This window comes from Pelobates fuscus, chromosome 3, assembly GCF_036172605.1.
Source record: "Pelobates fuscus isolate aPelFus1 chromosome 3, aPelFus1.pri, whole genome shotgun sequence".
NCBI lineage: Eukaryota > Metazoa > Chordata > Amphibia > Anura > Pelobatidae > Pelobates > Pelobates fuscus.
The window spans coordinates 282,977,578-283,265,935 of NC_086319.1; the positions used below are offsets into that span (position 1 = coordinate 282,977,578).

General features: G+C 41.1%; 3 protein-coding genes across 4 annotated transcripts; all 3 read left to right on the top strand.

The window, feature by feature from the left end:
* Positions 1-4,189: 4,189 nt before the first annotated feature.
* On the top strand, positions 4,190-13,711 carry LOC134601142 (gastrokine-1-like). Of its 2 annotated transcripts, none has more exons than XM_063445580.1 (6): positions 4,190-4,267; positions 4,364-4,417; positions 6,139-6,276; positions 8,854-8,964; positions 10,384-10,513; positions 13,558-13,711. In XM_063445580.1, exons 1-6 carry the CDS (start codon positions 4,256-4,258, stop codon positions 13,629-13,631), a joined length of 519 nt encoding a protein of 172 aa, XP_063301650.1. In that variant the 5' UTR covers positions 4,190-4,255; the 3' UTR covers positions 13,632-13,711. The 2 variants fall into 2 exon arrangements, with proteins under 2 accessions (XP_063301650.1, XP_063301649.1); XM_063445579.1 differs by lacking the exon at positions 13,558-13,711 and adding an exon at positions 12,039-12,226.
* Positions 13,712-22,736: 9,025 nt separating this feature from the next.
* Positions 22,737-29,970, top strand: LOC134601141 (gastrokine-1-like). Its single transcript, XM_063445578.1, has 6 exons — positions 22,737-22,818; positions 23,588-23,641; positions 25,426-25,563; positions 27,379-27,489; positions 28,326-28,464; positions 29,714-29,970. Exons 1-6 carry the CDS (start codon positions 22,807-22,809, stop codon positions 29,812-29,814), a joined length of 555 nt encoding a protein of 184 aa, XP_063301648.1. The 5' UTR covers positions 22,737-22,806; the 3' UTR covers positions 29,815-29,970.
* A 12,166-nt stretch (positions 29,971-42,136) lies between these two features.
* ANTXR1 (ANTXR cell adhesion molecule 1) lies at positions 42,137-240,246 on the top strand. Its single transcript, XM_063448641.1, has 18 exons — positions 42,137-43,272; positions 78,703-78,774; positions 78,856-78,927; positions 79,360-79,441; positions 83,497-83,530; positions 85,784-85,863; positions 94,049-94,117; positions 98,843-98,923; positions 102,685-102,745; positions 104,277-104,375; positions 111,036-111,105; positions 112,107-112,185; positions 115,586-115,681; positions 120,146-120,187; positions 166,800-166,895; positions 169,265-169,432; positions 188,494-188,574; positions 237,690-240,246. The coding sequence occupies exons 1-18, from the start codon at positions 43,127-43,129 to the stop codon at positions 237,954-237,956; spliced, it is 1,695 nt and encodes a 564-aa protein (XP_063304711.1). The 5' UTR covers positions 42,137-43,126; the 3' UTR covers positions 237,957-240,246.
* The last annotated feature ends 48,112 nt before the right edge of the window (positions 240,247-288,358 follow it).

The following is a 288,358-nucleotide window of genomic DNA, read 5'->3' on the forward strand; positions in this document are numbered from 1 at the left end:
TCCCCCTCCCCTTGTCCCATAATTACTTACCTGTCTTGCAGCATTGGCCGGCAGCACAGGGCGCACCGCGGTAGTGGAACTTGAATTTCATGTTCCGGTTTCCGGCGGGACTGAAAGGAAGTGCGCACTCAGCTTGTGCACACTTCCTTTCAGTCCCGCCGGAAACCGGAACATGAAATTCAAGTTCCACTACCGCGGTGCGCCCTGTGCTGCCGGCCAACGCTGCAAGACAGGTAAGTAAAGCTTCATATTCGCTCCATAAGACGCACAGACATTTCCCCTCACTTTTGAGGGGAAAAAAAGTGCGTCTTATGGAGCGAAAAATACGGTATATATAGAGTGCGCTGGATCTTGTGTATTGTTTATTATATATATATATATATATATATATATATATATAATATATACATCTTATATATATGTAACGTCATACGTAGTGTATTTTAATATTAATATAAGTACATATATTAGTATTAAAATACACTTAGAATGAAGTTACATTTATATAAGATGTATATATTATATATAATATATATATATTTTATATTTATATATATATATATATATACACACATGTATAATTACAATAATAAATAAGTAAAATAATAAAATAAATAAAAACATTTTTAAATGAAAATAAATTATATATACATATGTAATTTCATTCCAATTGTATTTTGTTATTAATATATATATATATATATATATGGTAACAAAATACACTTAGAATGAAATTCTATATATATCAACCTATATATAAAATACAAATAACTGCAAATATATATATAGATAAATATATATAATTACATAAATGATTACATAAGTATACACGTAGAATTTAAATACATATACTAAAATTCTATGTGTATATTTAAATAATCTTTTAGCATAATTATTTGATTTTATTAATTAAAATTTGATTGATGTGCCTGACAACCCAGGCAGAAAGTGCAGAGAATTTAATTCGCAAGCACTATATTTAACCCTGTAACGTTCCAAGACACCATTAAACCTGTACATGGGGCATACTGTTTTACTCAGGAGACTTTGCTGAACACAAATATTAGTGTTTCAAAATGGTAAATTGTATTACAACGATGATATTTTCAGTGAAGTGAAAAAAGTGAAGTTTTTTTGCATTTTTCACACACGAACAGCACTTTTACTGACGATATTATTGTTGTAATACGTTTTTCTGTTTTGAAACACTAATGTTTGTGTTCAGTGAAGTTAGCCAAGTATAACAGTACCCCCCCATGTACTGGTTTTATGGTGTTTTGGAAAGTTAGAGAGTCATATATAAGGCCTTTGAGACAGTTTGGTAGCCCAGGAATGAGAATTACCCCCATGATGGCATACCATTTGCAAACATAGACAACCCAAGGTATTGCAAGTGGGGATGTCCAGTCTTTTTTAGTAGTCACTTAGTCACAAACACTGGCCAAAGTTAGACTTCATAGCATTTAGTTCCCCATAAGCGGTGGGTGGGGGCCTTAAATTACAATAAGGGGGGACCTATTACTATTCCCCCTGGCCCCCACCCATGAGCGGCGGGTGGGGTCCCTAAATTACAATAAGGGGGTGACCTATTGTCCTCCCCTGGCCCCCACCCCTGAGTGGAGGTTGGGGGCAGGGCCGGATTAACATAGGGGCTGATGGAGCTGCAGCTCCAGGCCCAGGCCCATGGAATAGGCCCATTGATTTAAAAAAAAAAATAATTTGTTTTTTTTTTTACATTTTTTTTTTTTTTTACACACTACGCTTAGGGTTGCCAGGTATTTCTCATGTATTTCTTAGGGTTGCCAGGTATTTCTCAGAAGTATTTCTCAGGTATTTGAGGCTTCCTAGCCGGTGCCGGTATTGCAGTAATACCGGCAATACAAATGTCTGTCTCAGTATAAACAGAGATTATTCTGCAGTTCCAGCGCCGGCCAGTAGGGGCCGCTGTTTGTGTGGATAGAGGCAGTGATAAGAAGTTACGGCATCTCCCTCCCTGCCTCTCTCTACTCACTGATCCGCGGGGGAGCAGCTCTGCACAGAGAGTCCAGACAGCAGCTCCAAGACATGGGGATGCTGAGACATTGGGACACTGGGGAACATGGAGACCCTGAGACACTAGGGACACAGTGGCCCCATGTCTCGCAGTGGCCACTAGTCTGTGTCCCCATGTCTCCCAGCCACTGTCCCTAGTGTCTCAGTGGCCCCATGTCTCCCAGTGTTACCATGTGTCCCCATGTCTCTAAGTGTCCCCTAGTGTCCTAGTGGCATTGGGACATTGGGAGACACGGGGACACAGACTCTAAGGGACACAGGAAGACATGGGGATACAAACATTAGGGAACACTGGGTGACATGGGGACACTGAGACACTAGGGGACAATGAGAGACATGGAAACACTGGGGGACACAGGGAGACATGGGGACACTGGGCGACTTTGAGACCTAGGAGACATGGGGCACTCCCAGTGTCCCCACATCTCCCAGCCAGTGTCCCTAGTATCTCAGTATCCCCATGTGTCCCTGGTGTCTGTAGTGTACCAGTGTCCCTAGTGTTTCCTAGTCTCCCAATGTCCCCTAGTCCCCCAATGTCCCCATGTCTCCTAGTGTCTCAGTGTCCCCTAGTATAAAAGAAAAAATCTCAGGCACTCACTGTAATAGATTTAGGCAGGTTTATTGGACACCGCAACGTTTCGACCTTTACCCAGGTCTTTATCAAGTCTCTAATGTCCCCTAGGTATCAGTGTCCCCTATGTATCAGAGTGTCTCAGTGCCCTATGTCTCTCAGTGCCCGATGTCTCTCAGTGCCCGTAGTGTCTGTGTCCCCTAGTATAAAATAAAAAAATCTCAGGCACTCACTGTGATAGCTTTAGGCAGGTTTATTGGACACTGCAACATTTTGACCCGTACCCAGGTCTTTATCAAGTCTCCAGTGCCCCCTACATATATCACAGTGTCTCAGTGCCCCATGTCTCCCAGTGTCCCCTCGTGTCCTAGTGACATGGGGACACTGGGAGACATGGGGACATAGACACTAAGGGACTGGGAGACATGGGGACACAGACATGCACCCTTTTTGTGTATGTTCGCCCTTTCGGACGTTCTGGTTATGTGATTTGTGGCAGTGGCCCACCCTTTTACCGCATCCATAGACTTCCTGCTTTACTGGACACTGCTGTTAGGGGGTATGGGTTTACTTGAAAGATGAAAGCGTGAGATTAGCAAAGGGTTTGTGTTTTCTCATAGTTGCATCCTATGAGTTTCCCTCCAGCACCATCTCCATCAGATACATGACGCTTAGGAGGTAGGACTGTTTTAGTGTTTTTGGTCAATAAGATTTAGTAATTAGGCCCATCATAATTATCAGCACCAGGCCCACTGGGCTCTTAATCCGGCCCTGGTTGGGGGCCCTCAATGAAAATGGGAGGGGATCTAGTGTCCTCCCCCCGGCACCCACCCCTGAGTGGCGGGTGGGGGCTTAGGGGTTTTTGGAGGGTGACTAGGGGGGCAATTAGATGTAGTGGGGTCGGGAGGGGTTTAAAAAAAAAAAATTAGGATTGGGCCATGACAGTGCTGCTTTAAATATCAAGTCTCAATATATTTTAAATTATAGTGACATTTTATTTTTGCGCAATGAACATTTTCAATAGAAGATGTATTTTTTTTGCCACTTGACTTGGCAGCAACATTTCCATTTATTGAACAGAATCATACATCTGTTCCAAGCACCTTTTATGAATTTTTTGTTAGAAGTGCTTTGAAAGGTATTCTGTTCTGTGTCCATTTTTTGTTTTTATTGAAGAGCCCTCTTCTCCATTGTAGCTGGTATCCACCTTCTTTTCAACAAACATCATTACTCCTGGTGCTGTCAACTGACAAATTACAGTGATTCTGCCATATCTTTAATTGAACCATGATGACTTAACTCAATGCACCCTTCCTTTAGCAAATACCACCAGATGTCATTACAGTATACGTAGCTTCATGGCTCTATTGATTGGTATCACCAAACTCTGATACAACTCATTCAGTTTAATTTAAAACACAGAGTTGGGAAGGGCTTCTCTGCCCTATCTAGAATTCTGGATTCTTCATATCAGCAAAGATAATGTTTGAGAAGTAATTCCAATGGAACTTAGCAAACATATATATTTTTTTTTGCACTGTTCCTTGAACAAACACAGATCACGTATAAAAATATATAAAGTGCATTTGCACCTTACTCTTTCAATCTCCTTGACATAGACAAGGCTTCACCATGAAAAGCCTGGTGAGTATAACGTGACATGTTCAAGAAAATTATGAAGAATCTATGATATTACCCAGATTGTATTTTGAAAGGCTTTGTCATTGTTCTCTGTTCTAGATTTTGATTGCTGCCCTCCTGGGAGTCTTCCTAACTCAAACTCTAGCAAACGATGTAAGTAAATAAATGCAGATTGTTTGAATCGATTCCATACTAATTATATTTGCCATACACAAACTTTGGGTAAGTGGGCGTGGCTTTGAGTCTTGAGAAAAAAGGTCACTTATTGTCTCTTATCGACATATGTTTTAATAGATTTTAACCAATAGAGCATATTTACTCATTGTATGACCATATAGCCCCAACAATGTAGACTATAAAAATACTATTTAGGAGTCCACCCTTCCATCTGTGTGCTGATTCTTCTGAATCTTCTATAATTCATACCTTTATATCTGCTCTTTATTTATTGGTCTAAAAATCTATTTGTGTTGCTTACTTATATGTGTTGCTTACTTATATGTGTTGGTATTTCTTAAGTTCAGGTTCTTTATTGCATATTTACATTGATTTATATTTAGTTTTTTATAGTGCATTTTTAGTTTTTTTATATGGCATATTAATAAATACAAAATGGAAACTAATTGAATATAGGAAAAGTAGGTTTAATAGAAATCACACAGACTTAGAAAACAAGGTAAACTGGAAACCTTCTCAAAGTCAGGTATTTTGTCCTAAATAAAGCTTAAATAATTTTAATATATATAGTATTAAATAATTAAATGATCAAAAATAAGAGCACATTATTAAATACGTGATCTCTGTATTAAACTAGCTCAAACTATCTCTGCCCATATAGGAGAAAATTGGTAGCACTCTATGCATGGTTGCCATTTAGTCCAGTACATGTTTTTTAGGGATCATGTGTATCAACAACACAAAACCCATTATCTATCATCTCTATAGCAGTTATGCTATTCAAGTAATAAATGAAAAAAAAGTTTATAATTTGGCATTTAAACAATTGATACAAAATTTAAAAAAAATTAAATAAAATAAAATCATATACTTTTGCAGCATCAATTAAGTGTACTATATGCTAAATATACACACACACAAAACCCACAATGCAACTGTTGTACAATAGTTAAACCCATACAGACGTGAAATACTTTTTTGTGCATGAAAAATCTTGTAATATGTACAGTATACGCATGAATAAAAATAGACCAAAGGTGAAATATCACTCACAAAAAAATGGGCAGAATTGCTGCTCTCATTTTGATGGTTACATTGAAGCTCAGGTAATGATAAAAAGTCTTTCATTAAAACGCAAATAATTTTTTTTTAATAAATGTTATTTTTATATGCATATATTTTTCCTCCATTTTTCATTCCGTAACCTCAACCTATGTTCCTAAGAGTGTAACCTGACTTTTCATCATTAACAGAGTTTCAATGGAACCCTTAAAGTGAAAGTAACAGTAATTCTGTTCCTTTATTGTGAATGCTACTTCATCTTTAAACTAACACCCTTTATTAGTGTTTATACATACTGCATAATCATTGTGCCCTCTTTTTGTCTCTTGATATACTGATCAATATCGGGAGACATCCTTCATGCTGATATAAGTATTTTTTTACATGTATGTATGTGTGTTACACATAGTACACCAAATGCTACCTAGCCAACAATGCATCCAATACTACACTGACCAAAAAAAAAAAAAAAAAAACAGGTCTTACCTAGCAAAGAGTGTGACAAATGAATACAAGCCACTTGATATAGACTTGATATTTAAGTAAATGCATTCATATTGGTGTGAGATTGCATAAATCATGAGAAAATTAGATTTGACAATTTCTCTTTAAATATTTCAATATCCCTGTTCCAGAATATCAAAATCAACAATGCAGGAAATGATGGAGGCAATGTTTACCAGAACGTCAACATTAACAACCAGGACAATATTGCCAGTGTCAACAGCCTGAATGGCTGGAACTCCTGGGATTCCGTCTGTGACTTCGGCAGAGTAAGTAATGTACAGAGTCATGGTATAAAACAGGAGGATTAAATGGGAATCTGTAGGTTCTACAAAGAGTTTGGGTTATAGTAAGCCTTTAAAAATGCAGCCAACAAGTGTTTATTAACCATATAAATATAGTAACATTGATAATATTAAAAATAATGTTCATACCTTTAATACATGCAAGGGGTAAAGATAGAATACTGTTGTTTTCTGTACATGTTGATGTGGAGTTATTTATAAATTGCATGTAGCAATCTGGTTATTTTTTTCAATTAGTAAATTTCTCAGTTGTAAAATATATTCGTATAACAAATATTCATACCTTGTACGTATCCCTATTTAGGAGGGACAGTCCCTATTTGTGGCCAAAGCCATCGGAAACTCTTTTCTGTTCTAATGTTCCTCTTTTCTAGGAGCTTAGAAGAGGCATAACTAGAAACCACCGGGCCCTGGTGCAAAAATTGCCCCGGGCCCACCCATGATCCCCCCAATGTGTCTCATTCTCCCCAGCTCCACCATGTGTCTCATTCCCTCTCTCCCCCCAGACCCTCGATATGTCTCATTCCCTCTCTCCACTATCCCCTCTATTTCTCATTACCTCTCATCCACCAGCCCCTCCATTAGTCTCATTCCCTTTACCCTCCATTTTCCCCCCAGCCCCTCTATCATTGTGCCCTCTTTTTTGTCTCTTGATATGCTGATCGATATCAGGAGACATCCTTCATGCTCATATGAGTATTTTTTTACATGTATGCATGTGTGTTGCACATAATATACCAAAAGCATTGTAGGGTATGCCACCTAGCTAACAATGCATCCTGTACAATGCTGGCCAAAAAAAAACAGGTCTTCCCTAGCAAAGAGTGTCACAAATTAATACAAGCCTTATTCCCGCTCCAACAGCCCCTCCATGTGTGTAATTCCCTCTCTCACCCCTCCATGTGTGTCATTCCTTCTCTCACCTTCCCTCAGCCCATCCATTTGTCTCATTCCCTCTCTCATCCTCCCCAAGACCCTCCATTTGTCTCATTATCTCTCTCTCCCCCCTTCTCTCCCGCACCTCCTGTCTCTGTGTGGTGTGGCCAAGTGGTACCCAGTCTGAATGCAAGTGCTCTCTCACTGAGCACTTCCTATCAGACCATCATGTTAGGCCAAGCTACACACAGAGTGGCAGTAAGGAAGCAGCACAGCACAGTGCTCCTAACCTGACGGTCACTCAGCAACCAAGGGCCCCTGGCCAGTGCAGCCATGCACTGCCTTGAAATTGTGGTGGCCCATGGTCTCAGGGGTCGCAGCTGTGGCCAGACCCCATTGAGTGACAGGCCCAGTCGCCACTGCAAACTCTGCGACCATGGTAGGTACGCCACTGGAGCTCAGTAATATTGATGTGCATACATACAAGAGCTTCAAAGCTGTAATACTCACAGTAATTAGTCTTTAAACTACAATACATGTTTAAACTATACTACATATTGGCACTACAAAGTTTTTTTGGTACCAGAGTGGTTAACTCCTTTTTACTCAGGCTGCAATGGCCTTGTGATACCTCCCTTCCTTCTCACTCTTTTCTGACCCATTACCCCTTTTACACCCCTCACATTATTGGTATTCCATTTGGGCTTAGTCGATGCTTCCTTGACATGGTATTTTGAATGGATCCTGTGTGATCCCTTTCTAGTGACATGAGTCTTTTCCTGTTTGCGTTGTTCCTTTCTGGGAGTTATCCCCTCTCCCTTTTCTTCTTGCTATGTTTCCTTTTTATTGATATATTTATTGATAAAAATTCAATAGAAATAATAAAACCATTTTTAATAAATCTCTTTGTGTCAATAAAACACATTGTTTTTGTTCTAAATTAAATTTTTAGTAATATTAGTAAGTTGCCAAAAAAATCTCACAAAACAGCCCTGCCCCTGGACACACACTAAATATTACATAATCTGCCAACTATTTCAATAGTTTCTTTTTTTTTTCAATCCTGTACTGCATGGATAGTAATGTAATCTGTGCAATTATTCCTCATAAGAATTGGGGCATAATGCACGTCATACCAATGCAGCTCTGGGAACCAAATCAGAACCAAGACTTAGCGAGGACTGCCTGGGTTAATGGCAGATACATATCTGACTAGCAACATTTTAATAACAGCAGTCAAGTGCCTCCAAGGACTAACTCTGACTTATCTCAAGCTGCACTGAGACATGTATGTCCCAGTGCTACCCTTATAGTAAAGACTTCTTCTTAACCATTACATTAAGCTAACACAATCTGGGCTGATGGAAGGATTTTTGTCTCTGTTAGAGCAATGAAATATTCCATACTCTGGCAATCGACTCATTAACAGTGTCTGCTGATTTTCTAGATCAGAGCTGCCCAACAGGTAGATCCCCAGATGTTGTAGAACTACAACTCCCATGATGCTTTGCATGCCTCTAGAATGCTTTTAGAATGACAAAGCATCATGGGGATCTACCTGTTGGGCAGCCCTGATCTAGATTATCCAGCAGCACTAGGTGAGAAATGAAATCATTGTCCATTGTCCTTGTACTCATTCTATTTGCAACTGTGTTCTTTTTGTAGGGATTTGCTGCTACCAGACTCTTTAACAAGAAGATATGCATTATCAACAAGATGAACAAGTCCTTCCCTACATTGGCCCAACTGAGTGCTATCGCCAAGGACAAGCAGAAGGTCAGAAATGCTTTCACTGCTGCTTTTATATATGACAGGTGTTTACAGAAAATGTGTAGTATGTATGTATATGTAGCTATGTCATGTCCCAGTCAGCGCAACAGAAAAGGATGAACGCAAGTCAGACCTTTTTAAACAACAAAAACAAATCCCTTGTGCATAGGTCCACAGTTAGGTCAGGAGAGATGTTAGTAAGTGATGGGAGGTCCAGCATATTAAGAATTAGATGAATAATAGAGTGTGAGATATGGGTCTATACCAAGCTGATGAGGGTATGAAATCCAGATGATAGTGAATCCCTCTAGAATTATTGCCGTACAGAATCTACACCAGATATTAAATGTTACTCGCTATTGTAAGCCTGAAGAGATGGATTTCTACTTTTGAGCATTGTGGTGAGCCAGTAGACTTAGCAAATAATAAATTGTGTGACAATACTGAATGTTAATTATCACCCATACTCTGATGTATAAAGGGAATTATCTTTTCTAAAACCAGAGTATCATAGTAACAGTCATGTTAAGAGGTCCTGCTTTCTACAATAACTGAACCCTGAATGTAAAAATTGTCAAATAAAACTGAATTAAACATATTCATTGAATTTCAAGAGTCACCTGCACTACAAATGTATTGTTTTTATCTTATCTTACAATAACATAGTAAATCACCAGTCTACTTAGTAATGGACAATTTGGCCAAAACTGAAGTGAGGTTTGTGCTGGATGCTGTACTATGAATTCTAGAATAAAAATTAGGAAATAGATGAAAAGGCTAGAAGCTTGGAAAAGGGTTAGTAAACATGGAATATAAAAGCAATACGTTTGGGTTTGGGTTAAGAATCAGGAAAGGATTATAATGATACGTTTTGGGTTTGTTACTAATCATTAAGAGCTTTATGCACTAAAGTGAGAATTTAAAGTGAATTCAAAGGGATTTTCAAATTTAAGATTAGAGTAGCCGAATTAAAAGCATAGCTGACTTAGAGGATTTTTCCATTTTGGCTATATTGACCTTAAATTTTAAATTCATTTTGAATTCTCACTTTAGCAAATAATAGCACCCCTGTCATAGATGGACACAATGAAATGGCTTTTACAGTATACATTGTCCATGGCACATTTGGATTTGGCTAACTTGCTCTTAGCTCAACGTTTATGTTACATACCCATTAGGTGAATCATTAATAATTCTTTAAAAACGTAACATTTCTCATTCCATATAGATGTTCTCACCAGTCATCTCCTGCAACTAATTCTCACACACAGAAATGGAGATAAACTGCTATTTTTCCATAGATAAATGTAATAACATCCCATTAATATTGTTTAATAAATGCATTTTCATGAAGAAATCAAAGATTCATAATGCTATTTACAATACATGGGAGTCTAACGAATAATTCACACTGTTTTTTTTTAGCCTGCACCTAATGCACAAATGACAAGCTACACTATCAACCAGAAACCCGTAGTTCACATTGAGGAGTATGGGCAGCACATTGAATCTCTGTGCAAAGGACTTCCTGCCTACACCGCCATGGAGATTCCTAGTAAGTGAACTTTTCACAAATGTGGTAAACAGGGAGCATTGCTAATGTAACTTATTTGGCTCATACTACTTGCATATTTCCCAAGACACTTATAGATGTTATTGTTGACTAAAGTGGGTTCCCATTTCTGTTCCACAACTTCAAGGACCCGTTTTTTACTTCTAGAAAAGTGTGTTATTTTAAAACAACTGTGTTTTATGGTGATGTTTGTGCATAGAACCCCTGGGTGCCTTATTAGCGAACTCCAACAGGTAGCTATGGGGCAGTGGAGAAATGGCCTGGTTTTGCCATTGATATTTACTGGAGGGCATGAAAATATTAGAAAGATGCATTATATAACACAAATTACAGGTGTTAAAAAAACAACAAATCAGCAAGTGATGAAACCAATCACTAAACAAGAAAATTGTATTTAGGGAGGTATTCATATCATATACAGCTGCACAAAACTGAACATTTATATTTGTTACAAGTCACATTTAGATTGGTTGGGATAAACCATTTTTAAGTTAAAGAAAGACGTCTTGCAAACGCTAGGCTTTCAGTCATGTTTATTACAATATTAAAGTCGGTTAAGCAAAGGTATACATTTATAAGTTACAATGCATTATGATTTAAATGTACAAATCTACAAGGTAATGGTATAAGAAACTAAATCGGTTGGGAATTGTAGAAGTAATACGATGAATGCAGGTTTTCACTCTTTGGACCAAAATTTTAATTTTGATGTCACATGTCTCTGTAAAACCAGTTCAATAATTTCGTCAGAAGTTTTGCATACAGATGTGCTATGCAAATCCACGAGTGCCTAGTCCTTCCTTTGCTGGAATTTGCTGTGGGTTTTTATTTTGTGCTGTTAATTAATCTTCGAAAGAAGGACTATGCTAGTGACAGAACTACCAGGATTGATAGCTCTGCCTGTTACCTGCCTCCAGGTTATTATGACACCACTCTGAACGGCTGGCCAGAAAACCATTAGATATGATCTGCACCAGCTGCCGTTGGCAACCTTAAATAACAAGGAATGGCAGCAACTGTGGATATCATGTTGACCTAGTCATATTTGCTGTTTGCAAATATTTTGGCACAATATAAAAAATAATAAATAGTGACAAATTTGACAGAAGATATCTCAAGGCACAGTTGTAAACACAGCTATTTTTAGCTTATAACTAGATCTTTTTTCCTTATTCAAAAGTAGACCAAAACCTAAAAAAAGAAAGTAAAATTAAAACAAAATGTTTATCTATCAATGTCTTCAATCAATTACCTGTAAAAGTGTTTAAAATGACTGATATTTTCAATATTATCAGGCTTATTATAAAATGTGTTATGTAAAGTATGTCAATACATAGAAAAATAACTAATTTCGTCTAGATTGTATATGATCAAAAAATTTGGAAATACATTCTCAACGCATTCACAGATGGTAGTTTTAGCTTTCCTCTGAACTAACCAGATATGTGTCACAAAGAAAGTAAGGCTTAAATGTCTCCTTCTACTATAACAAAGCATATCTTTTCAGATGTCGGAGGAGAGTTTTCCTTGTGCAGAAGCAACAGTATCATCACTATTTTGGGAATCAGCTTCTGTTTTTAAGATGTTCATTTGGAGGATTACAGCTCTCTGACATGACGCGTTGAGACGTCTTTTTCCAAATATTCCACCCTATGGAATCTTAATATTCTTTCAATGACATACAATAAAATATTTCTCCCCAGCTATTGGCTGCTCGTGTCTTTTTAAATAAAACCATCATGTGGGAAAAATGATAATTATTTAAATAAATAGAACAGAAAATCACTAATAATGTTTTAACGGTTTTGAAAAATTATTGAGAAAGAAGAAACTCCAGGGCAAATAATTTCAACAAAATAACATACTAAATTGGAGGCTTGGTGCAATAATATAAATATAGGGCTTTTCATTAAAAAGTCAAGATGGTATATTCAGAAGAAATTACAACCATGAAACCAATGAAAACCATAACTTTAAAATCTGTGCATAGTCTTTCAAGAGAATAGAATACACACAATAATTCCACAGCTTAACACAATCGATGCATATATATCTCTCATTAAATATTCAGAAAACTCTAAATAACGTTTTGTGTAATCAACCTACTGTTACAGATTGTCTCATAACATTATGTTTTATGTTTTAATGCAGTGGGGCAAATTATTCTTAAAGGGACACTATAGTCACCAAAACAACTTTACCTTAATGAAGCAGTTTTGGTGTATAGATCATGTCCCTGCAGTCTCACTGCTCAATTCTCTGCCATTTAGGAGTTTAATCACTTTGTTTATGAACCCTAGTCACACCCTGCATGTGACTTGCACAGCCTTCATAAACACTTCCTGTAAAGAGTCGTCTAAAGTTTATCCTTCCTTTATTGCAAGTTCTGTTTATTTTGGTTTTCTTACCCCCCTGGTATGTTAATAGCTTGCTAGACCATGCAAGAGCCTCCTGTATGTGATTAAAGTTCAATTTACAGAAAAAGAGAAACAATTGTTTAAGGTAAATTACATCTGATTGAAAGTGAAACCAATTTTTTTTTCATGCAGGCTGTGTCAATCAGAGTCAGGGGAGTGACAAGGCCTGCATAAACAGAAACAAAATGATATAACTCCTAAATGGCAGTAAATTGAACAGTGAAACATGAGAAGCATGATCTATACACTAAAACTGCTTCATTAAGCTAAAGTTGTTTAGGTGACTATAGTGTTCCTTTAAAATCTGTAAGATCAATGGCTTGTTTCCTCTATAACCTATTTTTTTTTAATAATGTTTGTTAAATAGTTTGTTAAGTGATATTATTTAGACTCAATATAAACAAGTTAAATTGTGTGCCGCCATAATGTCCAGTGTGTCTATATTTTTTGAGCTGCGTTGACTGTCATTGCGAATGTTACTCTTGTATCCAAATGCTTTTTGTCCTCCAAATCTATTTAGATATGACCTTCATAAATATAATCAAATCAGAACTGTAATATACCGTTCTTTAAATATCTTTTTTTATTCTAACAAACCTGCCTTTTCAGGTATTGGAGGAGAATTTGTACGCTGCTGCAGCTCCAGCATCATCACGATTTTGGGCATCAGCCTGTGTTTTTAAGCCCTCTGGCAAGATTCCTGCTGATGCACACCCTCAAACTATTGTTATGGATTATGTTGAACTCTCATCCTGTAATAAAAACATTTATTTGGGGTTAATAGCTGCATGTCTTTTTTAATGTAAACCTCTCAGAAGAAAAATGAATCATAAATAAATGCTATATCTCAAGACTACGGAGAAGAAATTACTGAGCGTCCAAAACCCACTCTCAGATTGTTTAAACAATTATATTTATTTCCCCTTTATGTTACTTCTCCTCTTTTGACTAATATGTGTATATATTTGGATGGAGATGTGAGCGGAAGGCAAAGCTTAAGCTTGATGGTCAAAAGGGCTCCGTTAGTAAGAAGTCAACCATGTAGGTAAATTGGATTAGGATTAAATAAATTAGGATTAATGTATTACTTGTTTTCAAGTTTTCAACATTCAGTCTACAAAAACTAAGGGTACTTGAGGGTATTAAATTGTCATAGAACATGTTTCAAGAACCTAGGTTATGACCTCAAGAGTGTGGGGACAATATCATTACAAAAACTCAATAAGGTTCAAAAGTAAGAGGCATAACTCGAAGATATTTGGACAGGTCAACTAGAAGACACATAGACTGAAAATCCAGTAACTTTGTCTACATCTATTAAGAAATATTAAAATGGTTGCTCCAAACATCATAACCACATCAGTAATTTGAAGTGGTCATGGTGCTTGGAGTCTGTGTATGCAGCTTTTCAGCTTTAAACGTTGCACATATAGAGTTTAACATATTTGCATATTTCCACCTCCATCATTATGGCATCACAAGCTTTCCCGGAATAAGAGTCAAGGTTAATTCTGTGCATAGTTGGCAGCTGTCACAAGCACGCACAGAATGGCGGCGAGGGGCAGTATATGGAGACTTACGCTGAAGAAATTATTACTGCATGTTGTCCATCACAACCCAGCCATCCTCTCAAACAACATTCTTCATTTATTCACTAATATCTCTGGCACCTGGACTGTTTCTCCATCAGCAATGACCAAGAGCTGTAAAATCACAACATATTTTATTTATAAAAAATATTTGGACATACCACTTCTTGGACTGTGGAAAAATAAACAGATTTGACCCTTAAACATTACTGAATTATACAAACAGCTTCTACCTTTCTGTCTGCACACACAATTTACTCCATGGCAACAACCACATCAGCCTGAAACATTGAGCACAGTTTAATTTTGTCAACAGTCATAGACCCCAAGAGCATGTATGCTAAAGACTTTTGGTGTCTTTGGCGTCACACTATCGTACACACATTTTTAGCTAGTAATTAAATTGTGCTAGTATACAGTTTAGTATTCAACAACTCACTGCAACATACCTAGGAATTATCAATGTAAAAATAAAACAATATGTCTATATTACTAGACAGTGCTTGAAGAAATGTTAACATCCAAGCTGTAGCTCAAATGAAGATAAAAGTTGCATTATTTTTTTCGACAACGTACTTAACCAAATCAGTTAGTAGAAGACAGTCAGAATTTTAGTTGTACAACATATTCATAGAGGAAATGAATATGTATTTAAAAAACAATTAAAAGTTACAAAGTGCTGATGTTTTAGATTTTTATTTGTGAAGTAGTAGAATGCAATAAGCCTGTATTATTTCTTGATTCATAAGTGTGCTAAGAAGAAAGACAAACCAAATTGATTTAACGTATATATTTTTTATTCTAAATACTGGACCCTTTTCTAGAATTTACAAAGAACAAGAGAGAACAATAAACATTTAAATCTGGAAAATATGCTGCGGTTATTAGGATTGACTGGGAAAAGGATCAAGTACATATCCAGGCAATGGATATTAGGGAATAAAAAATAAGTAACCTGTTGAAACTGATTGAGAGAACAAGAGAACATTAATGATCAAAATAAAAATGTATGAACAGATATATTTTTAGGAATTTGTCAAAATTAAGAAAGGGGGGTGGGGGAGGGTGGCCGAGCTGAAAAATAGATGCATCTCCTTTGAGCTCCGTACTAGAAACTGCAAAAAATTATTTTTTACAATGCTTTTGGAGCTCTGGGAAGACAAATACCCGACAACCCCCCACTAGATAACAATATGGGACGCAAGAATTGAAAGTTCCGAGGCTTGGAAGGCCAAAGAATGCCAAATATAAGGCTCTCATTCGAGCGGCCTACCCGCAGCCACCTCCTAAGATGGCGCCGGAAGCTCAAGAGGAGGAAGAAGCCTCAGAATAGTTGTATTAAGAGAAGGAAATACTCACCTCCCCGGGACCAGGAGAAGGCTCCCAAGCGGCAGATTTGGATGCTGACTCTTCGCCTTCTACGAAAGGTGATATTAAGAGGCTTCTAACAGACCTGCGTAGGGTGTGGAAGGCCGACCTGAAAGAGACACAGGAGGAGATGGGCATCCTCCGCCAGAAGGTACAAGCGGTGAAGTCCAGGGAGAGCACCTGGGATACCATGATGCAAGCCACAAAAAAACAGGTAGAGGGCCTAACCCAGCAGATGCAGAGACTTAACCGGACAATCTCAGGGATGGAATCCCGCCACAGACGTCGGAATATCTGTCTCCGTGGTTTTGCAGAGAAGGTTGGGGAAGAGGCATTGCTGCCCTTTATCCAGAGTCTAATCACCACAATGGAACTCAAGGGAGGAACTGACCCCACGCTACTAACCTCAGCATTCAGAGTCCGCAAGGACGTAGCAACACCAGCTGGAGGGCCCAGAGGCACAATTGTGGTCACCAGGGATGCCCACTCTACCGTCCTGACTCTCTCCAAAGTTTTGGGGAAAATTCAGTTTGAGGGGTGCACAGTAGCTATATACAGCAACTTACCATTATCTGTTCTGCTGGAAAGAAGGCTATTGGCTCCCATAGCTGGCCACCTACGGGGGAATTCTGTAAAATACCGCTGGGGAAGAGACATTGATCGTCCAGCATGAAGATACCACTCTGACCCTGACCTTCTCTGGAGACATAGGCATTCCTGAGACAACTTAAACTACCAGCGATGCAAAATACAAGGGCAGCAAAGCAAGTTAAAGGAACTGTAACCTGAATGATCCAGTGTGTCACATTTACATAGATTGAGATGGAGCTCAACTGCAGATTTCTTAGGAATTAATTGATGATTTAGAATTATAGGATATAATATAGGAACTGGTAATTCAATGTAGGGAAACACTGGTACTGTATCTTTAATTGTTTGGTTGTAGGATAATACAGGTACTGTGTCTTTAAATACTTCAATGTTGGTAAGCGGCTTCCTAATTGCAATCTAGTATATTTGCTGTTGCAAGAATTAAGTTAATGAAGGAAGCTATAATGAAGGTTAAAACAATAGTGACTTGTATTAAGGTTAAAGTTAGCAGTATACGTTATCAGCTGGAGCCTAAATGTTTAACGAGCAGGCTGCAGCAGAGTTGTTTGGAAAACTTGAGAGCAGACCAAATAATGAATTCTCAGGAGTCCTTGAGAGGAAAGTTCGTGTAACAGATGAAACGATTAACTTAGCTTCCAGAGGGTGAAGTTCAGGTTCCAGAGTTCCCCTCCGGGGAGGTTCTTTAGGAGACAGGAAGAGAGAAGTCCAGATAATAGCCGTGGTCGAGGAGAGGAGAAGGCGGGTAGATGAGTTCAAGTCCGGGTCGGTACACAGGTAGGTTGTAGAGAGCTTTCAGCCGGTTAGAGTTCGCGGTAACGCTGTTCATTAATCCAGCGTCTTGTATCTGGCGCGGTCGCATTATGTAGCGTGATGAGACCGCGTCAGAGAGGGGGTGTGGCTAGACTCCGTAACCCGGAAGAGACAGGAATTACTGGTAACGGGCATGACACAGTGACATATGTCTAGAACCAAGAGGCCAGTTCCTGTTGAACACCTGAGATCTTAGGCTGCACCTGTTTTGCTTCATTTGATCAAGTGTGTTATAGTAAACACTTCGGTTACCATACAACTTGGTTGTACAGTTACGATATCTACGAATACCACTCTAGTCACCACTCACTAATTTGTCACAATAGTCTACCTAATAGCGCCTGTCGCGCCATACCATTGTCAATGTCTATCTTTGTCTTATTTTCCTTTACCTTTATTTACATATATTGAATAAGAGGTGTACCTGTGTACAAATCCAAATCAAACTAATTTAAAAAAAAATAAGAAAGGGGTTGCCAATTAAATGTTGAGAATGGACTTGGTCAAGAAGTATTGGCAAAGGCTAAGGGTTATGGAGTCAGAAGAAAAAAATCTGAAGAAGGAGGAAAAGGTGGTATAGGTTAGTGGTAGTGAGGGACAGGGTGTACATATTGAGGTAAGAGTTTTGGTGATAATGGCAGCAGACAGCATGATTAGGAGGTGCAACTTTGTAGAGGATTTTGTATACAAATGCTAGGAACGGAAAAAGGGAATTATTGTAGATATGAACCTGAGGCATTTGCAGGTTTAAATGAGCAGCAGCATTCTGAGTTTAAAGAATAGGTTACTTAATTTATTGCACCAAAATGTGCAATTATTTAAATTATGTATTAATCTATTAAATAATGCTTAGTGAAGTGTTACTTCATCAATGTTCTTAACCACACTCCACCTTAGACATTTATTAATGGGCTCTGCCACAGTTTATAAGCAAGGGGACAGTTTATTGGAGAAATAGGGAGTAGTTCTATCATTTCACTCAGCTGATTATGCATTAAAGGGACACTATAGTCACCAGAAAAACTACAGCTTATTGAATTTGTTCTAGTTAGTAGAATTAATACCTTCAGGCTTTTTGCTGTAAACACTGTCTTTTCAGAGAAAATGCAGTGTTTACATTACAGCCTAGTGATACCTTCACTGGCTTCTCATCAGATGGCTGTTAGAGATCCTTCCTGGGTCATGGCTGCCTAAAATTCATCCAAACATTCAGTATCTCCTCCCTCTGCATGCAGACACTGAACTTTCCTCACAGAGATTCATTGATTAAATTCATCTCTGTGAGGGGATGCGTATTGGCCAGGGCAGTGTTTGAATTATGCTGGCTCTGCCCCTGAGCTGCCTCCTTGTCAGTCTCAGCCAATCCTATGGGGAAGCACTGTGATTGGATCAGGCTACTTCTTTTTTTGACATTTATTTTAACGTTTTATCTTTTGTACAAGATGGCAAACAATTGGGATACAACAGTATACAAGTAACAATGCATAGTCCAGTCGTGGTAAAAGAGCCCACTGCATCCCATTATTCCAGCAGGGGTGCCCCTGGTTGTTCGGGCCCCCCCCCTAGGTTGAGCCTCGGGATCAACCCAAACCAGGGTGTCTACTTTTTGTGTGCGTTTGTCCTTGATAGGGGAGTGATAACTAAGCGTTATCGCTAGTGACTGGAACGAGAGGCTTATCACCCTTGTGTGAGTCAAAGGAGGGCACCAATCCTCTTCCCCTTAAGCAGCTGGGGACTACTATGCCTTTCGGTCTCCCACCCTGGGTCAGCCCTTTGCAGGGCAGGGGACTTTGTCCACAGGTAGCTGATGTGTGTGTATTATTATCGTGTGGGGGTTTGACTGGTCCCCCACTCCTGGCGTCTCTATCAGTGGACGAGGGGCGGTGGTGGTTGTATGCCCCTTGGTTTATGTACGCCCCCCCTCCCCGACCCGCGGGTCCCTCCGGGCCTCCCGTCCACGCCCATTATCTCCCTTCCTCTAAGTCACCTAAAGCCCCCGCCCGGCCACATGCACGATCCAGGGCGCCCATCTCCGAGCATTGCGTTCCTGAGTTCCACGTATCTCAGCCGTCAGAGACTCCATCGCGAAGATCTCCTCCACCATTGCCATCCATTGTGGCAAGGTCGGGATGTCTTTCGATTTCCACCTGGGAGGTGGAATTAAGCTTTTGGCGGCGTTGAGTAGGTGTCTCGTTATAGTTTTCTTGTAATTGGCCAGCGGAGCCCGCGTGTGGTTGAGGAGCATAGTGAGTGGTTCAAAGGGCATGTCGGAGTCTAGTATTTCAGTGAGCTTATTGTGGATCTGCCGCCAGAAGGCCGCGATCAGGGGGCACGTCCACCAGATGTGAAGGTTGGTTCCCTCATCCGCCTCGCAGCGCCAGCACGTATTGATCGGCAAGATCCCCATAGCATGGAGTCTGGTTGGGGTTCTGTACCACCCGGTCAGAAGCTTGTAGTTAAGCTCTTGTATTTTGTAGCTGAGTATTCCTTGGTAGGAGAGGACATGGATCTTTTCCCATTGTTGGTCTGTGAGATACCACTTCTGATTATGCCAGCAGACAGCTTGTTTTTCTGAGTCTAACAGCATGCAGAGTTACAGCTTCAGGCTTAAATACAGTAAGGTACAGTTAACACTTCAGGGTCAGGAATACATGTTTGTGTTCCTGACCCTATAGTGATCCTTTAATGTCTCGAATTTAGCACCCCTTTTTTTTTATTCTTTAATTTTGTAGTACATGAATTATGAATGATGCAATAAAAAGCTAAGAACAAATAGTAACAATTCAAGAAAGACAGATTTTTTTGCATTTATCCAAGATAACACCTCTATTAAATAGCCCTGAGGAGAAAATTCACATTACATTCCCAACAAATCACACTTTAATAAATAGGGAGAGAATATGTTTAAAAATCCCAATTTATTTCTCTTAAAGTGAAAGGTATACTTGTATGTGCACAGAGAATACATAAAAAATGTGTGCATATATTGTGGGAATATGTGTACACTCAGAATGATCAGTGAATTACATTTGGGCTCACCCATTCATTGTTTGTGTGCATTTACAATTACTTTCACATGTGTTAATAAAATCACAATGTTTTTCTACATTTTGTCATTTTCGTATCAGAAAGCAGGCACACACCTTGATAAGAGAAAATAGATTAAACGTCTTCACACCCCCTGCCCTTTAGCCCAAACCAGCTCATAACTGCAGAACATTTTTTTTTTTTTTTTTTTAAAGACAAGTTTTAAGTGGAAATCTTTTTTATAACTCCAGCAAAAAATGAACTACCCAAGATCAATAAGAAGGACTCTCCCAAATCATTTAAGTCTATCTATTATTAGATTTATACTGCTATGAAATGTGTTGTCCGTTTGTAAAAATATTTGTGAATGTAGCTGGGAGATAGAGGACCAAATGAGTGCACATGTTCACCCTGTTGTGCACCCATTTACCTTACATTGCAATGGATAACTTCAGCAATGGGAGCAGGCAATTGAGAGACAGTCCTGATGGTCTGGCCTAAGACCAAGAGATCATGATGGTATCATTAAATAGTTTTAATTACAATATTTTCTACAGGCACTTCACTATGTGTGAGCTTTCTTGGGTGTGGGAATGTATTCAGTTGTAAAACTCTAAAATGGAGAAACAAAATAGGAACTATGTTCTCCAAGGACCAATTAATTTGTGAATTAAGCAAAGCATTATGGGGAATATGCAATGAGAAAATTGCTGCTCCCAGGGTAACATTTCTACCTAATAAAAATCTAGGTAAAGGCAGTTTTACATACGTATTCTTTGTTTTCAGCGATCTTAAGTTCCTGAGTGACGCATTGTCAGTCTGCTAAGATTCGTCACACATTTTAATAAAATATGCATTTAAACGTACATTCTTGGACCTATTGATATAGCAATAATACATGAAGAAAAAACTAATCATGTAATAAAATATCAGCATAAGGTCAGTAGTTATCCATTTTTTTCACAAATGCTTGAATATCTTTACATGTCTATCTGTTAAGAAGCACACCTATCACAGTGCTGTAAACTTGCCTTTTTAGAGTAAATGCAAGTTAACCCCCCAGGAGAAATCGAAGAATCTTAGTAATTCATTTTTGCCAATATATTATTTTCCCCATTTTTTTTTTTGCTACAAAAACTGGAGGTGCTCTGCCTCAAAAGCCTGTATGGTCAAGTCTCCACTGGCCAAATTAGTGTGATTGGATCCAGGGATAATGATGAGACTTCGGAGCTGGGATCATGTGATTGGGTCTAGACTCTACCCTTGGAATGTGAATCTTCCCCTGGCATGTTGGGCTTTAACCCTAGTAACCCGTTACCCAATGCGATGTCATTTCCTGACATCTATAAATCTAAAGATGCACTTATTTTGGAAACACCTGCTATTTAACATACACTTATTAGTAGTCTTTACCACTACAGAACTGTCCAACTTGCCCCTATGGAGTATGGACCAGCCTAACCAAGCATGGAGCGATGATGGGACAATGTTACTCAGAAAATGTTTTTTGTGGTAGGGAGATATGGAGATTTTTGGGCTGTGGGAATGTGTTTAAATTTAAGGTCTGGGAATGATGAGATTGGACTGAAGATAATGTACGTGGGAGTATGGAACAAGGGGAGATGAGGGAATTAAAGATCTGGAGGGGAGAGAAGAGGACAAATGATACCATGTTTCTATTTCTCCTGCTCATTTTCAATGTTTGCCATCGCATCCTCTGGAATGTACTGAATTGCAATGTAATTTGTTAAATCTTTAATATGAGTTTAAAAGAAAATGGAGCATTAAATGAAAAAAAGGTTAACATAAGTTGTAGGTGATTTTCAATGTACTATTCAATGGTGTGATTTCCAGAAGTGACAGTTACTCTTAAAATTAAATGTATGGATCTTACAAAATGTGAAACTGGGAGCAAACTATTAAATGAGAACAAAATACTGCAATGTGTAAATATAAGGCGACCTTTGATGACTTCAGAGAAAGAGTAGTGGGTTCATTAAGTGCACCCTCTACTTTGTTGACGTCAAGTCAATAATGTTTAGAATAAAGATTCTTGTCTTGTTCAGTGCCTTAAATTCTGTTTGGTGCCCTAGTGCCAAACATGATATGTTTATGGAAATGAATTACAATGATACCGTGATTCATATGCAGCCTTTTAATTAAACTCTATTTTTCTATTTACTTCCCACCCTTGATCGTTTTACAGAATGGTTTTGAATGAGTATTAATTGGGCAGTAGGGGAAGGGTTGGTTAGGGTTGGTTAAGAACATTGTGACCATTAAACCTATCCTTTTTAACAAACATGTTTCACCCACTCATAGGTGTATCACTGTTTGTAACATGAAGCCCTTATCTCTGGATAATTGTTCGGAATTTGTGGCAGGAACATATAAATGGGCAGAGCAAAAACTCAATCAGTATTCTCTGGTTTTACATCAGATAAACATCAAAATGAAAACCATGGTAAGTACTATACAGTGTGTATGTGATATAGTACATCTCATGTATATTATACACGCAGTTATCTATTGAATTTATAATTTAACTTGTGAAAACAGTTTAATAAAAATTTGAGATCTCCAAGCTATTTCCATATAATTTATATTGCTAAAAACAAGTTTTTATTATATTCTGACATTTTAAAAATGTAAAAACCTTCATGTTAACATGTTAGAATAGCTTTGATAAGAAGTTATTTTGAACATTGAATAGCAATCAAAATTATTTCAGCAACTGTTTGGAGAATATTTATTTATTTTATGTCTTCTAAAGGTTTTAGTTTGAACATTTCACTATCCTTTATTCATTGTGTAAATATTAAAACAAAGGGTTTAATATATGTGATTTGTGTGTGTGCACGCACATGCATTTACTGTATTTATGCATTCATGTGCAGAAAAATAGTTTATATGACTTACATAGCACCAATAGCTATATGTAAGGAAATAAACTGCACTAGATACAGGCACACATAGAAACACACATGTGAATGTATTCCCTAAGCTATGGATAATAGTAAAATCAAATTCTGAATGGAAAAAATGTAACCCAAAATAGCTAATTTGGTGAAATTATCCAGTTCAGCTGTAATCACATTTTTAGCAATGTTTTCCTAAATTGTGCTAGTCTGGTGTAAATCTGCAACTATTCAGAGTTTAGTAAATTAATTTGACATGCTTTTTTGAAATAAATTTTAATGTAAAATTCTTTCTTCAACATTATTATTCTGCAGTTTCTGCTGGCGGCTCTTTTGGCTGTTTTTATAAACCCATTACAGGCGCAGGAGGTAAGTGGTCACTGATATGGATGACTAAACATAATACTGGAGATGTTAGTGTAACACAACTCCCATTCCCAACACCCTGAACCAGGATAAATTCCTACAAAGATGTGTATGTGACTTCACACGTACTTCATACGTAATTCATGCAGATGTTTTTTTTAGTCATAAATATACTATCGTAAAAATACCATCGTCATATCACATTTCATTACCATCAATTCTTCCTCTTTTCATTTATCAGCCTTCAGATTACATACCATGACTGCATCATCAAATTCAGAATTCTCTAAAGCCAGTTTACTAAAACCCTTTGCAAAGAGTAGATGAGACATGGTTAGATATGGTTGATATAGCGAGCAGGACGGTTGCCATAATGCCCCCATTCCTTGTATATTTTTTTATGTATCAAACAGGTTTTATTGAACAAATAAAAATGAATAGCAGTATATTCACAGTGCAATCCTCATTGTTTAGAATTACATATCTGCATTAGAAGAATAGGTAAAAAGAACAATGCAGTTAACCTAATATACAAAATATTAAACAATACAAATAAGTAGTGAGTCAAAAACAGAGAAAAAAAAATATGTAATCAATATTAGTTATGGCAGGTGTAGGAAATATTCAAGAGAAGCGAGAAAGGGTAAGAGAAAGAAACAATGAGGGAATAGGTATCAAAAGGAGGGGTTAGGCTTTCAGGAATGCCATATCTATTAACAGGTATCTAAACTATCCAAGATTTAGTACAGTGTAAGGCAGGTATTCAGGCACAGATTAAGATGTGGTGACTTCACTTCTTTAACACCACCCCCCCCCCCCCCCCATTATGTAGTAGATTAATGGTGTATCATTCTGCCAATAGAAAGCTGCATGGTTTGCTAACTAAGGGGGGAATTTGGTTTATTATGATATAAAAGTCCTTATTTTATTTTCTATTAAGTCAAGGAGCCGAACCCACAAAAATATCACCTTTAGTCACCTTGGCATTCAGGCTAGTCTTGATCTCAGCTTTTATTCACCAGCATAAAACATTGAATATTTCAATAAAGAGGTACTGAATTGTGCTTTTTCTTTCCAGTGTGAAAATGTTCAGTGTTGTTTCACAGAGGGAAACTGCTGGAAGCGCCTCTAGTGGCTGTCTGGTAGACAACCACTAGGGGCAGTCAACACTACAATTTAGACATTTAGTTTCTCTAAACCTGCAATGTATTACAGCGAAGGGTTAAGGTAATAGGAACACTGTACCCAGACCACTTAAATGAGATGAAGGGTTCTGGGCGCCTTTTGTGTCCATTTACATTGTAAACATGTATTTTCCCTGGTAATAGTAATAATTTGTCTTATTTTGTGAATACAATCAATAATAACATTATCAATAGGGGCAGAAAAAATGTACTAATGACTAAACAGTGGATTTACAGTTCTATACATAATAAAATGGTGCATAACTAGAGGAAATGTAGAAGTGAATATAACACATTGTACATATAAAAACAGAAAACAAAGAAGGGAGAGGGAAACAAAAGGAAATGAATAATTGGGGGGAAAATAGTAGAATTAGTGAATTGGGAGAGTAAATAACCACTTTAACTAAAAATAGTCACAATTTGGACCCACCAGCCATATATATTCTTATAGTCAGGTCATTAAAAATCATGTGAGGACAACACAGCCATTTTGTTCTATAAGGTTATAGGGAGCACATGATCATTCTTTCCTGCCAGTAATTTGTGCCATAGGCAGATCAGCACTTAGTAATTAACATTAAAATTGCTTGTGTGTTACAGACATACCAGTACATCAACCGGGGATACAATGGAGAAACCGTTTACAACACAGTGGATGTTCACGAGGAAGTCAAAATTGCAGTGGTTAATGCATACTCTGGGCGAGGAACATCCCATGCAGTCTTTGATTACAATCAGGTAAGAAATTACAAAAATAGTCAGTAATATCATGGTCAGTAATATTGTTCCTGAAAGAGAAGACCCAGGCCTGTGCAATAAGTGTATAGAAATAATGACTGATACAGACATACTGGGGTAGAAGGATAGGCATCAAAGCAACTTTAGCTTAATGTAGCAGTTTTTGTGTATAGATCATGTACCTGCAGTCTCACTGCTCAGTTCTCTGCCATTTGGGAGTTAAATCACTTTTGTTTCTGTGTAGGCATACCTCCCCTGGCTGTGGCTGACAGCCTGCATGCCGAAAATGGTTTTATTATCAATCAGATGTTAACTTGTTTTCAAAGTTTTTATTTTGTGATATGCAAATTGAACATACACAGGAAGCTCCTGTGTGAAATGCTATTAACAGCGCAGGCGATAAGAAATTCTAAATTATACAGAATGTGCAATAAAGGAAGTTTAAACATCAGATCTTTCTTTACAGGAAATGTTTAGAAAAGCTGCATAAGTCACGTGCAGTGAGGTATGACTAGGGCTGTATAAATAAACTTATTTAACTTGTAAATGGCAGAGAATTGAGCAGTGAGACTGCAGGGGCATGATCTATACACCAAAACCACTCAATCTAAAGTTGTTTTGGTAGCTAAAGTGTTCATTTAGCAATTCACTCCCTCCCACCCCCCTCCCGAACACAAAAAATACAAATAAGGCTGTAACATTTGTTCAATATACAAGGGGAAAAAATAAATAAAAGGCAGGTTGTGTGTGTATGTAAATGATTGTGTGTGTTTATATGTATTACGCAGTGTGTGTGTGTGTGTGTGTGTGTGTGTGTGTGTGTGTGTGTGTGTTTATATGCATTAGGCAGTTTGTGTGTATGTATAAGGCAGCTTGTGTGTATGTGAATGTTTTAGGCAGTTTGTGTGTATGTATAAGGCAATATTTGTGTATGTGTCTGCATTAGGCAGTTTGTTTGTGTGTATGTATAAGGCAGCTTGTGTGCATGTATGTATAAGGCAGTTTGTGTGTATGTATATGTATTAGGCAGTTTGTGTGTATTTATAAGGCAGTTTGTGTGTATGTGTATGTATTGGGCAGTTTGTGTGTATGTATAAGGCAATATTTGTGTATGTGTGTGCATTAGCCAATTTGTTTGTGTGTATATATAAGGCAGCTTGTGTGTGTGTGTGTATGTGTATGTATTAGGCAGTTTGTTTGTGTGTATGTATAAGGCAGTTTGTTTGTATGTGTATAACTTAGGCAGTTTGTGTGTGTGTATGTATAAGGCAGTTTGGGTGTGTATGTATGTATTAGCAGCAGCGGAACTACCGCCAGCACTTAGGGTCACCTGATGAGTATTGTGGAACAGGGGCCCTGTCAGGAGATGTGGCCCTTTAACAGCGCGACTGGGTCCCTGTGATATCGGCAGCACTGGGAGGATGTGACACCAAATAGCAAAAAGTTTGAAAACATTTTAATCTCAGTGAGATGGACCATTTTTACCAATGTTTCTACTTTGGCCTCATTTTTTAACTAACAATTGAATAAATAGAATCATTTGAATAAAACAAAACACACAGGGAACACTGTGAAAAATGTAAGAGACATTAACAAAAAGAGTAAGCACAGATGGAAATTACAAACGAAAGAAATAACAGAGGAAAAGTTGATAAGTCTATAGACACTAGTTTGCTAAGAGAGAGGAATAATCCACTCATGTACACATTTCAGCTTGCTGAAGTGCTTTATATGGCCTGTCATTTTATTGACAGTTTGTGCCAATTTCAATAGAAATAAAAATAAACAAATAAAGATCTTTGTCTTTTTTTACAGAATATAATTGCCTACCATTTGCCATACAGAGGAATCTGCGTACTTGCCCATATGGATATTAATACCTTCCCTCTCCTGGGACGCTTTCAGGAATTCATCCACTCCAGAAGGGTAAATACCTGTCTCTACTGACTTCTCTATGTTCAGTTACTAATCTGTATGGGTCAAACAACAAAATACAGGTAACCCAAGAAAAATATTCCAAACACAAACGTATATAATACGTTTTATTGCTACGTACTACCATATTGCACTATTGGTTTGTCTTTGTTTCTGCTTCCTTTTCATATACTGCTATTAAGCGAAGCTACCAAAAAGTCCCATACCAGTACTAGAAGATCTATTGCCACCTTTGAGACTGTGCCGTACCATTTGGTATTTTTTTATTTCTTTCAAGTTTTATTGTGCACTCTTTTTATAGCCTGTGTGTTTTTATTGCTCTTATTGATTTTAGTGTTCTTATTATTATACACTATTGTGCTTGGAGTATTTTTCTTGGCGCTACCTGTATATTGTTGTTTGACTTGTTCTAGTTTTTTGGGGGTTGGAGGGATTCCCCTATTATCAGGTGTGCTGCCTCCCATCCTAGTAATCGTAAAGTTCGTTTAGCGCTGCTCTATTCCTTGTTTAGTTTTGTCGCTAATCTGTATGGACTTGCTTATATATTTTTGTATGCAAAACATTTTAAGTATTAGTAGATTTAAGTGTTTCAGGTAAAAAAATAAATCAGTAAATTTTTCCATTTTACTTTATTTTATTAATGTCAAATGCAAGCTTAATTCAAACATTAAAAAGGGAGCATACATAACACTTTAAAGTTATTCTGATTGGATAAATATTACACTGTTTTAAATAATTATATTATATATTATTATATATATTAGAGAGAAATATATATGCATATGTATTTGACTAAGTTTTGCTTCTTTTTCCACCTCCGTAACCAGGAGAAGAAGAAGGAGCTAGAAGAAATTCGCAAACATTATGAAGTCACCAACCAGCTTGTGATGAACCTCTCCCAGTTTGGCGGTGCTGTGGAAGGCCTGTGCTGGGGAGTTCCCACTTACTGGGCACGTGAATATCCTAGTAAGTAGAGACAGAATTAGTTTCAAATATGAGCTTCCATATAATATATCTATACATACTTATTCCTTGTACATATACTATTGGCAGATCTGGTGCAACAATATATTCTGTTGATGTAGTGCATGGTTATTATTACTGGTATTTATATAGCTCCAACTTATTCCGCAGTACTTTACTATATTATAAAAGGAGGGAAATCTAACAAAATATGAGACGGTTACAAAATTATACGTAAATAGGTAGATGGGGACCCTGCTCAAACAAGCTGTCTAGAGGAGGTGAGGGCAGCAAGGGGACAGCAACCAAACAAGGTGGGAAAGTAGCAGAAATGGAAGTTAGAGTGGAGTGTGGCTCTTTAGGAAGAGAAGATATGCGACATAGAAGTTACTTTGGGAGGCCATAAGCATTTCTGAAGAGATGGGTTTTGAAGGACTTCTTAAATAATTGAAGACAAGGAGAGAGTCTGATGGAGGTAGACCGGCTGTTCCAAATGGTTAATGATTAATAATAAAGTCCAATGTATCATGGGATTGGGAAAGAATACAATAGGAGGTAATAATATTTACATCACACGCACTCCATCCTCCATATTGGGGTATTATACAACAAGTTAAGGAAACTAAGAACATGCAGGATTATTCATTAAAGTGAGACTTGTTGGGAATTCCAGATGAATTTAAAGAGGATTTTCAAATTTATAAAAAAGTGGTGAGGTCAAATGACCTGCTATTATTTGTAGTGTTATTGCTTGGCTACTTTTTCTGTTTTGTGTGCCAGAATTATTCTAGTTGTGCCTACTGTGTCATGTTTAGTTAGTTAGCATCTTCTTTACATGTCTTTTTAGACCACATTTTTCATTTGGTATTTGCATAAAAATAGTGTGAAAACTTTGCCTATTTATTCCAACAAAGTTTTCCGCCATAATTTGGTGGCTTTTCTTTGAAAAAGGCCGAAAAACTGTTAGTTTTCTACATAAGAAATTAGTACAGTCTGAAAGTTTTGAGGCAAACCAATAATGCAACAGTTTTCATTTGCAACCCTATCATTTGTTTGTCAAACTCTGAATACATTCAACACGTTGGCATTCATTAGACTGATGTGCCACAGCGTACAAATGTATGTATTTCTATATTTCACTATCCACAACACCTGTATTAATAACTAATATAATTTTTAAATAGCAAATGTGCAGATTTGATTTAATGATTGTGCGTCCAGAACGATTAAAATGTCATATTCATCCTTACAGGTCTGCCAAGAGTGAATACAGGAATTGGAGCTAGCGGCTGTCTTGGCGTGCACTTATGCTTCATACATGTTGGACTCTGTGGAGGTTTCCATCTGTTCTAACCAGCCTGTCAGTGCTAACATGTGGGTGCTGTACACATATACTCTGTAACCTCATTGAAATATATGCATTTTGTGAAGGTGAATGAGATGGATTGTGTTCCTAGTTAACTAGTTTTTAACATGAGTGCTTTGTTCTGCTATACAACTGGCTTTATATAACAATGTCTTATTTTTTCTGAAATGTAACAAAATGTATTCCAATGTATGGAATGATATAAAGACATACCTCTTATAGCATTATCGTATACCACTTAAGACAGCAATGAATTCTGGGTAATTACAAGGAAATAGTAAGTAAGGGCTTGTGATTTAACTTTTACCATCTGTCCTCATTTATTTGAATGAAAGCCATACTGAGTATAGAATATCAGACAACTAAGCATATCTGTTAATGTAAGTAAAAATTCATAGCTATGACACCCCAAGTTTTATTGTCTATATTGGAACCAATAATTGACAAAAAAATATCTGTTTCAAGAAATAAAGTATGTTGATGTAAATGACCTTTCCTGTGTTAATTGTTCCATGGAATTAATTCATTTCTATTTCAAAAACTCTACCATGATTTGCAGTATTATTAGCCATTTTGTAGGGGCAACATACAGATAATTGGTGAAATTTCAAGTTTGGCCTTTATAGAGAAGAATATTGGATATTCTTTATCAATGCTTTATCACCCATTCTTTTACGATTCCAAAGTACCAATTTAACAGAGTAATAATTCTGTTATCTTTGGTAATCCACGTGATACAGTTGTTCTCAAAACAATAGGCTAGGCAAGCTGTTGTAGTGGGCACACAAATAAAATGGAATAAAATAAAAAAAAAACTCAGGCTGGATCACTCAGATGGCAATTCCAATGCCTTGGGTATGAGTCACATAAACTCTCATATATTACCCTTAAGCCCCTGCCCCCTCCCCTTTCCCACTTAAACTTACCAGATAATGTTGTAAGCTGTTTTACTTTCCTTTCTGGCACTGCATTATGAACCCCATGTCTAGGGTCAGATTTCCTATTAGGCAGAGTAGGCACCTGCCTATAGGCTCCTGACCGCTACGGAGCACCTATTTTTATAACTTACATTTATGGCCAGACTGGAGGACTGGAATACCAGGAAATTTTCCGGTGGGCCGGCATACTTTTGGGGAGCACGGCACTATCACAGAACCGGCAGGAGGAGAACCTGGTCTGACAGGAAGTGCTCACACAGAGCACAGAACTGCTTCCTTGCACAACGGGGAGAGGAATAGAAGCTCGTTTACTGCCGTCTGACTGCTCAGCCATGCTACAAGGTACAGAGGGGGTAATCAGACACATGGAGAGCTGGGGGTCTAATGAGACACATTAAGTGCTGGTTGGGGATAATGAGACACATGGGGTCTAAAACGCTTAATGAGGCATATGAAGGGCTGTTGGGGCTAATGGGACACATGGAGGGGCTGGGAGGTCTAATACGACACATAAATGAGCTGGGGTGACTAGTGAGACACATGGAGGGCTTGGGGGGCTAATAGGACACATGGAGGGACTACGGGGGCAAGTTAGACACATGGAGGACTGGAGGGGGCTAACGAGACATGTGGAGAGCTGGAAAAGCTAATGAGACAAATGAGGGCTGAGGGGGGGCTAATGAGACACATCATTTTCTGCCCATAAATCTGGCCTTGACCATGCCACTAATTTTCTAATCTGTAAGCACTATTTCAAAATAATTATTTCCCCACAATCTATTTTAAATTTACTCCAACCAGAAGAATTGTAGCCTGTACTCACCCAAAAACCAGAGGTAAACAAACACTTTCTTTTAAACAATTATGTTGTTTCTATGTGATTAAATTATTGGAAGAGGTTTTTTTTGTGTTACATCGTTTCATGCTAGGCCACTCTGTTAATGTTTAAAAAGGTGGAACAAGCCATTTTACCCAAGGATTCATTTTAGAGGATATATAAATACTTACTCAATGGAAAAATAATTAGAAAATTGTTGAGCTAGAATGTTGCATGTTCCAATACTTCTAGATTTCACTAAAGACAGAAACAATTATTCCCAAAAGGTTCTCCATGCAACAAGACATTTGTGCACTATTCCAGTAGGCAACTTTTAACTTTTTCATAAAGACAGAAAAACTCATAAAATTTGACTAAAAGTCCTTATTATGCTGATGGTTTGAAATTAAGGTAAGCTCAACAATGCATTTTCATTTTGAATTAGGTGTACGCATTCTTAGCATATTTTGATACAGTTTAAAATGTTTTAACTTGATTATTGTTCTATTCAGTCTAATACGGCTTTTAACCCCTTATGGACACATGACATGTGTGATATGTCATGATTCCATTTTATTCCAGAAGTTTGATCCTTAAGGGGTTAAAGTAGCATAGAAACATGTCTCCGCTAAATTGTAAGCTCTTCTGAGCTGGAATCTCAGTAACATTTTGTTTCTTATCAGTTTTATAATTTGTTTCTTGTTTGATATCATACCCACACATTAATATTGCAAAGCACTATATGATATTTTGGTGTTATATGCATCCCAATATTAATAATAAAATAATAATAGTGTCTGCAACATGATGAGTTTTCCTTTTTCCCGCACTGTTCACTAGCTATACTCATAATGGGATATAAGTACCCTGTATTCCCGAAAATAAGAAAACCCCTGAAAATAAGCCCTAGCTTATATTTGGGGGATGCTCATAATATAAGCCCTACCTCGAAAATAAGCTCTAGTTGCTAGTTAACTAATCTATGTTCCGAACATAGATTCGCAGGATTCCATTCGCTGGTAAGCTAATTTATGTTTGGGAAAGTTTCCCTATTATTATTAACGCCATTTATATAGCGCCAACAGATTCTGTAGCACTTTAAAATATTATTAGAGGGGGGATTTAACTATAATTAGGACAATTACAAGAAAACTTACAGAAACATAGATTCGTGGGATTCCATGCCCTAGTGAACTGCTCTATGTTCGGGGGAATTTCTCCAAACATAGACCTGCTTTCTAGCACATGCTTGCTACTATTTTCCCCCGAAATAACACAGCCTCCGAAAATAAGTCCTAGTGCATTTTTCGGGGAAAATATTAATATAAAACCCGGCCTTATTTTCAGGGAAAGACGGTAAGTGCTAGAGCTTGCACTGTATCTAGACTTTGCATGACTATTTGTTATCTTACACTAATCATGGGGCAACTAAAACTACTATAATGTGTGAAAAATAGACTTCACATATGTATTTGTTTATTGAAGGGGACTATTTTTTATTTTTATGTGTGTGTTTTTATCTTCGCTTATTAGTGCTTATGTTGCCATTAAATCAGAACAGTTACATCTACTAAAGCCCTTTATGAAATTTCGATGAATAGTGGGCATGTTGTCATGAGTAACTCTCAGCCTGCTCTGTCTTAGGTCCTTCCTTTTGTACTTTGAAGGTCACTTTCACAATCTATTTTGTCCAAAGTTAGACCTATGCATATGGTGAAATAGTTTGGTTCCTCCAAATTGAATTGGTTTGGATTTCTGATCATTTTTGGTACTAAAGAACTTACGTAAAAAATGTTTTAGTTTAATAAAAATTTTCAGTTTGGTTCGAAAAATGTAAAAAAAAAAAAATTAAGTGCCTATAGTGTCCCTTTAAAAAAACAACTCTGAAATGGTAAATTAATAATTCTTGGTGCTAAGTGTCGTAGCCACCACAAAACTAATTTGAATGAAAATAAATGGCCGGGCTATCATGCTATTGTATTTTATTTTTCGGAAAATGTAAAAAATGCCCCGAATCGGTCATTTTGGACAGAACTGTTGGCAAACGTATTACCTCATTTGGATTCCACTTTCACCTGTCCGCTGATGACACCCAGATATATCTCTCCTTCCCGGACCTCTCCCCTGCTGTCCTGCAATGTGTCACTGCTTGCCTTTCTTCCATCTCTGATTGGATGCCCTCCCACTTCCTGAAACTCAATCTCTCTAAAACTGAGCTCCTTGTCTTTCCTCCTCCTAATACTGATCCTCCTCTATCGCACTCCCTTCAAGTTAGCGGTATTCACATAAGTCCATCCTTGCAAGCACGCTGTCTTGGCGTCATACTTGACTCTGGCCTCACCTTTGAGCCTCACATCCAGTATGTTGCCAAATCCTGTAGATTTCATCTTAAAAACATAGCCCTCATCTCCCTCTTTCTTACGCAAGATGCTACCAAGGAGCTTGTCCATGCTCTAGTAATTTCCCGCATAGATTATTGTAACCCTCTCCTAATTGGTCGTCCCAAAAGCTGTATTGCCCCTCTACAGTCTAATGAATGCTGCCGCCAGACTGATTTTCCTCTCTAGTCAGTCCTCTCTCACCTCACCCCTCTGTCATTCATTATATTGGCTCCCTGTATCCTATAGGAGTCGATTCAAAGTGCTAACCCATACCTATAAAGCACTGAACAATTCTAGCCCCTCTTATATATCTTTACAGATCCATAGCTATGCCACTTTTCGGTCTCTCCCCTCTGCCCGTGACCTTCTCCTGTCCAGTGCTCGCACCCGTACGGCCAACTCACGTTTGCAGGACTTCTCGCGGGTGGCTCCTTTTCCTATGGAATAGCCTGCCTATCACCATCAGACTCTCACCTAGTCTTCAATAATTTAGGAAGTGCCTCAAAACCCATCTCTTTAGGAAAACTTATGGCCTCTCAGAGTAACCTCTACCTTACATACCCGTCTCTTGCTCTCTCCAAAAGGGCAGCATTCTACTCTATCCTCCAGCTCTGCTTCACGCCCACATTATTTGATTGCTATTTCCTGTCCTAATGTGTTTTATACCCCACCTCCTGTAGACTGCAAGCTCTTTTGAGCAGGGCCCTCTTCAACCTATCGTTCTTGTAAGTTTTCTTGTAATAGTCCTATTTTTAGTTAAATCCCCCCTCTCATAATATTGTAAAGCGCTACGGAATCTGTTGGCGCTATATAAATGGCGATAATAATAATAATAGTAATAATAACACCTTGATAAATTACTAGTTCATTTTGATTCTTATTCTATTCTTTACTTATGTAAAGTTAAAAACACTCATACAGATAGTAATAGGGCCAGATTTATCTGCTGCCCTAAGGCTAGTTTTTGCAATGCACACCCTGCCCCCCTTTGTGTGTTCCTGTGTTTGTGTGTGTGTGTGTGTGTATGTGTGTGTGTGTGTATGTATGTATGTATATATGTATATATACACACACACAATCAAAGGTCCTGCACATGCCTGTCATAAGTAATTGTCAAGGAGCAATCTCCAGCCTCAGGTAAACAATGATAACAAAGGAGAGCTCTCACTGGACTTTTAACTAAGTTCAAATATTTATTGTGAATACAGTCAAATGACATCAACGTTTCAGTCTATCAAAGACTTCCATCAGGATAACTGTTATTAACTACAAACACCCTCAAATACCCTCACGTTTATCAAAGACTTTCATCAGGATACCTGTTACTAACTACAAACACCCTTAAATACCTAAGAAGCAAAAATGACGTTACCAGTTCCAACCAATTATCCCAAATTGTTCATGCACCGTTAGATTTCCTCCGGGATCACTGCTCTTGGATGATTGCTTTGGGCTGTTCCAGGGTGATTACTTTGGGTAAATTGGTTGGAACTGGTAACGTCATTTTTGCTTCCTAGGTATTTAAGGGCGTTTGTAGTTAGTAGCAGTTATCCTGGTGAAAGTCTTTGATAGACTGAAACGTTGATGTAATTTGACTGTATTCATAATAAATATTTGAACTAGGTTCAAAAGTCCAGTGAGAACTCTCCTTCGTGATATATATTTATACACTGCTAAGGGAAAAAGAAAATACACCCTCTTGTAATTCAATGGTTCAATGGTTTTACATATCAGGACATAATAACAACTATCTGTTCCTCGGCAGGTCCTAAACGTAGGTAAATACAAGCTCAGATGAACAACACTTTACATATTACATCATGTCATAAGTTAAATAAAACCAAAATGTTCAATAGTTTGTAGAACCACTTTGACTAGGCCATTGCAACACCTTGATTCTTTTCTTTTTTAGCCATTCTATTATAGATTTGCTGGTGTGCTTGGGATCATTGACCTATTGCATGACCCAATTTCAGACAGCTAGAGCTGTCAAGCAGATGGTCGATTCAATGCTATTTGAAGTTTGGTTAGACAAACTTCACACTGTAGGGTTAAGGGACATGACACATTGCACCCAGACCACTTCAATGAGCTGAAGTGGTCTGGGTGCCAACGATGTCCCTTTAAACCAAATTTGTTCATAAAATGGGCTTCCTATGTTTCAAATATTAAGGAGCAATAGAAAAATAACTAGCTAAGAGCATTATTTTCAGATAAATACTAATATAATTCTATAAATCTTATACATAATCTATATGTATGCCAAATTATTTTTGAAAGCCAGTGTTATATCATATCTACATCAATTTTTAATAACACCTGGGTAGATTGTTTTTGAAATATGATAGTTTTTGGAAGAGCAGTGGGCAGAAATGTATTTTTTTTTTGTTACACCAGAGTTGAATAAGTTGTGGATGACAAGAAACACATTCTAAACTATTCACAGAGGTTCTCTGCATCATTCCTTGATACAGTCTGTTAACAAGTTATAACTAGTGATGTCGCGAACATAAAATTTTCGGTTCGCGATTGGCGAACGCGAACTTCCGCAAATGTTCGCGAACGGGCGAACCGGGCGAACCGCCATAGACTTCAATGGGCAGGCGAATTTTAAAACCCACAGGGACTCTTTCTGGCCACAATAGTGATGGAAAAGTTGTTTCAAGGGGACTAAAAACTGGACTGTGGCATGCCGGAGGGGGATCCATGGCAAAACTCCCATGGAAAATTACATAGTTGATGCAGAGTCTGGTTTTAATCCATAAAGGGCATAAATCACCTAACATTCCTAAATTGTTTGGAATAACGTACTTTAAAACATCAGGTATGATGTTGCATCGATCAGGTAGTGTAAGGGTTACGCCCGCTTCACAGTGACAGACCAAACTCCCCGTTTAACGCACCGCAAACAACCGCAAACAGTCCATTTGCACAAGGTTGGATACCAAGCTAGCCATGTCCCATTCCTTGTCCTCACTGATGTCATTGAAGGTCTCTCTTTCTCCACCCAGGAAGCGGGAGATGGAAAAAGATGCTTGGTCGGTCCTCCTACTTCAAATTTGGGGCACTGCGCGTGCAATCTAATGTGCCACCCGATAGGAGTGGTGTGTTAAGTAGTACTATTCTTATCAGTTTAATCCCTGTTAGGTCCCCTATCAGGTGACGTGTATATAAGGCATTGATTTTAGGAAGCGGGAGATGGAAAAAGATGCTTGGTCGGTCCTCCTACTTCAAATTTTGGGCACTGCGCGTGCAATCTAATCTGCCACCAGATAGGAGTGGTATGTTAAGTAGTCCCCCTCATCAGGCCTTTTTTTAGTCTAATGTATCGCCCACTGTCAGTCCCTTCGGGATCCATCCCTCATTCATCTTAATAAAGGTGAGGTAATCTTTTTTGACCTAGGCGACTTCTCTTCTCAGTGACAATACCTCCTGCTGCACTGAAGGTCCTTTCTGACAGGACACTTGAAGCGGGGCAGGCCAGAAGTTCTATCGCAAATTGGGATAGCTCGGGCCACAGGTCAAGCCTGCACACCCAGTAGTGAAGGGTTTCATCGCTTCTCAGAGTGTCAATATCTGCAGTTAAGGCGAGGTAGTCTGCTAGCTGTCGGTCAAGTCGTTCTCTGAGGGTGGACCCCAAAGGGCTGTGGTGATGCGTAGGACTTATAAAGCTCCGCATGTCCTCCATCAACAAGAAGTCTGTAAAGCGTCCTGTCCTTGCCGGCGTGGTCATGGGAGGAGGAGGATTACTTTCACCGCTTCCCCTGTTAGATTCCCATTGTGCTGTGACATCACCCTTATACGCTGTGTAAAGCATACATTTTAATTGATTTTGGAACTGCTGCATCCTTTCCGACTTGCCGTAATTCGGTAACATTTCAGGCACTTTCTGCTTATATCGGGGGTCTAGTAGCGTGGACACCCAGTACAGGTCGTTCTCCTTCAGCCTTTTTATACGAGGGTCCCTCAACAGGCACGACAGCATGAAAGACCCCATTTGCACAAGGTTGGATGCCGAGCTACTCATGTCCTGTTCCTCGTCCCTAGTGATCTCTCTGAAGGTATGTTCTTCCCCCCAGCCACATACAACAACACCACGGATGCCAGATAGGTGACGAGCACCCTGGGATGCCTGTTGTGGTTGGTCTTCCTCCTCCTCCTCAAAGCCACATTCCTCCTGTGACTCCTCTTCCTCACAATCCTCTCCCAGCGTTGCCGCAGGTCCAGCAAGCGATGTTGATAAGGCTGTTTCTGGTGGTGATGGTGACCACAACTCTTCCTCTTCACGCTCATCTACGGCCTGATCCAGCACTCTTCGCAGGGCACGCTCCAGGAAGAAAAAAAATGGTATGATGTCGCTGATGGCGCCTTCGGTGCAACTGACTAGGTTTGTCACCTCCTCAAAAGGACGCATGAGCCTATAGGCATTGCGCATGAGCGTCCAGTAACATGGCAAAAAAATTCCCAGCTCCGCAGAGGCTGTCCTAGCACCCCGGTCATATAAATACTCGTTAACTGCTTTTTCTTGTTGGAGCAGGCGGTCGAACATTAGGAGTGTTGAATTCCAACGTGTCGGGCTGTCGCAAATCAAGCGCCTTACTGGCATGTTGTTTCGCCGCTGGATATCGGAAAAGTGCGCCATGGCCGTGTAGGAACGCCTGAAATGGCCACACACCTTCCTGGCCTGCTTAAAGGCGTCCTGTAAGCCTGGGTACTTATGCACAAAGCGTTGTACGATCAGATTACACACATGTGCCATGCACGGCACATGTGTCAACTTGCCCAACTTCAATGCCACCAACAAATTTGTTCCGTTGTCACAAACCACTTTGCCGATCTCCAGTTGGTGCGGAGTCAGCCACTGATCCACCTCTGCGTTCAGGGCAGACAGGAGTGCTGGTCCGGTGTGACTCTCTGCTTTCAGGCAAGTCAACCCCAAGACGACGTGACACTGCGGTATCCGGGATGTGGAACAGTACCTGGGGAGCTGGGGGGGTGGCATTGATGTGGAGCAAGACGCAGCAGCAGAAGAGGACTCAGCCGAGGAAGTTATGGAAGAGGATGGAGTAGGAGGAGTAGAGGAGGCGGCAGCAGGCCTGCCTGCAAGTCATGGCAGTGTCACCAACTCCTCTGCAGAGCCAAGCATTCCATGCTTGGCAGCCGTCAGCAGGTTTACCCAATGCCCAGTGTAGGTGATATACCTGCCCTGACCATGCTTTGCAGACCAGGTATCAGTGGTCAGATGGACCCTTGCCCCAACACTGTGTGCCAGACATGCCATTACTTCCTTTTGCACAAACGAGTACAGGTTGGGGATTGCCTTTTGTGAAAATAAATTTCGTCCGGCTACCTTCCACTGCAGTGTCCCAATAGCTACACATTTTTTGAACGCCTCAGACTCCACCAGCTTGTATGGTAAAAGCTGGCGGGCTAAGAGTTCAGTCAAGCCAGCTGTCAGACGCCGGGCTAGGGGGTGACTTTGTGACATTGGCTTCTTTCGCTCAAACATGTCCTTGACAGACACATGACTGTGGGCAGATGAGCAGGAACTGCTCAAGGCGAGAGACGGAGGGGCGGATGGTTGAGAGGGGGCAAGGAGGACAGCAGTGGTTAACGTGGCTCAAGATGCTGGACCAGGAGGAGGATGGCGGCTTTGAGTTTGTGTGCTGCTTGTACTCATGTGTTGATCCCATTCGCGTTTGTGATGTGTGATCATGTGCCTTCGCAAAGCAGTTGTACCTAGGTGGGTGTTGGACTTCCCACGTCTCAGTTTCTTTTGGCAAAGGTTGCAAATGGCATCGATGTTGTCAGAGGCAGACACACAAAAATAAATGCCACACTGCTGAGCTCTGCAATGATGGCATGCTGGTGGTGGCAACAGCATGCGTTGATTGGCGTGCTGTCTGGCTGACCCTGGGTGTCGATGCATGCTGTCTGACTGTGCCACTAGCTCCTTGAGACGACCTCCCCCTGCTTCCAACTCGTCTCCTCCTCCTCCTCTCTGTCTCCCCATCTGAACTTTCCCCCTGTTCTTCTTCTCTTCTAGCGGGCACCCACGTGACATCCACGGACGCATCGTCATCATCAACCGCTTCACTTGTATCTGACAACTCAGCAAAGGAAGCAGCAGTGGGTACAACATCATCATCACACCGTACGTGTGTAATGCTGCCTGACTGAGACATATCCCTGTTATCTACATCCTCTGGCAATAATGGTTGCGCATCACTCATTTCTTCCAACTGATGTGTAAATAACTCCTCTGACATACCAAGTGAAGCGGCTGTGGTGCTAGTGTTGGTGGTGGCGGCAGGCGGGCGAGTGGTAACTTGAGAGGTGCCCGAAGCTAAGCTGGAGGAGGATGGTGCGTCGAGGTTCCGAGCGGAAGCTGTAGAAGATTGGGTGTCCTGTGTTAGCCAGTCAACTATGTCCTCAGAACTTTTCAAGTTCAGGGTACGTGGCCTCTGAACACTGGGAATTATTCTAGGGCCAAAGGGAATCAGAGCACCACGACAGCCCCTGCGGGGTGGCCTGCCTCTGCCTGTCATTTTTTTTTCTATTAGTGGTACTATGCGTGCAAGCTACTATGACAACAGATATGAGTGGAACTGGTGTGACACTGTGCCCTGGCAGGCCCTGAAACGCACACTCGTGAAGAAAACTGACTGCTATTATATTACAGTCCAAAAAGTTTAGTTTTTTTTAAATGCAAGCTATTGGGACACCAGATATGAGTGAGTGGTGGCACTGGGCAGGCCCTGAAACGCACACTCGTGAAGGAAACTGACTGCTATTATATTACAGTCCAAAAAGTTTAGTTTGTTTTAAATGCAAGCTATTGGGACACCAGATATGAGTGAGTGGTGGCACTGGGCAGGCCCTGAAACGCACACTCGTGAAGGAAACTGACTGCTATTATATTACAGTCCAAAAAGTTTAGTTTGTTTTAAATGCAAGCTATTGGGACACCAGATATGAGTGAGTGGTGGCACTGGGCAGGCCCTGAAACGCACACTCGTGAAGGAAACTGACTGCTATTATATTACAGTCCAAAAGGTTTTTTTTTTTTAAATGCAAGCTATTGTGACACCAGTGAGTGAGTGGTGGCACTGGGAAAGCGGGCACAGTATATGCTGTGAGCCTGACACACAGGCTGGCAGGCACGCAACTGCAATTACATTACACAGAAAAAAAAGAAAAAAAAGCAGACTGACGTTCTAGCCCTCAAAAGTGCTTTTTGGGGTGCTGTCCTTACAGCAGAGATCAGATGAGTCCTTCAGGACTGTAGTGGACACTGAATACACTAGTCTAGCTATCAATTTCCCTATCAAATCAGCAGCAGCTACACTGTCCCTACTCTCACTAAGAATGCAGCTTCACAATGAATGTAAAATGGATGCTATCCAGGAGGTGGGAGGGTCTGGGAGGGAGGGTCTGCTGCTGATTGGCTGGAATGTGTCTGCTGTCAAAGTTTATTCAATGATGACGAATAGGGGGCGGACCGAACAGCGCATGTGTTCGCCATCCGTGGCGAATGCGAACAAGCGATGTTCGCTAGGAACTATTCGCCAGCGACCAGTTCAGGACATGACTAGTTATAACATGATCCTACCCGTAGCTTCACCAGTCACGAGACACTTCAGGCAATGTAATTATTCCAAATATTAAAAAGTGAAAAAAAGTGATAGAATTGAGCCCTGGCAAATTTATATTTGAATACCATCGCAACTGGAAAACTCTCAAATTAACCTCATATTTTAAATTCAATGTGATTATGAATTTGGGCTCTTTTAGACCAAAGTGTCCATGGGTAATGTTTTTTATTTCAATACATGTCTGCATAAATCATTATTCTATGCAATTTTACCTGACCATGAATCCTGCATGTTGCCCCCTTGTTAAATAGTGTCATACAAATGCCAAATACTGTCAATCTGAATTATATTTTCATATTTGAAATGTTGTCATATTTATTTTATAAAAATTGAATATTATAATATATGTCACATTTGCGAGGAAATTTGCAAGGAAAGTGAGTAAAAAGAAATCATAATAACTTTGAGAATTCAAACCAATCGCTCACTCATTTACTCTTCAATTTGGTCCAAGTCTACTGTTGTAATTGGCCCAATCTCAAGGTTATTTATCAACAGCCAAGTATTAAAAAAACAAAATACTCAGATTGGTTTAAAAAAATCATCTGACTTAAATCAAGTAGCATGCGTGTTTGGGTCAAGGAACAGACTCAGAGGTCACCTTACATCAAATTAAGGGTTGCTAAATACTTGACTTGCAATGTTGCAATAATTTCATTCAATGCCAATCATGATCATTGATTATAACAGGTGTATGTAGTTAGTATGTTACCGAGTAGCAGAATTTTGTGAAAATGTATTTTAAACTCAGGGCAATTCAACCTTTGGAGAACAGTCCCTAGAGGTGTAAAATAGATTTTATTTTGAGGGGGAAAAAATCATGCATTATATAAGATCTGATTTTGTTTAGTGCATTCAAAATTTGAGAACAGATTGATATAAGAAATTATTTATGTTAGGTTATCTGATAAATGTTAGTAAGTCAGTCTAACAGTAATAGCATACATAGTTGATTTGCCAAGCTAAGAGAAACTTTGCTATTCAATGTATATCAATGTCATGTGACTATAATGAAAAGCATAAGGTGAGTCCTTATTTGACTTATAATTAAATTGTTTGATATTTTACATGCTGTCACGGGTTAGTTAGAAAAAGCAAACATGTGCCATTTTATGTCTTTAATGCCTGCATTATTCTCCGTCATCACAAGATGTCAGGATTTCAACTGTTATTGGTTTCACAAAGGGAAAAAAAAACATGTACAAAAAAAAAATATATATGCAGGTTTAGACAAAGCAATTTTGTGAGAAAGAAGTTTTCATCCCAACACAGAGGAGTAGATCTCCTTGTGTGCAACAATCTAATGTGATGCAAACAACAAGAGGAACAACGTAGACAAAGAAGCAGGACATTTTGGGTCAAGTTATGAAAAGGAAGCCAACAAAATAATACATTACAAAATAAGAGAAGAAGTGGAAGACAATCTTTAGATATTGTTAGTGGATCTTAGTGACTCGTCTGCAGTGGATTGAAACTTTTGTTTTTCTCTTCATTAGCTTGAAAAAGCTATGGCTGGTTTCTGTGCATTTCAGCATGGTTTAAAACCATTGCTCTTGGCTACATTTCTTCTCCTCTGTGATGGACAAGGTGGGACAGAAGAGACCAAAGGTCATTCCTGCTATGGTGGTTTTGATCTATATTTTGTTCTTGACAAGTAAGTGACCTTTTTGATGCATGCAAACTTTTCAGGTTATTTAACATATCATGACATAAACTTAGTCTGCACATTGATGTATGATATATTTTCCATCGTTTTTCCTTATCAACGGGCATACCTTACTCTTCGTAACACATTTGCTATATTGTTTCTACATTGGCTTTTTAGAAGGATATGTTTGGCATGCAAAGGGTTAGGTCTGTGTATTATTAATCTAAATTCTGCTGCAGACCAAGTTGGTGCCTAGGCAAGAGAGACAAGTTTGGCTTCAGAGTCACACATTGACACTATTAACAATCAGAAATTATAAAGGAGTCCTTATGGAGAATTTGCTTATAAGGACATGATGTTAAGAATATTCATAAAAGGCTTTTCTTTGAGAAATCTTTGGAATGAATATGAGGTCATAAAATCCCAGCATACATTAATTATCAGAGGATTCTATAGTTTGGCAGCTTTGCAAACTTTGTATTGCATTATTAAGGAATTTACATGTGCGGAACAATGGATTCCATGCCTTATTTAAAAAAGATTGCTCCAAATCAAAGACTCTAGCCAATGCCCCTTGGGAAATTTCCATCTCCAATCCTATCCGTGCACCAGACACAGAATTTCTATCACTTGGTTCCAGACTCGTTATTTTTACCATAGATATAAAACAGTAGCTGATAGTTTGTACCACATCCATTACCCTTCACCACTTTACAGGGTCGTTGGTGAACAAATAACCCAATTTCTAACCATCATCATACTGAAGCTCTCAAAATGCAGAGCTTTATTCCAGGTCAATGCGAAGTGAATGCAAGTTGCACATAGCCCGAGGCTTGGAAAGAAGTAGCTGAGCCAGCTGTTTTTCTCCTTCAGATGAGAGTTAGCGCTGGTTACCGCTTCAGCTGATGACTGCAAGGATTTGCCAGCTGTGCTGCAGGGTGATTTTGCAGGGTTTTTTTTCCAACAGCCGCTTTAGTGGTGATGTGAAAGTGTGGGAGACAGCTGGCCTCAGTAGCATAAACTTAACTTTATATTTTGAAAGTAAATGTTCAATGATACAAATACACCAGAATTTTAACAAAAAAAAGTAGTGTGCTTTCACACAATGCAAAGAATATTATAAAGAGGAACCTGCCGCTATTGTATCCTGGCAGGAAACCAAATCAAAGACAATTGTGCTCGAGCAATCAATGAGCATTTTCCTTTAAATAAGCATGGTTCACCATTTATATGTGGCAATATTAGGCACATCTGATGTGCATTCATGGTAAACGGTCTGTATCATGTCAGCATCAACACAGCTGGACATCAGGTGTCAGTAGCAAACAATAAAGTTAAAGCTTTGCACAAGAAGCTGGATAAATAGACTAGGAATAGGGAAGATTACATTTTAGAGGGTACAAGAGAGCCAGCATCTGTGGTAGAAAGCTGCAATATTAAAAACATGTGGAATATTGCGTTCTAGGATTGCATTTGGGGTACCTCACACGCGAATGTTATAAACTTTCACATAATAAAATTTAAAAAAAATGTAAAAGGGGCACTCTAACCATTATAACCACTTCAGTAGTGGTGCATTTTCTGAGTATCTTTGTATTGTGCCAAGTTATGTGTTACTTAAGAGCAGGAGCTAGCAACCACTGGGCCCAGGGGAATAGAAGCAAATAATCAAAGACTGTAGTGACCCTGGTAGGTCCACCAGTGTGTATGAGTATCTTTTTAGTATACTCAGCTCCTTGTTTTGCATCGGCTCTCTGCCTCCACTAGGTTGGACTTTGAGGCACTATCCTTTAGTGGTTACTGTGCTTGGAGAGTTCCTTAATGATCACTGTGGGATGCAAGAGAGTTAACCGTGTCCAGTCAAACATTTATACAAATACATCAGCACTCACACCCTTAGAGGCCATCTCCTGTCAGAACCCAATAGATATCTGCTTTACGAAAATATATGTATTTGTGGCACAGCTGGTGGTAAATCCACTTTACAGTCACATGGTTACTTTCTACATCGTTGCTATTCTTATTGAAAAGAATAAAAATCAGACAAAATATGTGACAGATATGAATGACTGAGTGGGTTTATTGTCTCTGTTTATTATTCTGTACTGCATAGATATAACTGAATACTGCATTTCAGCGCATATTTTGTCTTTGCATTGCTCGATGAGGGCAGCCATTTTAAAAGCATTGTTGGTCAGAGACATCAGTTATCTGATTAAAGACCATAATTTGCTGTTTCGCATTCTTTCATGTGTATCACAAATGAGCGCTGAGTCAGTGTCAGCTGATCAAAATGCACATGACTTTTAATCAGGCAAGTGGTGCCTCCAACCAAAGAAGGCTTAAAAATGGCCTCCCCCGTGGAGCAACAGCTAAAACTGCTTTATACCATTGTTTCATCTATTGCTAGTTGACATATTTGAAGATCCTCTTCTTCCAGTCATTCCAATCAACTTCTGTTTCTAACACCGTCCTCTACTATTGGCTTGCAAAGGCTGTCACTAACTTATTATTATAAATATGTATGCCTGTGTAATTTATTTAAAATATCTAAAGGTTGGAGATTGTCTCTCTTATTGCAAAATTATTACTTAAATATTGAGTGTAATATCTAATTGAACCACGATGTGCACTTTCTGCATAAAGCTGTCTTTCAAAAAAAACTATTAGTTAGACTATAGGTTAATTTTTCTTCGCCCCGTATACATTTAAAAAGCTAAGTTTGATAAATATTACTTGCCTTGTTTACAATGTCAGATTTCCCCTGCCGCAGCTGCCCACTCCACCTGAAAAGACGTCAGCATAACTGCTGACGTCTTCACTATCTCTACTGTCTATTGCTTCTCATAGAGAAACAATATATTGGAGGTATGCGTGCATGGCCAAAATGCAATGCTCCTCCAATCAAATGCTGTTGTCAACAGCATTTGATTCCCGAGTTTTACTCGGTCTGGAAGAAGAGTCTCTGCTGGTACTCAGAAAGATAACCACGAGAGGTGTACCAACCATCCACCCTTCTAAAAAAACTTAAATGTTTTAAATTGCTGGGTTAAATTGACAGGACCCCTGCACCCAGACCACTTAATTAGGAAGACATGGTCTCTGTGACATAAGTGACCTTTAACTAGTATAGGCGGTTTTTCTATTGCCTTCTTGTAGGTAATTCTTTCTAGATAGTGATTCTTACAAGGACATAAAAATGCAACAATTTGTCTAAGATACAATTGAGAAGCCATTGGCTACAGAAATGAATCAGCTGCAGAAAGATATATACATTCTATATGTATAAACTACCCCAGTTATTTTACAAGAATGAGTCCAAGATGTGCCATGTAATCTTCTTTCAATCCTATCATGGTGCATTATTTTACGAACAGATTAAGGTTCATGTACCCCTCATAATTCAACCTACGACTGCTGTTAGCAGGCTACACATATATAAAAATAAGTGAGACAGTTCCTGTGGCAGCCAGTCTTGCCCAAGGCGTCACACAACATCCACCATGTTTCATAGATGAGGTGGTATTCTTTGGACCACGTACAACCTCATTTTTATTTCCGCGTTTTCCTCCTTCGATCTCCCTGGTATAGTTTAATCTTTTGCTCACCAGTAAATAAGCCTTTGTTCCAGAACTCTGCAGGTTTTCTATGTGCTATTTTGGAGATTATAACTTGGCAGTTCTACTCTTCAAACTTTATCATGGTGTGCATGTTGTGGTAAATTCTATGATTGTTCTTGATCTGTTCAACAGTTAAAACACGGATTTTCTTTACAATGGTACACATTCATTGGCTATCTGTCACAGTGGTTTTCGATTTGCTATTGTTGACCTCAAGTGTGTGTTATTACATCTTCGCAATGCAGAGCATAGCTGAGATTGATGCACTTAATGTTGTGGCTATTTCTCTCACCGGTTCTGGTTAATTGGTCTTGACATATATTTGTTTTTTAAGCTGATAGACAAATGTAGCAGACTCTTAGTGTATAATTAAAATCTAAAAATCACTTTTAGACCTTCTAGGCTCAAATTTGTATGAAAACCAAACAGTGCAACAACATATACTTGGCAGAAAACAGATACCACCCATTTCTTACATTTGATCCCCTACAATGAAGGATATGTGAATGAAATCAACATTTAGTGGCTGTCCCCTAACCATTAATCGTCTTTTTTTTTTTTTGGTGGAACTGACATAACTCAGAATCACTAATCAAACAAAATAGTTTTGTGCATTGTCTGTTTTGTTTGTTTCATGATCGACCATATAGTGTTGGCATTTTCGATTTACCAATGATCTGATCCCCCACATATCAGACAAATTAAAATTTGTTTGAAACTGAATGCACAAATCTAATTCCTAAACAGTTTATAACCTGTGACCATAAATAAAATGAAAACATACATGCTGCATGTTAGCCACATTATTTCATTAAAATGTTAAAAGCTAAAATGGTTATGGTACCTAGCGTGTCCCATTCATTTTCAGGAGGCTTTCTATATTAATATGTGCCTTTCGTTTTTAAAATCAGAACTCTATATCCATTACTAATTCCAGTCAAAATACAAATTATCACACTTCTGCAACTATTGTGTATACATAGGTGCAAGCACACACAATGCAAGAAACCTCAGTGCAGTCAGAAACACGAACAAAGGAATGCATCTTGTTTCACAGTTAAAGCTCTACAGCTGTGAGGTCATTTTTTGAGAGTACGCCAAGTAAAATATATAATTATACCCAAGCTAATCACTGACATAAACCATTCAGTTCTTTCTCGATCCCACTGACGTTCAACACATCTCATTGACTGCCCACTGGGGTTTACAGTATTAAGCATGGCCAAAACTGCAAAATTTAACCCCTGATTATCTTGTCATAGCAAAATAGAATGATGTAATGGGTCAGAAGTCTTCATAACATTACTCAGCGCATATCATTGTTTCATTGGGCTATATATTTCCATGAATTGGAAACACACATTATAAGAAACAGATGCAGGCGGTTACAGGGCTTGACAAACACCTAGAGTAAGGATTTACTAATGTAATTTGACCATTTTCAATAGACCTTTATAAATCTAAAAATCTTTCTTGGCTCCTTAATAAATCAGTTTGACTCTTTAATTGTACAATCATTTCTAAACTCCTGATAGTATAAAGAGATAGACTAACAGACAGTGGAAACCAAAATTAGTTAAAAACATGATGGACCAGATTTATCAAGTCAAGCCATCGATTTAATATTTTTGGATAAACTAGAATAAACAAATGTATTTATCTTTAATAAAAGACTAGCGTAGCATCACTCTCTATCTTAACATACTCTGTAAATTAAAAATGCATCTTTATGGATTCAGCTAGTACTGTCTATATTGCAACCAGAACACTAAAAAATTATACTATCTAGCTTGAATAGATCAGTGAAACTCGTTAATAACATGTGTTCTCCTTTTTTTGTAATACTCCATTTTCTTTTTAAAATGAAATTAAAAGACTTAGCATGGCATGACAGTTCCGTGTGGTCCAGGCAAAGCTGGGCAGGTGACCAAAAAAAAAACGTTATCTGTGCCATTCAAATAATGGAGAGTAAACAAATGCCTTTTGTTAGACCCCACTATAATGACTGAAGTTGACACAGACATATTTTCAGCAAAACAACATAGACTCAATGTCTCCTTAGGTGCTCTGGGACACCAATAAAATTGAAATGCATGGTCAGAAAATATCTCCAGCTTGCACTAGGAAGAAGAAACATATTGCACTTTGTTTACAACTCATCAACTCGCTTAAAGATGCCCATCATAAATACCCGTATGTTATTGTCCAAAGAGGTAACTAAGGTGGCTCTTTGGACAAGCTAGAAATTGTTCTTCAAAGCAAACAAATCCAATACTATGATGGCCAAAAAAGTTAATAGAGCAGATTAAGCAGCGTATAGTGCGGGCAATAAAGAGTGGAGAGGAGTAGAGCTTACTCATCATTCACAACTGACGGCTGATTCTTTTACTGGCTTAAATCTCTCTTAAACAATGGCAAGAACTTCAGCCCTTCTCCTGACAGGAAGTCCACTATAGCCTGTTTTCTATCTGATAGACAATTGACCTGGTTTACAGAGGAAGCAACTGATACAGCCATCACCGCACTTGGAATACTTACCCCTAAACTCAGGAAGAGCTCCAAAACGCCAGACCCTGAAAGTTTCACCATCAATTATTACAAGACTTTTAAAGGATTTTTTTCTCTTTACCCTCACTGCACTTTTTAACTGCTATTTGGAAAGCCAGCACTCACCCTCCACAAACACTGCCAAGATAGTTTTGATATCAAAAACATTTTTATATCTAAATTTTATGCAAAAATCTGGGTCCTGTCTTTACGTTTCTGGTCAATTCAGATGAGGCTCGTGTGATACCAGGAAAAGATCCCAGATAAAATTCAACGCATTTTCAACATCACGTCAGCTGTCATGAGGTCCTCACAAAGGGCAATGTTTCTGTCACTTGATGCAGAGAAGACCTTCAAATTTGGATCAGAGCTACTTCTGAAACACACTGATAGCTTTTAGATTGTGTGGTCCTTTCCTACACAGTGTCCAAGTCTATGGTAATCGAACCTCTAGCTGCAGCTCCATGACAGTCACTTGACATAAAAGTGTTGCTCATGTTCTTTCACTTTTTGTCAAAGCTATTCTACTCTCCCTTACAACACCACACATTTATTGGTTGAAACTATTTTCACCTCTTACTAAATTTGGACCCTTTAATATAAACTTGGAGAAATGTTAAGCCTGAACCTGGCTCTGATTCTTGAAGCTGAAAGAATAGGTACAATTTCCTGTGGAAATAGAGACACTGTTTGATTTCACTGGATTACTCCTTATATCTTGAGTATCTTCAAAGTGAATTACCCTCCCTTATTATGTGATCTTCACAAGATGATCAACTTTTAAACTGTTGTCCATCATTTGGTACAATATTTTCAGTAAATATTACCTTGCTCCCCAATATTCTATATCTCTTCCAGTCCATTTCTTTATGTTCACCTTGCTGATGCCTTGCAGCGGGATCAGCATATAAAACATAACAGTTGCCATGAACATAGCAAACTTGCAAGTACAGTGGCTCAATATAAGTAATGTATTTCTAGCACGACAGTGACATTGGATATTAGGTGAGTACGTGCATATGGTAGTTATTGTCAAAGGAAAGGGTATTAATAAAACCAGGACATGAGAAACGAGTTAGATGGTTGTCATTGCATTCGTACAATTGAGTACGGTCAGTCTCCCACTTATCAACATAAGTCGCTGCCTCAGATGCTCCTTGTCTATCTCATTAGTTACAGTGCCTGAAGTAAAACATATAACAGTATTGGTTGGGTCAGGTGATAGAGCACTTCGTGTTCCAATTATAGGTCCACTCCACTATTTTAAAATAACAAAATTTTACATTGATTTCCTACAGAAAAAAAAATAGTTTCTATAGAAGGCTCTCTCGCGCCCTTCTACACAAATGTAATCTCTTATAAAAGGTTTGGTTCCCCTCCACATTCACTTTTATTGCAAAGCTGTCCAACTGGCTATACTTACTTTCCTGTACTACATTTCACAATAGGGTTTGTTTGTTTGTTTCTAATAGACCTAATACAAATTATTTACCCCCTCCTATGTTCTTTGGTACCTTAACAACATCCTACCAACTTCGATCACCTGTCCTACACTTGCATAATTTCTGACTTAATGGAAATTTTGCAGATAGAGGTGACAAGAATGCTACCAATAGTGGGCTGTAGGCCTCTTCTAATTACTTCAGCTATTCCACTGGTGGGCAACAAAGTGCTTCATCAGAGTGAGGGACTTTCTTCTCAAGGACATGCCCATCACTAATCCTGTTTTGAGGTAAAGTCATGAACTGCAAATATCTCAATATTTCTGTACTAATTACTTATCTCACATGGACAACCCAACTGTCCCAACAGTCAGGGTTTGATATTGACAATCTATGCACAACTTATTGATACATTTTGCCCCAGTCACCTCTCATATGTTCTAAAATGAAGACTCCGCTCGGCCAGTCCCTTGACTCTGAGGAATGGACTGCAATCTTTGAAAATTCATCCAAGGTGGCATTGTGAACCTTATTGAGAGAAATCTTGTAACAAACTGTTACTAGATACTACACAGCCCAGACTAGACTCTAATATATATTTTCATCCCACTCTTCTGTGTGTTTTCAAAATATTATTGATGCAGGTTCCTTCATGTGAACCTGTTTCTCTCCTCTGAAAGTGGATTTTCAGCAAAATTGGTTCAACATTTTCAGATGATCTTAATCCTAACCCTTGGCCTGACTCCTGAACTCAAATTGCCTTTAGAATATGCACAGTGACTAGGCCATGCATTGCTAAATGCTGGAATGAAGCACTCTACTCTTTCCTGGACATCATGAATAAAGTGGCCTATGTCATATAAGGGATAAAATAATGTCTTCCCTCCAGTGTAGCTCGACCCAGTTTTACAAAATTTGGAACCCCTGTATAGAGGCACTCCCAAGGGAGCTGGACCTTGTCCTCTCCTGTTCCCGTAGGTTACTCTCCTACTCTCTTTCTCTTCTCACTCTCTTTCACGTTTCCTAAGGTACTCATGTTACTAATAAGTAACTTTTCACTTTATGTAGGACTTTTTTGCGTTGTCTGTATCTCACTTGTTTACTCCAGAATTTGATTGCTAAAAAGCTCTCAATACGCTATGTAAATTTAAATAACAGATATTTTTTGTATCACTAATTGCTATTAAAGTGTAAGCCCAACTACGAATGTCAGGGGAAAAAATCTATGCTAACAATTCACCTAAAATAAATCTATAATGGGACAGAAAATAATATTCTTATGAACCCATACAGACTAAGTAACCTGTATGTAGGTATATGTAGGGAACACACAGGGTGGGTGGTAGGACTTAAAACTGGCTGCGTAATACAGAAGCGAATAAAATCCAGAAATAAGGTTTGTCCTCAAACTTCCACTACTCCCCAGCAGCAGCTATAGCTATAGTGTTTATTAGCTCACATATATAAACAAAACTAAAACCTGTGTACTTTCAGGGTTGGATTCCCCATTAGGTAGAGTAAGCACCTGTCTACAGGCTCATGTCCAGTAGGGGTGCCTATGTACAGCACTTATAATATGCCTTTTTGGTGCATTGGGTGGCTAGTCTTCTCCTGGGTTCTCTATAGTCCCATCAGCCTCCTATGGTTGATAGCAGAGCTGCGGGAACAGTTATAGCAGGTGTAAAACTCAGTGATGTCCCAGCTCCATTAGTGTATGTGTGAGAGGCTAGACAGGAAGTGGACGGGACCACTTCCCATCTGCCCACTAACAGCCTCTCACACAAGAAATGCCTTGCAAGGGTTGCAGGGACGGCTTTGAGTGCACAACAGCTCCTGTAGCTCTACAATCAATTATTGGTGGGTGAAAACTTTGCATATAACCCTTCAAACTCCACACAGCTGTACCCTAGACACTCCTTACCCTATATTTAACCACAAAACATAAACATACGATTTCCCAAATTTAAGCACTGAAAGTCTAAACCTGTAAAAATACCATAATCTTAGGTTTAACTCCTGTTAAAGATTAAAAACACTCAATTTAACTCAACTCTAACCATAAACCTTCACTAACGTCCTAAATCCAGTAGTTCTAAAAACACTTTATACCACTACACCTCTCAAGCTTAACACTAAGGCCTTGATCTAATAAGTCATCATTAAAGTCTATAGGAATTTTTGTAGATAAATCATTTTGAAGGTTTTTTGACAGTATTGAATTATTTAGAAAGTGTTTCTTTTTTTGGGGGGGTGGAGGTGGGGAAGAGGGATAGGGAATCAGAATGAAAATCCAGTTGTGTGTACTTTCGCTACAACTAAAAACATCTGATATTTAAATGTCCATAGTTGTGAATCATTGAATGTGTGTAGGGAGCTTGTGTGACCTCTAACACCTCATCAAGGAAAAGTGATGTTTTAACACTATAAAGTTTAACTGACATCTTACCCTCTACCAGTCACCCTCATTTCAACATTGCCATCATTATTGCTATTCTCTAGGCCTGCTACTGTGCGAAGAGTCATTTTGGAATCATAGGAAAGGTTACAACATTTAACAAACCTCACCAGCAACTAGGTCAACAAATTGCCAAGTTTTGCTAAATCTTGCCAGTATTAATGTGTTGACATTTTCTTTTGTAAAAAAACGGTTTAGAAAAATAAATATCATTTGTTGCATCCAGTTAGTATTTTTCAAGCCTCTACTAAAATTACTGAGTCAGACCAGAAAAGAAACAGGTAGTGCAATTCATTTGACTACAGATTGGTTGACAAATATACTGCATGTAGACTATATAATAGGTATTGCCACTGAGTATCTTTCTCTCAAATGAGAGCATGGGACAAAAGTGCAACATCACCTTCTCTCTAAGTACTTTGTAGTTTCTTGTGGAATAGGTACACCAGACTCCAAGTGAAAATATGCATTTAAAAAAAGGAGCTTTTTGGAAATATAGAAACAGTAATATGCTGAGGAAAAGTTGCAAGGAGGTACAATATAAACTAAGAGATATTTACACATGGAAGGTTATCATATGTTACAGAATGCATTTTTATTATTATAATTATCTTTATAATTATATAATTAAATGTTTTGTTATTTACATAACAGTAATACAATCCAACCGGGATCCACACTTAAGCAACTGTAATTAATTAAGGCGGTTAGAGTTTGATGACTAAGAAATCTGTGTGGAATATCATGGTTTTTAAATCTGGTCTGCATGTTTTTTCTGGATTTAGATTAATCAAACTATTTAAGCCTTACTCTGCAATCTGAGCTAAACAGCTGAGAATGATGGGTCAGGACCAATTCATTATTAGTGGATTAGATAATACAGTTTCACTTCCTACTTGCTCATATAAAGTATGTACCAGTTGAATATGTGAAGCATTAAAAAGAATACTATTTTATAGTATATTCGACAGTGGCGTATCCAGGATTCATACTTAGGTAGGGCACATAAGAGACCAAAAGTAGGGGGGCAGTTATAAAACGTGTATATATGTGTGTATATATATATATATATATACAAAGCATGACATTTCGCCTTGGCGCCTGACATTTGTCAGCCCTTTGCTTAGCCACACAGGAAGCATTAAAACCATCCGCCGCGTGGAGCATGGAGGCGGAGCGTGAGGGAACAGTAACCTTCCTGCAGTTCCTCTCTGCTCCCTTGCATGCTGTTTAGTGACATGACATCACTCCGGCCTCGGCATCACTACAGAGAGCGGGCAAGGGAGCAGAGAGAAACTGCAGGAAGATTGAGAGGAGACACACTGGACGCCAGGGAAAGATCAATTCAGCTCCCTGAAGCCCCTAAAGAGTGAGTGGAGTAGAGTGGTCCCTAATTACACGGGCCACTCGATAGGCCCTGTGTAACCGCATTCTGACAAATGAATGAATAGATGAAATTCCTGTTCGAATACCCCAGTGTTTAACTGGGCATGCGCAGGAATTTCACAGTGCTATCTAGTGTGGGCAGATGAAGTGTCCCACAGGGACTTCATCTACCCACACAAAGATGGCGGTGCCCAGAACCTAGGTCCAGGCACAAAATAAAGATGAAAAAATAGGTAATATGTAGGGCTTAGGGGTATTTGGTGGTGACTAGTGGGACAATTAGATGCAGTGGAGTCGGAAGGGGGAGTTAAAAAAAAAAAACTGGATTCGTCCATGACAGTGCCGCTTTAATGTAACATGTGAGGCAAGTGAAGTTAACATAATTTTTATCAATATTTATATTGTATTCACCAAAAGGCAGTACTAGCCTTGTGATTAATTAGAGTTGCGCTTAAAATGAAATTTAAGGTGCAAGGCAGATCAGATTATCATATGCAATGAAGAGCAATCAGCACTGGCTCAGCACTGGCTGAGATTGACTTCTATAGATCAGGCCTGATTAGCACGGTCTGAAAATTGCAGATATCATGCTGGACTAGTCAGTGGTCTCAGAGACTTTAATTTTAATACAGAACTGACCAGCAATTCCAAAGACTGCTATCATGCAGTACTGGTCACCACTGTCATATAAATATATTTAAAGGGACACTTTCATTTTATAAATACACATATATATTTACCTGTGTAACATTAGAGGCCTCCTTCGGCTTTTATATTATTGCCACCAATTATAAAGTAACAAAAATAAACTTAAACTCACATTCCATCCAGAAGGATGATCTTGTGTGATTAAAATACTTCTCCATAGAGAAGCATTTAGAGCTGTACTATGTATGCATGGCAGTCGCCATAATGTGCCAATAGGATTCCCCTCATAGAAAAGCATTATAACCATACAGTGATTATGGTGCCTGTAGTGTTCATTGAATGGTCTCTAAAATTATTCTTCATATTCATTAAGTGGCTTGTAGCCTACTCACATTTGTTTGAGGTTATGCCAAGTATGCCTAGAATGCAAATTCACACCATTAGATAAAGACTCCTCGTACCATAAACGCTACAGTGCGCTGTTGTGGTTATTGTGCAGGACTGCCATGGCACCTCCCCAGTGTAAGTAGACAAAACATTTCTGAACTTTGTTACTTCTTATCTGGGGGTCTACATTTTCCCTATGTTTGCCATATAGAATCCCATATGACTGGAGCTGATGAGATTTGGCCTCTTATGAAATAGTTACTTTTTAAAGATCTTAACCAGTGAAAATGCGATGCAACGCACACAATATGTTGCATCACCCATATTTTCCTTTGAATGGGGAATCCTACTATTTAATGTGGTGCACACGCTGATACACATGACTATAGAAAGCTCAGACTATTGAACCTAGTATCAGTTAGTTGGTTCTTTCCTGGTCTTGCAGTGGTTAAATACATAGTCTCTGTGTCGTACATTCAAGAAGTAGCCTATTACAGTCCACTATCCCCCACCATCAAAGCATGACCCTTTCGAAAATTCCTTTGAATTTAGAAAACTAGCAGAGGTTGAAGAGATCAGTTGAAAACATTTTTCACATGTATGTTAAGAACATCCATATGGCTTTGTCTATTCACATATTGTATCTCTAAATTTTTAGGCTGCAATGCATTAACCCCAGGGGTTAGGCAAATCTTTTTAGATTATGATATGTCTTGTATGTTTAATGGTTTATGGTTTGCAAAACAACATTAGCTTTCCTATTAGTAAATAAATAAATATGAATATATTTAGCATTCTCTCTCTCTCTCTTCCCGAAGAGAACATATTTCCAAATGGAAGAAATCTTGATATATATATATATATTGGTTGTTTTCTGTTTCTGAAATGCTAGAACCAGCATGTCTGGTACAGATATATATATAAAACCCCTTCAGCTACTCACCCTTCCCCCTCCCCCGGGCTTCATTACCTCTGACTGCAGAAGCCACTATTACCTGCTGTTGAGCACTACTGGCAGAGCGCAGCTGTGACTGACTAGAAGCAGCAGGCTTGGCACAGCACCAGGTATGTGGAACCAGGGGAAATGGCAGGGTAGCTGTGAGTTGATGACAGGGGCTGGCCACTGCATCCCCAGTACACACAGAGACACACTATATTCCCAGTACACACACACTGCATCCATAGCACACACATAGACACTCCATCTCCAGCACACACAGACACACTACATTCCCTGCACACACATGCACACACTCCATCCCCAGCACACACACAGGCACAAACTTTATCCCCAGCACACACAGATGCACTGTACTCAAGCACAAACGCACACACACACTACATCTCCAGCACACACACATACTAACTACATTCCCAGCACACACAATGCATCCAAAATCATTCACACTGACACTACATCCCCTTGACACACACATCCCCTTGACACACTGCAGCGCACACACACTCACACAAAAACTCTATATCCACTGCACAAATACACACAATGCATCCACTACATACTCTCTGCATCACATACTTTGCACATATTCTGCATCACTATGTTTTGGTGGCACTATGTTTTGGTGGCATAGTTTTGATGTGAGGGGCTAGGGGAGGCAGCATTTCATCCTAGAACCCAGGCAGCACAATGTCTTGGGCCAGCCCTGTGTACATGTGGAACATATTGCCCATTCCACAAGACACACTATCTCTGCAGTGATGAATAGACGGATCCGCATCAATGAAGAATAAAAACACAGGAAGATATTGCAAAACATTATTTCCATACACTGAAAATCCTGATGCTTTGTAAGCCATTTACATTTCAGCAGTGCAATTATCCCACTCACATATCCAAAGTAACAATGTGATGCTTTAAGAAAAAACATTTAACTTCTTAACGACCACAATGAGTTTTGGGCCAGAGTAATCCGTTTTTTGTTGGTTTTTTTTTTGTTTGTTTTGTTTTTACTGAAATATCCAAATTTTCTCAAGTCTTTGCACCCATAAATAATACACATTTCTTTTTAATGGACAATAATGTCTGTCCTATAAAAAACAATGAACAAATAAATATAAACTTTAATATCTGTGGCCTCTGTTTTGTGTGCAATATTCACTGCTAAATAATATTTGCTTATTCCTCAGAATGCAGCTCTTATTAAAACAATACTTCAAATAAAAGCAAATGAAAGCACAAATATACAATGTTGCAATTCCTTTTGAGTATTTCAGTGTTTTATTAATATTCAAAAAAGTTATAAGGAAATAAAAAAAGATAAAATAAGTATGCAGTAACTCACATATATAATATCTCACAAAAGTGAGTACACCCCTCACATTTTTTGTAAATATTTTATTATATTTTTCATTGTGACAACACTGAAGAAATGACACTCTGCTACAATGTGAAGTAGTACAGCCTGTATAACAGTGTAAGTTTGCTGTCTCCTCAAAATAACTCAACATCACATCCATTAAAGGAACACTATAGTCACCTAAATTACTTTAGCTAAATAAAGCAGTTTTAGTGTATAGATCATTCCCCTGCAATTTCACTGCTCAATTCACTGTCATTTAGGAGTTAAATCACTTTGTTTCTGTTTATGCAGCCCTAGCCACACCTCCCCTGGCTATGATTGACAGAGCCTGCATGAAAAAAAAAAACTGGTTTCACTTTCAAACAGATGTAATTTACCTTAAATAATTGTATCTCAATCTCTAAATTGAACTTTAATCAGATACAGGAGGCTCTTGCAGGGTCTAGCAAGCTATTAACATAGCAGGGGATAAGAAAATCCTAATTAAACAGAACTTGCAATAAAGAAAGCCTAAATAGGGCTCTCTTTACAGGAAGTGTTTATGGAAGGCTGTGCAAGTCACATGCAGGGAGGTGTGACTAGGGTTCATAAACAAAGGGATTTAACTCCTAAATGGCAGAGGACTGAGCAGTGAGGCTGCAGGGGCATGTTCTATACACCAAAACTGCTTCATTAAGCTAAAGTTGTTCAGTTGACTATAGTGTCCCTTTAATGTCTAAACCGTTGGCAACAAAAGTGAGTGCACCCCTAAATGGAAATGTCCAAATTGGGCCCAATTAGCCATTTTACCTCCCCAGTGTCATGTGACTTGTTAGTGTTACAAGGTCTCAGGTGTGAATGGGGAGCAGGTGTGTTAAATTTAGTGTTATCGCTCTCACACTCTCTCATACTGGTCACGGGAAGTTCAACATGGCACCTCATGACAAAGAACTATCTGAGGACCTGAAAAAAAAAATGTTGCTCTACATAAAGATGGCCTATGCTATAAGAAGATTGACAAGATCCTGAAACTGAGCTGCAGCAGCACGGTGGGCAAGACCATACAGCGGTTTCACAGGACAGGTTCCACTCAGAACAGGCCTTGCCATAGTCGACCAAAGAAGTTGAGTGCACATGCTCAGCTGGGAGCACCATGATGAAATAATTATACTGCTATAGTAACAAGCCAGAGATTTGCGTAACTCTCTGAGAAAATTCATTTTATTTAACTACATTTTGTAAATGCCTCTAGGAAAGTGAGTGAAATGACAAAGGTGTGTTTTGCCTTGTCCAAATGCCCCAAAACAGCTGCTTTGGCAAGGTGCCAATACAATATTGCAGATTGGCCCTTAGGGTTTTAAAGGTTGTTGCAACCTTAGATATTCTCTATAAAACCAGATGCTGTAATTTTTTTTATAGAGGATATAGGTCTAGTGGGTTTCCTGTTGTCCGAATCATGGGAACGTTAAGATAGAAGAACAAAAAATACCATTACATACTGTATTCTTTAAAAAGTAAGTATTGTTATATAACTAAAAGGACACTCCAGACTATAAATGTCTGCCTTGTTGACGTATTATATAAAATATGCATTAAAAATGTAAAAGAAAAAGCATATTAAACATAATTATAAATTACAAAGATACATGTTCCTGTATTTCAAAAATGCATAGGTTGACAGATTGTGCAGGAAGCTGTACAAAGCTGAAAAACTATATGGGGGCTTTCAGCATAATGAACACTGTTAAGCACAGAGTTATAAAAAAGAAACGGCTATGTTATAAAAACCGGCTGCAGATATTTTCATTCATGTGTTTCATAATTAAAACTAACTGACCCCATGTCTGATGAGCACAATTCTGTTATTTACTCTACAGATTTCTTGTGAGAGCTGTGCATAACAAGGTTAGTCCAGATATACAACACCTGATATGTAAGCATAGTTAAATTATCCATAAGGCGTTATAGGTGTCATAGGGTGCTCCCAGTGACCCCTGTCTAAGCCTAGAGTGAGGACTCCGGACGACCAGAGAAACCTCTCCAATGGTCTCAGGGAAAGTTTGCAGCCAACTTCACACAGGGGTACACTCAGTCTCCCCCCACATACAGCCCCAGCCTCCTCTACATACAATATTCAGCCACTACCCACACTCTCACACACATTCCACACTCAACCACAAAACACACAGAAAGAGAGCCATAGCTCACCGAGGTGGGCACAATCTGGCACCTTGTCTAGGTCCCTGGGCAACCTTAATCCATCTCTGCATATCAGACAAGAACACCACTGCTGGGCATCTCAAATGAAAGTTAGATAATTATCCTGAATCCGTCCAGTGGATTATAGAGAGAATTACATTGAATAAAAAAAAAAAAAATACAAATTTCCAAATGAGGATTGTCGTACATCAATTGCCAATGAGCATAGGTGGATGACTATGTTTTAGGGGTGAATTCATGCTGTATCTTATAGCTCTGCATGTCTTCAGTAAGTTGCATGTTGCATGTATAATTTTCTATAACATCCCTGGAATTTCTAATTATGAATTGTTAGGTGCTATTAGCCAGCAATCCAATTGCATGATGTCACATAAAATGGATAAATGGTAAATGAGCAACAGATGAGCCCCTTAGATTGACTTGGGACTTGCACATTAATAAATGTTTAATTTAGCACAAATGCTTTGTTAACTCTTTTGTTTCCAGAATGTTTTATGATAAAATTCTGGGCAAAGGATATCTGAGTATACTTTATGGCTGAATACACTTACATTTGGCTAAGAATCCTATTCTACATTTGGTTACACCCAAACAGCTCTGATTTAGTATGGTCAGATCCAAATTGACGTTCATTAACTACAAAAATTGAATATTCTGTAAGAACCAAATAGGATCATTGCCATGCCACCATAATTTCCTGCACATTAATGTTCTCATACTCTAGAATTATGAATCAATCCTCCTGGGAAACAGCATACGTCACATTCTAAATAACTTGTAGTGTGTAGAACGTTTTAAACCTAGTTAAATGTTTTCTATTCTATTTCAGAGACCCCATAAGTTAATTGGTTGGCCCTGAAATATCATTTTGTCTGTCTCTTAAACACCACATGTCAACCACAGACCAAACTACTCACCTGTATATTCCAACAATGTGTGAGCATGCATGTTGGATTTTTATACTCAGATTTAAATTTCAACTTTATTTTTATCTGTATGGTGAGGGGTTATTGCTTCTTATAACCTGTTTTTACATGTTGTTTTCTTATTTCATACCACGAGAACCTGATTTTTGAGTTATGGTGAGGGGTTATTGCTCCTTATATATTTAACTCAAAAATCGGGTTCTCGTGGTATGAAATTAGAAAATAACCTGTAAAAAAAAAGGTTATAAGAAGCAATAACCCTTCACCAAACAGATAAAAATAAAGTATATTTACCATTGTTTGAAGGAGATATTACACTAAATATTTTTATCTCACTTTTAAGAAGAAGATATCATATTATTGTTAGTGCAAGCATATTATATTGTTTGTGTTTTTTTGGAATCCATTTGGGAGGATTATACGTGATTTAGCTGCTGATTTAGATTTTTGTTTTTATATTATTATATTTAGTTGATTACTGGTTGAGATTTTTTATTCCATTTTTACTTTTTGGTTATCCATACCACAGTTTAAATGTAGTTGTCAGTCATATCTATTTAATCCTTGAACTTTTGAGTGATATCATTTTCGATCGGATGGTTTGAAGTTAGAGTTTTGATGCACTGTCTAGGTACGATACAAGACTAAAAAAGTTTTTTTTAGATTAGGCTGCAAATTTGTAGCTCTAATGTTTGTTCAAAACCAACAAAAGGTGGTTGCAGTGATCACAATGGATCTGTGAGTGCTATTTAACATGTAACGGCCTTGACAGTATAATTAATTTCAAGAACTCGGTTAAAGAGTTGAGATTCTAGAATTTCTTGTCAATGACGTGGCATGAAACCTGAGCTATATTTCAATCTCTTGGAGAGTATGTGTTGAAGCTGTCTGGCAGATTGTTAAAAAGATATGTTTTATGTTCCAATGGTCCATGTTTAATATCATAACTTTAATGGGTTTTTGAACAGGAAGACAGTACTACTAACAATTTGGCTTGCACAATGCACATAAACCCCATCACATGAGATCTTTTAGTTATTTGACACACGATATGCATAGCTGGTATATATTAGCATAAAACAAGTTGTTTTCAGCACTGACACATTTTTATGAACTGTTAATTAGTATAAAACAGCCTGGAAATGTGAACCATTTTGTTTAATATGTATACTAGTTTACCCTCTGATAAATATTTGAGGTATAAATCCACAGAGATTAAAATACATGTACTTCAAGTGACGCCATGTAATATTTGCATGTCTTCTCCACTTAAGCAAGAGGGAATTTATGTAGGGTGTGAATATAAATACATGGGACCAAGCGATGTGGCTGGATTAAAGAGAGACATAAAAGAAAATGGTGTGCAGCAATAAAACCAAAATAACAATGTCTGCACGAATTGCGGTGCCGTTTAAAAAAACAAAACACAACTATTAGGTAAAGCATTATCCAGTCCGGCAGTCCCGTTTTGTTTTCATTATATTTGGCTTCTGTGAGCTCACTTGAGCAATAGGAAGCTGCCAACCAAATGTGGGTTTGGCCAGCCGTCAAAAAAAATAGAATGGGGAGGGAAGTATGGAGTAAAAATGGTTCTATAACTAGACAAGGCTTCCTGCTTGGAGATACACTAAATGAAGTGTTGCATAGGATATAAAAGGAAACAATAGCTATTCAAGGGTTTGTGCTTAATTAAAAATAGGTTTTACCAAACCCAAAGAGAAATAATATAATATAACCAAGAAATACAGAGCAAAAAAAAAAAAATGTAAAGTAAATATCTGATATACAATGCAGAGAATACACTTCCCTCTATATAGGTTTGAAATATATTTGTAGACCAGGCATGTCATACAATAAATTCCTGAAATGTGCTTCTTCAATTAAATATTGCTTTTTGATCTCCTAGAATAGAACCGCCTGTAATAGCATTCTTAGTTGCAGGTGAAATCACAATTTTGCATCCATATGCCTGCAGTACTTTTTGTTGCAGCCTACTTGCAGGGTGTAGCAGAGCTCCAATATCCTCACTTGGTATCTCAGCTGAAATTCCCTCTTAGCTGGAAGAAGAGCCATCTAGCTATAGCCCCATTCCCCAGATGTCAAACGACACATAATGCTGGGGAGAACAACAACCTTTATTGGAAACAATGCCAGTCTATATACACAGACCCCAGCATGGGGTCTCCAGAAAAAGGATAGGTGATCCCACCCTGGTGCCTCTGTGTCTGGAAGAGAATTGCTACATTAAACATTTAATTTCCCTATCCCCAGGCACAGATATACTGTAACATAGAAAATATCCCCAAAACAACAGTTTAACACACAAGAATCCCTGCATATTATAAATCCCAAGAAACTCCATATTGGAGCACCCAATCTGGAAATGTAGCACTCTGATTTATGGATAATGTAAGAAATTCACCCAGTCAAAGTTTGGACTGGTCACTATGAAAGTTTTGGCCGAAAACAGACCCAGGCCAGTTGTGCCAGAATGCAGTCATTTAACAGGGTTCCTGCAGGCTGGAAAAAAGGGGATCCCTCTGGCTCTTAGGTACCGATTGTTAGTAGGGACCTCTGTACCTCCCAAATAGCGCTCTCCGAGCCGGAGTTACAAAGCATCAGGGCTTGGGCCCTGATTCTGCAAGTATTGTGATTTCTCTGGCTCTCAAGGGCTGCTCCCTGGAAAGGTGGAATGGGGCTCTCTGCTGAATTACACGGATGAAAGGCAGAGTGGAGCCAAGGTAGGGTGATGAAGTCTCTTTCTGAGATAGTATAGCAGAGTCCTGCACTAAGCATCCAGGAATTTGGTAGGATCCGCCACACAGGGGTCCCGAGTGTTGCCACCATGGAATCCCTCTCCCCATGGTGATTATAGCCAGTACCACTGTTCCACCCAAACACTAGCTGAGACTTAGGAAGGGTGAAGAAGAACTGTTTTATTGGAGTCAATGGCACACTTTTATAGCTGGGTCCCTAAAAGGAGGTCACCAGGAGAACAATGGTTATTGCACAACATCTAGGTGTCCGTACCTGATCAAATACTTTTATTAGTGATTTCAGCACTTTATAACAATACATAAAAAAACTGGGTTCTAATGCCTGGATCGCCAAACCTGTGCCATCCCAGATAGCTCTCCCTCGAGCTCCCATCCTGTCTAAAATGCACATTTAGATCACAGGTGTCTAGTCCAAATAGTCTGCATATTATGTTTTGACTGGGCCACAAGCATCCTCTGATCTGATGCAAAGTTCCATGGTGCTAGGTGGAAAATCCTGGTCATTTTTACAGATAGCGCTTTCTGTTCCTACATCAAGCTCCCTCAATTCCTTGGTACTGTTCAAAGCTTCACAAACTCCACTGTCACCACTCCAAATGGTGCTATGTTTGGTGATCCTGGGACCAAGAACAACATCAAAGAGAATACCGGATTGTACAACTTGTGTGATCTGATTTGGAGTTCCAGGCGTTTTTTCCCGGTCAAGCGCACATTACCTCTGTTAATCCCCTCCTCTGACATCTCCAGGACTGCTGAATAAGGTGCTGAGCTGGGAGGCATGGTCTGGAGGGGAAAATATGTTAGTGACCTGACCATAGTTCTTTTAGGGAGAGGTGGTGGTTGGGAGCTCTGCACAAGTCCTAAGGTACCAAGTGATCTGTCACACTTTTTTCACTCTTAAACTCCATTTTATTTCTATACAGATTTAGAGTAAATGTTTATCAAACACTTAAAAAAAACAAAAACTTAAATATGTATATATTTAGGAATCTGGGGAAAGCTGTTTGTTTATGAACATTTCTCTGGTACTCTATCTAGAAGTGGAATGGCAAGTTTAGTGGACCAGGGTATTAGGGAAACATCTCTACATCAAGGGTAATAGGGATGTTCTATCTTTATAAAATGATGTGTCCTGCACATCTGGTGTGGGAATAAAAGCAACCATTGGCCAGGGTTCCAGAGCAATAGGCAGAACTATCATGTTGGATTAGATCTTTCATACCACAAGCCAAGGACAGGTTTGAAGATGATCAGCATGACCCCATTCTCATATTATAAATCCACAGTTTTCTACACATGGAGTGTGGGAATCAATGAACCAGGTCCTTTCTGGTTTAAATTAACGTTGCAAAATGTTACTGACTGCATAAGTGTTAGAGAGAGGAGAAAGCAGACATGTCCATATACAGCTTGTACAGTTGCAAGAAAAAGTATGTGAACAATTTGGAATGATATGGATTTCTGCACAAATTGGTCATAAAATGTGATCTGATCATCATCCTTGTCACAACAATAGACAATCACAGTCTGCTTAAACTAATAACACACAAAGAATGAAATGTTGCCATGTTTTTATTGAACACAGCATGTAAACATTCACAGTGCAGGTGGAAAAAGTATGTGAACCCTTGGATTTAATAACTGGTTGAACCTCCTTTGGCAGCAATAACTTCAACCAAACGTTTCCTGTAGTTGCAGATCAGACGTGCACAACGGTCAGGAGTAATTCTTGACCATTCCTCTTTACAGAACTGTTTCAGTTCAGCAATATTCTTGGGATGTCTGGTGTGAATCGCTTTCTTGAGGTCATGCCACAGCAACTCAATCGGGTTGAGGTCAGGACTCTGATTGGGCCACTTCAGAAGGCGTATTTTCTTCTGTTTAAGCCATTCTGTTGTTGATTTACTTCTATGCTTTGGGTCATTGTCCTGTTGCAACACCCATCTTCTGTTGAGCTTCAGCTGGTAGACAGATGGCCTTTAGTTCTCCTGCAAAATGTCTTGATAAACTTGGGAATTCATTTTTCCTTCGATGATAGCAATCCGTCCAGGCCCTGACGCAGCATAGCAGCCCCAAACCATGATGCCCCCCCCCACCATACTTCACAGTTGGGATGAGGTTTTGATGTTGGTGTGCCTCTTTTTCGCCACACATAGTGTTGTGTGTTTCTTCCAAACAACTCAACTTTGGTTTTTATCTGTCCACAGAATATTTTGCCAGTACTGCTGTGGAACATCCAGGTGCTCTTGTGCAAACTTTAAACGTGCAGCAATGTTTTGTTTGGACAGCAGTGGCTTCCTCTGTGGTATCCTCCCATGAAATCCATTCTTGTTTAGTGTTTTACGTATTGTAGATTCGCTAACTGGGATGTTAGCATTTGCCAGTGACTTTTGTAAGTCTTTAGCTGGCACCAGGGCCGGACTGGCACACCGGGATACCGGGAAATTTCCCGGTGGGCCGCGGCACCTGGGGGCTGCAGAGGTATGTGCCACCGGATGGCTGGTCCGGTGGCACACTGAGGGGGCCGGCCGCTTTCCACGCTGGAGCTGCCGCAGCCTCGCCGGTCCGGCGGCACTTCTAATGCTGGGGACGGAAGGAGGAGGAGGAGGAGGAGGGAGGAGCATGTCTCTGTACCATGCTCCCTCGCGGTTCCCACAATTCACAGCACAGGAACCGCGAGGGAGCATGGTACAGAGACATGCTCCTCCCTCCTCCTCCTCCTCCTTCCGTCCCCAGCATTAGAAGTGCCGCCGGACCGGCGAGGCTGCGGCAGCTCCAGCGTGGAAAGCGGCCGGCCCCCTGACTCCTCTCAGGTAAATGGGGGGAGGGAGGGGAGAGAGAGACAGAAGAGAGAGACAAAAGAGAGAAAGAGAGAGACACAAGAGAGAAAGAGAGAGACACAAGAGAGAAAGAGAGAGACACAAGAGAGAAAGAGAGAGACACAAGAGAGAGACACAAGAGAGAGACACAAGAGACACAAGAGAGAGACACAAGAGAGAAAGAGAGAGACACAAGAGAGAAAGAGAGAGACACAAGAGAGAGACACAAGAGAGAAAGACACAAGATAAAGAGAGAGACACAAGAGACACAAGAGAGAAAGACACAAGATAAAGAGAGAGACACAAGAGACACAAGAGAGAAAGACACAAGATAAAGAGAGAGACAGAAGAGAGAGAGAAAGAAAGAGAGAGAAAGAGAGAGACACAAGAGAGAGAGAGAGAGACAAGAGAAAGAGAGAGAGAAAGAGACACAAGAGAGAGAGAAAGAGAGAGACACAAGAGAAAGAGACACAAGAGATATATATATATATATATATAAATAATTATGCCTTTAATATTTACACAAATATTCATGTACATTTATATATGCATAATACACAGAGAAATGTCATTGATATGTACTATATGTAATGAGCAGATATTGGCCCAGACTTGTTGCTAGGTGCATACTCCAGCACAATAACATATTTAAAGTGAAGAGCGCACCCACAGGACTTCAAAATAAACAAGATAACGTAATTTTTTACAGTTGTGCCCTACATACATTCACCATTTCAGTCCCATTACCAAGCTTTCCATAATATGTCATGGTAGTTGGACTGAAACATTGATTACATGCAAAGGCACGTCTGCTTAAAATAAATCTGCACTTTTTTAAAGCTTATATGTGCTTTTTTTCCACGTTGGAGTAATAATTTTTAATTTTGTTATATTTTCTAACTCTGTATCTGCACACTATGCTGACGCAACGCATTATGGGGCTGGTAAATATTTTTTTTCCAGGGCTGCTTTTAATTCCCAGTCCGGCCCTGGCTGACACTCTAGGATTCTTCTTCATCTCATTGAGCAGTCTGCGCTGTGCTCTTGCAGTCATCTTTACAGGACGGCCACTCCTAGGGAGAGTAGCAGCAGTGCTGAACTTTCTCCATTTATAGACAATTTGTCTTACCGTGGACTGATGAACAGCAAGGCTTTTGGAGATACTTTTATAACCCTTTCCAGCTTTATGCAAGTCAACAATTCTTAATCGTAGGTCTTCTGAGAGCTCTTTTGTGCGAGGCATCAAGCAATGCTTCTTGTGAAAAGCAAACCCAGAACTGGTGTGTGTTTTTTATAGGGCAGGGCAGCTGTAACCAACACCTCCAATCTCATCTCATTGATTGTACTCCAGTTGGCTGACATCTCACTCCCATTATCGCACTCAAGATCCAGCGCACTCACCTATTCACTAAACAGCAACTTCAATGTTGACAGATTCGATTCGTTTTTTTTTAAAACACCTAATCTAGGCAAAAATAATGGGGCTTTAGTTAGATTATATGATCATACATTGGATAAGCCTGCCACAATGTCAATGTGCCCCATCTTTGGCAGGTCCTACTCAGGGCCAGATAAAGAGCCCAGTGGGCCTGGTGCTGGCAATTATGATGGGCCTAATTACAAAATCTTATTGACCAAAAACACTAAAACAGTCCTACCTCCTAAGCGTCATGTATCTGATGGAGATGGTGCTGGAGGGACACTCCTAGGATGCAGCTATGAGAAAACACATACCCTATGCTAATCTCATGCTTTCATCTTTCAAGTAGACCCATACCCCCTAACAGCAGTGTCCAGTAAAGCAGGAAGTTTATGGATGGGGTTAAAGGGTGGGCCACTGACACAAATCACATAACCAGAACTGCCGAAAGGGGTGAACATACACAAAAAGGGGGCATGTCTGTGTCCCCATGTCTCCCAGTCCCATAGTGTCTGTGTCCCCATGTCTCCCAGTGTTCCCATGTCACTAGGGGACACTGAGAGACATTGGGACACTGGGAGACATGGGACACTGAGATACTTGGGAACACTGGGAGACTTTGAGACATGAGGGGGCACTGGGAGATATGGGGCACTGAGACACTGTGATACATAGGGCACACTGTGATATATAGGGGACACTGGAGACTTGATAAAGACCTGGGTACAGGTCAAAACATTGCAGTGTACAATAAACCTGCTTAAATCTATCACAGCGAGTGCCTGAGATTTTTTTATTTTATACTAGGGGACACTGAGACACTTGGGGCACTGTGAGACATGGGGACACTGGGAGACTAGAGGATTCTGAGAGACTAGGGGCCACTGAGACACTAAGGACACTGAGAGACACCAGGCACACTTAGAGGCATGGGGCTCTGAGACACTGATACAAAAGGACACTGTGATACATAGGGGACACTGGAGACCAATAAACCTGCTTAAATCTATCACAGTGAGTGCCTGAGACTTTTTTCTTTTATACTAGGGGACACTGAGACACTAGGAGACATGGGGACACTGGGAGACATTGGGGACTTTGGGAGACTAGGAAACACTGTGACACTAGGGACACTGAGAGACACTGAGAGACACCAGGGACACTGGGAGACATGGGATACTGAGATATGAGGGATACTGGCTGGGAGACATGGGGACACTGGGAGTGCCCCATGTCTCCCGGGTCTCAAAGTCGCCCAGTGTCCCCATGTCTTCCTGTGTCCCCCAGTGTCTCCATGTCTCTCAGTGTCTCCTAGTGTCTCAGAGTCCCCATGTCGCCCAGTGTCCCAATGTCTCTCAGCGTCCCCATGTCTCGCAGGCTTGGAGCTGCTGTCTGGGATCTGTGCAGAGCTGCTCCCCTGCGGATCAGTGAGTAGTGAGAGGCAGGAGGGAGATGCTGTAACTTCTTATCCCTGCCTCTCTTCACACAAACGGCGCTGGTATTGCAGAATAATCTCTGTTTATACTGAGACAGACATTTGTATTGCCGGTATTAATGCAATACCGGCACTGGCTAGGTAGCCTTAAATACCTGAGAAATACTTCTGAGAAATATCTGGCAACCCTAAGAAATACCTGGCAACCCTAAGAGTAGTGTGTATAAAAAAAAAAAATTAAATCGATGGGCCTATTCCATGGGCCTGGGCCTGGGCCTGGAGCTGCAGCTCCATCAGCCCCTATGTTAATCCAACCCTGGTCCTACTCCAACAGCCTAATGTCTGCTCTTATGAGATTAACCCATAGATAAAATCCATCTGGGGCTCTCTGCAGTACAAGGCTAAATAGGGCCCTGGGATGAGGCACCTGTGACAGGGAGGGGTGCAAAACCAAGGAGTTGGCTAGACTCCCAAATTATATAATTTGGGAGTCTAGCCAACTCCTTGGTTTTGCACCCCTCCCTGTCACAGGTGCCTCATCCCAGGGCCCTATTTAGCCTTGTACTGCAGAGAGCCCCAGATGGATTTTGTTCCCCAAGTAAGTGGGTTGATCTCATAAGAGCAGACATTAGGCTGTTAGAGTAGGACCTGCCAAAGATTGGGTACATTGACGTTATACAGCTTGTAGGCATGATCCATTGTTCCTCGAAAAAAATACTTCTGAGAAATATCTGGCAACCCTAAGAAATACCTGGCAACCCTAAGAGTAGTGTGTATAAAAAAAAAAAATTAAATCGATGGGCCTATTCCATGGGCCTGGGCCTGGGCCTGGAGCTGCAACTCCATCAGCCCCTATGTTAATCCAACCCTGGTCCTACTCCAACAGCCTAATGTCTGCTCTTATGAGATTAACCCATAGATAAAATCCATCTGGGGCTCTCTGCAGTACAAGGCTAAATAGGGCCCTGGGATGAGGCACCTGTGACAGGGAGGGGTGCAAAACCAAGGAGTTGGCTAGACTCCCAAATTATATAATTTGGGAGTCTAGCCAACTCCTTGGTTTTGCACCCCTCCCTGTCACAGGTGCCTCATCCCAGGGCCCTATTTAGCCTTGTACTGCAGAGAGCCCCAGATGGATTTTGTTCCCCAAGTAAGTGGGTTGATCTCATAAGAGCAGACATTAGGCTGTTAGAGTAGGACCTGCCAAAGATTGGGTACATTGACGTTATACAGCTTGTAGGCATGATCCATTGTTCCTCGAAAAAAATATTGTAAATTACTATGGTGTGTATTTGTTTCATTGTCAAAATATGGTTAACTAAGGGGATGTATGTAGTGGATGCATGGAAAGGTTACCTAATATAAGTGGTTTGATTAATGACAATATGAGAAGGATTAATTTGGTTGTCTTTAACAAATACCTATTTAGTGAACTGTGTCTGGAAAGCAATAGCTTACATCTTGTTGTTGTTTGGAAAATAACTGAAGTTATATAGCAATTAAGGCATGTTTTATTTTTCTGTTTGTAAACAAAATAATGTAAATTCATTTTACCATTGGATATGTCAGAGTAAAGAGACAACACAACACTTGCAATATATATATATATATATATGTATATATATATATATATATATATATATATAAATATATATATATATATATATATATATATATATAGTAAGTTCAATGAAGGGTTATACACTTAGTTTTGGATGGTTTTAGATGTTATTTTGGTTTTGGGGCATTATGTATAAAATGTAGGTCATGTTAGGTCTCAAACTAATAGTCTGTTTAAGAAATGGGTTGACCTAGTCACAAAGTGATCAGTCGCATCTGATGTACATAAGTATAGCATTTACATATTCATCCAGGTTTATGGTATACATTAATTGCCCTCATAAAACTGGAATTCCTACATGACACCATACCACAGGAGGGTCATGTCAAGCAGAAAAGTAATTATATAACCCCAGTTGGAACCTATGTTTTGTAATCCATTTTGAGAGCCAAATTAAATTTGTACTGGATTTCCATTTTCCTCACCAAAAGCGCTCTTAGTAAAGAAAGACCAGTATTCTGCTAGTACAGTTAGTTATAAGATATTCTGTTAACTTTCTACTATTTTATTTTATCTGTTTGGTGTATGTAAAATGTATTTGTAATCTATATTTCTATGTATGCACTCTGACTATTTGTTGTTTTGTAATACACTCTTATTTATTAAAGGACAACTGTCAGCTGAAAACTGTTTAATATAAAAATCAATTCATCAAGTTTTGAAAGGAATAAAAAAATAAAATAAAAAAACTTTAAAAAATAAAGTATATGTAAACAAATAGACTCATCTAGGGCAGGCTCGTCCATAAGGCGGCACAAGCAATCGCCTTAGGGCGCACTGTCCCAGGGGCGCTAGAACAGAGTGACTGGCAGGAGGTGGGCGCAGAGCGCTCCCTCCTGCCAGGCACTCTGTGTAGCGTGGCTGAGCGGAACAGCGCTCACCGCGGTACAGGAAAACTGAAAGAACACTATGGGACAGGGGAGGGGGAAAGAACACTATGGGACAGGGAAAGAACACAAAAAAAGGGAGGGGAGAGGAACACTAGGGGGGAGAGAGAAGAACATTAAGGGGGGGCACTAAAGTACAGGGTAGGAGAGGGAAGGGAAAAGGAACACTGGGGTAGTGGGTGACCACTAAAAGAGAAGGGAGAGGAACATTAAGGGGAATGGAGGGGAGAAAGACACATAGATGGGTCTGGTGGTGAGAAAGTTCACAGAGGGGCTGGGGATGAAAGCACCTCACAGAAGGGCCTGAGTGTGGAAATACAAAGGGGTTGGGGTGAAAGAGTCACAGAGGGGCTGGAGAAGAGGAAACAGAGACACAGAGGGGCTGGTGGTGAAAGAGAAACACACAAAGGAGCTGGTACGAGTATAAGACACAAAGGGGCTAGAAGAGAAGGAGACACACAAAGGGGATGGGAGTAGTAAGACACACAAAGGGGAACAATAGGGCATAAGATACACTAAATGCGGTAAGACATTTAAAAAAGAGGAAACAAAAGGTGGGTTAAGGGGCACACAGGTGAAGATGATTTTGTAAGTAATCTTCGCCTGTGTACCAAAAAATCCTTGCACTCGTCCATAAGGCGGCACAAGCGATTGCCTTAGGGCGCACTGTCCCAGGGTCGCTAGAACAGAGTGACTGGCAGGAGGTGGGCGCACAGCGCTCCCTCCTGCCAGGCACTTTGTGTGGCGTGGCTGAGCGGAACAGCGCTCACCGCGGTACAGGAACTTATGTTTCCTGTACCCAGCCGGACTGAAAGGAAGTGCTCACTGAGAGAGCACGTCCTGTCAGTCTGACCGGGTACAGGAAACGGAAGCTCCTATACCGCGGTCTGCTCCGCTCAGCCACGATACAATAAAGGTAGGAGACTTACCAGGAACCAGGGGGTAGGGAGAGGGGTGGTAAGGAACACTATGGGATGGATGGAAGAACACTATGGGACAGAGGAGGGGAGGGGAGTGGGTGATAAGGAACACTATGGGACAGGGGAGAGGGGAAAAGAACACTATGGGACGGGGGGAAAGAACACTATAGGACAGTGGAGAGGGGGAAGAACACTATGGGACAGGGGAGGGAGGAAAGAACACTATGGGACAGGGGAGGGAGGAAAGAACACTATAGGACAGTGGAGGGGGGAGAAGAACACTATGGGACAGGGGAGGGAGGAATGAACACTATAGGACAGTGGAGGGAGGAAAGAACACTATAGGACAGTGGAGGGGGGGAAGAACACTATGGGACAGGGGAGGGGGGGGAAGAACACTATAGGACAGTGGAGGGGGGGAAGAACACGATGGGACTTAGGAGGGGGGTTTGTATGGGACAGGGAAGGGAGGGGGAAAGAACACTATGGGAAAGGGGAGGGGGGGAATAACACTATGAGACAGGGGATGGGGAGAACACTATAGGACAGGGGAGGGGAAAGAAACACTATGGAATGGGGGAATAACACAATGGGACAGGGAAAAGAACACTTATGGATAGTGGAGGGGGGGAAAGAACACTATTGGATAGGGGAAGAACACTAAAAAAAAGGGAGGGGAGAGGAACACTAGGGGGAGAGAGAAGAACATTAAGGGGGGGCACTAAAGTACAGGGAAGGGAAAAGGAACACTGGGGTAGCGGGCGACCACTAAAAGAGAAGGGAGAGGAACATCAAGGGGAAAGGAGGGGAGAAAAACACACAGATGGATCTGGTGGTGAGAAAGTTCACAGAAGGGCTGGGGATGAATGCGCCTCACAGAAGGGCATGGGTGTGGAAATACAAAGGGGTTGGGGTGAAAGAGACACAGAGGGGCTGGAGAAGAGGAAAAAGAGACACAGAGGGGCTGGTGGTGAAAGAGAAACACACAAAGGAGCTGGTACGAGTAAAAGACACAAAGGGGCTAGGAGAGAAGGAGACTTGCAAAGTGGATGGGAGTAGTAAGACATACAAAGGGGAACAATAGGGGATAAGATACACTAAAGGGGGCAAGACATTTAAAAAAGAGAATAAGAAACAAAAGGTGGGTTAAGGGGCACACAGGTGAAGATGATTTTGGAAGTAATCTTCGCCTGTGTACCCAAAAATCCTTGCACCGGCCCTAGACTCATCCCTACCCTTAGTGTATTACTGTATCCATCAGCCATATACATGTACCTTCATTCTGACAGTGTTTGAAAATATATAATAAGTATGTAAATATATATATATTTTTTTACTATTTTTCTCTTTATTCATTATTTTTTTCTAACTTGGTCTATGAATTGTGGAGAAATACTTCTTTCAGTGTACTACAAATTGTATAAATGTTCACGGCATTTTGTTTCATCTGATTTGTTTCCTTATTTCATTTTTCATTACCCAATTCTGCCAAGCCAAAATCGACATTAAATTCACCCATCCAAAATTTTTTTACATTTTTGAGAAAAATGGTTCTGTTGAAACAAATTTTTGTTGTTGTGCACAAGTCTATAGATAAGTACAGATGTGGTACTTTAGGAGACTGTGTAAAAACAGTTTTTCTAATCACATCTCAGAAGATGAGCCTTCTATAAATAGTCTGAATATGAAGTAATTTGGCTGAAGGCATTAGGAGGCCAAGTTTGTGAACTCAACACAAAGTCATCCAGAACCTGAAATTGTAGTATAAGCAGAAACGTTTAGCTGATCCCATACAGTGTTTTAATTCTCTTACTGGAAAGAGGAGTAATAACACGCTTCTTGGAGGAAAAACTCACAGGGCTTTCTGGGAATTATGAGCTGTCCCAGTACCTTGTTAACTATATGACCACACAGAAGAAAGGGCAGCAAGATGTGTTTAATTGCAATGTCAAAGGATGGTGCTAATATAGGCTTGAGTAAGCCTGAGAAATGTCAACTGATAGCCCTAAAGCTATTTTTTTGTAGAAATATACATTTACAAGGATAGTGTAGTGAAGCATATAGCTATTGAAATAATATTTTATCAAAACAAAGTCACAATACTGCCATAAAGTGGTTAATAAAAAGTCACCCAGTGATATCAGGAAATATAGTGCAAAAGGAAATGTTCAGATTGTAAGACTTTTGATAGAAAAAAAAATTACTTTATTGCTCAATTCAGTGCTACTAATTTTATCAGCAATGGAAGCATGAAGGATAGAATTGACACAGCAACCAGAAGATACCACAATTTTTGTGGCTTGTGCTATATTATTTCACATGAGTGTTCATTTATCTTCACCAGAGCCAGATTAATATAGGGGCTAATAAAGCTGAAGCTCCAGGCCTATGCCATGAAATAGGCCCATTGATTTAAAAAAAAAAAAAAATCTACTCATCACATGCTCTTGCTTTAAGTATGAAAACTTAGGAGGGATGTAAGGGGACAAAACTTGTGAGGATTGGCTACCTATAATTAGTTAACATACAGCTAACTTTGTGTAAATGCTCTTGTTGCTTCAGTCTCTCTAACAGTATGGCACGTCCCCTTAAATCTACACTTACTTCATCTACATTTTCTCTGTCCCATGCTGTATACCAGGAACTTCTGCCTGCTAGTAAGAAGGGAAGGAGAGGAGTAGAAAAGTGAGTGCTGGGGGACATCATGGAACTGTCCCCACAACGTGTAGAGCAAGCGCATCATTAGACGTGTTAATGTCAAGCTCAGGGTGCTGAAAGAACACTGTCTGCATAGTCCTCCCTTAGTTGGATGCATTCACGCCAGGCTGACCTAATTCTTTGGGCAGACCTCCCCACTTTCTGGATGGGTCAGTGACATGATTCGCGTCACTGTCCATCTCCTTTTACCCCATTAACTGACATTCTACTTCACAGTATGCCGATGTTGGGGGGTATGGGTTTGATTGAGAGATGAAAGCGAGAGATTAGCATAGGGTATGTGTATTCTTATAGCTGCATCCTGTGAGTTTCACTCGGGCACTACCTAAACCAGATACATGATACTTGGGAGGTATCACTGTTTTCAGTCACTAATATTCTGTAATTAGGCCCATCATAATTGTCAGCATCAGGCTTAATAGGATCTCAGTCTAGCTGTGAGTTACATGTCTGTTAGCATGGGAAAGCTAAGATAAGTGTATGATCGAGAGGGGACAAAATGTTTCATAGTAACAGTGATGTTACTTTTCCTGGTAACTCCATAAATCAATTAAAAAAGTATTCTGTAGTATTCTGTAGAATCTTTTAGAAAAGAAATACGCAAAAATAGGATGTCCACATTCCTTTTGAGGTGCAGGATCTTACCTCAGAGTCCCACAGAGACACTTAGTTTTGCTGTGATGCAATCACTTAATTGCACCAGCATTACAATCGTGTATTAGCTAGAGGTAGATCCAAGATTTGCTTTCTGCTTACATAAAATAAAGAAAGCAATATCTATGTAACTGCATCTCATATCAGCCTGAATATCGTCTACAATAAATGATTGTGAACAATGTCTCCAGTCAGAGACATACAGGTTGTGGACCCAAAGCTTAAACTCGATATCACTGGGTATACTGGCAATGTAGAAGTTGAGCAATATGAAATCTTACTATCCAAATTTCATGACGGCAGAAGAACTGAATCCCTTATAAAGTTATGGTTAAGGATATGTCCCCTGATGGCATCAGCATATTAAATCATTTTAAGGAAAGTAATGTTATGTACCCTAAGTGGAACACGTTGCATCTTTCTCAAAGGATCAGTTTACCTGCTATCATTTTCCTGGATGAACAGATTTGTTGCAGGAATTTATTGTCTCCTACTTTGTTTCTATGCTTGGCAACAGCAAACGAAGGGTCTGCACAGTCAGCAGTTTTCAGTGCTTGCTATGTATAACTCATTAAACCCACACGATAGTTTTGAGCTATAAACTTGGCCAGTATGCCTTGAATAAACAGTGAGTGTAGCAAACACAGAGGCCTGGGATTCATTGTCCTAATAACAGCTCTGTGTCCTCAAACTTTTCAGATCTTTGAGTCCAGAAGAGGATTCTTTAGGTGAACTAAAACAAATATTTGAGATCTAATTCAGACAGCAGATTTATATACATGGAATATAATGTCTAATCTTATTGTTGTTGCTAAAAGAATAAACACACAGACACAAAAGGTTTGGTTTTTTTTGTTACTTTTGCTTGATTTTATTTACAGTCCTCTCTTTCTGTCCTGGATATAAATGGATATAAATATATTTGTAATAATGTGGACCTTGGATCATCAAGAGCTATCTGTATGTGATATCTACTCTTCAGGAACTCTCACCTTCATTGTTAATAGTGAAACCTTGGATACATTGTGTCATTGTGGAACGTAGAATATATTTCCTTAATGGCAGACAGATCTGCTAAGAATATCATAATTAATCAACAGCAGAACCTTTGGAATAGCCTAGCCAGTCGGACAAATCTAGCGGCTGGGGAGGAGACATCTCATGTTCAGGGCTACTGCTCTGATTTATATCACAGAAACACCCCAGACTGAAGAAAAGATAGATTGTATAAACTGCGGCTCCTGTCTTTATCACATGATGTTATGACAAAGCTAAGGCAGCAGGCAGGCTAGTAGGGAGTCTGGTAGTGTTGTAGGTTGCAATTTCTTTTAATATCATGTGGCCAAATGGAAGCAGCCAAATTGGGGAAGATCAAACCACAATAAAATATACAATACAAATATCAAATATAGTGTAGTAAAGTTAAAACACCATATATTAAGAGGTGGACTTTTACACTTACAAACAAGGTAGTTTAGCAGGCACAATTAATAATTGCTGTAATGGGGATCCCTTGTAGTTTCAGCTCCCAAATGTTCTCAGTATATGGAAGTGGAAATATAAAGTGACAAATATAGTGCAACACAGTATAATATTAAATCATAAACTTTAATAATATTGTACTCACAAACTTCCAAGTTACTATAGGCACATCAACAAAGTACTTGATCCACAGTCAAGGGAACTTCTCTTAAACAATGTTCTGAAGATAAGTGTCATATTCAGTGCTGCCATTAGAAATGTTGGACTCCTTTCAAATCCACTCCTTCTCCCCAGGCATACATTCTGAGACGAGACTTGTGTGCATACACGTACATTGAACAAAATTATAAACTTTTGTGTTTGTCCCCATTTTTCATGAGCTGAACTCAAAGACCTAAGACTCTTTCTATGTACACAAAAGGCCTATTTCTCTCAAATATTGTTCACAAATCTGTCTAAATCTGTGTTAGTGAGCACTTCTCCCAATATCATGCTAGAGCTGTGAGTTCAAACCAGCCAGGTCTCTTAAAGGGTTGGCCACGCCTTGCTGTCTGCAGGGTTCAAGGTGCACCGTCACAACAGATGTGCCTTAGGCTGGCCACAATAAAAGGCCACCACTCTGTGCAGATACAGAGCCGATAAAAGAGAGCTTTGGTATTGAATCACATATCAGCAGTAGCTGAGACTCACTGCCACTGGATATCTGTGTTTATGGTGCTGTAATCAAAGCCTTGCTATTGTAACAAAAACATCTCAATGTGTTGCTCCACAGATCAGGAAGTGTTCTACACCACTGGAATGAAATATATTTCTTTGTTGAACATCTGGCACAGAGGTTCATCAGGTAAGTGTTTAACTAGATATAACGTGTAATAGAATGGTACATGGTATAGAAAGAATTATTAAAAGGATTTTCTTATTTCAGTCCACAGCTTAGGATGTCTTTCATTGTCTTCTCAACCCGAGGGACCACCTTAATGAGACTAACAGATGACAGGTGAGATACATTATATGGCCTTTTAAATTTAATCTCAGAACAAATATAGTACTTGTATTTGGACTTGTTCTTGTATCCGTATAAAGTACATGATTAAAACACTTCTGAATTGTTGGGGGAGAAATAAACAGCTTTTACCCTCAAGCTTTTAGCAATATATAATTTTAAAATATCTTAACAAATCTATTACAATCATAAAGCTTCTGTACTTCTGAACCAATCGTAGAGAACCAAAGGTGGACCTGACTTCCACAGATAAAATTATTATATTTCAGATCGACATAAATCAAAAATATTTTAATACTATACATTATGCTACTTTATGTTTTTTCCCAACTTTCCCAACTCTACTACTGCACTAAATATAATCTTAACATAATGAAAATAAGTTTGACCGATATACTGTACTCACGACCATTATTTCTATGAAAGAGAACAGATCAGACTTGGCCTGGAGGAGCTGAGGAAAGTTCTTCCAGGTGGAGATACCTACATGCATGAAGGAATTGAGAGGGTGAGTAAAATACAATATATAATGTAATGACTGCTGTAAAAATAATTATGAAAGAGTTCATTCACAGAAGATGCAGAGAGGCACCTATGAAATGTCATTCTATAACCCATTTAGGTGAGTTGTCAACATAGCTTAAAGCGGCTCTGTCATAATTTTACCTTGCAATATCACAGACTATGGATCCCTCCCTCTAGCACCATATCCCCTCTCGTCCCCAACCCTCCTTTCCACCTCACAACCTTTATTTGCTCAGGGACCATTGTGCCAGACCAGCTGGGTCTTTTCTTGCTTCAGGTTGCCATCTTAGCCAACAGCCAACGTAACAGACAATAGTGAATTACAGGGTACATGCAGGTCTTTGGAGGGTCTCTGGTGGTTTCTTAGGACCTGTGTTAATCCTAGGGATCACTCGAGAGTCAATACAGAAGATCCATGATGCCACACTTAAAAGATGTGAGTAATGAGTTAAACAACCAATAATAAAGCTGACAAAGAATGTGGAGCTTGAGTAAACTCCACCCTTTGCCAGTTTTTGTCGATCTATAGTTTATGCATAAATAAAAGTAATCCATATTTTTTCCTTTATATACCTTTAAAAATAAGCGTTACAAAAATAAAAGGGATGCAATGGAGAAAAGTTTTGGACAAAAAAGTAAATATAATGAAACTCCTTATACCTTATCACCAAACCATGTCAATCTGGTGGTGCAAAATGGGTAATTTTAAAGAGACAGAGCTGTGTTCATACAGTATGAGAAACAAAGTAGGGACAATAAAGTGATTTTTAGACAAAGCACAATGATAGTCAAGTCTAAATATGCCATCTACATGTTACAAGCAATCTTGTATGTGTCAAGTGGAAGCAGCAACAGTTGGTTTTTGGTGTATGGCTTTGCTTTGTTTCCAGATAAAACCAATCTGTCATTGTACATTTCATAATATGTATAATTTCTGTACAGAGATGATTCAGCTTGGATTCATGCACCCAGGTAAGTTCCTGTGAATGTTAAGTAGGTAAAGCAAGGTCACTGGGGTCCTTGGAATTCCATCCCACATGTCAGCAACCCATAAACAGCTCAGCCCCATCCTAACGTTGCAATGGGTTAGAGGAGCATACCCACATGTTATATGTATATAGCCTATCTAATTAGAAGCATTACATAAGTGCATTTGTTCAAAATATTGTTAAACTAAACAGTAAATTGTCATGAATTGAGAAAACAAAGACAATATTAGGCTATAACAAGAAATATATCTGAGATGTAGAACTGTAAGCTCTATGGTTGCAATGTCTTTGTTAATATACCACGATCCATTATTTAATGAATAAAAACCCTTACAGGACTATTTGTAAACTGAGAATTGGTTTGTATTGACCTGGGATTTTAATAAAAACCCAGGTCAAAAAATAGCTCAGCTGGAGACTTTTCCCAGTTTGTAGCTTAAAATTAGCAATTCCAAGGTTAATTGAAGACAATTCCAATTTAGTAAATACAACCGGCAGTGTTCTTGCACATTGGTTTTAAAGTGCTAAAATTACATTTATTAAGAACTTGATGTTTTTAACATAATGATGAAAAATAGCATCACATAAGTGATTAGGAAAATCAAAACAAAATTAAATCACTGTCTGGTATTAGCAAGATTTGATTGATTGTTTTTGTGTGTGCTTTCAATGAAAGATTGCAGTCTAACGTAGAGATAGCATATCTATGAATATGGAGTAAATAAGTTAAATCCTTAACTATCCAGATACTGAACACTGCAAAATATAGCCTGCCCTTGTATTGGAAGACTGACATACCTCCCCCCCTCCCCCCCCCCCCCCCCCCCCCCCCGTTAACGACCTGGTTTGAGAAAAAAAAGGAGCTACGCAGACTGGAAGACTTGAAGTTTACAGCTCAGGGCTGTTCCCAGGCATATTTAGACATATGGACACACTGGCTAGTGGAGGTCTACTGCCCAGACTTTCAAAACATGCTGACATATAGACAATAGGGGGATGACGCAGGGGATGAGGGGATTGATACACAGGTTCAGACTCATAATTAGACAGAGGTCTTGGGTCGCTGGTTCACTAAGGCTGGTGACCACCAATCCACCACCCTAGCATACATTTCTTCCTTGTACCACTACACATGGAGGGTGGGAGAGGTGGGCTGGAACATGGGCCCACATGGGAATAAGCCGAGTGACAACTCACAGAAGCCACCTGGTGGGTCATTGTGCCAGAGGGCACACCTTTGGTAGGTAGACCGGAGTCGGGAGCCACACGGCAATTGAAAGTTAAAATGACCCCTGCTATCAGTACACTACTAGATGATTCTACAAGACATACCTCAATACATCCCACATTAACTGAACAGATGTTCCTTTGTTTTTTACGTTATTCGTTGTTCTGTAACATTCATGATAATTGTGAAATACGGTAATGATCATCTTACTCAATTGCTTGCCTTGTTTATCGCAGCCCTGCGCGGCTAGCATATTGAATGTACAGTTATGTGCCATGGACCTGCGAGTCCTAACTCTTTGCCGCAAGCTACAAAGACACAAAATGTTCCATGAAAAATTACAATAAAAATCTAATTAACAAAAAAAAAAAAGTAACATCCACATTCATGCCAGGACCCAAAGTTACCCAGCAGAACACTGCCTAGAGCAAAGCACCCTATTGTGCTCTGGGCACCATTGATGGTGCTTTCAGAGTTGGACAGAGGTCATCATGGACACTCTGACCGGTCTGCAGCCATGCAGCCCCCATACACCGCAAACTGTGATGCACTGTGTGTTCTGATACCTTTCTATCATGGTCAGCATTATGTTTTTCAGCAATATAAGCTACAGTAGCTCTTCTGTGTGATTGGATCAGATGGGCTAGCCTACTCTTCCCGTGTGCATCAGTGAGACTTGGGCACCCCTGACCCTGATGCCAACACATAAAATTCAAGAACTGACTGTTCACTTGCTGCCTAATATATCCTTTGACAGGTGCCTTTGTAGTGATATAATCAACGTAATTCACTTCACCTGTCAGAGGTTTTAATGTTGTGGCTATATTCAGTGTAAATATTCACAACAAATTGTAAATAGTTTAATATATTTTATGGTTTTTAACAGTCTGAATATATACTTTGTATTCATATTTTCTCCTATGGGCACTTTAGTACATTTATTCCCACAGTATGCGGGGATAGCTGCTACTACATGTACCTATCAGATAGGGAATCCTATGGGCATTTCATTAAGGCCCACTTTTCCAGTAGGCAGGTTTGGGTATGATACTGTCTATAGGCACCTACCAAAAAGAGAAACCTAAACTACATGCGTGAATTTTGTTCTTTTTTTAACATCTGCTTGCCACCTAAACCAGCTGTATTGCTGGAAAGTACAGCCTGGACATCTATTAATCTCTGGCTAAAGCATCCTATTACAGTGGGTAGAAATTGGAAAATTGTCTGGCACCTAGAGTACATTGTTTAAAACAATTAAGTGGCCTATGACATTTATTGATTAAGTGATGCATTGAAAACAGTGAAATATTTTAGACCAACAAATCTGAACTGACCACATTCTTTAGCTATTTTACCAACTGATCTATTTTGAACTTAACTTTGGAATCTCTTGTTAATTCGTCACAAAGTCAATTTTGAGATTAAACGCCAGTGTATTTTTGGAGTGGAGAATATGGGTTCCTGAAAAACGTACATTAGCCTGAGCTATAAATATGCTCCGATTTTGAGAATTGCATTAAACTTCAAATAACAGATACACTTCTTCCCCAAACTGCAGGAAAAGCACCATATAAATACAGCATAAATATTTATACAAGTTCTGTGCAGAATTGTCCCTAAACATTTGTTGTTGTTGCAAGGTGTCCTTCTGCATTAAATAAACAATTATTTATGTGTAGGCTGGATTTTGTGAGTCTGTGACTTTTATAGATTTTTACACAAATATTTGAAAAATGTGTTTTGCAGGATAAATGTGGAGTACATGTAAAATCTCTGTTAATAATATTAATAACACCAGCTGTTTGTCTTTCTTTCATCCAGGCAAGTGAACAAATCTATTATGAAAACAATGAAGGTAAAGATATAAGAAATATATAATTTTATATTTATCTATAACCCTTTGTACTGTATATGGATACCAACAGGATAGAATCATCAACTCTTTTACTTTGTTGCGTCTCACGGAACATTGGGACATTGTCCTCTTTCGTCCTTAAAACAAAATGGCACCTTCTAGCACTAAACTGAGATAAAAAGGTCATTAACACCCAATAATGTGCTCATGTACACCAAATAGTCACAGTTGCAGATTTAGTTAAGTCTGAAAGCCTCCATAAAAAAACATAATAATTAGCATTAGTAAAAATGAATTGTCCAAAATAAATATATTACAGATGAGGCTCAATTCTTGGCAATTTGGTACTTTATTTTTTTTTTTTTTACATCTATTGCTATTTTTTTTACATGCAATTTGGGTTTTGTTTTGAATACCTTAGAAATGATTTTGCCAGCATTTTAAGAAAGCTGATTTTTTTAAAAGTCAATCTTTCGACCTCTGAGGAACCACTCTGTAACACAGTTCAAACAAAAAGAAAGGGATAGGGATAAAGAGACATTATTATTATTATTATCGCCATTTATATCGCGCCAAGAGATTCTGCAGCGCTTTACAATATTATGAGAGGGGGATTTAACTCTAAAAAGGACAATTACAAGAAAACTTACAGGAACGATAGGTTGAAGAGGACCCTGCTCAAACAAGCTTACAGTCTATAGGAGGTGGGGTAAAACACATTAGGACAGGAAATAACAATCAAATAAGGTGGGAGTGAAGCAGGGCTGGAGGAGAGAGTAAAGTGCTGCCCTTTGGGAAAGAGCAAGAGACAGGTATGTGAGGTAGAGGTTACTCTGGGAGGCCATAAGCTTTCCTAAAGAGATGGGTTTTAACCCTTTAAGGACCAAACTTCTGGAATAAAAGGGAATCATGACATGTCACACATGTCATGTGTCCTTAAGGGGTTAAGGCACTTCTTAAACGATTGAAGACTAGGGGAGAGTCTGATGGGGGTAGGCAGGCTATTCCATAGGAAGGGAGCCGCGTGTGAGAAGTCCTGCAAGCGTGAGTTGGCCGTACGGGTGCGAGCAGCAGACAGGAGTGCAAACAAAAAAGAAAGGGATAGGGATAAAAGCACTTGAAAAAACCCTATGAAGGATAGAGCAACCTAGCAAGTAATAGTTAAAACATAACATTTAATTAAATCCTTAAAAAATCAAATTGTGATAAGTTAAATTGACTTGCATAGATGATGTTGACACTTCCATGTGTACAGTTGATTATTTGCATACAGTGGGAAGGTCACTAATATTGAGAATAGAAAGGGTGTGTGATTTAAACCCTTCCTGACTTCCTATGAAACTCTGAGTGAGTTTGACATACTACCAGTATTGGACACTAGCAATGAATGTGAGATACTATGAGTGGTTTGAGCTATCATCTCTGCTACTGGTAAAAAACTAATTTGTTAAAAACATAACTTAGTTTAATCTTCATCGTACACAACAATCTACAACATTAGTTCATGCACAAGTCTTCTGTAAGGGGGCCAGGAAGAAACAAAATTCACAGAAAGCAAAAAATATGACTTAATGCTTGCATCATAGATCAATTAATTCCAGAACCATGTTACTCCATTTGGGAAAAGAACCAAGAAAAAGCCCAACATGTTTTGTTGCCTCTAGTGGCATTTAATTATATGAGTGTCTATTATTAAACATCACTAAATAGCATTGTTAATGTTGAGTTTTTCTTAAGTTCTTGATCCAATCAAATGGGTTGAATATTAAGTGTGTATATCATGTAAAATAAAATATATGTATGTTTGAAGTGTATGACGCACAGCTGTATTTGATATATTGTGTATTGTATTGTGTTTTTCATTTTGGATATTTTGCATCCTATATATCTACTGTTCATTTTTAAGAAAATATTTCATGAGTTTAGGCATTTATGCATGACTGATTGGACCATAGATTTTTACTTTTGCTGTGATGAAATTTGATCATCTTGAAATCTGGACAGTGATTTAATCACTATATTTGCCACTTGAAATAGTTTCCATGCTCCAAAGCATATATGTCTTCTCCGAACAGAATGCATAGGAGTCTATTCAAGGGTTAGTTGATCCTAATACTTGGACTATACACATACATACCACTAGAGAATTTTGAAAAAAAATTTAAGTAAAGCTGAGAGGGTAATTTTCTGTGGGTACACATCCTAATATACTTTGTTGCATACGCCTATGAATATACATGAATCTTTCCGCAGGATACCGGACTGCGAGTGTTATCATAGCGCTGACTGATGGGGAGCTCCATGAAGATCTGTTCTACTATGCGGAACGTGAGGTATCATATCAAATACAGCAAATAGCTCTGCACCAATAATCAGGCTGCTCCGAGTAAATGATATTAAAGGAACACTCCCTACATATAGAACAATCAGACAGCTGGGGTGGGTTTTGTTTGTGGCATGTCTGCTCTGCTAGAGCCTGCCTTCTCTTCCACGTCATAATGTGCCTGTGAGCACACTTGCACACATGCGTCCACAGAGATCACTGTGTCTTGTGTGCTTCATGTCCACATACTTAACTTGTTGTACTAGTACTAGCTCAATGAGAAGTCTATGAATTGGAAAGCTGTACATTTCCCCAGTACAGACAGGGTAAAGGGAAGGGCTTACAAAGACTATAGGCAAGAGATGTGCAGCTCTTGCAAGCTGTGTTTAAATATAACCCCAATGAAAAATGCAGAAATACATGAATGCATGTTTTTATTTGTATCGGAGCTCCAATACCTAGCATTGTTATCTAGTTGTTCAGTCCTCTTAGCTAAAAGAAACAGTATACCAATCAAAAACCTTTTCCCCTCAGCAAATATACAACACATAGGTCTGGGAGTCAACTGATTTATTTTGGCCACACACGGCTTTTATGCACAGACCCCGACATGGGGTCTCTCACACAAAAAATACAGGGCTTTTCCTCCCAAGATCAGGGCCGGACTGGCCCACCGGGATACCGGGAAAATTCCCGTTGGGCCGCGGCACCTGGGGCCAGTCTGACAGCCCTGTCGGTCTCTGCACAATTTACCTTAATTTCGGCTGCATGCCCCACCTCCGCACACAAGCCCCGCCTCCTGAACCTAGCTCCGCCTCCCTCGCATAAGCCTCGCCTCCCACACATTGCTCGCCGGAAGAAAGAGGCTACAAAATGTAAACTTCACCTACCAGGTAGGCTTCAGCCATGGCAGTGATTGTGTGTGTGTCTGCTAGTGAGTGAGCTTGTCTGTGTGTGTGTGTCTGCTAGTGAGTGAGCTTGTCTGTGTGTGTGTGTGTGTGTGTCTGCTAGTGAGTGAGCTTGTCTGTGTGTGTGCCTGCTAGTGAGTGAGCTTGTCTGTGTGTGTGTGTGTGTGCCTGCTAGTGAGTGAGCTTGTCTGTGTGTGTGTGTGTCTGCTAGTGAGTGAGCTTGTCTCTGTGTGTGTGCCAGCTTGTGTGTGTGTGTAAATGAGCTTGTGTGTGTGTGTGTTTGTGTGTGTGTGTGTCTGTTAGTGAGTGAGCTTGTCTGTGTGTGTGTGTGTCTGCTAGTGAGTGAGCTTGTCTGTGTGTGTGTGTGTGTGTGTGTGCTAGTGAGTGAGCTTGTCTGTGTGTGTGCCTGCTAGTGAGTGAGCTTGTCTGTGCGTGTGTGTGCCTGCTAGTGAGTGAGCTTGTCTCTGTGTGTGTGCCTGCTTGTGTGTGTGTGTAAATGAGCTTGTAAGTGTGTGTGTGTGTGTCTGCTAGTGAGTGAGCTTGTCTGTGTGTGTGTGTGTGTGCCTGCTTGTGTGTGTGTGTGTGTGTGTGTGTGTGTGTGTAAATGAGCTTGTTTGTGTGTGTATGCCTGCTAGTAAGTGAGCTTGTCTGTGTGCAGGGCCGGTTCAAGGATTTCTGCCGTCCTAGGCAAAGATCCATTTTCCGCCCCTATATGTCACTCACTGACAGACACACACACACGCTGACACACATACACTCACTTACTGACATACACACACAAACAGAAACTCAACGACAGACATACACACAGACACTCACTGACAGACATACACACAGACATTCACTGACAGACATACACACTCACTCACTGACAGACATACACTCACTCGATGACAGACATACACAGACACTTACTGAGAGACATACACACACACTGACAGACATTCACTCACTGACATACATACACTCACTCACTGACACACACACTCACTGACAGATATACACTCACTCAGTCACTGACAGACACACACATTCACTGACAGACATATACTCACTGACACACACACACACTCACTGACAGACATATACGCACTCACTGAGAGACAGACACACACAGACAGACACTCAGACATAAACACTCACACAGACACTCACTGACAGACATACACTCACTCACTGACACACACTCACTGACAGATATACACTCACTCAGTGACAGACAGACACACACAGTCACTGACAGACACACACATTCACTGACAGACATATACTCACTCACTGAGAGACACACACACACTCACTGACAGACATATACTCACTCACTGAGAGACAGACACACACACACACACACAGACAGACACTCAGTGACAGACATACACTCACTCACTGACAGACACACAGACACTCAATGACACACACACACACACACAGGCAGACACTCAGTGACACACACTCACTGACAAACACTTAAACACTTACCTCCCTAGGATCCAGTGTGGGGCTGCTCCTCACTCCTCCCGCCCGCCGTTTAGTAGGCCGGGCCAGAATGACGTCATATTCCGGCTCACAGCATCACAGAGGGCGCATGAGGGAGGAGTGAGAGGCTGCAAGAACAGCCTCCCTCGCCGCCTTCTCCTTCCCCCCTCTCCTCCCGTCACCGGGATTTGATGGCAGAGCAGGCACCTGTGATCAAGGTAAGAAGGTGCCTGCTCTGCCATACTGTGACAGGGCTCTTCTGGGCGCCCCCACCTTCGGGTGCCTGGAGGAAGGGCCCGAAGCTGAGGGTGGGGTGGCTCTAGAGCTGCACGCCCTGCGCTGTGGCCCAAGACAGGGAGAGCGCACCAGGAAATTCCCGGTGGGCGCCCCCAGCAGGCCGGCGCCCTAGGCGAATGCCTAGTTCACCTAATGGTGGCGCCAGCCCTGTCTGTGTATGTGTGTGCTGGCTAGTGAGTGAGCTTGTCTGTGTGTGTGTGTCTGCTAGTGAGAGAGCTTGTATGTGTGTGTGTGTGCCTGCTAGTGAGAGAGCTTGTGTGTGTGTGTGTGTGCCTGCTAGTGAGTGAGCTTGTCTGTGTGTATATGTCTGCTAGTGAGAGAGCTTGTGTGTGTGCCTGCTAGTGAGTGAGCTTGTGTGTGTGTGTGTTCATTTTAGTGAGTGAGCTTGTGTGTGTGTGTGTGTGTGTGTGTGAGCTTGTCTGTAGTAAGCGTGTGCGTGTGAGAGCTTGTCTGTAGTAAGCTTCTGTGTGTCAGAGTTTGTCTGTACTACATTTGTGTGTGTATGCCAATAAGCTTGTCTGTGCATGTCAGTGAGATTGTCTGTCAGTGAGCCTATTTGTGTACATCTGTAAACTTGTGTATTTATGTCAATGAGCTTATATATATCAGTGAGATTTTTTGTCTATGACGCTGTGTATCAATGAGCTTGCATATATCAGTGAGATTGTCTGTGTCTGCATGTGAGTATGCTTACTGTATAATTAAATGATTGACTCTGAAAGGAATATTTTATATTAGAAAAAACAAATATATATATATTGACCGATAAGATGTAAGGGGCTATGTCTTGCCACCCCAGACGATTGAGTCATATATAAATACATATTATAATATGTATTTATATATGACTCAATCGTCTGGGGTGGCAAGACATAGCCGTACGTATTACATGTGACAATACGTGGCGCAATGACTTATGGGGCTGGAATAGATTTTTTTCCAGGGCTGCTTTGTATCCCCAGTCCTGCCCTGCCCAAGATCCTCTGTGCCTGAGAGATAATTGTGTGAGAAAAATATTTAACTCAATTATCTCTCAGGTACAGAAAAATCTACAATAATTCAAAACACACCAAAAATGCCTTTTAAAGGGACTCTATAGTCAACATATAAAAGCAAGAAAGACAGGTCCCCCAGCTTTCCTTCTTGCTTTTATATGAACTTACATTTAATAAAAATAATTTTCGAGGTGTTTTTATATTAAAAACTTACCTCCAGCGCCGAGCTCCCAGCCATGCTGCACCCCCTTTTTCGTCAAAATGACAAAATCGCGGGGCCCAATAGGACGCTTCTCACAGAGAAGCGTCATCGTGATGGCTTCGCGCTGCACCAATCGCGTTCTTCATAGAGCGGCATTGACAGCCGCCCTATGAAGAAATTCTGCGCTTTACCGCGCATGTGCGCGGAATGCGCGTTCGCGAGCTGAGCTGTCTGACTAACAGCTCAGCTCGCTTTCTAAAACTATCAATAAGGGGGGGGACCTACTGTCCCCCCCGGCCCCCACCCCTGTGCGGCGGGAGGGGGCCCTAAAATTCACAGTAAGGGGGGGGACCTACTGTCCCCCCCCGGCACCCACCCCTGAGCGGTGGGTGGGGGCCCTAAAATTCACAAAAGGGGGGGACCTACTGTCCCCCCCTGGCCCCCCCCCTGTGCGGCGTGTGGGGGCCGTAAAATTATCTATAAGGGGGGGACCTATTGTCCCCCCCGGCCCCCACCCCTGAGCAAAAAGGTGGGGGCCCTAAATACAAAGGGGGGGGGACCCTAGTTAACCCTTCCCCCCAAAAAAAAATTCTCCCTACCTACCCCCCTCACCCTAAAAATAATGAGGGGGGGACCTTTAACTAAAAACCTGTAAAAAAAAAAAAATGAGATAAAAACAACTTACCATTCGATGTTTTCTTTCTTCTAAAATCTTCTTTCTTCAGCCCCAAAAAAGGCCAAATAAAAAGCCATAATAACCGACGCAATAAAAAAAAAAAACCCGAGCGCAAAAAAAATAATCCATCTTCACCCATGGAGGGCTCCGCGCAGACTGAGCTCCGCAGGGTGGGGGAAGGCTTATAAAGCCTTGCCCCGCCCTGCAATTAGGCTAAGAACACTCTGATTGATGGGCTTAAGCCAATCAGAGTGCTCTTTGTCATTTTACAAGCGTGGGAAAGTTCTTTGGAATTTTCCCACGCTTGTAAAATGACACAGAGCACTGTGATTGGATGGATTTCAAGCCATCCAATCACAGTGCTCTTTGTCATTTTACAAGCGTGGGAAAGTTCTTTGGAATTTTCCCACGCTTGTAAAATGACACAGAGCACTGTGATTGGATGGATTTCAAGCCATCCAATCACAGTGCTCTGTGTCATTTTACAAGCGTGGGAAAGTTCTTTGAAATCCATCCAATCACAGTGCTCTGTGTCATTTTACAAGCGTGGGAAAATTCCAAAGAACTTTCCCACGCTTGTAAAATGACAAAGAGCACTGTGATTGGATGGCTTGAAATCCATCCAATCACAGTGCTCTGTGTCATTTTACAAGCGTGGGAAAATTCCAAAGAACTTTCCCACGCTTGTAAAATGACAAAGAGCACTCTGATTGGCTTAAACCCACTAATCAGAGTGTTCTTAGCCTAATTGCAGGGCGGGGCAAGGCTTTATAAGCCTTCCCCCGCCCTGCGGAGCTCAGTCTGCACGGAGCCCTCCATGGGTGAAGATGGATTATTTTTTTGCGCTCGGGTTTTTTTTTTTTTATTGCGTCGGTTATTATGGCTTTTTATTTGCCCTTTTTTGGGGCTGAAGAAAGAAGACCGCTAAGGGGTGGGGGCCGAGGGGGGACAGTAGGTCCCCCCACTTATTGATCATTTTAGGGCCCCCACCCGCTGCACAGGGGTGGGGGCCGGGGGGACAGTAGGTCCCCCCCCTTATTGTGAATTTTAGGGCCCCCACCCGCCGCTCAGGGGTGGGGGCCGGAGGGGACAGTAGGTCCCCCCTTATTGATAATTTTAGGGCCCCCACCCGCCGCACAGGGGTGGGGGCCGGGGAGGACAGTAGGTCCCCCCCTATTGTGAATTTTAGGGCCCCCACCCGCCGCACAGGGGTGGGGGCCGGGGGGGCAGTATGTCCCCCCCTTATTGATAATTTTAGGGCCCCCACCCGCCGCACAGGGGTGGGGGCCGGGGGGGCAGTAGGTCCCCCCCTTATTTTTAATTTTAGGGCCCCCACCCGCCGCACAGGGGTGGGGGCCGGGGGGGACAATAGGTCCCCCTTATTGATGATTTTAGGGCCCCCACCCGCCGCACAGGGGTGGGGGCCAGTATGTCCCCCCCTTATTTTTAATTTTAGGGCCCCCACCCACCGCCCATGGGTGGGGGCAGGGGGGGGGAGGAGAGTAGGTCTCCCCCTCCCTTCAACCACTATTGTGGACAGAAAGCGTCCCTGTGGGTTCGGGCTTCAGCTGTCAGCTGAAGCCACGCCCACAGCAGTGCTGACAGCCTCAGCACACAAAGCGCGTTCACAGTGCTTTGTGTGCTGATAGCCCGTCTGAAGTATTCACCCAGAATGCATCAGACGAGAGGCCTTTTTAGGGCCTCTGAACTCGGAAGTCCCTCTGGTGGCCGTCTGATTGACTGCAACAAGAGGTGTTCCAAGCTTCCAATGTAAACACTGCATTTTCTCAGAAAATACAGTGCTTACAAGAAAAAGGCTCCGGGTAGCTGTAGCACTCACCTGAACAACCTCATTAAGCTGAAGTTGTTCAGGTGACTATAGTGTCCCTTTAAGAACCCCATGAAAGTCACATCACCGAATAGCTTGGATCTGAGCACACATTTTGACAAAATATCACTCAGATCCCTTCGGTGGTTCGGAAACACCATTTGAATTATGTTTTGACTGGTCGGCTATGAGGTGATACCCCAAAACAGTTCCACAGAAAACAAGTCAACGACTGGTCATCTTTCGGGGGTTCTCACATGAACACAGATTAATGCTCCCCCTGGCTGTTAGTGTAAGAATGTTCCCCCTGTTCGGTAGTTTATGCCTCCCGAACGCCGTTCTCATAACTGTTTGGGAGGTTGGGTGGGCTGCGGTACCAGTTTACCGCTTGTTCATGTACAGCTGCCCGTGTTCGGGAGACAAACTGGCCGCCATTTGTTTGCACACGTGCGTTCGGTTATACGAACGGCGGCCACACAGGGGAAACACTTTCCTTGATTGGCAATTTGCGGTTAATAGCCAGGAGTGGCCGGTTGTTAAACGATGCGAACAAGGGGACCACACAGATGGGGTTCGGTAAAAAGTGTATTAAGAACGTCCATTCCGCTACATCATTGGAGGTATATCTCCTAAATAGTTCATTTTTAAGGTATTTATTTTTTCAGTGGCGTATTCCTTTTAATGCAAAGTCACATTAAGTTACACTGTGAAAGAAAATGAATTCATCTACACAAAATGTCCTTAGACCTTTCTTTACAGTAGTTCACCTATCCAAAGGATTACATTTTGTATGAGACCTCATGGCAGTAATGTAACTACTGTTATAAGTCACCTAGTATGTTGAATAAAAAAAAATAACCTTTTCATTCCCAGTAATGGGCACAGCTGGATGGAATTTTGTAAGTCTTGGTTATCACATCTTTAGTTATGATGCCAGAAATGTTGCTCTGTGTATTCAGAGTTGAAAGCTGCCAGTAATGTGACACATTTGGCTGCATTTATTTGTAGAAACCTAAACTAAAATGTGCGGCACACAAATTATTTTTCAAAGCACATCTTTCTACATAAGAGGTAGATTATATTCTGGTTCATGGGTAGGCAACCTTTGACACTCCAGATGTCCAGATGATCTCCCGTAATGCTCCTGAAGTCATAATGCTGGCAAAGACTCAGGGGGGGATGCAGTCCTCAACACCTGGAGTGCCGAAGGCTGCCTACCTCATTTAGTCCAATATTTGTATAGAGATTTAGTTATTTTGCATTCAAATTATATATATATATAATTAAATACATATGTGCATTGTAGAAATTTTATACATTTTATCATTATGTTTCTGTTTAATATTTGTGCCATTACTCACAATAACATCAGATGTACATTTCTCAGATACTAGTAGAAGTATGTTTTCTTGTGTTGCCTGACAGCTTGTGGAATTGATGTGTGTTAAGGCTTGAAGGATATTATTCCTACAAGCAGTGACAAGTTAATGGGTCATGGATGTCTTCATAGACTGTAAAAAGCCATGTAGCAAAACATATTAGAATGCAACTAATAAAATGATAATGCCTCATATTCATATACCAAATTGGGCATTACAGGAAAATAAGAGGGGATATTATATAATGTTTTTCTGTTCAATGGGAGCGAGAGGAGGAGCTACACCCGAGAGTATGTCCGCCATGAAATAGTCTTTTTGTATGTGTTGTTACTATGTTTCCATTTGTGCTATTCGTTCGGTTTGTTTCCTACCATGCTTTAAATAATATTTCTCTTGAAACATATCAATTTAAACACTTTTTTTTTTTATTGTAGGCTAATCGATCTCGGGACTTAGGAGCCCAAGTGTATTGTGTTGGTGTTAAAGATTTCAATGAGACTCAGGTATTGTGCATCATTTAAATTATTTAATGAATTGCTTGTTGGAATGCTATATTATATTCTTTTACTTATTTAAAGGGGCACTACAAACTGAAACTGACTAATTTGAATGCTTTGCATAGCTTATATATTTGCAAAATATTCAAAACATCCGATCCAAATAATAAAACATAACAAGACACATATGAATTTAATACTTTTGCAATAAAATTTAAGAACATTTGACGGTGTTAGCATTGTCCAGACGAGCACATGATCAATCAGGGCACAGCAATAATTTTCTACGGTACTTTTCAGGGCACTGACTTTGTGCCATAGAAGAACTTTATAGGCAGGGCCGAAGCTTCTTGGAGTTTCAGTTCATTTGTCATCTTTTACTTACGATAGCTGTTATGTAACTCCAAACTATCCCAGATTAAGAAAGACTTGATTTTGAGATCCTGCCCACTATCCCAATTTTGCTCTCTAATGTCCCCATAAGGTGTGGTGTGGGCATATAATAACAGGAGTGCATTACCTAAAGGGCACCCAGGGTATTCAACCTATGAGCAGAACACTGAGTAAGTCTTGCCAGCGGTACTGGTAAACACTCTTTTAGGCAAGACTTGATGCACATAAAATTGATTTGGGTACCTTATGTTATTTTTAAGGATGTTCTTAACCCTTGTCATGAAGCATGTTTAAATGTTTTTAAAATATTCCCTTCTGAACATGTGTGAGTTTTTTCAAATGGTCAGTGAAGTCCCCAAATTAAGTCCCCAAACTATTTTGGTTACTTTAGAACAGTGTTTGTTTGTCACCAGGGTATTTAATCTGTGTTCTCTTAGTGATCTCATTTAATAAGTATGAGAAGTAGTGGATGCAGCCAATGTGTTTAAAATTCATTACAGCTGCAAAGTGTAGGCCAAGTAAGAAAGACTAGAATAAACAGCAGAGTTGGACAATTACCCAACTCGGCTATTTTGACCTAAATTATTTAATTTAGTTATCAAGTCGTCACTATTTACTATTTAATGACTAACTCCCCAAACTTTACTCACTACTATTTTCAATTTATTTTCTGTGCCTTGTGTTAAGTTGTGTCAGCCATATTTTCCTGGGCTGTTTTGTATTTCATATGCTGTCAGCAGATACATAAACAGTGATGCTTGGAAGCCTCATAGAATTCTCAAAACTGCAAGAAGAAATTGAATAAATACTATGGAATATTTCTATGAAAATCCCTTCCATGTGATTGGTGGATTCTTTACGTGATATCATCAAGCATATTAAGCAGGCCATTCAGTTCATGTATCTACCGGCAATATTTGGGAATTTTAGCTCGCTGTTCTTCCCTATAATTTGACAGCACAACAAAAAGCTGTGTATCATCAACTGAGTAGTAAAACACACAAACACATCTTCTGCTGTAATATATGACACATAATTAATTTAAAAATGTGAGTGAGATTTAAAGATAGAAACCTAGGACCTTGCAGAAGGACAAGACCTAGTATTTTTTTTTTTTTTTTTTTTTTTAAATTCTTTATTTTGGTTGTGCGTGGTATAACAAAAAGCTTGTTCAGCCACAACAGCGGTCACAAGCAGTAATACATCAAACAGAGGAAACATAACGTGGCATGTAATTATACCGCACATTTTAGTTTTATGAGAGAGTCTAATAGGGTCCGCCGTTTCAACAGTGTGCTAAAGATTTATAAAACATTCGACAGTGTCACGTCGCCATATAAAAACTCAGGTACATCACATTTTGACACAAATATGGCATGAAGTTAACAGCACGTTATTAAATGCGTGATGATCAGGCTAGGCAGACGTGTCTAGGCATTGTTCTCAGCAGTTTAAATTGTTAACGAATCAATGCAAAACATAACGACAGGTAAGAGTTAAACATTTTCACCACCCTACATAACACCGCTTTGCTATCTATACATAAAAGTCTAATGCTGCGTCAAGGGTTAGTGTGTGAATACAGGTTACATTTAAGTGTAAGGAGGAGTTTACTACGTTTATGGGTACACATATGAGTTGTGTTGAACAATTGCGTAAAAGAATTTGTATAGTCAGTTGCATAGTGCTGTTGCTCAATTAAGTTGCAGAAAATGAAGATAATAAAAATACAATCAAAAGAAAAATTGCATTGGCTCCGTTTACATTTCTGTGATATAGAGCGAGTAGGTGGAAAGCTTGCATGAGCCAGTGATCTAAAGCAGTTGCCTAGTGTGTCGCATAGAGCGGTAACATTGGCCCACAACTGAGTACTATGGTTTAGGACCAGTCAAGTAGACTTAGGGCAATTAAATACTAGCATTTGTTTTTGTTTTTGTTTTTTGTAAATTGAGAGGTAAACAGTCAATACATAAACGTTGAATGGTTATAAACTGAAGTTAAAGAAAAGCATATATACAACTCGTAATGGGTGAGAAAATTAGTAAAATAATAGTAGAATAATAGTAGTAAGGGCAGCTATCACAATGCTCAAATACAGTGTGGGTGGATGGGAACGTCTGAACCCGGGTAGTGAGTTGAGCTGTTAACGCTAGTGTTGCTGTGCCCTGTCTGGGAGAGTGAGGAAGAGGGTAGATGGCATGTCCAGCACGTTAGTAAGGCAGGTGTGAGTGTTGCCGGATGGTCTTTGGCAGTGGAGCAACTGCATGAGAAGCTTTGTGTGTTTATATGACATAAGCAAGCTGACGTTAACTAGGCTGTGACGTCCGGGGATCGGTCAGCTACGCTAGTAATGCAGTGAGAGATATTTACAGTAAGCCCGTGAGAGGCGTTAGCATAGGGCGGGCTAAGCAATAGCCAGGTTGTGGCGTGTAAGGATTGGGCCTGCAGTGCTAAGTGCATGCGGTGCCTCTGGCTTTCCAAGCAAGGGGGTAGTGTGAGAAGGGAGCATGTCCATCGCAAGTTATATAGCGTATAAAAAAAAAAACAACAACATATGCACTTAATAAGTCCCGCTCTCTCACCCGGACGGGCGCTGGTATAATAATAAAAATAAGAGTAAAAATAAAAATAAAAATAAAAGGAGTTGCAAGCCGATTCCTGATGTCATCCGCTCGCTTAGTTAGATAGGTCCATCCGTGGCTCAGCGTGATGGGTGTCGTGTTTGGGAGCACCGGGTGCCAATAGCCGACTGTCCTGAGGAGCTAAGTATATGATAGGGCGGTAATTGCCCTGGTTGTGGTCGTCCATAGGCAGTCACTTGAACCTTCGGGACCGGGAACATAAGAGTCTCGGAAATGCAGGTAGTTGTTCGGGTTAGAGTTCCCGTGTGTACGGGCCAGAGCCCTGGGTTATGGCACCTTCCGACTTCTTTGAAGTGCAGGTTGTGGCCGCGTCTGCCGGTAAGTCCGATGGCCGCCTGGGGACAAATTCCGGAGCGGTAGCAGTTGCCCAGCGTGAAGGGTGTTGGAGACTCGTCGGAGGCTTAGACAAGTTAGGTATGTCCAGGGGTAAGCCTAGATGCCTCAGGGCCGACTTTGCTTCCTGCAGGGACCTAATGGTGTGCGTGGATTCGCCTTTGTTAACCTGCAGGGTGTGCGCAGGGCCCCAGCGGTACTTCACATGGTGTGTGCGCAAGTGAGCAGTAAATGGCCGTAGGGCTCTCCTCCAAGCCAGGGTGGCCCCAGAGAGATCCGCATAGAACTCAAGGTTCATGTCCTCAAAAAGGTAAGTTGGGTGTTCTCTGGCAGCTGTCTGGACTGCGGTCCTGTCCCTCTGGGTTTGGAATTGAAGGATCACATCTTTAGTAGCTGTGGCCGGGGCTGTTGCAGGCTTTGGGATGCGGAATAGGCCTTCCAGCGTCACTGCCTTAGCAGACTTCGGGGTCAGCAGTGCTGAGAGGAGCCTGCGTGCGAAGTGGGGCAGTTCAGCATCAGGTATATCATCTTTGACGCCTCTGATCTTCAAATGTTTCAGGCGGCGGTTATTTTCCATCGTGGCGAGTTTCAACTCAGTTTTTTCGTTTTGCTGTTTAAGCTCTGCAACAGCCTGCTGCAGATCCTTGATTAGGCCTCCGTGAGATTCTAAGGTTGTGTCCACCACCCTTAGCCTGCCGTCTAGGCCCTGCAAGGCCTCCTTGAGCGATGCCACATCGGCCGAGATTTTTTGATGGTGTTCCGCCATCAGGTCTCTGATTGCCTCCATGCTTACCGGTGTAGGTTTTACCGCGGTTGGCTGGGGCTGTCTCCGATCCGGTGTCTGATGTGGCCGGGCCGGAGGGGTCATCTCCTCCGCTTCATCGGAAGTTTCCTCGTAGAAATCCGAGCATCCTCCATGCATGGACGCCATTCTGGAGCTAGTTGCGCCCTGGGCCTTCCGCCAGATTTCGTCGATCTGTAAGTCCAGTCTGGGTTTGTCCGGTTTAAGTTTTTTTGTTTTTCGCCCCATTTAGGTGCCGGTATGCTATGGGGTCCCCACGGGGGTAGGTTAACCCGATAATAAGGGTTAAAAACGCCGTTTTTAGTTGTAGTGGCCTGGAGCTCTTCAGCCATGCGACCAGTCCAAGACCTAGTATTTAACACCTCTGAGAGTCACGCAATATCGGTTTTAACGGTTGAGCAGTGTGGGATGATGGTCCACAGCAAACAGATTATAACAGGTTGCTAGTCTCTGGCAAAGGATTGTGGTCTTTATTTAATGTACTTGCTGTAATTTAGATAATCAGTTTTGTATTCATTTGTTAAACTAGTCTAGTCATTACCTCTTTCTTTTTCCCACAAGCTTGCACGAATAGCAGACAGTAAAGACCATGTATTCCCTGTAAACGGAGGTTTCGAGGCCCTTCAAGATATTATTGGCTCAGTGAGTACACCTCCTTTTTATCATTGTTTCTAGCTCCTGACTGAATGTTTAAACATGCTATGACGTTTCCTCAGGCAAAAAAAGAGATCTGGTTACATTCTAAGGAGTCTTCCTAAAATACTTAAATTAAAGCTCACCTGCCCTAAATCTATGTTTTTTTCCTTCCAATGGTAGAAATTGAAATGTAATATTTGAACAGGTCTGCATTTTTTTTAAATCAACCTTCTGAACTATTTTACTGAGTCACGTTATGTCAAGTGTGATGTAACAACGGGAAAAATCACAACCACAGTTAAACTCTGCCAGGATTATATTCATTTGAATAGGGTGTTAACTTATTGAATAAATAATATGTGATAGAAATTGATAAATAAAATATTTAATATGCTAGCTTTTAAAGGGAAACTTTATATTCAAAAACACAGAACTACAGAATTGGCTTCTGCAGATAATGAAGCCTTTTTTTAATGTCAGGGATTATTCAATTAGATGCTTCTCAGGGAATCATTGAGAACAAATCTCCAGTTGAAAAGTTTTTACTTAGTTGGGTGGTTTTATTGAGTTAGGGATTCCTATGAAACAAATTCACACTTTATAGCTGTATGAGATCAAGTGTCATTTTTAGGAACACTATATCAATATAAATAAATACATTTTTTATATTGCTGAAGTGTTCTATAGTGGATTTAGATTCAGGGCCCCTACATAATTGTAAAAAGAGAGCAGTTACATACCTCTAATCCAGCGGCAAGAGGGTCTTCTCTTTGCATCTCTGCTCCTGCTCTCGTAAATCATCATTAATGGTCATTTCCCAGCTCATCCAATGCTTCTCATAATCTCCACACTGTACTGGCAGTGTATCTCATAGACTGCTTCTCTACGAGAAGCCTCACCGCAACCTTTAGCGAGCAATAGAAACTGAAGTCCTTTAGGAGTTGAGTGTATCTTTAATATTTACATGTCTATTTAAATGATGACTGTATAAAGTTAATATAGACTAACATTCTTACCTAGATGAGTTGGATGGGAGTTATTTTATACATTAGTTTACAAAGCTGTTGACTCATTATCACATTACATAAGATGTGTATTTTAACTCCCACCAACCACAACCAAAATCTCACTAAGCATGATAGGTGTTATTATTATTATTTATTTATTTGTATATTTGTATATTTATTTATGTATTTAAGTGTTAAAAATGTTATGAGATATAAATTCCCAAGAGATTGACTTGTGTTTTTTTCACCTCTGGTGGAAACAACTAGAACTGAATACGTTTAGGTAGCTCTAGGCCCAGTCATACTGATGCGCTCCCCACCACACACTCTTTCATGCTCGCACATCAAGATCAGTCCTTCACACACCTAAAAAGCTACATTAACTCTTGCATACATAAAACTAGCCACTTGCACAAATTGTTTACAATGCCCAAACACACACATACATACATGCTAGATTGTGAACGTCAGAAAACCAATTTCAGCCCAACCATTCTGTCCAAAAATAAAAAATCTTTGGAGACAGCAGAATTTTGGCCACATGTCAGTTCGATTTGTCTGACTTTCATTAACAAAAAAAGATTTGGAAGAATAAATCAGACAAACCAAAAGGGAGTGAAAACGCATCAATCGGTGTACTGCAAAATATATACATAATAGAAATAAGGAAATAAGAAAATAATTGCCATAAATCCATTCTGGTGAGACGGGTGTTATCTAAGTATTTTACACATGTGAGCCAAGTCGAAATTTTCTAAGTTTTTTGGACATTTATACTGTCCTACTGAGGTAGACAAACTTGATGAACGTTTATCATGAAACCTCTTGCGTGTCTATATGAATACGAGAGTTTATCACTTCTCCAAAAATTGCTCCCATTGTAACTGCATTCTCAGCAACATTTGGAGCAATTTAAGGGAAAGCTATACAGTTATCCGGAATTTGTGTGTCCTCATCCCAATCAGATGGATACAAGCATCGTTGGAGAAATAGCGAAATAGCTGACTCATGTTCCTGGAGAGCACACTAAAACTGACTAGGCTGCCAACAATGAAATGGTTCAGACGAAGAGAAATTGTTCCTGTGGTGCACAAGGCAGCTGCTGAAGACTAGTGGACATTGTTTCTGCTAATCTAATCCTTCAAAAGAGAAAACAATAATTTTAATGATTAATAAAGTCTCCATGTTGTATGAATTGCATAGAACCTAGAACACACTGAGGAAAATAGAAAGGATACAGTGTAAGTGGTCCCCGTGGTATCTCTTCATAAGATACATGGCTCTCCTAATGTTCCTTATGGTCTTGGACTCTGAACTGTATTAATAGAAGAATGAAAGCCTTTCGGCTACATGATCTCATGAAGCATTGAAACGTCACTAGACAGATGTGGTAACTGTTTGCTTTGAGAGAAGTTGAATCTTGTGTTTCCAGCTGTCTATATGAATGAGACTATTCCATTGGACCAAGAAGATCCAAAGCATTAATTATGGTCAACATGGTTGGAGGATTTGTAGTTCAAAAATAGTGATGTCCTGAAGACAGAAACACCTGTCATAGAAACAGCAGATGAAGCTGAAATCTAAAATTAGAAGAAAAGGTTTCTGCTTACATCAGAATTCTATGGCAGGAGTACTGTTAAAGACCGATTTAAAAGCATTACACAGGGTACAAAAACATGGCAAGTTACAGAGCAGACTGCAATGTAAACAGAACACAAATAGTTTGCAAATCAAAAGCACTAAATGCAAAAGAAAAAAATATTTATATTAAACATAATTAGTTGTAAAACAAAATATAATAAACATGCTGCAGCAAAACAAACAGATCCCAGCATTGCCTCCCTAACAGGTTTTTCTGACTTATGTGGAAATATTCTGCCCCGTGGCTATGTTTTATTGTTAGTAGATGACATTTCATGTTGAACTAAGCGTGTATATCAATGATCTGTGCAACACAAGTCCCAGCTCATCTTATACTGTATAAGAATTTTTTCTATTTGAGGTTTTCCTGAGGAATGGCAATCACCATAATTTGTAAAGCAGTGTGTGTGTTCCCTGCTTATATTTTGATTCAGCATCGTTAATTTTATAGTATGCACTATACACTAACACTGTGTACTTTTATTTTGCACATTTCAGATTACACATATGTTTGTGGGGGATGAGAAACATGTTGTGTGTGAATTGTAGGGGTTCTCTAATCTTTTTATAGATAATCTGAGACAGCTGGTGACTGAGATCTCCTGAGTTTTATAGCATTCCAGATATCAATATCAGTCATGAGTCTGACAAGCACATAATAGCAACATTGCGTGCGTTATTAAAGGCCCAAACATATTTGCCACTTTACTTTCTACACCAGGGATAGGCAACCTTTGGCACTCCAGATGTTGTGGACTACATCTACCAGAATGTTCTTGTAGAAACAATGCTGAGAAAGCATCAGGGGTATTGTAGTCCACAACATCTGGAGTGCCAAAGGTTGCCTATCCCCAATCTACACCATTAATAAAGGTGCAGGGAGTGCAACATTGGATGTAATTCCATATCAGTAATAGCCCTTTCAAAAGCCCTTGTAGCTATTCAATAAGATTCGAATAACATGAGTTAGGCTGCATTTGAAGCATATTAGAAATTTGTTTTCCTTTTTTTTTTTATATGTTTAATATGTTTTATAATGTAATATAATTGTAAGATTATAAACCATCCTCATCTGATTTTGTTAATACCAAAATATGATTAATTCCATGTCACCTCTAGATCCTGAAGATGTCCTGTATTGAAATTTTAGCAGCAGAACCCTCCAGTATATGTGCAGGAGGTAAGTAAATCTCTACATACCTTGCTGCACCACATATGTAATTGATGAAACCAGGCTCTCTTCTCTACTATTTAGCTATACTGTCTTCATGAAACATCTACGAAGATTACATCTAGGCGTAAAAAAAAATAAAAAAAATTTACACAATTCCATATTGCTACATTCCTTCCTTTAGAATACTAGAAATGGATAACAAATCTGTGTCCCCCTTCCTGTAACCACAATGTAATGTATTGAACATATGAAATGTGGTAGTAAACATATATGGAAATATAAAAAAACAAAAGAATATAATTTAGTTCTTATAAAATGATTACAGTCAATGGCAGCTCAATCACCAAGTATGGAGTATCTCTCTTCCAATTAAAAGCTGGATAAAACAGGTATTAGGTGCTGTGTCTAACTAATTCTTATTTGGATATATGCAGCAACAAGGAAAAAGAACAGTAAAAACTGATAGTGTAGCATACTAAAACTGTTGTTTGTATAAATAAAATAAAAATGCTCACTCACACTTTTATGGAGCTTCAATGCAGCTCCAACTTTTGCACTGGGCGGAATGATCCCAGTCTAAGGATATGGTGCAGTGCAGATTCTTCACGTAGTCGTAGTTGAAGAAGGTGAAGGTATCCTCATAAAAATAAAACAGATAAAAATCGTAGTATAGTGTAGTATTTGTGCTTTGTAGCAGGTGTAGGTTGAAATATAAAATGTGCACTCCCATGAAGTGGAGCCCTAAGACTGGCTCCAAAAATAGCGTGTGAAGTGGTATGATCCCCACTCAAGGCTATAGGTGTAGTCAGTATCTCTCTGTAGTTATGTATATAGGAAAAAGAGATCTATCTCGTCCACCACAATTAACAACATGTGAGAAAAATAGCTTCACCACTTCATCAAGGGGTTTGAGCCCTATAATTGTACAACCAAAATAAAACTAGTGTGATGAGAGCACTCTAAAATATAACTTTATTGATAAACGTTAAAACGTCCCATAAAGGAGTATAAAGCTATAGTCTAAATATTAAATCATATATATATGTATATATATATATATATATATATATATATATATATATATATATATATATATATATATATATATGTAAAATAAAAAGATATGTATGTATATATATATATATATATATATTTATTTTTTATTTATTTTTTTATTTAGACTATAGCTTTAAAACACCTTTATGGGACATTTTAATGTTTATCAATAAAAGTTATATTTTAGAGTGCTCTCATCACACTAGAATTATTTTGGTAGTTATATATATAGAAAGAAACTAAATTAAAGCCACACTAGTGTACACTGTTTTTATGGCGTGCAAGACAAAGTGCGGTTTGCTCAACGTAACGTGTATTATTTAAAAATAGGCTTTCTCAAAGGTGTTTAAAGGATGTAATGACCATTGCTGCTTAAGTAGGGGGTAAAAAATAAAAAATAAAAAAAGGTTCTGTGACATCTGAATGATAAAAGTAATTGTGTATCCACCTTAATGTGTTTTTAATATTTCATTTCTTCTAGTCTCTTTCCAAGTTGTGGTGAAGGGCAATGGATTCCGATTTGCCCGAAATGTGGATAGAGTCCTCTGCAGTTTCAGAATTAATGAGACCTCCGTTACGAGTAAGCAGCACACCATAACCCCTACAACTATGGTGCCAGGAGTGCCCCAGTGTGTACCCTATTGTAAACAGTCAAACCATTTTTGAATGCAGGAATTTCCACTAGCTCACAGCCAATGAGCTAAGCCGTGCATTCTTGGCCTTTGTCAAATCCTTTATCATCTCCTTGTGTTACATAGACCCTCATGTGATGGCAATTAGTCCTTTCGACTAAGTTTATTTTCATGGTTGCTTTCATTAAGTAGGAAATATACACATTTGTGAGAACATAATACAATATATGTGAATATGGAGAAGATAAGACCTGTACATTTTCTTCACCAGCAAGGTAAAGCAGATGTTGGGTTGGATCCACAGGACAGATTGACTAATCGTAGATGAATGAACTATGAATTGTCAATTTACACACTAGCAGCAGGGTATAAACAAAAGAAAAACCTCAGATCTCCACTTGACAACACCAGTGAAGTTCATTGTCTAGATACATTCATCTTGTTTATTAAGGTGTACTGCTTTCTAGATGAAACACAATGTGTGGCATGCAAGGCAAAGTCCTCCAAAATATCATACCCCAATTTCTAAATTAGAATTTTTACTTTTGGAATTATGTTTGTAGTGTGCCTCTCACAATGTCCATCAATAGCCCAATTCCCATTAAACAAGTTGGCAGAAACTGATCTGAAAATACTGCCAAATAGAATTTAAAAATGAATTCTAGAATACAGGTTTGGGCCTCCATTTGTAAGATCACACAGTTATTTTTCAGAGATGTGTTGCTATTGCTATTTTCTTCTACTTGCAATCAAGTGGAACTTCTACTCAGGTTCGCCAGACTAAACAATCAGAAACAAAATATGGAAGAAGTGACTGTGTTTTTCAAAATATTTAAAAAAAACTATTTAGTTAGTCACCTAGAGAATACTTTGGATTAGTTTCCCACATCTGTTACTTTCCCTTTAACATTCACTCCCACTCTGGAGTTTATACTGGAATTAGAAGTATACATGTCCTTATCCTTAAGTTAAAACATAATGTTTATTATATATGCAGATAAAAAATACTAAGCAAACCTAAAACAGGAAGGGATGGGAAGGGAGAATAAAATAAAACATAAAGCAGAATTCAATATTAAAATGGTGAAGCAATAGAAGTGGTGGTAAGTACCTAACAACCAGAATAAACCACTGTCAAAATGTGTGTATATATATATCCCCCCATGTTTCCTATATATATATATATATATATATATATTGATGTCTATTAAGCTGAATGCATGATATAAAGTAGCAAAAAGAGGTTAACAAAGTATCCTAATGTCCCTTATGGAAGACGTGCAACTAACTTATAGGTAGTGAAACCCAGTTGCAACAATCAAATACATGTATATCACGTAAAGACCAAATAATGGATTTTTTTTTTTAAAATGGGCAGTATTACCTATACGGTCATAAGATACTGCTTACTTATGATGCAAACTCTGTATGGTGGTAATACCCAAAGAGAATCTAGATAAGTATGATTCTTAACATGAGAATAGATACACTCAGGACACCAACATAGTTACAGAGAGCGGATCCTTTTTGGGTGCATAGGTAAAGCTGGACTAAGGTATGTGAGGTTCAAACGTAATCTGTGTCTTCATGGGCACCTAATAAGAAAACCTTTAAAGTATGTAAAGAATAACTCTCTAAACAATGTCTGAATAGAATAAGAAAAATATCCCTAGGTTAGCACTAAATCTGTGCCTTCAAGAGCACCTAATTCTCTAACATTCTATTAGATACAGAGAGCAGCACTGCAGTTCAGCTGCCTATACTTCCTGCATTAATCTATCTACACCTCTTCCTACTAACCTCTGTAAAAACTATATCTAGTCAGCTGAATAGGTAAGTAAATAAACCAGAAATCCAGTCATGATTCAAAGGAGAGGTTTGAATCGCAAAGTAGGATCGGGTGTCTGGCGGAGCCCCGACGCATGTTTTGCTGGTAAGCAGCTCTTCAATGGGGAACTGAAGCCCCAGGTTTAGAGGTTTAAATAACGCGTCCTGCACTCTGATAAGCTTGCTGAGGGTGACATCATGTTTAATTGGTAAATTCATTGAAGAAGACGATTGTAAACATTCCCAATCTACAAGGGTATACGATTGTGGTTCTTGACACGTATGCCATATATGATCTAATGAATAAAAGTATAACAAATATCAGGGCATGAATTGTAAAAGATTTTCACGGACATCAATGGATTAAAGTATCATATAAGCATATATTGTCAACAGGAATGCCCCAGCATGTAGCTCTGTACCCTTAAAATTAAGTTCCATAATATATACCGTCTTAGGCTGTGGGGCATACTTAAATATTCATGCAAGTGTACTTTATGTACAATCTAAAGATTCTAAAAGATCAGAAATGCTGTCATAAAGGTAGGCAAGTTCTCACTGCGATGAAAATCTGATAGACTAATGAAAATGGAAGGGATGATACCAACATATAAAAGCCCTCTGTGGTGCAAGCTGAATTAAACCGATTTGTGTTATGCAATATAATATGTCATAGTGAGGTAGACATCTGGGGTTATGATACTAGCTGAATTGGCAGTTAATGATTTTAAACTTATATACACAATGTAATTGTAAGTGTCTTAATTGAGGTATACCTAGAGCAGAATAATAATAAAATACTTTCAAGATTTGTTTAGTAGAGATAATGTGAAAAAATAGTACTACAAGTCAAACTAAAAATAAAACAGTGTTGTTGATATATTACAATTATAAATTAATATATTCGCCATACCTAGTCAATTGTGAATAAAGGGAGCGTAATTGAATTCTTTGTTTAATCCAAAGTGGGTTAGTGTCCTAAATGCATAAATCCATTTGGATTCTTTTTGTAGTAAATGTCTATTAAAATTTACTTTCATTGGATTAGGGGTGAGTTTTTCTATTGCTTGAAAGTGAAGATTGTCCACTTTACCATCATGGAAGTTCACGATGTGCCTAGCTACTGGTGTAGAAGTTATGACATCGGTGATTGATCCAACGTGTTGTAGTATCCTACGTCGAAACTGCTGGATAGTCTTACCAATATATTGTGCACCACAACTGCATGTAATGAGGTATATAATTTGGATGGTGCTACAATTTATTAGGGCTTTAGTGTGTACCGTAATTTTAGATTGCGTTGATGTAACCAATGTTGATGGAGTTATGTACTGGCATAGCTTGCAATGCCCACATCTAAAAGTACCTCTGGTCTTAGTGAGCCAGTTAGACTTTGAGGGAACACTTGCCAAATGACTATGTACACGTTAGCTTAATAGATTAGGGGATCTACAGGCAGTAAGAGCCAGTCGGTCAAATAGAGTTTTGTAGTATAAGGTTATGTAACAGAATGGGCAAATTTATTGTCAAGATATTAAGCATGGTGGACAAACCACTGTCAAAAGTTTGAATACATCTGAATGTAGATGAATTATTGTCTCTCTTGGTAAATCTTAGACTGGAAGCCCTGGCGATCTGGATGGCACATTGATATGCTCTTTTTAATACTCAGTTGGGGTAGCCCAATGTTTTAAAGTGTAATCTCAAGAGCTGGCATTCCTGATAGAAAGCTGAATCCTCTGAAAATTCCTCCTAGCTTGGAGGTATTGGCTGAAAGGAATAGAAGACTTCAAATTGTAAGGGTGGTGGCTGTCCCAATGGAGTAGGCTATTGTTGATGTTGATTTTCTGTACAACCATGTTTGGATTATTCCATCCTCTATCAAATGGATTTTAAGATCCAAAAAGATTAGTTCCTTATTATCAATTACATGAGTCAATTTCAAATTGATATAATTGATGTTAAGTTCTATAACAAACTGTTTAAAGCATTGAATGAGCCTGCCCGTACTGACATATCAAACATTTGCACAGTGCTTTTCAGAAAAATAATTCTAGAGGTCATTTTTTAGACAAAACTTGGCAGAGAAGAGGTTAAGCAGACTTCTGTTGCATAAAGAGCTTAGAGAACATGGTAAGAATTATTTGGTTTTCTTTGCATGCTGTTATCCCTTTAGGGGGACAGGAAGTGACATTCCCTTTTCTTTTTTGAAGTGAACAGGAATACGGAGGATCTTCTAAAAAATGAGGCTTATGAGATGTATTAAAAGGTGAACTATCACAAATGGGGGAAGAAGAGCAAGAGAGAGGTTTTGTTCATAAAAGATATTGCTGGCAAATTTATCACTAAAAGAATATTTCTTTCTAACTTGTGGTAAATGTTCTGTAGAAACCCCAGCTTGTTAGAAAAACAAGTTGAATACAATCAGATTTCATCATCAATAATATGAGGACAATGCTCACCAACAATTTGTTTTAATTTGAATAGGACTTAAATTTTTACTTTTCCACTCCACTGCCTATTCTGATTTTTGAGCTTGTAGTTCCATCAAGTCTGGTTAAGTGCCTGTTCCATTCTTAAAAGTGGGGCTGTGGCTCCTCAATTCATGGTACATTTGACTCTGAAAAGATATACTGTATAATTATATTACAATTTACGTATATGCCATCATATATGCACATTATTTTGGGGATCCACTTACCTGAAAAATATAGACCTAAATGTATCTTGATATAAAAAACAGAAAGTATAGGCGCTCACTATATTGTAGAACAGGCTGCGGTATACAATGCAAGGATTCCCAAAACCTTGTGTGGTGAAATAGACAAAATAAAATATAGCGTATACTGCGCCTTAAAATTTATACATACATAAACCTTCGAGGAAATGTAGTAAACCTCAGGGAAAAAAAAGAAGAGAAAGACAAATAATAGTGCAATACAGTATGGTACAATTAAAGTGAAATGAGTATAAACTATAGAAAAACCACTCACATACGCTAGAGCTTATTAGAGCTCTGCTGTATAATGCGTGGACAGTACAATCCCCGTCTAAGGATATATGGTGGTTGAAGTGTCGCTAATCCTCCAGATGTCAGTAGTATATATAGGAGGTAAAAAAACAAGAAAGGAACTCCAATGGTGCAGTAAGTACTGGTATATAAAATAAATAAAAAGAAGAAATGTACTTACATTCTTTAGAGCAAGACTTGCTCAAGTTGGAACAGCATGGGTGGTATAATCCCCACCTGAGGATGTGGATGGTGTCAGGAATCAAGCCAAAAAAGAGGAAATCAATAAATAGTACTATAAAAAAGTAACTATTTACTGAAAAGGAATAATAACAATAAAATGTAGTACAAGATATAAAATCTATGTAAAAGTCCCACTTGACGCGTTTCACCCGTACAAAGGGCTTTTTTTTTTGGAAGGGCGAAACGCATCAAGTCTATTAAAATTTATTTTCCTTGTATTAGGGGTGAGTTTTTCTATTGCTTGAAAGGGAAGATTGTCCACTTTATCATCATGGAAGTTCACAATGTGCCTAGCTACTGGTGTAGATGTTATGACATCGGTGATTGATCCAACGTGTTGTAGTATCCTACGTCGAAACTGCTGGATAGTCTTACCACTATATTGTGCACCACAACTGCATGTGGTTTCGCCCGTCCAAAGGGCTTTTTTTGTTTTTGGACGGGCGAAACGCGCCAAGTGGATCTTTTACATAGATTTTATATCTTGTACTACATTGTATTGTTATTATTTCCTTTTCAATAAATAGTTACTTTTTTATAGTACTATTTATTGATTTCCTCTTTTATGGCTTGATTCCTGACACCATCCACATCCTCAGGTGGGGATTATACCACCCATGCTGTTCCAACTTGAGCAAGTCTTGCTCTAAAGAATGTAAGTACATTTCTTCTTTTTATTTATTTTATATACCAGTACTTACTGCACCATTGGAGTTCCTTTCTTGTTTTTTTACCTCCTATATATACTACTGACATCTGGAGGATTAGCGACACTTCAACCACCATATATCCTTAGACGGGGATTATACTGTCCACACGTTATACAGCAGAGCTCTAATAAGCTCTAGCGTATGTGAGTGTTTTTTCTTTAGTTTATACTCATTTCACTTTAATTGTACCATACTGTATTGCACTATTATTTGTCTTTCTCTTCTTTTTTTTCCTGAGGTTTACTACATTTCCTCGAAGGTTTATGTATGTATAAATTTTAAGGCGCAGTATACGCTATATTTTATTTTGTCTAAATGTATCTTGGTAATTATAGTCAGAATCTGCCTCCTGTAACCCAATAATTGCTACCGATTCCAAGACTCTGACTCCACAGTGCTTTTTAAAAGTGCATCCTGCATGGGATTTCTTCATGATTGTGTCAATTTTCTTTTGCCAATTCCATGCAATGCATTCTAGAGCTACACCCTCATCTCAAAGGTCTACTCCACATATTTATTCTTTTTTGTATACAACAAAAAAAGCATCTAACCGTTTTAAACAGCTTTCCAAAGAGAAATTGCTGGTCTCAGGTTTTCCATGATCACTTTGTGGCTTTAAGATTATAACAGGCTGAGACTAGATTCATAACGAATGTTAATTGTTGATTCTCTTGAACATTAATCCTGTTTCACCCTTTGCTGTATATTGCAAGTATTTTGAGTTGCTAGCAGTATAATTTACCATGCAAGTATATTGTGGATACTAATTCTATTAAAGGGCAACTTTCTGACTCACAAACTCTCTCTTTTTATCTCAGATAAGAAGCCTCTGGTTGTGGAAGACACATACCTGCTGTGCCCTGCACCAGTCTTGGAAGAGGTTGGCCTGTAAGCTTGGTTTGATGTTGATTAATTCTGGGAAGGTTGACCACTAATTACTAAATAGTTTTGTTCCAAGACCGAAAAAACATTTTAGTGACTATTTGGTTACTATTATTTGATTACAGTGACTTAAATGCATGTAAACTCTACTTTTGTGTTTTGTTTAAGCAATTGTTTATTGGATGTGTTTTTGCTCCTGGATGCTATTCCATCTGGTTCTGTGGACATAATTAACCATCTGTGCTTGTAAAACTGCTAATTAATATATAGATTACAAATTATATTATTTTTATCTTTGCGCTTACTTCTCAGTGTATGGGTCTGATGTACAAATATGTCTGACCCATAATCCAAAAAGTATTATAGGAACTTCTAAGACAAACATATTTTTGTACAAATCCAAAATGCTTAGATTGAAAAATATCATATATCAAAATATCATATATCTTGGAAAGATCTACATAAGAGAGGAGGAGGCTAATTTACTGGGCACATTTCACACATTGACTCACTTGCTCAACAGAAAGAGATTCACACTCAAAAACTTGCGTTTTCCGCAGTCTTTGAATATTGGAAGGAGAAAGCCTTGGTCCAAGAAGAATTTTGACATATGACAAATGGCCTACAAAGATTGGTTGGTTTTATTAGAAAAAAAAATAGCATGAAATAATAAAGGTCAGTCTCATAAACGAGATCTTAAAAAAAAGAAACATTTAAAACATGAGAAAGGAAAATATAGCACATTTCTTTAGAAACATAAATTAAGATTATGAACAAGAACCGATTTGATTTATTCATTTCTTTTTTAACCTTGTAAATACATAACATGTGCAAAACATGAGCACTAAACATTTTAAAACACTTTGAGATGTAATTATGGTAAAAAAAAAAAGAAATACAACTACTAAACACTGTAACATTATCATTCTAGACAATTTGTATAGATCGGTAAATAATCAATACATGTCGCTTGTAGTGACCTCATTTTCTCATTGCTTTGTCTCCAGGGAAGCTGCTCTACAAGTCAGTATGAATGATGGTCTAAGTTTTATTTCCAGCTATGTGATCATCACCAGCACACACTGTGTGAGTACTGCCATTTTATGTTACATTCTGTAATTATTTACCCGTGGGATTCAAGAACGTAACATGGCTAACGTAGACGAAGTAAAGGAACACTATTCATAAGTGTTGGTAGATATATTAAACAGAATCCCAGTACCAGTGGTACTTATATACTTACCGCGGTTGATAAACAGGTATAATTGCTGTTTATAAACAGTCTCTGATGAGGCACAAATTCATTACACAGTAAATAGTGAGTTGTTATGACTTCTTCAGCAATTATCTATTTTTTTAGGACAAAACAGCTTGATTGCAGGACATCTGCAGTTCAACAGGCCTGTGTATCTGGCTCTGTTTTTTTTCTAAACTCTGTTTTGATGTCGTCTAAACTCAATATTTAGTAAATAAACCCCATAATGTCCCCGTAGCGTCTTACTGAGAGAGTGTGAATTTTGCTATATTCATTTATTTAAAACATCTGGCCAAGAAAAACTGTATTCAGAGCATCAGCTGCTGCAACTTAGCCGTGACCGAAAAACTACATTTAGCAAGCATCTGCCAGTAAATATTTGTAAGATTTTGCAGGTCAGAATTTTTCTCATCAAACTTTCTGGACCCTTCTGGCGCTATAGCTGTTAATGTGGTACATCCCTTAATGGCAGGAAATAAAAAAAGCCACATTCATGCATTTTATTTCTTCACTGTATCACGTCATCAACTACATTTTCTTAAAGTCTTTTAAATGAGTTCTCCTCTTTATCAGTAAAATAGTTGTCTCCTTGCACATTATGTGGATTGGGCAGTCCACCAGCTGTAGAATCCAATATCCCAGAGTTAGTGACAAATGTCAATTTTAATGTCTTTTACTCAGTGCTTTAGTTTTGAATTATTTCCAAATTTTCTTTGAACTGTGCGTAGTGTCACCTGGCATGTTTATTATGTTACTCATTTTAGGCATATCTTTAGTTATGTATTTATTGTATTTATGGAAATATTTGTTCACTCTTTAATGACTTGGCTCGAAAGGGCTGTGGGGGGGGGGGGGGCAAGGATTGTCATTAAAGTGTTGTTTAAGCACCATAACCACTACAGCTTGTTAGTATTTATGGCAAAGGACTTTTTTTTGTGCTATCACCTGGTTTACTAAATACTGATTAAAGAACAACGCACACAAAAATACAGTTTTACAAGGCTATTTAAAATCACCTATCTCAGAAAAAAAACGTATGGCCATATTGTGTTAAGCCCATCACTACGTCACAGTGTGTCAATGAGTCCTACACTAATTCCAACATGGGAGACAAATTAAATAGTTCTAGTGCTCAATGAACTTAACTGTATTTATTTTATCAGTTGTAAGGGCCTTGTGAAAATAGATATAATGTAATTTAATGTAACAAAAAACACAATTCAAAAGACTACAGTGTCAGAACTAAGCAATTTAAATGATAGTTCTGATTTACTGTCATGGAATTTTGAAACAGTTTAACAAAAAACAGGACTCCTCCAGCATCCATAGCCCATACTTTCTGCAGTCAGTCAGATAGCGGGAAAATAAAAATGATAAATTTTGTCTGCTCCAAAACAGTTTGATAGAAAACCAGGGAACTGCACCCTGAACTCATTGCACCACAACTACTGCAAATATAGTTTTTCAATACATTTCACACTGTACATGGCTGGAAATGGTTAAATGGATGCGTGGACATGTCAAGCATAATTTCAAATCCTCCTGTTTTGAGTTTAGGTTTACTACAGGACAAACTCTCACTGTGGCTTTTAATTGTTGTCCCTCTCTTTTTCCATGGAAATCAAAGAAATGGGCTGAAATAAATGGAGGGTGTGATTTAGGAAATTACTTGATTAGTTAAACCTCTCTGTAAAATGATTTGTAATTAGACAGAGTCAGCGATGCAAAACAAGAGCTGGTTTCCATCCAGCACAGCTTGGAGTTATAAAAGTTGAGCATGACAACTTGTTCTGGAGCTCTGTGTGCTGGGATATAAGACACATACTCAGTGTGTGCTGACCACAGCGCAGCCAATTCTACAGACTGGACCTGCATCTGCAAAAGCTTAAAGATATACCACCAAATGGTGTACGTGTACTCCCTGTCAAAGGAAAACCGACACGAACATTTTTTAAAATCCTTTGAAAGTAAAAATGAGCTTGGCATGTTGCAAAACAACTTCACAGATGACAAAAGTACAAATCCACAACTGTCATTTTAGGAATTTTAGGAAGAGTGACAAGTAAGATTGGCGATGTTGTACTACAGATCCTCTAGGGCAGGCGTGCCCAAAAGGTTGATCCCCAGATTTTTTAAAACTACAGCTTGTCATCATAAAAGCGTTCTAAAGACATGCAAAGCATCATGGGAGTTTTAGTTCTACAACATCTGAGGATATAGCTTTTGGACACCCCTGCTCTAGGTTAGCAGCATAATACAGTTCTGAAGTCAATAATTCCCCCCTAGTGTCTTATATTATCAGATCAGATCCCTCATTAAAAGAGGGAAGAACAGGAACTAAAACAAACAAAAAAGGAAGGTAGGGGGCTGACTTGAAACCATTTTAATATCTTTATATAATCTTTATGTTATAGTCTATATCTCATAATGCTTTTTAAATTCATGTATATTGAAATATCTGTAGAAATCACTTGAGTACCTTACAATTGCTCCCTTTCTGAACATCTTCATGCACCCTCAGTCTGATTCCACTTTACCCGGACCCAAAGCTCCGTGTTCTCTCGCCTTTCCTCTGGTTTACCCACTATTATCCATTATTTCTTGCTGATATTACATTTCAGGCAGCATTACTATGATGCACAGTCTGTTCTCAACATCACTGTTAGGTAAACTTAAGTGCTTTTTCCTGCCTGATAAAAAAAAAAAAATCCTGCAGGCAGAAAGAGTGCACAAGAGCAGAAAATTAGTGAGCAATGGGTTGGATAACTTGGAACTCTTCTGAGGATGCAAGAATGGAAGGGGATTGAGGTAAGTAATTAATTTCTTGACAAAATTAAATATTGGTGATTTAAAACATATATATTACGTACATTATAACGTAAATATTGAATTAAAGTATTCAAAAGTTTACTGTCAGTTTTCCTGACAATCTCCAAGTTATTTTTAAAAATGGTATGGAAGGAATTAAATCTAAATTTGCCTCAGGGAAGGTAACACAATTGAAAACCATTTGGCCAAATCAGTGTGATGTTTTCCTACCACTAGGATGCCCTCAAGCAGTCAGTGAAACATACTTGTATCATGCAGTAAATTTTGATTTACTCCTAGTTTTGTGGCATTTCATTTTTTAATTTCTCCTGTGGGGTTCCAAGGGCCCGCTGTTATTTTTGCAACATGTTAATAATAGAGGAAATTCCAATGTCTTTTGATATGTTACATTCTCTCTAACAGGCAGATGGAACCATCCTGGCCATAGCTCTGCTCATCCTCTTCCTCCTGCTGCTTCTTGCCTTGTTGTGGTGGTTTTGGCCTCTTTGTTGTACTGTGGTAAGTTTTTGTATTTGACATTCTTTTAAAAAGATATATAATATCAAACCGACCTCTAAAGGGAGCAAGCGAAAATTAATTTGCTTCTCCAATAAATTGCTAGGACTTATTTTGTTATTTCTGCTATACAGATAAAACATTCTCTCTTCTGCTATTTTCTGGAAATTGTAGCCCATGCTGCTCTTAAATAGATAACTGTAGATGGGTATATGATGATGCATTATATCTTACAAACAATACTAGATTAAGAGCTTTATTGTGTGAAGCTGGGAGGAAGTGATCGACTGTTACTTCCTCCGAGCCAGCCGATATTACAGGGACTCAGTTGCACTCTTAAAGGGAGGCGACCGACTGGGCCCCTGTTTAGCTAGTAGGTGGCCGCAAATTATATATAATAACCTGGAAATCACACACACACACACACACACACACAATCTGACATACAAAGTACAAAGTATGTCAGATTGTGTGTTTGATTTATGGAATATTGTATATGATTTGCAGGTGTCAGGGAGCCACATTAAAAATTCAGGAGACTCCCGAACATTCCAGGAGAGTTGAGATGTCTGTAATGGTTGAACATAGAAAACATAGCTTCCAACATTCTAAATGAACAAAGAGGGGATTTGAGTCAGCACAGAAACAGGATTGAAAGTGTTTAACTGTAACAATGCAAGGACAGAGAAGATTAATTGCACTGTTGCACTGTGTGTAGTCAGAAAGCATCAGAGATACTTGCGTATGAGTAACGAATACAAAATGGTTGACCTCCCATAATGCAGATAACACAGAAACGGTATTAGATAGTATGTTATAACAATTATTATAAGTTGAAGATGAAATGGAATTACCGGACACTCCAAGCACGATACGTACTACTGCTTATTGTAGTGTTTATGGTACTTGGAAGTTGCCCCTTCGCCTACTAGCTCAATTCAGTGCACAGTGCTGTGAGTTGGGTATGGAGCCCACTTGCACTGTGTGCTCGCTGCTCCAATACTTAGAGAGATTCCCCATATGGCAATAGTTGGAGTGGGTGGTGCTGCAGATAAACAAGGAAACCAAGAGAATGCATGGAATTTAAATGGTACGTTTAATAATGCACAGCTTCCTACCAAAATAGCCACATCAATATAATTTAGTGATTATGGGGCTTATGTCTTAAATTATAGTTTTTTTTTACTAGTTGTGTTTCCATTATGCTTTCCATTGCTGTCACCAAAGATCACATACTTTTTTGTTTAAATGACAGCATTAAAAAAAGAAAGGTACAAACATCTACTTCCCCAATATGCAGATAGTATCTTCATGACACTATACAGAGTCACCCACAGGGGTTATGCAATCAAAACTGGCCAAATATGGTTATATAATTACCTATTACAACTGAATCATTTTGATCTGTCCAGTTTGCTAAATCTGTATTTATTTATTTTTCCATTGCTCTCTTATCCATGCATTTTCAATTCAGTCTACTGGGTGGTAAATTAAAAATGCAGAGATATCAAGAGAAAAATATTTAATCAAATTCCACTGGCAGCCTGCACCTGGAAAGGAATGACCTGCTGTAATAGCTATGTACATAGTGAGTTCATTCCCACATAATATAATCTGCTAAGAGAAAACAGAGGTAGCACAACTTGCCAATATTCCCAATAAAATAACACCAGTATGTTGTTATAAGAGATGTTGCTCAAGAAGCTAATATTGTCTAAACGTATGGTGCCGTAATCCTTCTTCAAGATGGGATTAAAGTAAACTTTGTGTATTACTATTTTAAATGCTATTCTTAATGCAAACAGCTTTGTGTACCAGTGAAAGATGTTATTTATTTAGCTTCTGCTCGTTTTGTTACTTGCATGATACTTATGATGTTACAGTTGTAGCTTTAAACCAGCGTTTCCCAATTGGTGTTCTGTGGAACCGTGGGGTTCCGCGAGAACACAAATGGTGTTCCGCCGTAATTTCACCAAACAAAATGGGCGCCGGGATTTGATCGGTTAACAGGGGCCCTGCAGCCCAGAGAGGGAGCAGCATGCATAGCATTGCAAAGGCTGGAGTGAGCATGCAGTAGCTCACTCCCATCAGCCTCAGCCAGCATATCCAGGACCACAAGGTAAGTTAACAGGAGAGTGGCTCTGATGTATGTCAGATTGTGTGTGTGTGTGTGTGTGTGTGTGTGTGAGTGTGTGTATGTGCCAGTGTTTGTATGTGTCACTGTGAGTTTGTGTATGCCAGTGTGGGTGTGTGTACGTGCCAGTGTGTATCAGTGTGTTTTTATGTGCCAATGTGTATTTGTGTGTCAGTGTGTATATGACAGCGTGTGTATCTGTGTGTCAAGGTCTGTGTATGTGTCAATGTGTGTGTCTGAGTGTGAGTGTGTGTATGTGCCAGTGTGTGTATGTTTGTACGTGGCAGTATATGTGCATACATCCCAGCAATCAAACACCAACACAATATGCAAACACACTCGTGCAAATGCCCAGCAGCCCCACTGGACCCCAGGGAAAGCGAGAATCCACCCCAGCACTTCCAAAGGTAGGAAGGCTGGGGGGATTGAATTTTAAAAAAAATGTGAGTGTGTTTGTGTGTGTCTGTTAGTGAGTGTTTGTGTGTGTGTGTGTGTGTCCGTTAGTATGTGTGTGTCTTAGTATGTGTGTGTCTGTTAGTGTGTGTGTATGCATGTCTGTTAGTGAGTGTGTATGCTTGTCTGTTAGCGACTGAGTATGCGTGTCTGTTAGTGACTGTATGCATGTATTTTAGCAACTGTGTGTGTCTGTTAATGAGTGTGTATGTGGGTCTGTCAGTGAATATGTGTGTCTGACACTGAGTGTATATGTGTCTGTCAGGGAGTGTGTATGTGTATTTAGAAGGCAGGGCAGGGGAGGAGGGGTCCTGAGTTTTGTCATGCCTAGGACAGTACAAAATCAGGATACACGACTATACACCAACTGTACACAGAAAAGCACACCTGCTCCTAGGTACTACTATCTGTTTACTATCTGCGCTACGGCGCCAAAAAATGTGGGTGGTTCCACGTTGTTAGCACATTATGTCATAGGGTTCCATGGGAAACATTAATTGGGAACCCCTGCTTTAAGCTGTAGAGCAATATCTAACGCATATATATTGAAATAACAAAGGTTTGGAAAACAGTGCAACTGGGGATCAGATGCCGCCTCAGGGTATTTATGTCATAATCATTCTCCTGTAATACAATAGCACATTTTGTATTACATCACTGATATAACTGATCATGTACTCAACATAACCTTTTCAATGACGTGATGCTCAATGACGTGATGGATTACAGCGGCATGATGTAATCAGATTAATGGAATTTGTTAAACGTTTGTTTCTACAATAAAACAAGCTTAAATTTTGAGTTATTTCTGTGAATTGATTGCATAAAAACTGACTGTTAATCACAAATATGCATCGTTTATGTAGATGCGTATTCTAAGTAAACAAATGTATTATGTGTTTTGGATGTTGCCCTTGAAGGAAAACGGTCAATTCCCTGGAATTTACATTGTTGGATAAGACATTGAATTTTACCCTTAATTTGTATTGAACTTTTTTTATGACGAGCTTCAGTTTCTTTTCAATTTGTATTCATGATTTATCAAGCATCATCATAAACCAGTCCAGACAAATCAAAGCTTGGGCAAACATTTTTATTTTTACATGTCACAAATATTTGATATATAGAGGGTTAGGTGAAGATAGTATTAAATATTCTGGGAATTGAAAAGTTCCTCTTTAGGTAGAGAACCCCAATACAGAATTCAACACTCATTCAGAGTTTGCCCCCTGTCTAAAACGAATGCATGAAAAACTTTGGTGTGATCACTCATCAAATTAACATGGTCATTATTTTTTTTTATTTCTATGAAACGTTTATCCATCTGTAACATAGAGATGAAAATTGAAAAAATAAAAATTTTAAAAGTTATATGGAAATGACTGGTAAATTCTGCCGCAGATATGCCTATTAAAATTACATTTCATAGTTATATAACCAAGCATTCGTTTATCTACTTTATATAATATCGTAATGCTGCTGGGCCACTTGTACAGTGTAAGATTTAATGGTGGTTGCTCGGTGGATGTGATTATTGGTTTTTGAAAAGCTGGCGTGTACACAGAATATGCATGCAAAAGGAAACGGCTTTCAAAATGCTGGTCAAATACAAAATTCCAGCACACAACTGAATTATGAGAGAGCAACTAATCTCAGGGGATCGTACTGATCCTTTGCACTCAGTAACTTTTCCAAAATCATATGGGATCATTGTCTAGGCTGGATATTTGGATCCCAAATTAATTCTATTGTAATACTAGACGTGAACTGTATTTTATACACTATACTGTTATACTAGACCTGAAACGTATTCGATACATTGTATTCTATGTTCACACTATTTGTCTAATTAACAATCCGTTTTTGTGAATTTTTTTCAGATTATTAAAGCACCACCTCCACCACCAGAAGAAGACAGTGAGGTATGGAAAATACAATGTTCAATATATAGATAGAAGTCTGCTTGTAAATAATTTCCACGTTTCCAGATGCTTTTGATATCGTGCTACATTATGACTGCTAGAAAGGGCCAATTTTTTTCATACACATTTCCAAGAACTTGGATGGGTTTCACGCATTTACTGTCTAGATAATACTTGACTTTCAGGGGTAGTAGTAATGAAAGTGGAATTGTACTTGTGTTTACAACGTGCATGTGATGCATGCCAAGGTCCTAATGATGAATTCTTAGACATAAAGGATATACTTGGACAGTCTTGTGATTCTAATATTCCTTTTCTGATGACAACACATATATGAGTGCTCTAGAGACTTCATCTGTGCTTCTGGCAGTGAGTGGGTAGGAAATGCAAACTTGGTTCCTCAAGCTGTTTGCGTCCTCTTCCTGTTATTAACCCATAGTAGGCTTTCAAATCAACAAGACTGATTTAGAGAGGGTTAACAAATGATCATGACCAGCTCTAATCCCGTTGCTAGTGGTAATGGAGATGTGGCATCACAAAGTGCCAGGATGCTTCAGAGTTTTCCTAGTTGCGTTAACAGAGGGGGAGTGGAATTTTATATTAAGTGGTACCCAACTGAATATTGACAGACTACATTACTCAGAATGGCTTCTCCATGTCACATGTCTAAAAAGTGCATGAGGTGTGAGATTGGCTAGTTATTACATATTTCTAAATGTCATCTGATCACAAACAGTGAAGCTTCCCCTTCATAGCTCACAGATCCCACCCTAAATTTACCCATACCTCAACAAACAACTTAGTACCGTTATTTAAAATGTACTTTGGAAGAAGGCCCACAGACATGATGTGTGTAACAGACATGATGCAGAAATCTCCAGATACTAATAATTAAAGCTTGAAATTATAATTTCATTGATTTACTTTTTTTTTTTTAAAGATTTATGAGAAAATGTCAAAAAAACATTTCTTTCAGTAAATGTCACTTTCAGTGTAAACCTTAATTGTTTTTTGTTTTTTTAAATGGCATGGTGCCTGAAAATAATTTAATTGGTATGTTTTTAGGATGTATAAAGACATCCAGATGCTAGTTCCTTCACTTGAGGGGGGTGAATATTAAAGTGGCATAGAGGGTTCAGTGGGTGAGGACATGTCCTGAAATGACTGCGTTTTCTGCATCTGGAATGTTTCCTCATATGCCACTTGCAAGAGAGGTGCTCAGATGTTTTTGCTAGTTTAGGCAGTACAGTCACCTCACGAAGAGCTGGTACTTCATGTGTCTCAATTTTCTACTCAAGCCATACAATATGTACACATATATATTTACAGACCTTCATAATACTAACATCATCTACATGCATTAATCAATGTTTTTCTCAAGGGATGCTAATTTGCATTTGCAGCATAATTAAAGCACCATCATTCATTCATAGCACTCTACAATTTGTATGTGATTGTGTATATGTTTCATAGCAATCTACAATTTCTATACATTTGTATGTGTCATTATGAGTACGTCATTTTCAATGCATAAGACAGTAATATAAAAGAATACATGATAAATACTTTTGCTCACTCACAATCTAGTTATCTCAGACCATGCAGAGCCAAACAGTGTGTTTATGTGTTAAAACATACAGGACATGACAATCTAATTGAAAAATGAAATGTATTCACTTAAATATGAGTTATGTTATGTTGGCAATCTACTTGCAAAATGCAGGCCAAAATATCAGATTTAAAAACAAAAAATCTCAAATTTGGATGCGTTGCAGATTTTTTTTTTTTCTGACTGAACTTTTTTGACCTGTGTACCTTTCTGTACATTATAAATTTCTAAAAACGTGCAGCGATGTGTTCACTAAAATGCACCAGGTGTGAGAGTAGGGTTGCCAGATTCAATATGATTTACTGGCCACATATAGAGTTATTCACTAAACTCTAAATTCTATCTTATTATATCCACGTAGCAAAATTGAGACTAAAATAGCTGCTATGGAGAAATTCTTCAGCTCACCTATACTTCAATGATGCCATTCAATTTGTGTTATCTACGATTTGGAGTATAGTGATTAATCCAGTGGCAGAACATAACTTGGCATGAACATTTTTATTTTCAATACATGCCTTCCAACATTAGGAGATATGAAAGAGGACATAACGTGGCATGACAGTGGCACGCCACACTGGTAAATGAGTGACAGGTAGAGATGTCGCGAACATAAAATTTTCCGTTTGCAAACGGCGAACGCAAACTTCCGCAAATGTTCGCAACCGGGCGAACCGCCATAGACTTCAATAGGCAGGCGAATTTTAAAACCCACAGGGACTCATTCTGGCCACAATAGTGATGGAAAAGTTGTTTCAAGGGGACTAACACCTGGACTGTGGCATGCCGGAGGGGGATCCATGGCAAAACTTCCATGGAAAATTACAGAGTCTGGTTTTAATCCATAAAGGGCATAAATCACCTAACATTCTTAAATTGTTTGGAATAACGTGCTTTAAAACATCAGGTATGATGTTGTATCGATCAGGTAGTGTAAGGGTTACGCCCGCTTCACAGTGACAGACCAAACTCCCCGTTTAACACACCGCAAACAACCGCAAACAGTCCATTTGCACAACCGCAAACTACCCATTTGCACAAGGTTGGATACCAAGCTAGCCATGTCCCGTTCCTTGTCCTCACTAATGTTATTGAAGGTCTCTTCCTACACCCAGCCAAGTACAACACCAAGGGTCCCCGAAAGGTGACAACAAGCCCCCTGTATTTTTTTTTTTTTTAAATGTACACTACTTTTACACCAGATATGAGTTGCACTGGTGTGACACTGTGCCCTTGCAGGCCCTGAAACGCACACGTGTGAAGGAAACTGACTGCTATTATTTCACAGTCAAATTTCTAGTTTTTTTTTTTATGTACACTACTGTTACACCAGATATGAGTTCCACTGGTGTGACACTGTGCCCTGGCAGGCCCTGAAACGCACACGTGTGAAGGAAACTGACTGCTATTAGATTACAGTCAAAAAAGTTTTTTGTTTTTTTTAAATGCAAGCTATTGTGACACCAGATATGAGTGGTGGCACTGGGCAAGTGGGCACAGTATATGCTGTGAGCCTGACACACACGCTGGCAGGCAGGCAACTGCAATTAGATTACACAGAAGAAAAAAAAAAGCAGACTGATGTTCTAGCCCTAAAAAGGGCTTTTTGGGGTGCTGTCCTTACAGCAGAGATCAGATGAGTCTTTCAGGACTGTAGTGGACACTGAATACACTAGCCTAGTTTTCGATAACCCTATTAAATCAGCAGCAGCTACACTGTCCCTCCTCTCACTAAGAATGCAGCTTACGGGGGGCGGGGTCTAGCTGTCATGGAGGAAAGACGCACTTCGTGTGAGCTCCCTCAATATCTCACTTTAAGCAGCTATCAACAAGCGAATTTCACCCCAGAAGGGGATGACCCAGCAATGTTGCCCCTACCTGACCGACCCGACATGCTTAATAGCAGTCAGCAACTCGGCAGAGTCTTACTTACCTCCGCGTGGCAAGTGTGGCCTGGTGCTCACCGGGCGGGAGAGGCGGCCGATCTCCCGATCCTGGGATGCCCAGGAGCAGCTACTTCCCGGCAGGAGCTCCGTTACCCCCCTCCTCAGACCGGTGGGGGTTATCCCGGTCCACCCCTGAGAGGCTGTCTGGAGCTAATGGACGCACAGAGCACAGCTGCCCAGGCTGACATACTCATCTGCGACTCTCCCAATATGGCGGCAGCCGCGTGTCCTCATGGTACCAGCAAAGCATGGCAGGATATTGAGTTTAAGCTGGACAGACTCTTTAATCAATTTTGGAAGCAAATAACAAGCAGGAAGCCCCAACAAGTTCCACCACAGCCCCAACAAGCTCCACCACAGCTAAGCGAACAGTCCCCATTAAAATCCACCAACGCAAAAGGCGTCGAAGACGGGACCGGAGGCGCAAACAGAAATGCAGAGCCTGCCGCCCCGTCAAGCACTCACCTCCACCTTAAGCCACCACAATCCCGCACCGGACGTGAAGCACCACCGGGACAGATCCGACCACCCGACAAAACAAGCTTCCACCACCTCAAGCCGCGAACCCGGCACTCAGCCAGAGACTTGCCTTTGTTGTTCCAGGTATCAGGGACTCCCAGGGTCTGCACCTGGCGCCCAAAAAGGTTCGGATGAGCACAAGCAGTAAACAGCAGCCTGCCAAGCATGTCCCACTATAGCCGATCCTCCACACCATGCCTTTGATCACATGAACTGCTCTCTGCACATTAACTAATCGTAAAGTAGCAAGCGTTTAAACATGTCATTATTTCACCTCCTAAAGAGTTTATTTTCGTAGTTCCTTACATGCCTTTACCTTTCATGTATTATGTTATTCACTAGTCTCATCTCATGGGGCGACTCACACTTGATTTATAACTAGTGGTGGAGCTGCTGATATAAATACACAGTTGATAACGTGCAAGCTACACCCTAAACATGACAGCCATCTTTCACAACAATGTACTGCTATATACTCATACCCTCAGTGCAACTAGCCATGATATACGCACGTTTAGCCTAGCATACTCAAATATAACACACTTCTGTCAAAAAAAAAAAAAAAAAAAGAATGCAGATTCAGAATTAATCTAAATTGTATGCTGTCTAGGAGGTGGAAGGGTCTTGGAGGGAGGGTCTGCTGCTGATTGGCTGGAATGTGTCTGCTGACTGTGAGATACAGGGTCAAAGTTTACTCAATGATGACGACTAGGGGGCGGACGGAACATCGCAAATGTTCACCGTCCGTGGCGAACGCGAACAAGCTATGTTCGCCAGGAACTATTCGCCAGCGAACCATTCGGGACATCTCTAGTGACAGGCTGGCTGACAGCCTGTATTGTCACTCACAGTCCACCCTATCTCATTGCTTGCTGTGTAGATGTTGGATGATCTGGTTCTGTAAAAGAAGATTTACAGTGAGCAGTTGTTTTTGTTTTTTCATGTTTTATATTTCCTATCCTCGTGAACCGATATTAGTCAGGCAAGTGAGTTTACATTCCTCTAGACATGTGTGGCTTCAGTAATACTATTTGGAACTTGTTTTCTTGTTAGGTCTTCAAAGTCTCTGAAGCTATTTAAATCTTCCTGCTGAGCATGTAGAACTAGATGTTTTTAAGCATGCCCCAAAGTGCCCCAAAAGCCTCTTCTTCCCCTGAGACTAAGTTTGCTTTTAATTTGTGAGACTTTTTTCAATGATTGAAATGTCCTTTTAGTACTTGAGACTACTTCTTAGTCATTGAGGCCTCCTTTTTGTTTACTTGTTTTCAATGATTAAGATTTGCTATTCAAGTGTTCTAACTGTTTTTAAATATTCTGGTATGCAAGGCTGTCTTACAACGACTGAGACTTCTCCCTATAAACAAGACTGCTTTCTATAAACTGAACCTTCCTTCTGAGCCTGATTTCCAAAGACAAAAACAAGCTTCTGTGTTAGACTGCTTTCCCAACTTTATGACTTCTCTGACATGAGCAAGCCTGCTTCTGGAGCAGACATCCATGAATAAGAAGAGACATTTGTAATGAATTGGATTTTTAATTTCCTAATGCTTCCCCTGAAATCAGTTTTGTCATGTATTCCAAATTGTGAGAATGCTTTGAAAGTTAAAGGCGTTCTCACTACATATATGTGACTGCTTTCCAAATGGTTAAGCCTTTAATCCAATATGTGAGACAGCTTTCCAGTGTTTGAGGGTTTCTTCTACTGTTCAAGACTATTTTAGTATGTTTGAGAGTTCTATCTGGTATCCAAGGCTGCTTTCCAAGGACTACAACTTCCTCCAATAAATAAGACTGCTTTCCAATAACCGATAGCGTTATGCAATATTACAAGTGTGAATTGTCAGATAGTCAAAGTGAATTTCACATTTTAGGCTAAGATAGCGGAAACATTATCTATATTAGCCATGTTTTCAGTTTTCAATTTTGGGCTATAATAAAGTGTTCTTGCATAGCAAGACAACTTAATATTATCTCACATATATGTTATTATTCTTATTATAGCCAAATTTACCACCCTAACTCCTCCCACAGTTTTTACACTACATAGACAAAAATATACCAAAACGTGCGGATTGTTTCCGATTGGTGTGCTATTACTTTGTGGAACGTTTCGCTGAATGGTTCACGGAATATCGTCGTTTTCGAGGCAAAATTGGTCCCATAGGAATGAATGGCAAAATGTTCAAAGCTAGAGTGGGAGCTGGCAAAAGCTGAAATAAAGCCTTCATTTGTAATACTTCAGAGACATACTATGCATCAAAATGTAGGTCTGGGTGATTCTCACAATATAAAGATCTTCGCTGTAGGATGTATAGTTTTTAAAATACGACCGTTTGAAGATGGCAACCGCCAAAATACTCTGACCTGTGCCCGGCTGCAGCAGCAAGTGATGTCATAGACAGGGCCTTTTGTACACCTGCTAATGTTTTTATAAATGTATGTTTTAATGTAACTTTGAAGCACTTTGGGCAACAACATTGCAATTAAATGTGCTATATAAACTGGTGGAGGCAAGAACACTTCACACAATTTCCCCAGAAATTGTAGCTTTTCTAGTTATTATTATTATTATTAGAATTATTCACTAAATTACTGATTTAGGTCAAGATGTAGCTGTAGCTGAGCTAGAACATTGCTCAAAATCCCCTGCCATAGCTTAAATTAGAGTTTGGTGGACAACCCTTCGTATTCACTTTCCTAACAATTAGCACTTTAACAAATGACTGAGTGACTTTCTTCTGGTACAGGAGTCTACTTTCCCCATTATTGAGACTCACTTCCTGACTGTTTCCATTTGTGGAACAGGAATCCATAATAATGTTATTGTGCTTTATTTAGATTGGTTTAAACAGGGTCAAACAACAGTAGACATACATATCATGACAATAGGAAGAGCAATGCAACAAAGATCCATCTTTAAAAAAAAAAAGCTAAGTGCAAGTTCATCAAATATCAGTGCAGAAAAAAACTGTATAACAGCAAACTGATAAAAACAAAATCAAAACAAAAACATTTTATTTTTATCTCTTGTAATTAAAGTTTTTTGCACTGTAATTTTTTCTTTCTTTTTTCATGTGAGTTCTGCCAACTTAACATCCAGTTGGTAATTATTAATACCACTTTGTCTGTGAGAGTGGCGCCCTACACTGTATTTTCACTTTGCTGTTATACAGTTTTTTCTGCACTGATGTTTTAAGGGATATAGGGAGTGCGTCCTTACTGTAGAGGCCTGCCTGCACTTGTTCTGTTTGGTCATCTCACTATTTCAGATCTTGCAAGTTCATCAAACAATTAAAATTGAAAAGGGTCAAACAGTACTGTGATGACTCCTTTGGGTTAGCAACTGATATAATCCATAGATGGATTCCCTATATTAAAGGAAGAGAATCTGAGAGAAAGTGGATCTGGGACATGAAATAAAGCAGGAAAGCACAGGAAATGCAATATTTGTTCTGGGTTGGCAGTGTCCAATGTAATGAGCTCATTCTGTCAGTGCTAGGGCAGAAACATACAATGGTCTTGGAAAACTGTAACCTAAGCCTGATGGAGTGAGGGTAAAATACAGAATAAACGAGTAGGAGATATTTATGGAAGTGAGGGAAGGAGGGAGGAAGGATGGAATTAATTAAATGTCCTACATGAGCCCTAGCTTAGCATGGTGAGGTTTTCTTTAAGAAGGTAGAGTATGTCAGTTAATCCCAGGTCCCATTTTTTTGGTGAAAAGTGCCCTAATGGTAAGGGTCTCTGTAAAATACTTGGGGGGGGGGATATAATGGACAGCCATTAGTTCAGTAGTTTAATTACGGGAAATCTACTGAAATCTGTAACAATAAGACACTATTGCTCAATTGGCCTAAATGATTGACACCACACCATAATTAGAATTCAGGGATTATAACTCAATCACCTAATTTAAGGCAGTATTTAACGGGGTTATTTACTAAAATGAGAATTAAAAGTGAAGTTATATTTTAAATCTAAAGTAGCTGGAGTGAAAGCATAGCTGATTAAGAGAATTCTTTCAGTTTGGCTATTTTGACCTGAAATTTGAAATTCACTTTGAATTCTCACTTTAGTAATAAACTCTGTCAAACTACAATAACTACCATCACTTTTTCAAAAAGTACACTTTCTCAATAAACAAAAAATATCTATGTGCACACTCCACTGCGTTCTGCCAAGTGATGTTAAAAATATATTTTATTTGTCTTTGTATAAAACATGTGTCTGCTTGATGTCATTATAGTCCTTTCTTTTATAGCTAGCGGCATGGCTTGACTTCGGCATTAGTACAGCTGTTTTAATTAGCAGGGAGTGCTGAATAAGCAGTGGTTCATCCAAACATTGCTTCCAGCGCAAACTGATTTTGTTATGATCTGTATCCCAGCATGTGCAGGCAGGCACAATAAGCTCAGATCTCACGCAGTATTGAACCTTTGGTATTTCTCCTTAGACCTGTGCTGTGCTGTGTAGAAATAATTTCAAGCTCTTCTAGAGATATCGAAATGCATTTGTTATTAAATAATTATCTTTATTTTTTTCAACTTAATTTATAGAAATGTTGGAACTCAGTATTACCTATATTTACAGCTTTTCTGGTTTGCGTAGGACTACAGAATGGTTGATATATTTCCTACCTCTGTTATAGCTCAGTAAGTGGAAAAATTATATTTATAAATTAATTTGGATTTCTCTAGCAAATGAATCTGGAAGTCAAGATCAAGAAAATATAAAAACTCATGGATCCAGTGAGACTCTTTTATATCTTTCCATTTCAAGGAAAACTATCACAAACATGTATTCCTGACCGTATAGTGCAAAACCCACCATTTAGGTGACTTGCACCCCCTTAGCCCCCTTAAAAGTTAATAAAACTCACCTTATTTCCAGCGCCACGTAGGTCTGCTGGCGCTGACCCCGCCCCCTTGGTGACATCATCAGAATTGCCCATTTTAGCCAATCCAATGCTTTCCCATGGGGAAAGCATTGGAATGGCTAAAATCGGCAAGATTGGTTTGGGCCAATTAGCACCTCCTCATAGAGATGCATTGAGTCAATGCATCTCTATGAGGAAAATTCAACGTCCCCATGCAGAGAGTGAAGATGCTGAATGGCAGTGCTGCCTACTGTGCAGCACTCAGCCAGGAAGCACCTCCAGTAGCCATCTGAGGAGTGGCCATTTGGATGTGTCCCTAGGGGCAATGTAAACACTTAATTTTCTCTGAAAAGCCAGTGTTTGCATAAAAATGCCTGTAATTCTTCTGGTAATTAAGCTGTATTTGTTCTGGTGACTATAGTGTCCCTTTAATGTAAGTAGTCATTTCACTCCAAGCATCATAACAACCTATCACTACAATAATAAGCCTATGCCGCTGCTCTATCACTGTTAGGCACTCTAAAGCATGAATGGAGTTAGTAAAGAAGTCATAGAAGCTTACCTATTTAATAAATTAAACTCTTGTCAACATCTGGATATACACATCACATAAACTAATGCCACATATGGGTTTCTGGCATATGCTCTCTACTTACATAGAATCTTATAGGACGACAAAGATGGGCTGAGACTTTCAGCCACTTCATGGTCTGCGTGGAGCTTTTCAGAGTATGAATTTCAGAGGTGAGTATATTTTTAATCTATTTATTTATATTCTAATTTGTTTTGCATTTTTTATAGTGGTTAAGCACCAGTCTGAGGAATCTCTTTAACTAATTTCTGCACTATTATGGCCATGGTGCGTCTCTGTTATAATGTGTTTATGCTCTTTTTTGATATATTTGCACTATATGGGGTAGGTTATGTTGTTGTTTTATTATTTTCAACTATTATTATATATTAGTGTTATTAGACAATGTCAGTACAGTATAACTGCTGCACTAGTCCTAACAGTACAAATTAGTGTGCTACTGTTGTCCTAACAGTGCAACTGTACTTGCTGTAGCTGTCCACAGTGTGCTGATGACTGGCCTTTGGCATTCTGTAGTGCAAGGCTCTGCAATAATTACAACCTGATTGACAGGAAGAATAGCCTCAGGTTATCTTTTGCTGTAAGAGTTAAGAGGCTGAATGTACATACTATGAATTGAAACACCAACAGCGAGATTGCTAATATGTCTTGCCTTCCTTCTTCCTGACTGCTGCTTTTTGTACCTACAGAGCCATCCTGCATAACTGTTTAATCTTGCCAGATCTAGCATTTATCGCCTGGATGTGTGCATTAGTAAAGGGTATATTGATAGAGCTGCAACAAAAGAGTTAAATTCTCAGCAAATAGCTGCTGTGAAACCAGATGCAGATATCAAGCTGTATAATTTTCATGTTATTGGTTGGCTTGTTGGGAGAGCCGCATAAACACCCAAATCCCACATGTGGACAACTTAATTCACTTTATGAGTTCCTGCCCAAAACCAAAATCTACCCATATATTTGTGGATAGAAAAGTACACAAAGGGCAAAAACACCATTGATAATGAACATCTCTTGTCAGACGATTTACAATTAAAATGCATTATTTGTTTTCTCTGATTTTTTTTCTTTTTCATATATTATTCAAAGTGAAGCAGTTTTCACGTATTTACACTTTATTTTATGTAATTTATTTTAAGTGGATCTGTCACTTCTCCGGAATTTATGTCTTTGAATAAAACATTGAAAACCACCTATAACTTATGTTTTTTTTTTCATTAGATCCTTAGTTTTCCTCTACGTTTATACTAAATATTACATCATAATCCAGTTCAGACAAGGCAAAGCCAGGGCAAACATGCACATGAGGAGAAGAACTAGAAACATGGTTTAATTTACCCTCTCCTTTGTATGCTTTTTCTATCCTGACTGCCAGATTCAAAGATGTAGCATATAAGAATGACAAAGAGCTTAGATTATCATTATTATTATTATAATTATTTATAAAGCGCCAGCAAGTTCCGTAGCGCTGTACAATGGGTGGACTAACAGACAAGTATTTGTAACCAGACAAGTTGGATTAAGCAGAACAGAAAGGATTGAGGGCCCTGCTCAATGAGCTTACATGCTAGAGGGAGAGGGGTGATGTGACACAAAAGGTAAGGGTAGGGTAGAAAAGTAGGTTGCTAGGAAAGTGTTCTTTGAGGGCTTAGTGTTTTGATTTGCTTTTTGTTTAGTTTTGATGATAGTTATAGGAGAGGAATCAGGGTGTGGGGAGGGAAAACTGTTCACAGTTTAATTGATATGCTTTCCTAAAGAAGTAAGTTTTCAAAGATTTTTTGAAGGAGTGGAGATTGTGTGAGAGTCTAACAGAGAGGGGAAGGGTGTTCCATAGGAACGGTGCAGCCCTAGAGTCTTTAAGGTGAGCATCAGAGGCAGGAGTACAAACAGAGGTTAGACATAGGTCTCCGGCAGAGTGTAGGAGCCTAGACGGGGCATATTTGTGTATTAGTGAGGATAAGCAGGTGGGAGCATCATTGTGTAGAGATTTGTAAGCAAGTGTCAGGATCTTAAATTGAGCCCTATATCTTACTGGAAGCCAATGGAGGGACTGACAAGTGGGGAGGCATGGGAGTTGCGGACGGACAGGAAGATGAGACTTGCCGCCGCATTCATTATAGCCTGTAACGGGGCAAGTTGGGAACACGCACTGTGCATGCGTCAATTATGCTAAATTGACGCAAAGGGTTCAGGCCTATCTAAACCCGAGAAACCTAAAACTGTGCTTTTTTATGGTTTCCTGACCCTTGAATGCACTCTGTACCAGATTCTTGCTTGTTCCTGACCTTAATTTCACCTAGTACTTTGCAACGTTCTTGTTCCTGTGTTCTAGACTCAACCAGAGCCTTGTTATGTCATCCTATGAAGTGGTGGCCATTTGGTACCATTGGATAATATATATATATTTTTTTTTTGTATAATAAGCCCTATTAGCGATAGTGCTTGGAGTGTCATCTTATTAGGCTTTTTTAGTACCACCTCCAATAGCACAAATGGTAGGTACTATTCACTTGAAGAGTCAAAAATTGAATTTAGGTCAAATAGATATACAGTAATATAAGTTTAAAGTAGGTCATGTGACACGCAAACTGAGTGTCAAGGGATCATGGGAAATTTAGGGAATCGGCTGGTAAGGGCTGACCTAGATAAGGGGCGTGTATAAAGAGTAAGCAGGCATGGCCGCGGGCTGTGTAGGAGCCATGGTCGGCTTTGTGGGAGGGACAGGTGCGCATGCATCTCGCTACTTCCACGTATGACACGGGTATCAGCCGGACGACAAAAATAAATAAATTGTGTGTTCGCGTGTCACGTGACCTATTTTAAACTTATATTACTGTATATCTAATGCTCGTTTTTAACATATTCTTGTATACAAAACATCCTTTATTTCCATATATTTGTACCATCTATTTTTATTCATGTTTAATATGTTCATTCCAATCTATTTCTTATTGGCCAACTCAATTTTGGCGCCAATTTTAATTACCCTGTATCCCAATTTAAACACAGTTTGCCAGGTTGTCACTTTTATTCCATTTGAAGAAGCCACATATGGTGAAATGCGTTATGGTTACTTTAAATTGTGTATTTTATCAATAAACGTTTTTTGGTCACTCAGCTGTACCAATCTTCTTTTTATTGTATTTTAAATGCACTTTTTTATTTTATTTATTTTATCCTTTCCTGGCATTTTACTGTTCCTGTACTCAAAGCAATCCGAGGTGGGGATCATACCCCCAACACCTTATATACAGAGCAGTGTTTCCTGCTTTAGACTTATGAGTATAATTTTATTTATTTTTTACAGTATTTTATCAAATTGAGAGCACTATTGGTGCCTTTTTATTCTATTTCTTGGAGCATTGAAGAACTAGACTGCACAGATATGCAGTCTTTTCCTGCATATCCCATAAGCGGGGATTATACAGCTGTATGCCATCTACACTAAAGCTGGTCATAGCTCTTTTAAATGTAAGTGAATTACCATCTTTTTTTGAGATATCACCCTTTGGATTTGACTTATTACACTATTGGTAGTCTTCGTATCTCTTTCTTTTTTCTATATATATATACGAACACTCTGACGTATCCTCTCCTGAAGAAGAGTCCACCCAAGGGCCTCTGATCTTCTCTTGCTGCTCCAGTGACATTTTTGGGACTTATAGTCAGTATAATAGGCGCAGCCCTTTCTCTTTTCTGTATTGTTCTTCTCTGATTCTTTGAAGGGCTTAGAGGGATCCCCTTCGCTAGGGTTGCTGCTTGTTCATATATTCTTTGTAGATTAGCGCTGATCTACTGTTGTACCCTGTTGAGCAATACCTTTTGGGTGGCCCTAATGCGTGGGTCACCCGATGGGTCTTCTCGGTGTGATGGCCCTGGTGCAGCTGCATTGGTGGTAGCTCTGCTGCTCTCTGTATCCCTTTATCCCCTTGTGTGTGGGATAGACTACTTGTGCTCTGGCTGTCATGTGAAGGGAGGCTTCAATTCTTTTTTTTTTTCAATCACACACTGCTATTTCTTAGGCAGAGAGGGTGCATTATTCCAGGCTGTCCAGTGGAGTCAGCATGTGGTCTGCACCTTCAGGGCTTTACTTCAGGAAACCTTGGACTGGGCATCAGCTGACTTTTTCAACCACTAAGAAGCTTTCATGCCATTCACAAAATGGCATGAAAAATGTATGTATCTTTTTCACTGCGATTTATGAATGGGTCCTGATTGATGCATTGGACTGTAATGGAAGTGAAAGGGCAGAGCTGATGGGCGCTGGATTGAAGACTCCTGGGTTAAACAGTCTGTTAACAGTTTAACCCCAGAAGGTAAGCCGGTGCCTGGGACCTCCTTGCACCAAAGCAGCCTCTTTCTAATGGACTCGTTATGGTGCCCAGCGTAGTCTTTTTTTAAAGAAACCCCTAATACTGACTTAAACCTTTGGCTGGCACAGAAAATGTCACTGTAGTCCAACGCTGCAGGAAGAGTGATCAAGTTTACTATTTCAAGAATTCTGTTAAACTTTAAGCAAAGAAAAAACATAGAAGTTTCCACAACTCATTTACAGTGAGAAAAAAAAGTGGAATTAATAATGAGAAACAGATGAGAGTGATGTTTAATGGAACGGAGAGGGAATTCAATGTATTAACCCATTAACCCTGTGTTACTGCTAGTATTTAGTTTTTTTGACAATTTTTATTTTTAAGATAATGATAACACAGTCATGGGCCTCTGCATGGATTTTTTATAATTGTTATAATTGTAATGTAATCCATGATCGGCCCCTTTTTGAAGGGCTGGACTGGGGATACAAAAATGTATGCCAGCCCCATAAGTCTCGTTGTGCCATGTAGTGTGTGTGTTTGTATGTATATGTATGTATACAATATACTGTAATATTTCTGTAATGGTTAGATAACATATAATTAATAATAACATATGAATAGTAATAATAACATAGTTTAAAACACTAGTTGGTTGTGTTGTGCCAGAACCGACAATGCAGTAGGCCTGTAAAAAAGGACCCAACTATTGAGGGTGATGTGAAAGAGGGAGTGGTGAGAGGGTCAACTCGCCAGACCAATAACGGTATGTGAGAGAGGATTGGAGGCCCTTATAAAGGGGACCCCAAGCCCCTCCCACAACTACAGGCCCTGCCTTAAATATGTGTATGTGTATGTCTGTATATGTATTATTGGTATGTGGTATGTTTCTTTTTCTAATTCAAAATATTGGTTCTGTCAGTGTATAAAATGTAATTATAACACAGACACAGACACAGACAACTCACTGACACAAGCACACAAGCTCATTGACACAGGCTCACAGGCAAACAATCTCATTGATACACATAAGCTCATTGACATAAAAATACAAGCTCGGGGGCGGAGCCGGGCTGCTGAGCTGAACGGTCGCACACAGTTGGAGCTCCGTACAGCAACGCAATTTAAAACGATTTGGAACTACTTTACAGCGACTACATTATCTTTAATAAGCCTGAACTACCTCACGGAGAGTGGGAGCACCTATGCCAACAAAAGCACCGGCAATCTAGCGGTTGCGGAACCGGCAGCACGACCGAGGCCTACCTGGTGGTCGGGGCTTTGAGGGGCGGCCGACCTCGCGGTTTCTGACCATCCAGATACAGGTCCCACGGCAGTCTGACACACCGATCCCCCCCCCGGCCGGTGAGGGATATCCCGGCGCCCACAACATCGGACACTCCTGCGTTACCTGCCAGCCCTGGTTCCCGCTCATTGAAGCAATAACTGCATCTCCAAGATGGCGGACGCACAGGACATGTGGGCAGGTGCTGCAGAACAACTACCGCAAGCTACTGCTAACCCAGCGGACCGACTCATGCAGCGGCTGGATGAAGCCTTCTCCAGATTCTGGACAGCACTCGAATACTGCATGATGTCTGCATCAAACAAAGGGGAAGCTGAGCGCAGAGATGAGAGCGAACATTCCTCGGGTACAGCATCAGTGACTCCCGCTGCCAAAGTCATACACCCACCTGGGCTGAAAGCCACGAGGGGCTCTACCACTACGCACCAACCACGCAGACGGAAGGCAAACCGCCGATTGCAGCACAGGTCCACCACTGCCTCCTGTTCCCCCCAGAGGGGAGAAGTCTGGGACTTACTGACCCCCCGAAACAGCGGCCTGAAGATGTCAGCTTTAGTGAAGACCTGGGGCTGGAGGGGTGCCTCGTCTGGCTCCCTTCGCTCAAAAAACATCGCAGATCACCCAGGACGTACCGTGCAGCGCATCAGCAAAGGAATCGGCTAGCCGCTAACAAACACTGATGCCCAGCAGCGAGACGGGCACAGTGGGCCACACCGACTCTGCAGCCACTGGCCCATCGTTGTGGGACTCTCATATTCATATAAGACGAAGACACTAACCATCTAAAATAGTATTTATGCAAACAATGTGTTACACTGATAGTACTGGCAGCTAGCATAATCCTCTGATCCAAGGTACTATAACCTGTCAGAAATGTCCATGATACACATAACGCTTGTCATACTGTAGATTACCCTGGTTGGAATGTAAACCTCCTGTAACACACTATAACCATACAATGTGCAACCCGGTATACAACCATAGGCTACCACTATGGGGACACCAAGCCCACTAGCCAGGTATCACACCCTAGGAGTTCAACCCTCCCGCTATAACATTACAAGTTACATGTGAGCAAAAACTCATAGCACCTAGGTAAGGATGACAATATTGTGTGCTTATCACAGTTACTAACACACTTCAGGTTACCTATATAAATTAAGCAGTTCACTACCATTGAGCTATATCACGCTAACTACTTAACCAAGCTGAATGTTGTTATATGTTTGTTCAACACCTCAATATATATCTAAAATGCCAGTTATATCTTATAAAATTTCAGAATAATCTTATATGTGCATTCGCTGCACAAGCCATGCTTTCCTCTTTTGTTTTCTCACTTACCTATTTCTCCAGGACATGTGCATTAAGCTAGCATACTTAAAACCAAATGTGAAACTAAACCACTGTTCTAGAGATCATATTAATATTATAAAAATGTGCCTGTATATCGAATGCCATGACATGTAATACCAATGTTCACCTACTCTACCGGATATCGCTGTTGTGGCGCACACCGGCAACTTGTTCATTTCGTGCACACCCAAAATAAAGAATAATAAAAAATAAAAAAAAACACAAGCTCACTGATACACACAAATAGGCTCACTGACAGAGAATCTCACTGACACACAGACAAGCTTACTGGTACACACACACAAACTTAGTTCAAACTCACACAAGGTTACTACAGACAAACTCATTGGTATATAAGCACAAACTTACTACAGACAAGCTTACTGTCACACCCACACCCACACTCACTACAGACAAGCTCACTGTCACACACATGCTCCCTACAGACAAGCTCACTGACACACACACAAGCTCACTGACACACACACACATTCTCACTACAGAAAAGCTTATTAACACACACATGATCACTACAGACAATCTCACTGACACACATACACTTGATTACTACAGACAAACTCACTGACACACATGTTCACTACAGACAAAGTTCATTACAGAAAAGTTTACTGATACACACATGGTCACTACAAACTCACTGACACACACACATGCTCATTATAGAAAAGCTGGCTGACACATATGTTCACAACAGACAAACTCACTGACACACACACATGCTCACTGATACACATGCACACTACAGACACGCTCACTGACACAAACACATGCTTACTGCAGAAAACCTAGCTGACACACACAAGCTTGCTTACACATAAGCTCATTGACACACACATGCTCCCTACAGAAAAGCTCACTAACACACACACACATGCACACTGCAGAAAAGCTCACTGACACACATGCTCGTTACATCAAACTCACTGACACACACAAGCTCACTACAGACAAGCTCCCTGACATCCACACAAGCTCACAACAGACAAGCTGGCACACACATACAAATGTTCACTACAGACAACCTCACTGACATACACAAACGCTCATTAAAGGAAAGCTCACCGACACACACAAGCTCACTGACAGACCAAGAAATAGTACAGCCACAATAAGTGGTCAGAACGGTCACTCATCAAGGGTGTAATGGTTGATGGGTATAGAGGGCATAACCCTGAATAGTAATAGCAGATAAAGTAGAGGCTGAAAATGGTTTAACTAAACAGTGCTCCCACTGACAGTCCCTATACCCTGAATAGTAATGCTACGTTTAATGTAAAGCCGTAAGTTGCTAAGTCATGGAGCGTAATAAGAACTGAAAATAATAAATAGACTTTATTGGTCCCTCTTGGGGAATAGGGAGAATATAACATAAGCTCCCAAAAATAAAAGTAAAATTGTAATGAAAAAGAAAGTAAATAAAATAGGATCATTTAATATTATATGAAGATGTTGATAAAGTCAGGTATGGTGACCACATAAATTTATGTAGTGATAATTGATAGAATAATCGTGACCTGATATTAAGTAACAGTTACTGACAGTTAGGTGCAAAAATATGTCAGCAGGATAGAAAAGTAACAAATAGTCACTAAAATATGCTCCAAATAGACCCTTTTGGTGCGGCAAAACAACTGACTGTACATGCAGTGGCTGCCTAATCAATATAAGAGTGAAATTGGATTGTTGAACTGACGATCAACATCTAGTTTAGAGTAGTGAAAGGACATACTATTAGTGGGGGGTATATAAACCATAGGTGTCTGGGAACCGCGGTCGGTAGTAAAAATTGAGCTTTACACAAGTCTAAGTGTTAGCCAACACAATATCTCTGGTCCCAATTGGGACACCTCTGTAGGGTCCCTCACAGGGTTAAATAGATAGTAGAATACAAAGCAAGTGTAGAGGTATATGATAGAAAGTCCTACATATCAGGAGCTACAACGATTGATTTTTTTTTTTAGCTTAGACAGATTAGACAGTCTGCTCCCCTTATAGATAGTACTTTGATGGGATTTCTCTCGCTTGGAATTCATAATAGCACAACGATAAGGTGATTTTGCCTATATTTAATACTGGGGTGGGGGCCAGGGGGAGGACATTAGGTCCCCCCCCCTAATTGGTATTAAGGGCCCCAACCCACCGCTCAGGGGTAGGGGTCAGGGGGGAGGACAATAGGCCCCCCTTATTGGTATTTTGGGCCCCCACCCACGGCTCAGGGGTGGGGGCCGGGGGGGCAATAGGTCCCCCCTTTAGATTAAAAGCCCCCACTCGCATGTCACAAGTGGGGGCTCGGGAGGGGGGCCCCATTTAAAAAAAAAACAGGCTGTTCACTGTTTAATAGACATGCCCCTACTAGCTTATATAGAGGCTAGGTCAAATGCTGCACTGGCCAATCACAGCCATGCCATTAGTAGGCATGGCTGTGATGGCTTCTAAGAGCACACGAGTCAAACACTTGTTGATTGGCCTGCAGCTTTTCAAAACGCGCCTTTAAATCGCCAAACACCGAACTCGAACCCGAACTGTTACTGAAATTTCCGGGCTCGGGTTCGGGGTCATAAAATCTTAATGTTCGGTACGAACCCTAACTTTTCGCTCAACTCTACTTACTATACAACAGATTAAATTGATATCTCTTATTACACTGCCCGTCAGGGATAACCATTCTAATTCACCCTCCTAATTAGACACAGCTCAGCACCCTTGATTATTGCAACTCTTTGCAACACTGTATTGGGTCTATTAGCTAGTGTATCTTGATTTCAAGTGAGTGTGTAATCATGGAATTACCATTGAAGTTCTGACAGTAGTGATGTACCGAACTGTTCGCTGGCGAATAGTTCCCGGCGAACATAGCGTGTTAGCGTTCGTCACGGCGGGTGAACACATGCACGGTTCGATCCGCCCCCTATTCGTCATCATTGAGTAAACTTTGACCCTGTGCCTCACGGTCAGCAGACACATTCCAGCAAATTAGCAGCAGACCCTCCCTTCCAGACCCTCCAACCTCCTGTACAGCATCCATTTTAGATTCATTCTGAAGCTGCATTCTTAGATAGAGGAGGGAAAGTGTAGCTGCTGCTCATTTGATAGGGAAATTGATAGCTAGGCTAGGGTATTCAGTGTCCACTACAGTATTGAAGGACTCATCTGATCTCTGCTGTAAGGACAGCACCCCAAAAAGCCCTTTTTAGGGCTAGAACATCAGTCTGTTTTTTTTTTGTTTGTTTTTTTGTGTAATGTAATTGCAGTTGCCTGCCTGCCAGCTTCTGTGTCAGGCTCACAGTGGATACTGTGCCCACTTGCCAGGTGCCACCACTCATATCTGGTGTCACAAACGCTTAAGCTTGCATTTAAAAACCCCCCAAAAAATTTTTCACTGTAATAGATTGAATAGCAGTTTGTTGTCTGCAAGCGTCTGGGTGTCTGGCCTTCAGCGTGTACTCTGCCAACCTCTGCCAGTGTACTTTGCCACGCATATCTGGTGTCACAATAGCGTGCCTTTAAAAAGAAAAAAAGTTTTTCACTGTAAGCTAATAGCAGTCAGTGTCATTAAAGCGGGTGTCAGGCCTTCAGCGTGTACTCTGCCAACCTCTGCAAGTGCACTTTGCCACTCATATCTGGTGTCACTATAGCATGCCTTTAAAAAGAAGAACGTTTTTGACTGTAAGCTAATAGCAGTCAGTGTCCTTAAAGCGGGTGTCAGGCCTTCAGCGTGTACTCTGCCAACCTCTGCAAGTGCACTTTGCAACTCATATCTGGTGTTACTATAGCATGCATTTAAAAAGATACCGCAGTGGAAGGTACCCAGCCAAAATTTGGGACACCGCAGTTGATGGTATCCGGCCGAAATTTCTTTGCACAAAAGGCAATCCCCAATGGCATGTCTGGCACACAGTGTTGGCGCAAGGGTCCATCTGACCACTGATACCTGATCTGCAAAGCATGGACAGGGCAGGTATATCACCCATTTACCCATTGGGTAAACCTGCTGACGGCTGCCAAGCATGGAATGCGTGGCTCTGCAGAGGAGTTGGTGACACCGCCACGACTTGCAGGCAGGCCTGCTGCCACCTCCTCTACTCCTCCTACTCCATCCTCTTCCATAACCTCCTCGGCTGAGTCCTCTTCTGCTGCTGCATCTTGCTCCACATCAATGGCACCCCCCCAGCTCCCAGGTACTGTTCCACATCCCGGATACGGCAGTGTCACGCCGTCTTGGGGTTGACTTGCCTGAAAGCAGAGAGTCACACCGGACCAGCACTCCTGTCCGCCCTGAACGCATAGTTGGATCAGTGGCTGACTCCGCACCAACTGGATATCGGCAAAGTGGTTTGTGACAACGGAAGAAATTTGTTGGCGGCATTGCATTTGGGCAAGTTGAGACATGTGCCGTGCATGGCACATGTGTGTAATCTGATGGTACAACGCTTTGTGCATAAGTACCCAGGCTTACAGGAAGTCCTTAAGCAGGCCAGGAAGGTGTGTGGCCATTTCAGGCGTTCCTACACGGCCATGGCGCACTTTTCTGATATCCAGCGGCGAAACAACATGCCAGTGAGGCGCTTGATTTGCGACAGCCCGACACGTTGGAATTCAACACTCCTAATGTTCGACTGCCTGCTCCAACAAGAAAAAGCCGTTAACGAGTATTTGTATGACCGGGGTGCTAGGACAGCCTCTGCGGAGCTGGGAATTCTTTTCTCACGTTACTGGATGCTCATGCGCAATGCCTGTAGGTTCATGCGTCCTTTTGAGGAGGTGACAAACCTAGTCAGTCGCACCGAAGGCACCATCAGCAACATCATACCATTTGTATTCTTCCTGGAGCATGCCCTGCGAAGAGTGCTGGATCAGGCCGTAGATGAGCGTGAAGAGGAAGAGTTGTGGTCACCATCACCAAAAGAAACAGCCTTATCAGCATCGCTTGCTGGACCTGCGGCAATGCTGGAAGAGGATTGTGAGGAAGAGGAGTCAGATGAGGAATGTGGCTTTGAGGAGGAGGAGGAAGACCAACCACAACAGGCATCCCAGGGTGCTCATTGTCACCTACCTGGTACCCGTGGTGTTGTACGTGGCTGGGGGGAAGAACATATCTTCATTGAGATCACTGAGGAGGAGGAACGGGAAATGAGTAGCTCGGCATCCAACCTTGTGCAAATGGGGTATTTCATGCTGTTATGCCTGTTGAGGGACCCTCTTATAAAAAGGCTGAAGGAGAACAACCTGTACTGGGTGTCCACGCTACTAGACCCCCGGTATAAGCAGAAAGTGGCGGCAATGTTACTGAATTACAACAAGTCGGAAAGGATGCAGCATTTGCAAAATAAATTAAAAAGTATGCTTTACACAGCGTATAAGGGTGATATCACAGCACAAGGGGAATCTAACAGGGGAAGAGGTGAAAGTCATCCTCCTCCTTCCACGACCACGCCGGCAAGGACAGGATGCTTTAAAGACGTGTTGTTGATGGAGGACATGCGGAGCTTTTTAAGTCCTATGCATCGCCACAGCCCTTCGGGATCCACCCTCAGAGAACGACTCGACCGACAGGTAGAAGACTACCTCGCCTTAACTGCAGATATCGACACTCTGAGGAGCGATGAACCCCTTGACTACTGGGTGTGCAGGCTTGACCTGTGGCCTGAGCTATCCCAATTTGAGATAGAACTTCTGGCCTGCCCCGCTTCAAGTGTCCTGTCAGAAAGGACCTTCAGTGCAGCAGGAGGTATTGTCACTGAGAAGAGAAGTCGCCTAGGTCAAAAAAGTCTAGATTACCTCACCTTTATTAAGATAAATGAGGGATGGATCCCGAAGGGACTGACAGTGGGCGATACATTCGACTAAAAAAGGCCTGATGAGATGACCTGCCTTGGGCTAAAAATGGTCCACACGCTGCTGTATTTTAGCTCTGAATGCCGGTTGACTTGCGTGACTTATCCACCACCAACTAGGGTTCAAGCCGCAATGTTTTAGGGCACTTTCTGCCTGGGAAACAAACATCAATTTTTCTGGCCGCTGCTATAGCAGCGGCTGCAACAATACCTAATTTTTCAGGCATGTGTACATGCCTAATTTTTCGGGCCTCTGGTGCTGCACTGTGGCTTCAAAAACCAAACCAAAAAAAAAAGGCACATAACAGGGATTAAACTGATAGGAATAGTACTACTTAACACACCACTCCTATCTGGTGGCACATTAGAGTGCACACGCAGTGCCCCAAATTTGAAGTAGGAGGACCGACCAAGATCTTTTTCCATCTCCCGCTTCCTAAAATCGATGCCATATACACATCCCCTGATAGGGCGCCAGCTCGTTATTCTCTTGGGCGCCAGCTCATTATTCTCTTTTTCACTTCACTAGGGACACTTTACTGCACTATGGGCACTTAGACCCACTCTTTGTCTTGCACAGTGTTATTCCTAGCCAGCATCTGTGATGGGAAATCAGGCAGTCATCTAAACGTTTAGATTGAGTTTTAGCTTAGAACACCCTTGAAGGTGTTTAACCCCTTAAGGACACATGACATGTGTGACATGTCATGATTCCCTTTTATTCCAGAAGTTTGGTCCTTAAGGGGTTAAGGAGATTAGGGTTAGTTTAGAGGATTCTTCTTAGACCTCTCTGAGTCTTTATAGCCCTTATACCTATCCAGCATTTCTGGAAACTAGCTAAGAGAAAGGGTGGCTGTGTGTCTGTGATACATTTAACTTTATATCACCTTATTGACACTTTATCACTCCGGTCTCCAAACTCTCTGCCTATACCCATCTATTTAGAGGGAATTTCCTTGCCCCTGCCAATATTAAATAATAGGTAATAGTATTACCATTATTACACAATTAGCCACTATAGGGGAAAGAGTATAGTAACCTTCGTTATTTATAAATGATACAATAAAGACTTTTGTCCATTACTCAAATTACTTTAACAAAGGGTACTAACCACGGTATTAGGAAGCATTACTCTGCTTTCCCTTTCTCCCTCTATTATACACCTATGCTTACTAGGACATGTAGGTATCACTTTATTATAGTTGTCTAACCTTTTCCTATGCCAGTTTTAGATCTCCTTCTTGGGAGATTTTTTCTTTTTTCAGTTTATTAGCATACTTTCAGGGACCCTTGGTGTTGTACGTGGCAGGGTGGAGGAAGAGACCTTCAATGACATCAGTGAGGACAAAGAACTGACATGGCTAGCTTGGTATCCAACCTTGTGCAAATGGGGAGTTTGCGGTTGTGCAAATGGACTGTTTGCGGTTGTTTGCGGTGCGTTAAACGGGGAGTTTGGTCTGTCACTATGAAGCGGGCGTAACCCTTACACTACCTGATCGATACAACATCATACAGTACGTCCCCCCCTCATTATTTTTATGGCCCCCACCCACCGCTCACGGGTGGGGGAGGGTGATTTATGGCCCCCACCCACCGCGCAGGGGTAGGGGCCGGGGAGGAGGACAGTAGGCCCCCCCTTATCCTTATTTACTGAATATTCCCCTGTATAACAATGTTTGGCATTTAGTGAATATTCCCTATTCTGCTCTGTGTCAGTGTGTATCAGGGTCTCTGAGGACAGGTGTCAATCCATGTCTGCCAAGTGACCCTATGTAGGGGGAACAGTCCATATTCTGCTCTGTGTCAGTGTGTATCATGGTCTCTGAGGACAGGTGTCAATCCATATCTGCCAAGTGACCCTATGTAGGGGGAACAGTCTATTCTGCTCTGTGTCAGTGTGTATCATGGTCTCTGAGGACAGGTGTCAATCCATACCTGCCAAGTGACCCTATGTAGGGGGAACAGTCCCTATTCTGCTCTGTGTCAGTGTGTATCAGGGTCCCTGAGGACAGGTGTCAATCCATATCTGCCAAGTGACCCTATGTAGGGGGAACAGTCCCTATTCTGCTCTGTGTCAGTGTGTATCAGGGATCCTTAGGATAGGTGTCAATCCATATCTGCCAAGTGACCCTATGTAGGGGGAACAGTCCCTATTCTGCTCTGTGTCAGTGTGTATCAGGGTCTCTGAGGACAGGTGTCAATCCATATCTGCCAAGTGACCCTATGTAGGGGGAACAGTCCCTATTCTGCTCTGTGTCAGTGTGTATCAGGGATCCTTAGGATAGGTGTCAATCCATATCTGCCAAGTGACCCTATGTAGGGGGAACAGTCCCTATTCTGCTCTGTGTCAGTGTGTATCAGGGTCTCTGAGGACAGGTGTCAATCCATATCTGCCAAGTGACCCTATGTAGACGGAACAGTCCCTATTCTGCTCTGTGTCAGTGTGTATCAGGGATCCTTAGGATATGTGTCAATCCATATGTCAAGGTGTCAATATGTCATATGTATGGGTGTGTTGTCTTCATTGCCCACACTAGATGTTCTCTGTATAGATTTTGATCACAGTGACATATTTATACTGTTAGATGTAGAATAATTTGCTTACTGCAACATTTCATAAATAATAAAAATAATTAAAAAAAATAAGGTATGTCATCAGAGAACATTTTCACGTGTGGGGAGATCATATGCATCTAGCTAGTTGGTCCATTAACATTGAAGAGTTGAGCAAGAATGTGTTTTGGTTTGAGTTTGCAATTTTGGCTCTACTACAGCTTAAGTCATTCAAGTTCAACCTTTCACACATCCCTTCTGCTCTTCCTGATCCAGAAGGTGGATCCACATATTATTGGGTAGAAAGCAATTTTCATAGATGTTTGTGGTTTTTAAGATGTGAGAGAAAGATCTCCTCAGCCCTGGCATTTCCTGTTGTGCAAAGCTAAGTCAAAAAAGCCAACAAATTAAGAAGATAGAAAAAAAAAAGATGATAGAGATATAGAAAAGTGGGAGAGAGAAATGAAGGCAAAAACAGAATGTTTGTATTAACATTTATGTCAGCAGAGTATGTCTGGTTAAAACATAAATGAAAAGATGTGCAATGTGGATGTATACATGTGTATGTATGTATCTTTATAAGGATTTATGTTGAGTGTTACCATTGTTAGCTAAGCCACACAAATTCCAAAATGCTGTCTGGTACAAATACTTGTGGAAAACATCTCAGGAATATAGTAGTTCCAGTCTCTCTGAAGTACAGAAGATGAAAGAGTGATTTATCATTTTCTCATCATGTGCAGCTTACCCCAGTAAATACACTGGTAGATTTTTTATGAAGTAAACAAAACAGGATTTGTCCCCCTAAATAAACTTCTCTAAACTGGTGAATTAAATCAGCAGCACGTAGGTGTTTGTAGTGTGTTTTTCTTTAGAGGAAGTTAAAGCTATAAATAAATGAGTTTGCATTAATGACCAACTCATAGTCACACACACTGACAGGTTATTCAGTAACATGAGAATTTAAAGTGAATTTTGAGTGAATATCTAATTTTAGACCAAGGTAGCTGAAGCACAGCTGGCTTAGAACATTTTTTTCTAGTTTGGCTATTTTGACCTTAGATATGAAATTCAGTTTGATTTCTCAACTTAGTGAATAATCCTGTCACTGTGCCTAAACTGCATTGAAATTGTGTTAAAAATATATAAAGAAAAAAATTAAAAAATATATATATTTTTTTAACCCCTTAAGGACCAAACTTCTGGAATAAAAGGGAATCATGACGTGTCAGACACGTCATGTGTCCTTAAGGGGTTAAATTGTAAGTGTCTCTCCCTGACAGACTGGACTGCTGTCTGTACTGTGGTTCATGAACCTTGGAGAAAGTTTGAAACCCTGGAGTGTTTAGGGACTGACAGGATATATCCCAGCAGTACCACCAAAGTGCCAGGCTACAGGGCCTGTAAATAGGAGCCATGGCTGTCACAAATATTTAAAGGAATACATGCACATTGTATGACTACATTGAAATCATGACATCACTTTAGAGTGTCTAAGACAGGAATACCTAGTTTATGGTCGTCTAGATGCCATGGAGCATAACAGAATTTCCTGTGGTTAGACTAGCAAGGCAACCAATGCCCACAATAGCTGTACCAAATGAAAGCTTTCACTGGGGCAAAGATCTGACACCACATTAAAGAAGAACTCACTCGTTATAAAAAAAAAAATAGATTTATTTATAACGCTAGAGCGTTTTAAACTCTCTTTAGTTATAGTCCCAACTCACCTGATAAAGAGGTTACTTACTTGTCTGTGCTCCAGAGGTGAGGGGATGTTTAATGCAGTTTCTCATAGAGAACCATTGGAAGGCAGGGCAAATGTGTGGCGATTACTATGCTTCAATAGCAATGTTTCTCGTACAGAAGACAATGCTTCTCTACAAGTTCTCACTTCTATCTTGAGTGAGCGCTCACAACTAGTAAAAATGAGGGTGCAACCCAAAAGCTTTATAAAAGTGAAGATTACTCTAGAAATTGGCAGTTTTCTCAAGAATATTGTGTAAAAACAAAAAAACTATACAGCACTGGAATATGATCTCTGAGAGATAATGGACATGTCAAAATGTAATCTTGTATTGATTAATTATATTATAATCATTTTTTAACTTGGCTGTTTATATAAGTTGTTCATATTTGCCACGAGTTGAGCTTTATCGCAGTGAATTATAGTCAATATAATAGGGAATTTATATTAAAGGAACAGTCTGCGCAACATAGACTTTAATTTAATATTACAATTTTCAAATGAATTAATATTTTTGCATAAAATCATATTATCATATTATTTTAAGTAAGTTGAAAAGCAAATCCAAATTTGTTAAATCAAAATCAATATTGGCACAAGTATATGAAATGTATTCCTCCTTTTCTGGGTAGTGGTTTTATTTAAACAAAAAAAAAACATGTCTCTAGTGAATTTGTTAATGTAATGTAGAATTGTTAATATAGAATTCACACTTCTGTGTTACCAATACTAATTCCATCCAAACAAAAGGACCATGGTAAGCTGATAGACCAGCTCATAGAACTCTAGTGGCATATTTGCAGACTGCATCTTGAAGAACTTATGTGGGTCAAGCTCTAAATGTGAAACAATCAATATGGAAACCAATAGAACGTCCTTTTTAAAATGCTTTATTTAATTGACAGGAGACAACATACATAGAAAACCAATACAATATAATTGGCAAACATGCAGTACAAATCTGTTTTGGATAGGGATTTAGAATGCACAGATATCCTTTTGATTATTCTACATTCAGGTCTGTGCATTCTATGCCATGCCATTGGGTTAGCTGATATAAATATAAATGATAAATTCCCAGGTTATTAAGTTTATCTTCAATTTCTTGGGTTTTTATTTACCGAAGACAAAATAAAACAACAAATCCAACAGACCCTATTAGACATATGTAAAAAAATATATATATTAAATGTGTGTGAAAGCTGAGACTGGTGTAGGTCAATCCACAGGAATGGCACTGGTCTTGGAAAGTTCTTTAAAGGGACACTATAGGCACCAGAACAACTGCAGCTTAATGTATTTGTTCTGGTGAGTATAATCATTAACTGCAGGCATTTTCATGCAAACACTGCCTGTTTACATTGCCCCATAGGGACACCTCCAAGTGGCCACTCCTCAGATGGACACTGAAGGTGCTTCCTAGGGAAGTGCTGCACAATATGCAGCACTGACGTTCAGTGTCTCTACGTTCTGCAAGGAGACGCTAATTTTTTCTCATAGAGATGCATTGATTCAATGCATCTCTATGAGGAGGTGCTAATTGGTTAAAATGGCATTGGCCCCGCCCTCATCCCACCTCATTGCTGATTTTAGCCATAGGAAAAGCATTGGATTCACTAAGAATCATAAGATCTGATTATATCAACAAGGAGGCGGGTCAGGGGCGGGGACAGCGGACCCGAGTAGCACTGGAAATAAATTAAGTTTTATAACCTTTTATGGTGATTTTAACACTATAGGGTCAGGAAAACATTTTCATGTTCCTGACCCTATAGTGTTCCCTTAACCTCCCTGGCGGTATGATTATGTCAGGAATTTTGTACCAAAAGCGGTACCATTTTTTTGCATGGAAATTTGGTGTTATGTTTTGTAGGCCAGTAATTACTTTCTTAAACCTGACCAAAAGTACTCTCAGATGTGATAAAGTTCGAAACATAAAATCATGAATTATAATCTAATAAATAATATACCGGTTCCCATTTTCTGTTCCTGGAAAACTTGCTATGCAGAGTAGCTGATTGCTGCTCGTTGTAGCGATTTGTCTCCGTGACAATCTTTTCAATGACGTCATCTGTGAGAAATAATTTTAGGTATGCCAAAGGATCATTGTGCTCAACGTCTACCTTCATCCCAGGTGATTCAGTAAACGGAAATCTTGGCGGCGGTACCTCATCCATACCGCAATCAATAAGGCACCAAGTGCGCACATCACTGAGCTCGGGTGCAGAATCGTCACTGTCGCCACTTCTCTGGTCACTGTCAGAGTCGGATGACGAATCTTGCCACGAATCGCTATCGCAGTCGCTCAATTCTGCGAGGGGCTCTGTGTCGCTGCCGCTGTCACTCATCTGATCCAAACCCACTTTGGAGATGCTAAAGTGACGCTTTGATGCCATGGTAAAAAATTTATTTTATGGGCAGAAATTACAGCAAAAAGGGCAGGCAGGGCAGTGTAGGATGATCAAATTTCAAATCTGAGGTGATACTGTGTCAAATCTGAGGTGATACAATGTAATCTGACAGGATTTCACTGTATCGCCTTACTTTATGTGTGTGTGTCACTTTTATGCTTGAAACATTTGAATTACCCGCCCAGTTCCGCCCCCATGAGCCTCTGCGGCTCACAGAGACGGAGCCAGGAAGTCAGATGGAGGCATCCGCCGGGGCTCTCACCGGCAATCACAGCGCGGGGACATCGCTGGATCGCAAGGAGAAGGTAAGGAGACTCCGCTGCCAGCTCTGTTATCTACCCCGAGCGTGACTCGGGGTTACCGCTTCTGGCAGCGAAAATTAACCCCGAGTCACGCTCGGGAATACCGCTAGCCTGGTTAAGTAAGAATTGAAGAGGACTAGTAAAGGTCACTGAAAATTATATACTAGTAATTTGAGGTGGAGTGGTTGAGAGCTTTGTAAGTTATTACAATGATTTACCAGTTAATGCTATCAACAGGGTCAAATTTACAGGCAGGCAGGCCTATCTAGTAATATGCCTACCATAGCCAAATGTGCATTTTCTCATTTATGCATATATTTTGTAAACTTTTTCATAAAATTATGGAGCAAATCTTTTATTTACTAAAGTGAGGAATTAAAGAAAATGCAAAGTTAATTTCAAATTTAAGGCCAAAATATCTGAACTGAAAAAAAAGTCAGCTATGTCCTTATTTGGCTGCTCTTGGCTTAAATTTGAAATTCACATTAAAGTCACTTTCAGTTCTTAATTTAGTAAATAACCCTGTAAGCACGGCCGGCGCTATCCATAAGGCGGCACATGTCACGGGGAGAGCGCACAGCATGTCTGTATGACTAGATCTGTGACTGTATGGCTGTGTCCAGGGCCGGACTGGGAATTAAAAGCAACCCTGGAAAAAAATATTTACCAGCCCCATAATGCGTCGCGCCAGCATAGTGTGCAGATACAGAGTTAGAAAAGAGAACTTAAAATTAAAAACTATTACTCCAACGTAAAGAAAAGCACTCATAGGCTTCAAAATAAACAAAAGTGCTGATTTATTTTAAGCAGACGTGCATGTAATCAATGTTTCAGTCCAACTACCTTGACATATTAAGGAAAGCTTGGTAATGGGACTGAAATGGTGAATGTATGTACGGCACAACTGTAAAAAATTGACGTTATCTTATTTATATTGAAGTCCTGTGGGTGCGCGCTTCACTTTAAATATGTTATTGTGCTGGAGTATGCACCTAACAACAAGACTGGGCCAATATCTGCTCATTACATATGGTACATATCAATGACATTTCTCAGTGTATTATGCATATATAAATGTACATTAATATATGTGTAAATATAAAAGGCATAATTTTATATATACATATATGTATATATGTGTATATATATATATATATATGTATGTGTATATATGTATGTATGTATGTATGTATATATATATATGTATGGATATATGTGTATGTATATATATATATGTATATAACTAATACACACATTAATATACATGCCGGGACCCCCTCACAGAGTAAGAAGTCAAACCGTTTAAAACCCCTTAAGGACACATGACATGTGTGACATGTCATGATTCCATTTTATTCCAGAAGTTTGGTCCTTAAGGGGTTAAGAACAGTTTGACAACTTACCTGGGGTCTGCTGGGATATGGGGCTGTAGTAGGGTATAGGAGCAGTGGTGCAATGTGTGAGGGGTGCAGTGTGTGTGTGTGTGAAAGGTTCAGTGTATGTGTGTGTGGGGGGGGGTGTAATGTGTGAATGCGTAGGGTGTGTGGGGAAATGTGCGTATGGGGGGGCTGTGAATGTGTGTGTGGGGGGCTGTGAATGTGTGTGGGGGGCAATGTGTGCATGTGTATGGTGTGTGTGTGGGGGTAGTGTGTCTATGGGGCTAGAGTTCACTCTTAACACTGCGACCACCAGGAATTCATGGTGGTCGCAGTGGTGAGAGTGAACTCTAGCCCATAGCTCCAGGGCTAGAGTTCACTCTCGTGAGAGCCGGAGCATTGCCGTGGTAACCGTGGCAACGTTCTGTGCTCATGCAAGAAGGAAGCAGAGGAGCCGGCTGCCCGCATGGTGCCTGTGGAACGGGGAGGGAGATCGGCTGGCAGGGGAGAGCCTCGTGGGGGGGGGGGGGGAGTCTCCCCTCTCCTTCCCAGTCTCTCTCTTCTCCCTCTGCCTTTCTCCCCCTCCCCTTGTGTGTGTCTCTCCTTTCTCCCTCTTGTTCTCTCTTCCCCCTCCCCTTGTGTGTCTCTCTCCTTTCTCCCTGTCTCTCTCTTCCCCTCTGTCTCTGTCTCCCCCCCTTTCCCTGTGTCTCTCTCTCCCCCACATCTCTTTTCCCCTCTGTCTCTTTCTCCCCCCTTTCCCTGTGTCTCTCTCCCCCACATCTCTCTTCCCCTCTGTCTCTTTCCCCCCCTTTCCCTCTCTCTCCCCCACATATCTCTTCCCCTCTGTCTCTCTCCCCCTTTCCATGTGTCTCTCTCTCTCTCCCCCACACATCTCTTCCCATCTGTCTCTCTCCCCCACATATCTCTCCCCCTCTGTCTCTCTCCCCCCTTTCCATGTGTCTCTCTCCCCCTGTCTCTCTATTCTCCCCCCTCTGCCTCTTTCTCCCTCCTTTCCCTTTGGCACTCTCCCTCCCCCTCTGTCTCTCTATTCTCCCCCCTCTGTCTCTCTATTCTCCCTCCTTTCCCTGTGGCACTCTCCCTCCCCCTCTGTCTCTCTATTCTCCCCCCTCTGTCTCTCTATTCTCCCTTCTTTCCCTGTGGCACTCTCCCTCCCCCTCTGTCTCTTTCTTGCACCCCCCTCTCTGTCTCTTTCTTGCACCCCCCCACCCATTCTCTCTCCCCCTCTATCTCTTTCTTGCACCCTCCCCCTCTGTCTGTTTCTTGCACCCTCCCCCTCTGTCTCTTTCTTGCACCCCCCCACCACCCATTCTCCCTCACCTCTGTCTCTTTCTTGCCCCCCCACCCCCCTACATGATAGGAGTCAGGGGGGCCGGCGCGTTCCACGCTGCAGCCTCGCCGGTCCGGCGGCACTCCTAATGCTGGGGGCTGAAGGAGGAGGGAGGAGCATGTCTCTGTACCATGCTCCCTCGCGGTTCCTGTGCTGTGAATTGTGGGAACCGCGATGGAGCATGGTATAGAGACATGCCCCTCCCTCCTCCTTCAGCCCCCAGCATTAGGAGTGCCGCCGGACCGGCGAGGCTGCCACCCGGTCCAGGGGCTCCAGCGTGCAATGCGGCCGCCGGCCGGCCCCCTCAGAGTATGTGCCACCGGACCGGCCACCCGGTGGCACATACATTGCCAGAGCAGCCCCCAGGTTCCGTGGCCCACCGGGAAATTTCACGGTATCCCGGTGGGCCAGTCCGGCCCTGGCTGTGTCTTTATGTCTCTGTAAGACAGTGTATGTATGTCTCTGTGTGTCTCTGCATCTTTATCACTGTGTTTGATTGATTGTGTGCCTTTTATGACTGTGTGTATGTATATCTTTGTGACTGTGTGCCTGAATAACTATGTGTGCGCGCCTAAATAGTAAAAGGGTTGGGGTGAGTAAGAGACACACAAAAGTCCTGAGCATAAATAAGAGATACACAAGGAGGCTGCAAGAGACACACAAGAGAATATCAGACACAGAAAGGAAGGATAAAATACACTAAAGGGGATGTAAGACACAAGAATCGTCAAAAAGGATAAGAAATGCAAAAGGGGCTAAAGGGTTAAGATGTTCAAAAGGGTGAAGACGCACCTATAAGTACCTGAGATGAGATGTAAATCCAGAATACAGGATACAAAGCAGAACAATTGTTAAGGCAGAGAGACAGACAGCAGTATACATTAGATTGCAACATTCAATAAAATACACTCATGAGAAGTGATTCAGATTGCAAGTACGACTGACTTAGTTTCAATGTTTATAAGAAATAATTCTATTTTTTAGAAAAATTAAATAATGTTATCCCATATTTAATTGATTAAGACAGCAATAAGCCATTTATGTTTTTGTCTGAAATATTTCTCATCACTATTTCCTGATTGTATCTAGACCTATAGAAAAATAAAAGAAAGCGCTCATAGGGGATTAACGTTAGACCATAAGTGTCCCCTTGGATTTATGTCACACTTACAGAATATCTGTATTTTTCAAGCTCATCAAATTGGTGGATCTCCCCAGATTCCTCGAAATTAGGATAGTAGATTAAGCATGCAAAAGATAAAAAATATCATAGTGCAGCACTGTTTGAAAAGTAAAATCACAGCTTTTAATGGTTACACTTACAACATAGTAGTAGTAAAAAGGCTCATCAAAATGATTCTGTTTTCTTCCATCAATGTGGGGCCAAAACGTCCTTATAAAGAGGTCAGGCAGGCAAAACAGATATACAGTTATAAAATAATAAAATGCCAATCAAATAAAAAGTCTCAAGTCTCTACGCGTTTCGTCTGGGTCACCAGACTTCCTCAGGAGTAGTGCTTCAATCCCTCTGGGGGCTTCAACTTCCTTATATAGGTCTCCCCGCCGGTATTTCAATCCAATTTTCGAAAAACCGATCAGCTGTGTGTCGGTTTGTTCATTCGCTCCATATATGGAGTTCCGGATCCTGCTTGTGGAACGCACGTGCGTTCCATAGACCCGGAAGCATCCACTTCCTCCTCATCTGAGCGGACGTGCGTCACTGGAACGCACGTGCGTTCCACTTCATCCGGTTTACATATCGGCATCAGAAGGTCCCCATAATGCAAACAGAAAAGAATAAAATGGAATTGAGTAAAATAGAATTACATCATATTAATGTTAGTGTACAATCATTGTAGATAAGTTTGTTTCGTTCTTTGTATATACAGTGTTATTTCTAGCCCATATCTGATTTGGTCTAAGACATAATAGAATCAGGGTTTTGTATTCCCACAGCTAATATTGGTCTATCAGGACCTGAATGCTATCCATTAGTATGTTAAAATCTCCTGCTCTATAACATTACTGAGCAATTCATACTATATATAGGGTTGTGTGTTTTAATCACACTTCTCTTATTTACATACTAAAAGTATATAATGTTGTTTAAATGTATAAGAAAAACAAGCTTATTACGGGGGCAACAGAAAAAAGGGGGGGAGGTTTGTGCAAGAGGTGATGGTGGCAAAGGGAGAGATTCTGGAGTCACTGGTCAAAAATATGCATATTAAATATATATATTTAGAATAAAATATACAAAATAAATAAATAAATAAATAAAAAATATAAATACAAATCAAAATAAAAATAAAATAAAAATAAAAATAAAAAAATAAAAATAAAAATAAAAAATAAAAATAAAAATAAAAATAAAAATAAATAAAAATAAAAATAAAAATAAAAATAAAAATAAAAATAAAAATAAAAATAAAAATAAAAATAAAAATAAAAATAAAAATAAAAATAAAAATAAAAAATAAATAAAGATAAAAATAAAAATAAAAATAAAAATAAAAATAAAAATAAAAATAAAAATAAAAATAAAAATAAAAATAAAAATAAAAAAGTTAAAGTATATGGATAGAATTAATAAAAATTGATGTTATAGAAAAAATTATTATAGAAAAAATTATAAATTATATATTATAAAAAACAAATCAAATCAAAATCCACATTTAATCCTAGTGGTTGTAAAGTTTTGAGCCTATGTATCCAGAATCCCTCCCTCTGTCTAAGTTTGGTGATAATGTCCCCTCCCCTTGCATCCAAAACAACTTGTTCAATGACAATCCAGGACAGACTATGTGTTCTGAAGCTGGGACACTGATTACAGTGTGTGGGGACTGAATGGTTCTGAACCCCCTTCCTTATATTGTTCAAATGTTCCAAAAAACGTATTTTGGCTTTCCGTCCGGTTCTCCCCACATACTGTGCCCCACAACCACACATGAGTAAATATACCACATTAGTGGATACACATGTTGTATTTCCTTTGATTTTGAATTCTTCTCCGGTGGTTGTGCTTTTAAAGGTTTCAATATGGCTTGGTCTCAATTTGCAGGCTTTACATTGCCCACATGTATAAAAACCCTTTCTACTATTATGTCTTCCAGTTTTATTAGGTAATTTAAAAAAGCTAGGTGTGAGATGTGTCGAGAGATTTCTCCCTTTCCTAGAAATAACACTGTATATACAAAGAACGAAACAAACTTATCTACAATGATTGTACACTAACATTAATATGATGTAATTCTATTTTACTCAATTCCATTTTATTCTTTTCTGTTTGCATTATGGGGACCTTCTGATGCCGATATGTAAACCGGATGAAGTGGAACGCACGTGCGTTCCAGTGACGCACGTCCGCTCAGATGAGGAGGAAGTGGATGCTTCCGGGTCTATGGAACGCACGTGCGTTCCACAAGCAGGATCCGGAACTCCATATATGGAGCGAATGAACAAACCGACACACAGCTGATCGGTTTTTCGAAAATTGGATTGAAATACCGGCGGGGAGACCTATATAAGGAAGTTGAAGCCCCCAGAGGGATTGAAGCACTACTCCTGAGGAAGTCTGGTGACCCAGACGAAACGCGTAGAGACTTGAGACTTTTTATTTGATTGGCATTTTATTATTTTATAACTGTATATCTGTTTTGCCTGCCTGACCTCTTTATAAGGACGTTTTGGCCCCACATTGATGGAAGAAAACAGAATCATTTTGATGAGCCTTTTTACTACTACTATGTTGTAAGTGTAACCATTAAAAGCTGTGATTTTACTTTTCAAACAGTGCTGCACTATGATATTTTTTATCTTTTGCATGCTTAATCTACTATCCTAATTTCGAGGAATCTGGGGAGATCCACCAATTTGATGAGCTTGAAAAATACAGATATTCTGTAAGTGTGACATAAATCCAAGGGGACACTTATGGTCTAACGTTAATCCCCTATGAGCGCTTTCTTTTATTTTTCTATAGGTCTAGATATATTCTGTTTTACCTTATATGTACTGTGAGGATTGAGAGGAATCCTTTTGTTATATCTGACCATAAAGGGAAGTAACTATTCTTTTTATTCTTATTTTACACTGCACCTGGGTGGTCTTATTTTGTATTTGTGTATTTCCTGATTGTGCAAGATCCGTCAGAATAGGTTTTACAAGTAACCTTTCCACTTGTTATTTATTAGAGGAATGGTATGTACCCAGGAGACATATAAACACCTAGCTTTTTCGGGGGTAATTTATGTATGTATCGACAATGTTTTTGAAGCCAAGCAGTAACACTGAGAGAGTATTGTGAAATGCTGTTTTGTGTTACTCATTCCCATTTACATACTCAATATAGAAAGAAGACCCAAATTACCAGATTTTACTAATTACATGACGTAAAGTCATGATTTTATAAAGGACACGGAGGCGAATATTATGCTTATCTCTTTCTTTATTATACCTCAGCAGCAAAGAGAAGGTATAAACATTCATAGAAAAAAGTTTTAACAGGTTCTCCAAGGGTTAACACAACATTATACCCTTAACCAATAGGAACAGTCCTTCTATCTATAACTACTCATGTGACCTTTCCTTTCCCTCTTTCTTTGGTCATGCCGAAGCTGTATCTTTATAACTTGAGAAGACACTGGAACACTTTATCCGTTGTGTCGAACATTCCCATATCGAACTTGTAGGAACTTGTCTGTGTGAACTGTGGTGACAACTGGTCATCCATGGTGTCGCTTATTGTGGATTAAGCTGTAATGGGATAGAGAAAAAAAGTGGTAAAATGTGATCTTAGGAACTGTTTGTCACAATGGTAGTGACTAAATCTTACTATATGTATTAGATATTACAGACTCACAAGTATATAAGCAACTGTTGTTCTATATAAATGAATTAAGTCTAGACAAAAGAAGACACTACAATGACCCTTATTCTATTGTTTATTGGGTGGGAATTTCACTCTTCTTTCGCCGATATAGGCTTGATATACTTACCGGGTGGGCCAATATTCGCCTCCGTGTCCTTTATAAAATCATGACTTTACGTCATGTAATTAGTAAAATCTGGTAATTTTATTAAAGGACACGGAGGCTCATATTATGCTAGTTCAAAGCTGTGCAATGACTGTTGATGATACGTGGTCTGTAGGGTGAAAATAATATTCCTTAAAGGTGGATTCTCGAGACCAATCTGCTGTCCGTAACAGGTCTTCCAGCCTGCATCCCAAGTTGAATACTTTAGATGCCATAGCTCCTCTAGTGGAGTGCGCTCCGTATACTGAGGTATCTATGCTTGCAGAGGTCATTATCCACTTCACCCATCGGGCTATCGTTATTGAAGATACTGGTTGATGTGGTGAGTTGATGGCCAGAAATAATTCATGATGTCCAGGGTTTCGAAATGCCTGTGTCCGTGTCTCATATTCTTTGAGACAGGCTATTGGGCACAGTTTTTTGTTGTGGGGGAATGCTGGATATGATACTGATGATGTCGCTGATTTAGTACGTCTGGAAATGTTAAACGTTACTCCCGTTGGAGTGAACGTGCGTGCATCGACGTCCAATGCCCTGACATCCGAGACTCTTTTGCAGGATATTAGGCATAAGAGCATGGCCAGTTTTGCTGATAGTTGTTTCATCGTGAGGTCAGAGTTCTGTGGCCATTGTTCCAAAAGGTTTAAGACCAAATTCACGTCCCATACTGTACTATATCGGGGTCGTGGTGGTCTTGCCAATCGAATTCCGCGTAAGAGTCTGCATACCAACAGATGTTTACCCGCTGGGAATCCTTCTATGCCCCTGTGTCCAGCGGATATTGCTGACCTGTATACATTGATGGTTCGGTATGCTAATCCTTGGTCGTATAGGTGTGTAATAAAACGTAACAGGTGGTTTACAGAGGCACATACGGGATCCACGTGTTGTTCCATGCACCAACCACTCCAGATGTTCCAAGCTTTAGAGTAGGATCTCCGTGTTCCAGGAGCCCAGGCTCCCGCCAGAAGTTCGAGAGTTGTTTGCGGAACGTTTGGCACGACCCAGGGTCCCCGGAAAGAAGCCATGCTAACAATTTGAGTTGTCCCTGCGTCATCAGAGGGTGTGGGTTCCCATCTGGGTCTGAAAGGAGACGTGGGTTCTCGGGTAGCATTCTGGGAAGATCTATGGACATCTCCATAAGTGAAGGGAACCAAGGCTGTGCAGTCCAGAATGGGGTTATGAGGACTAGGGACGTCCGTGCACGGTCGAGGTGTACTAGTGTTCGTGCCAGCAGAGCGAACGGAGGGAACGCGTATAATCGTTTGTTCGGCCATGGTTGTAGGAACGCGTCCGTAGCTAATGCGTCTGGGTCCGGTCTCCAGCTGAAGAACTCTGGGAGTTGTGCATTCAACCGCGACGCAAACAGGTCTATATACATCGGACCCCATAGTGTTTGCAATCGTAGGAACGTCTCTCGGTTCAGGCGCCAATCGCTGGTATCCCGTAGGTGTCTGGAGTTCCAATCCGCTACGGTATTTGAAAGTCCCGGGATGTATTCGGCCCGTACTGTTATGTTGCGTTCTAAGCAAAACTGCCAAAATTCTGTGGCTAAGTCTGCCAGGATTTTGGACTTGGTGCCGCCGAGGCGGTTGATGTACTGTACGGCTGATACGTTGTCCATCCTCAAGATGATGGAGCAATGTGTCGCGGGGCCCAGCAGGCTCTTTAGCGCGAACGATCCCGCCATTAATTCCAGGCTGTTGATATGTAGTGTCCTCTCCGATTGGGACCATTTTCCGCCTGTGGAGGTATGTCCACAGCGCGCTCCCCAGCCCCGTGTGCTGGCATCTGATTCTATTACGCAATCCGGGTTGTTGCCGAAGATTGCTCTGCCGTTCCACGCTTCCATGTGCTGTAGCCACCACTTGAGCTCCTCCTTGGCTGTGTGATCGAGTGGCACAGAGTCTGAGTAGGAGTGTCCTGAGCGTAGTTGTGCGGCTTTTAGTCTCTGTAGGGCCCTGTAGTGCAGGGGTCCCGGGAAGATCGCTTGTATGGAAGCGGAAAGGAGTCCAATTATTCTGGCTAGTTGTCTGACCGTGAGTATTGGACGAGCCAATGTTCTGCGGATCTCCTTCTTGATGATTTTTATCTTTGAGGGTGGTAGGCTTAGGGTCCCCAAGACCGCCCCTATCTCGAATCCTAGGAATTCTAAGGACTGGGAGGGGACTAGTACCGACTTCTCCCAGTTGATTAGAAATCCCAGGTTTTGTAGAAGTGTTATTGCCCAATATAAGTGTTGTTGTAGTAGTAGGGTGTCTTGTGCCATGATCAGCATATCGTCCAGATATATGAACATGCGAACCCCTCTGCTGCGTAGCAGCGCAACCACTGGTTTTAACAGTTTTGTAAAGCACCATGGTGTTGATGATAGGCCAAACGGTAGGCACTGGAACCTCCACGTCTGAGTGTCCCAACGGAATTGAAGGAGATGTTGACATTCCTTCGCAATGGGGATGGTGAGATATGCATCTTGGAGGTCTAGCTTGACCATCCAATCCCCCAGCCTGAGAAGATCTCGTAGGCAATGAATCCCTTCCATTTTGAAATGGTGATATCTTACAAACGCATTGAGCGGGCGTAGGTTGATCACTGGCCTTACCCCACCGCCTTTCTTGGGGACCAGGAACAGGTTGCTCAGGAAGCCTGGGGAGTGAGGTGCGACCTGATAGATCGCTCCCTTCTCCTCCAGTGCTCTGATTTCCTTCGACACGAGTTCTCTGTCCCGTGGGGTGAACACCATCCGCCTTGGCATTGCGGATTGGGTTGGGCCCTTTACGAATTCTATGTGGTACCCTGCTACTGTGTTGAGAATCCAGGCATCGGACGTGAGTCTGTGCCATGCCCCGATAAATTTGGAAAGTCTGCCCCCCACGTGTGAGGTACGAGAGAGGGGAGGGGGGAAAGCACTTACCATAAGGTCGTCGGCCGTATGTGGAACCCCTGTGTCCTCTGGGCTGCCACGATCTGCCCCTGACCGGGAAGAAAGGTGCGGGGGTTCTGGTCTCCGTCTGTGGGAACCTTGGAGTAGTGGGGCCTCGGTAGCCCCGATGGGAGCTCCGTGATGGGCGGCTGGACAGGCGGCCCTTGTACCTGCCAGCCCCTCCAAAAACCTTTGGGGAGAACACCCGTTTCAGGTTTGTTTGTGCCTTATCTATGGCTGTAAATGTGCTCACGTAGTTGCCCAGCTCTTTTACAAAATTGTCTCCGAAAAGGAGGCCTTTTGCCTGGGGTCCAGGCTCGGTTATGGCCATGTTGACCAGTTTAGGGTCTATCTTCATTAGAATTGTTTTCCGCCTCTCAGTACTAAGTGCGGCATTGGAGTTGCCGATGAGGCAGATAGAGCGTTGCGCCCACTCTCGGATCTCTAAGGGATCTAGTGGTGCGCCACCTGAGAGTGTCGCTTCGACTAAGTCGAAGATTTTTGCGCTGGGGCCCAAGGAGTCAAGCACCTTGTCCTGGCAGTGGCGTAAGGAGTAGTCCAGCCCTTTTTTGGCTTTCCAGCCTGCTTTACCCAGGAACTGGGCAATCTTAGGGTCCACCTCCGGTGTGGCGCAAGCCATATCGGGGACCGTTGGGCGTGGGCACTCTGCTCTTAACTTATTCCTGATTGTTTTATCCAGGGGCTTCCTGATCCTGGCCGCTATATATTGGGCCACATGGTCAGCTGGGAACCAGTCTGTAGACCTAGGATGTTGGAGGTCATCTGGGTTAAATAGGGGCTCGCCCTGAGGGTCTAGGATGATGGAGTCATCCGTGGACCCTTTACCCTTAGCTGGTGTGATTGCCAGGTTGCGCTCAGGGGAAGAGTTCCCTGATTCCAAAGAGCCGATTTCCTCGGACTCACTCATTACCTCCTCTATGTCCGAACCAGAGTCGGATGTCTCTGTCTGGGCTTTTGCCCATTTCCACGTCCTCACCGTTTTTGCCCGGCGGGTGGCTCTCTTACGTGGGGGCCCCACGTCCTCAGTAGTGACAGGGCGTGACCTGTCCGTCATGCTGATTTTGGAGGTGTGTTTGCCCGTATGGTGGGTCTTCTCCGAAGCCTTACGGCCGCTGAGGGACGCAGGCTTGTCAGTTTGGGCCTTGGGGCGGAGGCCGCTGGGGTTGTTGTTAGACGCCAGTATGGCGTTACTAATAGATTGTGTCAGGTTCTCTGACATCGCCCCCATTGCCGTGAAAATGGCTTGGGTGACCGATTTGGTCATGGTGGCATCCAGAAGCGAGTGAAACTCCTCAGAGTTCAACTGCTCCATGGATGCCATGTCCTCTCTCTGTGGGGAGCATGGACGTGTTAACTGGGACACGTGTTGTATGATGTCCTTGCTGATATCAGTGGGTGTGGAAACCCCTTGGTCCCTGAGGTGCTGCATTACAGGCAGGTTATACAAATTTCTTGGGACGCTATTTAGTAAAACAGGTATGTTAGGGTATACTGGATGACCCAGTGAATTTGCCCCAAATAGTAAAAAGGTGTGTGGAAAAAAGCTATCCCTTTAAACCCTATGTAGGGAAAAGGCAGAAGTAACTACTTGGGCAGTGAGCTCTGCTATTTTGCAAAGGGGATTCAGGCACAAACAAAGGCTGTCAGCTTACCGAGTGTTCCCTCCGGAATGGCCGCCAGGGAGCACTGGTAAGCTGCCAGCCAATGCCGAAAGCCAATCCCTGAGCGCCCGCCCTCAGATACAGGGGGCGGGCGGAGAAAAAGCGCGGCAAGGACCAGCCAGACTGCTGGAAAATGGCCGCCGCGCCGTGCGGCCGTTATTGCGCATGCGCGAGCGGTCTCTGGGTTCAGAGCGCTCGCGCCGGTAACGGCCGCCGCGATTCGCAGGAGGATGAAGTAGAACGGGTAATAAACTACCCGGGGAGGTGTGGGAGGGGGGTTAACCGCCGGAGGGGGGAGGGAAACCCCAGTGAAGTCCTCTATCTGCACCAGGCGCCGATAGGCACCGGTCGGTAGCAGAGCAGAAGGATTAACATATCCCACACATAGGATTAAGACATGTAAATAACATTGAAAATAACATTAAATTAAAGACATCAGTAAAAAGAAGCTTTAACAATCTAAATAAGTTGCTCTGAGGAGAGCTAAAGTTAGATGGTACTTAGCTGAGGCAGCAGCAAAGAAAGAGGGAAAGGAAAGGTCACATGAGTAGTTATAGATAGAAGGACTGTTCCTATTGGTTAAGGGTATAATGTTGTGTTAACCCTTGGAGAACCTGTTAAAACTTTTTTCTATGAATGTTTATACCTTCTCTTTGCTGCTGAGGTATAATAAAGAAAGAGATAAGCATAATATGAGCCTCCGTGTCCTTTAATAAAATCCAATCTGTCTCCTGCTTCCTGCAGACTTTCACATTCTTACATGTTTACCCAGCTACATTACTGTCTAAATCCATCTGGCAATCACTTTATTTTATGTACTCCTCTGTGGGGAGACTATTCTATAAATTAACCACAAATTCTGTTTTGGAAAGTCTGACCCCTCTAATCGTGCATTGGTGATGATAATAGGTAACGTGTGTCTATCTGTACATTATCTGTATTTCAAATCTGCAGCAATATGCATGCTTATGACTTTAAACATGTTCCATGTGATGTTTTTTTTTTTGAGTATAGTGTAAATATTATTTGAGTGTAAATATTACTTATTTAACTTGCTTTCCAGTGCTTTCAGTGGTTAACAAGAAATTGTTAGTATACGTCAGTGGAGGTATTTCTGATGTTAGTTCTGATCTTACACACACTTCAATATTTTCAAGGTATTGGTTAAAGGAACACTTTAGTCTAAGGAATACAAAGAGCTGTATTCCTAACTGTCACGGGTTGCAAGGTCTCTTAGTGTCCCTTGGTCGCCGCTTCTCTAATCCTCCGCTGGTCCGGGATTCAGCTACAGCATACAGTGATTCTAGCCCTCTGGAACATTGTAAAATTCCCCAATATAGTGGCCAAGACCAGTCGTATTGGGTAAAGGAATCATTCTGACTTTATTAGGCCACTGGGCTTGTTATGCAATGCCCCTAGCAGGGGTTTCTAATTCAAAATCACAGGGGTTTCCTTCCCACAAGCCATTGTATTTGAGAGATAATTGAACTCAATTAAGCTAATCCAATTATCTCTCAAATAGGAAAACATACATAAAATTTTTACATATCACAAAATACATGACAACAGCATCAGAAAAATATATATTCCTGAATAGCCCCGATCTGAGCGCACAACATATTTAAAAAGCACTCAGATCGGTTCAGTAAAACAATGGTTATGTTCGTGCCTGGCAGAGGTGGTATTGTCAATTTCAAAAGGGGTTAATTTGATTGTATGAGATGTCAGGGCTTCCAACCTAAATTCCTCTTTGAAGCTGGGACCCCCAACAGAACTACTTTGTAAGGCATGAGAAGTCAGACATAAGTAGCCTGGAAGTCTGGTTTCAACACAAACTAACTGCACAACAGCTTTTACATGATACAATTAAAGGGGTACTATAGTCACCAGAACAAGTACAGCGTTTTGCTGTAATCACTGCCTTTTCAGAGAGAATGCAGTGTTTACATTACAGCCCAGTAATAACTTCACTGGCCACTCCTCAGATGGCTGTTAGAGATCCTTTCTGGGTCATGGCTGCCTAAAATGCATCCAAACATTCAGTGTCTCCTCCCTCTGCATGCAGACACTGAACTTTCCTCATAGAGATTAATGGATTCAAGTAATCTCTATGAGGAGATGCTGATTGGCCAGGGCTGTGTTTGAATCATGGTGGCTCTGCCCCTGATCTGCCTCCTTGTCAGTCTCAGCCAATCCTATGAGGAAGAATTGTGATTGGATCAGGCTACCACTTCTGCTAATGTCAGCAGGCAGAGGGCAGGTCCAAAGGAAACAGAGCCAGAGCTAGCAGCTCCACACTTGAATACAAGTAAGATTTTGCTATTTTTAGGGAGGCATAAGGGGACCAGGGGGACTAGATGGTGGTTTTAACCCTATACGGTCAGGAAAACATGTTTGTGTTCCTGACCCTATACTGCTCATTTAAGGTGTGTTTGTTAGGTAGTTTGCAGTATTGTGTGTGATACCTGACCAGGGTGGTCAAGTACAGGTCAAGGGAAGGAACTGCGATAACAGCTACTGGCTAAAAAACTAAAACAGGCAATAGTTTGCCAATTGCACCTAAATTATTGCACCAGATGTTGTCACTAATGATGTATAAAAAATAAGAGCAAAACACAAATGGTTTTATATAAAATAATTGCCCTGTAAATTTCCTTCAACAATCTGGCATTTTCAGTAGCAAGCAAAAAGTCTCCTTGTGATAAAAACTTGCTTTTTTGTTACATGTAATCCATATACCTAAACAAAATAAAAGGTGAAAATATAACCAAATGTATCACGTGTAGCATAATGAACTCATTTCACAGTGCAAAGAAGATCCATTTGATGCTGGGAACAGTCTATTGAAAATGTTTAGCAAAATGTATTTTATTATAATATAACTTGTGAATTTTTAACAGATTAATGCAATAGAGAATATCTTGTCAAGCTACGACCGTGTACATAATCTGAGTGATTGTTAAAACAGTTTAAAGGGACTTTCCACTGCCCAAACACACTCCACTGTCCCATATATATATATATATATATATATATATATGTATATATATATATATATATATATATATATATATATATATATATATTTTAAAAAGCATGCATTTAATTATGCATTTTTCAAAAAACACTTGCAAATTTTGCAAATGTCTTGTCTGCAGATTTTGCAAGCCCTCCCCTTCTAACCCATCCAAAATCTCTGTGGCTGTCCAATCACAGACTTCCAATGCAGCTAAATGAGACGTATTTGCAAAGCAGGTGCTCTGGACAACTGGTGCCTCTTGAGTTTAGCTCCACTGAGCTAAACAAACCAGGAAGCAACAAGGCCGGTTGTCTGCTTGAAAGCCAGGGTGGTGTAACAAGGTTCATTTATAAAAGTGCCAATTTCTATAGAAATCTGCACTTTTTGTAAAATGAAAAAATGAGGACACTCTTCGCAACATAAAGCATTTCAGCAAGCTAAAGTGCTATAGGTGTTTGCACTTTATAAGAGCCATTAGTTTTAGGAACACCACTGCTAACTTTGCCAAGCAAAATAAACTGCAACATTCTATCTTAGGTTGGAATGTATTCAGGACCATCATTCTCAACAGATATTTGTAGTTCTTTCCTGAATATCAATACTGTAGTTATGGCAATATCTTCCATAAATTGTGAGGTCTTATTTGACTGTCCCACCTATCATTTGAAAACATCAAATAACTTGGATTTTGTGCAGGTTCAATTTTTAGAACTCATTGATAGTTACATTATTATTATTATTATTATGTTATTATTTATATAGCACCATCAGATTCCGTAGCGCAGTACAATGGGAATGTGTGTGATATCCTACTGTCAGCTGCAGATATTCTGTATTTAATAAATATTTTCATAGTAGAGGAGGTATGCTCTTTCTAAAATAACTGCCCACACACATCAGTGTGCTATGCGCCAAGTGCTTCACTGTAATGTATTAAATACAATAATAACACAACCAATTCCAATATTACATCAACTCGTATTAATGATTTTCTTTTAAACATATGTCAGATTTCCCCTTTCTGCACCAGTAGATGAACACATTATTTCTTTGAAGGCATGAATGTTTAATAAATAATAATGTGAGCATATAACTGAAATACTGTATTTGTGGATAGCTTCTTCTTGGCAATAGGATTCCATTTCTTAAATAGCTATAAAGCAAATGCAATGCTTATAAAAAGAAATAATTACATGCAATATATTTTATTATTGTTAACATTAATAAAACACATTCCAAAGTGCTGTCCAATGGGTGGACTAAGAGGCGAGTTGGACACACAGGACACACAGGAACAGAGGGGGTTGAGGGCCCTGCTCAGTGAGCTTACATGCTAGAGAGAGTGGGGTAAGTGACACAAATGTAAAGGTAGGGTAGAAAAGTAGGTAGCTAGAATAGTTTTCAATGAGGGCTTAGTTGTTGGGTTGTTTTTTTTGTTTTGTTTTGTTTTGTTTTGTTGGATCACAAAATTGCAGTAGAGGAAGCAAGGTGCAGGGAGGAAAAACAGTTTCATTGATATGATTTCCTGTAGAAGTGAGTTTTCAATGATTTTTCGAATGAATGGAGACAGTGCAGCTCTAGAAGAATCTCAAAGGTGAGCATCAGAGGATAGACATAAGTCTTTAGCAGAACGTGGGGCATACTTTTGTACTAGGATAGGTATGTAGGAGCAGCACTATGTAGAGATTTTATAACACTGTTCTGGTAATAAAAATGGCAAGATGTATGCCATTAAATCTTGCATTGCGTCCTGCACAAAACATTTTTCAGTGGTTTCAATATTCAATACGGTATTCTTGTTGTCGATCGCTGTAGAGAGCTTACTGCATATCTTGTGTTATGTGCAGGAAGAAGAAGACGATGGACTTCCTAAAAAGAAATGGCCCACAGTGGACGCTTCCTACTATGGAGGCAGAGGAGTTGGTGGGATTAAGAGGATGGAGGTAAATGGCCTACTATGACATGAAAACATTTGCATCTAATAATAATGTTAAGCTTAACTTCTAAAAAACACATATGAAATTGTATCTGTGTGCTCCAGCTCTCATAGAATGTATCATGCTTTTCTTCCTACTGTTTCTGCCCATAGTATTTATTCTCTGTATTATTTATTATATGATGCATAATGCACATAAATAGTATGATACACATTGATATACAAAATAATCTAATTCAACACTCTTTATGGAGGATAAAATGTTAAAAATCGAAAGAAAAGGGAAATGGGAAACTATGAGCCAAATGGGCAAATAATTATACTCCTCTGTGGAGGGGGGGAGGGGGAGGGGGAATAACCCCTGCTTAGTTAACTACCAAAATAAAAAATAAAAAAAGCAGGAGGATAGTAATGATAGTTGGTACACTGTGAAGAGTGGAAATAATATAGAGTACAATAAACCGTAAATAAATAAAATAAATGTAACTTTTATTTAAATAAAATAAAATAATATTCACCAACACACACACAAGCTTACATATGTGAAATGCAATAAATAATAATAACCATCCATTTCAAATGTGACAAATAATAAAATTATTAAAAAGTATTGGACTATCTACTAAATAATGAAAGTGTCAATTCAAGAAGATGCCCCAAATAATCTCAGCATCATCCTAAGGGTTTGATGACCTCTAGTAGTGGAACTATAAAATATCAATTGGCAGAAAGACAGGATACAATGGTATATATTGAGTTACATAGTCCAATGACCCTCATTGCTTTTTGGTTATCCAGTGATATGCCAAATCAGCTTGCAGTATATTCAGATCACACTGTCTAACTGAAACCTATTTGGATATAATTTTGGAGACCATTTTTGAACAGCTGACCTCTTACCTGATCCATCGGTCCCGCTCCCTGCCAACTAAGGGCCAGAAGCTAGTGAAAGACTTTCATCCCATTAGCTTCTTTGAGGATTCCTCATTGAAGCCTTGATTTATTGCCACAAATAGAGAGGCAGAGCAGAGAGGTGTTGTGTGCTGTCTTCATTAGAAATTGTTTAACCCCTTAATGTAAAATGAGATTAGGTTGTTATGGTACCCAGAGTATTCCTTTAACACTTCAAGCAACTGAAAACACTATTGCACTAAACACTAATTAAAATTTTACATTATACAGCCCACTATAAGCCCCAACTATCCTATCTTTCAGGCACAAAACCCACAACAAATATAGGGATTATTCACTAAACAATAAGCGATGGTGCAAAATGGGGCCAAAGTAGCAACTTTTTCAGACTGTCTATTTTTTCAGATTAGCTAGTTTGATCTTAATGCTGCGGCTTTATTGTCTTTTCATACACTGTTCAGTAAACACACTCCTGGTTTTTGAAATCTACTTTTAGATATTTGTGACACTTCTGGGCTCCACTATAGTTAGCCTTGTCCTTTGGGAGACACTATCTGTAATTAAAACAGTTCTCAACTATACCATGGTTTAATACAAACTTCACAATGTATTCAAGCAGTACAAATGCATTATTTAGATTTGTGGTTTAATCACTAAACAGGCACTATGTAAAATTGGAAATTGGGCATGGAACATCACACATCTCTCAACTGAGACACTGACAAGTTTAATATGGTGGCCTTTTTGTGTTGTTGGTTTTTGTAGTGCAAAACCTGTACTTAAATTGGGAAAATAAATAAATTCATTGACTAAGTAGAAGTCAGCTAGCCAGCCATGATAATAAATATCACAGATCTTTTTTCCTGGAGTAACTCATTTTCGCAGCTACAGCGTTTTCTCCTATGAATAGCAAAGTGAGCAGTATGATTCATTATATACATGGTCGACCCTAAATCAGTATAGTAAGGGAGCTATAGGACATTTCAGAACTATTGAATCGACATTTTATATCCTGCTGTATAGATGCAGAAATCTGGAGTCATAAAACCCTAACAAAAATGTAAATTCCCCGCCTTCAAATCTCTTATCCTAACCTTAAAATCAATAAAGGTATAATCCTTAATCCCAATCCCTTAATTTAACATCCACAAAAATTCTAAAATCCCTAAATCCCTAACCCTTAACTTCCTAGTTCTATTCAAACTTTGCTAATCCCATATCCATTTCCTAGGTGTTAAAATAGACACTAAAACAATAAACTCCAGGTTACCAACACACAAATGAAGCTAAAAACAGCTAGTGACAAAATTGCAGGACCAACATGGCTGGCAATGAAGCATTCCTTTCCATAATAGATGCCTAATCTTAAAAAGATGACTAGATGTAAACTAACTAGTTCACAGATTTTCCACAAGTGGGATTTTATTTCTGTCAACAAAAAAAACAAGCACTTGTTTCTTCCAGGTGCGTTGGGGTGAAAGAGGTTCGACAGAAGAAGGAGCTAAACTGGAGAAAGCCAAAAATGCCCGGGTGAAAATGCCTGAACAGGAGTATGAATTCCCATCACCAAAGATCCTCAACAATAACTTAGGAAAGCCAATCTCTTCCAGGAAGTGGTACTCCCCTATTAAGGTAAGTTTTATTACACATTTATCTTTTTAAAGATATTATCTGTGACAAGTGTGTAGTGCAGTGCAAAATTTAGATAGATAACCACCCGTGCTTTATATCTGTTATAATAATCTCGTAATTGCACTTTTAAAGGAGATGCGCAGAACATTCACATTGCAAAATGGAGTTTTGCAAACACTTTACTGAATTTGAATGAGAATATACTATAGCTTAGATCATATTGTCAGCACAATGTTCATGGTCCATCCATCTGCCTGTGTGACCAGAGTGTAGAAAATATATGATATCAGAAAGCAGGTTCTTAGTTACAATCAGACTCGTGTGATCAATCAGTGTCTCTATCTTCCAGTCACAGCCATCTGATAATGGAGAAGACATATTTAAAGAGATCTTTCCAAACTACACAAAAATATGTAGCTTTTAATGTTGATCAATGTACATTGAATAACAAGTGTCTGTCAGGCTATATGTTCACGTGCGGTAAGAAACAAAAAAACAAAATGAGAAAATGCAAACTTGTTATGGAACAATTCTAGTTTACAATCAGCTCTGCCCAATAACTGCTGGAATCACAACGCAGGATCCAAGGTGGGTGAATCCCCTTCCCCCTAGAGACCACATACAGAGAGGGTTTATTATAATAATCAGCAAGGTAAAAAATGCAAATCAAATAAACAAACATAAAAAAATACTTCTAAAGCCCCGAGTTGGCATAAACCATAAGTTGCCTGCAAGGAATGTCCGTACTGAACTCCTTACATGATAGTTTTTAGGCTTTGTCATGCTTGGTGTGAGGCCTGATTTTGGATGGAAGGGCTTTACATTAGCAATATTCCGCACTGGAGTGGTAGACTATTAACTGGATGAAGATCATAGTTCTTGAAATTGTAAATGGAAGTGTCCCGGCTGGGTAGCTGTCAACACAAGCTGCTAAGAAAGCACAACTTGCAGAAATCAATGTAAAATATACCGTAGGGTTCCAGCAGGGGCTCATGGTGATTTATTAAAGGACAACTGTCATCTCAAAACTATGTTTTCATTAAAATAATCATTTCATCATGTTTTGAAAGCAAATGGATTCCTTTTTTTTATAATATTATAGTAGAAAAAAAAATTGTAAAAACGCATTCCTACCTTTAGTATATACCAGGATCATTCAGCTATTTGCATCACCTTGGATTAGACAATGTTTGAAAACCAACAGTTAGTCTCTATGATCTTCCCTGTTTCTGTGCAGGGAGTTAAGCAGGTTAGACCATAGAAACTACCTGTTGGTTTTCAAACACTGTCTGCATGTACATGGCTGAACAATCCTGTCATATGCTAAATATAGGGATGAGTTTTTTCTCATTCCTTTTTTAGATATACTTACCGGTAAGTTTAAAAAAATATATATTCTAGATTGTTTCAAAACTTTGAGGTGCCTGTTGTCCTTTATGTGATTATTACTGTGTTTGAAAGTTACAGTAACCCAGACATGAAGATACAAACGCATGAATCAAAGTTTAGAGGCCTTTTTAGTGCATTATGAGTCGTAATTTCTTCTTCATCTCCCCGTTAAAACAAATACTCCAATGGGCTTTGTGTTTTATTTGCTTTTATATTACATCATCATTTTCAATATTTTTGCTCTCACATTTTCAAGTTGTCCTTCATTATATCATAGAGAAAACAAGATGTATTTATTTAGGAAAACAAAACAAAATTGTTGAGTAGTCTCGTCTGTCATTTTCTTCCTCTGTGGATATTCAACATTTTGATGAAAGAGAGGAATTTGTGTTTCATAATATGTGTTCAAAAGTGTTGCACAATTACTTGAAATGTTTGAAGTAAAAGAGACATATTGTTTTAAGTATTATTTTGTGAGAATAACATTTCCAAGTAGAACCGGGTGCACTTATTTAATAGAAAATTAAGCCAACAATAATACCCTTCTAAGCTTGCTGTCTATTATTCTTTTTTTTTTTTTTTGTCAATCTTTCTTTTATTGAAGACATTGAAGATGGGGTACAAAAGAGAAATCGAGGGAAACGTACACATAGGTTATACTTCCAAGATTACAGTGCCTCCTGCCTTTTTTTTTTTTTTTTTAAATTATACAAGGTAAAATACATTTTGCCATTAGGCTTCTGTTGTAAATACAAGCTATGGATCTGGGAGTCAGATTAGAAACATATGGAATCGTTCAGGCATAAAGTTAAATGAGGAACAGGATGAGAAAGGGGGGCAACAAAGTTCCCTAAATAACAGATAAGATACAAAGCACCATATGACATCTCTGAGTAATTATGAGTCTCTTTTTATCTCGAGATGAGTAAATCCAATGAGTATGTCGCAGTAGTAATGTAAGGGGTAATATTTAAGGGAGGTAGCCAGCAGTGTTGCTCTACCAGTACCATAAGGTAAGTTAATCAAATAGTTACAATTTAACCTTAGCTATTGGAGATAGTTAAGTAGCAGGAGATAACATGGGGTCGGGGTGAAAGAAAATGGAAAGAAAAGGGGCACTCACTCCTGCGCCTTGCAAGCGAGTAATGAAGGTTGGACCTTACCTGTTGTCTAGACACTCTAAAAGAAAGTGCGCTAAAACTATACCTTGTGTTAAGTTATAGGTTAGTTCGGGGTGTCCCTGTAGGCCTCAACAGTTTTAGGAAGTGCTAGAGAGAAGGGTCGAGCACCTATGGCGGAACAGCTGTAGGTCTGGGTTGCGAGTGTGGGTGTGCACCGCATTCGTCCGAGTGCACGGGCGATTTGCGTGTATTCAGCCTATACCATGTGGAGGCTTATTTGGAACTCGTCTGGGTGTCTCCCCTATGGGATCGTTATTTATCGAGAGCTATCGATCAGGGGGGGCCAGTGGCGTACATACCAGTGTCGCAGGGGTCGCGGCTGCGACCGGGCCCGGCCCACCAGGGGGCCCGGCCGCCCCTGCGACCCGGTATGTAGCCACTGGGCCAGCCTCTTCTCCTGGGGGGCCCTAGAGCCGGCCACCTCCGGGCCCCCCCGAGGCTGGCCCTGCTGCCACCCGGCTGGCCGGTCCTGCGGGCGCGCGAGGGAGCACTCTCCCCTGAGTGCTTCCTCTTCAGCTCCCTCGCGCACCGCGTAGGGATGCCGGCGCCGGAAGATGACGTCATCTTCCGGCGCCGGTATCAGTACGCGGCGCACGAGGGAGCTGAAGAGGAAGCACTCAGGGGAGAGTGCTCCCTCGCGCGCCCGCCAGCCTGACTGCCCTCCGGGTGACCAGACCCCCAGGAGTCCAGCAGCACCACTGGACCCCAGGGAATCCCCTCAGCACTCCAAAAGGTAAGGAGGCTGGGGGGATTAAATACAAAAAAACGTTAGTGTGTGTTAGTGTGTGAGTGTTAGTGTGTGAGTGTTAGTGTGTGTGTGTGTGTGTAAGTGTTAGTGTGAGTGTTAGTGTGTGTTAGTGTGAGTGTGAGTGTTAGTGTTAGTGTGTGTGAGTGTTAGTGTGTGTTAGTGTTAGTGTTTGTGTCTGCTAGTGAGTGTCAGTGAGTGTGTTACAGTGTGTGTATGTTACTGTGTGTGTTTGTGTGTGTGTTTGTGTGTGTGTTAGAGTGTGTGTGTCTGCTAGTGTCAGTGAGTGAGTGTGTGTCTGCTAGTGAGTGTCAGTGATTGTGTTACTGTGTGTGTCTGTTACTGAGTGTGTTTGTGTGTGTGTTAGTGAGTCTGTTTGATGTCTGTTAGTGAGTGTGTGTTTGTCAGTGAGAGTGTATGTTTTGTAAGTGAGTGTGTATGTATGTCTGTCGCTGAGTGTGTCCCTGTCAGTAAATGTGTGTGTCTGTTAGCTAGTGTGTATGCGTCTGTTCGTGAGAGTGTGTGTGTGTCTTCAGCACTTACCTTTCTCCAGCGCCGGACTCCCTTGGCGCAGGGGAACCCTCCGCCTCTCAGCTCCGAATGCGCATGCGCGGCAAGAGCCGCGCACGCATTCAAACCGCCCATAGGAAAGCATTACTCAATGCTTTTCTATGGACGTTCAGTGTCTTAGAATCGCGGAAGCGCCTCTAGCGGCTGTCAGTGAGACAGCCACTAGAGGCTGGATTAACCCTCAGTGAAACATAGCAGTTTCTCTGAAACTGCTATGTTTTCAGCTGCAGGGTTAAAACCAGAGGGACCTGACACCCAGACCACTTCATTGAGCTGATGTGATCTGGGTGTCTGTAGTGGTCCTTTAAGTGTGTGCATCTGTATGCACTGGCGTACATACCGCGGTCGCAGGGTTCGCAGCCCTGCAACCCCTGCGACCAGGTGCCCGCCGCAATGTGTTGCGGCCCCGGTCCGCCAGAGTAAGCGCGGGGGGCTGGGGGGGGGCCCACGGATCAATTTTCGCACCGGGACCCCATGGGTCATGTGTACGCCACTGGGGGGGGCCATAGGTCTAAGTGTCACGAGTCTTGTAGTAGTCACGGGTATTCCAGGGTCCTCTCGTTACAGTCATCTTCGGTCTTTCATAGGTGTGCTGCTTCCTTGTTATGTGTTGAACGTGGGCCTCTATCATGTTTGTGTCGCTGTCTTTGGGATGCGTCGTTAGGGTTAGGGGGCTTCTGTATCTTCATGTTCCCCGTGCGCTGCCCATCTACTCTCAAACCCATGTTTGGACTATACTGGTTTCCCTGGTAATATGTGAGGTGAAGTACAGGGTGTCACTGGTGCTGGGTACTCGGGTGGCCTGGCAGCAACCCACGTCGCCCAAGCCGCTCACAGCGAGCGCTAGGCGTCGTCAGTGCGGTAGGTCTGGAGGAGTGAAAGCAAGTAGAGTGGGACGAGCGGGGGTTCAGGGAGAAAAAGAGAAAAGGGGCGGGGGGTGGAGTAGGAGTGTCGAGGGGCATGAGTGAGGGGTGGTCGAGAACAACATGGACATCTCGGGGCATCCCCATCCAGGGTGCAATTCCTCTCTGCGCCCCTCCACACTGCCTTTCCAAGGGGCGCCCAAGGTCTTCCGAAGCCCTCAAATAACCTAGTCAGCCCCCTCTCCCATAGTGAGTGCGGTATCGGGCGTTGGTTGTGTGTTGGCAGTGCGGCTTTCAGTGATGAACATGAGCCATGGGGTCCAGGTCTGCAGGTACTGTTCTGTGGTGTTCCGAAGGGAGGCCGTGAGTTGTTCCATGCCATGGATCTCCTCCACTTTGTCCATCCATTGGACAAGGCTGGGTACCCGGGTGGACCGCCATCGTACCGGGATAAGGAGTTTGGCCGCATTTAGGAGGTGTCTTGTCAGTGATTTTTTATAGCGTGAAAGGGATAGGGGTGTGTGGTGAAGGAGCATCTGTAGCGGTTGGAAGGGGAGCTCTACATCCAGGATGTCCTTAATCTTCGCATGGACTTGCCGCCAGTACGCGGTTATCTTCTCGCACGACCACCAAATATGCAAGTCAGTGCCTGCCGCCTTGCCGCATCTCCAGCAGACCTCGGAGACTTCGGGCATCATACTGTGTAGCCGTACCAGAGTCCTATACCAGCCGGTCAGTAGTTTATAATTAAGCTCTTGATGTTTTGAGCTCAAGGCGCTTTGGTGGGACAGAATGTGGATTTTCGTCCACTGGGGTTCCGAAAGTGTGACGCCCGTTATTAATCTAATCCTTTGATTGCCACAGGCATTCTATGATGTCATCATAACATTTGTCTGTAAAGGTTCTAGATCAAAATCAAATGTTCTGATTATTTTGAAAGCCAGAGATCTTTGCAGAACTGTTGTCATTAATACAACATTCCATCTTGGAAAAAGGTATTTAAGACCCAGATTGGTACATAGCTGTACCTAGGAATTTGATCACTTACTAATCACTTACGAATTTGATCATTTAGACTCACATACTCCTGTTTTTTGCTGCTGTGACCCTTATACTGATGGATGAGATGAATAAGAGACTGGCATCTCTCCCATATGGTATGTGCTGTGCAAACCCCAGGAGGAGAAGAATGGCACACTTCTCTCTCCACTTATTTTATCATAGTGATCAGAGATGAATACAGTACCAGTACCAGATTGCTACAGGACTAAACTTGGATTAATATTGACCAGGACTAATGGCTGCCCATAAATAAAGAATTTAAAAAATCTATATTGACCAAGACATTTACAATTTGTGAACAGGTGATCTAGGCCTTTACTATATGCATCTTAAGTGTCACATTTTAACCCACAAAAGAAACAGAGCAGTTCTACTTTTGGCCTAGTTAGTCATAATTCCACAACAAGTGTCAAGTCAGTCAAATTCTTAGTTTGCCATTTCCTTGATTTCATTCTCACTTGTCCTTAGATAGTCCTAGATTGTTTCATTGTGCTGAATATTGTTTCGCTGGCATAATATGCTCAATGCCTGGCATATCCTCTCAAATATGTTCCCCTGTTCTTTGTGTACCTTATGACCGATACATTTAGTGTACTATATGATGGTACATATGATCCATGTAGCATATGATGTGTGTTCCTAATTGTTTCGAATAGTCTGTGATCTCTATTCATCATTGCTTGGTACACTCTGAGATCTATTCTCTTCACTACTTGATACACCCTGTGATCTGTGTTCATCATTTTTTGTTATAGCCTGTGATTTGTGTTCTTCAAATGCTTGCTATACCCTTTGATCTCATTTTCTGGTATGACCTCCTCTTCTGTCTGCTTCCATGATTTCATCTACAATGCTGTATTCTTGTGGAGTTTCTGATATTTGTCTTTGACAGATAGAGGCTTAGGTGTTGCAATGTGTGACATCATATATCTGCTACATCCAACAACCCGCACAGCATTACATAACATTCACTGAAATCTGTGCATGCTTAAGTGACACAGACTTTGTCTTTCAAAAAGTAATTGCCACCCATACCAACCGATATGTCTTCTATGATGAACAGTGTCTAATCGTTTGGTCTCTTTAATCTATAGAAGAATGGCTTGAGGCTGCAACCAATAACCCCCATATCCTATTAGTATGTGGGGTCAGAAGGGGGGCAATGCCCCCTTGCACCGCTTGCCAACCCTCCCATGCTTGCCTAGAATTTGATTTAGTATTTTACCATGCATGGATTCTTCGTGCATTGGACTTTGTCTGACAGCTTTCTTTTATATTATTATAACGTACTGCTTTAATAGTTTCCCTTTCTGTGCTTAAAACAAAATCTGATCGTGAGTTTGATTAATATTTAAAAAGGGGTGATCTAAAAAGCATTCCCAAGTATTTCCATATACTTCATCTAATATCCAGAGTAAGAATCAGCATTCATATGTGTAAGTTATACATTTTAACTACATGATGCTCTGTGAATAATTATTTAATTTTATTGGTACGGTATGGAGGACATCTTTTCTCTTGCTGGCCACATATATCATATGTACAAAGGCAAGCAAAGCCAGCATGGTTTGAAATATGTAAGGTCTTTGTTCTGTAATTAGATTTATGTTAATGAATTCAGCCTGTGTTTGCTTAATAATAAGTTGCAGAATGTGTTTTGATTTTCTGTACATTGTGTGGAAAAAATTTGGCCGACATTACTATGAAGCTTTGTAATGCTGAGAAGGTTCATATAGCATATAATTAATTTGAAATAGGGATTATATCCACACTGAACTCTGGTGGCAATTTCCTTTGTGTCTGAATAACCCATATAGAATGTTGAGATTCTGCTGTGAAAAAATATTCACAGATTGCAGAAAAACCAGCCTTAGTTCTTGGACAGTAAGAATGTGGGGATATTGAAATCAAGAATACATATATACATTATCTGAGATGTCCATATGCATTTACTATAAAACCTTGGCAAATAGCAATCTAATAGTCAATGTATTTATTTAATAAAATCACATCTACATGATCCATCTACTAGCAGAGTGAAGAACAGAACAAAATAAAGAATTGACAAATGCACTCCCTCAGTCTATAAAAATGTTCTTACAATGCCAAAATATTGGCAACAGTGGTAATAAAAATGGGGGAGACACAGATTAATGTGGTTACAGCCTGAAGGTTTGTTCTGGGCATTCAACTTGCACCAATAACTACTAAGTGGGCTGGGGTTAATGGCTATATGGTGGGCAAGGAGTCCCCATGTTTACTATTCCACATATAAAAAGGCTAAGAATGCCCCAGAACCTGGACCAAAGTTTCTAAACCTCCAATATTAGTAACATGTCCAAAGTTCTCCACTCTTAGCCATATTCAGTAGCAGTAAATCTCCTAAACAACACCTGCTAGATTCAAATGTCTCCCTATAATTATTCTTTCAACTGATGGAAGCATCCCCGTTTTTTTTATTTGATGGGGTATTTACATTATTAGTAACCCCATAATCCATCTTATATTACAGTAAATACTAATCTTACCCCGTAGGGCATTTAATGAGGGAGGGAAGTGCATTGTCTACTCCCACCCCACCATACATTGACATATGCAAGTTCTAACCACTCTCAACACATTTTAATGTGTTGTATATAGGTTTAATCACTAATATCCAAGACACAAAGCGGATTATTATTGGGGTAGTATCAATCAGGGGATCAGGAGCAGGTAGTAGCACTGTCCAATGTCCAACATTAAAGACAAAAAAATAACTCCCTCCCCTTGTTGGTGATGTATATCTTTTTAGTCTGGTGTAAGAATGGTAATAAAAAAAATATTCCCAAACAGCTACTAGTGTGTATGTAGGGGAGGGTGGTTATTTATAAAACCAAATTTTGTTATAAAGGAAGATTTTAAAAGTCTTTGAAAGTTCTAACTGTGAATGAGGCTGACATGGTGTACAATGGGAATGTTGAAATGTGCCTCAATGAAATGCCCATGATGAGCAAAGATCAGACCTCCAACACACTGTTCTTTGATAAAAAACACATGTGTATCTTTGTTGACATGAGCACTGCTACTCCAGACTGCAAGTTGGCAGCTTATGTTGAATCATGTGAATTTCAAGTGTGTTTTCTCATCCTTGGAATCGTGAGCACAACATGTTATGGACACAACTGGATATTGAGCCAAAAGGAAATAATGGAACGTACCAACATTTTCCAGGAACAGGAAATTCAAATGTTGATAACAAGGAACTTCAGCTATTTAACCACTTAAAATTTGGCAAAACAAGCTTAGAAAGTATCTGTATTAGTGATGTCCCGAACTGTTCGCTGGCGAATAGTTCCGGGCGAACATAGCTTGTTTGCATTCACCACGGATGGCGAACACATGCGCTTTTCGGTCTGCCCCCTATTCGTCATCATTGAGTAAACTTTGACCCTGGCCTGTACCTCACAGTCAGCAGACACATTCCAGCCATTCAGCAGCAGACCCTCCCTCCCAGACCCTCCCACCTCCTGGACAGCATCCATTATACATTCATTGTGAAGCTGCATTCTTAGTGAGAGTAGGGACAGTGTAGCTGCTGCTGATTTAAAAGGGAAATTGATAGCTAGGCTAGTGTATTCAGTGTCCACTACAGTCCTGAAGGACTCATCTGATCTCTGCTGTAAGGACAGCACCCCCAAAAAGCCCTTTTTACGGCTAGAACATCAGTCTGCTTTTTTTTTTTTTTTTTTGTGTAATTCTGTGTGTCAGGCTCACAGCATATACTGTGCCCACATGCCCAGTGCCACCACTCACTCACTGGTGTCACAATAGCTTGCATTTAACAAAAAAATAACTTTTTGGACTGTAATATAATAGCAGTCAGTTTCCTTCACTAGTGTGCGTTTCAGTGTCTGCCAGGGCACAGTGTCACGCCAGTGCAACTCATATCTGGTGTAACAGTAGTGTACATTTTTTTAAAAAAATACAATTTTGACTGTAATAGATTGAATAGCAGTTAGTTGTCTGCCAGCGTGTGTGTCAGGCTTGCAGCGTATACTGTGCCCACTTGCCCAGTGCCACCACTCACTCACTGGTGTCCCAATAGCTTGCATTTAACAAAAACAAAACTTTTTTGACTGTAATATAATAGCAGTCAGTTTCCTTCACGAGTGTGCGTTTCAGGGCCTGCCAGGGCACAGTGTCACACCAGTGCCACTCATATCTGTTGTCACAGTAGCTTGCACGCATAGTACCACTAATCGGGAAAAAAATGACAGGCAGAGGCAGGCCACCCCGCAGGTGCCGTCGTGGTCGTGGTTCTGTGATTCCCTTTGGCCCTAGAATAATGCCCAGTGTTCAGAGGCCACATACCCTGAACTTGAAAAGTTCTGAGGACATAGTTGACTGGCTAACACAGGACACCCAATATTCTACAGCTTCCGCTCGGAACCTCGACGCACCATCCTCCTCCAGCTTAGCTTCGGGCACCTCTCATGTTACCACTCGCCTGCCGCCACCACCAACACTAGCACCACAGCCGCTTAACTTGGTATGTCAGAGGAGTTATTTACACATCAGTTGGAAGAAATGAGTGATGCGCAACCATTATTGCCAGAGGAGGTAGATAACAGGGATATGTCTCAGTCAGGCAGCATTACACACGTACGGTGTGATGATGATGATGATGTACCCACTGCTGCTTCCTTTGCTGAGTTGTCAGATACAAGTGAAGCGGTTAATGATGACGATGCGTCCGTGGATGTCACGTGGGTGCCCGCTAGAAGAGAAGAAGAACAGGGGGAAAGTTAAGATTGGGAGACAGAGAGGAGGAGGAGGAGGAGACGAGATGGAAGCAGGGGGAGGTCGGCGCAAGGAGCTAGTGGCACAGACAGACAGCATGCATCGGCACCCGGGGTCAGCCAGACAGCACGCCAATCAACGCATGCTGTTGCCACCACCAGAATGCAGTCATTGCAAGCTGTGCCAAAAGAAACTGAGTCGTGGGAAGTCCAACACCCACCTAGGTACAACTGCTTTTCGAAGGCACATGATCGCACATCACAAACGCCTATGGGATCAACACACGAGTACAAGCAGCACACAAACTCAAAGCCGCCATCCTCCTCCTGGTCCAGCATCTTCAGCCACGTTAACCACTGCTGTCCTCCTTGCCCCCTCTCAACCATCCGCCCCTCAGTCTCTCGCCTTGAGCAGTTCCTGCTCATCTGCCCACAGTCAGGTGTCTTTCAAGGACATGTTTAAGCATAAGAAGCCAATGTCACAAAGTCACCCCCTTGCCCGGCGTCTGACAGCTGGCTTGACTGAACTCTTAGCCCGCCAGCTTTTACCATGGTGGAGTCTGAGGCGTTCAAAAAATCTGTAGCTATTGGGACACCACAGTGGAAGGTACCCGGCCGAAATTTATTTGCACAAAAGGCAATCCCCAACCTGTACTCGATTGTGCAAAAGGAAGTAATGGCATGTCTGGCACACAGTGTTGGGGCAAGGGTCCATCTGACCACTGATACCTAGTCTGCAAAGTGTGTCAGGGCAGGTATATCACCTACACTGCGCATTGGGTAAACCTGCTGACGGCTGCCAAGCATGGAATGCGTGGCTCTGCAGAGGAGTTGGTGACACCGCCACGACTTGCAGGCAGGCCTGCTGCCACCTCCTCTACTCCTCCTACTCCATCCTCTTCCATAACCTCCTCGGCTGAGTCCTCTTCTGCTGCTGCGTCTTGCTCCACATCAACGGCACCCCCAGCTCCCAGGTACTGTTCAACATCCCGGATACGGCAGTGTCACGCCATCTTGGGGTTGACTTGCCTGAAAGCAGAGAGTCACACTGGACCAGCACTCCTGTCCGCCCTGAACGCACAGGTGGATCAGTGGCTGACTCCGCATCAACTGGAGATCGGAAAAGTGGTTTGTGACAACGGAAGAAATTTGTTGGCGGCATTGCATGGCACATGTGTGTAATCTGATCGTACAACACTTTGTGCATAAGTACCCAGGCTTACAGGACGTCCTTAAGCAGGCCAGGAAGGTGTGTGGCCATTTCAGGCGTTCCTACACGGCCATGGCGCACTTTTCCCATATCCAGCGGCGAAACAACATGCCAGTGAGGCGCTTGATTTGCGACAGCCCGACACGTTGGAATTCAACACTCCTAATGTTCAACCGCCTGCTCCAACAAGAAAAAGCCGTTAACGAGTATTTGTATGACCGGGGTGCTAGGACAGCCTCTGCGGAGCTGGGAATTTTTTTGCCACGTTACTGGACGCTCATGTGCAATGCCTGTAGGCTCATGCGTCCTTTTGAGGAGGTACCGAAGGCACCATCAGCGACACCATACCATTTGTTTTCTTCCTGGAGCGTGCCCTGCGAAGAGTGCTGGATCAGGCCGTAGATGAGCGTGAAGAGGAAGAGTTGTGGTCACCATCACCACCAGAAACAGCCTTATCAGCATCGCTTGCTGGACCTGCGGCAACGCTGGAAGAGGATTGGGAGGAAGAGGAGTCAGAGGAGGAATGTGGCTTTGAGGAGGAGGAGGAAGACCAACCACAACAGGCATCCCAGGGTGCTCGTTGTCACCTATCTGGTACCCGTGGTGTTGTATGTGGCTGGGGGGAAGAACATACCTTCAGAGAGATCACTGAGGACGAGGAACAGGACATAAGTAGCTCGGCATCCAACCTTGTGCAAATGGGGTCTTTCATACTGTCGTGCCTGTTGAGGGACCCTCGTATAAAAAGGCTGAAGGAGAACGACCTGTACTGGGTGTCCACGCTACTAGACCCCCGGTATAAGCAGAGAGTGCCTGAAATGTTACCGAATTACGGCAAGTCGGAAAGGATGCAGCAGTTCCAAAATCAATTAAAAAGTATGCTTTACACAGCGTATAAGGGTGATGTCACAGCACAACAGGAATCTTACATGGGAAGAGGTGAAAGTAAACCTCCTCCTCCCACGACCATGCCGGCAAGGACAGGACACTTTACAGACGTGTTGTTGATGGAGGACATGCGGAGCTTTTTAAGTCCTACGCATCGCCACAGCCCATCGGGTCCACCACGACTCGACCGACAGGTAGCAGACTACCTCGCCTTAACTGCAGATATCGACTCTCTGAGGAGCGATGAACCCCTTGACTACTGGGTGTGCAGGCTTGACCTGTGGCCTGAGCTATCCCAATTTGCGATAGAAGTTCTGGCCTGCCCCGCTTCAAGTGTCCTGTCAGAAAGGACCTTCCGTGCAGCAGGAGGTATTATCACTGAGAAGAGAAGTCGCATAGGTCAAAAAAGTCTAGATTACCTCACCTTTATTAACATGAATGAGGGATGGATCCCGAAGGGACTGACAGTGGGCGATGCATTCAACTAAAAAAGGCCTGATGAGGGGGACTACTTAACACACCACTCCTATCTGGTGGCACATTAGATTGCACGCGCAGTGCCCCAAATTTTCAGTAGGAGGACCGACCAAGCATCTTTTTCCATCTCCCGCTTCCTAAAATCGATGCCTTATATACACGTCCCCTGATAAGGGACGTAACAGGGATTAAACTGATAAGAATAGTACTACTTAACACACCACTCCTATCTGGTGGCACATTAGATTGCACGCGCAGTGCCCCAAATTGGAAGTAGGAGGACCGACCAAGCATCTTTTTCCATCTCCCGCTTCCTAAAATCGATGCGTAATATACACGTCCCCTGATAGGGGACGTAACAGGGATTAAACTGATAGGAATAGTACTACTTAACACACCACTCCTATCTGGTGGCACATTAGATTGCACGTGCAGTGCCCCAAATTTGAAGTAGGAGGACCGACCAAGCATCTTTTTCCATCTCCCGCTTCCTAAAATCGATGCCTTATATACACGTCCCCTGATAGGGGACGTAACAGGGATTAAACTGATAGGAATAGTACTACTTAACACACCACTCCTATCTAGTGGCACATTGATAGGGGCCGTAACAGGGATTAACCCCTTAAGGACCAAACTTCTGAAATAAAAGGGAATCATGACATGTCACACATGTCATGTGTCCTTAAGGGGTTAAACTGATAGGAATAGTACTACTTAACACACCACTCCTATGTGGTGGCACATTAGATTGCACGCGCAGTGCCCCAAATTTTCAGTAGGAGGACCGACCAAGCATGTTTTTCCATCTCCCGCTTCCTAAAATCGATGCCTTATATACACGTCCCCTGATAGGGGACGTAACAGGGATTAAACTGATAGGAATAGTACTACTTAACACACCACTCCTATCTAGTGGCACATTAGATTGCACGTGCAGTGCCCCAAATTTGAAGTAGGAGGACCGACCAAGCATCTTTTTCAATCTCCCGCTTCCTAAAATCGATGCCTTATATACACGTCCCCTGATAGGGGACGTAACAGGGATTAAACTGATAGGAATAGTACTACTTAACACACCACTCCTATCTGGTGGCACATTAGATTGCACGCGCAGTGCCCCGAATTTGAAGTAGGAGGACCGACCAAGCATCTTTTTCCATCTCCCGCTTCCTAAAATCGATGCCTTATATACACGTCCCCTGATAGGGGACGTAACAGGGCTTAAACTGATAGGAATAGTACTACTTAACACACCTTATAATAACGCAGAGAGAGGCAATGCAGAGAGAGGAGTCTGAAGAAGAGGAGTCAGAGGAGGAAGGTGGCTTTGAGGAGGTGGAAGACCAAACACAGCAGGCGTCCCAGGGGGCTTGTTGTCACCTTTCGGGGACCCTTGGTGTTGTACGTGGCTGGGTGAAGGAAGAGACCTTCAATGACATCAGTGAGGACAAGGAACGGGACATGGCTAGCTTGGTATCCAACCTTGTGCAAATGGGGAGTTTGCGGTTGTGCAAATGGACTGTTTGCGGTGCGTTAAACGGGAAGTTTGGTCTGTCACTGTGAAGCGGGCGTAACCCTTACACTACCTGACTCTGCATCAACTATGTAATTTTCCATGGGAGTTTTGCCATGGATCCCCCTCCGGCATGCCACAGTCCAGGTGTTAGTCCCCTTGAAACAACCTTTCCATCACTATTGTGGCCAGAAAGAGTCCCTGTGGGTTTTAAAATTCACTTGCCCATTGAAGTCTATGGCGGTTCGCCCGGTTCGCCCGTTCGCGAAAATTTTATGTTCACAACATCACTAATCTGTATACATCTTGGTTAGATTTGATTCATTATGGAGCAACTGAAATAGTTAAGATGTAGGTCAATGCACAGAGTTGTGCTGAAAACGTTGATTGGGCATTTGGCTTCATGTTTAGCTTCATTCTCTTAAATGCATCAGCTAACAGCCTGGTTCAGTGGAGCTGTCCTTCATATAGCACTATTTTAATTAATTAAATAAATAGATTGGGTAAGGAGACTTAATTTATTAATAATAAACATGTCTCGGAATAAATTCGAATTATGTGAGAGATTCATGTACAGTACAGTGTTTTTGCAAGTGAGTAGATTTCTTTCTTTCCAATATTCATATGTCGTGCTGCTCATCGGTGGATTTTCTACTTTCAAGATCAGACATTGACACTCTCAGGGTTATTTACTGAGCTCCAAAAACTCCAAAACTTTCAAGAATTAAAAGTGAATGGAAAAACCGAGAAAAAAAAAATAGTTACAGTTGTGCTCAAAAGTTGTGCTCAAAAACCCTGGCAGAAATTGTGAATTTTGGCATTGATTTTCAAACTATGACTCATCATTCAAAAAAAATGTATTTTACTGAAGAATAGTGATCATATAAAGCCATTTATTATCACATAGTTATCTGGCTCCTCTTAAAATCTTAATGATAGCAGAAATCACCCAAATGGCCGTGATCAAATGTTTACATAACCTTGAATGGTTGGCCTTGTTACAAACACACAACGTGACACACACAGGTTAAAATGGCAATTAAACATTACTTTCCCACACCTGTGGCTTTTTATATTGCAACTAGTTTCTGTGTATAAATAGTAAATGAGTTTGTTAGCTCTCACATGGATGCACTGAGCAGGCTAGAGACTGAGCCATGGGGAGCAGAAAATAACTGCACAAGACCTGAGTAACAATGTAATGGAACTTTATAAAGACGGAAAATGATATAAAAAGATATCCAAAACCTTGAAAATGCCAGTCAGCACTGTTCAATTACTTATTAAGAAGTGGAAAATTCGGGGATCTCTTCATGCCAAGGTCAGGTGGACCAATAACGTTTTCAGCTACAACTGCCAGAAGAATTGTTCAGGATAAAAAGAAAAACCAATAGGTAACCTTAGGAGAAATACAGGCTGCTCTGGAGAAATACGGTGTGGTTGTTTCAAGGAGCACAATACGACGATACATGAACAAAAATAAGCTGCATGGTTGAGTTGCCAAAAAGAATAAAGTTATGGTGTGGATAAACAACCCCACCGTTTTTTTCCAGAGCAGCCTGTATTTCTCCTAAGGTTACCTATGGGTTTTTCTTTGTATCCTGAACAATTCTTCTGGCAGTTGTGGCTGAAATCTTTCTTGGTCCATCTGACCTTGGCTTGGTATCAAGAGATCCCCGAATTTTCTACTTCTTAATAAGTGATTGAACAGTACTAACTGGCATTTTCAAGGCTTTGGATATCTTTTTATATAATTTTCCATCTTTATAAAGTCCTGTTACCTTGTTACTCAGGTCTTTTGACAGTTCTTTTCTGCTCCCCATGACTCAGCATCTAGCCTGCTCAGTGCATCCATGTGAGAGCTAACAAACTCATGGACTATTTATACACAGACACTAATTTCAGAGGATTTCAGAAGATTTCAGCCACAACTGCCAGAAGAATTGTTCAGGATACAAAAAAAAACCATAGGTAACCTTAGGAGAAATACAGGCTGCTCTGGAAAAATACGGTGTGGTTGTTTCAAGGAGCACAATACGATGATACATGAACAAAAATAAGCTGCATGGGCGAGTTGCCAGAAAGAATAAAGTTATGGTGTGCACTCAGGGATAAACAACCACAGGCAAACAGCATGCAATGAATTGAAATGTTAATCATACTCCAAGTATCCAGGCAAAAATGAAACAGATTTGCAAAAAATAGGAAAATTGGATAAGATGAAAAAAGTGTAAAAATGATAGCAATATTCGCTGCTTCCAGATGAGAGAGAGACCACCCACATCGCTACCTATAGAGCTGCCGACCCACCTCATTAAGAGATTCCAATCGGTCATAAATGCCCATGTATGGAAAAGAAACCCCCCCCAACTATCAAATAAAATTATGAGCCTCCACCAAAGACTGAGTGGCCTAGGTCTGCCAGATTTCCAGTTCTACTACCGGGCATCCTTTCTGGCACAGGGAATGAAACTGCTAAGAGCATACACTGGAGAACCGACCCCTATCTGGCTCACCTTTGAGAATGCTTGTCTAAACCCAATACACATAATCCATGCTCTGTGGGTGGGCGCCCTGACTCCCCCCAGACAGACCGACCTTAATGAGTACATGGACACTTCTGAAGACCTGGAGGTCCTGGACAGTGGAGGTATTAGACCCCAGGGATTTACTTAAGCTGGACCCATTGTAGCTTTACAACCCCACTCCCCCAATCTAGCGGTTCACGTATGGTCAGAGAGGGGCATCTCGAGTGTAGACGACCTCTATAGTATGAACACTTTGAAAACACTCCCGGCCCTGCACTAAATGCACTTATTTTAGGCTGATGAGCTTATTTACTAATCATGTAACTGTGTTGAAAGTTCTCTCCAAGGACATGCTAATATTGATATTGATCAAGAAACAGGACACTATTTCCTATTGTTTTGCTTAATCAATTCTTGTAAGTTCTATCCAGCATATATCATTAATTAAGCACTTGTCAGCAGCACTTTCATTATATACGTTGTGAGTTAAGCTGATCACAGTAAGTAGTTATAGAACCTGACAAACAGCAATAGAGAGTACTTACTTCACAAATTCAATATATATATATATATATATATATATTTAATTTCATTTTTATTTATTTATTTAAATCTCTTAAAAAACTACACAAGGGTCAATCTGAATAGTATGGTACTTTTGAAGTAATGGTGATTATCCATGCAATTCTAAAACTATCTAAATACAGAGCCAGGTTCCGATATGTACATAATGTACAGGATGTAATGAGAGCAAAATACCTATATTTTAGCCACCCTCTTTCAAGTAAATAATTGTTTCGATTGTCCATAAAAAAGGTTAACTACACAGCAGTCACTTCACTATAAGCTCAGGTAGATTGGAAAAGAAATGACTCCAAACTCACACTTAGTATTTGGGCTTCCTACTACAATGTACCTCAGCAGGTGAAAGTGCAGTCTTCACCTGCCTATAAGTGTACAACCTTGTTGGTATAGATCTACAACTGCTAGTGCTATCTAGTGCTCAAAACTACATAAATAATATATATTTTAAAAAAACAAAGTCCACGTTGCTTCATTATGTAAGACTAAAAGCAGCCAAATTTCATCTGCTGCATTTATTTTTATTTTTTTTGTTGCTTTTTTGCCATTGTTGAAAATACGTAATTTAATAGGTCCCTCTAGGATCCGGATGTAGCCTATGTTTCCTACCCTCATAGCTTATCATAGCTTCATGGTAGATACAAGAAATAGAAGTTTAGTGACTAGTGGCATTGCCCCTCAGGCCAATGTCATAACTGGTGCTTAATCGTTTTATACCTATGTTACTGACCCTACTACATGTTTATAGATCACAGGTTTCCATTACGCTTCCATAGTTTCTTCGTATACAACCTTGGTTTATTGGTTTCCACTTTAATCTGGTGTTATGCCTAAAATGTTCGTTATAACGTCTTGCAATTTAATCTGGTGTTATGCCTCAGATGTTCGTTATAGCTTCTTGCAATTTAATCTGGTGTTATGCCTCAGATGTTCGTTATAGCTTCTTGCAATTTAATCAAAAATTTAAACAAAAATGTTCATTTTATATCTCATGCAATTCTGCAATTACTTTTCATGTTTAGTGTGATGTATTAACTCACCTGCAAATATAAAGAATAACAAAAAAAAAAATAGTTAAATGCCTGACACACGTTTCAGTGGGAGTACCGCCTTTTGTAGTAGCAGGGCCTGATCCTTGAAGGTAGGTAGGTCCTTGGTCACACATCAAACTGCAATCTTTATGACAATCAGTGTTCCTCTGCGACTGTTTAATATATTAGTCTGCCTTTACTTCTGTAGATGCTAATACGAGGAACCTGTCTCTCATTACAGGGTAAACTGGATGCCCTATGGGTGCTACTACAGAAAGGATACAGTCGAGTATCCATTATGCGACCACAGCCTGGTGACAAGGTATGCTCAGTGGGTTTTCAGTGGGTTTCATCTGTTACAAAATGTGTGTCTGGTCAGTGACGTCACTGAAAACTAGCCAGAGAATGCTAATGTATTCAGAGAAATGATCTGACTTTCAAATAACCACTCCATTGTGTAAGAAAGTTAGTATTCCATGCAATACTTTGATTAGGGGGAGCATTATACTGGCTCAGTAAACATGTTTCATGTCCAAATAAAAGCACAAAATACCCTTTTCCTAAGCAACATCATTGCTGACAAATATTGGATGAGAGCTCAGTACGTGTTGGTTGTTTTGCCCAAAGCTTGCTTTTATTCTGAACCCAATTGTTATTTCAGGTACCATCGTAGATATATGGCATTGCACATGTTTTCTTTTCTAAGCTGTGGGCATTGTAAATCACTCCTCATTTAGAATACAGTCTGGCAGACATTTTGGCAACATGTCATGCATAGGAAAGCCTTTAATACCAGGTCTACCAGAACAACCTGCCAATTATTTAGGTGGAGGAAGTGTGGTAATTGCCTGTGTTCTGCTATGCTGTATATTTTCATCAATCATTACGGAGACCAGTTAAATTGCATTCATCAATGTCTTGTGTGTGTAACGGATCACCTGGCACCCCGACTGGACTACAAGCTCTGCAGCAGACACCACAACCACCGAACTGGAGAAACATATACATTCTCTCAAGCATATGAATGCTGTATACAGCCGAATAGGACAAACCATGCGAATAGGTTTACACTTCTAGCAGTCAAACTGGAACAGCATACAATAAATCCTCCCCCAATAATGAGACGACACTTCACTTTGAGGGTTAAGCAGGAACTCCAGATTTATTCACAACAATTAGTACCACAGCTAATAATGTACCAGTTACCTCCCACACATCTCCTCCTCTTAGTGTGACACATAATCCCATTATTCCAGACACAAATTCCCTGGGTTTATGGATGTACCCCTAAACATAGGGTTACCCCTTTAAATGTTACATCCCCTGGTAGCCCTGATCTGGGTGAGACACATATCCAAAAATCACCCAGATCGGATCAGGGGTTCGGGAATTATGCAGGGTTAAAGTTTTTACCGACCGCATGGCAAAAGTATCCGAAAACAGTTCCATGTATTTTGGCCCTGCAGTCGGTCACAGAAAAGGGAATGAAAACACACAAATTGCCTGGGTTATGGAGCCTGAGGAGGATTCGAATGAATCCCCTTGTTCGTGTGGTTCTTTCTACCTAACGGCGGACCGTTCGGTAGTTTCTACACAAATTGCTGGAAGTCTGGAGGTCTCAGAGGTGTTTGCCTAGTCGAGTGTCCGATTTTAGTTCCAGACACTCGACGGCAAAACACCGCTGTTCAGGAGTTTAAGATGGCCACCGCCACAGGTTTGTTTCCCGAATGGCGGCCACCCAGAGGACGAAGAACACATTACATAAATGGCCAATTACCCGTTTGCAACATTGTTGCAAACAGTAATTAGAGGCACACTTATTCCTGGGTGGTCTGGTTGTTCGGTAGTTTCACTCAATATAATGAATGATGATTCTACCGAACAATCAGACGAATGCTGCATACACATATACAATTTACCGAACACATAATAACATAAATAATATTTAAGACAGCCTGAATGCAATCTGCTACAGTCTTAAAGGGGCATTTTTCCTTAAAGTCATAATATGTCCACGGATGGCCCTTAAAGGGCCAGTAGCAGCAATATAAAATACCACATGCCCAAATATTGCATTCAAAAGTACAACTTTACCAGGGGCCATAGTCAGCAGGTAGGAGGCGGGCAGCCAGGGCTCTCCAATGCCCAGTGGCGAGGCGGGTTCCGCCACAATGTGTTTCTCTGTTGCCTTAGCTGGAAAGCACTTTGAGTGGCTAGGGACTGCTTGTAGTGTTTGGCATGTATACGTTTAGTTCATTTTAGTGCATCTGTACTGCCGTATCTTCAATTCTATTTGGGTTTTATTTCAGCATTTGTTGTGTTACAACCATCCTAATGGTTTGCTCCTGTTCTGGGGATGTTTTTAAATGTGTTTTCTTAGGTTGCTAGTTTTGCAGTGTTATGCAGTGCTAAATAACATACTGGGTCCTTGGTGTCATTTAACTCTGGTTGGCTTAATAAATTGCCACATTTATCTCAAAGAACTAACGTTGTAATATCTCTCAAGCCAAATGTTGACAACAACATTTGCTATTCAAAATGTGAATTTTGCCTGTAGAATGCAGTTGGATATGTAAGCATCTGAGAACTTGAATTAACCACTAGGGGGGCTTTAGGAAAGCATACTTATATATAGTGGTCATAACATACCTGGAGCTTGAGCCCAAAACCAACATGTGTAAACCCTCTCCAAAGCCACACACCTGGTCCACCACAAATTCTAACCCTTAACAACTACAATATATAACTTTCAATACACTCACATAAATATACACACTCACAGCTGGATACTTACAGACACACACATTTACAGAGCCATACATAAAGACATACAAAATACAGAAGTTCCTTGCATTCATGTAAAAAAAAAAATCATAAATTGCTGAGTGCTAGTCCAGAAGGCCAAAAATTACATAAATGAAACATACTTGGCTGCCCTCACGGTCTTTGTAGTTAGTAACTCACTTTATTGAAGATACATGGTATTCAAAATTGATTAACGTTTCAGTCCCTATCTGGGACTTTCTTCAGGATAAGGATTGACATAGATACACTGGCACATACATGTACATAGGCACGCACACAGACACAACCCCCCTCCCTCTGAAAACAGACACACTCTAGCAGGCAAAATAGGCATACAGAGAAAGGGATATATATATTGAAGGCAAGCAGCAGCCTGTTTACTCACGCAGCGCTGGCTCTGCATTTCCAGGTACTGAATAAATGTAGTTTTCCTTCCATGTTGCTCTCGCTCCCAATCTTCTTGTTGAGTCTCAGACGGGATTGGAAGCAGCACAGTGATAGAGATTCAGGAACATGGATAGAATGTCATTATCCCCATATCTCCATCTAAACTGCACTATTGTGCTGCTTCCTCTCAGCCCCAACATTCAGAAAGGAGACCATGAGAGAGAGAGCAACATGAGGAGAAAAAAACATGTATTGGGATTTTGCTTTTTTCCCACCACCACCACACAAGCGAGGTTGGGTTTTGGAGCCGCTCCTTCAGGGCTCTCATCACAATTTCATACCTGCCAACATTTTATACAGACAAAGAGGGACATTTTCGTTTTAGGGATGCAAGTGGGTTTGTGACATACTAATAATTTAAACAACTAAAACATAATTTAGAAGAAAAATCTTATTTACACAATCTGATTTCTGAACGCATTTATTATAGTTTGAAGACTCACTAATGGGAGTATTTGTTCTGTGGAGCTCTGTTTTATACTCCAACAATATGGAGCTCCTAGAAAAGAGATAAAATAAATTAAGTCCAGGCACTCAGGATTGCTGCAGGAAGACGGGTTTTGGAACAAAAAGTGTAACGTTTCGGCCTACACAGAGGCAGACATTAGGACAGAAAAAAGGAACAGAGAAAGTTTGGTAAAATATAGGGACTGCCCCTACTAAACAGGTACACATAGTAGGAATGCATACTTGCACACACAAACACGTATATGCACACACACAGACACATATTTATATGTTGATACATGCAGTCAGAGTTGTATTACCCACAGGGATTCAGCTCCTATTTTTGGTGAGTAGAATGTGTTTTCTTGCCTCTGAAGAATTTATCCTGCGCAGGTCCAAGAAAAACAAGAGGTCACGTGACCCGGAATTGCTATCTGCAATGAAGTAATGAGGGAGGGTTACGAAATAGCTGGCAAAATTCACATATATTTCTCTTTTGTTTGTGATCAAGGTTTTGATGCTATTGCTCAGAATCTAAACATGAGGTCATCATTTAATTTATGTGGTTAAAAAGAGGCATTTAATCCAGTGTGTTTAGTTCCTGACGTTAGGGAATTATGAATCTGACTAGAACTATTTCAATAATGGCTTTTGTGGTGAAGTTTGACTGCTGTTTTTTGCATATTTACTAAGAAGTGGATTACAGATGTCTGGGCCACATTCTGGGTCATTCCTTACTGCACTTTATAGTTTTTTTTTTGTATGGCAACTGAAAAAGTCTAAACTCTACTTACAGGGTTATTCACTAAAAGTGAATTTCAAACTTATTTTTTTTTACAATTCTTTATTTTCAAGATGCGTAGAGTTAACACAGCATGAGTGATAAGCATATGTAAAGAGTTACTGATACACAAACAGAAAAACGTCAATTGTAAGCATATTTTGCACAGGTGAGTAAATGCATCAATTTTTTTATTTTTTTGTTCCAAGCAGTTTACATTTGTTTTGAGGACAACGAGGAGGAGTTAGCTCATGTATGAACCTTAATAGGGTTGTCTAGCTTGTCGGGGTCCCTAAGTGTTATATCAATGACTTATTCCCTAAGATAACTCAGGCATAAATGTAGAGGTGCAGCCTAAGTGTACAGTGTGATAGATTAAATATCATTGTGGCGAAACCAACCTCGCCACTATGAGCTGGAGAAGCCTGGTTGATCGTCTGCTCCCTTTGGACTATGGACCAGACTTGAGAAAGGTTTATTCGTGCTTTCTGCCAGGGTGTTCGGTAGATAAAATCTAGCAAACAAACTACCGTACGAGGGACCACCTAGGAGATGGAGTGTGCCGTCAATTGACCGCCCAGAAGCTGCGGTTAACCGCAGCTTAATTGACGAAGGCAGGGTGGTCTTTGTTCGTCGACCGAACACGTGGCGGCGGCCATTTTACAAGTACCGTACGGCCAGCGGTGTCCGGCACCTAACTTATGGAACTATAAACGGACACTTATTTGCACGAACACCGCTGAGCCGTCCGTCTCCTGGTTCCTATTCGTGGGGATGTAGCCGAACAGCCGTTCATACGGTAGTTTGTTTCATGTGAATTGTAGTAACCCAGATAGCTATGCCATGGAGCCTATTCGTGTGATTAAAGACTTTGGCTCCATGGCGATTAAACTGTATTCGTGTGGTCTGGGTGCCATTCACCTAATAATGTGCACCCAGACCTGAGCTATCTGGGGATATGTAACATGTCTGTGTTTGGTGGAATAAAAGTGACTTTATATATTTTAAAACATAATACTGCATTTAGGTCCCCACATGTGTAATGGAGTTTTGTCTCTGGCCTGGGAGATAATTGGATTACTTCTCCAATTATCTCCAGGGCAGAAGGGAGGAAGCCAGGATGCATTGTGGGAATGTTTTACTGCTGTGGGTCTGTAATTGGTTTATTTCTGTCCTTTGTTATAGTCTTCTATTTGGTCCCCTAGGGGAGTGTCCACCAGGTGGGAGACCTGCATAAATACTGGGCAGGTAGCCCTGAGTAAAGGAGTTCCTGCTTAACCCTAAGCTGAAGTGTTGTCTCATTCTTGGGGGGAATCTGACTGTATGCCGACTGCCAGGAGTGTAAGCTGTTCGTATTGCTTTTCCTGTTCGGCTGCTTCCAGGGTTCGTGTGTCTGCTGTTCGAGAGTTGGTGAATCCGTGCAGTTTGGAGTTCGGGAAATTGGTGCTTACAGTAGCTGCTGGTCTATCCTAGGGGATTATCGCCTAAACTGGGTTTTATCCCCTTTTGAGCAAAACGGTCCATTACAATCATCAGGCAAAGGAGGTGAATGTATATAGTGCGAGATGTGAGCTTGTATGCTCAAGGTAGGTATTTGCTAGATTAGGGGATATGCACCCATGTTTAGATCCCCTGATCACAGGGGATAGTGGGGGTAATATTCCATATAGTGTGATCTAGATATGTGCTGCTCTACCCAACCCATGCATGCGTACCTTTGAGGATAATGCAAGGCAGAGGCGTAACTAGAAACCACGGGGTCCCTGTGCGAAAATTGCCCGGGCCCCTCCATACGTCTACCCCCCATCCACCCATTCGTCCCCCACCCACACATGCAGACAAACAGATACACATGCAGACACACACATAGACACACACACATATTCAGAGTCATATACAGGCACACATAAATACAGAGACACACATACATACACACACACATACATACACAATCCTAAAGCAGAAAATAGCAGATATGGCTATACAAGCAATATAAGCTAAAAAGGGGGGATAGCACATAAATGAAGAATACAACCTTAAAACCGGACGGGATCTTTAAACAGATCTAAAACATAAATATAATAATATGGTGAAGTATGAATGGACAAGAAGTGTAATATCCAGGAGGTAGAGAACTTACAAGAGGTATAGTCGTTCTGCGCTTATCTCCCTTTAAGGGTGTCTGTAGCCAGTCAATATGTGGCATATACGATAAAATTCCTCCAAAGGTCAAATCCTCAAAATGGGCAGAAAAGAGAGATATACATAGAGTAGTATTGTATAAAATTATCAAAAATTTATTTCACTGATTGCACTTACATTCAGGTGACAATCAGCAAGCATATCTCCACTGACAAGTGGACCAAGGTGGTAAAATGGATCAATGATGCAGATGGTATATCAGCTGATCGTGTTATATGAAGTGCTTAAACAAATAACAAATAAATACAAATATAATAATAAAATAAAGTAGTTTAAATACTCAATCCAACGCGTTTCGTCTAAGGAGACTTCTCCAGGGATGTGAGTACTGTCCCAAAACGTTCCTTTTTTATATCTATCGATCCAGGTGATTTCCATTGAAGAAAACCGCGAAAACATACAGACACACAGACATACACACACACATACATACATACAGACACATGCACACACATATGGAGAAACACACATACAGAAACACATACACTAAAACACACACTTGCAAAATGTTTTAGTCATCCTCCTGTTTCCTACCTTTTAGGTGCAGGAGGGTGACTTTCCCTGGCTCGGGCTGATGGGAGTCAGAGTTCCCACCTTCTCCTCCCTTGCTGCACAGTGATTGCTGGGAGGAAGTGACCGGGGCTGTCACTTCCTCCCATCCTCTGACCTCATCAAAGGTGGCCTGGTCACGCTGTTAAAGCACCGCAGTGCTGACTGGGCCCCCTGGAAATCCACTGCCAGCAGGTGGCCCTAAGAGCATGGACCACCTGATGGGCCCCTGAATGCGCAGCCCCGGCAGTTCTGGTTGCAGGGGTCTGCAGGGCAGCCGGGCCCCCTGGAGTAATGGGCCTGGTCACAGCTACGACCCCTGCGACCGCGGTAGTTCCACCACTGATGCGAGGCACTGCAAATGGTAAACAAAATAGAACAAAAGAGTAATGCAAACTAAATCAGAGCTTGTTGTGGGGGGTGTCTCATATGAGTCATGGTATCGCTGGCTGTCAGCTCGTAGCTCTTGGGACAAAGGGTGTTATTGAAGCGGGGTCCCAGGATTCTGCCAATGTTCTTGAGGTTGAGGGTGCATTCGGATTTAGCAGGCCCAAAGCTCCAATGAAAGTCAAGGCTTCTCCTATGGAGGGTAGAACATGCAAAGTCCTGTCTTGAGACACAGCTAGTGAGCCATTCACACCCCATCGGTAGGCAATTCCTGCTTCCCTCAGCTGGGTTGTGACTAGTCCAAAGGATTTGCGTAGAAGGAGGGTGGCCCTTGTAACATCCTGCTATAAGGTAAGTGTCCAGTACTCGAAGATGAAAGGTGCTTTTCCTTTTAATGCTGACATAAATTTGGATCTTGTCTGGTAGGGTAATGCATCTAAGGATTACGTCTTGCACCATAGGGGTCTTGAGGTGAGTAGGGCTTGGGAGACAGTAGACACTGTTGATCATATTTTGTTGGCCACGGTATGAGGCAGAATAGTAGCTAGCATCCTCCTGATGTTGTGTGGCAGTTCTTGCACAGTAACCACTGAGGAGATGCCCCTAATCTTAATATGTGTGCATCTCTGACGGTCTTCGAATGTGTGACAGGGATTGGTGCTGAGCTTGAAGCACTTGCATGGACTTGTCCATGTTGGTCAAGCGATTTTGTACTGCCATCATGTCTTCTTCAGTGACTCTAACTCTTTCTGTAACTGCCTGCACCTGTGCGGATTCGGCTGCCAGTAATTTGTGGATATCAGCCAAAAGGAGTTTTAAGTCCCGTTTGGTGTTTGGTGCTGAGTCGTCCGACGGCTTATGTGGCTCAGCCTGAGGGAATGGAGCATGCTATGAGCCCTCTGGCCTGCCTTGTCTTGCTGCAGCATCTCGGTCCCCGACATGCAAATCTTCCACGGGAGTGATTCTGGGTTGAGCGGGCTTTTGCAGCATGGCCCCATATACCCCTTCCATTCGCAAGGGTTTGTGGTTTTTGAGAGCACCAATCCATGCCTGGCATATGTGCTGGTGAGGCAGTCGGTGTTAGAGTGTGAGGGATATTGGCACTATTTGTGGCTATGCCACCCAGGAGCTCTTCCAGGCCTTGAAACGTGCGGCTGGCCCTAGGTCTGTGCTTCCGTCAAGCTGGCTTTGGAGCCAAAAAGAAAGGCATCTAGCGATGCTGTGTGCCCCTCTGAACCTAATTGTGGTGGCTGGATTAGGCTCAGGCTGGCAGATGTCATCAAGATTAGAGGTAGAGTTGAGGAGCTGTTGGAAATGGCGCCTGGTCAGGACAGTTGACAAGTTCCTACCCCCCCAAAGTGAATTTCAAATTTAAGGTCAAAATAGCCAAACTAGAAACATTCTCTGACTCAGATATGCTTCCATTTTGTCTACTTTGGCCTTAGGTTTAATGCATAACCCTGTTAGTATCAGAAACCATGCCAAAATATGGACTTTGAGACATTTTTGTCTTATGCAAATGAGCCACATTTCTGGAAAACAGTCATATCCTTTTATCTAGATATGTAATTTTAAATGAAAAAAGTATTGAGAGAAATGTTATCTCTAATATGTTTACATAAACTAATATAATACTAACGTGTATATTTGAAACAGTGCATCATGGTGAATTGAAAACCAAATTGCAGGAACCTGTAAAAAAAATATAGGTTCATACTTATTTTCATGTGTCATAGTCAAGGCCGCCATCAGGGTGGTACAGGCAGTAGTTTGGGGGCCCGGTCCAGCTCATAGAGAATCATTTTATTGAACCAATAGACAGGTTCAGAGTGCACTCTGAGCCATGGAGGAGAGAGATAGAGGGGTATGGACAAGAAAGGGAGGGAAATAAAAAAAAAATGAAAAATGTAATAACTCATAAGAGAGGCGGCGAACAAGCAAATCAATTTAACCCCTTAAGGACTAAACTTCTGGAATAAAAGGGAATCATGACATGTCACGTGTCCTTAAGGGGTTAAGGAGAGTGGGGAGATCTAGGCTTTAATTTCCAGGCGAGCTCCCAGCGCTGTCAGCAAGGGTAGCCTATAAAGAAACTGGCTATGTCTGTCAGCAGCATGCTACGCGCAGATGTCATTTTTGCACAGATATAACATTAGGCGGCATAGAACAAAGGTCATATGTACCAGCACAAAAATGCTGATGTATATTCTATGTATATTCAGCATTTCAAGCAGAAACGCTGCACATACAGATTAATTTCTTGATGACCACTTCTAAAAGCAGAAGTGGTCATGAAGGCAGGAGTAAACCTTTAAAGATTTTGCAAATCAGATTGTAATCTTGTTCAGATGTGGCAAATCCATGTCAAACATGGCAAATGAAGAAGAGAAATATGACAACTGTTTCATTTCGGCTTTCTCTGTATGTTTTCTCTACACTCACTGCTAGGTGCAAAGGCCAGAGTGTAGTTCTAGTACAGCATTCTCTGGACAGATGAAACTAAGATCAACCTGTACCAGAATGATCAGAAGAAAAAAGTATGCTGAAGGCTTGGAATGGCTCAAGATGCAAAGCACGCCACATCCTCTGTAAAACACGGTGGAGGCAGTGTGATGGCATTGGCACGCATTGCTTCCAATGGCACTGGGTCCCTAGTGTTTATTGATGATGTGGCATAAGGTCGAATGAGTTGGATGAATTCTGAAGTGTATAGGGATATATTGTCTGATCAGATTCAGGCAAAATCAGCGAAGTTGATTGGACGGCGCGTCACTTTACATATGGACAATGACCCAAAACATTCTGTGAAAGCAACCCAGGAGGTTTTTAAGGCAAAGAAGTAGAATATTCTGCAATGGCAGAGCCAATCGCCTGATCTCAACCCGATCGAGCATGCATTTTACTTGCTGAAGACAAAGCTTAAGGAAGAAATTGTGGTGGTGTACAGAGCTGAAATAACAAAACTTGTGTCAGTGTCCAAATATTTTAAAATAAGTTACAGTTCTCTTTAATGGAAAGAGTAAACATAAATTCTCCTTTGATATATTCAAATATATCTTCACTTGCCACTTTTTCCATAAACAGTGTAAGCCAGCATGGAATCTTCTGATTATCTAGCATTTGGGGCTCCATACAGCTCTGCCTCTCTTAAATGAGTGGAATGTTCCATTTTGATGTATGGCCTATAAATGTTAGTGCTGTTGTGATGGAAATATTGTGCTATTGGCACTTAAGGGATTAAATCTCTTCCAATCACTGCCCCCTCATGACGTACACATTTCCTTAAATCTCCTCCAATCACTGCCCCCTCATGATGTACACATTTCCAATGCTACAAAGTGATATTGGAATGTAAAACTTTAGCATTGGGAATTGAAGGATTAAAGTACAGTGAGATAATTGTATACTATATGGCTTAAAGGAAAATGCACTGAATAGATGGGCCCATCTGCCAGCATCCATCATACAAATAGTAAATGCTGCTGTTTTCCCTTATCCAGCTTGAAGCTGAGTTCTGAGGTTATTATCAGTCACAGCTGCTTCCAATAACAATCTGAGCACAGGTCACATGGGGATTCCTGTGGTAAGCTCACATGTTCGGAAGCCCAGTCTCCGCTCTCCTCATCATCAGTACTTATTTTTACAATGATTTAACTACAGAAGACGCAAGATCTTACAGCAGAAACTTCAAAGGGTTACGTACATCTTTGTATTTCTGAAAAGATGTGCAAGATAAAATAAAAGTAAAGAAAATCATATTTTCTGTATCTGCTGGTCATGTTTTGACTTAATATGTCATGTCAACTCACATTTGTATATAAAAATGTAATTTCCAAGTTTTATTAAAGTAAATGCCCCCAGCCCCCCATAAAATAAAGAAATACAAATTATTGCAGGTAGCTAACAGTATTAAAAATATAAAGAATCAGTAGAACTCATTTATCTTTGCATTTTTTATGTATATAGCAGCCCGAGATGTTACTTAATTAAAGAACTAATGAACCAGCTTATCAGAAAACAAAAAGGCCTCAATGAAGAGGAAAATTGCCATGAGGTTACCTTTAGGAATGATGTCTGCTGTTACTCTTGAAAGAGACACATCCTCTGTAAATGTGTTGCCAAATGTAGCTGTTATTGTATTTCACAGAGTACAATAATATTAAAAGATAACCAACTCCAAAATCCAAAACATGAATCAAAAGGAGTAAAAGCTATATAGTTATCAACGCTATCATCTCCATTTAGATTTTATTAATAAATGATTCCTATTTTTATGTGAAATAATTTAGAGGGATTTTACTATTTTTGACATGTATTTATTTATTAATAATAACATTTCTGGATGCTCATTCACCAAAGGGAAAATCTGGAAATTGTATTTTTGTTTTCATGTAACAGGTTTTACCCCTCTCAGGCTCCTTGGGTATGAGTCACTCAAAGCTATGAAATACTTTACTAACATCTCTTGAACTGAAAAGGGACGCTTGCTTAATGGGACACCACAATGAAAATCTAATCTTTTTAAATATTTAATATTATCTATTGTATTTAATTTTTTTTTTTTTACAAATTCAATTTCAATCTATACATCCATCTTACCGTTTCAGTATAATTCTGTCTTCCCACATAACAATACATCACCCTAACTGTATGTGTAAATGGCACTTGGGTCAGCTAAACTGTGTTGCTAATGGCTTGGGGTTGGCTCAAAGCTAACAGAAGGTCAATGGACAGCCATGTTCCATGTACTCCTCAGGATTTCTGGATTGGGGTGAGATGATGGGAAAGGCATAGGATGATGTTGATTATTATAAGCGGCATATGCACTTTTCGACTGTACCTGAAACTTGAGCACTACAGCATAAATATCCAGAAATCAGCTTTAAAGGACCACTATAGGCACCCAGACCACTTTTGCTTAATGAAGTGGTCTGGGTGCCAGGTCCACCTAGGATTAACCCTTTCTGCTGTAAACATAGTAGTTTCAGAGAAACTGCTATGTTTACTTTAGGGTTAATCCAGCCTCTAGTGGCTGTCTCATATGCAGCCGCTAGAGGCGCTTCCGTGCTTCTCACTGTGATTTTCACAGTGAGAAGACACCAGCGTCCATAGGAAAGCATTGAGAATGCTTTCCTATGAGACTGGCTGAATGGGCGCGCGGCCGATGACGGGGAAAGGAGGCGGAGAGTCCCCACTGCCGAGGGAGCCCAGCAGTGGAGAAAAGGTATGTGTTTAACCCCTTCCTCACCCTAGATCCCTAAGGGCAGGGGGGGGACCTAGAGACCCTATAGTGCCAGGAAAACGAGTGAGTATGTTTTCCTGGCAATATAGTGGTCCTTTAAGAGAAATATGACTGGAGGTGAGGTTGAGGTAACATTTATTTGATATTTTTTTGTGGCTCTATAAAATTAATGTAAAATAAAACTCATTCTGATGTTTGGTGATTGTGTTTTATTATTAATGGACTGTAAGTTAAATTTAAACAGATGGTAATACCTGTTTTATTTTGCACTTGCAATAGGTGGAGAGTAATCATGGAAGGAGAGCAGGCAGGAGTCGCAGTATTTCAGTTTAATTTGACAGGGAACAGAGAAATGACTACTCTATGATTCCTTTTCATTTATTGTTAAAGGAACACTATAGGGTCAGGAACACAAACAAAGACACTATCTACCCTCCTTGCCCCACTAAATCTAGTACAATTTTATCTTGATTCCAGTCTGCTGGTGCTGGCTCTGCACCTGATCTGTCTTCTTGGCTGACATAATCAAAAGTGAAGATCTCAACCAATCCTAATGCTTTCCCATTTTGGATTGGATTGGATAATATTGTTAAGGAGAAGGGCCAGAGGCGGAGTCTTTTCTCTGAAAAGTCAGTGTATACATTGAAAAAAAAAAAAAAACATTAAGCTGTAGTTGTTCTGGTGACTACAGTGTCCCTTTAAAATACATTTATGGACCTGGACCTTGCCATCCCCTTGGTCTCTTGCTACGTATGTTTTGGACAGAGGACTAATAACGCCTCAACCCATTTATTGTTACACAATACACTTCTCCCAAAGACAGTGGGTCAAGCGAAGAAACTGGGGACAAACTTATATGTTATTAATTAACCCGTCAGAATATTTTTTAAAACCCCTTTTTAATCCCTTCAGCACACATGAAGCAGGGTGCGAAGGAGGGGAGCACTATAGGAACCTATAGGGCGAGGGAAATTGCTTTGTTTTACTGGCACTATAAAATCCCTTTAATAAAATATCTGTATCACATGTTTTAAAATAATTTGTTGTTGGCATTTGGGTTGTGTTTTTTTTTTTTGGTTTTTTTTTGAGAAATTGCATATTTATATAAAAAGTGAGGCCAGATTGCTGATATAAACCTGTACCCCTTTCTACAAATAGTAATAGTGTATCATTTTGTCTAGGGAAAACTGCATGGCTTCATATATGAATCTTATGGGGCTCTAGGTTTGTTATGACATGCTGTCCCTGACTTTATTTGGTTCTTATACATTACTACTGTTCATTCTACTCTATACCAAAGGAATGCATGGCAGTTATGCAAGGACGTTAACATAATACACACGGTGCATTTTACTCTATTCACACAGACCTGTAAGTAGCTCCATTGATTTCCTGGTAGATTTCAGCAATTTCATTGTCACAGTAACACATTAGAAAAAAAAATCTGAATCAAGCCTCTAGCTCAGCGGTTCCCTACTGGCACACAGGGGCACCGTGAAATGTTTCCTCCATGCTATGATTACAGCATTGGGAAACATTTCTGCTGGACAGGGGCCCAGTCAGGCGCCACTGCTCTTTAAGACCGCAACCGGGCATCTGTAGTGTCGGCAGGCTTGGGGAGGAAGTGACAGCCTCTCACTTCCTCCAAGCTTCGTGCAGATATACAGCATGGGAGGGAGAGGAGGCTGCCGCAGCATGAGGGGAGAGGAGCACACAGAGCTGCTCCAGACTCCTTACTCCCAACAACCAGCAGCAGGACCAGTACTTCAATCAAGCCACCCTCCTGGACATACAAGGTAAGCTAAGAGGAGGGTGGCTGCAGGTATAAAAAAATATCACTTGTATGTGTTTATGTCAGATTGTGTGTGTGCACGTCAGGGTGTGTGATTTTATATCAGTGCGTATCTGTGTCATGGTGTGTGCATGTGTCAGTGTTTGTGTGCATCAGGCTGCATGTATCTGTGTGTCAGAGTGTGCGTTTGTGTTGGTGTATGTGTGTGTTAGTGTGTGTGTATGTGTTAGTGTGTGTATGTGTCAATGTGTGTGTATGTGTCGATATTTATATCAATTTGTGTGTGTTGGTGTATTTATATGTATCTGAGTGTTAATGTGCATGTATATCTGTGTAAGTATGTATGTGGTAGTGTGTGCATACATCCAAGCAGTCAAATACCAGCAAAACATACATACAAACTCACCCTTGCAGTCAAACTCCAAAATGATATACAAACACACCCCTTCACTCTAACACAAATACTTCACACAAATGTACATGCGCATAACATTCAAACATTCCTGTAATCAAACACAAACATTACATACATTACATTACAAACATGCCACTGTATTAAAACACTAAAACTATATACAAGCACCCCCCTTCAAACACCAATGCCACCTTGGAAAAATATTGAATAATTAAGGGCTCCTTGAACCTAGAAAGTTTGGGAACCACTGCCCTAGTTTAAGATTTCACTTGGTCATTGAATTTGTTTATGTAATCCTCAATACCACTTTATGAATCTTAATAACTAAACCAGAAATTGTGGAGAATCGGCAACACAATTGCAGGTTTTCAAAATAAAATAAAAAAAAATTGTTGAGCTCAACAATTTTCCCTCTTAACTATTTTGAGTTTCATACTTCTCCACAAATCTCAGTTTAGAGAACACACCCTAATAACTTTTTACTGTAATTTTCATATGGCATTTTCTGCAAATTATCCTGTCTATGCTCACAGTTATATCAAATTAATCTTTTACACTGAATCAAGTTCTTTATTAAATACACATGTTTATGGTTGGTAGAGAGAAGTCACTCAGGTACCAAATTATTGTTATAAGGAATGTGTTTTAAGGACAGGGCCTCTGTCACTCCACACGTCAATGTTGGCCTTCACAACATATGTGAACTTAGTGGGGGCTCAATAGCTTTGGGGATATTGGGGCACAGTGACCAAGTTTGAGACTAGCTTACCAATATAAAGTTGTTAAAATTATTTATTTAGTCAACTGTTTAGAGGTAAGAAAATACTTTGTTTGGGTACTGTGGTGGTCAGGAAAACCTTTTTTTGCCTAGCATAGGTCATTGGTTCCAATATGAGAGTAGCTTTGACTTTATGCTGTATCTAGCAGCCAGTAGCAGGGCCGTTGCAAGGATTTTTTTGCCGCCCCCCCATGTGACATCACAATGCCCCACCCATATGATCTGCCATATGAACTAACGCCAGTGCTGCACACAGTGTGTGTTTACATTAAAAAGCCTGCAGGGACAGGCTATAAACACCGGAACCACTTCATTAAGCTGCAGTGGTTCTGGGGACTATAGTGTCCCTTTAATGTGAGGTAAATTAGGGATTAGTGTCACTAATAATATACTAGATTGCCTACTTACAACCAGATGAGGATGATGATGGGCTGCAGTTTGGCTCCACTGGTCTGGTGTAGAACAGGATCTCTGGAGGCTGTTTGTAACTGTGGTCACAAAATTAAAAGTTCTGGGAGAACAGAAAGCAGCTTTTTGGGGGGACCCTTACACAGCTAAAGGTCAGGGCCCCAGGGCCTGACTGTGAGTATGCCCATAAGGCCCACCCATAAGTCCACCTACATTTTCCACCCATGAGTTCGCTCACAGGGAGTGGAGTGTGTAGGGCAGGGGTAGGCAACCTACGGCACTAGTGCCATGCACGGCACTCGAGGTGCCTTTGCACGGCACTCAAGGCTACAAGAGCCAAACAGGCTCTGGCTTGTCAGGAGTCCCAATGAAACTTCAGATATCTATAATACAAAAAGGTGGTGATGGACAATCCTCAATTTATGCATTGGAGCACATAGAGGAAGTGATCTCAGATCACTTCCTCCCAGCACTTATGAATTGGAATCCACACTGCAGTAAAGCAGCCCACAGCTTCCTGTTGCAGCTTCTGTCCTTGAGCTGTACCTGGCCAGCCTGGTCCTCACTGGAACCCAGGGAAGCGTCAGAGCTGCAGAATAACCCTCCCCTCATACAAATAATACAAACACACACACAGTCCGCACAAACACAAAACCACCAACAATCCACATACATGCACACAACCCCACATGCAGCCTCTCACATGCAATACCCCAAACAGCTCCACACATACACACACTACCAAATACACAATGTGACATATCCATCCACACACAATTCCACAAGCAGCCCCCATACACAGCTCAAATTCATAGGTATTATACATGATACCAAAAACTATTAATGAACATATGCAATATAATAGCTCATATACTCACAAATACAATGATACAAAGCAACTGCAGTATAAATAACACAAGCAGTATATGGCAACATGCACACCTCAATTTAAAGAAATAGGACCGACACGCTATGGGACATCACAATCATATTTCGGCACAGTGCTGCTAAAAGGTTGCCTACCCCTGGTGTAGGGAATGTGTTATGTGTTATTGTAGAGGATCTAATGTGTGTTCTTATGGAATGTAATGTATAGGGATACCAGTTTGTGTAGGTGATGCAGTGTGTGTAGTGGATGCAGTGTGTTTTTGTGTAAGGGATAGAAAGCAGTGTGTGTTTGTGTATAAGGGATGTATTGTGTGTTTCTGGTTGTGTGTTAGGGATGCATTGTGTGAATCTGTGTTAGTATGCAAAAGGGATGCAAGGTGTCTTTCTGTGTATGTAAGGGATGAAGTGTGTGTGTCTAAGGGGTGCATTGAGTGTGTGTAAGAGATGCATTGTGTTTCTGTGTGTATGTCAGAGAAGCAGTGTGTGTTTGCATGTGTGTGTAGAGATGCATTGTGTGTGTGTGTGTGTGTGTGTGGTGTGAAAGAGCTCCCTGTCTCGCCCCCTGTCCTATAGAGCTCTCCCTTCCATTCCTTAGGGCTCTCCCCTGCCCCTTAGTGGTCTCTCCTCATCCCCCCTCTCCCCTAGCGGTCTCTTCTCACCCCTTCCCCCCTATCCCCCTCCCTGTGTTCTTCTCACTCCCCCCATGTTCTCCTTACTCCCCCCTCCGTGTTCTCCTTACTCCTACCCCCTCTCCCTGTGCTCTCCTTACTCCCCCCTCTCCCTGTGTTCTCCTTACTCCTCCATAGACATAGAATACCTAGATGCCGCACGTCTATGGCATTCTGTGCTGAGCGGCGAGAAATGCGGCAGCCATTTTGGACCGGTCGCCGCTCTACTGAAGCTATTGAGGATCCCTCAGCACAGAATGCGGCGTCCAGGTATTCTATGTCTATGTACTCCCCCCTCTCCCTGTGTTCTCCTTACTAAAGGTAGGAGTCTGGCACTTGGCAGGAATCTTGTCATTCAACGAGGGGGGCACTATCAAGTTATTCACTAAAATAAGAATTCAAAGTGAGTTTCAAATTTAAGGCCAAAATAGCAGAACTCAAAGCATACCTAACTTAAAATCATCCAGTTCAGCTATTTTGGCCTAAATTCTCATTTTAGTAAGTAACCTTGCAAATAATCAATATTCAGTTGTTAAAGGGGTTTTTTTTTTTTTTTTTTAGCTTTTTGGAGTTAAGAAAATCCTCCTTTTGGGGAATGTGGTGTCAGGAAAAAAATCCTTTTGCCTAGCCAGGGCCGGATTAAGAGCCCAGTGGGCCTGGTGCTGACAATTATGATGGGGCCTAATTACAGAATCTTATCGACGAAAAACACTAAAACAGTCATACCTCCCAAGCATCATGTATCTGATGCAGTTGGTGTTGGACCAGAACTGCCAGAAGGGCGAACATGCCCAAAAAGGGGGTATGTCTGTCCAAAGAATTGGAAGGCCAGCCTGGCATCAGTGTCCCTATGCATCACAGTGTCAGTGTCCCCATGTTGCCCAGTCCCCTAGTCTCCCAGTGTCTGTGTCCCCATGTCCCAGTGTGTCCAGTGTCACTAGGATACATGGGGACACAGAGACACGGGGACACTGAGACACTTGGAGACATGGGGGCACTGAGACACTTGGGGACATTGGGAGACATGGGGGCACTGAGAGACATGGAGACATGGGGACACAGACATTTGGGGACACTGGGAGAAATGGGTTCACAGACACTAGGGACACAGAGACATGGGGACGCAGACACTGGGAGACATGGGGACACAGAGATATGGGGATACAGAGACTGGGAGACATGGGGACACTGAGACACTAGGGGCACTGGCTGGGAGACATAGGGACACTAGGAGACATGGGGACACAGACACTGGCTGGGAGACATGTGGACACAGACATATGTGGACACTGGGAGACATGGGGACACAGACATATGGGGACAATAGGAGCCATGGGGACACTGGCTGGGAGGCATGGGGATACTGGGAGCCATGGGGACACTGAGACACTAGGGACACTGGCCTGGAGGCATGGGGACACTGGGAGACATGTGTCCCAATGTGTCTACCTATGTCTCACAGCATCCCCATGTGTCCGTGTCCCCATGTCTCACAGTGTCCCCTAGTGTCTCAGTGTCCCCATGTCTCACAGTGTCTCCTAGTGTCTCAGTGTCTCCTAGTGTCTCAGTGTCCCCATGTGTCTCAGTGTCCCCATGTGTCTCAGTGTCCCCACGTCTCCCAGTGTCCCCTAGTGTCTCAGTGTCACCTAGTGTCTCAGTGTCCCCATGTCTCCCTGATGCCTTTCCCCTCAGCCCTCACTTCCCTGAGTTGTAGTCTGTCTCTGCAGGCTGGGAGCTGCTGTCTGAACTCTCTGTACTGTGTAGCTGCTCCCCTGTGTATCAGTGAGTAGAGAGAGGCAGGGAGGGATATGCTGTAACTTCCTATCCCTGCCTCTCTCCATCTACAGTGACCCCTATTGGCCGGTGCTGGTATTGCAGAGTAATCTCAGTTTATACTGAGAAAAATATTTGCATTTGTATTGCCGGTAATACTGCAATACCAGCACGGCCAGGCAACCTCAAATACAGGGTGTGCCTTAAAATACCAGTCATGAGGAAGTAAAAACAAAAACAATTTTTTTTTTTTTTTTTTTTTTTTTTTTTATAAATGGGCTTATTCCATGGGCCTGGGCCTGGGCCTGGGCCTGGAGCTGCAGCTCCATCAGCCCCTATGTTAATCCGGCCCTGTGCCTAGCCTGGGTTATGGATCCTAGTGTAAGACTAACTTACTCAAATCCCTCTACAGTATTGAGGACTGTGCTTTTAGGGAAAATACTTCACTTTGCCTAGCTTGGGTCACGTATCCTACTGTGAGACAAGCTTTAGCAGTATCTGCTGTATTTAACTATCAGCTACTGATAGAGGCGTTGGTGTGAGCAAATATAAAGACACACCTGTGCTACACAAAATTTAGACAGGGTGCTAAACCCATGCCCAAAATGAATTAAACGCGTTCTGCACAGGTGCTGTCTTGAGTGGGGATGGCCAAACAGGCTATCTGTCAGCATGTTGTGCATTTATTTTGGGTATCGCCAGCGGTATAAGTACTGTCGCTAGCATGTTCCCGTAGGTTCGCCAGCCATGTCCAGATATTATAGTAAATTAGATAGTTATATGTTATATGAGTGTAGCAAAGAGTGGAGGAAGAGTGTATATATATCAACACATGCATGTTTGTGAATGCTTGTACATATGCTTACACATTTTATATTTAAATATGTGTTATGCTAGAAATTTTTTTTTTTTTTCGTTCTATGCTTACATGACATCCTATAGATCATGGGTCGTCAACCTGGTCCCTGGGCGGTAGGGATTTCCAGGTCGATAGGGCAGGCGGGCGGGAGCGAGCCGGCGGTACCCGTGCGACTGGGTACCGCCGTGACCATTTGCGGCTCCGGCCCGCGCGGTAAACCGCCGGGGCCGACTTCCAAAGTGTCCATCGGGTGGCCCATGCTGTCAGGGCCACCCGATGGATGCGGATTGTAAGGGGGCCCGGTCAGCGCTGGGCGCTTTAACAGCGCGACCAGGCCCCCTGTGATGACATCAGAGCTGGGAGGAAGTGATTCCCCGGTCACTCCTCCCAGCTAAAACTGAGAGCCGGGCGGGAGGTAGCCGAGGGAGTCAGAGTGGGAACTCTGACTCCCATCCACCTGAGCCACCACTGGACCCCAGGAAAAGTCACCCTCCTGCACCTTAAAGGTAGGAAATAGGAGGGTGACTTAAATATAATGTGTGTGTGTGTGTCTTTGTAGGTATGTCTTGTGTGTGTGTATGGTGTGTGTGTGTGTGTCTGTCTGTATGTGTCTTTGTATGTATGTCTTGTGTGTGTGTATGTGTCTGTCTGTATATATATGTGTGTGTGTGTGTCTGTCTGTCTGTATGTATGAGTGTCTTGTTTTTGTATGTATGTGTCATTGTATGTGTGTCTTGTGTGTCTGCATGTGTGTGTGTCTATGTATGTCTTATGTGTGTGTGTGCATGTCTGTGTGTGTCTGTTTGTATGTGTGCCTGTCTGTTTGTATGTATGTGCCTTGTGTGTGTGTGTATGTGTGCCTGTCTGTGTCTTTGTGTGTGTATGTATGTGTGTCTTGTGTGTCTGTATGTGTGTATGTGTGCCTGCCTGTGTCTGTATGTGTGTGTGTCGTGTGTCTGTATGTGTGTCTTGTGTGTGTGTGTGTATGTGTCTGTCTGTATATATGTGTGTCTTGTCTTTGTATGTATGTGTCATTGTATGTGTGTCTTGTGTGTCTGCATGTGTGTGTCTATGTATGTCTTATGTGTGTGTCTGCATGTGTGTGTGCATGTCTGTGTGTGTCTGTTTGTATGTGTGCCTGTCTGTTTGTATGTATGTGTCTTATGTGTGTGTATGTGTGCCTGTCTGTGTCTTTGTGTGTGTATGTATGTGTGTCTTGTGTGTCTGTATGTGTGTATGTGTGCCTGTCTGTGTCTGTATGTGTGTGTGTCGTATGTGTGTCTGTATGTGTGTATGTGTCTGTCTGTATATGTGTGTGTGTGTGTGTCTGTCTGTATGTATGTGTGTCTTGTCTTTGTATGTATGTGTCATTGTATGTGTGTCTTGTGTGTCTGCATGTGTGTGTGTCTATGTATGTCTTATGTGTGTGTCTGCATGTGTGTGTGCATGTCTGTTTGTGTCTGTTTGTATGTGTGCCTGTCTGTTTGTATGTATGTGTCTTGTGTGTGTGTATGTGTGCCTGTCTGTGTCTTTGTGTGTGTGTGTGTGTATGTATGTGTGTCCTGTGTGTCTGTCTGTGTGCCTGGCTGTGTGTCTTGTGTGTGTGTGTCTTGTATGTGTGTGTCTTGTATGTTTGTGTGTGTGTGTGTGTGTGTCTTGTATGTGTGTATGTGTGTCTGTATGTGTGTCTTGTGTGTGTCTGTATGTGTGTCTTGTATGTGTGTATTGTATGTGTGCCTGTCTGTTATAGTGGACTGTAGTAAGTGGGCTACCTAGCTCAGCCTTCCTACTGGGCATTGCTATAAGGACGGTTAAAAAATAGAAAAAAGGGGAAAAAAAGGTGGGATGGGGAATTGAGGAGGGAGAGGAGATGAGCTGACGCACAAATGAGAAATCATATTATGCGCAAACAGAGAAGTCGTCTGAATATCACTGAAAGAGACCTTCATTTGTTCCTTACGAAAATCGAACCAGATATCAAATATTTAGTCTTGCAGCATCAACCTCAAGGATCTCATTAATCACTAGTAAAGGTAATTTCAATTTACTTTATTGTTTTCTCATTAAACTTTATAAAGTTAAAAACCTTATAAACCTGCATTAAGTAGAAATAAAAAGATAAATGTACGTACATTTATTTTTTTTTTAAAACACCCTCCTTTCTTAAAAATATTCTGCATTTGCGCGAAAACTGGTGGGCGGTAAGGAAATGTTTTCAACCAAAAAGATGCATTAGTGGGCGGTAGGTAGAAAAAGGTTGACTACCACTGCTATAGATCAATGTTGTTTTCTCTTTCATTAACCCTAAAAGGAACACTATAGTGCCAGGAATACAAATGTGTATTCTTGACCCTGTAGTTTTAAAATAACAGTTTAGGTCTCCTGCAGGGACATGCTATAGACACCAGAACAACTACATTAAGCTGTAGTTTTGGTTACTGTAGTGTCCCTTTAAGCAATATTAATACAATATTTATTATTGCATTTTGACGAAATATCCATTGCTCTTTTAGTAATTAAAGGGCAATTACTGACGTAATTAAAAACTGTGTTCAGATGGGAGTACAGATCAGAGTACTCTACATGTTTTGAATTAACACATGCCACTTAGTACTCACAAAGTTACCGCCAAGGGAGACTAAAGCAAATAGTTTAGAATTCCTGGGCCGTACACTGCACCTTTGTCCTCCTTTATCAAATTGAGATTGGCAAATAGTTTGCATATTTCTTATCACTCTCTTCCTGCCTGGCTGCTGGCCTACACATGAAAGCGTATTCCCAGACAAACACTGAATTTTGAGACTTGGCCACGAGCTTTGATGCTATATCTGATATCACTGTAAATACGGTGTGTGTGTTTGTGTTGGACTCCAGGTGCAGCGTATTAAAACTACCTCTGATGTCCTCAGAAACAGCAGAACAATATTTTTGTTGATACCCACCATAGAAATACTGTTTTTCTGGGCTCTAGTCTATCTGAAACATGAAACAAAAACAAATAGTGATCACTGTAAAATGTAAATTTTCTGAACATCTACCCCAGCAAAACACTGATAAGACCTCCCAGCCTGCCTTTTGCCTGCTTCTGGAATATCCATTTTAGTGCATTAACTAATACTAATTAACTAGTACTTTACTAAAGGATGTTTGTTGGGAGTAGAACATTATGAGTGAATCACGGTGGAATCACTGTGTATTTAAATATCTAGATTTAATTATTTTTTTCTTAATTATATCAGATGTTATTTATTGCCAGTGAGCAATATAACCCAATAAAACACATGCTTTCATTCATCTGCACTCCATTATTATTTAACATCATTCACGACATTTGAAAATGACAACAAAATAATTTTCATGGTTAAAAAGTTATATTTCTTATGTAACATTACTAACTATCCAAGGTTGAAGAAATAACTGCATATTACTCCTGCTGAATAAGTATAACATTAATTTGAGCCTCTTTTAATTATTCAAACATAATGACAATTAAGTCGCCTGGCAGTCTTAAAATAAACAGAGAGCACAACCAGATGCATGCACATTTGTACATTGACTTACTCTGTGGAAGTTTACCATTCAACCAGGTTAATATTCACCTTTAGAAATACACAGGGAAAGCTGGGTAGTGGACGCAGAGGGTGCGTATAGTGGATGCAGTGTGCGTATAGTGGATGCAGTATGTGTATTGTGGATGCAGTGTGTGTGTAGTGGATGCAGTGTGTGTATAGTGGATGCAGTGTGTGTGCAGTGGATGCAGTGTGTGTGTAGTGGATGCTGTGTGTGTGTAGTGGATGCAGTATGTGTATTGTGGATGCAGTGTGTGTAGGTGTGTGTAGTGGATGCAGTATGTGTATTGTGGATGCAGTGTGTGTGTAGTGGATGCAGTATGTGTATTGTGGGTGCAGTGTGTGTATTGTGGATGTATGTGTGTATTTGTAGTGGATGCAGTGTGTGGGTAGTGAATGCAGTATGTATATTGTGGATGTGTGTGTGTGTATTTGTAGTGGCTGCAGTGTGTGTGTGTGTGTGTGTGTGTGTGTGTATTGACAATTGTACATTCCCTACACAGATTTCTACTGAGGGAGTAGTGCATTTGACCAAGACTAATTCAGATTCATGTCAAAGACATTGTGAAGGCAGTGCATTTGACCAGGAAGAATGCATATTTATTTCACAGATTTAAGTTAACAAAGTTCACTGTTGACCAGGATGATTGTACGTTCCTTTTCGCACTTCATTCTATTTGCCTTTCATTGGCTTAATTTAATTCACGCAGGCAAATCTAAAATGAATACTAAAGATGGTCCGGGCATTCAGGGGTTACTCAATATGCAGATTTAATGGGATATAGTTTAACACGCAAGCATCAATGTTTCGACCTCTAACCGATGACAGAAGTTCCAACAAACAAGGTAGTGGACACCCTAATTATCAGAATAGTGAATGTTTTTTTAACCTGCCACCATAACCACTACAGGTAGTTTTAGTGGTTATGATCCAGACAGTCTGTGGGCGCTGTCTCCTCATTTATTGTCAAACCTGCAGTTTAACAAAAAGCATGCCTCGCCTGTCCAAATCTCGAAGGCAATAATGGGCTGAATGCCATGGGGAGAAGGTAGACTAGCACTCTTAGTTGATTTCAAAATACAATTGCTAATGCAGGAGTATACTTCTATATTAACTGAGCCGCAACAGAGGGGCTCAGCTTAGGGTGCCAGAAGAGCCACACTTTAGTCAAATCATTTGAAAACAGTTTGACACTGTTTCCTAAAGATTGCTTGGTGTCAAGGAAACCCGTTTAAATATTCATACCAACATGCATGTAGCCCTTAATCATGGGTTCCATACATTTGCCCATTCCCATTTCAGTCCATTCTTTCCAACTCTGTTTAGTTTGCTTTACAACGTACACAGTCTCCCTCCACCCCCTTTTTCACTGATCTAAAACGATTTTTATAGTGCTGTTTGAGTAACTGGATGAGTAAAAAAGGGGGTGTAGGGAGACTGTGTACATTGTAGGGTAGGGTGCAATAGCATCTACTCTACACACACACTGCATCCTTGTGGGCGGACTCAAGGTGAGCACCGTGAGTGGACTCCCGGGTACCAGACCTTGAGCTGTGTATGGGGCCCCAAGATTTCTGATGGTAGCCCTGCACACAGTAACAAAAATAACTGGACTAAATAACATACCAAATACCTAGTTTTAGCAAAGCAAGATATATGGCTATTTTTACTGAAACACAGTATATGGACATTTTTATTTCTAGTATTGTGTATTAGAAAATCTGTCGTTGTGCTTCTATACCAATATTTTAGAGCTTGTGAGAAGCATTACAAGAAGACGGATGCCATGTAATCTATTATACATTAAATACACCAATATTACAATAGAGAACGAACAAATAAATGGAACTAAAAACAGCATAGTGTTGATAAACTAAAATGTGCTAAATACTCCAGCTATATATTGCAGATTTCAAATATGTTTTTTTGATAGTGAAGGGGTTAAAGGTGGCATGTAGAATTTCATTATTTATTATAAAAATATAAAATGGATTGATGGGGTTAAGTGGGCCAGATACGTAATCTGCATGCTATAACTTTCAGGAAAAAAATCCCATTTTATGACCAGCTGCAGAGCGGCTAAGTGAATAGGTCTGCCAAACTCAGCAAGAATTTGACTGAAGTATTAAAATGTTTTTTTTTTTTTTTTTTTTAACTTGGATGGAAGAGAGTGGTTTATTGCGGACAAACAGGTGGATGGCATTGTATATATATAGCTGGGATCTTAAAATTCATAGTAGTAATAACAGTCACATATTCCTTCTTTTTTTGTGTATGTTATTTTGTTTTATCCATGCACTAGAAATGGCTTTCAGAAAGCCGAGAGCATTATGATATATTATTATTATTATTATTATTATTATTACTATTAATGGCCTGTTAGTAGAAATTAAGCTCGTGGGAATGGTTATCTAATTTGCACAGTCAAGAAATGGACAGTAGCAGTATTTAAAAAGGGTCACTCTAAGCACCAAAACCACTACATCTTTCTGTGAATTATCATGTTGTGATTTTGGTATGTAGATGCTGTCAAGATTCTGTTCAGATTGCAACATTGTTGCTTTGACAACAATTTGATGCTATCTCTCCATCTGACCACTGGTAGCTGTGCATTACATTCTCAGTCTCTCTATTCTACACTTAGCAGTGCAGTACGGTGCAAGGGTAGGGTTAGGCAGGGCCGGACTGGGAACAGAAAGCAGCCCTGGCCCACAAGTGTGTGATGAGAGGAATTCTCATCTCGCACTCCTCTGCCCTGAAGAAGGCACGGGACCACACGATCCAAGAACTAACTGCCAGGATAGGGACCCTAACACAGGCCCACAAGCAAACACTAGACGACACACTTCTCGGGGAACTTACAGCAGCCCGTGAAGAACTAGCACGGACCCTGCGACAATCGTACACTAGGGCTCTCCAGCGCACTAAATCGTTCTTCTACACAGAGGGAGATAAGTGCGGCAGGTTGTTGGCCAGAATGATTAACAAAAAACGCTCCACGACATATATTGCACGCATGCGCGACGCCGCAGGCCAACTACACCACATGCCAGATCAAATCGCCACAGCCGTAACCCGCTTCTACACGGAACTTTACGCGATCCCCCCCCACACCCCTCGGGCGGACCCTAACGTGGGAACGACCCGCATGAACGCATACCTCTCTAAATACACCAAATCTAAACTCTCCACAGACGCAGCGGAGGCTCTGGAAGCGCCCCTGACAGAAGGGGAACTGGCCCTAGCCATTAAATCCTCAAAGACCGGCACAAGCCCAGGCCCTGACGGCCTCCCCCTCAAATACTATAAAACCTTCCTGGCCACATTGTCCCCCCAATTTATCTCGGCCTTCAACTCTATAACAGAGGGAAATACTATCCCCCAGCAAACACTAGCGGCCAATATTGTCCTGCTGCCAAAGGAGGGGGGAGATACCGAACGGTGCACGGGCTACCGACCGATATCGTTACTCAACTGCGACCTACGCCTATTCGCCAAAATACTAGCTACAAGGTTGAACCCACACATACCAGACTTAATCTCACCTGACCAAGTGGGATTCGTCCCCCACAGGGAAGCCCGGGACAACACGGTCCGGGCCCTCTCCCTGATCCACCCCGCACAGCGCACCTCGGAGAGCCTTCTCCTCCTCTCTACGGACGCAGAGAAGGCCTTCGACAGGGTGGCGTGGGACTACCTGTTCTCAGTACTGGAGCATGTTGGCATGGGGACCCACATGCGCCAGTGGATAGAGGCCCTCTACTCGTCCCCCACGGCCAGGGTGTGCATAAATGGGGTCTATACAGACGCATTCCCGGTCAGGAATGGCACCAGGCAGGGCTGCCCTCTGTCGCCGCTTTTGTTCATCCTGGCCTTGGAGCCCTTCCTACAAGCGGTAAGGGACAACCCAGATATCTCGGGGGTGGCGGTGGAGGCAGACCACCACAAAATCGCAGCATATGCGGATGATATGCTATTTTTTATAACAAACCCAGAAATCTCCCTCCCAAACCTCATGGCAGAGTTTAAGACATACGGCCACATCGCCAACCTCAAGATCAATTACGCTAAATCCTCTATTCTTAACATTGGCTTCCCCCAGAAGAGGGCAGACCAAATCCGACGAAATTTCCCCTTCCAATGGCAGGACACCGCTATTAAATACCTGGGGGTGAAGCTCACGGACGACCTATCCAAACTCTACCATATGAACTTCACCCCACTGATGGCAACATTACGGAAGAACCTGACAGAATGGGCCACACCTCACTTCTCCTGGCTCGGCAGGGTGGCCATTGCCAAAATGAACATCCTCCCACGGGTACTTTACCTATTCCAGACACTGCCACTCCAACTCCCTACCACCTTCTTCTCCGCACTCCGCACCCTCCTCATTAAATTTATCTGGAAGGGTACCAAACCCAGACTCAAGTATACACAACTCACACTCCCCAAAACAGCAGGAGGCCTGGCCGTTCCTGATTTTAAACTATATTACCAAGCATGCCACATGCAACGGGCCCTGGAATGGGCAAAAGAGGGAATTAGCAAACCCTGGAAGGCCATCGAAACACACCACGCAGGCAGGCCCCTTTCAGCCCTCCTGTGGCTGGACCCATCGATTGGTAGGCGGCTAGTTCGCCAACAGCCCTTCACCACCGCCACCCTAACCGTATGGCACTCACAAGCGAGGAAACTACGCCTCTCCTCCTTCCCGTCCCCGCTACTACCTCTGGCGTACAATCCGGAGTTCGAACCGGGGGTAAGACCGGGGAGCCTCCGCTGCGTCCTCCCTCAAACCATACCCAGACTCCGAGACATGACCGCCAATGGGAAAATTGTGTCCCTACAGACGCTCACGGGCACACCCACCCAGCCTTTCATGACAACATTTAGATACACCCAAATTAGGAACTACATCACCGCTATACCACAACATCCCGACATATATAGGGACCTCACGCCATTCGAACAGCTATGCCAAGACCCGGAGCCCATGCCCCATAGTATTTCGTACCTCTACTCCATGCTACAACGGCAACAGGGACACCCCCCACCTCCCTTCATGTCCAAATGGGAGACTGCCGTAGGGGAAACACTTACCGAGACCCAGTGGCACAAGATCTGCGACCTAGTGCACCATTGCGCAATCGCTAGCAAAACCCAGGAAACGGCCTATAAGGTTCTCACACAATGGTACCTGACCCCAGAACGCTTACAGAGAATGCATTTGGACGCGGACGGCCTCTGCTGGAGGTGCAAGAGAGGGGAAGGATCCTTTCTTCACATATGGTGGGACTGCCCACTCATAGTACCGTTCTGGGAGAAAATAGCTGCCATGGTGGCCATGTTCACTGACAAGGTCCCACCCTTCCAGCCCGCCCCATACCTCCTACACCACACGACAACCCCCACATCACGTTACAAACGCTCCCTGACCATCCGAATTCTTAATGTCGCAAAACACCTAATACCTTTGTACTGGAAAAAAGACACAACCCCAACACTCTCCCTATGGTTTACCAGAATGGAGGAGTTACGAGTCACAGAGGAGATCTGGTATTCAGCCCAAGACCGAACGCAGACATACTTAGACACATGGACACCATGGTTGGCACGGGTGGGTACAGAGGCATTCCGGACTATGCACTTGACCATGGGGGGAGGAACAGACAATCCCCAGGAGAGGACGCTGGGAGACTAGCGGGACGATCCACACCTGGCCCAAACCGTGATGCCTCACTCCCGCCCCACGTCAAAAGGGGGTGGGGCGCTGTCCGGGGGACCCGGGGGGCGGTGCCTGGGCCGACCCCGCGGGGGTGTGCGGGGAAGGCTACGGCGCCTGCTGGGGTGCGACCACATGCGGAGCCCGGGGCGGCCTGCGGCCCCGCTAGCGAGGGGGGTGGAAGTGCGCCAGTTTTGTGAGCTATAGAGCTAATGAGTTTGGAAGGAGTCGTAGGATACCCCTTAGGTTATCCCCATCAGCACAACCTACACCGCTGGGCAGAACCGAACCATACTAAGGTAGGGGGCCAACACCCCACAACACTGCCATCCAGGACCATAGACACAGGGTCACTGGAGGGCTGCACGTCCTGAAGGGACCCTATACAACAGATGGCCACACGCCTCACTACTGCCTAGAGGCTACAGGGTGGGCAGGGGGAAAAGACAAACAAAACACAACAGTGGGGCATGCAAAACCACCCAACGTAGAAATGGTGCATATTGAATATAACAGAGTACGAAACACCACCGGGTAACACCGGACCTGCGAGTCCATAATACACATGCTATTTACTCAAGAAAGCGACCTGCGAGTCGCCCAGACACGTACGACATCATATGCCTTCCGATGAGTCCACGTTTCTCTTTTACATGTTGCAAAACCAACAAAAACGAAAGGTTCAATAAGAAGATATTTACAAAAAAAAAAAAAAAAAAAAGTACTAAACACCATGTAACACCGGACCTGCGAGTCCACAATACACATACTATTTACTCATGAAAGCGACCTGCGAGTCGCCCAGACACGTACGTCATGACATGCCTTACAATGTATAAGCTTCTGTGAATGACCAGAGGGACCTGCGAGTCCACGTTTCTCTCTTCCATGTTGCAAGTCCAACAAAAATGAAAAGTTTAATAAAAAGATATTTACAAAAAAAAAAAAAAAAGAAAGCAGCCCTGGAAAAAAATATTCCAGCCTTATAATTCATCGTGCCACAGAGTGTTTGTTTTTTTATCTCGATGGGCTTTGGGAGCTGTTATATTGTTTCTTACCCGCAGTCCCTCACTCCATATGACCCATGGGTATTACAGTGCTGTAATACCCACCCTCCAGGCTGACACACACAAGCTCACTACAGACAAGCTCCACAACGCACACAAGTTCTCTTCTCTCACACACTGGATCACTACAGACAAGCTTACTGATACACACAAGCTCACTACAGACAAGCTCGCTGACACACACAAGCTAACTCAAGTCAAGATCACTGATACACACAAGCTCACTAAAGACAAGCTCAGTGACACACACACAAGCTCACTACAGACAAGCTCAATGACACACACACAAGCACGCTACAGACATGCTCACTGACACAAATACAGACAAGCTCATTTGACACACACAAGCTCACTACAGACATGCTCACTGACATACACAATGTCCCTATAATCTCACTAACACACACTCAATCACAGTACAGACATGCTCACTGACACTCACACAGGCTCACACACACATAAGCTCACTACAAGCTTACTGACACACACATAAGCGCACTACAAATGCACTGAAACACAAGCTCACTACAGACATGCTCACTACAAGCTCACTGACACACACACAGGCTCACACACACATAAGCTCACTACAAGCTCACTGACACACACAGGCTCACATACACATAAGCTCACTACAGACATGCTCACTGACAGATACAGGCTCACACACATAAGCTCACTAAAACTCACTGACACACACAAGCTCACTACAGACATGCTCACTACAAACAAACTCACTACATGCTCACTGACACACACAAGCTCACTATAGACAAGCTCTCTAAAACACACAAAAGCATAATACAGACAAGCTCACTGCAAGCACACTGACACAAACAAGCTCACTATAAGCTCAGTGACACACTCAAGCACAGTACAGACATGCTCACTACAAGCTCACTGACACACATAAGCTAACTACAAACTCATTGACACACACAAGCTCACTACAGACATGCTCACTGACACACACACAGAAGCTCACTACAAACTCACTGACACACACAAGCTCACTACAGACACGCTCACTACAAGCTCCCTAAAGCACACACACACAAACTCACTACAGACTCACTGATACACACATGCTCACTACAAGCTCACTGACACACATAAGCTCACTACAAGCTCTCTGACACACAACCTCACTACAGACATGCTCACTACACGCTCACTGACATACACAATGTCACTAAGCTCACTGACACACACTCAAGCGCAGTAGACATGCTCACTGACACACACATAAGCTATTGGTTGACATTATTTTTCACATGTTCTCTAGGGAAAAAAATGTGACATTAAATTTAACCCCTTAAGGACCAAACTTCTGGGGGAAAAAAGGGAATCATGACATGTCACACATGTCATGTGTCCTTAAGGGGTTAAGGACGATAACTATCCCAGAAAATTGTGAACCACATCTGAACCTTTTATCTAATATTAAAAAAGGACTATTCACTAAGGTGTTTATTGGTGATTTTAAGACCACAATAGCAAAGTTGGGGAAAAAATTCCAATTCTATAAAAAAATATATATATATTTTTTTACAACTTGGATATTTGTCATAAGTATTGAAAGACAATTCATCAGCACAAGTCACTTTTTATTAAATAAGCCCCTTAATATTTATATCAAAGGTAACATGCGTCCAACGGGTGATTAGAAAATAATTATTAACTTTTTAGGTTTTTATACATCTATTAGTGTCTTAAAGGAACACTCCAAGCATCCTAACCACTACAGCCCGCTGGGACTATTGCTAAATTAGATAATTTGTCTACATCATCTAATACCATAAACAAATGCTTTTTAACAACTACAGACCTCTGTAGTGGTTATGGTGCCAGGAGAGCCCTGCTGCCATTCATCACTAAGGTGTCAATCTTTTTTAGCATGGATTGACATTTATCTAGGTTTTACTGGGCAGTGGGCGCCCATCCCACAACTGTTACATCTGGTATTCTACAACAGGAGAAGCCATATTTCACTGCTTAGAACAAACTATGACTGGAGTCATAAGCTGAGAGTATCAATGCTGTCCTCAATCTGCATGGTAGCATGCTGTAGTAGTTGTGGTATTCGAATTGTTTTTTTATCAATTTAGAATTTCAGTTTACGGTTTACTATAAACTGGTGCTTACTGTATATACTCCACAAAGTTTTATTATTTAAACCAGGGCTGCCCAATAGGTAGATCCCCAGACGTTGTAGTTCTACAACATCTGGGGATTTAAATTTTAGGCAGCCCTGATTTAAACAGTGGATTGTCTGAAATTCACAAGTGTCCCTTTAAATTTAAAGTCTGTGTTAAATTCCTGTCAATTATCAGTTTAATGAAAAAACCTGCCAGTGTTTTCCATAGGGATTAATTCACACACATAAGCTCACTACAAGCTCTATACATACATACATACACACACACACACACACACACTACAAACTCACTGACACACACTGGATCACTACAAGCTCTATACACACACACACACACACACTAACACACACACACACTGGATCACTACAAGCTCTATACACACACACACACACACACACACACACTGGATCACTACAAGCTCTATACACACACACACTATCAATCATGGGCTGCTTAGTGGATATATAAGTACCTGTAACTTCACTGTACCTGGACTTTGAGTGCAGTGTGAGCATTTTCCATGAAGCTCTTCCACTTCCTGTGTGGAAGGTCACCAGGGAGAGGCTGGGGGCGGAGCTCTAGTGCGGGGGCTGGATCTGCAGGCTGTCCATGCAGAGCTGGAGAGAAGCTGATTTTGTGAGAGAGTGAGAGAGACTTTCAGTGATCTCTCACTCCTCTCTGCTGCAAACCAGCTGTCACCTGTTTCTGTTACCGGCCTCTGGCAGCCTCACTGCGGCCATCCAGCAAACTTTCTGCCCCAGGCTCCAGCCCCAAACAAGAAGGTCAGAGGAGGAAAAAATGAGTAATGTGCAGCACTGCCGGCCCCAGGAGCACCGGCCCACCGGGGAATTTCCCTGTATCCCGGTGGGCCAGTCCGGCCCTGGGGTTAGGGTTAGGGGTAGTGTTAGTGTTAGGGGTAGGGTTAGTGGTAGGAGTAGGGTTAGGGAAGGGTAGTGTTAGGGGTAGGATTAGGGGTAGAGGTAGGGGCTAGGGGTAGGGCTAGTGATTAGGTTAGGGTTAGGATTAAGGCTAGGGTTAGGGTTAGATTCCTGTCATTATTCCCTTAATTTTCCCTCCCTCTCCTATTTTGCCACTTTTCAGTAATCCAAAGCACTTCAGCACTTCCGAAATTCGTCACTTCGGCAATTCAGTTCAGCACTTCTGTATTTTCTAACGTAACCCAAACGGACTCTATGTTCACCTCACTAACTTTTATTAGGCTAGATTTTATGCTATCCTTCACATACAGGGCTACCCCTCCCCCTTTCCTGCCTTCCCTGTCTTTTCTATATAAAGAGTGCCCTGGTATTGCTATGTCCCAGTCATTTTTCTCATTATACCATGTCTCAGTAACAGCGACTAAATCTACACTATCAGTTGCCATTATTGTCACAAGTTCACGGATCTTATTCCCTAAACTGCGAGTATTTGTAGACATGACTCTAAGCTTATCATTTTTTAACACACTTGCTACAGGCACCTTCTGTCCTTGTTTTAGGGGACAATTGGATTGATGTTTTATTACCCTTTTGCACCCCCTAGTTTAAATACATTCTAGCAAAACCTCTGAACTGCTCACTGAGAACATTTGTTCCCTTTTGAGAAAGATGCAAACCATCTTTTTTGTACAGTTTATTTCCATTCCAAACAGAGCTACCATGAGAAATAAAGCCAAATCCTTGCTCCCGACACCATTCACCAAGCCACAAGTTAAAGTCCCTAATACGCATCCGCCTGTCATTCTGAGTGTTATGCACAGGCAGAACTTCAGAGAATGACAGTGTGGAGGCAACCTGCCGTATATCATTGGCAAAAACACTAAAAACTTCCTTAACCTCTGAAACCTCATTGCAAGCCAAGTCATTTGTCCCTAGATGGACAAGTACATCCAATTCCCCTTCCTGCTTTGCTCGCTTAACAATATTACAGATACGTCTCCTGTCTCTGTGAGCTTCGGGAAGACAGCTCACAAGACCACCATTGTCCATCTCCACACCTCTTATGATGGAATCCCCCAACAACAACTGCTTTCACTAGCCTCAGTGCCTCTCTCCACAACACCACTAGCCTCCGTGCCTTTCTCCACAACACCACTAGCCTCAGTGCCTTTCTCCACAATACCACTAGCCTCAGTGCTTCTCTCCACAACACCACTAGCCTCAGTGCCTCTCTCCACAACACCACTAGCCTCAGTGCCTCTCTGCACAACACCACTAGCCTCAGTGCCTCTCTGCACAACACCACTAGCCTCAGTGCTTGTCTCCATAACACCATTACACTCTGAAAGTGCAGAAAATTAATTATGTAGAGCAACAGACTGTGCAATATGCATTTTATCCACAACTCTAAGTCTACCAGATCCTACAGTGATCCATCTGCCATTCCTATTATGTCTTTGCGGCAGTGGCTTTGCAGCAATTCCAGCCTGAGTTTGTTTACCAGATAATTTGCAAATCTCAGACTTTAAAAATACAATCTCCTGCCGCAAGATAGAGAACTGTCTACAGATTAGACAACAACCAAACCTACAAAAAGTGGAACGTGAAACAAATGCATAGCAACTATTACACTGAACTAAGTCTGCCATTCCAATGAGGTGAATAATTGAAATCAAACAAATCTTAACTTTTTATTTATCCTCCTGAATACCTCAGATTACCTCCAGTTTATCTCCAACCACACACACTTAAAAGCAACACTTAGAAGAAGCAACCAGGCTATATTAGCCAAGCTAATGACAACAACCCTTATATACTCCTAAAATCACCACCCACTAGGAATGTTTAACACCTGGGTAGGCCTAGCTAATTTAAAAAGCAATCAATAGCAAGTAGCTAACTAATCAAATCAAATGCCTTATAATTACCAACAGGCAGGGCCGGTGCAAGGATTTTTGCCGCCCTAGGCAAAAGTAAAGTTTGCCGCCCCCCCCGCCCCCCCCATATGACATCACAATGCCCCATGTTAACTAACGCAAGTGCTGCAGTGCCACCGTGTTTACATTAAAAGGCCTGCAGGGACAGGCTATAGACACCAGAACCACTACATTAAGCTGCAGTGGTTCTGGGGACTAAAGTGTCCCTTTAATGTGAGGTAAATTAGAGATTAGTGCCACGAATAATATACTAGATTGCCTACTTACAATCAGATGAGGATGGTGATGGGCTCTAGCTGCAGTCTGGCTCCACTCGTCTGGTGTAGAACAGGCTCTCTGGAGGCTGTTTGTGTTCTGGGAGAACGGAAAGCAGCTCCATTTTTTTTAAAGGCCCTTTACACAGCTCATGGTCTGGGCCCCAGGGTCCACCTTCATGTTCCACCAAATAGTTTGTTCACAGGAGTAGGGGATGTCCTGATATCAGGGCTGCCATCAGAAATTTTGGGGCCCCTGACAAGGTCTGGGCCCCCCCCCTCCCCGACCCCTCCCTCCCGGGCCCGCCCACGCCCTACCTAGTCCGCTGACAATGATGCGGGACTGAATGTGGTGTGTATAGTGGAAGTGAATTAGAATGTGTGTAATGGATGTAGTGTTTGTGTGTATTAGATACTGTTTGTGCAGTGAATGCAGAGTGTGTTAGTGTAGCGGATGCAGTGTGTATAGTGAACGCAGAGTGTGTTTGAGTAGTGGATGTATTGTGTGTACAGTGATGTAGTGTGTGTTTGTGTAGTGGATGTAGTGTTTGTATGTACTAGATGAAATGTGTTTAGTGGATGCAGTGTCTGTAGTTAATGTAGTGTGTGTATTAGACGCAGTGTCTGTGTATAGTGAATGCAGAGTGTTTCAATTTGTGGTGGATGTAGTGTGTGTACTGTGAATACAGGATGTTTGTGTAGTGGATGCTGTGTGTACAGTTAATGCAGAGTGTGTGTCAGTATAGTGAATCCAGAGTGTGTGCATAGTTTAGTGAATGCAGAGTGTGTGTTAGTGTGTAATGAATGCAGAGTGTGTGTTAGTGTGTAGTGAATGCAGAGTGTGGCAGTGTAATGAATGTAGCGTGTGTGTTAGTGCAGTGAATGTAGAGTGTTTGTAAATGTGTAGTGAATGCAGAGTGTGTGTTAATGTGTAGTGAATGCAGAGGGTGTGTTAATGTGTAGTGAATGTGTAGTGAATGCAGAGGGTGTGTTAGTGTGTAGCGGATGCAGAGTGTGTGTTAGTGTAGTGAATGCAGAGTGTTAATGTGTAGTGAATGCAGAGAGTGTTTGAGTACTGCATGTAGTGTGTGTACAGTGATGTAGTGTGTGTTTGTGTAGTGGATGTAGTGTTTGTATGTACTAGATGAAATGTGTTTAGTGGATGCAGTGTCTGTAGTGGATGTAGTGTGTGTATTAGACACAGTGTCTGTGTATAGTGAATGCAGAATGTTTCAATTTGTGGTGGATGTAGTGTGTGTACTGTGAATACAGGATGTTTGTGTAGTGGATGCTGTGTGTACAGGTGATGCAGAGTGTATGTTAGTGTAGTGAATGCAGAGTGTGTGTCAGTATAGTGAATCCAGAGTGTGTGCATAGTTTAGTGAATGCAGAGTGTGTGTTAGTGTGTAATAAATGCAGAGTGTGTGTTAGGGTGTAGTGAATGCAGAGTGTGTCAGTGTAATGAATGTAGTGTGTGTGTAAATTTGTAGTGAATGCAGAGTGTGTGTTAATGTGTAGTGAATGCAGAGAGTGTGTTAATGTGTAGTGAATGCAGAGTGTGTGTTAATGTGTAGTGAATGCAGAGAGTGTGTTAATGTGTAGTGAATGCAGAGAGTGTCTTAGTGTAGTGAATGCAGAGAGTGTGTTAATGTGTAGTGAATGCAGAGAGTGTGTTAATGTGTAGTGAATGCAGTGTGTTAATGTGTAGTGAATGCAGAGAGTGTGTTAATGTGTAGTGAATGCAGAGAGTGTGTTAGTGTGTAGCGGATGCAGAGTCTGTGTTAGTGTAGTAAATGCAGAGTGTTAATGTGTAGTGAATGCAGAGAGTGTGTTAGTGTGTAGCGGATGCAGAGTGTGTGTTAGTGTAGTGAATGCAGAGTGTGTTAGTGTGTAGCGGATGCAGAGTGTGTGTTAGTGTAGTGAATGCAGAGTGTGGTAATGTGTAGCGAATGCAGAGTGTGTGTCAGTATAGTGGATGCAGTGAGTGTGTTAGTGTGTAGTGTATGCAGAGTGCATGTTGTATTAGTGAATGCAGTGTGTGTATTGTATTAGTGTATGCACTGTGTGTGTTAGTGTATGCAGTGTGTGTTGTATTAGTGTATGCAGTGTGTGTGTTTGTGTATGCAGTGTGTGTTGCATTAGTGTATGCAGTGTGTGTTGTGTCAGTGTATGCAGAGTGTGTTGTGTATGCAGTGTGTTTTGTGTTAGTGTATGCAGTGTGTGCCGTGTTATTGTATGCAGAGTGTGTGTGTTGTGTCAGTGTATGCAGAGTGTGTGTGTTGTGTCAGTGTATGCAGTGTGTGTGTGTTGTGTTAGTGTATGCGGTGTGTGTGTTGTGTCAGTGCATGCAGAGTGTGTGTTGTGTTAGTGTATGCAGTGTGTGTGTTGTGTCAGTGTATGCAGAGTGTGTGTTGTGTTAGTGTATGCAGTGTGTGTTGTGTCAGTGTATGCAGAGTGTGTGTTGTGTTAGTGTATGCAGTGTGTGTTGTGTCAGTGTATGCAGTGTGTGTTGTGTCAGTGTATGTAGAGTGTGTGTTGTGTTAGTGTATGCAGTGTGTGTTGTGTCAGTGTATGCAGTGTGTGTTGTGTCAGTGTATGCAGAGTGTGTGTTGTGTCAGTGTATGCAGAGTGTGTGTTGTTTTGGTATATGCAGTGTGTGTGTTGTGTCAGTGTATGTAGTGTGTGTGTTGTGTTAGTGTATGTAGTGTGTGTGTGTTGTGTCAGTGTATGTAGTGTGTGTGTGTTGTGTCAGTGTATGTAGTGTGTGTGTGTGTGTTGTGTCAGTGTATGTAGTGTGTGTGTGTTGTGTCAGTGTATGTAGTGTGTGTGTGTGTTGTGTCAGTGTATGTAGTGTGTGTGTGTAAATGTCCAATGAGGAGGGGGAGGGGGGGGCATTTTAACATTATTTAAAAAAAAAATTTAATTAATTAAATTGTTTCTCCCCCCTCCCTGCTTACCTGTGTCTAGGGAGGGGGGAGATTCCATCCCTGGTGGTCCGGTGGCATGGTGGGGCCCCCCGGCTTCCTGTTACCGCAGAGGGGGCCCAGGCAGCACACAGCTTCTCCTCTTCTCTCCTCCAATAACTCTCGCGAGACCCGCGGAGCGTTGCCATGGCAACCGGGTCTCGCGAGAGTTATTAGCAGGGAGGAGAAGAGAAGAGGCTGTGCGCTGCCTGGGCCCCCTCTGCGGTAACAGGAAGCCGGGGGCCCGCGGCTGCACACATAGATAGCGATATTCGCTATCTATGTGTGCAGGGAGGGAAAGTGGGGCCCAGGACTGCCAGAGCAGTCCGGGCCCCCCAGGGCCGCCGGGCCCGTGACAATTGTCACGGTTGTCACCCCCTGATGGCGGCCCTGCCTGATATGTGTGTAAGGAATGCATTGTGTGAATCTGTGTTTGTATGTGTAAGGGCTGCAATGTGTGTTTCTGTGTATGTACGGGATGCAGTGTGTGCGTCTGTAAGGGGTGCATTGAGTGTGTGTAAGGAATGCATTGTGTGTTTCTGTGTGTGTAAGGGATGCATTGTATGTAAGGGTTGAATTGCTTGTGTGTGTGTGTGTGTCTGTGTGTGTAATGCATTGTGTGTTTTTCTGTGTGCAAGGGGTGCATTGTGTGTGTGTGATGGATGTCAATCTCTCCCCCCCTCCCTTGTCACTCTCTTCTCCCCCTCTCCCTCCCTCGTCACTCTCTTCTCTCCCCCCCTCGTCACTCTCTTCTCTCCCCCCCTCGTCACTCTCTTCTCTCCCCCCTGTCCCTCTCTTCTCCCCCCCTTGTCCCTCTCTTCTCCCCCCCTTGTCCCTCTCTTCTCCCCCCCTTGTCCCTCTCTTCTCCCCCCCTTGTCCCTCTCTTCTCCCCCCTTGTCCCTCTCTTCTCCCCCTTGTCCCTCTCTTCTCCCCCCTCTTGTCCCTCTCTTCTCCCCTGCGTGTCCCTCTCTTCTCCCCCCTCCCTTGTCACTCTCTTCTCCCCTCCCCACTCTCATTCCCCCTCCTAACCCTGTCAATTCCATTCCCTGTCAATTTATTTCCCCCCCTTTCAATTTATTCCACCCACCCTGCCTGTCCATTTATTCCCCCACCCTCCCTGTCCATTTATCCCCCCTCCCTGTCCACTTATTCCCCCCTGTCCATTTATTCCCCCCCTCCCTGTCCATTTATTTTCCCTGTCCATTTATTCCCCCCCTCCCTGTCCATTTATTTCTCCCCCCCTCCCTCGCCATTTATTTCCCCCCCTCTCCATTTATTTCTCCTTCCCCCCTCTCTCTCCATTTATTTCTCCTCCCCCCTCCCTCTCCATTTATTTCCCCCCTCTCCATTTATTTCTCCCCCCCTCCCTCTCCATTTATTTCCCCCCCTCCCTCCCTCTCCATTTATTTCTCCCCCCCTCCATTTATTTCTCCTCCCCCCTCTCTCTCCATTTATTTCTCCTCCCCCCTCCCTCTCCATTTATTTCCCCCCCCTCCCTCCCTCTTGATTTATTTCTCCCCCCTCCCTCCCTCTCCATTTATTTCTCCTGCCCCCCTCCCTCCCTCTCCATTTATTCCCCCCCTCCCTCTATTTCTCCCCCCTCCCTCCCTCTCCATTTATTTCTCCCCCCTCCATTTATTTCTCCTCCCCCCTCTCTCTCCATTTATTTCTCCTCCCCCCTCCCTCTCCATTTATTTCCCCCCCCCCTCCCTCCCTCTTGATTTATTTCTCCCCCCTCCCTCCCTCTCCATTTATTTCTCCTGCCCCCCTCCCTCCCTCTCCATTTATTCCCCCCCTCCATCTATTTCTCCCCCCTCCCTCCCTCTCCATTTATTTCTGCCCCCCCTCCCTTTATTCCCCCCACCCTCCCCTACCTATGTTGTAGCGTGGCCAAGCTCTGTACTGTCCGCGGGTACAGGGAGCATTTGTTTCCTGTACCCGGCCGGACTAAAAGGAAGTGAACACTCAGTGTTCACTTCCTGTTAGTCCGTCCGGGTAAAGGAGACAAATGCTCCCTGTACCGGCGGATCATACCGCGCTCGGCCACGCTACAGTGAGGGAGTGACAGGAGGGAGCGCTAAGCGCTTCCCTCCTGTCAGCCCCTCTCCTCATGCTGCGCCCGGGCGGTGCGCCCTCATGGACGCACAAGCCCGGGCGAAGCTGCAGCCGCCTGAGGCGCTCTACAGAGCGCTCGGGCGGCTGCAGCATTAGGGGGGCCGGCGCTCCTGGCGCTTCCCAAGGGGCACCCTAGGCGGCTGCCTAGTCCGCCTTAATGGTAGCGCCGGCCCTGCCAACAGGAAATCAAACCTTGTGCAATCAGTAACCTTTTCCTACAGATGAATCTTACCCGTAACAGTAAAAAAGAAAACTCTTAGCACAAATATTAGACAGTTGAAGCTTCTGTAAAACTCTCCAGAATATCTCCAACCACACACACTTAGAAGCAACACTTAGATGAAGCAACCAGGCTATATTAGCCAAGCTAATTACAACAACCCTTATATACTCCTAAAATCACCACCCACTAGGAATGTTTAACACCTGGGTAGGCCTCTGCTTATTTGCAAACAATAGTTAATTTAAACAGCAATCAATAGCAAGTAGCTACCTAATCAAATCAAATGCCTTATAATTACCAACAGGAAATCAAACCTTGTGCAATCAGTAACCTTTTCCTACAGATGAATCTTACCTGTAACAGTAAAAAAGAAAACTCTTAGCACAAATCTTAGACAGTTGAAGCTTCTGTAAAACTCTCCAGAATATCACCAACCACACACACTTAGAAGGAACACTTAGATGAAGCAACCAAGCTATATGGAGCACACATATTCTAAACTCCCTACTGGGATTGTCTCTAAAACAAGTCATTGAGGAGCCAACTCGCAAAGAGGCCATACTAGATTTAGTGTTAACAAATGGAGATTTGGTATCCGATATTACTGTAGGTGAAAGTTTAGGATCCAGTGATCATCAGTCAGTGTGGTTTAATATAAGAACAGTGACTGAGTCACACCACACAAAAACAAAAGTTTTAGACTTTAGAAAAACAGACTTTTCTAAAATTAGAATATGTGTTAAGGAGTCATTATCAGACTGGAGCAATTTAAATGGCGTCCAAGAGAAATGGGATTATTTAAAAGTTGCACTACTGAAGGCAACAGAAAATTGCATTAGGCTTGTCAGTAAAAGCAAATAATTCAAGAAAAGACTGTGGTACTCCACAGATGTGGCCAAAATAGTAAAAAACAAAAAGTTAGCATTTAGTAATTATAAAAAAAAAACAGAGTGAGGAAGACAGAATGGTCTATAAAATTAGGCAGAAGGAGGCTAAGCAAGTTATAAGAGCTTCCAAATCACACACATAAGAGAAAATAGCACAGTCAGTAAAAAAGGGGGACAAAACTTTTTTTAGATACATAAATGAGAAAATAAAAGTAAAACAAGGATTAGTTAGATTAAAAACAAAAGAAGGAAGGTATGTAGAAGAGGATAAAGGTCTATCTGACTGCCTCAATGAATATTTTAGTTCGGTATTTACAGATGAAAATGAAGGAGAGGGACCTCAGTTAAGAAAAAGGATAAATGAGTTATTTATTACACGTGAGTTTACAGAGGAAGAGGTTCTATTTCAACTGTCAAAAGTAAAGACAAATAAGTCAATGGGACCTGATGGAATACACCCAAAGCTATTAAAAGAGCTTAGTGGTGTACTAGCAAAACCATTAACAGATTTATTTAACCAATCATTGTTCACAGGAGTAGTCCCAGAAGATTGGAAGTTGGCGAATGTCCCATTCACAAGAAAGGTAATAAGGAGGAGTCGGGCAACTATAGCCCAGTAAGCCTTACTTCAGTAGTGGGGAAAGTGATGGAAACCATGTTAAAGGATAGGATTGTTGAACATCTAAAAACACATGGATTTCAAGATCAGAGACAACATGGGTTTACTTCAGGGAGATCATGCCAAACTACTCTTATTGATTTTTTTGATTGGGTAACTAAAATTATAGATCAGGGTGGTGCAGTAGTCATTGCTTACCTAGATTTCAGTAAGGCTTTTGACACTGTTGCACATAGAAGGCTTATCAATAAACTGCAATCTTTAAGTTTGGATTCCAATATTGTTGAATGGGTGAGGCAGTGGCTGAGTGACAGACAACAGAGGGTTGTAGTCAATGGAGTATATTCGAAGCTTGGGCTTGTCACCAGTGGGGTACCTCAGGGATCTGTACTTGGACCCATTCTCTTTAATATTTTTATTAGTGATATTGCAGAAGGTCTTGATGGTAAGGTATGTCTTTTTGCTGATGATACTAAGATACGTAGCAGGGTTGATGTTCCAGGAGGGATAAGCCAAATGGCTAATGATTTAGGTAAACTAGAAAAATGGTCAGAGTTGTAGCAACTGACATTTAATGTGGATAAGTGCAAGATAATGCATCTTGGACGTGAAAACCCAAGGGCAGAGTACAGAATATTTGATAGAGTCCTAACCTCAACATCTGAGGAAAGGGATTTAGGGGTGATTATTTCTGATGACTTAAAGGTAAGCAGACAATGTAACAGAGCAGCAGAAAATGCTAGCAGAATGCTTGGTTGTATAGGGAGAGGTATTAGCAGTAGAAAGAGGGAAGTGCTCATGCCATTGTACAGAACACTGGTGAGACCTCACTTGGAGTATTGTACGCAGTACTGGAGACCGTATCTTCAGAAGGATATTGATACCTTAGAGACAGTTCAGAGAAGGGCTACTAAACTGGTTCATGGATTGCAGGATAAAACTTACCAGGAAAGGTTAAAGGATTTTAACATGTATAGCTTGGAGGAAAGACGAGACAGGGGGGATATGATAGAAACATTTAAATACATAAAGGGAATCAACACAGTAAAGGAGGAGACTATATTTAAAAGAAGAAAAACTACCACAACAACATAGTCTTAAATTAGAGGGACAAAGGTTTAAAAATAATACCAGGAAGTATTACTTTACTGAGAGGGTAGTGGATGCATGGAATAGCCTTCCAGCTGAAGTGGTAGAGGTTAACACAGTAAAGGAGTTTAAGCATGCATGGGATAGGCATAAGGCTATCCTAACTATAAGATAAGGCCAGAGACTAATGAAAGTATTTAGAAAATTGGGCAGACTAGATGGGCCGAATGGTTCTTATCTGCCGTCACATTCTATGTTTCTATTTTGGTACTTCAGCAATTCGGCACTTCGGCAATTCGGTTCAGTTCGACACTTCCGAAACTTGGCACTTCAGCAATTCGGCACTTCGCTAATTCGGACATTGGGTAGCATCCGAATGTCCGAATTGATGAAATTCGTCTGAATTAAAATTCGGACCGAAACGAATTGCACATGTCTACTATGTATATACAGATGATGTTCTAAGAAACAACAGTGTTTTACATTTGTAAACCTCCACCTGGTGCAGACCGTATCAATCACTCCCTCATGGTTCCGACACTCAGTGAATGAGTCAGAGCGCAGCCGCTCCAATCCTGAGTTCTGGCTTTGTCGTTGAGCACCAGCCAAGAAAGCAAGATTAATATGGTCTACAATAGGTGAAAACGCAGACAATGCATTTCATCATCAGACCACTAGGGAATTGTTATGGAGACCATTGTAAAACAAGGCATTTATTAATAACCCCACTGGACCACCACCAGGGATTTATATTTAACCGCCACTGGACCACCAGAGAAGATTGCCACTTCCCTTTTCTCTTCTAGCTTATGATTTGTAGAGTTTGGTCATCTCTGGACTGGAGGCACTGTCACTACTTCACGTGTGCCTACTCAATTACTCATCCAATTGCACTACTGGTACTTTGAGATAAATATGTTGGTTTCGAGCTGCACTTGTACTTGGGCATAATGATTCTAATTTGAATTGACTGACTGTAATCATTGCAGCCAATGCACCTTATACCCCAGTTCTTCTCTTTAAAAGCATTGAATTGAATGGAGATCATCAATTCTATCACAGGATTGGATTAATCATAAGTTTTATGGATTTTCTTTTAATTTAAAAAGGAGTGTTCCTTCAATTTAAAATTAAATTAAACAAAGGTAATTGCCGCTCCATGGTTCCTTTCCATTAATTGTTAAGAAATTTAGACCATCAGCCGGCCCATTACTAGAGGGCACATTTTTGGGACAGAGGTCGAAAAATAAACTTCACTCGGGTAAAGTGAAGAAACAGGGCACAAAGTAATAATGTACAATAGTATAAGTAGCTAACCAGGAGCATTTCAGCAAAAAGCACGTACTATTACTACATCTCCATTACCTTATGGCTGTAAATGCATAATGGGTGATGTAGTACACATCATCTGAAGTGCCAAAGGTTACCTACCCTTTCCCAAGTCCTTGCACAGTGTTAAAGGGACACTATAGTCACCAGTACAACTATAGCTTAATGTAGTTGTTTTGTGTATAGTATGTCCCTGCAGACTTTTTAATGTAAACACGGCCTTTTCATATAAAAATAGAGAGAGGGGTTACTGCCTACTGCTGTCACTCAGATTGCTTCCTGGGTCATTGCTGCCTAATGTGCATAATGTGCAGCACTGACGTCCAGTGTCACCACCCATTGCATGGAGATGCTGAACGTTCCCCATAGAGATGCAATGATTCAATTCATCTGTATGAGGAGATGCTGATTGGCGCAGCATTTTGCCATGCATACGCAATAGCGTCACAATGCTTTCCTATGAGAAAGTATTGTATTTGCTGAGATCATCAAGTTTGGTTATCTTTGACAAGAAGGCAGAGCAGGGATTAGGCCAGCCATGTGGCACTGAAAAAAGGTGAGTAAATTAACATTTATAAAGTACAGAGAGGGGACCTGGGAACCTGAACGTCAATTTCAAAACTATAGTGTCAGGAATACATGTTTGGTTTTCTGACACTATAGAGTTTCTTTAAGGTGCATATTTTAGCATTTTAGTGAGACAACCCCTAGACCTTTTACTTTGACCAAAACCAACAGGAAAAGTATTGGGGAGCAGGGGAAAGCTGGTATATCACTTATTCTTACATCCTCGACCAATGTTACTATAAGTATAATTTAAGCACACACCAGGCCACAGGGTGACAGTGAAAAAGTGAGAACCGAAAGGGTAGTGAGAACCGAATGTGAGCAACACTGTGGAGTTCTGCTCTAATATTTTGAACACATTGTTTCAGCATTGGGTCTGCTGAAGGTGGATCAAGAATCAAACAAAATGTTTCAGTGTCCAGACAAGCAGGCCTACTGGTCACATCTGCCCCATGCAAAATGATCTGCACATTCTCGCAACACCCTACATCTATGATAAGTCATCTCTGAGCACCAGGAGCTCTTTTAATAATTACATCATTTTATATATGACACTGCATATACAGAAATAATTCATTATATGACAGAAATCTTAATCAGTGATTATATTAATCATTTCTACAGAATACAGATGATCCCTTTTTGTGGTTGCACACAGAACATTGCGTGTAGTCATTCATGATGGGAAACACATGTGGTAGAAGAGAGGGCTCTAGGTGTTCATTAGTTGCATTATAGACTCCTCAAGTTTTGATCTGTTTGTACAATAAATGTGTTTGTACAAAGTTACAGCAATAGCCAGACATTGAGACGCAGAATATAAATAAATTCTGGAATCATATTAGATAAAACAAGCGGAGTTACCTGGCTAACCCAGGCATCTGTATATGTTGGCAATTGCAGTCTATTAACGCGACTTTACAACGTGCATAGAGCCCATACTGTGTACTCCTTCCTCTGTACCAAACACACTGCGCAGAGTGGAATAGAGTGTAGGATGGGCTTTAATCACTAAATGCCATTTGACATTCATTAATAATGCAAAACAAAATGTACCCTTTGTATAGCCAGGGTTAGAAGGAGGGAATTAATAACCCCCTGAATGCAACATTTACCAAGAATAAGAATGAAATAATAATGCCTCAATGCCTTAACAATAATGGCTTAATAAACCTCCCCAAAAGGAGTATCTGCATACCGCCTTTTATTTTTATAGCAAAGAAATATGTGTACCATGACACAAAGAGTGTTTGTCTTTTCAGTATATGCTGGGGGTAAATTGGGTCAGCAGTTAGTCTGCAGGAGATTATTTACGAAACATTGAAATACACATTTTATATCGCGATATCAGAGATGCAGACATTTACCACTTAAAGCTTTATGCTATTATGGTTTTGTTTGTATTAATTTACATTATAACTCACCACAATTTACTGTTTATTAAATAATCCACGAGGTGACATTCCAACTCTGCCAGTCTCTAAGCTTTGTCCACATGTACATAGACAAAACAATCCATTTTAAATGTATACCATGTCAAATTCAAAGCCCCATCACCTCCCTCTGCATCTTGTGTACACTTAAAGCTGCAGTTTATTTGGGGTTAAGAGGAACTGCGCCGTGTAAAAACAGGTATATTCAAGAGTCTGATAAATAGAAGGCTGGAGCTGGAGACTAGCTGTAAACCTTGTTAAAGTGAGCTGATATCCTTATTTGAACCTACTCTGACTGTCAGATTTCCATACCAAGTGCAGCCAAAGGATCTGCTATGTATTTCACATATTTTTAAATCTCACTGAGATTTATTTGGGCTTCTCTATTCCAGCAGCTGGTTTAGAATAGTGTACAGCCGTGGTGTCATGGCTGAAAGGAGAAAAGGCAACATATGAAGGGATCCTAAATCTTTCCTTGTTAGATGATTGTTGTGTTATTTTCAGGGGCAACACTAGTTTTTATCCAGTTTAGGTGACCATTAACAATAACAACAAAGATATTTTAAAAAGTCCCTTCACAAAGTGTGCTTTATAATATGTGGTTGTTATGAGAGGATTTTTAATTCTGTGTGGAAGTAACAAATATACACGGACATATGAAAAAGGATGGGTGAGTGAGTGAGTGAGTGAGTGAGTGAGTGGACTGTGTGGATGATAGACGACAGACAGATACAGGGTGTATAAATAGTTGTGCTGTTCACCTTTGGGTACCCAGCTATGGTCACCAAACCCTCTCTTTCTTTGAGATATATATATATAAAAGGACTATCTGGACTAAAGTGTTGGGACTCCTGACCATTACACATGCAGGGACTTTAATGAAATAGCATTCTAAATACATAGACATTAATATGTGTTTAATAGCCCCTTTGCAGCTAGAACAGCTTCTACTCTTCTGGTAAGGCTTTTCACAAGATTTTGAAGTGTTTCTATAAAATAAGTGGAGTGTTTCTTTTTAACCCCTTAAGGACCAAACTTCTGGAATAAAAGGGAATCATGACATGTCACACATGTCATGTGTCCTTAAGGGGTTAAAGGTGCGGGCCAGTCAGGTTCTCCCACACAAATTTCATCCAATTATGTCTTTATGGACCTTGCTTAATGCACTGGGGCACAGTCATGATGGAATAGAAAATGGCCTTTGCAAAACTATTCCCACTAAGTTGGATGCATAGCATTGTCCAAAATGTTTGGTTTGCGGAATAATTAAGATGTTATTTTGGAATAAAGGGGCATATACCAATCCCTAAAAAACAGCCCCATACAATTATTCTTCCTCTACCAACATTTACAGTTGGCACAGTGCAGTCAGGCAGGTAACTTTCTCCCGGCAATAATCAGGCCCAGACATGCACATCTGACTGCCAAACAGAGAAGTGTGATTTGTAACTCCACAAAACATGTTTCCACTGCTACAGAGTCCAGAGGTGGCTCACTTTACATCACTCAATACGATGTTTGGCATTGTACTTGGTGATATGAGGCTTGTATCTAGCTGCTCGGATATGGAAACCCATTCCATGAAGATCCTGCTGCAATGTTTTCCTGCTGATATTAATGCAAGTGGAATTAATGGAATGCTGTGGAATTAGCAGAGTAGGACATTTTTATGCACCATGTGCCTCAGCACTCGGTGACCCCGCTCTGTGACTTTACGTGGTCTTCCTCTTCATGGCTTAGTTGCAGGTCTTTCTAAATGCTTCTACTTTCCAATAATACCACTAACAGATGACCGTGGAATACCTAGCAGGGATGACATTTCACATACTGACTTATTGCAAAGGTAGCATCCTATCACAGTACAATGTTTGAATTTACTGAGCTCTTCAGAATGACCCATTTTTTCATATATGTTTTTAAATTCAGACATGTGCTTAATTTTATACACCTGTGTCAATTGGTCAGATTGAAATACCTGGATTCAATAATTAAGAAGTGTGTCCCAATAGTTTTGTACATATAGTGTATGTATGTATATATTTCACTCTGTGCTTTTCATTAATTATATATTATTAAAATATTATAAGAAAGTAAAAAATGTATTTCTCTTTCTTATTCCAGGGTCGATGCATCAACTTCACCAGGGAAAAGAAAATGATGCCTCCACGATACCCTTTAAATAATGCTCCACTAATGTCTTCTCCATCCAGCCCAATATATATCCCTCCCCATAACCCAATCTATACACCTCCTCCTCCGGTAACCCCACCACCTCAACCCATAACCCCTACACCATCTCCAACAAGCCCTCTCCCTCCACCTCCTTTAGCGTCTCCTCCAAGTAGAGCACCACCACCTAGCAGGCCTCCTCCACGCCCTTCCATCTAAGCCAGTGGCTTAGACATTTCAACATCAACGCTTCTGGGGATTCTTATAAGAAGTTTTGTCTCTTGCTTGGATGGGAAGTTCAGCACTTTGGCCATAAAGAAACCAAAACCACTTTCTTCTTATGTATACTACACTGAGATTGAATCAGACTGAGCTATGGATTTGCTAGCAATTAATATAAAGATTACTGTCCCACATTTTACTATACAGGCATTCTTACATGTTTGGTCATCATGGGATCATATGACAAACTTTGTTGACAATCTGATCATCTGCTTTGAGCACAAACATGTTTGGAACTATGAGCAACGTAGGTGTTCGTTTCCTACCTTGAATGGATCTAACCTACTTGCCACCACAATAGACTGATAATATAATTGCCAGTGGTGTGTTGAACTTGGTTTAGTTTTATAATCAGGTCCTTACCTTTTTGTGTACTGTTAAGTGAATATAATGAGATTTGGTGTCTACGTTACATTATTGATCAGAGAAGAAGGACAAGAAACCAAGTGCCCTTAAATATATCTCTCAGGGTAATAGAATGGCTTTGTGGTCTGGATGTGTATGTTTTTTATTGATAACTATGGAATGTTAGCGTACTGGAAAACATTTAAAAATGATCATCTCCATTGAAGAACATCTACAAGATTTTTAGTGAGAACCCATGGAAATGAAGAGACATGCATTCTCTGTAGGGGAGGATTGAACCCCATACAGGACCTGACACTTTACAGCAGCAGAAGGCTGGACCTTTGCAATTTAAAGAAATACCTGCTATTGCAGATTATATGATAAGAAATTACGTTTAACTTTGAAACTTTGAGAATACGTTGCTGATCTCTCTGGCAAAAGAAACGAGTCAATGAGTGGGATAACTAATATCTATGTATACATTTGCATTGTCTTTTATGGTAGTCATAACATAGAATGTATTAACTAATGTAGTAGGTTGTGTGGGGGACTGGTTGGTATCTATGTTGGGGGCTAATTTTAGTTTATCGTCTGCTTCCTTTGTCAATAACAAATGCAGTCAGCTCTATTCCATCCTCTTCAGGATTAAGATTAGACAAATCTCATGTTATTACATAATGTTAACATATGAATCTTAAAGGGGTTAAGGAAACTATAACAGGCAAAAAAGTATCATATGTTCTAATATTACATTAATTGTTATATATGTAGTTGCAAATCAAAAGAAAAAAGTACAAAATGCCTGCTTTAGGCAGTGGCTTGTTTATGGCACCAGGTAAATGACCAACCACGTCATAAGATATCCTTTTGTAACAAGGGACAGAAACTCAAAAGGTCTAAATGTTTCAGAAAACCTGCAACCCTATCATAAGATAATAGATTCACCTTGTTTTACAGGAAACATATTACTTAAATGATGGGCCACAAACGTTAAATGCTACAGGTAGTAACTAAGGTTAAAATAAAATCAATCAGGACTTCTGTAATCTGTACCTTCTACATACTACACGGGAGCGTTTTGTGTCTAGCGGCCAGCCAATTAACTTGATGAAATTATGTATGTTCACAGAATCATGGTGGATATGGCAACCCTAACACCATCTTATCCTGGTAGCTGTAAGATATAATGCTCACCCCAAGAGACAACAAGGGACTAGACCTCTTCCTCCCTATTCCTGGAAGGCATTCCTGGAATAGGAAATTTAGAAGAACTCAAGACAATCATAATTATTTTTGATGGGGTAGTTTTCCAATAGTACCTTGCTTCTTTCCAGTCTCAAACCATTAGCAAATTGTGTTTTCCTCCATGAAATAGCTATTTTCCACAATATAAAATAATCACTACTTATTTTAGAGTTGCATTTCTTCTGTAATATTTACCAGATGGAAACATTGAGTGTGCCAACGGGATTGTGTAGAACATGTTTTGCCAACCCAGTCTACCCATCACATCTCCAATGCTATTTGATATTTAATGTATCTTTATGCAAGCTTTGTATAACTAGTGCTGTGTTGCATTTTAGAAATATATCCGCACTGCAGTTTTTCCTGAATTTCACTTCTTCTTGATGTATATATTGTTGTCTGCTCCTTATTGACCAGATATTAATTGACACTATCTGTCTTCCTAGGCAGCAGATGTAAGTTATTATTACGCATGTGAGGTGTCATCATACCAAGCAGTGCTTGTTATATTGAGTCTATTCATAGTTTGTCTTCCTGTTACAAGAATGAAATAACTTTCCACGTCTTAATTCTATGTATTGACAAACATCTGTTTTGCACAAAATAAAACATTACAGATTTGGGATTTTCATAACTGGCTGGTGGCAATAAACATTAAATAATTTTACTACTCAAATCACAACTCAACATAGAAAAAGTCATGGGCGTTGCTAGGGTGGTGTGGGGACAGGACCCCAACTGTGTGCCTCTTCAACTCCGGATTTCAAAGCTGCTGGAGGGGACAATATGATGTTAGTGTTTTCGAATGGACCTAAGAACCATAAAAGATGGTAGCTACTAGCACAATCTATTCCAAATTATCAAAAGTCTAAATAACAGTTTTGAAATATCATCTTTGATAAGTTGCTCAACAATTTTAACAAGGCATCATTTGTACAATGCTTTGTTCAATGCCGTACACATAGGCATCATGATTAAGATTAATATTTCCGATTGTCAATTATAAACTTTCCATTCTGTGAACAAGGCAGGCAGTTGAGTTTCACAAGTAAGGCTTCAAATGTAACCAATGTATTTTAATAACTGGTGAGAGAGAATGCAATTCATTGTATCCTGCTTAACCAATCCTCACTCAGCACAGCCTTCCTAAACACTTCCCGTAAAGAGAGTTTAAACTTCATTTATTGCACATTCTGTTTAATTTAGAATGTATTACTTCCTGCTCTGTTAATAGCCTTCTAGACCATGCAGAAGCCTCCAGAACGTAATTAAAGCTTAGTTTACAGGGCAAGATATAAAAATGTCTAAAGCAAGTAATATCTGATTGTGGCTAGGGCTGCATTAACAGAAACAAAAGTAATTTACTCCTACTGTAATGGAAGATAATTGAACAGAGACTTCAAGGGCATGATCTATACACCAAAACAGCTTCATTTTATCCCCCTAAGTCAAGAGTAGCTGAACTGAAAGCATTGTTGACGTTTACCAGCATTTTCCAGTTCAGTTATGTAGACCTTAAATGTGAAATTCACTTTGAATTTACGTTGGATTTTCACATTATTCAATAACCCAGTAGGTCTATGCTTTATGAATCTGTGCCATGGTAATAGGTATAAAAAATATGCAAAACCAAAGTTCCACGAAATTGAACAATAAAGGTTGAACAATAAATCTAGACCTTATCGTTATAGAAAATACTCATCAGCAATGTTATATCAATAGTTATAAGGTTTTATAACTATAAACTTGAGGACTTTAGAAAAGTGATCAGTTGGGGTATTATTTTATTCCTATTAAGTATATCATGAGCATATCATGTATTATTTATTAATTTGATATGTTAAACATATTTTATCTGATTTAATCTTTAAAAAGTAGATTTAACAAAAAACATTCTAAATAAGCATACTTTTAAAAAAAAAATTATTTGTGTTAAATAACCCACTTTATTTTTTTTTAAGTAGAGATTGCAGCCGTATTAGTCCAGTGATGTAGATGTAAAAAACAGATAACATTTGTATCTTGTAATACCTTTTTGTTATTGGACTAACATAATTTTATAATGACAAGCTTTCAGGAGATCCTCCCTTTCTCAAGTCTGAAGCATTTCATACTTGAGAAAGGGAGGTTCTCCCGAAAGCTTGTCATTAAAAAGATTATGTTAGTCCAATTAAAAAGGTATTACAAGATACATTTTTTTTTTTACATATAGAAGATATGTATAAATGTAAATACACCAGTTTTATATAAAAATGTATAAATTATTGTCTCTATTGAGACCCTTCAGTACTAAAGTATCTAAACTATTTTCTTTCTGTCCATTCTTTCTCAGTTTTTGTGCCAAATAATTTGTAGTGAGACTAAATACAATAAAACTGTCCACAGATTTATGCAAATTCAAAAAAAATACTGTTATGCATTATCTACATATCTCTAGTAAGACACAGCACAGGAAATATCAACACATCAAAATCTTCCCAATATTCCAACCTCGATATGCTAAGGAGCACAGACATTGTGTTTCAGACTTTATCTTGTATTTCTGCAACAATCCTAAGGATTTAACAATTGTTTTAAATTGAGCTTTTGAACTAATGCATTGGTTGTGATCCAAAAGGACATTGATTTGCTCTATAGAGACCAAATTTTTGAAACAAAATAAATCAGAGTTTCAGATTTATTGAGTTTCGATACTAGAAACATCGCTCTATTCAGTTTATGTACCAAATAACATTCATCTTTTAGCAGTTTAGCCAGGCATCCCTCAGACTGAGTTTGAATAATTCTGTGCATAATTAGGTTCCATTTTTGCTCATCTTTATAACGATAGGGTTTATAAGTATATTATTTCTACCTGTAGATTATCAATAAATAAAGTAGCTAGCAATTTTTGTATAGTTTTATAGATTTCACATCCATACGGATGAGACATACCAAATTTTAAATTCATAATCATTGGTTAAAAAAAAAACAAGCAAATTTGCCTGTCCTTCCAGTGGGCAAGACAATATTGTTAATTTATATAGCCATGTACAAAACTATCTAGATGTAAAACATGTTCAGATATGTCCCCCACCCATTAAAGGGACAATATAGTCACCAAAATAACTTTAGCTTAATCAAGCAGTTTTGGTGTATAGACTATGCCCATGTAGTCTCACCGCTCAGCTCTCTGCCATTTAGGAGTTAAATCACTTTGTTTATGCAGGCCTAGTCAAACCTTCCTGCATGTGACATGCACTGCCTTCCTAAACATTTCCTTATAAAGAGTCATCTAAAGTTTACACTTCTTCTATTGCAAATTATGTTTAATTTAGAATGTGTTATCTCCTGCTCTGTTAGCTTGCTAGACCTTGCAGGAACTTATTGTATGTAATTTAAGTTCAATTTAGAGAGCAGGAGATAAATACTTTTAAAGTAAGCTACTATTTAATCGAAAGTTTAATGCCGGCTATTTTTTCATGCCGGCTGTGTTAGTCACAGCCAGAAGAGGTATGACCAGAGTTGCATAAACAGAAACAAAAGTGGTTTAACTCCTAAATGGCAGATAATTAAGCAGTGAGACTGCAGTTTAGTAAGTTGCAGTTTTTTATATGCCTACCTAAATATGCATTTTTTAAAGGATGTTTAAAGTGTCTGGGTAAATGTTCTTTACAAGAAATTCCATAATAGCAAATAGTGGAAATCTAGAGAGATAGATTTTCTAGGTAAGCACTAGGATGTTAAAGTATTGTAAAAAAAAAAAAATGTCATAGGTAGAGATATTACAATGTTCCAATAGCATCTAGAAGTTGAGTCAAAAAGAGAACTGTATGAATGCTGACCATCAGGTCCTGGTGAAACTTTGCTAGCCAAACTAAAACGTAGACTACATGATGTAAAAAAATTTTTCCCTCTTATTGTGGATTACAAAAGAAGATAAAGAAATTCCTGGGAGTACTGGCCCTTTTTTTTCACTATTATATTACGTGTGTATCAAGCACCAGGTAATCATTTATTTATATATTTATGCTAAGGCTTATGGATTTATATATATGTATATGTGCGTGGATATTTGTATATTTGTGTGTATGTTTATATATGTATACACACAAAATTTGTGTTTGAATGTAAGCATGTTTTTGTATGGAGTATGTCGGTGAATGTTAGTGTTTGAATATAGGTGTGCATTTGTGTGTAGTGTATACACTTCCACATACACCTATACAGACACACACACACTGACACACATGCACATACAGACACACTGACACACAGATACACACGCAGACACACTGTTACAGGGACACTCATACACATTGACACAAAATACACACAAATACACACACTGACACAAATGTACACACAGATATATACACACACTGACACACATGCTGACACACACATACTGACACACAGATACTGAAACACAGACATACATACTGAAAAACACATACTAAAACACAGACACATACATACTGACATAGACACATACACACACCTACATACAGACACACACTAACACACAGACAGACACACACACATACTGACATACAGACACACACATACAGACAGACAGGCATTCATATAGACACACACACATACATACTGACAGACATACAGGCATACACATGCATACTAACATACAGAACTTACATACAGACACACACACACATACATACTGAAGACAGACAGACAGACATACACACACACACACAGCTCTTTTTTCAGCCACCCTTCTGTTTCTTACCTTTTGCGTGCAGGAGGGTGGCTTGGGCTGCTGGGAGTCTGCCTGGCTCTCCCCTCCTCACTTCAGTCGGTCTGGCTGTCCCTTTTCCACCATCTCCCTCCCGCGCAGAGTCAGGGGCCATCGCTTCCTCCCAGCACTAGTTGGGGCTGCAATTTTTAAAGGGGCCTGGTCACACTATTAAAAGCGGTGACCGAGCCCCTGAAGATATATGCCCATTGGATTTCCAATGGGCCCCATCAGCATGCGGGCCCCGGTGCAACTGCACCAGCTGTAGTTCCGCCACTACACATGGGGCTTGTGGGGCCCAGGTTGATCTCTTCCCTAGTCGCTAGTCGCTTTTGGGTCGCTTTTGGGGATCAGTCCAGCTGGTGCTGTTAAAGGTTCTCCTAATCTGTGTTTGGTGAATCCCTCCATGCTTTAGAAACCTGCTGTTGCTGCAACTGCAGTTTATTCTGCTACTTTAGTCTTTGAATTAGTATCACATGACCAAAGAAAAATACATACGCCTCATAGGTGGTGAATCGGACATAATGGACATGCTAGTCCCCATGTCCTGAGCCTGAATACTCATTATAGTGGCAGCACTTTTGGTGGTCCCACTATCCTATAGCTGAATACTGCTTATAGTGGTGGTACTTCTGGTGTTCATTGTGATGTGATGATGGCAGCACCAGAGGTAGGGGTGTCAGCAGTACTCATGGCCAAGGAAGAGGTGTAAGGACTTTGAAAGGCCATGACACTGCTGCTGATGGATTAGAGAATACGATGATACATTCCTGTACCATTCATCGATCGTACCATGTTAGGACATTTATCATGGATGGTTAGTTTTTATTATTAAAACAAATTGGGATATGAATGTGTACTGTATTACTAACAAAACGTTATAAAGAGTAACTTGATGTTTAAATTACCTGTTGGAGACTCCTCTCTCTGCCTTCCCAAAATGTTACCATAGATCAGCGATTCCCAATTGGTGTTCCACGGAACCGAGAACAAAATTGGGGTTCCGCTGCAAATTGCCCACCTGGTGTGTGTTGTCAGTGTATCTGTCATTGTGTGTGCCAATGTGGGTAGTTGCCAGTCTGTATCTGTCAGTATGTATATCTGTGTGTCAGTGTATCTGAGTGTGTGTGTATGTGTCAGTGTGTATCTGTGTTCCAGTGTATCTATATGTCAGGGTGTGTATCTGTGTGCCAGTGTATCTGTATGTCAGTGTGTGTATCTGTGTGCATGTATGTGTGTATATCTATGTTTCGGTCTGTCAGTGTGTATCTGTGTGTCATTTTATCTGTCAGTGTGTGCCAGTGTGTGTCTGTGTGTATCTGTGTGTTTTGTATGTTCAGTGTATTTGTCAGCTTGTGTATGTGCCAATGTGTGTATCATTGTTCCAGTGTATGTATCTGTGTGACAAGATGTGTGTATCTGCCAGTGTGTGCATCTGCCAGTGTATATCTGTGAGTCAAGCTGTGGATATGTTTGTGTATGTGCCGGTGTGTATCTGGGTTTCTTTGTGCCAGTGTCTGTATGTGTGTCACGGTGTGTGTATGTGTCACTGTGTGTGTATCTGTGTGTCAATGTGTGTATCTGTGTGTATGTCAGTGTGTGTGTGTGCTAGTGCGTACCTGTTTGTCAATGTATCTGTCAGTGTGTGTGTGTGTGTGTGTGTGTGTGTGTGTGTGTGTGTGTGTGTGTATGGCGTGTACAGGGGACATTAAACATTTTCTAAAAGCTTTTTAGAAATCTCCTCTACATAAGGTAATGTTTTCAAGACAATATTACACATCTGCACAAGAACAAACTGTATGGGTACTGTCACATCCGTAGCAGCTAGATGAATGATATTGACTATGGCATTATGGTATGTGGGACAATATTTAAAAAGGATCTATGAATAAAAAGGTATTTAAAAAAAATCAAATGAAATAAAAACATTTAAAATATTTGTTATATCGCTAACATATTGTATTTACATATGGTCCTGGCATTTAATGTGATTACAAGATTCAGTATTTTCTGCGCCTCCCATTACAGCTGTTTCTTGTCGTAGCTTCCATATAAAAATTGGACGCCACAAATTGAGCACAGCATTTAACAAAAAGAAAACTGAAATCATTCAACAGAGCTGGAAAGGGCTGCCAAAAATGACAAACTTCTTCTGCGCCTCATTATAACATGGTAGAGATGAGCTGCTATGGAAACACACTTAAGCCGTGCTTGCTGCATGGGTTGAAGGTCATGATATCATGTTATAAAATTGAGCTTTCAAAATAATTCCTTTCCTGTGTAGAATTCTAGCAAGGTTAGGGTGACTTATAGGGACAATGTGCTTTTAATGGTTTGACATAAGCCTGCTGCTGGCTAAAACATGGCACCTCATTGGAATAGTAGAATTAATAGCATTTTAATTCAACTAGGACTGTTGGCTGCCATTTGTTTTTGTTATGCACAATGAATAACTGCAGAACATAGAAGATCTGTGATCCTTATGGGAATACGAGATCTGTTCGGAAAAAGTCCTGCCATTGCTAATATAATGAAACATTTTGCACGCCATCGATGTAACCTGGCAGCCGAGGAGAGTAGAGTAGACGGTAATGCGCATGCGTGAACAAAGACGACTTCACTGTATTAGTCAGTGGGGGTGATACACACCATTGAGTGAGTATGTGTACTGTGTGGTCGTTGCATTCAAAATGACTGATCGAGAAGAGCAATGAATCTGCATCAAATTTTGCACTAAGTTTGAACATTCCTCCACAGAAACTATTCAGATGATATAGAAGGCTTGCATGGATGATGCAATGAGTGCAGCACAAATAAATGTGTCACAAAACAGAAAAGTGCTGGTGCGCATACATATGTATAGAGCCCCTCAAGTGTTGAGAAGTATTTACAAACAGATTCTTTCTGTACCTTATTACCTGGGTATATTGTGGGTGCTGCAAACCTATTTATGTTTTATATTAATTTTTTATGCCAACTTATCTACTGCACAAATAAATGTGTGGCACAAACGATTCAAAGATGGTCGAGAATTAAAAGAATTGTCGCCCTGTGACCTTCTGGCTTTTCCCAAAGCTAATATCACCATTGAAAGGGAAGAGATTTCAGACTGTTGATGAGATAAATACGACAAGGCAACTGATGGCGATTCCAACAATGGATATTGAAGAGTGTTTTGTAAAAAAAAAAAATCAATAGCAATAGCAGTTTAATATTTTGAATTTGAACTGTGAAACAAATAACTACACATTTTTCATATAAATGTACAAAGATGTATGCTTGTGCAATTTTAGCAAGTCATATTATTGCAATTTTTTTTTCAATTCTTAATTTTTCTCCATAGCCAGAATAATTTTGTAATTTTCTAGATTGTCCCATCTGATTAATCATTAAAAAGTCACTTCAAGGGGGGTGGGGCCAGGCACCCAAGATGGCTGGACGTGATTCATAGTAGCTCTTGCTTACTCAAATGTATCTTGTGAGCAATCTGCTCTAAAGGACCTGAAGTGCCCGAGCACATCAGATACTCACCGCAACTGATCCTGAGAGTGACGGCCTAGTACAGGGAGAGGAGGCCGGTCTCCCGTCCCTGGGCTCGCATCTAATCACAAACCGCTCGAAGCCCCATTACCCCCCCCTTTAGACCACACTGAGTGTCAACCTGCAATCAGCCTGGTGTGAGGAGAATAGCAGTGCCAAGTGACAGAAACTACCAGGCCTCATTGCTCACAGCAAAGATGACGACCATGAGGGGACGTGGTATCAGGGCCTTTGAACACTTCTGGTAACAGCTCTGGGACAAACTTACCAAACGGGTGCAGAGACAAGCAGTTATAGATGTCTCCCCACAGTCCACTGCAGCAACTGCACAGAGGCCTGCACAGAGGCCTGCACAGAGGCGTAATGCTGAGAAGCAGCAAAAAAAGAAGCGAAGAGGGAGAATGCAGAAGGCACCCCGACTCAGGAGACGCTACCACGCAACCTGCAGATGCTTACCTGAACCCAAGTCTATACGAGGATGTTGCCCCAAGCGCAGCTCACACCCTTGGGTAATGTGTACTAAGCCGCCCGCAAGAAGATCCCCAGTCTCTGTCCGGACCATCAACAGCTTTCGGATGTAGGAGAACCCAGGACTGGACTGTACTGGGGACTGGGGCTGGTGTGCAATAAGCTTTAGATTTAGCAATGTCAAGCCCTGCACGACAAATAGGGGGATGTATCATGATTAGCTGTAGCTGCTAGTGTTTTTGTTTGTTTGTTTGTTTAGTAGTAAGTTTTGGGGTTTGGAAATTAGTAATGTTTAAAAAAAATTTGCAACAATGATAGGAACACTATACTGTCAGGAACACAGACATGTATTCCTAACCCTATAGTGTTAAAACCACCATCTAGCCCTCCTACCCCCTAAATATAGTAAAATCTTACTTTTAGTCCTAACTGCAGCTGCTGGTTCTGTCCATGATCTGCCTGCTTGGCTGACATCATCAAGTGTAGATCAAAGCCAGTCACAATGCTTTCCCATAGGAAAGCATTGGATTGGCTGAGCTTGTCAAGAAGGCAGATCAGGGGCAGAGCCAGCACAAGTCAAACACAGCCCTGGCCAATCAGCATCTCCTCATAGAGATGAATTGAATCAATGCATCTCTATGAGGAAAGTTCAGTTTCTCCACACAGACAGTGGATACACTGAATGGCAGTGCTGCACATTGTGCAACACTGCCCCAGGAAGCACCTCTCATAGCCTTATGAGGAGTGGCCAGTGGAGGTATCTCTAGGCTGTAAAGTAAACACTGCCTTTTCTCTGAAAAGACAGTGCTTACTGCAAAAAGTCTGGGAAAAAGGGAATGATTATACTCACCAGAATAAATTCAATAATCTGTAGCTGTTCTGTTTAATTATATGTATTAAAATAACATTGTGATGGAGTTCATGTACTCCGAGCTAGTACCTCTACCCAGTACGCTTCCTAACTGCCACAGGGAACTCTGGAGCGCTTCCATCCCAGTCGCTGATGCTTGACTGGGGTCTCTCCTGAGCTCTTCCACTTGGCCAAGCTGACCAGGCAGGTATCGTCCCCTCTGCCTTTGCCTCTTCAGCTTCTTCACTCCCTGTGGCTCAAGCTGCCATTGGGGAGGGAGGCTGGCTACCTCTGCCTCAACTCCCTTGGCTGTGATCTGCCGCTAGGGATGTAACAGGGTGGCCAGGGTCCTCATGCCAGAGTGTTAGGGATCTGGGCCAGCTGCCCAGCATCCTTGTCATTCAAGAATGGAGAACACAGGTCCCTCCACACCAACCTGGCTAACATCCTTGGATGTAAAGGCAATTACATTTGTTTGCACATCCTCCCAGATCAGTTGCACCACATCTGCTGATGGGCCGCTGAGACCCTCCTTTTGCTGAAGCCCTCCACCCACATCTCTGACATCACCTGGGCCAACTGGAAGTATCAGTCTCTCTTAGCTTGTAAAAAGTGGGCCACCTGGGTCGTGATTACCCAGACTGTCTCTGCCAAAACATTAGGGCCGTAAAAGGACAGCTGCTGCACCTCAAAAAGGAACTCTGAGCAAAAGTTAAAGGACACCGTGTTTGCCTGGACCAACTCCGTGGGCCTTTCCTTCAAGATCCGCTGCTCCACCTCTGCTCTGAAGGTGGCCAATCCCTCTAACACTTTCCTCTGGAACTCCTTTTTCCGACAAGGACACTGCACAGGTGTTAGCTCTATAACTAGCCTATGTGTAGGACTCCCAGTGGTGTTCCAGGGTGTTTCCCCAATAGCTAGGAAGCCGTCCCACCTCTGTCACCAGATGTGACAGAGGTCCTGTACTCCACTTAGTACGCTTCCTAGCTACCACAGGGGACTTTGGAGAACTTCAGCCCCAGTCACCAAAGCTTGATTGGGGTCTCTCCGAAGCTTTTCCATCTGACCAGACCTGCTCTTTTCTTCCAGGCAGGTATCGTCCCCTCTGCCTTTTCTCTTCAGCTTCTTTCCCAGGCAGGTATTCCCAACTCTGCCTCTAATTTGATTAGCTCTTGCCTTTACAGGTTCTACAGGTGGAGCAGACATCCAAAAGGTGTGAAGACTCTGTCACTGGGATCCCTGAACAAATAAAAAAAACAAAAAAAACAAGGACACAAAGTTCTAAAAGGAACTAACATAACATTCTTTATTTTAGACAAGGAATAGACTTTGGGGACTAGTTGTTAAGCATGTGGTGACAAACATTTAAAATACAAATCTATAGAACTTTGGAGAACAAGAAATAATAATTAATACATGAATAGTGATGTCCCGAACAGTTCGCCAGGAACCGTTCGCCGGCGAACATAGCGGGATGTTCGGTCCGCCCCCTATTCATCATCATTGAGTAAACTTTGACCCTGTACCTCACAGTCAGCAGACACATTCAAGCCAATCAGCAGCAGACCCTCCCTCCCAGACCCTTCTACCTCCATGACGATTAGGGGGCGGACCGAACATCGTGCGTGTTCCCAGCGAACTGTTCGGGACATCACTATACATGAACTATATAATGAATGTAACATTTTCAAACACACTAGAAAGCAATATTATACGAACAGGTTTTTTCAATTGCTACCATTACAAGATACTCAATTGCTACTCTTGAGACCAGGTCCCTAGTCTTTAGGCAAAATGGTGGCCTAGGCAATGGCATGGGAGCTTCTGTCACAAACATAATATGTATTTTTGGATACATTGTTTTCCTTTAGGAAAATGCCTTATAATATTGAGCCTGATGTGGCTAGGATATTAGTGGAATGGAGATATGGAAGCTGGTGACATTTTAAGATGGTGGTAGGCCAGATGCCTCCAACAGAATTTTACTCCTCCCTATACAGCACAGAGATACTCATACAATACAGATAGCTGAGCATGATACATAAATATATCTATAAAATACATAGAGCTGAGTACAATACAGAGAAATAACACACAGAGCAGAGCACAATAAGGAGATACACAGCCAGGATCACTGAGTAGGATTGCACAGAGCTGCAATGCAGAAATCCACACACAGAACATGTCTCTGTAAAATGCTTTAGCTCTCTCTTTCTCTATCTTCCTAGCCCTCTCTTAGCTCTCCTTCACATGATCTTATCTTCTTATCTTATGCTTAATTAGCCCTCAGACAGTCACTAGGGCTATTGAGGGAGAGAAAAAGTGTGCTTTCTCTGTGCTACTTACAAGATGGCCTCTTGCTTCTCTTTCATGTGTGCAATGTAACCCCACCCACTGCCGCTATCAGAAAATTATGGCCCCTGAATAGAGGGGCCAATAGTATGACTTCACTCTGAATAGCAAGTTAGTGGAAATCCCTGAAATGTCTTCATAAATGTGACTAGGCATACGCAAAACCTGTTAAAATAGGGCCGACTTCAAACCAGACCCATTTTTTTACATACCCAGATGCTCACAAGCAAGCTTCTCTAAACAGCTACCAATGAGAGGGAAGAAAACCTGCAGAACTGTAGAAATAATTAAAGAGACACATTTTTGTTTCCCATATTTTTTTTTACCACTTCCCCTCCAGAAAAATAATTTTTGTGTTTCTAAACTATTGCAAAAAAAAAAATTCCCACTTAACAACTGGTGGGACACTCCCCCACATGCCCCTATGGAAATGCCTCTACCCAGAGGCGTAACTGCAAACCACGGTGCATAAATTGCCCTGCCCCCCCATGTGTCTCATTCTCTTGCCCCCAGCCCCTCCATCAGGGCCGGCGCGTCCATAAGGCGGCACAGGCGGCCGCCTTAGGGCGCACCGGCTCCGGGGGCGCAAGATTTCAGTGACCGGCAGGAGGGAAGCTCTCCCTCCTGCCGGCCACCATCTCCGCCCCAGTGCGGCAGTGCTGCGATCAGGCGCTGCGAGGGAGCTCTAACCTCTCTGCTCTGCTCCCTCGCGCGCTGTCTAGTGATGCCGCGGGAGCCGGAATATGACGTCATATTCCGGCTCCCGCGGCATCAGCAGACAGCCCGCGAGGGAGCAGAGAGGTTAGAGCTCCCTCGCAGCGCCTGATCGCAGCACTGCCGCACGCCGCCCAGCAGCCCCACTGGACCCCAGGGAATGATCCACACCAGCTCTCCAGGTAGGGAGGCTGGGTGGATATTATTTATTTATTAAAATAATTTGTGAATGTATGTGATGTGTCTGTGTTAGAGTGTGTGTGTGAGAGTGTCTGTGAGTGTGTGTGTGTCTGTGTCTGTGTGAGTGTGTGTGTGAGTGTGTGAGTGAGTGTCTGTGTGTGTGTCTGTGAGTGAGTATGTGTCTCTGTGTGAGTGCCTGTGAGTCTGTGAGTGTGAGTGAGTGAGTGTCTGTGTGTCTGTGAGTGTGTATGTGTCTCTGAGTGTGTGAGTGAGTGTCTGTGTGAGTGAGTGTGTATGTGTCTCTGTGTGAGTGTCTGTGAGTGTGTGTCTGTGTGTGAGTGAGTGTCAGTGTGTGTGAGTGAGTGTCTGTGAGTATGTGTCTCTGTGTGTGTGCGTGAGTGAGTGTATGTGTTACTGTGAGTGACTGTGTGTCTGTGAGTGTATGTGTGTCTGTGAGTGTGTGCGTGAGTGGTGTGTGCGTGAGTGAGTGTATGTGTGTCTGTGAGTGTGTGCGTGAGTGTATGTGTGTCTGTGAGTGACTGAGTGTGTGCGTGAGTGAGTGTATGTGTGTGAGTGACTGAGTGTGTGCGTGAGTGAGTGTATGTGTGTCTGTGAGTGTGTGCGTGAGTGAGTGTATGTGTGTCTGTGAGTGACTGTGAGTGTGTGCGTGAGTGACTGAGTGTATGTGTGTCTGTGAGTGATTGTATGAGTGTTGCATGTGAGTGTGTCAGTGTATGTGTGTGTCTGTCAGTGTGTGTTTGTGAGTGTCTGTCAAATCAGTGAGAGTATCTTTGTCATTGAGTCTGTGTGTGACTATCAGTGTGTCTGTCAATGAGTGTCAATCAGTGTGTGTGTGTGTGTCAGATCAGTGAGTCTCTGTGTTTGTCATTGAGTGTGTGTGACTGTCAGAAGAACACTAAGGGACAGGGAAGGGAGGGGACCAATAATGGACGGGGAGAGGGGCTGGTTAAGAGGCACATAGGTGAAGATGTTATTTTTGAATGGGGGCGGGGGGGGGGCGGAAAAATACATCTTCGCCTATGTACCCAAAAATCCTTGCACCGGCCCTGCCCTCCATGTGTCTTATTCCCCCCACCCACGCCCCCCATGTATCTCATTCTCTTTCCCAGACCCTCTGTGTGTCTCATTCCCCCCTCAGGCCCCCCAGGTATCTCATCCCCTCCCCCCAGCCCATCCATGTATCTCATTATCTTGGCCAAAAACACCATTCATGTGTTTCGTATTCTCCTCCCCAGCCCCTCCATATTTCCCATTCTCTCAACCCCCAGCCCCTCCATGTGCACCATTCCCTCCTCCTTCCCATCCCATTCATGTATCCTATACCCTCCTCTCCCTGCCCCTCCATGTATCCCATACCAACCCCCCAGTCCTTTTTATGTGTCCTATATCATCCTCCCCCCAGCCCTTCTATGTGTCCCACTCCTCCATCTTTCCCTCCTCCATTCCTGTGCCTGGTCACCGCCGCAGTTACCGGTTTCACAGGAACTGCTCTCTACTCCGGCGACCCCTCAACTGTGGTAGGTACACCATTGCCTCCACCGTGTTCTGTATTATTATGCATACATTATTTTGTTGTGTATAATTATTTGTTTATTTAATTTATATTCTAGTGAAAGTTATTGTTTAACTATAGATTTGGATGTATTTGTGTCACAGCTTGGAATGTGCAAACACTATTTTTACAGTTTATTTCATTCCGCTAACTGCGTAGAAGGAGTACGTTCAAAATTAATTTGCAGCTCATTTATAAATTATACGCATTACCTTTCAGTTTATCTAAAGTGCAAAAGCATGTTGTTCTTTTTGTAATATAAACACAGAACCTAATACTTTGTTTTCGTCCCATCCAACTACAAAGAATAAATCACGATTGAGCAATGACTGTCTTTATTTGAGAGCCTTTCTTTAAGACCTGGCATCTTTATCATTGATATATGGTACACTGTGTAAGTTTGGAAAGGCTGCTAGAAAAGTTACAAAAGTCTGTATATCATTTTAGTTTTCATAATTTACTTTTTCACTCTGAATATGTTTGCTTTGTTTTTTTTTTTTTTTAATGGGTTACAAGACTCCAGATTTGAGGGAGTCACTTAATCATAAACCATTAAATAGGAAATCTGAAAAAAAGTGGGTTTCTAGAGTGTAGGTATGCATATACACTTGGAATATATAATTACATGTCTGATGTGAGAGGCATAAAATGAATTCATATGCATAAAGTGGAGTGTCACTAACAAAAATTTCCATCTGTATGCCTCCAGACCAGCATGGACCATTCCCAGAGTATCACTAATCTAGAAGAAAGTTGGATTGGGCACATAGAGGGGTTTAGGTAGATTTTATTAGAAAACGTTACCCTGTTTTGGCTCCCACTGGAGTCTTCATCAATCTAACACAAACACAGAGTGGACACATTTAAATAGCCAATCAATTAAGGTGCCGTATCCCAAAAAAAATAGACGGCCAGGTGCAAAAAAAATCTAGTACGTGTGCCAAATAATAGTAAATAGGGGAGAAATTTATTACATGGAAATTGGAAAGTAGCAAAGTCAAAATGCAGGAGAATAAAAGTTGCTGGCACATTAATTGTAAGGTTACTTGAGAGGTAGTGAGTACCGTAAGAGGCTATGTAGGAGAAGGAATATATTTTAAAAAATCAGCAATTGTTCATATTTATATTTTTTAGTGTCCATGAACTAAGCTGTAAATAGCGTGTCCTTATGTTATGTTCTAGCTATTCATTTTTTAAAGATAGAATACACTTCAAATTTCATGGCACCAACAATCTGTCATTCTGGGGCTATTTTCCGTTCTATGTAAAAGGGGTTAAAGCCAGACAGTTCCACTTTAAAACGGGAATGTTGCTGAGAAGAATTGCATACTTTCCTGGAGTCAGCTTCGCAATAATGACAGGAGGAGTAAAAGTGTAAATGGAAAGTGGAACATCAACAAGTTGTAACCAAGAAAACAACTTGAAACTCAGTCACGTAGCACTCCTCAATCCATTAAAACAAATCAAAATGACGGCACTTGCCTTAATTTGATATGGATTTCTTTGCAAATGAAATGGAAAAGTGTTCTGGAAAATGTTTGATATGCATGAAACTTAACAGGCTCTGCTAGAAAGACCTCCATGACTAAAATCGTGCATATAATATCCATATTATGCTTTGTACGGAAATCAGGAAATAAAAAAGATAAGATTTTTGAGCATTTTATCTCCAAATTAGCACATTTGTACAGACGTGTTGGAAATAGGGGGGGTATAAGGACCACTAGGGGAGGGAGGGGGGTATAAGGACCACTATGGGAGGGAGGGGGGGTATAAGGACCACTATGGGAGGGAGGGGGGTATAAGGACCACTAGGGGAGGGAGGGGGGGGGATAAGGACCACTATGGGAGGTTGGGGGGGATAAGGACCACTAGGGGAGGTTGGGGGGGAGAAGGACCACTAGGGGAGGTTTGGGGGGGATAAGGACTACTAGGGGAGGGGGGGATAAGGACCACTAGGGGAGGGGGGGGACAAGGACCACTAGTGGAGGGAGGGGGGATAAGGACCACAAGGGGAAGGGGATAAGGACCACTAGGGGAGGGAGGGAGGGGGGATAAGGACCACTATGGGAGGTTGGGGGGGATAAGGACCACTAAGGGAGGGGGGGGGGGGGTAAGGACCACTAGGGGAGGGAGGGGGGATAAGGACCACTAGGGGAGGGAGGGAGGGGGATAAGGACCACTAGGGGAGGGAGGGAGGGGGGATAAGGACCACTAGGGGAGGGAGGGAGGGGGGATAAGGACCACTAGGGGAGGGAGGGAGGGGGATAAGGACCACTAGGGGAGGGGAGGGGAGGGGAGGGGGGAGTAAGGACCACTAGGGGAGGGGAAGGTAAGGACCAGTAGGGGTGGGGAGGGGGGAGCAAGGATCACTAGGGGAGGGGAAGGTAAGGACCAGTAGGGGTGGGGAGGGAGGAGCAAGGACCACTAGGGGAGGGAAGGGTAAGGACCACTAGGGGAGGGGAGGGGGAAGTAAGGACCACTAGGGGAGGGGAGGGTAAGGACCACTAGGGGAGGGGTGAGTCAGGACCACTGGGGGAGGGGGGTGAAGGAACACAGGGGGAACGGGGGTGGGGAGGTCCACTAGCGGTTTGGGAGAGGGAGGACCACTAAGGGGGGGAAGGACCACCAAAGGGGGGTAAGGAGGGAGGACTACTAAGGAGAGGGGAGGAGGGTAAGGACCACTAAGGGGGGGGGGATTACCACTAAGGGGGTGGGGGGGTGGGGGCCAATGACCTGTAAATTAAATGGGGTCCTAATTGGGAATGAGTGCAACATGGTCCGAGATTATAAAATGGCAGGATCTTCCTCCATCATTAGTTTTTCTGTAATCCAGACCTGCTCTCACTATGGGACTGTGGGGCTGGGTGGCCCGGTATATGTGTGGGCCGTGACACACTGAAAAGCGGCTGGCGCCATCTAGGCTTAGGCCCTGCGCACAAGTGGTTTTTTTAACCTCTGCAATGACATTCTGTGTATAAGACGATCCCCAATTTTAGACTAAAAAAAGTTTGAAAAAAACAGTCTTCTACATGGAAAAATACGGTATGTGCATCAGAGGTAAAATGGGGATATAGTCTGTACCTTTTATTATTATTACTGGCATTTATATAGCACCAACTTATTCCACAGCGCTTTACAATATTAAACCGATTTCAAATCAATGCCTGGCTGTTGTATGCTACATTTAGAAAGGTAGCTCAAACTGCATCTACATTAAAGGACCAATAAAGTCACACACTGCAAAACATTGCAGTTTTGTAGAAACTTTACGGCTACTCATTTATGTGCAAATGACATCCAGGTCTTCACTTTACGCTCTCAGATGAACCCTTTTAATTTGCATTTCCTCCAACCTCTCTGCTATCTCTTTTTGTACGTTCTCCAATCCTACAAATGAGCACAGCTAAAGATGAAGTGTTTCACTCACCATCACTGTTCTGTTCGGTTTATCTTCTACCACATTTTTATTCCATGTTTTCATAATCTCCCTTATTTTCCAGTCCAAAACATTCATGTCATCTAATTCCTCCCTCATTTTTTTCAACTGCATGACCATTACTACATTCACCTGCCATTTCTACCTATTTATTGCATATAAAATGTATCGATTTCCAATGTATGTCCTGGGTATGGTAATATGTGTTTTCCATGGGGGCACAATGTACCTGTGTACAGAGACAGCATTAATTATATATTACATAGTTACATAGCTGAAAAGAGACATGTACATCAAATTCAGCCTTCCTCACATCTGTTTTTGCTGTTGATCCAAAAAGAGACAAAAACCCCAATTTAAAGCACTTCCCTTTTTTTTTTTTTTTTTTTTTTTTTTTTAAACAAACTGGGAATCAATTCCTCCTTGGCCCCAGAATGGCAGTCCGATTTAGCCTTGGATCAATATCAATCCCACATGATCCTGTATAATGATGCAATCCCATTTGTTTAGATTTATAGTAAACATAAAGCAATTATCACACAGGAATAATGTGCTTTAGTGCTAATAAGTTATTGTTGCTGTAAAGTCTCTAAATAAAGATTAATTGAAGGCAGCCTGGGACTTTTAATTGTAATCTCAGCCTGATCAGTGGAGGCAATGTCCTATTTTTGGCAAGCTCCTTACTAAATGTAAGAACCAGAGAACAGACCCCTATCTCTCCTCAAGAAGTCTGTAAAGAATCTATAAAAAGAGGTGAGAGATACCATGAATTCTGAGCAAATCTGATATAGTTTGAAATATGACCAGAAATAACTAGGAGTACTGTGGGTGATCCCTATTCCTATTGGTTATAATGCTGACAAATAATGAGAGGGTGTGACACATAAGGTTGTGTTTTCTTCCAGGTAATTTATTATAGTCCTTTGTATTTCATGAAGAAGAGACTTGTATACCTGGATAAAAAGAATCATCAGTTAATGCAAATTTGGGTACACAAGTCTATGCAGGTTTATACCTTAACTGTTTAGATGGTGGACAATTTATACCAAAACCATCAAGTCAAATCATGCTCGCTGTTATTTCAACTGGCTTCTCTTCCTTAATGGGGACCTCAACAACATACTTCTCCACACTTTTTTTTCAGATTTGATATTATGTTCCAAGATAGTGTGTAGCTCATTGTTATATGAGCATAGGAGATCACCTACACACTAAGAATGACAACCACATAATTATCGGTAACCTTAAAGGGACAGTATAGGCACCCAGACCACTTCAGCTCATTGTAATGTCCCTAAAGTCCTGCAGTGTAAAATATGCAATTTTCGAGAAGCTGCAATGTTTACATTGCAGTTTTAAGACTGCCTCTAGTCTCCCAGACAGCCAATAGGGGCACTTCCTGGATTCTAGTGGACTCTGAGTCCCTTAAACGACGCTGGACGTTAATAAATTCCCAGGTTGAATAACAATGTATGCATAATCAGCCACTCCTGGTTAGAGGTATGGATCTGACAGCACCTGATCATGTTCCTCTTTTGTTCCAGCACTAAGGGAGATCGGCAATGGAATTGGGTGAGTAAATAAAGGTGTTTTAACCATTTATGATCCATAGTGGGGGAACCACAACAGAGGAGGGGGACCAGAAGGCACTATAGTATTAGGAATACAACTTTGTAATCCTAACACACTAGATTCCATTTAAATGTTAGAATTGAGCATGATGGGTGATTTATTATTATTATGTTATTATTTATATAGTGCCAACAAATTCCACAGCACTTTACAGTGGGTGGACGAACAGACATGTAGTTGTAACCAGACAAGTTGGACACACAGGAACACAGGGGTTGAGGGCCCTGCTCAATGAGCTTACTTGCTAGAAGGAGTGGGGTAAATTGACACAAAAGGTAAGGATAGTATTATACTAATGACAGTTGCAAGGGAGGAATCCGTCGGGAGCTATTAATAGTTTAATTGATACGTATAAATGTATATTTAATATAATTATAATAACAAGTAAACAGATGCTAGCAGAATGTCCATTTACTACAATAATTATACAAAACAAAACTACGATATATTACTTACAGGCTATAACAGTTGCTAAATGTTATAATGGATTCACATGGTACAATACAAAACATGAGCAAACTTATAAAGGCCCCAGCCTCTGGGGCTGGAGCTGGTGCTAAACTAGTGTTCCCCAACCCAGTCCTCGTGGACCACCAACAGTCGAGGAGTTATGTATTTCTCTTTTTTATTCAAATGGAGATACTGACAAAACATGGACTGTGGACATGGACATATATCATTACATCCGCCGATAAATGTACATAGAATAGCAAAGTACATAAATGCACATCAAGCATGTCAAACTCGAAGTCTAGCAAGGGCCAAATAAACAAGGTTTAAGTTTATGTGGGGCGCAAAAAAAAATACTTACATTTTCATAGAAGCTTAGGTTTATTTTGAAAAGTACAGTATAAAAAAAAAGCATCCCCCTCTAGTAAACCACATCACCCCCTCTACTAAATCCCAGCACCTCCCTCTACCCAACTAGCAGACACTACTCACATTGCCGCTGCCAGTATGTGACTCCGGAGTACAGCCTCTGGTATACACCAAATGGTGCCATTCGCACCATGTGCCAAAGCGGATCCTCCCGCTACTTCTTAAAACCCTGTGAAGGTGGAGCATGTCGACGTCACGTTGAATGTGATGTGGCATTGCGTGCCTCCGTGCACCTCCAGGTCCTCCACTGTCCAGCTGTGTCCATAACAACACTGACCCACACACACACACTCACTGACATACACACATACACTCACTGACAAACACACACACACTAACAGACACACAGACACTCAATGACAAACAGACAGACACACACTCACTCACACACACACACACAGACATACTCACTGACACATAGACAGACACACACACACACTGACAGACACACACACACTCACTGACACACAGACACTCACTGACACACACAGAGATAGAGACACACTCACACATTTACACATTCTTGCACACACTCACATCATTGTATTTATCCCGGGGTCCAGTGGGGATCTTCTATCTGGAGCTCAACCTCCCTGCTCCTTACTGCTCTCTCGTGCGCAGTTTAGTGATTCTGGGTGCCAGAATATGACATCATATTCCGGCGCCCGGCATCACTATAGACGGCATGCGCGAGCGAGCAAAGAGGAGCAGGAAGGCTGAGCTCCCTCGCTGCATCCACCTTTCTCTCCTCTCCAGCCGGGTAAATGTTAGAGTAGGCACCTGCAATGTGGGGAAAGCAGGTGACTACTCTGCTTGGAACACCAAGCATGTACTCGCGGCTCGCTGGGCTGCAAAGATGTCCAATGTGGGCCGCGAGTTTGACATGCTTGATGTACATAGAATAGCAAGAACACAAGGATCTGCCTTTGGCTCCATGTAACAAATTACTTTTATAACCTACTAATCTAGAAAACAGACAGCATACAAATATATACGTGGCTGCTGAAATTGTTGTCTGAGAACCTGTTCATAAACAGGACTGTACAAAGGATAATAGGTCATTCACTCAGACATGAAAAAAATAGATTTTGTCTACACAGAGGAGCAGTAGAAAAAAAGAAAAAACTGTTTGCTATTTTTTTTAGTCAATAATGATTTTCCAAAGTCATGGCACAACTGAAAATCACTTAAAAATGGATATGTACCTTCTTTTGGATCAGCAGCAGAGAAGGAAATGTGTTAAAGGCTGAATTTGATTGATTCAAATCTTTTTTTAAACCTATATTATTATATGACTATGTAACCTACATAAAACCAGGATGTTTCTTAGGAAGATGATAGGAGACAGCCCCAGCATCTGCATTATGACGTTAATCCTTTTATTATGGTGAAGAACGTGACAGTCTCAGCACATCTGTAGCAGTCAGTAAGAAGAAGCACAAAGGTCAACTTGATTTATGCTCATGTGTTAGTTATTTATTTTTTATATGTTTAAAAAGGACCATAGAGTACAGGAATTGTCTGCAAAAGATTGTATAGAGCAATACTAACACATGTACCAAAAGAAAAAGGAGGGCCAAGTTTGTTTTTTTGAGATCTTGAGAATAACATCTGACAGCAATTCACTACTATTATACCCAGAAAACGTTTTGTTTGTTTTTCCGCAGGCAATGCTTTACAGTCGTATTTATGCAAGTAATAAAAAGATGCCATTGCTAGATTTGATTAAAATTTCACAACTGAATTACTCAACTACATTTTTTTTTTCTGTTTTGGAATTTCAAAGCGCTTTAAGCTGAAATGTATTTTTGCAGCATTTCAAGTTACTACCAACACAGAGAACCATATTTTCTTCAATTGGCCAGCCATGTATCTTACAACGCATATTTGGAAAAGACATATGAAAAAATAAGGATAAAAATATTATTATTAATAATAATAATAATAATAATAATAATAATGAAACCTGACTCAGGAGAATAGTTACCAAACCCTGGGTTATTTTCTATAAGTGATTATAATTCAGTTTCCTGTGTCTTGGATTTGACAGTTCAGCGTTCTTGTAGACATTATGGGATTGTTGGCCAAGAAATCATCTCTTTTCTTTTCCCAAGAGAGAAGAAAGGTAAAAGCCCTCTAAAACTGACTGATTCTGCACTGGATAAGCTGCGACAGATCCACATGTAAGCAAAGCATGATAGAATGTAGGAAAGGTAATAGACTGTGTGAGGTGGAGAGGTTTGCAGATCTAAATGCAAGCACTCACCACGATAACAGCTGTCATACAAGAAGACTCTATGGAAAATCTGGAGAGTTACAATCCTGGCAATGTCACTGGAGAATCTTTTGCATTCAAGATTTGATATCACCTTTTCCAGCTGAGTTGAGAAGTAGACTTCACTTTCCATTGAGGACTGATTTCATAAGACCAGATCATTAGAGTGCAGTTTAACCCCTTAAGGACACGACATGACATGAGAAATTCAGATGTCTGTGTTAGAAGCGTTATACATGGGCATGCTACAGCATGACTGAAAGAGTTAGAGCTACACTACATCAGAAGGACAATTTATGTTCACCTATTATAATTGTTAAATCCATATTTGGTTAAAATATAAAAATACAGTATAAAATATTGGCAAAGTCTTGAACGGTACTGCCAACAGTCAAGGCTATTAATGGTAAAAAGTCAAACACCGTTGTAAAACCCAGGACAGGTCATTCAGACATGTATCTTGAACAAGGGATTTTTCCACTGACGTCTGGAATAATTGCCAAAACAATGAGAAGTTGTGAAAGGCAAGGTTCACAGAACTTGAGAGCGGTAGACATGAAGGTGGTTTCTTTTACTAGCAGACTAATTTCCTGAGCAGTACAACATTAGTCATAACAACTCAAACTCAATGAAGTTGTTATGAGGGTTGGAGTATCTGGGCACCATCTTACCTTTTGGAGTGAAACCATTTCCGGATGGCTTATGTACTATTGATTATTTACTATTATTCTCAGTGGATGGCCAGTGAAAGGCTGAGAGTGACAGCTGACTTTCTCAGCCTATCACAGTCAACCAGCAAACCTTCCTAATCTCTGCAGTAGCCAGTGAGAGGAAGAGAAGAGGCAGCGGTGTCAGATGTGAGCGGACCAACAACGGTTTAACAAAGGAGTTAAATCTTTGTTGAGTATTAATGGATATCTTCAGCAGATTCAATGCTTACCTTAAAGGAACACTATGGTATCAGGAATACAAATGTGTAGTCTTGACACTATGGATGTGAAAACACTGTTTAGGTGTCTACCTACCTTTGCCTTCTGTGAAAAAAAAAGGTATTTTACTTACTTTTTTTTCCATGTCACTCCAGTCTTGTCACGGCAGGCCCCATCCATGCTCCATCTCCTTGGCTCAGATTAGCAATTTTGATGATCTCAAGCAAACTCAAGCAAAACTCAAAACTCAAGCTGCCAAGCAGCATCTCCTCATGAAGATATATTTACTCAATGCATCTCTATGAGGAATGTTCAGCACATCCATGCGGAGCATGGAAATGCTGAACATCAGTGCTGCACACAGTGAAGCACTGACCCAAGAAGCACCTCTGATGGCCATCTGAGTGACTGCCTCTCAGGGCTATCGTTAATACTGATTAGACCCGGAGCATACATTTTGCTAAGGCCCCCTGGGTAGTACCCCCTACTCTCTGACATGCAATCATGGCCCTCCACACCAACCTTTCCCCTCCCCCCAAAACACAGACATACATACAGACACACATGCAGATACACAGACACAAATACAGACACATATGCATATACACAGGCACACATACAAAGATACACAGACACACAAATAGGCACATATAGATCCTCATACAGAAACACAGACACACATACATGCAGATAAACATACACATATACAGGCACACAGATACACATACCAACACAGAGATCCACATACAGACACACATATTTACATACAGACACACAGATTTACATACAGACACAGATGCAGACAAATAGATCCACATATACACATACAGACACACATGTACACTATAACATCTTCATGTAGATTAAGTTGTTATGGTGCCTTAACTGTCCCTTTAAGCTGTAGTTGTTCTGATGACTATAGTGCCCTTTTACGGATAAAGTTGTGGTGTGCCACCGGGCAGCTTCTCCGCACATTAGACAAGAATCAGAAATTCATAATAATAATAATAAGAAAGTGGTCACTTGCAAAACACTGTGTTTGTGTAGTGGATGATGTGTTTTTGTGTAGTGGATGCTGTGTTTTTGTGTAGTGGATGCTGTGTGTGTGTTTGTGTAGTGGATCCTGTGTGTGTTTGTGTAGTGGATGCAGTGTGTGTGTGTAGTGGATGATGTGTGTGTTTGTGTAGTGGATGATGTGTGTTTGTGTAATGGATGATGTGTGTTTGTGTAGTGGCTAATGTGTGTTTGTGTAGTGGATGCAGTGTGTGTGTGTTTGTGTAGTGGATGATGTGTGTGGTTGTGTAGTGGATGATGTGTGTGGTTGTGTAGTGGATGCAGTTTGTGTGTTTATGTGGTGGATGATGTGTGTGGTTGTGTAGTGGATGCATTTTGTCTGTTTGATGATGTATGTTTGTGGTGGATATGTAACAAATGCTGCTGGGTATTTTTTAGCTGTTGAATTTCTATATTTTTTTTTAAAAAGTGTATTTCCCCCTCCCTGCCTCTTACCTGTAGCCAGGGAGGGGGACACTGGATTCCCTGGTGGTCCGGTCACCGGTGGCTCAGCTTGTTGGGCCAGCATAGAGTGGTCCAGCAGACTCCATCTTCCCCCTCGAGCCCAGCATGCATTGCGTGCCACGGAGCATTGTCACGACAACCCGCATCGACGCTTTACAGCCGTGGCTCGCGAGAGTGCTGGAGTGGAAGGTCAGTGTGTAACGGGCCCTGCTTGGAAGCCAGCAGGGCCCGCAGACACAGATGTATTAGCCGCAAGGCAAACAAGGCATTTGCCTTGTGCGGCACTTTCCAGGGGGCGGCAAATAAAGCCGCCCCCAAATGCCCAGGGCAAATGTCTTGTTAGCCTTGCGGCTAACTGACAAGCCAGGCGGGCGGGCGGCGCTGGCGAGGGAGCACTTTCCCCTGAGCTATCTGCTCAGCTCCCTCGCGTGCTGCAGAGTGATGCCGGGAGCCGGAATATGACATCATATTCCGGCTCCCGGCATCACTCTGCGGCGCGCGAGGGAGCTGAGCAGAGCGCTCAGGGGAAAGTGCTCCCTCGCCAGCGCCGCCCGCCCGCCTGGCTTGTCAGTTAGCCGCAAGGCTAACAAGACATTTGCCCTGGGCATTTTGGTCGCCGACCGACCGCCCAGCAGCCCCACTAAACCCCAGGGAGAGGGAGAACCCACCCCCAGCATTCCCAAAGGTAAGGAGGCTGGAGGGGTTAAATTAAAAAAAAAGGTGAGTGTGTTAATGTGTGTGTGTGTGTCTGTTAGTGAGTGAGTGTGTGTCTGTTAGTGAGTGAGTGTGTGTGTGTGTTAGTGAGTGTGTGTGTGTCTGTTAGTGAGTGTGTCTGTTAGTGAGTGTGTGTCAGTGTGTGTCTGTTAGTGTGTGTGTGTCTGTTAGTGTGTGTGTATGTGTGTGTGTCTGTTAGTGTGTGTGTGTCTGTTAGTGTGAGTGAGTGAGTGTGTGTGTCTGTTAGTGTGAGTGTGTGTGTGTGTGTGTGTGTGTGTGTCTGTTAGTGTGAGTGTGTGTGTATCTGTGAGTGAGTGTGTATGTCTGTTAGCTAGTGTATGCATATCTGTCAGTGAATGTGTGTGTGTGTATGTGTGTGTGTATTTAGAAGGTGGGGCAGGGGGGAAGGGTGGGGTGGGGGGGGGGGGCATCTGAGTTTTGTCCTGCCTAGGGCGGCACAAAACCAGGATACACCACTGCCCGCTGATGCATATATATTGCGGTACTCGCTATATATATGCACTTTGAAGGGCCAGGGGCCCGGGCACGCATTGGATTACCTGTGCAGTCCAGGCCCCACAAGAGCGCCGGGCCGTGACAACCGTCATGGTTGTCACCCCGTGATGTTGGCCCTGACTGCACCCACCACATACACTACATGCACTACACTGACACTGCAGCCACTACACAGACACTACATGCACTACACACACCCCATCCACTGCACAAACAGTACATGTACTAGAGACACTGCACTCGCCTCACACACTACCCAGACACTGCACCCACTACTCAGACACTACATGTACTACACAGACACTGTATCCACTACACACACTGCATCCACTACACACACTACATGTTCTACACACACTGCATCCCCTACTCACTACATCCCCTACTCACTACAGTCACTACATGTACTACAGACACTGTACCCACTACACACACTACATGTTCTACACACACTGCATCCCCTACTTAGACACTACATGTACTACACAGACACTGTATCCACTACACACACTACATGTTCTACACACACTGCATAACACAATGGATGTGGGCATGGTTTTGGTGGGGGGCAACATTTCATACATGGACCCAAGGGGCACAATGTATTGGGCCAACCCTGCTGGCTATCCACAGAAAGGCCCCATGGGAGGTATTTCTAAGGCAGAGATCAAACACTTAGTTTTAGCCATACTAATTCATACCAGCAATGGGCTAAAACAGTCAGCTAACACTCTCAGCCAATCACAGCTGCCAATTGCTGTTCAGGCTCATGCTTACTTATTAGCCTAAGCAGCACAGAGGGGTTGGGCTGCTGGGGACTGCCATTTAGAATTAAATCATTAAAAAACTGTTTAATGCTGAAAGAAAGAATGGCGCCAGGGAAATATTTAAACCTTAATAATAATTATTGACATCCAAGTTCTTTTTGGCAACCTTCCAGCTCAGCTGCAGGGAAACCAGAAGGTAAAACAAAATCAAGCATTAGAGGTCTATATTTTAGATTTAGTCAAACTATCATGTTATAGTCAGGGCCGCCTTTAATATTGACTGGATCCTGGGTAAACATTTGCTTGGGCCCCCTGGGTCCAATTTCCAGGCAGCTGTCACTGGTGATGGCTGGGGGATTGACACTTCTAGATTGTGGAAGTTCTGCCTAAAGTCAAGAAGTATCACACATAGGAAAAATACTGAGACAAAGTAGTCCATACTTTGTCTCAGTATATCTCTTAAAATGGTTGGAATTGTAGTGAAATTCCAACACAGTCAATATGAGTAAGATTTTATATTTATGAAATACTTATTTTGCGGGGTGGAGCGCGTGGCAGTGCTGCTTTAAGCGATCTTCCTGACCAGCTTAGGACAGAGCTGGGCATATCATAGCCTATCCTGTCTGCAACGTTGTAATTGCCTGCTTTGATTACATAATGCAACAAGGCCAACCCATCTGGGGCTATATAAACTGAATGCTGAAGTAAAATAGGTCCTCATTCCAAGTTGAATACCACCTCATATCATATAGAAATTCTGGGTTGCAGCTGCGACCGGGCGCGTCACTCCAGGGGGCCCAGCCGCCCTGTGGACCCCTGCGACCAGGTGCTCGCCGCCATGTGTTGCGGCCCTGGCCTGCCCGACACTCCTTCCAGCTATCAGTGAGATCCCACGCGACCGGGCCCCTTCCTATCAGCAGAAAGAACTGGGAGGAAGTGACAGCCTCTCACTTCCTCCTAGCTTATACTCACTGAGACGCCGCACGGGAGGAGGAGGAGGGAGACGCGAGTATGGGGCTGGACCAGGAGAGCAAATCCCACCAGCCACAGAAGGTAAGAAACTACTGGGTGGCTTAATTTTTTAATGTGTCTGTGTGTATCTGTGTGTTTGTATGTGAGTAATGTTTGCATAGTGTGTATCTGTATGTGTGTAATGTGTGTGTGTGTAGCGTGTGTATCTGTTTGTTTGTAATGTGTATGTATCTGTCTGTGTGTGTAGTTCTGTGTGTAGTGTGTATCGGTATATGTGTGTAGTGTGTGTTGTTTGTGTATCTGTATGTGTGTAATATGTATATCTGTGTGTATGTGAATGTGTGTAGTGTGTGCATCTGTCTGTTTGTGTATGTGTGTAGTGTGTGCATCTGTATGTGTGTAAATATGTGAGTGAACGTGTGTGTAAATGTTGGTGTATGTATCTGTGTCAGTGTGTGCATGTTTTTGTTGAATATGTCAGTGTATATGTTTCTGTTTATGCAAGTGTATGTTTGGCAGTGTGTATATCTCCGTGTGAGTAAATATGTCAATGTATATATCTAAGTGTCACTGTATGTGGCCCAAAGTCTGAGTGTTTATACCTGTGTGTGAATGAATGAATGCATGTATGCAGTTTACCTATGAATAAAGAAACACTAAAGAGTGGGCATGATGGGGGTGACAAAATAAATTGTTGCCAAGGTGCAAATAATCCTTGCACATGACCTTAAGTTAACATAGAAGTGTATTGCACCATTCACTTCTTGAAAGTGAAATTAGTTCTGGTTTCACATATAATATTGGGTCATTTAGTCAGATTGAGAAATTAAAGTTTTAATAAAATCACACAGGCACCATAACATGACAAATACCAAGACCAAAGTGCTCTAAGACATAGAAAACAATTGGGGTGCTAAGTCATAAAAACTGCTATAAAGTACCTTCAAACTACAATCCTGAATTAGCATTACATTTTCTATCTGCTCCAGAAGAAAATCTTTTTCCACTAGTGTCCCTTTAAGTAAGAAATTCCTTTTACACCAGAAAACTAGCTGTAAAGTGTCTGCCAGGAAGAGCCCTTACTTTATTGAAGGCAGAGTATATTTTTCATGAAAACAGTATCCTATTTTAACATCTGCAATTAATGGCTCACATCACACATTATAATGGTTTAATAGTGTTGTAAGAAACAGAGCGAATCCCAACATTTTTATACAGTGAAGTTTTCTGTTTCTCCAAAACAACATGCCATGGTGACGGGCCTATAGATTATTTTAAGTCCACACCCTGCTCCACATATATATTGCTATCTGGCAATCCTCCCTGCCTACATTCTGCCAAAAACACAGAATGTATAAATTAATATTGCAGACTTGGATATAGGTGAGAGTCCAATTCACCCATTAATAGCCACTAACCTATACATTTGTATTTATTTATTAAAAAGAAACAATATCAGAATAAAAAATCTTCCAAACCAAATACTTATGTTTCTTTGCTTTTTGTGTATTTTTCACGGTATCGTTGGACTGGAAAAAAAATCACTCTGTGTAGCCAGCAGGATTTAGATAATGAGATGTGGATCAACCACACAAGCTAGCTCTTCCTCGGTAATGGCAATGTTTGTTTGGTTTTCTGGACTTATGGTGCCACCTACTGGTAATATAGAAATGTAAGTATTCTAAAAGCATTATTGACTAAACTCAGAATTGTAGCAAATGAAAATATAAAATACATAATGGGGCTTAAAGTAGCAAAGATGGGACTAGCTACATTGGTTATTTATTTTCCCCTGAATATTGCAATATGGATTTTAATCTGCTACAATTCAAAGCTTAGTGAAGACATCTCTTAGTTTGGCTGCATAATATCTCCAAAATGCAAAGAATCCATGAAAAAGCAAACAGACCATTGTTGAAAATATCTAAAAATCATGCCATAGCAACGAGGGGCGGAGCAAGATGACGTAGCGTGCATTGCTGTGTCCTTATGGAACGTGGCTGAGGGAGCGATCGAGGGAGTCGACTAAAGTGGAGGAGACAACCCAACATACCTGGTGTGCCACTCGGGGTGCCGCACAAAACGGAGAAGTAAGGGGATGCAGGAAGTTACTCCTTACTCCGGATAAAGCCACAGTCAGATACCCTAATGGATAAACCCAAGGGAGCCAACCAATGCGAGCACATCCAGCGTGAATATAAAACACAGGTAACAAGAGAAAACAGCAAGTGGGAGTACACCTCCACAAGCTAAGTGCCAGTTGTTACTAATCTGTCTGTTCACACTTTATGTCTACACTCTAGGGGTTAGTATAAATATTGGGTCTCCTGAAAATTAGTGGACCCCTATGAAAGAGGTGAAAATAAGGGACAATATAGAGAGCAGCATACAGAGAGCAATATATGATTTAAAGATGTTAATCTCTGCCCATAGCATGGAACAGACTGCTAAAAAAAAGTCTGTAGTGTGCTAAGTTGACTTGCCCAGAGGCTTTTGTTACTCTTAGTGCTTTTCCTTTTAGTTATTGACTGGATTTTTTTTATTTTATTTTTGTCACACCACTTGCGCTTCTCCCCTATTCCTGTTACTTAGCACAATTTTCCACGCAACAGAATAGGAAACAGAATAGGAAGGAAAGGGAAGTAAAAATAAAACATAATTGTGTACCAGGATAGAAAGGTGAAGGTGGGAGTGAAGGTGAGGAGGAGAAGAATTTGGGGAGCAAGAAACACAAGACACAAAAGGATACTACACTAAAAGCAAAGATAGTACTAGCCTAAAGAGCATATAACCTTCAGAAAAAAAGAGTTCAACTAAAATACAAATACAAATTAAAATACAAGTGGCTACAAAAAAGACACAAAACGGCAAGCACCTAAAAAAAAAAAGAAAAAAAGCCTGAAAATAAAACAAAAAAACACCTTTCCTTCTTTTCACCAAACCTATCAGGTAGTAAAACAAACCTGGAGGAATCTCTTTTCTCTAATGTCCCACTTGAGGAAGGCATCAACAAAGGACAAACAGAAGAAATTCAAGAGTCAAGAGCAGGAAGAAACGAATATGACTACTTACTCAGACACTTAGACACACAATTTGAAAAACTGAGAAAATAAATCCAAGCTAATACTCTACACATAAAGAAAGAACTGTTTACTCTTAACCAACGATTTCAAGGAATAGAAGAAAAACAAAACGGGTTGGAACAAAAGGAAAACGCCCACAAAGAAGAACATCTGGTGCTGGAAAAAAAGATGGCTGAAATGGAGTACAAACTGATAGACCTAGAGAACCGGTCAAGACGGAACAACTTAAGAATTAGAGTAGTATCAGAACAAATAAATCTAAAAAATCTGGAACCATAAATAGAGGAATTCTTTAAGCATCTGAAGGTGGAATGTGAAAACAGAATCCCTATGATGGAAAGATGCCAAAGAGTGAACAAACCTAAGGGTGTCCCAGAACAGCTGGGCCTCCTCCAAAATGAAGTCGCAAATTCTGAGAGCCATAAGAAGCAATAAATGCGCAGAAGAATACAAAACATTGAAAATATTCCAGGACCTGTCATGGCCAACTAGACAAAAGAGGAAGACCTTTTATGATGGCACACTAATTCGGAGACAAAATAATAATAATTATCGATGGGGTTTCATAACAAGAATTATTATATCTCACGAAGGGAAGGTCACCTCCATTAATTATACAGAAGACCTAAAAAGTTGGTTAAACAAAAATAAAATCCGAAACAGCTCCAACCACTAGTCAACAAAAGGTGAGGCCCCAAATATTTAGAGGGGAGAGAAAAGAAAAAAGAAAGGAGATAAATGGGCACTAGTGGCACTCAACCTTTTAACAAGGGAAGACAAAAAAGAATTATACAAAAAACAAGAGAAATCACAGACTTTTTTCTCTCCTTTTTGCTTTTTACACTAATTAGAATGAAACTATTTAATGTACACTAAAAATTATATTTAATAAAAGGAACTTATAAATACACAGAAAGGCACACACCTACACAAGGAGGAAAAAAAATAAAGGGGTAAGGGAAAGAGTGATAGATTTACACAAGTTTTGTAAAATGAAAATGTAGCATAATAATCAGTTTAAACATTTGTATAATAATAGGCTCAACAATAAGCTGAAAGTGTGTGGGGTGTAGATTTACAGGGTTCCACCCTATCCCTATTTCTTCACACATTAGGAATGTTACAGTGTACTTGGGTGGTTTCTTCTTTCTTCTTTAATTTATTCATTTATTTACAAAGGTACACCGGATATAACGGTCTGGTGCGCTTACAAAAGCGTAGCTAGAGACCACTTGATAAAAATGTCACCCACCGCAAATAAAAAAGGTTTACCCCCTCTCTTTAAACTATATATAACATCGAGTGATTACAAAAAGCAGAATAAAATAACACCCTCCATACAAACAGCTAGGAAGATTGTAGAAATAGAAAAACAGATTAACAACCAATTAATTAATAAAGCAACCAAACAATTAGAAGCTCTACAATCCAAAGGGCACTTACAGGGCAATAAGCCAGAAACACTTATGTCTGACAAGCTGACAAAAGAGGAACATAAAAAAGTAATATATAAAATAAAAAATAAAGAAACCTACCTAATTGCCCCAGAAAAAATAGGAAGAGCATTCGAGAGATTTTTACCAGAATCTATACAACCTACCAGAAGAAATATTCAGCAAGGAAAAAGAGATTGAGAAAATCTTTGAACATATACCCGTGCCAAAAATCCTACCCGACCAATCAAGGATGATAAACCAGCCCATAATAGAATTAGAGGTTAGTAAATCCATAGACAAACTTAAAATAAAGACTGCTTTAAGCCCAGATGGCTTCACAAATACATTTTATAAACTAATGAAAGATCAATTAAAAGGGGAACTTACAAATATTTATAACTACATAATGAAAACAGGAGGCTGTTCTGGAGAGTTGCTGAGAGTGAACATTGTCCCCATCCCAAACGCAGATAAAGATCTAGAACTCATTGGCAATTACAGACCTATATTAATAATAGATACAGATATTAAAATATTATCCTCCATTCTTGCAGACAGATTAAAAATAGTAATACCACAATTAATCAATAAAGACCAAGTAGGACTTATACCATTGAGATCTCCAATCAACAATCTTAGAAAAATGATAAACATATTAGAGGAAACAGAGAACAGTGGAATCCCTCTAATGTTTTGGTCAATAGACGCAGAAAAAGCATTTGACAGGGTCGGATGGGGTTTCATGTTTGCAACCTTAAAACAATTTGGAATCACTGGACCAATATTACAAGCTATATCCGCTCTCTACACCTCTCCATCAGCTAAGGTAACAGGGTCAGGATTTACATCACAAAACTTCAATATTAAAGACAGGACTGGACAAGGGTGCCCTCTTTCCCCTTTACTGTACATAATGGTGTTAGAACCCCTCACGATTTTAATAAGACAAAACAAAAAAAAAAGGATTTACGAACTCTTTAGGACAAACTAAATTAAACATTTATGCACATTACATTTTACTAACACTAGAAGAACCAAAAACCTCGGTCCCAGAACTCTTGAAGGAGATAAACAACTACTCAAGTTTCAGGATACAAAATGAATCTAGAGAAATCAACATTTATAGCTAAAAATGTGAATAAAAGGTTAATTAACTTTCTTGTACAAAACATTGGGCGCCCAGAAAACAAGGATAGGCAAAAATATTTAGGTATAAATATAACCTCAGATCTAAAAGACTTAATAGAAGCCAACTTTCTACCTCTATTAAAGCAAACTAATAAAACTTAAGGGACTGGAAAGATATGGGCTTTTCTTGGTCGGGTAGGATCAACATCCTAAAAGCATATATTTTACCAAAATGGTTGTATCTGTGGAGAATGATCTCTCTCAATTTTCCAGAAAACTGGCTATCATTACTATACTCTTCCTTTTTTAAATTTATATGGGGTGGCAAGAAAGCAAGAGTTAAAATTAAAGTTTAAGCCAGGTCAAGGCAGGACGGAGGCTTGGGGTGCCCAGAAATCTTACAATAATACCAGGCTAGCAGACTTTTTCAGATAATGCTCTTACAAAACATTGCGGCAACTCAAGAATAATGGTACCAAATGGAAAAAGCTAAAACTGGGATGGGAAATCTATCTTCACTATTCTGGGTTCTAGACGTAGGGTATGGGAACACAAATAGGTGTGGTAATGGTTGGCGCTTAATGGAGAATTATGTGGTACTAGTTAATGAAGCTGCTGAAAACACTCTGTGGGTACTCCCAATATCTCACCACAGAAAAACACCAAAATAAACAGATAACTTGGGGTCTGGTTGGTGTTTCCACCTTCCAAACCTCTAGTTAGAGTGCAGCGCTATACAGATTGTGGTACATATAACTCACCCTATTGATGACTTGTTTGGGTGTGTACATGAAAGATAAATAAAATACATATACAGAATAATTGTGCAATATTGCAAATACAAAGATTTAAAAATGTTAGTGTGAGTTTGAATTTACTCACATTTTTTAGAGCCTTTTTTAGTTTTAGGCTCTAAACTTCAAGCTTCCGTGTCTTTAAGGTAGACAGCTTAACCCATTTCTTTCTTATGGTTCTTTCCTATATAGCTCTCCACAATGAGAGTGAGAGAGATGACTCTAGGTGTAGTACATGTGAGAAATTCTCTTTAAATAAATATTTAAAAGAGAACAAATGAGTGCTCACCTTTTATAGAGCCTTTTTATCCCCGGCTCTGAGTTTGCAGGCTTAGTGTCAAAATGGGGTGACACCTCCCCTTTACCGGATAAAGTGCAGGAGGCAATAGAAAATATATATATATAGTTTATTGTATGCTATAGTTAAAATATAAATATAAGAATATCACAATTACTAGAAAATAAAAAATCAATATATAGATAAGTAGTATCAGTAATAGTCTCTGTTATCCTCTGCCAAGACGCGTTTCGCTGCGATCAGCTTCCTCAGTTGGCCGTAGGTTTCATTCTGCTTGTTCCGGTTTTTATATTCTAAAAAGCCTGCCTGTTTTCCAATTAGCCCGTCGGCTTCGGTTTCTTCCGACGTTTTCGTAACGTCACTTCTGAAGTTTTCGTGACGTGACGTCACTTCCTTTTCGGCATACTGAGGACTTCAAATCCCATGATGCTTTGTAAAAGTGAATTGACTTCTGGGTTCGTCCGTCGGCCGTAAAAGTTCAATTTCATATGGATCAATGTCTCTATACAAATTCCGCTCAGGATACAAATAAATATTAGAAAAAAAACAAAACAGAAATGTGTATCTTGTTATGTATACATTCGTCAGAGATATTTTAATAAAAATACTAAATAATAATAATTTAATAGCAGCTTAATCTCATATTATAGACAACTATATTTATTTGGATTTTCCTTTATATCAGCCTTTGTTGTACCAATAAGAATTTTCACACATTAAAAAGTGTAATATAGATCTATAGTTAATATTAGTCACAATTTATTGTATTATTACCTATAAAAAAAAAAGAGACAATGTACTGTATAGATATTTTGTGTGTTTTGTTTTAGATTTTATCGATCCATAAAAAAGTACAAACATAAATAGATTTTTTCTTTAGTAAATGTTAGTAGGTTTATATGTTAAGTGCTTCTATATATGAGGTATATATATATATGTATATGTATGTAGTGGATAAATCTACTTGTCTCAGATGAAAAACAAGGGAAGAAGACTTGTTTTGTATACAAAGAGAGATTATAATTACCTATATAAAAATAAAGATAAAAAATGTATATAAAATACAATAAAAAATAATATATATATATATATATATATATATATATATATATATATATATATTAGAAAGCATCTAAAAGGAATAAAGTTTCTATTTGTGTGTATAAAAAATTATAAAAAATGACACAATTCAAAATCGGCATTTAAACCTAATGGCGCCAGAGTGTTTAAATTAAAAATCCATTTAGTCTCAATTTTTCCTAATTTCTTAATTTCATCCTCTCCTCTCCAATTTAATTCTATCTTTTGGATTGCAAAAAATTCAAAAAATTGGGGGTTGCTATCATGTACTTCTTTAAAATGTGCCGAAACACTATGTTTGTCAAATCCTTTTCTGATGTTCCGTATATGTTCATTTATTCTAACTTGTAATGGTCTTTTTGTCCTCCCAACATACATAAGATTGCACAGATATTTTAATATATAGATGACTCGTTTTAAAAACCTTTTAACATGTCCTTTATTTTGTATTCTTTTTTATTTTTTGGATCTTGGAATTTTGTCAAGTGTCTCTTCCCATCTTTGGTACTCCTACATGCTAGACAATTCCCGCATCCAAAAAATACTTCCTGATGAAAAAATGTATTCAATATTTTTCCTTAATATGATTATGAGTTCGTTTTTGTTTTAGGTTTGGGTTTAGGTTTAGGTGCTCCTCTATGTATAACTTTTGGTATATCCGGTAATATTGTATGTAACATTGGGTCTTTTCTCAAAATGGGCCAATATTTATTTATAATTCGTTTAATCTGTCGACTATTTTGGTTATAATTACAAATAAAAGGCATAATGTGTGCTTCATTTTTATCTTTAGGTTTATATTTTAATAGTTGTGATCTATCTGTTTTCTCTACATCTTTCATTACCATTTGCAGGTGAACTTCCTCGTACACTTTCTCTATAAATTGTTCTTTTATTCTTGTAGCTTGGGTTTGGAAGGTGCTTGTATCTGTACAATTCCTGCGAATCCTAAGGAATTGGGATCTGGGAATATTTGTTAACCATGGAGAAAAATGGCAGCTATTAAGATAAATATATTTGTTTACATCTACTGACTTAAAATAAGTTTTAGTTTTTTTTTTTTTTTTTTAAATTCTTTATTTTTGTCGTGCATGGTATAACAACAAGCTTGTTCAGCCACAACAGCGGTCACAAGCAGTAATGTAACGAACAGTTAAAACATAACGTGGCATATGAGTATACGGCACAATTTTAGTTTTGTTAAAGAAAAAACATAGACATTTCTTTACATTTGTTTCAAGCTTAGCTAAAACAATAATCAAGGAAGATAAGTGTACATCCCGCTGTCTAGAGTTTCCAAAAGATAAATTAACTAGCTGGGTAAATGCAGCGGGAAGTACATAATGCATGAGGGTATGTTATGTACGATTAACGCGCTAATACGCACTGCAGAGTAATATTAAGTAAAATAAAAATGATAAACCCAATAAATGATTAAGTACTGTCAAAAACTGACATGCCCCCTCTCGCTGCTAACAGTAAGACGTGGTGGGGCATATGAGCAGACTGGCTAGACTGATAACGCTAATGCAAATAGGGCCTAACAGGCATTGCTAGTATCTGATTAAATCGGTTTTATCTAGTGGAGGGCGTGCGGGTGATCTGTTCTAGCAGTTCTGAGTTGCCAAGCCCAGTGGTAGGATAACAGCAGTATGCTCTTGTGGCTGGTATGATACTGGGCATTGGAGTCAGTATGGTGCTAATGGGAGTCACCATTAATTAACATGCTGGTCTATCGCCTCCAGACTAGGATGCGTTGCCGGTGGTTAAATTAAATTTAGGTACATTTAAGTAAAGGCAGATAGCTAATAATTAAGACATGCAGATTCAGTTATATGGTCGCACTCCGTTGAAAAAATAAAATTAAAAGGGAGAAGACAAAAAACAAACATGGAGTGAGCAGTGAGTAATCTGTCCCAGTGTTCATCCCATACCCTTTGGGGGTAAGATGTGTTCATGCTTACGATCGCCAATTCGGGACACATGGCCCTTGTGCGAGAGTCCCAGTCCCGGCAGCACACGTGAGTGAGGGCATGCTGTAGGCCTCATCCCGTCAGGAGCCCGGCATATTGCGTGTTTCAGGCGCCGTGCTTGCTTGGTAAGGCGGCAGGCTCTGTTTTTCCCGATCTGTTGCTTGGTCGGTGACTTGCGTCTGGAGACTCCGGTAATCCGGGTCTGTCTGTCCCCCATAGGCTGTCGCCAGATAAGAAAGCCAGCAGGTCTCTGCTTGAGCAGTAGTTGGAGCGCGGGTCTCTTCCTTCCTTTCCGAGTTCTACGCTGTTGAGTGGCAGGCACGGGGAGTCGCTTTCTTCGGCGCCGCCCGTTAGCGCCTGTCGGCCTGGGGGTCGCCTTCTGTCGGCGGGAGTCAGGCAGTGGCCCTGGTATTATGTTCCCCACTGCTACGCGTGACTCGGGTTGCTTCAGTCTGCGTTCAAGTTGCAGCCAAAAAGCAGCAAATGTGTGCTTCAGTCGTAGTAGGATGTCTGGACCTCCAGCTTTGTCGCAATCTGTACATGTGGCGTCCGCCATTTTGTGCCGCTCTGCATCTGCCGCTCGCCCAAGTGTGTGCTCCGGTTCCATTCTGATGGGCCGGGCTTTCTCCCCAGGTTGGACCGGGATAACCCCCACCGGTCTGGGGGGGGGAGAGGTTCATGTCTCCCGGGCCGGCTAGCGCTGGGACGGGGAAAGCGGACGTCTCCCCCCAGTTCCCGCGCACACAGGCCGCGGTTAGGCATTTCAGGCTTCCTCGCTCCGTATCTCACCGGAGAGGTGTCGGGAGCTTGGGGCACGTTGAGCTCAGATAGAGTAACCCCATTCAGGTGAGAGGCTGTATCAGTGATTTATTTACGTTTTTTCAGGCTTGTCTGTGGGAGCTCAGCGAACCTGCGTCTGTTCAGGAAGCTGGTCAGGCTCCGCCCCCCATAAGTTTTAGTTTTAATTTGGTCCTGGTCTATATAAATAGTAAGGTCTAAAAAATGAACATTTTTGTTGCTGTATTCTGAAGTTAGAACAATACCCCAGTCGTTTATATTTAAAAAGGTTAAAAAGGATTTTAAACTTTCCTCCGTGCCCTTCCAGATAAAAAAAAAGATATCATCTATGTACCTTTTATAGGAGACCAGGTTCGCTTCCCAGTAATTGCCTGATAAGATGAAATTCTGTTCCCAAAATGCAATGAACAGATTGGCATAACTGGGGGCGAACTGGGGGCGAACCTGTTCCCACCTTTTGTAGATAAAAATCATTATTAAACCAAAAATAGTTATTAGATAAAATGAGTTCTATTCCTTCTAAGATAAAATTAATTTGCTCCAAAGGATACATGCCACTTTCATTAAAAAGAATTGAACTGCCTTTATGCCTTTCGAGTGAGCGATAATAGTGTATAAAGATCCAACATCAGCAGTTACCAGAAAAAAGTTAGATTCCCATTTTATTTCTTGCAGTGTTTGTATAATGTTTATAGTGTCCTTTAAATAACTCTTTGTTTTCTGAACAATAGACTGTAAGCATTTATCCAGGTATTCCGACAGTCTACTGGATACTGACCCTATCCCAGAGACTATCGGCCTGCCTGGAGGGTTAATCAAATCTTTATGTATCTTTGGGAGATGATAGAATACAGGTATTTTTGGCATAGAAATGTTTAGGTACTTATGTTCATTATCATTTAAAATATCGTCATGTTTTCCCTTATCTATCAAGTTTTTAATTTTTTGTTTTATATCTCTCGTGGGGTCTCCTTTTAATTTTTGGTATGTATGCGGATCGTCTACCAGTCTTTTTCCTTCCTGTATGTATTTTGATGTTTCCATAATTACAATTCCACCTCCTTTATCAGCTGGTTTAATTACTATTTCTGTATTATTTTGCAGTGCTTTTAATGCTAACCATTCCTCTTTGTTAAGATTCATCTGTTTTTTATTTATAGGTCTAATATTATTTATATCCTTCATAACTGATTGTTCGAATGTAGTCATTTCCTTAGATATAACGTTTTGTGGAAAAAAATATGGTTTTTCTTTAAGGTTGGTGTGAATGTATTTTGGTGTTATTCCTTGTTCTAAATGTCTGTCTACCCACATGAAACATTTTTTTTAAACATAGCTGCCTTTTAAATTTGTTTAAATCTATAAAGAGTTCAAATTTATCCAATGGTTTTGTTGAGACAAATTTTAATCCTTTATTTAGTACTAGACGTAGGGTGTTTAATAGAATATCATGATACATTTATGATGACAAGAGTACCAAGGCCTGAACTAGAGAAGCACCATCAAACTTATAAAATGCACATACAGATCTGAAATGACATTTTTTTTTAAAATATCTAATAATTGGAGCTCCTGCAAGAAAAGCACTAATATCAACCAAAAAGCGAGTTATATCATTAATTAAACGACGGTACACGTCGACAGCTCACCTGGGTATCCCGCTACACAGCTCGATGCCCTTTTTCCAAACTTCACGGACGAAGGGACTGAGGCGCAGGTCTGAGGCCTATCACTTGCCCTCCATCCCCAGACTCGAGTATCTCCACGGCGGATCTCGGGAGGGAGACCTACTCTGGCCAACTAAACCACCTGCACTAACTTCACAGGCAGCGGGAACAAATATGGGACGCCGATCCCAGAGACCTGCAGCAGCCATGGTGCCCGAAACGAGAAATATCGGCACTCTCCTGCAACAACAACCGCAACACAAAATTGCTGCCACAAAGAACCAGGAGGTCTCTCCCACACCACGCTCCGCAGAACCAGCAGCACCAACACTACTGCCTGCAACTGGAGCAGAGCTTACAGAACTTGCCACACCCTTGATAACCCAAGGAGGGTCTGAGCTAGCTACCAAGCAGGACATTCAAACCTTCATGCTAGAGATCAGAAAGTGGCTGGAATCTGACAATGCAGTGATAAAGGAGGAGGTCTGGGCAGTGATAGACAGGATCCGTGCCTCCGAGGAGGACATTCTGGACATACGCAAGGACATGTCCACGATGCAAGACACCATCAGGCAAGTCCAGACTTCCCAACAGGCACTCATCACACAAATGACTGCTATGGAAGACCGCTACAGACGACAACATATTAAGATTCGTGGCATACCCGATAATGTCCCCCTGGAAGAATTACCACATTACCTAAGACGACTTGCAGCAATACTACCTCAGTCACTGGGGTAAAAAAAAAATTCCCAAATAGGACATGGGTACATGATGAAGTTGGAAAACTGGAATGCTCACTCTCCAAATAAGGTCTTCTAGCCCCCAGAGAACCCAACACACCTGTACATGGGTGGTTTCACTGTACTCAGGAGATCTGAACACATATTAGGGGTGTTCTTTGGCAGTAATACATAACAGGAGCTGAGAATCCATGCCTAAAGTACAATGTGTGTGAAAAATAACACAAAAAAATAATACCCAAAAGGTTGACAAAGACTGGTGGTAGAATTAGTGCATGGAAAGTGTTAAAATACCACCATTTGAAATACCCTAGGGTGTCTACTTTAAAAAAATACTGTATATACTTGAGTATAAGCCGACCCGAATATAAGCCGAGGCCCCTAATTTTACCCCCCAAAAATGGGAAAACTTATTGACTCGAGTATAAGACTAGGGGAGCAGGTTCTGCCCCCGGTGTAGTAATTGACAATAAAATGTCCTGCAGCCCTATGACATCCACAAGGTCCAACAGGTCATCAACAAGTTCTAGGAGGTGAAGAAAAAACTCCTGCAGCCCTAAAAGGTATTCTTCTTGAAACCCTGAAATAAGGACCTACTTACTTGCAGACCACCTGGCCTCAACCCACTCCAACCCTCTGCATTTATCAAAGCTATGCGTACTAGGTCCTATTCATTTAGGATTCTGAGGAGGAAGCACATGCTTATGAATAATCTGAGAGATTGCACCATCACCGTGCATGATCACTGGGAAACTGTGTGGCTGCATAGTGATGGGTGAAAACTCTCTGCAATTGAGCTGGTTACTAAGATAGGGACACTGTTAAGAGGGGAAAAACAAATAGTGACAGAAGGTGGGGTGCTAGTATTGAACAGGAGGTACAGAAGTACATGGGTCTTACTTACCTTTCCTGCAGCTCCTGTCAGCTCCCTTCTCCTCCGCGCCGGTCCGGTCAGCTTCACTGTCAAGTTCCAGTGTAAGTCTTGTGGCCGCGCGGAGCGTTGCCACGGTAACCCGTGGCAACGCTCTGACCCCGCGGCTCTCGTGAGACTTACACTGGGAGCTGACAGGGGTGCTGACCGGACCGGCGCGGAGGAGAAGGAAGCTGACAGGAGCTGATGTAAAGGTAAGTAAACGCTTCCTGACAGCCAAAAAATGTGCCGAAAAACTCGACTTATACTCGAGTATATACGGTATATGGTTTGATGGGGTAAATTACATTGGCCGGCTTCAAAAATGTCCCAAATAGGACATGGGTGCATGATGACCAGCTGTGGAAATTCTAAGTTGGAAACCTGGAATGTGCACCCTCCAAATAAGGTCTTATAGCTCTCAGAGAACCCAAAACACCTATACATGGGGGGTATCACTGTACTCAGGAGATGTTGCTGAACACATATTGGGGTGTTCTTTGGTAGTAACCCTTAAAGTTCTCCATACATGTATTCTTAAATTGCTATGTGTTTTTAAAAAAATCATAGTAAAATAGTGGTAAAATAGTTGAATGAAAAGAGTCAAAATACCCCAAGTTTAATACCTTAAGTTGTCTTCTTTAAAAAAAAATATATACATGTTATTATTCAGGGATTCCTGACAGATATTAGTGTTACAATGTAACTTTAGTTGATTTTGGGGGAAAAAATGGTTTGGAAATAGCAAAGTGCTACTTGTACTTATTTCCCTATAAAACCTTCTTAAAAAAGCAAAGAATATGTTAACTTTGGGTCTTTTTAAACTCAGCACAACATTTAGAAACTATTTAGCACGGGTGTTTTTTGGCAGTTGTAGATGCGTAACAGATTTTGGGAGTCAAAGTTTGAAAAAGTGTTTTTTTTTTTAATTTTATAATTTTTTTATAGTAAATTATATGATATGATGAAAATAATGGTATCTTTAGAAAGACTATTTAATGGCGCGAAAAACGGTATATAATATGTGTGGGTCAGGTCTTGTTCCCCAATGTAAAGCGTCCAAAAATCACGTGGATCGGATGTGCGTAGCCCGAGAAATTATCAAATAAAATTTGACAGGGCTGAGGCTACATCCTGATCCTCACATGGCGTTCCAGGCTGCAGCAGTGTTGGTCACTTAAATTGATTGTTTTTAGCGTGGAGAAGGTGGCTCATCTTGGCTCTTTGGTAGCACTTGTTAGTCTGTCTCTCCTCTACCTCCCCTCCAAAAAGCGCTCTCCTAGGTGGTTAATTGCAGAAATAGAAACCGTTCCACAAAAATTGCACCTGGTCCCACAACTGTTGCTCAAATTGCTGAAAACCTTAATACTGGCCATGATAGAAAGGTATCAGAACAAACAGTGCATCACAGTTTGCTGCGTATGGGACTGCGTAGTCACAGATCAATCAGAATGCCCATGATGATCCCTGCCTTCCGATGAAAGTGACTTAAATTAGGGCGTGATCATCAGTACTGAACTATGGAAAAACGGGAGAAGGTTGCCTGGTCTAATGAATCATGGTTTCTTTTAGATCAGGTGGATGGCCAGGTGTGTGTGCTTAGTTTACTTGAGGAAGAGATGGCAGCAGTGTGCACTATGGGAAGAAGGCAGGCCAGCAGAGGCCAACAGTGGCCAGCAGTGTTTGTTCTGGGCAATGCTCTGATGATAAACCTTGGGTCCTACATATACACCTCTTCATAGCAATGGTATTCCCTGATAACAGTGGCCTCTTTCAGCATGATAATGCACCCTGCCACACTGCAGAAATTGCCCGTAATGGTTTGAGGAACATAATAAAGAGTTCAAGGTGTTGCCTTTGCCTCCAAGTTCCCCAGATGTTAAAATGTATTAAATTATCTTAATCTGCACAGGAGGCACCTTAGAATTCTGTGTCTACAAGTACGTGGTGGGAATGTGACACAGAGTGTCGGCCAACTCAATGTGAATTTCCTGAACCGTGGGCAGGACCCAGACATCGAGGGTGATGGTTGACCAGGCTTGGGAAAAAATGACGGAGCCTGCCCCCTACACCACTATTGGGAAAAAACATGGGGTAGATGTAAGCTCACCGTAAGGGCGTCTGGAACCGGAGATCCCTCTGAAGCCTCTGGAGTGCCATGGTCTTCCACGAGAGGGGAAGAAGGGGGCCTGGTGTCTCGACTCCAGGTAGAGTGGTCTCTGGGTGTAGGAGCCTCGACCCGATCCACGGGCGTAGTAACTGGAATCTGCCAGCCCAGGTAGAGACCCGTCCCTGAAATACCCTCTTCATAGAGGATTGGGCCTTATCCGGGGCTGTAAAAACACCCACAAAGCGCCCCAGGTCCTTTATAAAGGAGTCCCCGAATAACAGGCCTTGGGCATGCTTGCCCGCCTCGGTGAGGGCGAGGTTGGCGAGTTTGGGCTCTATTTTGAAAAGAAATAGCTTTACTCCGTTATATGGACAGGGAGGTGACAACACAGCCCGCTATGCAGATTGCCCTCTGCACCCAGCCACGGAGTTCCTCCGAGTCAACCTGCCTGTTTTTGGCTCTGGCGATTACAGCCAGGTCAAATAGTTTGGCCAAAGGACCAAATATGTCCAGGTGTATATCATGGCACGATGTAAATTCCAGGTCTAAACCCTTGCGGGGATACCATCCCAACTTCGAGAGGAATTAGGTCCTCTTAGGATCGACAATAGGGTTCTCACAGACTTAGCTGGGCACCAGAGGTCTAGGACATTCTGCCCTGAGTTTATTACGCGCCGCCTTGCTAAGGGGGCGACGTACCCAATTTTCCAGGTATAGTGCCACATGGTCCGCAGGGAGCCATTCCGCCGACCTCGGATGATGGAGAACATCCGGGTCAAACATGGGTCCCCAGACGGATCCATGAGGGTGGAGCCCGCAGTAGCTATCATGGGTTGTCATGGGTGTACCCGTCATATTGGTTCTGGAGGCAGGGGGACTTAAGTGCCTGGATTTGACGGTAGCCTTTTTAGGTGCGTCCCTTTTAAGGCCTGGAGCGGGACGCACAAAGCGCGTCAGTGTGGCCTAACCTTCTGCGGCTAAAGGGTGCACAAGTAAGGCCTGTGATATGGTCTGGGAGAGGGCAGAGGACATGGAGCCCATAGCGGCCATAATGGTGTCCGAAACTGAGAGCTGTAGCGCCAGGGACTGGGCTTCATCAGGCATAGACATAGGGTCCACTACAAAAGAAAGGGAATTAGAGCTGGAAGAGGGGTTACCCAAAACTTGGGGTATGCCCATCTCCCCACGGGAAAAAAGGACTGGCAGGCACTTTGGATTTGGGCATAGTAATGCTGTGAGATTTCCCCTTTAACTACAAATATATATGAAGTACTGTAAGGAGTGAAAAATAAAAAAGAAAATGACAGAACAGACTAGCAGGAGTTAATCACCCCAGACTAGATATACCTTTAAGAGGGTAGAGATAGGGAGCTCACCAGGGTCCAGATAGGAAGAAAAACATGAGGTAGAGCAGAGAGCCAGAAGGACAGGATGTAAGAAAATGTCCGCCAGCAATCTAGCGAGATTTGCGGCAAAAATCCTGTGAATTCGTCAAATTAAAGAGCCGAACGTTTGGCAAAAAAGAGACGAATTTGTGTAAACAAATAGACAAATGGAATGAAAAGACAAACAGACGAACGAGCAGAGCGTTCGTATAAAATTAGTCAAACGCGGCAAACAGACGAAAGATGCTATATGCCGGTAAAACTAACGAACAGCATGGTTTCATGATGAATTTAGCCAAACAGGCTTGATTCATTTACTAAAAACAGCCGAACGGGTAGGAGAAACAGGCGCAAAAGGGCGCCAAAAAGACAGGGAGAAGGAGCAATGGAGCCACAGACAGCAAGAAGGAGATAAGGCAAACGGAGAAAAGATAAGAGCAACAAAAGGAAGCTCAAGGAAGAGGGATATAAATAGTAATACCCCAAAGAAGGTCTGGAACCCTGGGCTCAAAGGTAACAAACAAATGCATAATACACAATAACCATAGAAGAAATAAATAGAAGAACAAATTCGTAATAATATGTAGAAAATAAAGCAATAATGAGTCTACAACAAATAATAACAATAAAATAATAAATAGCATTAATAATAAGAAATCAATGATAATTAAGAAACATATATATGGAAGAGAAAATTTGTCATGTACTTATCTTGTTTGGTAGCCGCAAAGATAGAGGAAATATGTGGGGAGGTGCTGACTATTATACTGGGACTTGGTATGGGAGTGGCCTATCACTGTGGTTACCAATTTGTCTTACTGTTTGTATTCTTTGCTGCTATTGGTGGACAGTAAAGAAAGGGTTAAGCAATATGACACGGGGGTTTTGACATAAAATCTTTTTTGTTTTCTTATTTAAAGTCCAGCAACTAGAATGCATAGACAACATGCATCGTGAAGATAAATTACAGACACAGGCAATGAGAACTAAGGTATTATTGCAGTTCTGGCCATCCCACTTTTACTTTGTTAAACTAAAAACAACTCCAAGATATTTTAATATGCATGATTACTTTACGAAACAAAGTATCTTAAACAGATTGTCTTTTAAGGTGAAATATGTATGTAAAACGTGGTTTACCTAAAGGGTAAATTAAGGTAGTTGATGCTTTTTACTGGATTTATATAAAAAATGATTTAATTCCAAATACATATTGCAGATTTAAACATTCAGCATCCACACAGTAAATAAATGACATTTATTTTGGAACTTTATGTGAAATATAGGTCTGCAAAACAGGTTAGATGAGACAGAGGAAGTTATGTTTTATACAGTTTGAAATAAGATTTTTCTGTACGGTTTAGGGTAATCTCAGGACATCAATGATATCTCGAAGAAGCGTATCAAAAAGGAAAAAAATAGAATATAAAAAACTTGAATGCCTAAGTATCACAGTTTAATGCAATACGCCTAACACACTTCAACTTGCTGAAGTTTTTTCTTAAAGGAACACTATAGTCACTTAAATTACTTTAGCTAAATAAAGCAGTTTTAGTGTATAGATCATTCCCCTGCAATTTCACTGCTCAATTCACTGTCATTTAGGAGTTAAATCACTTTGTTTCTGTTTATGCAGCCCTAGCCACACCTCCCCTGGCTATGATTGACAGAGCCTGCATGAAAAAAAAAAAACGGTTTCACTTTCAAACAGATGTAATTTACCTTAAATAATTGTATCTCAATCTCTAAATTGAACTTTAATCACATACAGGAGGCTATTGCGGGGTCTAGCAATAGCAGGGGATAAGACAAACTTAATTAAACAGAACTTGCAATAAAGAAAGCCTAAATAGGGCTCTCTTTACAGGAAGTGTTTATGGAAGGCTGTGCAAGTCACATGCAGGGAGGTGTGACTAGGGTTCATAAACAAAGGGATTTAACTCCTAAATGGCAGAGGATTGTGCAGTGAGGCTGCAGGGGCATGTTCTATACACCAAAACTGCTTCATTAAGCTAAAGTTGTTCAGGTGACTATAGTGTCCCTTTAAGTGTGAAGAATGTGTCCTCTTTTCATTTTATAAAGTGTCAATTTCAAAAGAACATGGCACTTTTTTAAATTAATATTGTTACACCTCCCTGGCTGTCAGACAGCCGGTCCATGGAGCTAAACTCAAGGCAGCTGCCCAGAGCTGTAACATAGTTCATTATAAAGTCTCTGGTTGGACAGCCAGACTACATCTGTGCTGGGGAAGATAGGGAGGGCTTATATAGCTGTGGATCTGCAGCTATTGCAAGTGAAGATTTAATTTACCCCCCAAAGAAAAGAAGCAAACAATTTACATGCAGGGGTCAAGTCCTGGGTAAAAAAGTGCAGGAACTCACCCAAGATCCACTCCCCGCCCCCTCCCCCCCAAAAAATGATACGCTTGTATGCAGGGGCTGAAGAGGGGGACAGGAGCTGAGAAAGAGGGACAGGAGCTTAGGAGGGGGGGGCATGGGCTGAGGAAGGGCCCATGGGCTGAGGAAAGGGACAGGGGCTGAGGAGGGGGACAGAGGCTGAGGAGGGGGACAGAGGCTGAGGAGGGGGACAGAGGCTGAGGAGGGGGGCAGAGGCTGAGGAGGGGGGCAGAGGCTGATGAAGGGAGCAGGGACTGAGGAGGGAGACAGGGACTGAGGAGGGAGACAGGGACTGAGGAAGGGGGAGAGGGCCTTAAATAGGGGGGCAGGGATTGAGGAGGGGGACAGGGACTGGGGAAAGGGACTATGGAGGGAGACAGGGACTGAGGAGGGGGACAGGGACTGAGGAGGGGGACAGGGACTGAGGAAGGGGGAGAGGGCCTTAAATAGGGGGACAGGGACAGGGACCGAGGAAGGGGGACAGGGCCTGAGGAGGGGGGCAGGAACTGAGGAAGGGGAACAGGGACTCAGGAAAGGGACAGGCCTGAGGATGGGGAAAGGGACTAAGGAGGGAGACAGGGACTGAGGAGGGGGGACAGGGCCTTAAATAGGGGGACAGGGACTGAGGAGGGAGACAGGGACTGAGGAGGGGGGAGATGGCCTTAAATAGGGGGACAGGGACTGAGGAGGGGGACAGGGACTGGGGAGGGGGGACAGGGCCTTAAATAGGGGGACAGGGACTGAGGAGGGGGACAGGGACTGGGGAGGGGGGACAGGGCCTTAAATAGGGGGACAGGGACTGGGGAAAGGGACTAAGGAGGGGGGCAGGAACTGAGGAGGGGGGACAGGGCCTTAAATAGGGGGACAGAGACTGAGGAGGGGGACAGGGACT

Excerpts from the sequence above, each read along its gene's own strand:
- LOC134601142 (XM_063445580.1), top strand. Across the intron at positions 6,277-8,853 it reads CCGTCTGTGACTTCGGCAGA|GGATTTGCTGCTACCAGACT; the intron begins GTAAGTAATGTA and ends TTCTTTTTGTAG. Across the intron at positions 10,514-13,557 it reads CACCGCCATGGAGATTCCTA|GTATTGGAGGAGAATTTGTA; the intron begins GTAAGTGAACTT and ends CTGCCTTTTCAG.
- LOC134601141 (XM_063445578.1), top strand. Across the intron at positions 25,564-27,378 it reads CAGTCTTTGATTACAATCAG|AATATAATTGCCTACCATTT; the intron begins GTAAGAAATTAC and ends CTTTTTTTACAG. Across the intron at positions 28,465-29,713 it reads CTGGGCACGTGAATATCCTA|GTCTGCCAAGAGTGAATACA; the intron begins GTAAGTAGAGAC and ends TCATCCTTACAG.
- ANTXR1 (XM_063448641.1), top strand. The coding sequence starts at position 43,127 with ATGGCTGGTTTCTGTGCATTTCAGCATGGTTTAAAACCATTGCTCTTG. Across the intron at positions 78,928-79,359 it reads ATGAGACTAACAGATGACAG|AGAACAGATCAGACTTGGCC; the intron begins GTGAGATACATT and ends TTTCTATGAAAG. Across the intron at positions 83,531-85,783 it reads CTATTATGAAAACAATGAAG|GATACCGGACTGCGAGTGTT; the intron begins GTAAAGATATAA and ends ATCTTTCCGCAG.